The sequence below is a fragment of the Podarcis vaucheri genome, assembly GCF_965113315.1.
Source record: "Podarcis vaucheri genome assembly, chromosome: 2".
NCBI classification, from domain to species: Eukaryota; Metazoa; Chordata; class Lepidosauria; order Squamata; family Lacertidae; genus Podarcis; species Podarcis vaucheri.
Window position 1 is genome coordinate 113,895,767 of NC_138760.1, and position 281,621 is coordinate 114,177,387.

The following is a 281,621-nucleotide window of genomic DNA, read 5'->3' on the forward strand; positions in this document are numbered from 1 at the left end:
TGTTGTTTAGTTGTTTAGTCGTGTCCGACTCTTCGTGACCCCATGGACCAGAGCACACCAGGCACTCCTGTCTTCCACTGCCTCCCGCAGTTTGGTCAAAAAATCTAGCCATAGGTAAAGGTAAAGTGACCCCTGACTGTTAGGTCCAGTCGTGGCTGACTCTGGGGTTGCGGCACTCATCTCGCTTTACTGGCCGAGGGAGCCAGCGTACAGCTTCTGGGTCATGTGGCCAGCATGACTAAGCCGCTTCTGGCGAACCAGAGCAGCACACTGAAACGCCGTTTACCTTCCCGCCAGAGCCGTACCTATTTATCTACTTGCACTTCGCGCTTTCAAATTGCTATGTTGGCAGGAGCTGGGACAGAGCAACAGGAGCTCACCCTGTTGCAAGGATTCGAACTGCCGACCCTCTGATTGGCAAGCCCTAGGCTCTTACCTTTGCCTCCCTGAGAACAGCATTTACAGCCCTCCATTTTCAAACAATGCCCACCTCAGTCTTAGATGGAAGATATAGGACTGTCCCAAGGCATCTAAGATTTTGTATTTGCGGGTCAGGTGAAGTAGAAGATCTCCCCAATTATATACTCCATTGTAGCTCAATCCAAACCCCAGAAAGAGATTTTTGGTACAGCTGCTGGCTCTGCTACAGGGACAGACCCCTGAAGTGAAAATATGCCAGCTCTTATCTGACTGTGATCCGCTTGTCACATATAAAACAGCCTTATTTGCTAAAGCCGCTAAAAGTATTTGTGCTATTTTCATTAAAGACAGTGCTGTAGACTGTGCAGGGATTCATTGATTTGGTTTATTGCAAATACAGTGGTACCTTGGTTTGCAAATAGCCTAGTTTACAACCATTTTGGATTACGACCAAGTCAAACTCAGAAGTGCGCGTCCCGGTTTGTGAACTTTTTTTTTGCATTACAAACAATTTTTTCGGTTTACAAACAATTTTGGGGGGATTATGAACAACTTTTTTTGGAGACCCCATTGGCGAAAACATGCCTTGGGTTACGAACTGTTTTGGTTTACGAATGGACCTCTGGAACGGATTATGGTCATAAACCAAGGTACCACTGTATATACATTCCGGATCTCTTTTAACAGGTTTTATTTTTATTCTATTTGTTGGATCTATAATTGGATTGTGATGGCTTTTAGCTAAATACAATAAAGTGTTGTTGTTCATTTCCAGGCATATGCCTCAAAAATATGGGGGTGAGAAACTTGGGGGGGAGGGGAGACAAGAAATCAAATAACTCACCAAAGTATTGTGAAAAGTGCTACAGTACATCCCATGAATCGAGAACACTGAATATGTAATCTCTGCTCTTTATTTTGTTTCATTTTATAGCTGTTCTTTTCTTCATTTCACATTCATCCATTCTATAATTTATGGCCCCTTTATTTCTCAAGTAGACACTCCTCACACTAACTCACCCCTGTCTCCGTAAGAAGCACACTCATTATGCCTAGGCCAGTTTTGCACACTGGCAAATTATCTCTATTTATTTAAAATGCATATACCCTGCACTGCATTCTGAGATCTCTGGGCAGGGGACAATAAGACATAATCTGTTTGCGATAAATAAAATTAGCATAAGCCATTAATCTCATGGAGTCGTCCATAGGTTGGTCTCTTGGTCTGCTACGAGGGTCTTTGATAGGGAAGCAGGTTCCTCAACCCTGGGCCCCTGAAACTCTTACAGCACTGACTGTGGATGGTGTTCTGTAGACCAGAGATGGGCCAATGTGGCCACGAGGCTGCAGTGAGGAAGACACCCTGAGGAGATATGTGAACCAAGGAAGACAGGAAACTGCCTTATACAAAGTTAGAGCATTAGTCCACCTATCTCAGAACTATGCCGACGGGCAGCAGCTGTCCATGACTGCAGGCATGTTTTTGCCAAGCCCTTTCTGGAGATGGCAGGCAGAGCATGGAAGAGGAGTGGTGCGGGAGTTGAGGGGAGTTGTTCAAAACGCTGGGAAAGGCTGCTTTACACCTTTCTATTCTGTCTGTGCAGAAGGAGCTGAAGCAGGTGGAGGTTGAAAGGGAATAAATGAAAAGTCTTTAAAAAGTGGAAAGAGCATTAACATTTTTGGGTGTCAAGGGGAGGGGGTAAAGGGACAGAACAGGAGACAGGTGGAGGCAGCGGAACACAACGGCATACGTTTGGAATCAGCTACATCATGTTTAATGTAAAGGATGGGGGTGGGAAGGAAAGGATTTCCCCCATCAATGCTTACCTTGGTTTGTTGTTGTTGTTTAGTCGTTTAGTCGTGTCCGACTCTTCGTGACCCCATGGACCAGAGCTCGCCTTGGTTAGTCTGCCTCATTCAGCCTTGACTCTTCTGGCTTAGCATCATCTCTCATAGTATCTGCATACTTCTGGACATATACATGGGCACCCTAGCATGGTTGCTCTAACTTGAAAGGGGCCCGGTGGGGTCAGGGGAACTTATTTTATGATTCCTTCCTGAAGGAGGACGACGAAGCTGCCTCCCCACTTTTCAGCAGCTCTCTGATGGCGTCCCAGAAGGACCAGAGCTCAGACTGAATAATTAGGGGAAAGCTACATCTTACACTGCAGCAATGAGCAAGGAAGCCTCAGAGATCCCTCCTCCGCACAATTTCCTCAGGAGAGGGTGCCTTGCACCAGAGAAGGGATGGGAGGGAAAGGACTACTTCACCCCTTAAGGAAAAGGGAGGAAGAATGTCTCTGCCGTCTTTGAACCAACAAGCAATGTGGACACTTAGAAAGTTGCTTGAAGAAATTTATTTTATTGCTTATTAATATTCAGAGTAGTCCAAATTGCTGTTTGGAAATGTGGAGAGGTGTAGCAGTTAGAGAACAGGATTTGGTCCAAGGGAACATCTGGGTTCATGTCACCACTCAGTCACAAAATTCACTAGGACAAAGGTTTTTGACTTCCCTGCTCCCTTGAGCAACTACTACACCCCTGTGGGGCTCAGCAGCCCAGTTATGTCACCCCTTGCCTGCAGAGCTGGCAGCCTCTCACCCTTTTTCAAACACCCTCCCTTGTGGAGGGCTCCCTCAGCCTCCTCTCCTCTCCCCTCTCTTTGGGAATCCTATGGACAGCCGCTGCTGGCGCCCCAGTTTCTGAGCTGTCCTCCCTCCCCAAAGAGAGGCGCCTCCTAGAGGCATCATTCGCCAGGGTAGCTTGCACCCAGGGCTGCTGCAATAAACAGCTGTGCAAGCCTTTGAGAGGCAGAGACGTGAGAGGGCATCAGAGGAGGGAGTGAAGGAAAGAGAGACAGAGGCCAATGTTGCCCACAGAACCTCTGACCCTCATTCAAGACACCCCAGGGTGTCATGGCACACTGGTTGAAAACCATTGCGCTAGGAGATGATTCACATCAGGGTTCCTTCCCCCTCTTCCATTGCTTCTCTCCTTGCAATGCATAAGGCACAGTTCACTCCCCCCCTTGTGTTGATCCTGCTACTCAGAGCCCTTCCAGTTATTTTCTATTGTTCTTCAACACGTTCCTGACACAATAATTGTGCGTTAGTGTCGGATTTATTCTGCTTTAGTTTGTTCTACGATGCCTCCTTGGTGCTGCCACATTATTAATTCTCATTATAGGCTAATTTGTTGGATTATTGTGTGGGTGATGACAAAAAAAGCAGCTTTGCGTAAGTGATTACTGTCATAGAAGTGATTTTATTGAAGGGTTTTTATTATTATTAAAATATATTGTGGAGCCTCTGAATGAAGTTGGGAGACATTGGGCTTAAGTTCTCTTCGTCAGTCTTCTTAGAGCTTTGTGCACCTCTTTGTTCCTCAGGGTATAAATCAGTGGATTGAGCATAGTGGTGACAAATGTATAGAAAAGGGAGGCCATCTTGGACTGGTCATGGGCACTGTTGGACGGGGGCTGGAGGTAGGTGAAAATAGTTGTCCCAAAAAAGAGGGACACCACAATCAAATGGGAGGCACAGGTGTTTAAAGCCTTTCGCTTGCCCTCAGCTGAGCGGATTGCCAGCGTGGCAACTGCAATGTAGCCGTATGAGACCATAATGAGTCCTAGTGGTACTACAAGGAACACTACGCTGGAAGCAAAGAGCACAGCCTCATTGACTGAGGTGTCAACACAGGCCAACTTGATTAAGGCTGGCACCTCGCAGAAAAAGTGATCCACCCGGTTTTGTCCACACCGCGGGAGGCGAAGAGTCATCACCATCTCCACCAGTGAGGTGGTAAGGCCACTAACCCAGGAGACGGCAGCCATTTTGAAGCATAGGGATTGGCTCATAAGGGCACCATAGCGCAGCGGGTGGCAAATGGCCGCATAGCGGTCGTAGGCCATGACAACCAAAAGAATACATTCTGTGGAGCCCAGAGCAAGGAAGATGTAGAGCTGGGCCACACAGGCACCATAACTGATGGTCTTGCTTTTCCGCCAGAAGTTTAACAGCATCTGAGGGCCCACACTGGTGGTGAAGCAAAGATCAAGGAAGGAGAGGTTGCTGAGGAAGAAATACATGGGGGTGTGGAGGTGGGGGTCCAGCCGCGACACCACAATGATGGTTGTGTTGCCCAGCAAGGCCATCATGTAGCAGGGCAGGACAAGACCAAAGAGCAACATCTCCAAGCGTGGGCGGTCAGCCACTCCCAATAAAATGAATTCTCCTTGGTAACTGTGGTTACCTTCTTCCCATACTGCTTTCCTGTACATTATCTGGAAAAAGGAAAACAAGGAAAACAGTGAAACACAAGTTAAAAATTGAGCTAGTTTAAACAGCTGACAGAAGAATATTAGTGATATCGTTCTAAGCCTATGATCACCCAAGATTCCCATACAGTGGTACCTCAGGTTACATACGCTTCAGGTTACAGACTCCGCTAACCCAGAAATAGTGCTTCAGGTTAAGAACTTTGCTTCAGGATGAGAACAGAAATCGTGCTCCGGTGGCGTGGCAGCAGCGGGAGGCCCCATTAGCTAAAGTGGTGCTTCAGGTTAAGAACAGTTTCAGGTTAAGAACGAACCTCCGGAATGAATTAAATACTTAACCTGAGGTACCACTGTACTTGAAAAGAAAATAGATTTCCACATTCTATTCTAGGGTTGCGTTTTTGGCAATGTTGTTGAGCTTTGTTCGACATTTTTGAGCTATTTTTAAGGGAAATCGGCAAAAACAAAATTGCTGACATGTGTTTCCCAAACATTTTGCCCAGATACTACTTCTGATGGAAGGATTCTGTGTATGTCCGGGAAATTTCAATGTACAGCAACCCTACCATATTCCATGTCCAAGCTCTAGTAAGTGCCACCTCTGTCAAACAACTGCTGAATCTATGAATATGAACCAGAAACCATGTGTACAACAAGAAAACATTCTTATTTCCACATGGCTTAACCGTGGTCCTCTAGATCAGTGTTTCCCAACCTTTTTTGGGCAAAGGCACACTTGTTTCATGAAAAAAATCTCGAGGCACACCACCATGCCAGATGGGGAAAGGTCACTTTTTACTTATGTAAAAAAAAATAAAAAAATAGTAACAGCATAGAAGGTAATGGTTAGGCTAGCATCCCTCTTCCAAATATGCTAGGTTTTTATTTGCAGGGACTGTTCTACATGGGAAGGGGAAAGGAAAGTTAATAGAAGGAAAGGCGGGTGGGAGAGAGAGAAAGAAAGAGGGAAGGAAGGGGGGAAGAGAAGTGGAAAGGAGGGAGACCGAGGCAGGGGAGAAGCGTCTGGAGAGTTGCTCCGAAGTTTGGGGGGCCGCGGGGGTGGGCGCGCGTCCCAGGAGGCGGAGGCCAGCCCGGGCTGGGAGCCGCGCCGCGGCCCAGGGGCAGAAGGCGGACCGCGGCTCCTAGGATGTGGAAAGGGGACGGCGGCGCAGGGGGAGGAGACCCGCACGGCTAGGGCAGCGCGCGGGGGGGAGCGGGCCGGAGGCGGACGAGGGGGGCCGCGATCCCGCGCGCCACAAACATGGCCTCCTTCCCCGCGGGCCCCGCCGAGCCCCCCGGCAGGGGAGGGCGGCGCACCCCCGCCGCCGGAGGAGAGCAGAGGCAGGAGGAGGAGGACGAAGGCGCTGCCGAGGAGGCGCGCCAACTTCTGCCAACTTCGGCGCCCGCCCCGTCGCCGCAGGCTCCTCCCGGCCGAGAGCCAGAGGACGGCGGCGGAGCAGGAGGAGGAGGATCAGGTTTGGCGACGGCTGCTGCGTCCTCTCCAAGCGCGGGGCTGGCCTCCGCCGCGCCCGATCCTCCGCGCTCGCCGCGCTTCTCGGCGGAGCAGATCTCGTGCGTGTGCGAGGCGCTGCTGCAGGCGGGCGACCCCGGCCGGCTGAGCCGCTTCCTGGGCTCGCTGCCACCCGACGCCGAGGCGCCGTGCCTGGAGGCGCAGGCGGGCGAGAGCCTGGCCAAGGCGCGGGCGCTGCTGGCCTTCCAGCGCGGCGACTTCGCTGAGCTCTACCGCCTGGTGCAGAGCCGGCGATGGGATGTGGGAGGGAGCTCGCTCGCCGCCCCGCGTGTGCTTGCCGCCGCCGCCCCGCCTCTCGCCGCCCGACTCGCCCGCCTCCCTCCCACGGAACACAAGGAAACTTTCCACGGCACACTAGTGTGCCGTGGAACACCGGTTGGGAAACACTGCTCTAGATGTTGCCAAGCTACAGCTCCTGTTAGCCCCTGCAAGTATGGCCTATAGTTATGAGTGATGTGAGCTTTAGTTCAGCAACATCTGCAGGGCCAATGATTCCCCTGCTTTAATACATCACACCTTGCTGTAGTAATGTGTGGGGAGAAACCCCACACATGACCCTAAGGTGATTCTTTAGCTCTTCTGACTGGTTTTCCTACCCAGACCATAGCTACCGGATGAACTATATCCTCAAGGGTTACAGAAGTCAAGTCCATGCTATAGTGCATAGGTAGGCAACCTAACGCCCATGGGCCAGATCCGGCCCAATCGCCTTCTAAATCTGGCCAGCGGACGGTCCGAGAATCAGCGTGTTTTTACATGAGTAGAATGTGTCCTTTTATTTAAAATGCATCTCTGGGGCACAGGAATTTGTTCATCCCCCCCCCAAAAAAAATATAGTCCGGCCCCCCACAAGATCTGAGGGACAGTCTCCTACTGAAAAAGTTTGCTGACCCCTGCTATAGTGCATAATACATAGTTGAGGATAGCTATGTTTGTGCATTACTGGGGAGAGGGTGATGCAGAGGTAAGAGTAAGATGAGACCATGGCTGAATCTAGACATATATAAAAAACGCTGCGAAAATGCTCTTTAAAAATAAATAAAAAATAACATATATATTGAATTTCCCATTAGCTCACTATCTAATGTCACATTTGTATAATGCAATTAAAACACATATAAAATGTTATATTTGCAGCTGTGTAGCTGAGTCCCATTTGACCAACTAAACCAGGGTTGGGAAACCTCATGCCCAGCAGTGAAAGGCAGCCTTCCAGGTCTCTTAAGAATTCTCCCCACTGTCTCTGCTTTGCCCCCCAAGTGTTTCTCCCTGGCTGGAATCTGCCCTTGAATTCTGCTACTGTCTCTTGCTTGCTGTCTCTTGCTTGAGGGTAGGGTGTGTAGTGTGTGTGTAGAAACTAGCCTAACATATGAAAAGAAAAGCTTACATTTGCTGTTCCACCCACTTTTGCCCTTGGCCCCTCCCACTGATGAGTGGTCCTCAGAAGGTTGCCAGAAGGAATATGTCTTTGGGTGAAAAGACTTCCCCACCCCAGAACTGAGCAGTCTCAAGGAATGGGGCGAAATTTTCACTTCTCATGGCACTGGATGATATGCTCCCCCCACCTTTTATTGTATTGGTTTCCTTAACATCCAGCCTCATTTAGAGGTCTGATGACCCACGAAGGCAACTCATTTCTTCGTGATCATTAGTTGCCATTTTATTGTTCCCCTGTTTCTTTTAGGCATCGAAGCTCAGCCCCTCTCCTTGTTCTTGCAGGTGCTTCCAGATTGAGGCTTAATATCACAAATGGGTCAAGATATCACAAATTCATTGTTAGAAAGTTACTGGATTTGAAGCTCTTCTAGACCCTGTCTATCTTCTCTTTTGAGATCCTTCCAATTTCTCCCATTGTTTTGGATATATTGTAGTACTCCAATAATTTGACAAGCCACTCTATTTTTGTTGGTATAGTACCACAGAGACAGAGACTGGGAGGTGTTTAAAGGATACTTGCAAAACCATATTGAAAAATCAGAACTCCTATTAGAATAAACAAGTTCCGTCTTAAATACTGAAATACTAAATAAGATGGATAACAATGTGTACTAGAAAAAGAAGCATGAAATTAGGTTAAAGGTGTGTGAAAGAAAGTAATAGAAGTGGAAAGAAATTGCAGTTGAGTAGATTGGAAGTCTAACACAAAGGTGGGGTGAGGGGTGGTGGATGGGATTGAGTGGGATTGAGTGTAGGTATGTTTGAATATTTTTAAAGATTGTATGAAATGTATGTTTGTATGCTTGTATATTCACAATATGTGTGTATTAATGCTGAATTATTTTAACAATAAAACCTTTTTTTTAAAAAGAAGAAGCTCTTCTAGACTAGGAAAATCTAAGAGTTTGGGTTCCTTTTAGTTTACGGGGGGGGGGAGGGACACCTTGAAAGATTATTATTGACCTAACTACACATTAGCTGCAGACTCAAGTAACAGAACCACTAAAGCTGTTTTTAAAAAATGAGGGAGAAAGCTGTAATAAATATATTCAATCTGCTCCCCACCTGCATTTTCAAGCTACCTTCATCTGACACGTTTTTTCTGTTCATTTCCGAGCACATGTCTCAAAAGTGGGACGGTAAGAAACTTCAGGGAGGAAAGCAAAGCACAGCAAAATACACACCAGGATATCGTGAAAAGTGCTACATCCCATGAATGGAAAAATATTTCATCTCTGCTAATCTCTTTAATTCTATCATTCACAGCCCCTTTCTTTCTCAAGACGTTCCTCACACTACCTCACCTCTGTCTCAGTGAGAAGCAGATCCCTTGTGTCCAGCTTAGTTTTGCATGTGGGCTACGGGTATCATTTTAATTCTTTAAAATGTGAGTAGCCTGCACTGCAACGGGGGTGGCGCTGTGGGTAAAACCTCAGTGCCTAGGACTTGCTGATCGTATGTTGGGCGGTTCGAATCCCCGTGGCGGGGTGAGCTCCCGTCGTTCGGTCCCAGCTCCTGCCCACCTAGCAGTTCGAAAGCACTCTTAAGTGCAAGTAGATAAATAGGTACCGCTTTATAGCGGGAAGATAAACGGTGTTTCCGTGTGCTGCACTGGTGCTGGCTCGCCATTGCAGCTTCGTCGTGCTGGTCACGTGACCCGGAAGTGTCTTCGGATGGCGCCGGCTCACGGCCTCTAGAGCGAGATGAGCACGCAACCCTAGAGTCGGACACGACTGGCCCCTATGGGCAGGGGTACCTTTACCTTTACCTTTACCTTTAGCCTGCACTGCATTCTGAGATCTCCGAGATAGTCTGGGTGGGGGACAATTGAAGCATGGAAACCCAAGCCATTTGCAATAAATAAAATTAAGAAGAGCCCTGCCAGGTCAAGCCAATGGCTCATCCAGTCCACACAAGAGAGTGGAGGCAACGCTCTGCTTGTGCGGAGGCACACCTCGCACCCGGCATGCAACAGTGTGCCAAGGAGCCTTGTGCCCACGCCCCTTGAACTCCTGCCCCTTGGCTAGAAGACAAGATTTCCCCCCTGATCTTTTGTCCTTTCATAAGATCTGTTTACTAGACAGAATGCTTGGCTGAAGCATGACAAGGAACACAGACACAATCCACTTTTGCAACATCTGCAGGAAACACCTGCTGACGTGTATTAGCTAATGTTTAAAATGTGCTTAGATGGAATGTGTTAAAAGTTCAGAGTGGTTTCACTACCTCTTTTCCAGCTGTATTTTATCCAATAAAAAGAGGCTCCACGAATTTGCCTTTCAGCTTGCTCCTGCACAGCTCACTTGCATCCAACCTCCTGTCGTCCTAGTTATTCCATGGAGTGGTCCATAGTTTTGTCTCTTGGTCTGCTAGGAGAGCCTTTGTTCAGGGAGCTGGTGGCTCAACCCTGGGCGAATGAAGTTCTCACTGGACTAACTCTGGATAGAACTCTCAGGTCAGCCTGAATAGCTCAGTTGGTTAGAGTGTGGTGCTGATAATACCAAGGTCGCAGGTTTGATCCCTGTATGGAGCAGCTGCATATTCCTGCCTTGCAGGAGATTGGACTACTAGATGATCCTCAGAGTCCCTTCCAGCTCTACAATTCAAAGATTCCATGATTCTGCAGTCCATAGATAGGTCTGTGCAGTCATGAGGCTACAGTGAGGAGGATTCCAGAGGTATCTTAGGTGTGCCTATGGACCAAGAAGATAGAATGCTGCCTTACACCACGTTAGAGCGTTAGGCCATCTATCTCAGTATTGTACCATGTTCTTCCACCTTGCATCCTCAGATGTTGTTGGACCTCAACTCCCATCATCCCCGGCCACCTTAGCTGATGGTGGCGCTTGCAACTCAACAACATCTGGGGACCCAAGCTTGAAGGACATTGGTCTATACTGATGGCAGCAGCTGCCCAAGGTTGCAAGCATGGGTCTCTCCAAGACCTTCCTGGCGATTGCGCCTGTATGCAGAGCAGATGTTCTGCCACTGAGCTACAGCCTTCCCTGTGTGACTAGAAGGAGAGGGGCAGAGAGAAAAGACAAAGACGGTGGGAGACAGCCAAGTGAGGGGGAGCCAAGCAAAGGAGGAGACTGTGTAGACGGATAGAGGCAAAGAGATGGAGAGAGAGAGAGGCAGAGAACTACAGCAGAATGGAACAGTGGGAAAGGGAAGGCTTTGAGGAAGATGTTAGGGAGAGAAATCTGTCAGGCTGATGATGGGGAGAGGAGAGGGAGGGAGGAGTGGACCTAGTTTAGCTTTGCAAAGAAACCCACAGCATTCAACACATAGACTTCCGTCCTCAACCTGGTGCCCTCCAGATATTTCAAGACTACAACTCTTGTGAATAAGCGTAACAATCCCATCCTCCCTGACTATTGGCCATGTCAGCTGGGCTGATGGGAACATCTGGAAGGCCCCCTGCCAGGAAAGGCTGCTTGACACCTCTGTGCTATGTACAGAAAGAGATGAAGCAGCTGAAGAATGGAACTGAATGCAGAGAGTCAAAATGCCATGCATTTCGAGCCAGCTTTGTAAGGATCGATGATAGTGGGGCAGAGGGAGGGAAGGACAGCTCCCTTGCCAGCTCTTACCCTGGTTGGCCTTCCTAATTCAGCCCAACGCCTTGACTCCTCTGGCTCAGCATTGTCTTCAAGAGTACCTACATGTACCTGTGCACCTGCATGGGTGCACTAGCATGATTTCTCTAACTCAAAAGGGACCTGTGGGGTCAGAAGAGATGATTTTATTATGACATCACGGAGAAGGGCAGTAATGTCTCTTCCCACTTTCCAACAGCTCTCCTGTTATGGGGCCCCAGGAAGACCAGAGCTCAGACGGAATCATTAGGGAGAGAAAATATACACATTATAATGAGCAAGGAAGCCCCAAAGACTCCCCTACTCCCCCTCCCTTCCACGGCATCCTCAGGAGGAGTTGACGTGCACCAGAGAAGGGATGGAAGGGAAAGAAGTGCTTAACCCTTTAAGGGCAAAGGGCAGTGGAGGAGTGCCCTTCCAGTATTTAAATCCTTAAGCAATAAGTAAACTTTAAAAGTTGCTAGAAGACATTGGTTTTCCCGAGTACTCCAAATTATTTTTTGGAGGCACCTACATCCACCCCAAAACATTTGTGCTTTAAAAAGTTTCGGGATTGTAGCAGGAAGTTATGGGATCTGTACTGAATGGGGATGAAGCAGTGTGAGTTCTCCCAGGTACAAGCCGTATTGAAAGTGGGTTTGCACCACGGGCATAGACAGGCTTTATAGGTTTTTTGGGGAGAGGGGGGAACTGAGTTATCTGCGACCTGATTGGTCAGTTAGATCAGTATTTTTATTTATTGACGTCATTTCAGGGCACAGCTGTCCCCTGCCCCCCCCCAGCAATGCCCATGGATTGCATATAACACCTGCTCATAACATCCTGAGCAAAAACAGTTATGGATGTGCAATAAAAAGAGGCCTCTGGAAGGGCCCACTGCTCCAACCCATTGTTCCAGGATATATCAGACTTGCTTTATGGCAACTGCATTGGGACATATTCAGAAGACCATTGTATCACGAGTTCTGAAGATTTCCCCCTTGCATGCCTTCAGAAGTGCCCAGGCATAGGCTGGGGCTAGCATTTGCAGCCTTGTAGAGCACTCTAAGAATAAATTGCATTAATTGTTACCTTTAAGAGATACGTTAATCTTTAATAGATAGGTTTTAATTCTATTAATGTTTATTAATGTCTGTCTCCTCTTGCTTTGTTCTTTATTTTCCTCATCCTGTTAATAAAACCCATTAAAGAGCAATTTTGATGGTCTTTGTTGTCCAACTGCAGTCATACTAAAAGAAGAAATAAAGTTTTAGGCAAGTGAAGAGTGCCACAAAAGAGGTCAAAGAGGGTTTTTTATTATTATTATTAAAAGATACTATAAACATGCACAGCCATTGTGTTGAGGCTCTAAATATCAGCTGACAAGATCCAAAAGTGAGGAGTGTGCTTAGGTCTTGCTTCTGGCTAGACATCTCATTGGTCAGTGTGAAAACAGGATGCTAGACTTAGGGTTGCCATATTTCAAGAGGTAAAAATCCTGGCGGAAATGACTGGCAGAATCCGAGACCAGGGAGAAGAGTCGGTGGAAGAAGATTGGAAGAAATTTAAAGACTATTTACAGAAATATTGTAAAATTAATGAATGTTAGAACAATGTTGGATAGAAATTAAGGGGTTTTCAGCTGTAATACTATAAAAGAATATGAAAAATGGATTATTAAATAGGTAAAAATTTAATGTTACAATAGCTTAAGATTAAAGACTAGGATAAATAAAGAGGGTAAGGATTTGCTGAACCAACAAACTGAACTGGAATACAAAAAAGGGAGGCGCGAGGAGGTCCGGGAAATAAGCTAATGAAAAATAAGTAATGGAAAGAATGATTATTTTTAACTATTTTTATTTTGTATTTTCTTACTTTTTTATTTTTATTTTGTAACACTTTGAAAATCTTAATAAACATCTTATATAAAAAAATAATAATCCAGACACAAAAATTTGTTGAGCTTTTTTAGGATCTGATAGTAGGTCCTCTGCTGTCGAGCCGTGGCCACCTATGCCAGAACCCAGGTAGCCAGCGCCAGAGGCTGAGCTTGAACCAGAGTCACCCGTGCACATTTTTTCTCAAAAAAACCCCCAAATCCAGGACATTTGCTTTAAGATATACCACCACCACCCCCGGATGGGCATGTAGGACCCCCAAAAGAGGGCATGTCCCAGAATTCCCAGACATATGACAACGCTAGACTATATAGGATTTTGGCTTGATCCAGCTTGGCTCATCTAAAGCAACCTGTAGTCGACCTTTGGGAATAACCATTATAATACATTCTAATTCATTGGATTATTCTGTGGGAGACGAAAATGAAAGGGGAGCTTAGTACATTTCAACAGTGCCATATAAGTGATCAATGATGACTTTTTATTAAAATATAACCACAGAGCCTCTGAATGAAGCTGGGAGACATTGGACTTAAGTTCTCTTCATCAATCTTCTTAGAGCTTTGTGCACCTCTTTGTTCCTCAGGGTATAAATGAGTGGATTGAGCATAGTGGTAACAAATGTATAGAAAAGGGAGGCCATCTTGGCTTGGTCATGGGCATTGTTGGATGGGGGCTGGAGGTAAGTGAAAAGGGCTGTTCCAAAAAAGAGAGACACGACAGTCAAGTGGGAAGCACAGGTGTTGAAGGCCTTCCGCCTGCCCTCAGCTGAGCGGATCCTTAACACAGCAGCCACAATGAAGCTATAAGAGACGACAATGAGGCCTACGGGTGCTACAAGGAACAGCACACTGGAAGTAAAGAGCACAGCCTCGGTGAGTGAAGTGTCAGCGCAGGCCAGTTTGATTAAGGCTGGCACTTCACAGAAAAAATTGTCTATTCGGTTCTCTCCACACCGTGGGAGCCGAAGAGTCATCACTGTCTCCATCACTGGGTTGCAAAGGCCACTAACCCAGGCAGCGGCAGCCATTTTGTAGCATACAGAGTGGCTCATAATGGTAGTGTAGCGCAGCGGGTGGCAGACGGCAGCATAGCGGTCGTAGGCCATGACAACCAAAAGAACACATTCTGTGGAGCCCAGAGCAAGGAAGATGTAGAGCTGGGCCACACAGGCACCATAACTGATGGTCTTGCTTTTCCTCCAGAAGTTCACCAGCATCTGCGGGCCCACACTGGTGGTGAAGCACAGATCAAGGACAGAGAGATTGGTGAGGAAGAAATACATGGGGGTGTGGAGATGGGGGTCCAGCCGCGACACCACAATGATGGTTGTATTACCCAGCAAGGTAATTGTGTAGCACACCAGGACAAGACCAAAGAGCAACATCTCCAAGCGTGGGCGGTCAGCCACTCCCAGTAAAATGAATTCGCCTTCATAGCTCTGATTACCTTCTTCCCACAATCCTTCCCTGTACAATATGTAGAAAAGGAAGAAACAAAAATAGCAAAACACCTACTCAAAATGGAGTTGGGATAAACAGTTAGCACAATAGCAACAGTGGCATGGTCCAGCACCGAGGACCTTCTGGCAGTTCCCTTGCCGTGAGAAGCCAAATTACAGGGAACCAGGCAGAGGGCCTTCTCGGTAGTGGTGCCCTCCCTGTGGAACGGCCTCCCACCAGATGTCAAAGAGAACAACTACTACCAGACTTTTAGAAGACATCTGAAGGCAGCCCTGTTTAGGGAAGCTTTTAATGTTTGATGTATTACAGTATTTTAATATTATTTTTGGAAGCCGCCCAGAGTGGCTGGGGAAGCCCAACCAGATGGGCGGGGTATAAATAATAAATTATGATTATTATTATTATTGCAAGGCTGTGATCACCCAATGATTTTCATTCTTGGACATGAGACTAGTCCCCGTTCTCCAAATCCAAGCTCCAGTTAAGTGTAATATCTACCCAAACTGCTTCTGAATCTTTACAGTATGAATATGAACCAGGAACCACGTGTACAAGAAAACCTTCTCATGTTTACATGACTTAACATTTAGCCCTCCAGATGTTGCTGAAGCACAATTCTTATCAGCCCCAGCAAGCATGGCCAAATACTGGGATGATGCGAGTTGTAGTTCACCAACATCTGGAGGGCCAAAGGTAATCTACTATTTTTTTAAAACAACAACAACAACAACATTTAAACCAGATGATTGTCAGAAGAATAGGGTGCAGACTTATATGCAGTTTTATACACATTACTTGGCTGGAGAGCTGTGCTGTGTGAATTTCAAAGAATGGCCATGTTTAGGTTAGCATATTTATTTCAGAAGGAGCAAATTACATAATTTCATTTCAAATTACAAGCTCAATCAAATGTCTCCTCCATCCCTGGTCAATACACATTTAATCAACATGAAGACATGGTGTAGCTTTGCTTTCAACAGTATTGGTGCATGCCCCCTGTCGAGAACCTGCTCTACATCCGAAATAATCAGTCTCACACCAAGATGACTTGAAGAAAAAGCTTTGACCGCTGCAGCGCAATGTTTATTGAGAGCAGTAAAAATAATTCATCCTCTCTCCTCCAGCACAGCATTTGTTGTGTCTCGTACTTAACAAAGTAACAATCAAAAGGAATGCAACCTTGCCCCTGCCCACAGACAAAGAGAGTCCTATGCTACGTGAGCCAATCATTTAGTCTAGCATGAGGTGTTCACGTGCTCATCATGCTCTTAGCAATATCTCATGCTGTAAAATCACTCTGCAATAATAAGAACTCTGCTTATGCTCCTATGTACAAGCAATCATTTCCCCACAGCCCCCTGAATATTCAAAGGGTCCCAGATGCTTACCCATGGTTCCGTTTTCTTGGACTGAGGGACAGCGGAGACGGTGGTGTCTTTAAGAGAGATGGTTTCTTTGCACATATATACCACCTGGGCCTATGATGGAGGGGTTGGCAGCATTACACTCCAAGAGGGTCTTCCTTCTCCCATAGCCACAGCCTTGGATTCCAGTAGAAATCAGGTATGACTCTCCCTCTGTCTTTCTAGCCTGTAGCTTTTTCTCCAGCTTCTAGCTCTCCTAACTCAATTCTGCACTCTGGCCTTGGTCTCCCTGGCTAGCAGGTAGTTTAGGGAGGGAGGCTCACCCATTTGCACAGAGCCACTCCCTTTGTTACCTTAAATCCTACGTAGCAGGCCATTACCAGGCTGGTCTAGCTAGTCCAGGGGTCTGCAACCCGCGGCTCCGGAGCCGCATGTGGCTCTTTTACACCTTTGCCACGGCTCCGGGACGGATACTAGCGAGGGGAGGAGGCGCATTGTGCGCCCCGACACTCCCCACTGTGGTGGGTGCTGTACTGGCTGTGACGTCGCATGGGGGCAGTGCGTGCGTTAGTCACGCACTGTCCCGACGTCACCTTCCCACCCGCTGTCAGATCGGAGGGCAGCGGCGTGCATGCTTTAAATGTTGCAATGGTTTTGCGGCTCCCAGGTGTTTTTTTCTTCGGAAACGGGTCCAAGTGGCTCTTTTTGTCTTAAAGGTTGCAGACCCCTGAGCTAGTCCAAGAACTGAATCCATGCTGGATCCAGGAATTAGAAGGGGCCCGGGCATACAGCCTGTTCCCCCCTCAAACTAATAACAGTATTTTCATAGAATCATAGAACTGTAGTGTTGGAAGGGACCCCTGTGGGATGTGAAGGTACAGTAAAGTTCAACATTCTGACAGAGGACTAACGACCTTCATGTTCTAACTGGTTGCTGTGACAATCAGTTTTGCGGTTGGTGCTAGTTTTGAGAGATAACTGCTCAGTTGCATGACTTGATGATTGCTACAGCAAATTAAAGAGACTATGCACTTCTTAGCAAGGAAGTGGACAGCAAGGAACTGGGAGATGTTCAGTACTACCTTGGGATTCAAGCTGAAAGAGAAGAAGACAGCTCGTTTCTTCTCAACCAAAGGCAAAAGATCCATGAACTAATTGAAAGCATGCAGATGCAAGCTGAAAACACAGTTGCTACAGCCATGGCCACTGACTTCTTAAAGAATCACCAGAGTTCAAACCTGTTGCCAGACAACAATATCGGTCAGTGATTGGTAAACCTTTGTATTCAGTTACCACATGTAGACCTGACATAGCCAATACTGTGGGCATACTTAGTAGAAAAGTAAATGCCCCCACTGAATATGATTGGGCAGGAGTTTAAAGGGTGGTGCAGTATCTAAAGCAGTGTTTCCCAACCTTGGGCCTCCAGCTGTTTTTGAACTACAATTCCCATCATCCCTGACCACTGGTCTTGCTAGCTAGGGATGATGGGAGTTGTAGTCCAAAAACAGCTGGAGGCCCAAGGTTGGGAAACACTGATCTAAAGGGTACTATATATTCTAAATGAAGGGTAGCAGCTGTCAGTAATCCTGGTTTGATTGGGTATACTGGGGCAGATTGGGCTGGCGATTATGCTGATTATAAATCCACAAGTGGATATGTGTTTATGTTCAGGGATGGACCTGTTTCATGGGGTAGTTATAAACAGAACTGTGTAGCATTATCTTCCACAGAAGCAGAGTATGTTGCAGCTACAGAAGCATGCAGAGAGTGGCAAGGGAGACAGCTCAAACCAGGAGACAGGGATGTGGAATCTCATATGTTTGGAGACATCTGCATAATGATCAATGCAAAAGGTGGAAGAAAAAGGGAAATGCTCCCCCCCAAAAAAACTCTTACTTGGGTTGGCTTGCCTAATTCAGTCCAGCGCCTGGGCCCTTCTGTCTCAGCACTGTGTCCCATAGTATCTGTTAGTATCTGCACATCTACATGACTGTAGTAGCACGGTCTCTCTCAAAAGGGGCCTTCTGGAGTCAGGAGAAGTGACTTTATGATGTTATCCAGCAGGGAGGTGGTGGAGTGAGCTGCTATCCACCTCCATCTTCAGCAGCTCCCTGAAGAACCATCATGGAGCCGCAGAAGGAACAGAACTCAGACTCAATAATTAGGGGGAAAATTTACGAAGGCTCAAAGGACTCTCCTCCTCGCTTGCATAATGTCCTCTGGAGGCTGTGACTTGCACAAGAGAAAGCATGGAAAGAAAAATACTACTTAACTCCTTAGGGAGCAAAAGTCTTTGAATTAACTAGCTATATGGGAATAGGCAAGGTGCTGGTCAATACTTCCATAGAGTGTATAAGGTCGAAGCCCACCAAAGGGAATCTCATTGCAGACCTTCCTGTAGACCCATTTGACCCCTTGCCTGCCCAAGAAGCGGGATTCTCCAGCAACAGATGGGGCCATAAGATCTTGTCTGTCTCCTCTTCCTTCATTCTTTATTTTCCTCATCCTGTTAATAAAAAACATTAAAGAGCAATTTTGATGGTCTTTGTTGTCCATCTGAATCCTAAAGGTCCACTGTCTTAGGCAGAACACCAACCTTTTTTGAGTTAATGCATCTGACTGGAGCGAGTCAGCAGTAAATCACACTGAGCAAGTTGGAGTTAACTCTTTACTAGCAAAAACAAGATCTGTGGAGGAGTGTCAGGCCTAATGAGCACAGCAACTCATCTCCAGTGGGTCTTGCTCCCATGAAGCAATAGCCAAGTCTCCTCATAGCTGCCTAAGTCCCCTCCTCACCAGGGTTAACCCCCCCCCCAGCAATCTGAGACTGCACCTGGGTGAAGCTAACTTCTCCCTTGTCATACCTCTCATGGTTATGTGAAACCAGCAGGAAGGGGAGCTCATCACAGCAGGTGGGGGAGACACCCATGCCTCTTCACCAGCCAGACTCATCCCTACCTCGTGGTCTCTCTCCTTTCTTGCTTCAGCTCCTGTCTCTGATTCTGGATTTCTCTCTGCTACAGGCTCCTCTGAGTCACTGAGCCCTGCTACCTCTTCAGCTACCAAACCTCCTCCCAGTCTTCTCCCTCTTCTCCCTTTGACCACTCAGCGTTGTCCCACCACCAATCCCCAAGCTCTGAGCTGTGTCCTCCCACCATTCCTCAAATTCAAGCCAGTCTATGACAGCATTTTACTCTGGCTGATCATGTCATGGGAACCAAGAGTGTTGTATTACTGCTGGTGGGAGCAGCTTAAGTACCGCAGAACCAATTTGGCACTGTTCCCCCTCTCCCCACCCTGCATCTTTGACCTTACAGTGGATCTTTGGGAAGGAAGATTGATCCTCCATTCTTATTCCCATCTACCTAATGGTCAAATTAATGACAGTCAAACTGAAAGAAAAAAATAAAGCTTTAGGCAAGTGAAGAGTGCCACAAAAGTGATCAAAGAGGGTTTTTATTATTATTAAAAGATACTATAAACATGCACAGCCATTGTGTTGAGGCTTTAAATATCAGTTGACAAGATCCAAAAGTAAGGAGTGTGCTTAGGTCTTGCTTCTGGCTAGACATCTTATTGGTCATTGTGAAAACAGGATGCTAGATTTAGGGTTGTCATATTTCAAGATGCAAAAATCCGGACACAAAAATTTGTTGAGCTTTTTTTAGGGCAATCGCCCGATAGCACCTCTGCTGCCGCTGAGCCCTAGACACCTATGCCAGAGCCTGAGTCGCCAGCGCCGGAGCCTGAGTTTGAACCAGAGTCACCAGTGCACATTTTTTCTCAACCCCCCCCCCCCAAACCAGGGCATATGCTTTAAGATGTAAAATTTCTCCTGGATGGGCATGTAGGACCCCCAAAAGAGGGCATGTCCGGGAATTCCCAGACTTATGGCAATGCTAGACTAGACAGGATTTTGGCTTGAACCCGTTGGCTCATCTTAAGCAACTTGTAGTTGGCCTTTGGGAATAACCGTTATAATAATTGCTGAAAGAAACCTAATTCATTGGATTAGTCTGTGGGTGACAAAAATGAAAGGGGAGCTTTGAACATTTGAACAGTGCCATATAAGTGACCAATGAGGACTTTTTATTAAAATATAACCACAGAGCCTCTGAATGAAGCTGGGAGACATTGGGCTTAAGTTCTCTTCATCAATCTTCTTAGAGCTTTGTGCACCTCTTTGTTCCTCAGGGTATAAATGAGTGGATTGAGCATAGTGGTAACAAATGTATAGAAAAGGGAGGCCATCTTGGCTTGGTCACGAACATTGTTGGACGGGCGTTGGAGGTAAGTGAAAAGGGCTGTTCCAAAAAAGAGAGACACGACAGTCAAGTGGGAAGCACAGGTGTTGAAGGCCTTCCGCCTGCCCTCAGCTGAGCGGATCCTTAACACAGCAGCCACAATGAAGCTATAAGAGACGACAATGAGGCCTAGAGGTGTTACAAGGAAGAGAACACTGGAAATAAAGAGCACATTTTCAGTGAACGTGGTGTCAATACAGGCCAGTTTAATTAAGGCGGGCACCTCACAGAAAAAATTGTCTATTCGGTTCTCTCCACACCGTGGGAGCCGAAGAGTCATCACTGTTATTATCACTGGGTTGCAAAGGCCACTAACCCAGGCAACAGCAGCCATTTTGTAGCATACAGAGTGGTTCATAATGGTAGTGTAGCGCAGTGGGTGGCAGACAGCAGCATAGCGGTCATAAGCCATGGAAACCAAAATAATACATTCTGTGGAGCCCAAAGCAAGGTAGATGTAGAGCTGGGCTACACAGGCACCGTAACTGATGGTCTTCCTTTCCCGCCAGAAGTTCACCAACATCTGCGGGCCCACACTGGTGGTGAAGCAAAGATCAATGATAGAGAGATTGGTGAGGAAAAAATACATGGGGGTGTGGAGATGGGGGTCCAGCCATGACACCACAATGATGGTTGTATTACCCAGCCAGGTAATCGTGTAGCAGGTCAGGACAAGACCAAAGAGCAACATCTCCAAGCGTGGGCGGTCAGCCACTCCCAGTAAAATGAATTCTCCTTCATAGCTCTGATTACCTTCTTCCCACAATCTTTCCCTGTACATTATCTAGAAAAGGAAGAAACAAAAATAGCAAAATACCTACTCAAAAATGGAGCTGGAATAAACAGTTGGCACAAAAGCAATAGTGGCATGGTTGCAAGACTGTGTGTGATCACCCAGTGATTCTCATTCTTGGACATGAGACTCGTCCCCGTTCTCCAAATCCAAGCTCCACTTAAGTGTACTCTCTACCCAAACTGCTTCTTCAATCTATGCAGTATGAATATGAACCAGGACCATGCGTACAACGAGAAAACCGTCTCATTTTTATATAGCTTAATGTAGGGATGGGGAACATTCAGCCCTTCAGATGTTGCTGAAGTGCAGTTCTTTTCAGCCCCAGCAAGCATGGCCAAATACTGGGATGATGCGAGTTGTAGTTCACCAACATCTGGAGGGGAGAAGGTAATCTACTATTTTTTGAAAAACAACAACACAACAACATTTAAACCAGATGATTGTCAGAAGAATAGGGTGCAGACTTATAGGCGGTTTTATACACATTACTTGACTGGAGAGCTGCGCTGTGTGAATTTCATAGAATGGCCATGTTTAGGTTAGCATATTTATTTCAGAAGGAGCAAATTATGTAACTTCATTTTAAATTAGAACCTCAGTCTAATGTCTCCTCCATCCCCGGTCAATACACATTTAATCAACATGAAGACATGGTGTAGCTTTGCTTTCAACAGTATTGGTGCATGCCCCTTGAATATTCAAAGGGTCCCAGATGCTTACCCAGGGTTCCGTTTCCTTGGACTGAGGGACAGCGGAGACGGTGGTGTCTTTAAGAGAGATGGTTTCTTTGCACATATATACCACCTGGGCCAATGATGTAGGGGTTGGCAGCATTACACTCCAAGAGGGTCTTCCTTCTCCCATAGCCACAGCCTTGGATTCCAGTAGAAATCAGGTATGACTCTCCCTCTGTCTTTCTAGCCTGTAGCTTTTTCTCCAGCTTCTTGCTCTCCTAACTCAATTCTGCACTCTGGCCTTGGTCTCCCTGGCTAGCAGGTAGTTTAGGGAGGGAGGCTCACCCATTTGCACAGAACCACTTCCTTTGTTACCTTAAATCATACTTAGCGGGCCATTATCAGGCTGGTCTAGCTAGTCCAAGAACTGAATCCATGCTGGATCCAGGAATTAGAAGGGGTGGTGCTGTGGGTTAAGCAACAGAGCCTAGGGCTTGCCGATCAGAAGGTCGGCGGTTCGAATCCCCGTGACAGGGTGAGCTGCCATTGCTTGGTCCCTGCTCCTGCCAACCTAGCAGTTCGAAAGCACGAAGTACAAGTAGATAAATAGGTACCACTCCGGCAGGAAGGTAAACGGTGTTTCCATGCACTGCTCTTGTTCGCCAGAAGCGGCTTAGTCATGCTGGCCACATGACCCGGAAGCTGTATGCCGGCTCCCTCGGCCAATAAAGTGAGATGAGCGCCACAACCCCAGAGTCATCCGCGACTGGACCTAATGGTCAGGGGTCCCTTTAACTTTACCTTACCAGGCTGGTCTAGCTAGTCCAAGAACTGAATCCATGCTGGATCCAGGAATTAGAAGGGGCCCAGGCATACAGCCTGTTCCCCCCTCAAACTCATAACAGTATTTTCATAGAACCATAAAACTGTAGTGTTGGAAGGGACCCCGAGGGTCATCTAGTTCAACCTCTGCAATGTAGGAATCTCAACTAAAGCATCTGTTTGGTTTGGTTTGGTTTCTTAAACAAAATCTCTTACAAAAGGCTCTTTCAAAAGCTGAACATTCATGACATAAGTGACTTCTTTGTAAGTGGATTGGAGTCAGAGAGAATAGTGTAGTTTTCTGTTTTGGTATTAGTAGCTGTGAAGTATTCAGAATTGCAAAACTGTAAGCAGAGATCTCCAGAGGGAATCTCTCCAGGCTTCACTGGGGCAAACAGCTCTTCATATCTAGGATGAGTTTGACTAGTGCAGCAGCTGCAGAATACATGCCTACAATATGAGGAGGATATATCCACCCCTTCTTTCCACCTATAGTTATGGGCGATGTGAGCTTTAATTCAGCAACATCTGCAGGGCCAATGATTCCCCTGCTTTAATACATCACACCTTGCTGCAGTAATGTGTGGGGAGAAACCCCACACATGACCCCGAGGTGATTCTTTAGCTCTTCCGACTGGTTTTCCTACCCAGACCATAGCTATGGGATGAACTATATCCTCAAGGGTTACAGAAGTCAAGTCCATGCTATAGTGCATAGGTAGGCAACCTAACGCCCATGGGCCAGATCCGGCCCAATCGCCTTCTAAATCCGGCCAGCGGACGGTCCGAGAATCAGCGTGTTTTTACATGAGTAGAATGTGTCCTTTTATTTAAAATGCCTCTCTGGGTTATTTGAGGGGCATAGGAAATCATTCTTCCCCCCCCCAAAAAATAGCCCGGCCCTCCACAAGGTCCGAGGGACAGTGGACCAGCCCCCTGCTGAAAAAGTTTGCTGGCCCCTGGATTATGCCCAAGCCCTCTCCGCACAGCTCTGAGGTGAGCCAGTGACGTCTGCATTGCCTGCTCAGGTCAGCACCAGCGCCATCCAAACCAGCCAAATACAGGCTCAATCAAACTGGAGGGATGAGAAGCGTGCATGGGTGCCTGTGTGGAAGGAGGTGGCTAAATGGACACGGGAGGGGGGAGTTTAAGTTGCGGGGAGAAGGAAAGGGAGGCAAAAGTTCTCTCTCTGAAAAGCCAGCGGGAGCGCGCGCCTCTCCGTCTGCGTACTCCTCCTCCTCCCGCCTCCCGCCTCAAGCCGGCTCCCTTCTCCTTCTCCTTCTCCTTCTGCCTTTGTTAGGCGCGTGCGTCATTCTCAGGCTGCCTCACAGAGAAGTTGGGCTGCGATGGACAGAAATCAGTCAGGTGATCTACGAGTTGATCGCGGTCGACCTGCTGGGCAGTGCTTACACTGTGAAAGAAAGGCCTAAGGGAGGATGCCAGGGAGATGAAATTATAAGGCTGACTCGGAGAGGGGAGAGCGAGCAGTTCACCTAAGTTTAGATTTGCAAAGAAAATGAATGAATTAAACATTTAGCCTTGACGCCCTCCTTGTCCAAACCCGATGCCCTCCAGATATTTAAGACTAAAACTCCCTTCCCTATTAACTCTTAGTCTTGTCAACTGGCATTGATGGGAGTTGTTGCTGAAAATAATCTGGCAGGCACCACACCAGGGAAGGCTGCTCTGTACAGAAATAGTTGAATCAGATGAAGAATGAAATAAGATTGAATGAAGAGAAAAGGCATTCAGGGGGAGAGTGTCAAGGGAGACAGCTCAAAGCAGGAGACAGGGATGCGGAATCTCATATATTCCTAGCTGTCAACCTTCCCTTTTTTTGTGGGAAATTCCCTTCTTCCAGCGCCATTTCCCGCTGCTTCCCACTGCTACCCTGGATTGTTAGATATCCCGTAGACTGTCCCCGGGACAGGTGAGGCTGCTGATCCCGTATTTTCGAGGCTGCTAATCCCTCATTTTCAAATCTGAAAGTTGACAGCTATGCATATATTTGGAGACATCTGTGTAATGACCAATGGAAAAGGTGGAAGAAAAAGGGAAATGCTTCCCCCAGAAAACTCTTACTTGGGTTGGCTTGCCTAATTCAGTCCAGCGCCTGGGCCCTTCTGTCTCAGCACTGTGTCCCATAGTATCTGTTAGTACCTGCACATCTAAATGACCATAGTAGCACGGTCTCTCTCAAAAGGGGCCTTCTGGAGTCAGGAGAAGTGACTTTATGATGTTATCCAGCAGGGAGGTGGTGGAGTGAGCTGCTACCCACCCCAATCTTCAGCAGCTCCCTGAAGAACCATCATGGAGCCGCAGAAGGAACAGAACTCAAGACTCAATAATTAGGGGGAAATTTTATGCTGCAGCCATGAGCAAAGAAGCCTCAAAGGATTTTCCTCCTCCTTGCTTGCGCAATGCCATTTGGAGTCTGTGACTTGCATGAGGTAAGGCATGGAAAGAAAAATACTACTTAACTCTTTAGGGAGCAAAAGTCTTTGAATCAACTAGCTATATGGAAACTGTTGGTCGGATAAATTTATTTCATTGCATATTGATATTTCTGAGTACTCCAATTTGCTCTTTGGACACTTCGTGTTGGTGTCACATTTAGATAACTAGTTTTAGTCTGGGGGTGGGATCTGGGTTCACATCATCATACAGCCACAAACTTCACTAGGAATTGATCCACATTTGGTTTTTCTCCCCCTTGGCTTTTTGTCTCCTTGCTATGCATACGACACAGTTCACCCCCCCTTGTGGTGATGTACTGCTATTCAAGGCCCTGTCAGTGATATTCTGCAACATGTTTTTTACACCATCATTGTGTATTAGTGGCAGTCCTTTTTCCCTCCTAAAAAACTGTTTAGGGGTACTCTCATTTTCCTACTCATATTGAAATACTCCCCCTCAATGAGGCCAAACTTAGATTCACAAAATGTTTAGGGGTATGCGTAATAATAATAATAATAATAATAATAATAATAATAATAATAATTTATTATTTATACCCCGCCCATCTGGCTGAGTTTCCCCAGCCACTCTGGGCAGCTCCCAATCAAGTGTTAAAAACAGTACAGCGTTACATATTAAAAACTTCCCTGAACAGGGCTGCCTTCAGATGTCTTTTAAAGAGAAGATAGCTGCTTATTTCCTTCACATCTGAAGGGAGGGTGTTCCACAGGGCGGGCGCCATGACCGAGAAGGCCCTCTGTCTGGTTCCCTGTAGCCTCACTTCTTACAATGAGGGAACCACCAGAAGGCCCTCGCCGCTGGACCTCAGTGTCCGGGCTGAACGATGGGGGTGGAGACGCCCCCCACCCCAAAGCACTGGTTAGTTGTAGCATAAAGGATTTGCTTCGGGTTGTTCTGTGATGCTTCCTCATTGTTACCACATAACTGCTGGGGCTATAGCATAACAAATGTGGGAGAAACCCCCTACACCAAACATTTGTGGTATAGAATATTTCAACAGGAAGTTTGCAATGAATGGAAATGCAGCAGTGTGACTGCCCCCCCCCCAAATTCTCCAGGTGCAATCAGCATGGTTTGGGCAACCCAGCCAGATGGGCAGGGTACATATAAAATTGTTGTTGTTGCTGCTGGATTGTATGTGACCACCCCAAAAGCATCCTGAGCGCAAAGAGCTATGAATGTGTGTTAAAAAGGACAGCTGCAGGGGCCCTTAATTTGACTTTGCAATCCAAGATCTTTCGGCTTACCTGTCTGCCAATTCTACACACACACACACACACACACACCCCACACACCAACACACTACTTTTCTGTTTAAAGAATTTTACGGCTGCTGATTGTCATTGTGTCATGTGAACCAGCCATGTGGCATTATTGCTACTTTGGTGGGGGTGACTTCCATCCTGCAGAACCAGTTTGACACTGTCTTTCCCACCTTCCTTCCCCTCCCATCTTTGGCCTTACAGTAGATCTGTAAAGGTAAAGGGATCCCTGACCATTAGGTTCAGTTGTGACCGACTCTGGGGTTGCGGCGCTCACCTCCCTCCCTTGGCCGAGGGAGCCGGCGTACAGCTTCCGGGTCATGTGACCAGCATGACTAACCTGCTTCTGGCGAACCAGAGCAGCGCACGGAAACATTGTTTACCTTCCTGCCGGAGCAGTACCTATTTATCTACTTGCACTTTGATGTGCTTTCGAACTGCTAGGTTGGCAGGAGCAGGGACCGAGCAACGGGAGCTCACCCTGTCGCGGGTATTCGAACTGCTGACCTTCTGATCGGCAAGCCGTAGGCTCTGTGGTTTAACCCACAGCGCCACCCACGTCCCATACAGTAGATGTGTAGGAAGGACATTTTATCTTCCATTTTATTCCCAACAGTCGTATTAATGGCAGGCTTTTTTATCTTTATTTTTTTTTAAAGGATATTAGTTCTCAGTGCACACCTCCAAATGTAACTTCTCAATAAATAATGCTGCTAGGGATGAAGGAGGACTTGGATTTTGTTCCCATGTTAATAAGAAAGTACCTAATAGGCACCAGCAGTTACCATTCAACCTTAAAATGAATGCACCTGGACTCTGAAGGTGAATGTAGACATTACACTGAACATGGCGTTCAGGCTCTAAATATCAGTTGCCAGGAACCGCAACTGGAGAGGGTGGTTGTTGTGCTCTCTTTGAGCTTATCCACTTTGAGCTTTCCTCCACGCTTTCCAGACGTGGCCCATGCTTTAAATCTGCGCCTGAATGACCTTTTGCTTTAAAGAGTGTTTTCTGTGGTGGATGCTCTGGAGCAAAATGGGGGGGGGCACCTTTTAAAACAAGGACATGTGCCTGGAAAGAACGTACCTCAGGATATAAATTAGTGCATTAAGCATGGTGACAACAAATGTATAGAAAAAGGAAACCATCTTGCCTGGTCACAAGAATAGTTGGACCGGGGCTGAAGGTAACTGAAAATGGCTGCCCCATAAAACAGCGACACCACAATCAAGTGGGAGGCACAGGTGTTGAAGGCCTTTTGACTCCCCTCAGCTGAGTAAACCTAACTCAGCATCATAGTGTAGCTATGAAAGTCCATAATGAGGCCTAGGGGTGCTACAAGGAATACCACACTGGAAGCAAAGAGCACCACCACATTCAGTGAGGTGCCAGAACAGGCCTATTTGACTGAGGCTGGCACCCAGGGCCAACCCTATCATGGGGCAAACTAGATAACTGCCTAGGCCACAGACCTCAGAGGGGTGCAGTACAGCTTGCTGTGTCCAGCCTGGTTCATTGGCATATCCGGCAGCCAATTCAAAATTAAAAAGAAGCTCTGGTTAAGACAAAAATTGTCACATAAGTGATCAGTGAGGTTTTATTTATTTTTTATTAAAATATAACCACACAGTCTCTGAACGGAGTTGGGAGACATTGGTCTTAAGTTTTCTGCGTCAGTCTTCTTAGAGCTTTGTGTACCTCTTTGTTCCTCAGGGTATAGATTAAGGGATTGAGCATGGTGACAACAAATGTATAGAAAAGGGAAACCATCTTGCCCTGATCGCGGGAGTAGTTGGATGGGGGCTGGACATAGCTGAAGGTGGCTGTCCCATAAAAGAGCGACACCACAATCAAGTGGGAAGCACAGGTGTTGAAGGCCTTCTGCCTGCTCTCTGCTGAGCGGATCCTCAACACAGCAACCACAATGTAGCAATAAGAGACCATAATGAGGCCTAGGGGTACTATAAGGAAGACGGCACTAGAAGCAACAAGCAAAGCCTCGTTGAAGGAGGTGTCAACACAGGCCAATTCGATTAAGGCTGGCACCTCACAGAAAAAATTGTCTATTCGGTTCTCTCCACACCGTGGGAGCCGAAGAGTCATCACCGACTCCACCACTGAGGTGCTTAGCCCACTAATCCAGGCAAAAGCAGCCATTTTGAAGCATACAGAGTGGCTCATAATGGTAGTGTAACGCAGTGGGTGGCAGACGGCAGCATAGCGGTCGCAGGCCATGACAGCCAAAAGAATACATTCTGTGGAGCCCAGAGCAAGGAAGATGTAGAGCTGGGCCACACAGGCACCATAACTGATGGTCTTGCTTTTCCTCCAGAAGTTCACCAGCATCTGTGGGGCCACACTGGTGGTGAAGCAAAGATCAAGGAAGGAGAGGTTGCTGAGGAAGAAATACATAGGGGTGTGGAGATGGGGGTCCAGCTGCGACACCACCATGATGGTTGTGTTGCCCAGCAAGGTCATCGTGTAGCAGATCAGGACAAGACCAAAGAGAAACATCTCCAAGTGTGGGCGGTCAGCCACTCCCAGTAAGATGAATTCTCCTTCATGGCTCTGATTATCTCCCCACATTGCTTCCCTGTACAACATCTGGAAAAGAAAAAAAGATAAATAGCAAAATACCTACTCAAAATGGAGCTGGAATAAACCGCTGGCACAAAAACAATAGTGGCATCTTGGTATGGCTGAGATCACCCAGGTACCATGTGTACAATGAGAAAACCTTCTAATTTTTACATGGTCTGATGTAGGGATAGGGTACCTGGACGTAAGGGTTGGGATGCTTATTGAAAATGGTAATGTTTTATAGTGATTTAAAGAAGCCAAATTAATGTTGAAAATAATTAGATTGAAATAAAGTACCAGCTATGGGACGCGGGTGGCGCTGCGGGCTAAAGCCTCAGCGCCTAGGGCTTGCCGATCGAAAGGTCGGCGGTTCGAATCCCCGCGGCGGGGTGCGCTCCCGCTGCTCGGTCCCAGCGCCTGCCCACCTAGCAGTTCGAAAGCACCCCCGGGTGCAAGTAGATAAATAGGTACCGCTTACCAGCGGGAAGGTAAACGGCGTTCCGTGTGCGGCTCTGGCTCGCCAGAGCAGCTTTGTCACGCTGGCCACGTGACCCGGAAGTGTCTGCGGACAGCGCTGGCCCCCGGCCAATAGATGTGAGATGGGCGCACAAACCCCAGAGTCTGTCAAGACTGGCCCGTTCGGGCAGGGGTACCTTTACCTTTACCTTAAAGTACCAGCTATCATATGCTCATATGTAAACCAGTGGTCAGCCACACTTTGAATACTGTGTACTATTCTGGTGGTCAAATCTTAGAAAAATGTAGACTTGTGGTTAAAAACATGTAAAGACAAAGAGTATACAATAAAATGATCCAGGGTTGGAGACCTCCCTTATAAGGGAAAATCTGTTTAGAGAAATTTAACAAAGGTTGAAAAACCTAATTGTATCAGCTGCAAATGCAAGTAACAGAAACAGAAAAGCTGCTTTCTTGTTGCTGCTTGTATATAAAAGAAGGATCAACTTAAGGAGGGAGGAAGAATCTGTGATAAAGATGCTTAATCTATCCCCCAACTTCAGTTTATAATATCCATCCCAGGCACTTTTCCCATACAGTGGTACCTCGGGTTACATACTCTTCAGGTTACATATGCTTCAGGTCACAGACTCCGCTAACCCAGAAATAGTACCTCGGGTTAAGAACTTTGCTTCAGGATGAGAACAGAAATTGTGCTCCGGCAGTGTGGCGGAAGTGGGAGGCCCCATTAGCTAAAGTGGTGCTTCAGGTTAAGAACAGTTTCAGGTTAAGAACGGACCTCTGGAACGAATAAAGTACTTTACCTGAGGTACCACTGTATACATTTCCAAGCACATGTCTCAAAACTTTGTGGGAGAAAAACTTTAGGAGGAAAAACAAGACAAGAAAATTGCTCACCAGCATATCATGAAAAGTGCCAAGTCCCATGAACTGAAAAATGATAACAACAACAACCCTACTATCTCACCTCTGTCACAGTGAGAAGTAAATTCATTATGTCTAGGTCAGTTTTACACACTGGATATTCTTTTATTTATTTAATACGTGTATATCCCACACTGCATTCTGAGATCTTTGGCTGGGGAAAATAAAATAAGATTTGCAAAGAAGAATATTAACAACAACAAAAATCTATCCCATGGAGTGGTCCATAGCTTGGCCTCTTGGTCTGCTATGACAGTCTGTATTGAGAGAGCAAGTGGCTCCACCTTGTTGGGGATTGAAGCTTGAAGGACACTAGTCTAGTCTGACAGGCAGCAGCTGTCCAAGATTGCAGACCCGGCTCTCTGCAAGCCCGTTCAAGAGATGTCAAAGTTTGAACCTGGAACCTTCTGCATGCAAAGGAGATGTTCCACCACTGAGCTACGGTCCTTCCTATGTGACATGGGGGGGGGGCAGAAGGGAAGGTGGCGACTGAGGGAGACACCCAGAGAGGATGAGCCAAGCAAAAAGAAGCACACACTGAGCCACACTGATAAGAAATCTTTTTTAAAAAGCAGAGAGTAAGAACATGCCGTATGTGTATGAGTTTGTGAAGGGGAGAGGGCCAAGGGGGAAAAGACAGGAGGAGACTGAAAGAGAAAGAGATGCAGATTCTCTTACATCTGGAGGCATCTCCATAAGGATCAATGTAAATCGTGGAAGCAAAAGAGAAATGCTCTCCGCAACGCTTACCCTGGGTGGCTTGCCTAATTCAGTCCAGCACCTTGCCTCTTCTGCCTCAGCATTGTGTTCCATACTATGTGTTGATACCGGCACATCTACATGACTATAGCAGTCAAGATGTTATCCAGCAGGATGGGAGAGGTGGAGGAAATTGCTCTCTCCCCTTCTTCAGCAGCTCTCTGAGGAACCATCATGAAGCCCCATAAGGGCCAGAACTCAGACTCAATAATTAAGGGGAAACTACATGTTACCCTTCAGTCATGAGCAAAGAAGCCCCAAATGACCTGGCTCCACTTCCCTTGCACAGCGTCCTCTGGAGGCTGTGACTTGCACCAGGGAAGGGATGGAAAAGAGAACACTACTTAACTCCTTAGGGAGCAATAGTCTTTGAATTAACTATCTATGCAGAACTTTTCAAAGTTGTTAGGAGCAATTTATTTCATTGCATATGGATATTTCTGGGTATTCCAATTAGCTGTTAGGAGACCTCATGTGGTGTTATATTTAGAGGACTGAATTTAGTTCGAGGGGAGATCAAACTATGGGCATGGGGCCCATAAGCCGGTGACTACTGTGGGATAAAAACACACTGGTTCTGAAGACAATGTCCCATGACCCTTTAAAATGAATTCTGAACAAAATTGGTGAAGTAGCCAAAAGGGTTATTGAAAGAAAAACATCATTTCAAGATAGGTGACCAAGGCAGGCACACCTTGTTCAGGGAGCCACAAGCATTTTATCCTTTCCCTGAGCGCAAAAATTCCTCCTCTACGCGCCCACCAGGAAGGGGTGTGCAAAGTTTACAGTGTATCGTGTCCGCCTTATTAACATATAACCATCCTACCTCCCCTTGCTAATCATTGCACAGATATGTGTCCCATTAAACTTTAATTAGTTTAATGCTAATCAGATGTCCAGTGCGCTTCCGATGCTACAATGTCCCATTACAGCAGAGCTTTTCACACAGCGGATCAAGAAGGGCTGGAGAGTCAGCATCTTTTCAATAAAGGAATCTTGGAGCAAGCGGTTTGGAACTCAAATAAAAGGTTTATTTACACAAAACAAAAAAACCCTGGTGAAGAATCACACATTTCAGCAAACACGCCCCAAAAGAAAAAGTAAGGGGGAAGGGAGAGGGGCAGGCACACGAGTGAGTTGACTATTTATACAAACTCACATTCCTGGAAGCCTAACGACCTCCAGCTGCTCAGTGATTAGAGCGTCTTGATTAGAGCTTCTTAACCCTTTAATACCAACACCCCCTCTCGCTCGTAACACTGAGCTGTACCAACCTTAATTCAAATTTAAACCTGAACAGAAACATTTATGAGATTGCGGACTCAAAGCTTTTGTAAAACCGTCTGCGAGATTTTCTTGGCTTGGACAATACTTTAGTTCAATTAAACCTTGTTTTACACTTTGGCATACATTTTGATAACGGATATCCAAATGTTTTGTGTGTGCCTTGAATTGACCTGATTTAGCTAGTTTAATACAAGGTTGATTGTCTTCCCACACTCTGATAGGTAGGGAACATTCTCCAAACAATTCTTGTACCAGTTGCTTATAAAATTCCAGTTCTCTACATACATCTGATAATGCATTGAACTCAGATTCAGTTGAACTTAAAGCTATAAGTGATTGTTTTCTTGATCTCCAACCAATTAGTGCATTTCCAAATTTTATCGCCATTCCTGACACTGATTTTCTATCTGGTCCAGCATCTGCCCAACTGCTGTCAGCCCAACATTCAAGTTGTGTGCTGCCCTCTGCTGATAGTTTTAAGCGAAACCTTTTGGTAGTTTGGAGATACCTTAAAACTCTTTTTACTCCTTGCCAAGCATGCATTGATGGTTTTTCAGCTTGTCTACACAGCATGTTGACAGCATATGTTATATCGGGCCGAGTCCACTGTGCAATGTGGAGTAGACTGCCTATCGCTGACTGGTAAACCCCGGGATTACAGAACTCTGCCTGTTGCTCAGTTTGAGCATCCTTTGTGTAACTTAACTCCATTGGGGTTTTAACACCAGCACAGTTGTCCATTTTAAACCTTTCCAGCAACTGCTGGATCTTAGCTTCTTGGCTGAGCCAATAGTTCCCATCTTCATCTTGCTGAATTTTAACTCCTAGATAAACAGATACATTGCCTAGTGATTTTATCTGAAACCTTTCTCCAAGCTTTGTGGCAAATTGTTGTGCAAGTTTATCGTCCTTTCCACTGTATAATAAATCGTCAACAAATATCAAGACTGCTTCTTGTTCACATCCCGAGCCTTTTAGATAAAGACACGCATCTGCTGCGCTCTTTCTGAACCCCATGCTCTCTAGAGCATCGTTTAAGCAGGAATTCCAATTACGGGCGGACTGTTTCAACCCATAAATGGATTTGTGTAGGCGCCAGACCTGTTTTGGCTTGTCTCCTTCAAAACCTGGTGGTGGTGTCATATAGACTTCCTCCTGTAAGTCTGCATTTAAATAAGCCACATTGACATCAAAATGAAACAGCTTATTTCCCTTCTTAGCTGAAGAGGCTAAAAGCATTCTTAATGACTCCGATCTTGAAGTAGGGGCATAAATTTGAGAATAGTGAATTCCTTTGCGCTGCGAAAACCCTTTTGCAACTAGTCGGGCTTTATATTGCAACTCATCAGTAGTTGTGGGCTTTAAACGATATACCCATCGACAACCTACAGCTTGTTGCCCTTTTGGAAGCTCTGTACTTGTAAACACACCGAGAGACTTCATTGAAGCCATCTCTTTTTCCATTGCTTCCTGCCACTTTGCGGCTTCTGAGCTTGGAAGCTGTTGTACCTCTACATAGCTATCTGGCTCACACTGTGCCATATTTACGTATACACTTGTCACCTTAAACCACTCTGGCGGCTTGCCCTTTGTGGCACGTTTTGACCTGCGCAATTGCTCCTCTTGTGCCCCCTCTGACCGTTGGCTGTCAGAATCTGTCTCAGACTTTATGTCTGGACGTGCCTCTAGGGATAAAGACCTCCGTTTAGATACCTCCCTTGGGCTTGGTGTTGCAGGCGACCTGCTTCGCTTTTGCTGTGTGCTAGGCCTAACGACTGGCGATGTTGGAACACTCTTAGATTCTGTCTTTTCTACCTTAGGAGAAGAACCTTGTGCCTGGTCAGAATCTGCATCTGGACCATGTGCACCATCCCCTTCTGGCTCATCACCCTCTGGACTTTCATTCTCAGCATAAATGCCTAAATCATCTCTCAAAATGTCAGGGTTAGCATGTAAGTGAGTCCATCCGGATTGCTCACAAAATTCAGCGCTCCTACTGAGGACCACTCTTGCAGTATCCCCATCTGGGTTCACGAACCTCCAAGATTTGGCATGTGGTTCGTACCCACAAAAGATGAGTTTCCTAGCTCTTGGACTTCCCTTTTTCCTTAACGCTTTTGGGATAAGTACATAGGCTTGAGATCCAAACACCCGAAAGTAATTAACTTTGGGCTTCTTCCCATATAAAGCAAAATATGGCGTAGTATCAATTACCAAATTATATACTCGGTTCAGAACATGAGTAGCCGTCTGCCAGGCTTCCGCCCAGTAACTTTGAGGAAGTTTAGCATCAAATAACATAGAGTTTGCCAACTCTTGAAGAACCCTGTTTTTACGTTCAGCCACGCCTCCTTCTTGGGGGGAATAAGGTGTAGACAGACGATGCTTAATTCCCTTTTTCTTAAAGAAATTCTGCAACACAGACCCGGTAAATTCTGACCCTCTGTCTGTTTGAAAAGCAAGTACTCTAGTACCGAATTCAACTTCTACTGCATGAACCCAATTTTTAACTGTTTCTGCAGTATCTGCTTTTGTTTTGAGAGGAAAAAACCATGTAACCTTTGTTTTGTCATCTGAGAGACACAGTGCATACCTCGAACCTCCCATGCTAGCAACAGGCATTGGGCCACATAGGTCCATATGCACAAGTTGGAATACTTTGTCAGATTTCCTATTTGAACTGGGATAACTGCATCTATGAACCTTCGCCCTTTTGCATGCAGTACAATCCAAATACTTAGTACATTTGTTCAATTTGCACCCTTCTGATAATTCAGGTTGTCTTTTAACATACTGAAAATTAATATGTCCCAAACGGCGATGCCATAAATGAACACAAGAATTATGGGTAGGTGAGTTCACACAACCAGCATGAACCTGTTCAACTTCATCTGGACTTGTCTCAAAATAATATAACCCATTTCTGCATTCCACCTGCAAAAGAGATACGTTATTCTTTGAAATAGTGCAAACCCCATTTTCAAACACAGTTTTAAACCCATTTCTATCAAGTTCTGACACAGACAAAATACACCCCTTCATTCCCTTTAGCACGTAGGCATCAATTTCTGTTTGCAAACACTTCAAAAACACTGTGCCTACAGTCTCTAAGGAACGTTTAGTTGAATCTGCCATTGTCACAACTTTAAGGGTTTGCAAATGTCTGCAATTCTGCAAACGGACACTAGATGGCGCCACCAGGTGGTGAGATGCACCACTGTCGATCAACCAGCGTAGATTGCTGCCTTGGCCACGCCCTTGCATCAACGCCATTGCTGAAGCCATGTGCTGTGTGCTGTGGGAGTAGCCACGACCTCCTCCTCTTCTTCGACGTCCCCTGGAAGTCCTTGTCTGGTAACTGGGGGCAACGGCCTTGGTGCTGTCTTGACCAGGTTCATGTGTACAATTCCTGATTAAATGGGAAGAGGAACCACAGCGAAAACAGTGTCTAGCTGCAAAAGCATTTACTGTGTTCTCAAACTCAGCATCCCCACTCTTAGGCACAGCATAACTCCCCTTTGAAGACAAACCTCTTTCTCTTTGCCTTTTATCCTGTTCATCAGCAAGTCGAGAAGAAATGTATTCAAGGGTTAATTCAGATGAAGGCATAGCTTCCAAAGTTAAAGCTAGAGTCTCATAGCTTTTATCAAGAGAAGACAACAAAATGTATGACTGCTGTTCCATAGAGAAAGGAATGCCCAGCTGTCTTAGTTGATTAAAGGCAGACACCATTTTGGCAATATGTTCTTTCACACATGCTCCCGGTTGGAGATGTAAATCAAACAAACATCTTGTAGCATGGATCTTGGCCCCCGCAGTGTTTCTGGAATTTAACCGCTGCAGAACCGTCCAGACCTCATGCGTGTTCTTTAACTCAGAAACATAAGGCATTTGCTCTGGTCCCACTGCCAAAACTAGTAGACCTTGGGCTTTCCTGTCGCGTTTCTGAGAAGCTGCCGCTGCTGCTTTGTCTTCTGCAGACGCGTCTGCAGCTGCCTGTAAAGGCGGTGCTTCAGTACAACTCCACAACTCTTTTGCTTGCAACCAAACCCTTACTCTAGCCTTCCAATCTTGCCAATTTTTCCCATTGAGTCGCGTAAAGGGGACAGTAATAATAATAATAATAATAATTTATTATTTATACCCCGCCCATCTGGCTGGGCCTCCCCAGCCACTCTGGGCGGCTTCCATAAAAACCAAAAATACAATAAAATATCACACGTTAAAAACTTCCCTGAACAGGGCTGCCTTAAGATGTCTCCTGAATGTCAGGTAGTTGTTTATCGCCTTGACATCTGCTGGAAGGGTGTTCCACAGGGCGGGCGCCACTACCGAGAAGGCCCTCTGCCTGGTTCCCTGTAGCTTTGCTTCTCGCAGTGAGGGAACCGCCAGAAGGCCCTCGGCGCTGGACCTCAGCGTCCGGGCAGACTGATGGGGGTGGAGACGCTCCTTCAGGTATACTGGACCGAGGCCGTTTAGGGCTTTAAAGGTCAGCACCAACACTTTGAATTGTGCTCGGAAACGTACTGGGAGCCAATGCAGGTCTTTCAAGACCGGTGTTATATGGTCTCGGCGGCCGCTCCCAGTCACCAGTCTAGCTGCCGCATTCTGGATTAGTTGTAGTTTCCGAGTCACCTTCAAAGGTAGCCCCACGTAGAGTGCATTGCAGTAGTCCAAGCGGGAGATAACCAGAGCATGCACCACTCTGGCGAGACAGTCCGCAGGCAGATAGGGTCTCAGCCTACGTACCAGATGGAGCTGGTAAACAGCTGCCCTGGACACAGATTTGACCTGTGCCTCCATGGACAGCTGTGAGTCCAAAATGACTCCCAGGCTGCGCACCTGGTCCTTCAGGGGCACAGTTACCCCATTCAGGACCAGGGAATCCTCCACACCTGCCCGCCTCCTGTCCCCCAAAAACAGTACTTCTGTCTTGTCAGGATTCAACCTCAATCTGTTAGCCGCCATCCATCCTCCAACCGCCTCCAGACACTCACACAGGACCTTCACCGCCTTCACTGGTTCTGATTTAAAAGAGAGGTAGAGCTGGGTATCATCCGCATACTGATGAACACCCAGCCCAAACCTCCTGATGATCTCTCCCAGCGGCCGCATGTAGATGTTGAAAAGCATGGGGGAGAGGACAGAACCCTGAGGCACCCCACAAGTGAGAGCCCAGGGGTCTGAACACTCATCCCCCCCCCACCACTTTCTGAACACGGCCCAGGAGGAAGGAGCGAAACCACTGTATAACAGTGCCCCCAGCTCCCAACCCCTCTAGACGGTCCAGAAGGATGCTATGGTCGATGGTATCGAACGCCGCTGAGAGATCCAGCAGAACTAGGAAACAGCTCTCACCTTTGTCCCTAGCCCGCCGGAGATCATCAACCAGTGCGACCAAGGCAGTTTCAGTCCCATGATGAGGCCTGAATCCCGACTGGAAGGGATCCAAATGGTCCGCTTCTTCCAGGCGTGCCTGGAGTTGTTCGGCAACCGCTCGCTCAATCACCTTGCCCAAGAATGGAAGATTTGAGACTGGGCGATAATTGGCCATCGTGGCCGCATCTAAAGATGGTTTTTTAAGAAGCGGTTTAATAACCGCCTCTTTCAGCGGGTCTGGGAAGGCTCCCTCACGGAGGGAAGCATTCACCACCCCACGAAGCCCATCGCCCAGTCCTTCCCGGCTAGCTTTTATAAGCCAGGATGGGCAAGGATCCAGGAGACAGGTGGTTGGTTTCACTCGTCCAAGCAGCCTGTCCACATCCTCGGAGGTAACAGATTGGAATTGATCCCACTCAACTTGACTAGACAGAACTCTTGCACTCTCCCGCCCCGGCCCTGCTCCCACGGTGGAGTCTACTTCTTCCCGAATCTGAGCGATTTTATCTGCAAAGAACTTTGCGAAATCATTGCAGGAGAACATGTGGCCCGTACTGGGCCCCGATGTTGCAGGTGGTTCCGCTAAATTGTGAACCACCTGAAGAAGTCTCCTGCTGCTGTTTTCTGCAGATGCAATAGAGGCGGTGAAGAAATTCTTCTTCGCCGTCGCTATCGCCACTTGGTAGGCTCGACGTTGAGCTCTAACCTGTGTCCGGTCAGATTCGGAATGAGTTATCTGCCACCGGCGCTCTAGCCGTCTCAACGATTGTTTCATTGCCCTCAGATCCGTGGAAAACCACGGGGCTGTCCGGGCTCCATGCAATCGGAGAGGGCGCTTCGGAGCCAAACAGTCAATAGCCCTGGTTAACTCCACATTCCAGCGGGCCACCAGGGAATCAGCTGAAAGGCCATCAACATGGGATAAAGCATCCCCTACCACTCTCTGGAAACCATTTGGATCCATTAAGTGGCGGGGGCGGACCATCCGAATTGGTCCCACCTCCCTGCAGAGGGGATGGGTCGCAGAGAAGTCCAGTTGCACCAGGAAGTGATCTGACCATGGCACTTCTTTCGTTTCGCTTTTACTTAGTGTCAGATCACCAACATCCATAGAGGTAAACACCAGGTCCAAGGCATGTCCACGGCTATGGGTTGGGCCAGACTTATTCAGGGACAGCCCCATGGAGGCCATGCTTTCCACGAAGTCCCGAGCGGCCCCTTGTAAGGTCGTGTCGGCATGGATGTTAAAATCCCCCAGGACGACCAAGCTAGGTGTCTCCAGGAGAACATCCGCCACGACCTGAAGCAGCTCGGGCAGGGAATCCTTGGCGCAGCGGGGAGGTCGGTACACCAAAAGGAATCCTGTACTGCCCCTATTGCCCAACTTCCAGAACATGCACTCAGAAAACTGGGTCTTCCCAATAGGACGCCTGGTGCAAACTAATGACTTCCTAAAAATCACTGCAACCCCCCCTCCCCGCCCACATGACCTGGGTTGCTGTGCGTAAGAGAAACCTGGTGGACAAGCAGCGGCAAGGACAGGCCCATCTGCTTCATCCAGCCAAGTCTCTGTTACACATGCCAGGTCAAATCCTCCATCCATGATCAAGTCATGGATGGCAGTGGTCTTATGAATCATTGACCTGGCATTGCACAGCAGCACCTTCAGGTCATGTGGGTATCCCTTGCTGATTCTAGTATCCATCCGGTCAGGACCAGACCCGGAGGCAGGGATAGTCCTCAGACAACGACTAAACCTGCCTCCTCTGTAATGACATGGTCTGGTCTTAGCGTAACTCCTCCTCCTACCCGTGATCACTGAGATCGGTTGTCCCAGTGCATCCCCCCCTGTGGAACATGCCCCAGCCATTTTGTGGGCTGGGGCCCACTCCCCGGCAGCCCTGACCCCTCCCCCTAAAAACAAAATAACACCTTAAACAAACAAACAAAACCAATAAAACAATACAAACAAAAAATGTAAAAATTACAAAAACATCAAAATAAAAAATAATAATTCCCCAAGCCCAACCAAACATCCATCCCACCCCCACCCCCCACATACAAAAAATCCAAAGAAAATTTTTAAAAACATTTTAAAAACACTCTGTGCCTCTCCGGCAGTAACAACTGTCCTAGTGAGGCCTGTCAGGCCCCGCCCTGGGCCAGGTGGTAAGTGGCAGGGAGGAGCAGGGCCCTCAGGCACTCACTCAGGGGAGTCCTCCTGGGCAGCAGGCTGCAAGCAGCACGCAGTCCTTATGAGGCCCCAGGCCCCGCCCCAGGCCAGATGGTAAGTGGCAAGAGCAGGGCCCTCCAGCACTCACTCAGGGGAGTCCTCCTGGGCAGCAGGCAGCAAGCAGCACACAGTCCTTATGAGGCCCCAGGCCCCGCCCCAGGCCAGATGGTAAGTGGCAAGAGCAGGGCCCTCCAGCACTCACTCAGGGGAGTCCTCCTGGGCAGCAGGCAGCAAGCAGCACGCAGTCCTTATGAGGCCCCAGGCCCCGCCCCAGGCCAGATGGTAAGTGGCAAGAGCAGGGCCCTCCAGCACTCACTCAGGGGAGTCCTCCTGGGCAGCAGGCAGCAAGCAGCACACAGTCCTTATGAGGCCCCAGGCCCCGCCCCAGGCCAGATGGTAAGTGGCAAGAGCAGGGCCCTCCAGCACTCACTCAGGGGAGTCCTCCTGGGCAGCAGGCAGCAAGCAGCACGCAGTCCTTATGAGGCCCCAGGCCCCGCCCCAGGCCAGATGGTAAGTGGCAAGAGCAGGGCCCTCCAGCACTCACTCAGGGGAGTCCTCCTGGGTAAAACTTTCCTGGGACTCTGCCATCCTCCCTGGGGCTTAGGAACGATACTCACAGACCTGTAGACCGTCTCCCAGCTGCTGAGGTGGCCCCTCGAGGAATAAGACGTCTTCCAGCGAGTACAAACTGCACAGTGCCTCTTTAAAACTTTTCCTAGGCACGTTGCAGGACTCAAGCTGCTTTGAAGGCTTTCGTTGTCGGCAACCACTTCTGTCTTCGCTCCAGTCCTTGCATAAATCACTCTTAACTGCACTCCTTATCTCCTTCTTGACGTACAAACACCCATAACCTGTCCCATTAAACTTTAATTAGTTTAATGCTAATCAGATGTCCAGTGCGCTTCCGATGCTACAATGTCCCATTACAGCAGAGCTTTTCGCACAGCGGATCAAGAAGGGCTGGAGAGTCAGCATCTTTTCAATAAAGGAATCTTGGAGCAAGCGGTTTGGAACTCAAATAAAAGGTTTATTTACACAAAACAAAAAAACCCTGGTGAAGAATCACACATTTCAGCAAACACGCCCCAAAAGAAAAAGTAAGGGGGAAGGGAGAGGGGCAGGCACACGAGTGAGTTGACTATTTATACAAACTCACATTCCTGGAAGCCTAACGACCTCCAGCTGCTCAGTGATTAGAGCGTCTTGATTAGAGCTTCTTAACCCTTTAATACCAACAATATGGTCAGAAGCCCCCTTACAAAAATCTATTGACGTGAGCAGTATCTATTTTCTTTCCACAAGCTGTCCTATTTACACGTGTTAACCATTTTATTTGTTCTTAATGCGAGCACAAGCTAGTTTCATATCTGATGAAGTTAAATGGCAAATCACAATTTGCTTACCAAAGGTTCTAGTCCTAGGTGTAAGAGGGTCTTTGCTTCTGGGTCCTAACCACAAGCTACATGACTTTAGGCTGTAAACTTTGCACACCCCTTCCTGGTGGGCGCGTAGAGGAGGAAATTTTGCGCTCGGGGAAAGGATAAAATGCTTGTGGCTCCCTGAACAAGGTGTGCCTGCCTTGGTCACCTATCTTGAAATGATGTTTTTCTTTCAATAATCCTTTTGGCTATGAAATATACTCAGAGTCGCAAAGTGATTTCATGCTCTTTATTCAGCTCATAGTGGTGAGGAGGAATGAATGAAAGTCCCCTCACAGTATCTGCTTTATATACATTATTTACACAATGGGCTGCACATGATTGGCTAATTCCAGAATTCTACTGTAAGCCAATCAGGTTGTGGATTCACTTCTATCTGGAGCAGGATTGGGTGGTTCCTGCCAACCAATCATACTGCTGCATTGTTCTAGGACCAATCAGACTGCTGCATTCTGAATCCTATTGTTCTAGGACTAATCAGACTGCTACATAACACCCCTCCCCTCTAAGTTCCAGTCCTGCCCGGGAGGTCGCATTCATAGTCCTCAAGGTATGCCGGCGGCCTACGTGTGCGTTGCGGCCTGTGGTGTTCCCTGGTCCGGGGTTCAGGTTCTGGCTCGTGTTCCAAGGATGCTGGCTGTGATGGGGCTGTTTGGTCTGGTGCAACCGGCTCGCTCAGTCGTGGTTCTGGTTCCGGTGTCCTTTCGGCCTCACGGGTCCTCTCTGTATTTACTGATTCTGCCTCTCCTGCTGGCCCCTCCTGCTCTATGGGCCTCACTGCCCCGCTGTTCCCTTGGGACTCCTCTGACCTGTCCTCCTCCTGGGTTTCTCCCGGGAATCGTCGCCGTATCTGGTCGCAGTGGCGACGCCAGCATTGCCCCCCATCCGTTAGCACCTCGTATGACACTGGGCCAGTGACCCTGGTGACTGTGGCGGGTACCCATGCTGGGCCTGCCCCAAAATTCTTTGCGTACACTGGGTCCTGGGCCTCGAAGGTCCGGGGGTTCCTGCCTTCCCCCACCACTACCTCATCCTGAGCTCTATCGGGGTGAAGGCGGTCCAATCTGATTGCAAGGCGCCGACCCATTAGTAGTTCAGCGGGGCTCCGGCCAGTCGTTGAGCTGGGGGTGCTGTGCTGTGCTAGAAGGAATGTGGCAAGGCGGTACTCCCAGTCCCCTTGCGTCATGCGGCGGAGGGTGTCCTTGGTGGTCCGCACCATGCGTTCTGCTTGGCCATTGGTGGCAGGGTGGAATGGCGCCGAATGGATGTGGCGAATGGTGTTCTGTGCTGTGAAGGTTTGGAATTCTCCTGACGTAAATGCAGTCCCGTTGTCTGAGATGAGAGTGTCAGGGAGCCCGTGGGTTGCAAACAGCCTGCGTAGTACCCGGATGGCTGCGGACGTGGAAGTGGACGGTACCAGTGCGACTTCCAGCCATTTGGTGTAGGAGTCCACCACTATGAAGAATGTTTTCCCCTGAAAGGGGCCAGCGAAATCCACATGCAGGCGTGACCATGGTGCTCGGGCGGACTCCCAGGACTGGACTGGGGCCCTTGGGGGATCTGGGCGGGATTCTTGGCAGGCCTGGCAGTGTTTGACCCAGGCTTCTATCTCTCCATCGATCCCCGGCCACCACACATAACTCCTGGCAAGGGCCTTCATTCTTACTACCCCTGGATGTGTCTCGTGTAGGGCTGTGAGGACCCTTTTGCGGAGGGGCTGGGGAACAACGACTCTGCTTCCCCATAACAGGCACCCCTTGTGGGCCGACAGTTCATGTTTGTGGGTTGTGTAGCCGGCGAATTCTGGCCCGGGGCTGCTGCTGGGCCATCCCCTCCACACCCAGTCCAGGACCCGGGAGATGACCCTATCTTTCTTGGAATGGTGTGCAACTTCTTGTGCCTGAATGGGGCGGTCGGGAAGCAGCTCCAGGCTCATAACCTCTTGTGCAGGTGCTGGGTCGGGGCCTGTTTCCGGTAGTGGTAGCCTGCTGAGGGCGTCCGCATGGCCCATCGCCTTCCCAGGTCGGTGAATCAGTGCATACTGGTAGCTGGCAAGGAAAATTGACCACCTGAGGACGCGAGGAGACAGCACTTGGGGGGTCTGCTTTTCGGGAGCAAACAAGCCAAGCAACGGCTTGTGGTCAGTCACCACGGTGAAGGGCTGCCCGTACAAGAAATCATGGAATTTTTTTATTCCCTTCACGATTGCCAGACCCTCCTTGTCGATTTGCGAGTAGTTCCGCTCAGTTGCGTTGAGTGTCTGGGAAAAGTACGCCACCGGTACCTCTCTTCCATCCGGGAGTTGGTGCCCCAGGACAGCGCCAATGCCATAGGGTGAGGCGTCGCATGCTAGCACCACCGGCAGCCTCTCGTCGAAGTGTGCCAAGACAGAGTTTGAGACAAGCAAGTCCTTGACTGCCTGGAATGCGGCCTCCTGGCGCTGGCCCCACACCCAAGGGGCCCGCTTGTCCAGGAGTCTGTGTAGGGGCTCCGCTACCGCCGCCTTATGGGGAAGGAAGGAATGGTAAAAGTTCAATAGTCCCAAGAAGGCCTGAAGTTCAGTCTTGCTCTTGGGCGCTGGGGCATCACAAATGGCCCGTACCTTGTCCCCAGTCGGGTGGACCCCTTCTGCGTCCACCATAAATCCCAGAAAGTCCACCTGAGGCACTCCTAGTAGACATTTTCCCCGCTTCACCTTGAGACCCGCCGTCTGGAAACGGTGCAGAACGGTGCGGAGGCGGTCCTCAAACTCCTCTGGTGTGGGCCCGGCAATCAACACATCATCGAAGAAGGGGGTGATGCCAGGAATCCCTTTAAGGAGAGAGTCCATTAGATTCTGGAATATGCCTGGTGCCACGCTGACCCCGAATTGCAGCCGCTTTACCCTGAACGCTCCTCTGTGCGTCACAATCGTCTGTGCCTCTGCTGTGGCCTCATCTACTGGCAGCTGTTGATATGCTTGGGCCAAGTCCAGCTTGCCAAAAATTTTCGACCCAGCCAGGGTGGCAAGGACATGGCTGACCACTGGCACTGGGTATGCATGGGCCATGAGGGCCTTGTTTATGGTACATTTGTAGTCTGCGCAGATACGGACCGAACCATTAGGCTTGACGGGAGTGACGATTGGGGTTTCCCAGGGGGCATTAGGCACCGGCTCCAGCACTCCTTGCTCCACGAGTCGGTCCAATTCCTCGTCTATACGGGGTTTCAAGGCGAACGGGACCCGGCGGGCCTTGAGCCTGAACGGTCGTACTGCGGGGTCAAGCTGTAGCGCAATGGGGGGCCATATACTGTCCCAATTTCCCGTCGAAAACCCCTGGAAATTCCTTGCATATGGCGTCCACGTCCACTTGTAAGCTAGTGTGGTTCACCCTGGTGATGGCTAGCCCCAGTGGTCCAAACCATGCCAATCCCAGTAAGCTAATGTAGGGGCCCTTGACCACAAGCAAGTCCAGTTGCCCCGTCCGCCCTCGGTATTGCACCTTGAAGGTCCCCACCCCCATTGTGGGGACCTTACGTTTCTGGAAGTCCCGGAGGATGAATGGGGCCGGCCTGAGTTTGGGACCCCCAGTAGGACACAGTTTCCTTAAGGTCTTTGCCGAGATTATGGATAGAGTTGAACCTGTGTCAAGCTCCATGCGGCATGGGGCCCCCTCTATCTGTACCTCTACATAAATTTTCTCTACATTGGGGTGGGGCAACTGGTATACCTGGCAGTCTGTGAGCTCCGTCGAGTTGCCTTGGTGCGTTGGGCCCCGGGACCTGGGGCTCTTGGGTTGGTCATCTGATGCCTGGTGTCGGGTGGGCCGAGCCCGACACACCCGGGCGATGTGTCCCGATTTTCTGCACTGCCTGCACTCTGCGTTGCGGAAACGGCAGGTCCTCCTCTCGTGACTCTCCCCGCAGCTTGCGCAGTTTCCTCCTTCTCGTCGAGGCAGCTGTGGTCTGTGCGCTGCTTGAGTGCGCTGCTGTACTCGGTGCACCTCCTCCCTGTCGGATCCTGAGTCGTCGGTGAGGTCTTCGTGGTGGACCCTCGGTTGGGATGGCAGGCTCGGCCGTGCCTCTTGCGTCGACCTCTCGGCAGCTTCCGTAGCCTGGGCCTCAACCAGAGCGACCTGGAACGTTAGGTCCTTCTTAGCGTAGAGGCGTCGTTGCAGCTTCTCATCCTTCAGGCCACTGACGAGGCGGTCACGAAGCATGTTCTCCAGCTCTGAGAAGTTGCAGAACCGGGCGGCTTGGCGGAGAGAGGTCACAAACCCAGTTATGGTTTCCCCAGGGGCTTGTCGCTTTGCGTAGAAGGCATTTCGACGAGCCACCACTGAGGGCTGCGGCGAAAAGTGCCCCTTCAGCTGTTCCATTATTGTTTTGTATGGAACAGTAGCGACGTCTTCAGGCGCAAGGAGAGCCCGGGCGATTTCAAACGTCTCCTCTCCGCAGACGCTGAAGAATATCGCCCTCTTCTTGGCGTCTTCTTCGTCGGTGACCCCTTTGGCTTCTAGGAGGAAGGTGAAACGGGAGGCGTACGCTTCCCAGTCTCCAGATGCTGGGTTGAATGGCGAGAAGCTGCTGTTGGCTGCCATTCTGAGTTCCTTGTGTCCCGGAGCTGAAGCCTGGATACACGGTGCGAGGCAGTGGTGCGGCAGGTGGTGGTGCTGCGGTGCTGTGTGTGGCAGTCAGCTCAGCGGGATCCCACCTTCGTCGCCAGTGAAATATACTCAGAGTCGCAAAGTGATTTCATGTTCTTTATTCAGCTCATAGTGGTGAGGAGGAATGAATGAAAGTCCCCTCACAGTATCTGCTTTATATACATTATTTACACAATGGGCTGCACATGATTGGCTAATTCCAGAATTCTACTGTAAGCCAATCAGGTTGTGGATTCACTTCTATCTGGAGCAGGATTGGGTGGTTCCTGCCAACCAATCATACTGCTGCATTGTTCTAGGACCAATCAGACTGCTGCATTCTGAATCCTATTGTTCTAGGACTAATCAGACTGCTGCAATTTGGATCCTATTGTTCTAGGACCAATCAGACTGCTTCAGTTTGGATCCTATTCAACTCAGTACATAACAGGCTACTTCACCAATTTTGTTCAGAATTCATTTTAAAGGGTCATGGGACATCGTCTTCAGAACCAGTGTGTTTTTATCCCACAGTAGTCACCGGCCTATGAGCCCCATGCCCATAGTTTGATCTCCCCTCGAACTAAATCCAGTCCTCTAAATATAACACCACATGAGGTCTCCTAACAGCTAATTGGAATACCCAGAAATATCCATATGCAATGAAATAAATTTCTCCTAAGAACTTTGAAAGGTTCTGCATAGCTAGTTAATTCAAAGAGTTTTGCCCCCTAAGGAGTTAAGTAGTGTTCTCTTTTCCATCCCTTCCCTGGTGCAAGTCACAGCCTCCAGGGGACGCTGTGCAAGGGAAGAGGAGCCAGGTCATTAGGGGCTTCTTTGCTCATGACTGAAGGGTAACATGTAGTTTCCCCTTAATTATCGAGCCTGAGTTCTGGCCCTTATGGGGCTTCATGATGGTTCCTCACAGAGCTGCTGAAGAAGGGGAGAGAGAGCAATTTTCTCCACTTCTGTCATCCTGCTGGATAAGATCATAAAATCATTTATCCTGACCCCTGAAGGCCCTTTTAGAGATAGAGAGATCAGACTACTATGGTCATGTAGATGTGCCGGTACCAACAGATAGTATGGGACACAATGCTGAGGCAGAAGAGGCAAGGAGCTGGACTGAATTAGGCAAGCCGCTCAGGGTAAGAGTTGCGGAGAGCATTTCTCTTTTCCTACCATCTTTTACATTGATCATTATGGAGATGCCTCCAGTTGTAAGAGAATCTGCATCTCTTTCTCTTTCAGTCTCCTCCTGTCTTTTCCCCCTTGACCCTCTCCCCTTCACAAACTCATACACATACTGGATGTTCTTACTCTCTGCTTTTTAAAAAAGATTTCTTATCAGTGTGGCTCAGTGTGTGCTTCTTTTTGCTTGGTTCATCCTCTTGGGTGTCTCCCCCAGTCACCACCTTCCCTTCTGCATCCCCTCTAGTCACATAGGAAGGGCTCAGTGGTGGAGCATCTACTTTGCATGCAGAAGGTTCCAGGTTCAAAATTTGACATCTCTTGAACGGGCTTGCAGAGAGCCGGGTCTGCAATCTTGGACAGCTGCTGCCTATCAGACTAGACTAGTGTCCTTCAAGCTTCAATCCCCAGAGCTGTTGGACTGCAACTCCCATTGTCTATCACCATTGGCTAAGATGTCTGGGGGGTGATGGGAGTAGTAGTCCAACAAAACCCAGCAACTCAAGTATGGAGAATACTGTGTAATACAGAGATAGCTGGACTAATGCTCTTATTGGCTATAAGGCAATTTCACGACTGCCCCAGGCTACCCCTAGTATTTTCTACACAGTACCCTCTTGATGATCTGGACTACGGAGTTGCATCCAGACTGAGCTCTGTGAGAGTTTCCTTGGCCCAAGGTGGAGCCACTTGCTCTCTCAATACAGACTGTCATAGCAGACCAAGAGGCCAAGCTATGAACCACTCCATGGGATAGATTTTTGTTGTTGTTAATATTCTTCTTTGCAAATCTTATTTTATTTTCCCCAGCCAGAATGCAGTGTGGGCTATACACATATTAAATAAATAAAAGAATATCCAGTGTGTAAAACTGACCTAGCCATAATGAATTTACTTCTCACTGTGACAGAGGTGAGATAGTAGGGTATATTGAATTCTTCAACTTTTAAATTCCAAAAATGTGGGGTACAAAAAAGTTTTAATATGTCTTGGGAATGAAGAGAAGAAAAGAGATAAAATATTGGATATGCATTTTTCAGAATGAATTTACTTCTCACTGATTCAGAGGTGAGCTAAATCCAAAAATAAGGGTGGCTAAAATGTTTTACTATGACTTGGAAATTCAAAAGATATTTTGGTTAAATTAATACAATTTTGTTTTGCTTGGTAAGTAAAATGAGTGTAAGATTGCATAGATATCATTCAAATTGATTGCCAAGTAGTTGCAGTTATATATTTTATCTCATAAAATTATAATTATTTGGTTTTCCAAAAGTAGTTTATGTGCTTCTTCATCAAATGTGAACTTACCAAACTAAACGTTGTTCAGTCACAAAAATAATAGCAGATTTGAATTCCTCACACTCAAAAATACCCCTCACTGAATAAATTGGCAAAAACTAAGTTTCAACCTTAAAATGACACTCCCTAGTGAGGTAGTGTGAGGAGTATCATCTGAGAAAGAAAGGGACAATAAATTATAGGATGGATGGATGTGAAATGAAGAGAATAGAGAGAAAATATTGAATACACCTTTTTCAGTTCATGAGACATGGCACTTTCAACAATATGCTGGTGAGTAATTTTCTTGTCTTGTTCTAAAGTTTCTCTCCCTCACAGCTTTGAGACATGTGCTTGGAAATGTATATGGGGAAAGTGTATGGGAAGGATATTTCAAGCTGAAGTTGGGAAACAGATTAAGCATCTTTATCGCGGATTCCTCCTCCCTTCCTAAGTTGATTCTTCTTTTAAATACGGGGGGGGGGGGCAAAGCAGCTTTTGTGTTTCTGTTTCTTGTATTTGCAGCTGATACAATTAGGTTATTCAACCTTTGTTAAGTTTCTCTAAATAGATTTTCCTTATAAGGGAGGTCTCCAACCCTGGATCATTTTATTGTATACTCTTTGTCTTTACGTATTTCTAACCGCAAGTCTACATTTTCCTGAGATTGGAGCACCAGAATAGTACACAGTATTCAAAGTGTGGCTGACCACTGGTTTACATATGAGCATATGGTAGCTGGTACTTTATTTCAATCTAATTATTTTCAACTCTAATTTGCCTTCTTTGTATCACTACAAAATATTATCGTTTTCAGTAAGCATCTCAATCCTTACATGTCCTGTCCAGAGCCAAACAACATTTTCTCCTTTTAAAACAGGAATAGGCTAACTCCCAGTTTGTGGGTTCCTGTCAGAAGCCACTGTATTTTGTATGAACTAAACTCTTCTGGTATGTTCTAAAGGTAGCACCATCTAGAGCACATTTAAATATTTATTTGAAAATACTGATATCCCACTACAGTGGTACCTTGGGTTAAGAACTTAATTCGTTCTGGAGGTCCGTTCTTAACCTGAAACTGTCCTTAACCTGAGGTACGACTTTAGCTAATGGGGCCTCCCACTGCCGCTGCGCCCCCACCGTACAATTTCTGTTCTCATCCTGAAGCAAAGTTCTTAACCTGAGGTACTATTTCTGGGTTAGCGGAGTCTGTAACTTGAAGCGTCTGTAACCTGAAGCATCTGTAACCTGAGGTACCACTGTACTCATGAAAATACCAGAGTGGTTTCCCACAGCTCTGAATAAAAACCATACAATAAAAAGCGAAGAGCAATCTTAAAATACGAGATCAGCTATGTATTTTCTTCCATTAGCACTTTGCCTCCCATCATTCCCGATCATTTCCCATGCTTTCTGGGAGCTGAAGTCCAGTGTTGGTTTTCCCTGTGCTAGAATAACCTGGAGCAAGAATGCATGCCCATCCACCCTTCTGCTTGTCTTGTGTGTAGAAAGCATGGGTCCAAGTGATTTTCCACTTCTCCCATGCTTTCTAGGCAGAGGTTTTGCCTTTGCCCTGCTACTTGCCCCAGAAAGTCCACACTTTAGTGCTAAATCACAGCACCCTAGTCTTCTGATTGTAACCTGGTTTAACTCCTTTTAATCTTGAATATCAGATTACCCTTGGCCCAGACATAGCTGAACTACAACTCCCAGCATCCCATGCTTTTGGCAATGCTTGCCAGGGCCGAAGACGGTTGTAGTTCTGGAACATCAGGAGGGTTCCCCATCCCTGCATTAAGCCATGTAAAAATTAGAAGGTTTTCTCATTGTACACATGGTACATGGGTGATCTCAGCCATATCAAGATGCCACTATTGTTTTTGTGCCAACTGTTTATTCCAGCTCCATTTTGAGTAGGTATTTTCCTATTTTTGTTTCTTCCTTTTCTAGATAATGTACAGGGAAGCAATGTGGGAAGAAGGCAATAAGAGCTATGAAGGAGAATTTATCTTACTGGGAGTGGCTGACCACCCATGCTTGAAGATGTTGCTCTTTGCAATTCTCCTGCCCTGCTACATGATGACCTTGCTGGGCAACACAACCATCATGGTGGTGTCGCGGCTGGACCCCCATCTCCACACCACCATGTATTTCTTCCTCACTAGTCTCTCCTTCCTTGATCTTTGCTTCACCACCAGTGTGGGTCTGCAGATGTTGGTGAACTTCTGGCAGAAAAGCAAGACCATCAGTTACGGTGCCTGCGTGGCCCAGCTCTACATCTTCCTTGCTCTGGGCTCCACAGAATGTATTCTTTTGGCTGTCATGGCTTGTGACCACTATGCTGCCATCTGCCCCCCGCTGTGCTACACTACCATTATGAACCACTCCCTGTGCTTCAAAATGGCTGCTTTTGCCTGGATTAGTGGGCTGACATTGCCTTGAATGGCAGTACATCACCACAAGTGGGGGTGAACTGCGTCATGTGCATAGCAAGGAGACAAAAAGCCAAGGGGGAGAAAAACCAAATGTGGATCAGCTCCTAGTGAATTTTGTGGCTGTATTATGATGTGAAGGGACGTGGGTGGCTCTGTGGGTTAAACCACAGAGCCTAGGACTTGCCAATCAGAAGGTCGGTGGTTTGAATCCCCACAACAGGGTGAGCTCCCATTGCTCGGTCCCTGCTCCTGCCAACCTAGCAGTTCGAAAGCACATCAAAGTGCAAGTAGATAAATAGGTACCACTCCGGCGTGAAGGTAAAAGGCGTTTCTGTGCGCTGCTCTGGTTCGCCAGAAGCAGCTTAGTCATGCTGGCCACATGACCCAGAAGCTGTATGCTAGCTCCTTGGGCCAGTAAGGTGAGATGAGCGCTGCAACCCCAGGGTCATCTAATGAACCTAATGGTCGGGGTCCCTTTACCTTTATGATGATGTGAACCCAGATCCCCCCTTGGATTAAAACTATTTCTCTAAATGTGACACCACACGAGGTGTCAAAATAGCAAAGTGAAGTATTCAGAAATATCAATATGCCGTGAAATAAATTTATCCGACCAACTTGGAAAGTTCCCATGTAGCTAGTTGATTCAAAGACTTTTGCTCCCTAAGGAGTTAAGTAGTATTTTTCTTTCCACGCCTTCCCTGGTGCAAGTCACAGCCTCCAGAGGACATTGTGCAAGCGAAGAGGAGGAGAGTCCTTTGAGGCTTGTTTGCTCATGGCTGCAGCATAAAAGTTTCTCCTAATTATTGAGTCTGAGTTCTGTTACTTCTGGGCTCCATGATGGTTCTTCAGGGAGCTGCTGAAGATGCAGGTGGATAGCAATTTCCTCCACCACCTCCCTGCTGGATAACATCATAAAATCTGACAGTAATCTGGTTTAAATGTTGCTGGTTTTTTAAAAAAATAGTAGATTACCTTTGACCCTCCAGATGTTGCTGAACTACACCTCCCATCTTCCCAAGGCTTTTGGCCATGCTTGCTGGGGCTGAACAGAATTGTGCTCCAACAACATCCAGAGGGATGAATGTTCCCCATCCCTGCACTAAGCCATGTAAAAATAAGACGGGTTTCTCGTTGCACACATGGTCCTGGTTCATATTCATACTGCATAGATTCAGAAGTAGATTGGGTAGAGAGTACACTTAACTGGAGCTTGGACTTGGAGAATGGGGACGAGTCTTATGTCCAATAATGAGAATCATTGGGTGATCACAGTCTTGCAACCATGCCACTATTGTTTTTGTGCCAACTGTTTATTCCAGGACCATTTGAGTAGGTATTTTGCTATTTTTGTTTCTTCCTTTTCTAGATAATGTACAGGGAAGGATTGTGGGAAGAAGGTAATCAGAGCTATGAAGGAGAATTCATTTTACTGGGAGTTGCTGACCGCCCACGCTTGGAGATGTTCCTCTTTGCCATTATCCTGACCTGCTACATGATGACCCTGTTGGGAAACACAACCATCATTGTGGTGTCACAACTGGACCCCCACCTCCACACCCCCATGTATTTCTTCCTCAGCAACCTCTCCTTCCTTGATCTCTGCTTCACCACCAGCCTCGGACCACAGATGCTGGTGAGCTTCTGGAAGAAGAAGAAGTCTATCTCCTATGGTGGCTGTGTGGCTGAATTGCACATCTCCCTTGCTCTGGGCTCTACAGAATGCGTCCTTTTGGCTGTCATGGCCTATGACCGATATGCTGCAGTCTGCCATCCACTGCGCTACACTACCATTATGAGCCACTCTTTATGTTTCAAGATGGCTGCCATCGCCTGGCTTTTTGGCTTCAGTAATTCACTAGTGCACACAGTGATGACTGTTCAGCTTCCACGGTGTGGAGAGAACCGAATAGACCATTTTTTCTGTGAGGTGCCAGCCTTAATCAAATTGGCCTGTGTTGACACCTCCTTCAACGAGGATTTGCTTGTTGCTTTTAGCGCAGTGTTCCTTATAGTACCACTAGGCCTCATTATGGTCTCTTATAGCTATATTGTGGTTGCTGTGTTGAGGATCCGCTCAGCAGAGAGCAGGCAGAAGGCCTTCAACACCTGTGCTTCCCACTTGATCGTGGTGTCGCTCTTTTATGGGACGGCCATCTTCAGCTATGTCCAGCCCGCATCCAACTACTCCCGCGATCAGGGCAAGATGGTTTCCCTTTTCTATACATTTGTTGTCACTATGCTCAATCCCCTAATCTATACCCTGAGGAACAAAGAGGTGCACAAAGCTCTAAGAAGACTGACAAAGAGAACCTAAGACCATTGTCTCCCAACTCCATGCAGAGGCTCTGTGGTTATATTTTAATAAAAATAAATAAAACATCACTGATCACTTATATGGCAACCAGAGCTTCTTTTTTATGTTGGATTGCCTGCGCTTGATTGTGGTGTCCATCCAGCTACTCCAGCTACTTCCAACAATAAATCTGAAAACCTCAACCACTTGATTTTTTTTTTTTTTTGCATTTTAAAATTTTAATGATTGTCAGTAACGTTGAAGGAAGTCCAAAATGGATAAGAATGTTATGATATGGATAAAAATGTATAACTGGTTGGAAACCACTTGATATCCATATTTAACTTTTTCTGGGCCTTCGCCTCCACTGGTGAAAGCCATCTGGGTGTCTTCCTTTCTAAGAGATCTTTCTATTTTATCCATACGTTGTACAGAGATTTCCTAATTACATGATTTTTGAAAGCATTATGGGCCTTTACTTTATCATACCATAGATATGCATGCCATCCAAGCAAATTATCAAATCCCTCTAAATCTACAGCATCAGTGTCTTCTAGTTGTATCCATTCTTTAATCCAGCAAAAAGCAGCTGCCTCAAAATAGATTTTCAAATCTGGCAGGGAGAATCCCCCTCTTTCTTTAGAATCCCTAGGTAATTTATATTTAATTCTGGGTTTTCTCCCCTGCCAGATAAATCTAGATAAAGCTTTCTACCATTCTTTAAAGCATTTCACATTGTCTATGATTGGGAGGGCTTGAAACAAAAATAACATCTTTGGCAATACATTCATCTTAACCACTGAAATCTGGCCCATTAATGACAGTTTTAAATTTGACCATATCTCTAGGTCTCTCTTAATTTCATTCCATAGTTTCTCATAGTTCTCTTTATATAAGTTCAAGTTTTCCCCAGACAGATTCACACCCAAATACTTGACTTTTTTCACAAAATCTAGGCCCGTCTTTTCTTGTAATAGTTTTCTTTCATCATTATCCAGATTTTTCTATAATACTTTGGTTTTACTCTTATTTAACTTATATCCCGCTACCTGCCCGAATTCCTGTATCAACTCCAGTGCTTTCACTGCACTGGAGTCTGGATCCTGTAATGTCAGTACTAAATTGTCAGCAAAGGCTTTTAATTTATATTGTTTGGATTCTACTTTAATACAGTGGTGCCCCGCAAGACGAATGCCTCACAAGACGAAATACTCGCTAGACGAAAGGTTTTTTTTGTTTTTTGAGCTGCTTCGCAAGATGAATTTCCCTATGGGCTTGCTTCGCAAGACGAAAACGTCTTGCAAGTTTGTTTCCTTTTTCGTCTTCTTGCTGTAAAACCGTTAAAACCCAAGGTGCATTGCTTGAAGAGGTGCAGTTGAAATGCTCTTTACGGTATGTGTGACTTTAAAGAGCACTTAATAAACTCTTGTTGTACCAAATTTGGCTTTGTTTGGACTTTTTTTGACCACAGGAATGCATTAATTGAAGTTCAATGCATTCCTATGGGATTTCGTGCTTCGCAAGACGAAAAATTCGCTAGACGAAAAAACTCGCGGAACGAATTAATTTCGTCTTGCGAGGCACCACTGTACCTTTCATTTGTTCATCGTTTCTAATCATACTTAACAAGACCTCTAGGACCGAAATAAACAGCAAAGGGGGAAGTGGGCACCCTTGCCTGGTTCCCTTCTCAATTCAAATTTCCTCTGGTACCACATTATTTACAATAATTTTAGCTTTTTGTTCATGATAAAAGCACTTATTAGTGGTAGCATAAAAAATTTGCTTCGGGTTGTTCTGTGATGCTTCCTCAGTGTTACCACATAACTGCTGGGGCTATAGCATAACAAATGTGGGAGAAACCCCCTACACCAAACATTTGTGGTATAGAATATTTCAACAGGAAGTTTGAAATGAATGGAAATGCAGCAGTGTGACTGCCCCCCAAATTCTCCAGGTGCAATCAGCATGGTTTGGGCAACCCAGCCAGATGGGCAGGGTACATATAAAATTGTTGTTGTTGTTGTTGGATTGTATGTGACCACCCCAAAAGCATCCTGAGCGCAAAGAGCTATGAATGTGTGTTAAAAAGGACCGCTGCAGGGGCCCTTAATTTGACTTTGCAATCCAAGATATTTCGGTTTAGCTGTCTGCCAGTTCTACACACAAACACACACACACACACCCCACACCAACACACTACTTTTCTGTTTAATGCATTTTACGGCTGCTGATTGTCATTGTGTCATGTGAACCAGCCATGTGGCATTATTGCTACTTTGGTGGGGGTGACTTCCATCCTGCAGAACCAGTTTGACACTGTCTTTCCCGCCTTCCTTCCCCTCCCATCTTTGGCGTTACAGTAGATCTGTAGGAAGGACATTTTATCCTCCATTTTATTCCCATCAACCCAACGGTTGTATTAATGGCAGTCTTTTTATCTTTTTTTAAAAAAGGATATTAGTTCTCAATACACACCTCCAAATGTAACTTTTCAATAAATAATGCTGCTAGGGATGAAGGAGGACTTGGATTTTGTTCCCATGTTAATAAGAAAGTACCTAATAGGCACCAGCAGTTACCATTCAACCTTAAAATGAATGCACCTGGACTCTGAAGGTGAATGTAGACATTACACTGAACATGGCGTTCAGGCTCTAAATATCAGTTGCCAGGAACCGCAACTGGAGAGGGTGGTTGTTGTGCTCTCTTTGAGTTTATCCACTTTTAGCTTTCCTCCACGCTTTCCAGACGTGGCCCATGCTTTAAATCTGCGCCTGAATGACCTTTTGCTTTAAAGAGTGTTTTCTGTGGTGAATGCTCTGAAGCAAAATGGGGGGGGGGCACCTTTTAAAACAAGGACATGTGCCTGGAAAGAACGTACCTCAGGATATAAATTAGTGCATTAAGCGTGGTGACAACAAATGTATAGAAAAAGGAAACTATCTTGCCTGGTCACAAGAATAGTTGGACCGGGGGCTGAAGGTAAATGAAAATGGCCGCCCCATAAAACAGTGACACCACAATCAAGTGGGAGGCACAGGTGTTGAAGGCCTTTTGACTCCCCTCAGCTGAGTAAACCTAACTCAGCATCATAGTGTAGCTATGAAAGTCCATAATGAGGCCTAGGGGTGCTACAAGGAATACCACACTGGAAGCAAAGAGCACCACCACATTCAGTGAGGTGCCAGAACAGGCCTATTTGACTGAGGCTGGCACCCAGGGCCAACCCTATCATGGGGCAAACTAGATAACTGCCTAGGCCACAGACCTCAGAGGGGTGCAGTACAGACTGCAGTGTCCAGCCTGGTTCATTGGCATATCCGGCAGCCAATTCAAAATTAAAAAGAAGCTCTGGTTAAGACAAAAATTGCCACATAAGTGATCAGTGAGGTTTTATTTATTTTTTATTAAAATATAACCACACAGTCTCTGAACGGAGTTGGGAGACATTGGTCTTAAGTTTTCTTCATCAGTCTTCTTAGAGCTTTGTGTACCTCTTTGTTCCTCAGGGTATAGATTAAGGGATTGAGCATGGTGACAACAAATGTATAGAAAAGGGAAACCATCTTGCCCTGATCGCGGGAGTAGTTGGACGGGGGCTGGACATAGCTGAAGGTGGCCGTCCCATAAAAGAGCGACACCACAATCAAGTGGGAAGCACAGGTGTTGAAGGCCTTCTGCCTGCTCTCTGCTGAGCGGATCCTCAACACAGCAACCACAATGTAGCAATAAGAGACCATAATGAGGCCTAGGGGTACTATAAGGAAGACGGCACTAGAAGCAACAAGCAAAGCCTCGTTGAAGGAGGTGTCAGCACAGGCCAATTCGATTAAGGCTGGCACCTCACAGAAAAAATTGTCAATTCGGTTCTCTCCACACCGTGGGAGCCGAAGAGTCATCACCGACTCCACCACTGAGGTGCTTAGCCCACTAATCCAGGCAAAAGCAGCCATTTTGAAGCATACAGAGTGGCTCATAATGGTAGTGTAACGCAGTGGGTGGCAGACGGCAGCATAGCGGTCACAGGCCATGACAGCCAAAAGAATACATTCTGTGGAGCCCAGAGCGAGAGAGATGTAGAGCTGGGCCACGCAGGCACCGTAACTGATGGCCTTGCTTTTCCTCCAAAAGTTCACCAGCATTTGTGGTCCAAGACTGGTAGTGAAGCAAAGATCAAGGAAGGAGAGGTTGCTGAGGAAGAAATACATGGGGGTGTGGAGATGGGGGTCCAGCCGCGACACCACCATGATGGTTGTGTTGCCCAGCAAGGTCATCATGTAGCAGATCAGGACAAGACCAAAGAGAAACATCTCCAAGTGTGGGCGGTCAGCCACTCCCAGTAAGATGAATTCTCCTTCATGGCTCTGATTATCTCCCCACATTGCTTCTCTTTACAGCATCTGGAAAAGAAAAAAAGATATATAGCAAAATACCTACTCAAAATGGAGCTGGAATAAGCCGCTGGCACAAGAGCAATAGTGGCATCTTGGTATGGCTGAGATCACCCATGTACCATGTGTACAATGAGAAAACCTTCTAATTTTTACATGGTCTGATGCAGGGATAGGTTACCTGGACGTAAGGGTTGGGATGCTTGTTGAAAATGGTAATGTTTTGTAGTGATCTAAAGAAGGCAAATTTAAAGTTGAGAATAATAAGATTGAACTAAAGTGCCAGCTACCATATGCTCCAGTGGTCAGCCACACTTGGAATACTGTGTACTATTCTGGTGGTCAAATTTAGTCTTGTGGTTAAAAACATGTAAAGACAAAAAGTATACAATAAAATGATCCAGGGTTGGAGACCGGGAAAATCTGTTTAGAGAAATTTAACAAAGGTTGAAAAACCTAATTGTATCAGCTGCAAATGCAAGTAACAGAAACAGAAAAGCTGCTTTCTTGTTGCTGCTTGTATATAAAAGAAGGATCAACTTAAGGAGGGAGGAAGAATCTGTGATAAAGATGCTTAATCTATCCCCCAACTTCAGTTTATAATATCCATCCCAGGCACTTTCCCCATACAGTGGTTCCTCAGGTTACATACTCTTCAGGTTACATATGCTTCAGGTTACAGACTCTGCTAACCCAGAAATAGTACCTCGGGTTAAGAACTTTGCTTCAGGATGAGAACAGAAATCGTGCTCCAGTGGCGCAGAAGCAGCAGGAGGCCCCATTAGCTAAAGTGGTGCTTCAGGTTAAGAACAGTTTCAGGTTACGAACGGACCTCTGGAATGAATTAAGTACTTAACCTGAGGTACCACTGTATACATTTCCAAGCACATGTCTCAAAACTTTGAGGGAGAAAAACTTTAGGAGGAAAAACAAGACAAGAAAATTGCTCACCAGCATATCATGAAAAGTGCCATGTCCCATGAACTGAAAAATGATAACAACAACAACAACAATAAGTAAACTTTTACTTGTATCCTGTCCTCCACGGCCAAAACTGGGCTCAGGGTGGCTAATATCAAATATATAACATTAGTATAAAATCAAACAATAATTAAATTACCCACTAAAAACAAGTGTATTCAGTATTACATCTCCATTCTTCTCTTCACATCCATCCTATAATTTATGGTCCCTTTCTCAAGATGACACCTCTCACACTACCTCAGAAGGGCGTGTCATTTTATGGGGTGAAACTTAGTTTTTGCAAATTTATTCAGTGAGGGATATTTCTGAGTGTGAGGAATTCAAATCTGCTATTATTTTTTGTGACTGGACAACATTTAGTTTGATGTCAACGTTTGATGAAGAAGCATATAAACTACTTTTGGGAAACCAAATAATATTTAATTTTATCATATATATAACTGCAAGTACTTGGCAATCAATTTTTATAATATGCATGCAATCTTACACCCATTTTACTTACCAAACAAAACAAAATTGTATTAATTTAACCAAAATATCTTTTGAATTTCCAAGTCATAGTAAAACATTTTAGCCACCCTTATTTTTGGATTTAGCTCACCTCTGAATCAGTGAGAAGTAAATTCATTCTGAAAAATGCATATCCAATATTTTATCTCTTTTCTTCTCTTCATTCCCAAGACATATTAAAACTTTTTTGTACCCCACATTTTTGGAATTTAAAAGTTGAAGAATTCAATATACCCTACTATCTCACCTCTGTCACAGTGAGAAGTAAATTCATTATGGCTAGGTCAGTTTTACACACTGGATATTCTTTTATTTATTTAATATGTGTATAGCCCACACTGCATTCTGGCTGGGGAAAATAAAATAAGATTTGCAAAGAAGAATATTAACAACAACAAAAATCTATCCCATGGAGTGGTTCATAGCTTGGCCTCTTGGTCTGCTATGACAGTCTGTATTGAGAGAGCAAGTGGCTCCACCTTGGGCCAAGGAAACTCTCACAGAGCTCAGTCTGGATGCAACTCCGTAGTCCAGATCATCAAGAGGGTACTGTGTAGAAAATACTAGGGGTAGCCTGGGGCAGTCGTGAAATTGCCTTATAGCCAATAAGAGCATTAGTCCAGCTATCTCTGTATTACACAGTATTCTCCATACTTGAGTTGCTGGGTTTTGTTGGACTACTACTCCCATCACCCCCCAGACATCTTAGCCAATGGTGATAGACAATGGGAGTTGCAGTCCAACAGCTCTGGGGATTGAAGCTTGAAGGACACTAGTCTAGTCTGATAGGCAGCAGCTGTCCAAGATTGCAGACCCGGCTCTCTGCAAGCCCGTTCAAGAGATGTCAAATTTTGAACCTGGAACCTTCTGCATGCAAAGTAGATGCTCCACCACTGAGCCCTTCCTATGTGACTAGAGGGGATGCAGAAGGGAAGGTGGCGACTGGGGGAGACACCCAAGAGGATGAACCAAGCAAAAAGAAGCACACACTGAGCCACACTGATAAGAAATCTTTTTTAAAAAGCAGAGAGTAAGAACATCCAGTATGTGTATGAGTTTGTGAAGGGGAGAGGGTCAAGGGGGAAAAGACAGGAGGAGACTGAAAGAGAAAGAGATGCAGATTCTCTTACAACTGGAGGCATCTCCATAATGATCAATGTAAAAGATGGTAGGAAAAGAGAAATGCTCTCCGCAACTCTTACCCTGAGCGGCTTGCCTAATTCAGTCCAGCTCCTTGCCTCTTCTGCCTCAGCATTGTGTCCCATACTATCTGTTGGTACCGGCACATCTACATGACCATAGTAGTCTGATCTCTCTATCTCTAAAAGGGCCTTCAGGGGTCAGGATAAATGATTTTATGATCTTATCCAGCAGGATGACAGAAGTGGAGAAAATTGCTCTCTCTCCCCTTCTTCAGCAGCTCTGTGAGGAACCATCATGAAGCCCCATAAGGGCCAGAACTCAGGCTCGATAATTAAGGGGAAACTACATGTTACCCTTCAGTCATGAGCAAAGAAGCCCCTAATGACCTGGCTCCTCTTCCCTTGCACAGCGTCCCCTGGAGGCTGTGACTTGCACCAGGGAAGGGATGGAAAAGAGAACACTACTTAACTCCTTAGGGGGCAAAACTCTTTGAATTAACTAGCTATGCAGAACCTTTCAAAGTTCTTAGGAGAAATTTATTTCATTGCATATGGATATTTCTGGGTATTCCAATTAGCTGTTAGGAGACCTCATGTGGTGTTATATTTAGAGGACTGGATTTAGTTCGAGGGGAGATCAAACTATGGGCATGGGGCTCATAGGCCGGTGACTACTGTGGGATAAAAACACACTGGTTCTGAAGACGATGTCCCATGACCCTTTAAAATGAATTCTGAACAAAATTGGTGAAGTAGCCTGTTATGTACTGAGTTGAATAGGATCCAAACTGAAGCAGTCTGATTGGTCCTAGAACAATAGGATCCAAATTGCAGCAGTCTGATTAGTCCTAGAACAATAGGATTCAGAATGCAGCAGTCTGATTGGTCCTAGAACAATGCAGCAGTATGATTGGTTGGCAGGAACCACCCAATCCTGCTCCAGATAGAAGTGAATCCACAACCTGATTGGCTTACAGTAGAATTCTGGAATTAGCCAATCATGTGCAGCCCATTGTGTAAATAATGTATATAAAGCAGATACTGTGAGGGGACTTTCATTCATTCCTCCTCACCACTATGAGCTGAATAAAGAACATGAAATCACTTTGCGACTCTGAGTATATTTCACTGGCGACGAAGGTGGGATCCCGCTGAGCTGACTGCCACACACAGCACCGCAGCACCGCCACCTGCCGCACCACTGCCTCGCACCGTGTATCCAGGCTTCAGCTCCGGGACACAAGGAACTCAGAATGGCAGCCAACAGCAGCTTCTCGCCATTCAACCCAGCATCTGGAGACTGGGAAGCGTACGCCTCCCGTTTCACCTTCCTCCTAGAAGCCAAAGGGGTCACCGACGAAGAAGACGCCAAGAAGAGGGCGATATTCTTCAGCGTCTGCGGAGAGGAGACGTTTGAAATCGCCCGGGCTCTCCTTGCGCCTGAAGACGTCGCTACTGTTCCATACAAAACAATAATGGAACAGCTGAAGGGGCACTTTTCGCCGCAGCCCTCAGTGGTGGCTCGTCGAAATGCCTTCTACGCAAAGCGACAAGCCCCTGGGGAAACCATAACTGGGTTTGTGACCTCTCTCCGCCAAGCCGCCCGGTTCTGCAACTTCTCAGAGCTGGAGAACATGCTTCGTGACCGCCTCGTCAGTGGCCTGAAGGATGAGAAGCTGCAACGACGCCTCTACGCTAAGAAGGACCTAACGTTCCAGGTCGCTCTGGTTGAGGCCCAGGCTACGGAAGCTGCCGAGAGGTCGACGCAAGAGGCACGGCCGAGCCTGCCATCCCAACCGAGGGTCCACCACGAAGACCTCACCGACGACTCAGGATCCGACAGGGAGGAGGTGCACCGAGTACAGCAGCGCACTCAAGCAGCGCACAGACCACAGCTGCCTCGACGAGAAGGAGGAAACTGCGCAAGCTGCGGGGAGAGTCACGAGAGGAGGACCTGCCGTTTCCGCAACGCAGAGTGCAGGCAGTGCAGAAAATCGGGACACATCGCCCGGGTGTGTCGGGCTCGGCCCACCCGACACCAGGCATCAGATGACCAACCCAAGAGCCCCAGGTCCCGGGGCCCAACGCACCAAGGCAACTCGACGGAGCTCACAGACTGCCAGGTATACCAGTTGCCCCACCCCAATGTAGAGAAAATTTATGTAGAGGTACAGATAGAGGGGGCCCCATGCCGCATGGAGCTTGACACAGGTTCAACTCTATCCATAATCTCGGCAAAGACCTTAAGGAAACTGTGTCCTACTGGGGGTCCCAAACTCAGGCCGGCCCCATTCATCCTCCGGGACTTCCAGAAACGTAAGGTCCCCACAATGGGGGTGGGGACCTTCAAGGTGCAATACCGAGGGCGGACGGGGCAACTGGACTTGCTTGTGGTCAAGGGCCCCTACATTAGCTTACTGGGATTGGCATGGTTTGGACCACTGGGGCTAGCCATCACCAGGGTGAACCACACTAGCTTACAAGTGGACGTGGACGCCATATGCAAGGAATTTCCAGGGGTTTTCGACGGGAAATTGGGACAGTATATGGCCCCCCATTGCGCTACAGCTTGACCCCGCAGTACGACCGTTCAGGCTCAAGGCCCGCCGGGTCCCGTTCGCCTTGAAACCCCGTATAGACGAGGAATTGGACCGACTCGTGGAGCAAGGAGTGCTGGAGCCGGTGCCTAATGCCCCCTGGGAAACCCCAATCGTCACTCCCGTCAAGCCTAATGGTTCGGTCCGTATCTGCGCAGACTACAAATGTACCATAAACAAGGCCCTCATGGCCCATGCATACCCAGTGCCAGTGGTCAGCCATGTCCTTGCCACCCTGGCTGGGTCGAAAATTTTTGGCAAGCTGGACTTGGCCCAAGCATATCAACAGCTGCCAGTAGATGAGGCCACAGCAGAGGCACAGACGATTGTGACGCACAGAGGAGCGTTCAGGGTAAAGCGGCTGCAATTCGGGGTCAGCGTGGCACCAGGCATATTCCAGAATCTAATGGACTCTCTCCTTAAAGGGATTCCTGGCATCACCCCCTTCTTCGATGATGTGTTGATTGCCGGGCCCACACCAGAGGAGTTTGAGGACCGCCTCCGCACCGTTCTGCACCGTTTCCAGACGGCGGGTCTCAAGGTGAAGCGGGGAAAATGTCTACTAGGAGTGCCTCAGGTGGACTTTCTGGGATTTATGGTGGACGCAGAAGGGGTCCACCCGACTGGGGACAAGGTACGGGCCATTTGTGATGCCCCAGCGCCCAAGAGCAAGACTGAACTTCAGGCCTTCTTGGGACTATTGAACTTTTACCATTCCTTCCTTCCCCATAAGGCGGCGGTAGCGGAGCCCCTACACAGACTCCTGGACAAGCGGGCCCCTTGGGTGTGGGGCCAGCGCCAGGAGGCCGCATTCCAGGCAGTCAAGGACTTGCTTGTCTCAAACTCTGTCTTGGCACACTTCGACGAGAGGCTGCCGGTGGTGCTAGCATGCGACGCCTCACCCTATGGCATTGGCGCTGTCCTGGGGCACCAACTCCCGGATGGAAGAGAGGTACCGGTGGCGTACTTTTCCCAGACACTCAACGCAACTGAGCGGAACTACTCGCAAATCGACAAGGAGGGTCTGGCAATCGTGAAGGGAATAAAAAAATTCCATGATTTCTTGTACGGGCAGCCCTTCACCGTGGTGACTGACCACAAGCCGTTGCTTGGCTTGTTTGCTCCCGAAAAGCAGACCCCCCAAGTGCTGTCTCCTCGCGTCCTCAGGTGGTCAATTTTCCTTGCCAGCTACCAGTATGCACTGATTCACCGACCTGGGAAGGCGATGGGCCATGCGGACGCCCTCAGCAGGCTACCACTACCGGAAACAGGCCCCGACCCAGCACCTGCACAAGAGGTTATGAGCCTGGAGCTGCTTCCCGACCGCCCCATTCAGGCACAAGAAGTTGCACACCATTCCAAGAAAGATAGGGTCATCTCCCGGGTCCTGGACTGGGTGTGGAGGGGATGGCCCAGCAGCAGCCCCGGGCCAGAATTCGCCGGCTACACAACCCACAAACATGAACTGTCGGCCCACAAGGGGTGCCTGTTATGGGGAAGCAGAGTCGTTGTTCCCCAGCCCCTCCGCAAAAGGGTCCTCACAGCCCTACACGAGACACATCCAGGGGTAGTAAGAATGAAGGCCCTTGCCAGGAGTTATGTGTGGTGGCCGGGGATCGATGGAGAGATAGAAGCCTGGGTCAAACACTGCCAGGCCTGCCAAGAATCCCGCCCAGATCCCCCAAGGGCCCCAGTCCAGTCCTGGGAGTCCGCCCGAGCACCATGGTCACGCCTGCATGTGGATTTCGCTGGCCCCTTTCAGGGGAAAACATTCTTCATAGTGGTGGACTCCTACACCAAATGGCTGGAAGTCGCACTGGTACCGTCCACTTCCACGTCCGCAGCCATCCGGGTACTACGCAGGCTGTTTGCAACCCACGGGCTCCCTGACACTCTCATCTCAGACAACGGGACTGCATTTACGTCAGGAGAATTCCAAACCTTCACATCACAGAACACCATTCGCCACATCCATTCGGCGCCATTCCACCCTGCCACCAATGGCCAAGCAGAACGCATGGTGCGGACCACCAAGGACACCCTCCGCCGCATGACGCAAGGGGACTGGGAGTACCGCCTTGCCACATTCCTTCTAGCACAGCACAGCACCCCCAGCTCAACGACTGGCCGGAGCCCCGCTGAACTACTAATGGGTCGGCGCCTTGCAATCAGATTGGACCGCCTTCACCCCGATAGAGCTCAGGATGAGGTAGTGGTGGGGGAAGGCAGGAACCCCCGGACCTTCGAGGCCCAGGACCCAGTGTACGCAAAGAATTTTGGGGCAGGCCCAGCATGGGTACCCGCCACAGTCACCAGGGTCACTGGCCCAGTGTCATACGAGGTGCTAACGGATGGGGGGCAATGCTGGCGTCGCCACTGCGACCAGATACGGCGACGATTCCCGGGAGAAACCCAGGAGGAGGACAGGTCAGAGGAGTCCCAAGGGAACAGCGGGGCAGTGAGGCCCATAGAGCAGGAGGGGCCAGCAGGAGAGGCAGAATCAGTAAATACAGAGAGGACCCGTGAGGCCGAAAGGACACCGGAACCAGAACCACGACTGAGCGAGCCGGTTGCACCAGACCAAACAGCCCCATCACAGCCAGCATCCTTGGAACACGAGCCAGAACCTGAACCCCGGACCAGGGAACACCACAGGCCGCAACGCACACGTAGGCCGCCGGCATACCTTGAGGACTATGAATGCGACCTCCCGGGCAGGACTGGAACTTAGAGGGGAGGGGTGTTATGTAGCAGTCTGATTAGTCCTAGAACAATAGGATTCAGAATGCAGCAGTCTGATTGGTCCTAGAACAATGCAGCAGTATGATTGGTTGGCAGGAACCACCCAATCCTGCTCCAGATAGAAGTGAATCCACAACCTGATTGGCTTACAGTAGAATTCTGGAATTAGCCAATCATGTGCAGCCCATTGTGTAAATAATGTATATAAAGCAGATACTGTGAGGGGACTTTCATTCATTCCTCCTCACCACTATGAGCTGAATAAAGAGCATGAAATCACTTTGCGACTCTGAGTATATTTCATAGCCAAAAGGATTATTGAAAGAAAAACATCATTTCAAGATAGGTGACCAAGGCAGGCACACCTTGTTCAGGGAGCCACAAGCATTTTATCCTTTCCCCGAGCGCAAAATTTCCTCCTCTACGCGCCCACCAGGAAGGGGTGTGCAAAGTTTACAGCCTAAAGTCATGTAGCTTGTGGTTAGGACCCAGAAGCAAAGACCCTCTTACACCTAGGACTAGAACCTTTGGTAAGCAAATTGTGATTTGCCATTTAACTTCATCAGATATGAAACTAGCTTGTGCTCGCATTAAGAACAAATAAAATGGTTAACACGTGTAAATAGGACAGCTTGTGGAAAGAAAATAGATACTGCTCACGTCAATAGATTTTTGTAAGGGGGCTTCTGACCATATTGTTGGTATTAAAGGGTTAAGAAGCTCTAATCAAGACGCTCTAATCACTGAGCAGCTGGAGGTCGTTAGGCTTCCAGGAATGTGAGTTTGTATAAATAGTCAACTCACTCGTGTGCCTGCCCCTCTCCCTTCCCCCTTACTTTTTCTTTGGGGCGTGTTTGCTGAAATGTGTGATTCTTCACCAGGGTTTTTTTGTTTTATGTAAATAAACCTTTTATTTGAGTTCCAAACCGCTTGCTCCAAGATTCCTTTATTGAAAAGATGCTGACTCTCCAGCCCTTCTTGATCCGCTGTGCGAAAAGCTCTGCTGTAATGGGACATTGTAGCATCGGAAGCGCACTGGACATCTGATTAGCATTAAACTAATTAAAGTTTAATGGGACAGGTTATGGGTGTTTGTACGTCAAGAAGGAGATAAGGAGTGCAGTTAAGAGTGATTTATGCAAGGACTGGAGCGAAGACAGAAGTGGTTGCCGACAACGAAAGCCTTCAAAGCAGCTTGAGTCCTGCAACGTGCCTAGGAAAAGTTTTAAAGAGGCACTGTGCAGTTTGTACTCGCTGGAAGACGTCTTATTCCTCGAGGGGCCACCTCAGCAGCTGGGAGACGGTCTACAGGTCTGTGAGTATCGTTCCTAAGCCCCAGGGAGGATGGCAGAGTCCCAGGAAAGTTTTACTGTCCCCTTTACGCGACTCAATGGGAAAAATTGGCAAGATTGGAAGGCTAGAGTAAGGGTTTGGTTGCAAGCAAAAGAGTTGTGGAGTTGTACTGAAGCACCGCCTTTACAGGCAGCTGCAGACGCGTCTGCAGAAGACAAAGCAGCAGCGGCAGCTTCTCAGAAACGCGACAGGAAAGCCCAAGGTCTACTAGTTTTGGCAGTGGGACCAGAGCAAATGCCTTATGTTTCTGAGTTAAAGAACACGCATGAGGTCTGGACGGTTCTGCAGCGGTTAAATTCCAGAAACACTGCGGGGGCCAAGATCCATGCTACAAGATGTTTGTTTGATTTACATCTCCAACCGGGAGCATGTGTGAAAGAACATATTGCCAAAATGGTGTCTGCCTTTAATCAACTAAGACAGCTGGGCATTCCTTTCTCTATGGAACAGCAGTCATACATTTTGTTGTCTTCTCTTGATAAAAGCTATGAGACTCTAGCTTTAACTTTGGAAGCTATGCCTTCATCTGAATTAACCCTTGAATACATTTCTTCTCGACTTGCTGATGAACAGGATAAAAGGCAAAGAGAAAGAGGTTTGTCTTCAAAGGGGAGTTATGCTGTGCCTAAGAGTGGGGATGCTGAGTTTGAGAACACAGTAAATGCTTTTGCAGCTAGACACTGTTTTCGCTGTGGTTCCTCTTCCCATTTAATCAGGAATTGTACACATGAACCTGGTCAAGACAGCACCAAGGCCGTTGCCCCCAGTTACCAGACAAGGACTTCCAGGGGACGTCGAAGAAGAGGAGGAGGTCGTGGCTACTCCCACAGCACACAGCACATGGCTTCAGCAATGGCGTTGATGCAAGGGCGTGGCCAAGGCAGCAATCTACGCTGGTTGATCGACAGTGGTGCATCTCACCACCTGGTGGCGCCATCTAGTGTCCGTTTGCAGAATTGCAGACATTTGCAAACCCTTAAAGTTGTGACAATGGCAGATTCAACTAAACGTTCCTTAGAGACTGTAGGCACAGTGTTTTTGAAGTGTTTGCAAACAGAAATTGATGCCTACGTGCTAAAGGGAATGAAGGGGTGTATTTTGTCTGTGTCAGAACTTGATAGAAATGGGTTTAAAACTGTGTTTGAAAATGGGGTTTGCACTATTTCAAAGAATAACGTATCTCTTTTGCAGGTGGAATGCAGAAATGGGTTATATTATTTTGAGACAAGTCCAGATGAAGTTGAACAGGTTCATGCTGGTTGTGTGAACTCACCTACCCATAATTCTTGTGTTCATTTATGGCATCGCCGTTTGGGACATATTAATTTTCAGTATGTTAAAAGACAACCTGAATTATCAGAAGGGTGCAAATTGAACAAATGTACTAAGTATTTGGATTGTACTGCATGCAAAAGGGCGAAGGTTCATAGATGCAGTTATCCCAGTTCAAATAGGAAATCTGACAAAGTATTCCAACTTGTGCATATGGACCTATGTGGCCCAATGCCTGTTGCTAGCATGGGAGGTTCGAGGTATGCACTGTGTCTCTCAGATGACAAAACAAAGGTTACATGGTTTTTTCCTCTCAAAACAAAAGCAGATACTGCAGAAACAGTTAAAAATTGGGTTCATGCAGTAGAAGTTGAATTCGGTACTAGAGTACTTGCTTTTCAAACAGACAGAGGGTCAGAATTTACCGGGTCTGTGTTGCAGAATTTCTTTAAGAAAAAGGGAATTAAGCATCGTCTGTCTACACCTTATTCCCCCCAAGAAGGAGGCGTGGCTGAACGTAAAAACAGGGTTCTTCAAGAGTTGGCAAACTCTATGTTATTTGATGCTAAACTTCCTCAAAGTTACTGGGCGGAAGCCTGGCAGACGGCTACTCATGTTCTGAACCGAGTATATAATTTGGTAATTGATACTACGCCATATTTTGCTTTATATGGGAAGAAGCCCAAAGTTAATTACTTTCGGGTGTTTGGATCTCAAGCCTATGTACTTATCCCAAAAGCGTTAAGGAAAAAGGGAAGTCCAAGAGCTAGGAAACTCATCTTTTGTGGGTACGAACCACATGCCAAATCTTGGAGGTTCGTGAACCCAGATGGGGATACTGCAAGAGTGGTCCTCAGTAGGAGCGCTGAATTTTGTGAGCAATCCGGATGGACTCACTTACATGCTAACCCTGACATTTTGAGAGATGATTTAGGCATTTATGCTGAGAATGAAAGTCCAGAGGGTGATGAGCCAGAAGGGGATGGTGCACATGGTCCAGATGCAGATTCTGACCAGGCACAAGGTTCTTCTCCTAAGGTAGAAAAGACAGAATCTAAGAGTGTTCCAACATCGCCAGTCGTTAGGCCTAGCACACAGCAAAAGCGAAGCAGGTCGCCTGCAACACCAAGCCCAAGGGAGGTATCTAAACGGAGGTCTTTATCCCTAGAGGCACGTCCAGACATAAAGTCTGAGACAGATTCTGACAGCCAACGGTCAGAGGGGGCACAAGAGGAGCAATTGCGCAGGTCAAAACGTGCCACAAAGGGCAAGCCGCCAGAGTGGTTTAAGGTGACAAGTGTATACGTAAATATGGCACAGTGTGAGCCAGATAGCTATGTAGAGGTACAACAGCTTCCAAGCTCAGAAGCCGCAAAGTGGCAGGAAGCAATGGAAAAAGAGATGGCTTCAATGAAGTCTCTCGGTGTGTTTACAAGTACAGAGCTTCCAAAAGGGCAACAAGCTGTAGGTTGTCGATGGGTATATCGTTTAAAGCCCACAACTACTGATGAGTTGCAATATAAAGCCCGACTAGTTGCAAAAGGGTTTTCGCAGCGCAAAGGAATTCACTATTCTCAAATTTATGCCCCTACTTCAAGATCGGAGTCATTAAGAATGCTTTTAGCCTCTTCAGCTAAGAAGGGAAATAAGCTGTTTCATTTTGATGTCAATGTGGCTTATTTAAATGCAGACTTACAGGAGGAAGTCTATATGACACCACCACCAGGTTTTGAAGGAGACAAGCCAAAACAGGTCTGGCGCCTACACAAATCCATTTATGGGTTGAAACAGTCCGCCCGTAATTGGAATTCCTGCTTAAACGATGCTCTAGAGAGCATGGGGTTCAGAAAGAGCGCAGCAGATGCGTGTCTTTATCTAAAAGGCTCGGGATGTGAACAAGAAGCAGTCTTGATATTTGTTGACGATTTATTATACAGTGGAAAGGACGATAAACTTGCACAACAATTTGCCACAAAGCTTGGAGAAAGGTTTCAGATAAAATCACTAGGCAATGTATCTGTTTATCTAGGAGTTAAAATTCAGCAAGATGAAGATGGGAACTATTGGCTCAGCCAAGAAGCTAAGATCCAGCAGTTGCTGGAAAGGTTTAAAATGGACAACTGTGCTGGTGTTAAAACCCCAATGGAGTTAAGTTACACAAAGGATGCTCAAACTGAGCAACAGGCAGAGTTCTGTAATCCCGGGGTTTACCAGTCAGCGATAGGCAGTCTACTCCACATTGCACAGTGGACTCGGCCCGATATAACATATGCTGTCAACATGCTGTGTAGACAAGCTGAAAAACCATCAATGCATGCTTGGCAAGGAGTAAAAAGAGTTTTAAGGTATCTCCAAACTACCAAAAGGTTTCGCTTAAAACTATCAGCAGAGGGCAGCACACAACTTGAATGTTGGGCTGACAGCAGTTGGGCAGATGCTGGACCAGATAGAAAATCAGTGTCAGGAATGGCGATAAAATTTGGAAATGCACTAATTGGTTGGAGATCAAGAAAACAATCACTTATAGCTTTAAGTTCAACTGAATCTGAGTTCAATGCATTATCAGATGTATGTAGAGAACTGGAATTTTATAAGCAACTGGTACAAGAATTGTTTGGAGAATGTTCCCTACCTATCAGAGTGTGGGAAGACAATCAACCTTGTATTAAACTAGCTAAATCAGGTCAATTCAAGGCACACACAAAACATTTGGATATCCGTTATCAAAATGTATGCCAAAGTGTAAAACAAGGTTTAATTGAACTAAAGTATTGTCCAAGCCAAGAAAATCTCGCAGACGGTTTTACAAAAGCTTTGAGTCCGCAATCTCATAAATGTTTCTGTTCAGGTTTAAATTTGAATTAAGGTTGGTACAGCTCAGTGTTACGAGCGAGAGGGGGTGTTGGTATTAAAGGGTTAAGAAGCTCTAATCAAGACGCTCTAATCACTGAGCAGCTGGAGGTCGTTAGGCTTCCAGGAATGTGAGTTTGTATAAATAGTCAACTCACTCGTGTGCCTGCCCCTCTCCCTTCCCCCTTACTTTTTCTTTTGGGGCGTGTTTGCTGAAATGTGTGATTCTTCACCAGGGTTTTTTTGTTTTGTGTAAATAAACCTTTTATTTGAGTTCCAAACCGCTTGCTCCAAGATTCCTTTATTGAAAAGATGCTGACTCTCCAGCCCTTCTTGATCCGCTGTGTGAAAAGCTCTGCTGTAATGGGACATTGTAGCATCGGAAGCGCACTGGACATCTGATTAGCATTAAACTAATTAAAGTTTAATGGGACACATATCTGTGCAATGATTAGCAAGGGGAGGTAGGATGGTTATATGTTAATAAGGCGGACACGATACACTGTAAACTTTGCACACCCCTTCCTGGTGGGCGCGTAGAGGAGGAATTTTTGCGCTCAGGGAAAGGATAAAATGCTTGTGGCTCCCTGAACAAGGTGTGCCTGCCTTGGTCACCTATCTTGAAATGATGTTTTTCTTTCAATAACCCTTTTGGCTACTTCACCAATTTTGTTCAGAATTCATTTTAAAGGGTCATGGGACATTGTCTTCAGAACCAGTGTGTTTTTATCCCACAGTAGTCACCGGCTTATGGGCCCCATGCCCATAGTTTGATCTCCCCTCGAACTAAATTCAGTCCTCTAAATATAACACCACATGAGGTCTCCTAACAGCTAATTGGAATACCCAGAAATATCCATATGCAATGAAATAAATTGCTCCTAACAACTTTGAAAAGTTCTGCATAGATAGTTAATTCAAAGACTATTGCTCCCTAAGGAGTTAAGTAGTGTTCTCTTTTCCATCCCTTCCCTGGTGCAAGTCACAGCCTCCAGAGGACGCTGTGCAAGGGAAGTGGAGCCAGGTCATTTGGGGCTTCTTTGCTCATGACTGAAGGGTAACATGTAGTTTCCCCTTAATTATTGAGTCTGAGTTCTGGCCCTTATGGGGCTTCATGATGGTTCCTCAGAGAGCTGCTGAAGAAGGGGAGAGAGCAATTTCCTCCACCTCTCCCATCCTGCTGGATAACATCTTGACTGCTATAGTCATGTAGATGTGCCGGTATCAACACATAGTATGGAACACAATGCTGAGGCAGAAGAGGCAAGGTGCTGGACTGAATTAGGCAAGCCACCCAGGGTAAGCGTTGCGGAGAGCATTTCTCTTTTGCTTCCACGATTTACATTGATCCTTATGGAGATGCCTCCAGATGTAAGAGAATCTGCATCTCTTTCTCTTTCAGTCTCCTCCTGTCTTTTCCCCCTTGGCCCTCTCCCCTTCACAAACTCATACACATACGGCATGTTCTTACTCTCTGCTTTTTAAAAAAGATTTCTTATCAGTGTGGCTCAGTGTGTGCTTCTTTTTGCTTGGCTCATCCTCTCTGGGTGTCTCCCTCAGTCGCCACCTTCCCTTCTGCCCCCCCCCCATGTCACATAGGAAGGACCGTAGCTCAGTGGTGGAACATCTCCTTTGCATGCAGAAGGTTCCAGGTTCAAACTTTGACATCTCTTGAACGGGCTTGCAGAGAGCCGGGTCTGCAATCTTGGACAGCTGCTGCCTGTCAGACTAGACTAGTGTCCTTCAAGCTTCAATCCCCAACAAGGTGGAGCCACTTGCTCTCTCAATACAGACTGTCATAGCAGACCAAGAGGCCAAGCTATGGACCACTCCATGGGATAGATTTTTGTTGTTGTTAATATTCTTCTTTGCAAATCTTATTTTATTTTCCCCAGCCAAAGATCTCAGAATGCAGTGTGGGCTATACACGTATTAAATAAATAAAAGAATATCCAGTGTGTAAAACTGACCTAGACATAATGAATTTACTTCTCACTGTGACAGAGGTGAGATAGTAGGGTTGTTGTTGTTATCATTTTTCAGTTCATGGGACTTGGCACTTTTCATGATATGCTGGTGAGCAATTTTCTTGTCTTGTTTTTCCTCCTAAAGTTTTTCTCCCACAAAGTTTTGAGACATGTGCTTGGAAATGTATACAGTGGTACCTCAGGTAAAGTACTTTATTCGTTCCAGAGGTCCGTTCTTAACCTGAAACTGTTCTTAACCTGAAGCACCACTTTAGCTAATGGGGCCTCCCACTTCCGCCACACTGCCGGAGCACAATTTCTGTTCTCATCCTGAAGCAAAGTTCTTAACCCGAGGTACTATTTCTGGGTTAGCGGAGTCTGTGACCTGAAGCATATGTAACCTGAAGAGTATGTAACCCGAGGTACCACTGTATGGGAAAAGTGCCTGGGATGGATATTATAAACTGAAGTTGGGGGATAGATTAAGCATCTTTATCACAGATTCTTCCTCCCTCCTTAAGTTGATCCTTCTTTTATATACAAGCAGCAACAAGAAAGCAGCTTTTCTGTTTCTGTTACTTGCATTTGCAGCTGATACAATTAGGTTTTTCAACCTTTGTTAAATTTCTCTAAACAGATTTTCCCGGTCTCCAACCCTGGATCATTTTATTGTATACTTTTTGTCTTTACATGTTTTTAACCACAAGACTAAATTTGACCACCAGAATAGTACACAGTATTCCAAGTGTGGCTGACCACTGGAGCATATGGTAGCTGGCACTTTAGTTCAATCTTATTATTCTCAACTTTAAATTTGCCTTCTTTAGATCACTACAAAACATTACCATTTTCAACAAGCATCCCAACCCTTACGTCCAGGTAACCTATCCCTGCATCAGACCATGTAAAAATTAGAAGGTTTTCTCATTGTACACATGGTACATGGGTGATCTCAGCCATACCAAGATGCCACTATTGCTCTTGTGCCAGCGGCTTATTCCAGCTCCATTTTGAGTAGGTATTTTGCTATATATCTTTTTTTCTTTTCCAGATGCTGTAAAGAGAAGCAATGTGGGGAGATAATCAGAGCCATGAAGGAGAATTCATCTTACTGGGAGTGGCTGACCGCCCACACTTGGAGATGTTTCTCTTTGGTCTTGTCCTGATCTGCTACATGATGACCTTGCTGGGCAACACAACCATCATGGTGGTGTCGCGGCTGGACCCCCATCTCCACACCCCCATGTATTTCTTCCTCAGCAACCTCTCCTTCCTTGATCTTTGCTTCACTACCAGTCTTGGACCACAAATGCTGGTGAACTTTTGGAGGAAAAGCAAGGCCATCAGTTACGGTGCCTGCGTGGCCCAGCTCTACATCTCTCTCGCTCTGGGCTCCACAGAATGTATTCTTTTGGCTGTCATGGCCTGTGACCGCTATGCTGCCGTCTGCCACCCACTGCGTTACACTACCATTATGAGCCACTCTGTATGCTTCAAAATGGCTGCTTTTGCCTGGATTAGTGGGCTAAGCACCTCAGTGGTGGAGTCGGTGATGACTCTTCGGCTCCCACGGTGTGGAGAGAACCGAATTGACAATTTTTTCTGTGAGGTGCCAGCCTTAATCGAATTGGCCTGTGCTGACACCTCCTTCAACGAGGCTTTGCTTGTTGCTTCTAGTGCCGTCTTCCTTATAGTACCCCTAGGCCTCATTATGGTCTCTTATTGCTACATTGTGGTTGCTGTGTTGAGGATCCGCTCAGCAGAGAGCAGGCAGAAGGCCTTCAACACCTGTGCTTCCCACTTGATTGTGGTGTCGCTCTTTTATGGGACGGCCACCTTCAGCTATGTCCAGCCCCCGTCCAACTACTCCCGCGATCAGGGCAAGATGGTTTCCCTTTTCTATACATTTGTTGTCACCATGCTCAATCCCTTAATCTATACCCTGAGGAACAAAGAGGTACACAAAGCTCTAAGAAGACTGATGAAGAAAACTTAAGACCAATGTCTCCCAACTCCGTTCAGAGACTGTGTGGTTATATTTTAATAAAAAATAAATAAAACCTCACTGATCACTTATGTGGCAATTTTTGTCTTAACCAGAGCTTCTTTTTAATTTTGAATTGGCTGCCGGATATGCCAATGAACCAGGCTGGACACTGCAGTCTGTACTGCACCCCTCTGAGGTCTGTGGCCTAGGCAGTTATCTAGTTTGCCCCATGATAGGGTTGGCCCTGGGTGCCAGCCTCAGTCAAATAGGCCTGTTCTGGCACCTCACTGAATGTGGTGGTGCTCTTTGCTTCCAGTGTGGTATTCCTTGTAGCACCCCTAGGCCTCATTATGGACTTTCATAGCTACACTATGATGCTGAGTTAGGTTTACTCAGCTGAGGGGAGTCAAAAGGCCTTCAACACCTGTGCCTCCCACTTGATTGTGGTGTCACTGTTTTATGGGGCGGCCATTTTCATTTACCTTCAGCCCCCGGTCCAACTATTCTTGTGACCAGGCAAGATAGTTTCCTTTTTCTATACATTTGTTGTCACCACGCTTAATGCACTAATTTATATCCTGAGGTACGTTCTTTCCAGGCACATGTCCTTGTTTTAAAAGGTGCCCCCCCCCCATTTTGCTTCAGAGCATTCACCACAGAAAACACTCTTTAAAGCAAAAGGTCATTCAGGCGCAGATTTAAAGCATGGGCCACGTCTGGAAAGCGTGGAGGAAAGCTAAAAGTGGATAAACTCAAAGAGAGCACAACAACCACCCTCTCCAGTTGCGGTTCCTGGCAACTGATATTTAGAGCCTGAACGCCATGTTCAGTGTAATGTCTACATTCACCTTCAGAGTCCAGGTGCATTCATTTTAAGGTTGAATGGTAACTGCTGGTGCCTATTAGGTACTTTCTTATTAACATGGGAACAAAATCCAAGTCCTCCTTCATCCCTAGCAGCATTATTTATTGAAAAGTTACATTTGGAGGTGTGTATTGAGAACTAATATCCTTTTTTAAAAAAAGATAAAAAGACTGCCATTAATACAACCGTTGGGTTGATGGGAATAAAATGGAGGATAAAATGTCCTTCCTACAGATCTACTGTAACGCCAAAGATGGGAGGGGAAGGAAGGCGGGAAAGACAGTGTCAAACTGGTTCTGCAGGATGGAAGTCACCCCCACCAAAGTAGCAATAATGCCACATGGCTGGTTCACATGACACAATGACAATCAGCAGCCGTAAAATGCATTAAACAGAAAAGTAGTGTGTTGGTGTGGGGTGTGTGTGTGTGTGTTTGTGTGTAGAACTGGCAGACAGCTAAACCGAAATATCTTGGATTGCAAAGTCAAATTAAGGGCCCCTGCAGCGGTCCTTTTTAACACACATTCATAGCTCTTTGCGCTCAGGATGCTTTTGGGGTGGTCACATACAATCCAACAACAACAACAACAATTTTATATGTACCCTGCCCATCTGGCTGGGTTGCCCAAACCATGCTGATTGCACCTGGAGAATTTGGGGGGCAGTCACACTGCTGCATTTCCATTCATTTCAAACTTCCTGTTGAAATATTCTATACCACAAATGTTTGGTGTAGGGGGTTTCTCCCACATTTGTTATGCTATAGCCCCAGCAGTTATGTGGTAACACTGAGGAAGCATCACAGAACAACCCGAAGCAAATTTTTTATGCTACCACTAATAAGTGCTTTTATCATGAACAAAAAGCTAAAATTATTGTAAATAATGTGGTACCAGAGGAAATTTGAATTGAGAAGGGAACCAGGCAAGGGTGCCCACTTCCCCCTTTGCTGTTTATTTCGGTCCTAGAGGTCTTGTTAAGTATGATTAGAAACGATGAACAAATGAAAGGTACAGTGGTGCCTCGCAAGACGAAATTAATTCGTTCCGCGAGTTTTTTCGTCTAGCGAATTTTTCGTCTTGCGAAGCACGAAATCCCATAGGAATGCATTGAACTTCAATTAATGCATTCCTGTGGTCAAAAAAAGTCCAAACAAAGCCAAATTTGGTACAACAAGAGTTTATTAAGTGCTCTTTAAAGTCACACATACCGTAAAGAGCATTTCAACTGCACCTCTTCAAGCAATGCACCTTGGGTTTTAACGGTTTTACAGCAAGAAGACGAAAAAGGAAACAAACTTGCAAGACGTTTTCGTCTTGCGAAGCAAGCCCATAGGGAAATTCATCTTGCGAAGCAGCTCAAAAAACAAAAAAACCTTTCGTCTAGCGAGTATTTCGTCTTGTGAGGCATTCGTCTTGCGGGGCACCACTGTATTAAAGTAGAATCCAAACAATATAAATTAAAAGCCTTTGCTGACAATTTAGTACTGACATTACAGGATCCAGACTCCAGTGCAGTGAAAGCACTGGAGTTGATACAGGAATTCGGGCAGGTAGCGGGATATAAGTTAAATAAGAGTAAAACCAAAGTATTATAGAAAAATCTGGATAATGATGAAAGAAAACTATTACAAGAAAAGACGGGCCTAGATTTTGTGAAAAAAGTCAAGTATTTGGGTGTGAATCTGTCTGGGGAAAACTTGAACTTATATAAAGAGAACTATGAGAAACTATGGAATGAAATTAAGAGAGACCTAGAGATATGGTCAAATTTAAAACTGTCATTAATGGGCCAGATTTCAGTGGTTAAGATGAATGTATTGCCAAAGATGTTATTTTTGTTTCAAGCCCTCCCAATCATAGACAATGTGAAATGCTTTAAAGAATGGTAGAAAGCTTTATCTAGATTTATCTGGCAGGGGAGAAAACCCAGAATTAAATATAAATTACCTAGGGATTCTAAAGAAAGAGGGGGATTCTCCCTGCCAGATTTGAAAATCTATTTTGAGGCAGCTGCTTTTTGCTGGATTAAAGAATGGATACAACTAGAAGACACTGATGCTTTAGATTTAGAGGGATTTGATAATTTGCTTGGATGGCATGCATATCTATGGTATGATAAAGTAAAGGCCCATAATGCTTTCAAAAATCATGTAATTAGGAAATCTCTGTACAACGTATGGATAAAATAGAAAGATCTCTTAGAAAGGAAGACACCCAGATGGCTTTCACCAGTGGAGGCGAAGGCCCAGAAAAAGTTAAATATGGATATCAAGTGGTTTCCAACCAGTTATACATTTTTATCCATATCATAACATTCTTATCCATTTTGGACTTCCTTCAACGTTACTGACAATCATTAAAATTTTAAAATGCAAAAAAAAAAAAAAAAAAAAAATCAAGTGGTTGAGGTTTTCAGATTTATTGTTGGAAGTAGCTGGAGTAGCTGGATGGACACCACAATCAAGCGCAGGCAATCCAACATAAAAAAGAAGCTCTGGTTGCCATATAAGTGATCAGTGATGTTTTATTTATTTTTATTAAAATATAACCACAGAGCCTCTGCATGGAGTTGGGAGACAATGGTCTTAGGTTCTCTTTGTCAGTCTTCTTAGAGCTTTGTGCACCTCTTTGTTCCTCAGGGTATAGATTAGGGGATTGAGCATAGTGACAACAAATGTATAGAAAAGGGAAACCATCTTGCCCTGATCGCGGGAGTAGTTGGATGCGGGCTGGACATAGCTGAAGATGGCCGTCCCATAAAAGAGCGACACCACGATCAAGTGGGAAGCACAGGTGTTGAAGGCCTTCTGCCTGCTCTCTGCTGAGCGGATCCTCAACACAGCAACCACAATATAGCTATAAGAGACCATAATGAGGCCTAGTGGTACTATAAGGAACACTGCGCTAAAAGCAACAAGCAAATCCTCGTTGAAGGAGGTGTCAACACAGGCCAATTTGATTAAGGCTGGCACCTCACAGAAAAAATGGTCTATTCGGTTCTCTCCACACCGTGGAAGCTGAACAGTCATCACTGTGTGCACTAGTGAATTACTGAAGCCAAAAAGCCAGGCGATGGCAGCCATCTTGAAACATAAAGAGTGGCTCATAATGGTAGTGTAGCGCAGTGGATGGCAGACTGCAGCATATCGGTCATAGGCCATGACAGCCAAAAGGACGCATTCTGTAGAGCCCAGAGCAAGGGAGATGTGCAATTCAGCCACACAGCCACCATAGGAGATAGACTTCTTCTTCTTCCAGAAGCTCACCAGCATCTGTGGTCTGAGGCTGGTGGTGAAGCAGAGATCAAGGAAGGAGAGGTTGCTGAGGAAGAAATACATGGGGGTGTGGAGGTGGGGGTCCAGTTGTGACACCACAATGATGGTTGTGTTTCCCAACAGGGTCATCATGTAGCAGGTCAGGATAATGGCAAAGAGGAACATCTCCAAGCGTGGGCGGTCAGCAACTCCCAGTAAAATGAATTCTCCTTCATAGCTCTGATTACCTTCTTCCCACAATCCTTCCCTGTACATTATCTAGAAAAGGAAGAAACAAAAATAGGAAAATACCTACTCAAATGGTCCTGGAATAAACAGTTGGCACAAAAACAATAGTGGCATGGTTGCAAGACTGTGATCACCCAATGATTCTCATTATTGGACATAAGACTCGTCCCCATTCTCCAAGTCCAAGCTCCAGTTAAGTGTACTCTCTACCCAATCTACTTCTGAATCTATGCAGTATGAATATGAACCAGGACCATGTGTGCAACGAGAAACCCGTCTTATTTTTACATGGCTTAGTGCAGGGATGGGGAACATTCATCCCTCTGGATGTTGTTGGAGCACAATTCTGTTCAGCCCCAGCAAGCATGGCCAAAAGCCTTGGGAAGATGGGAGGTGTAGTTCAGCAACATCTGGAGGGTCAAAGGTAATCTACTATTTTTTTAAAAAACCAGCAACATTTAAACCAGATTACTGTCAGATTTTATGATGTTATCCAGCAGGGAGGTGGTGGAGGAAATTGCTATCCACCTGCATCTTCAGCAGCTCCCTGAAGAACCATCATGGAGCCCAGAAGTAACAGAACTCAGACTCAATAATTAGGAGAAACTTTTATGCTGCAGCCATGAGCAAACAAGCCTCAAAGGACTCTCCTCCTCTTCGCTTGCACAATGTCCTCTGGAGGCTGTGACTTGCACCAGGGAAGGCGTGGAAAGAAAAATACTACTTAACTCCTTAGGGAGCAAAAGTCTTTGAATCAACTAGCTACATGGGAACTTTCCAAGTTGGTCGGATAAATTTATTTCACGGCATATTGATATTTCTGAATACTTCACTTTGCTATTTTGACACCTCGTGTGGTGTCACATTTAGAGAAATAGTTTTAATCCAAGGGGGGATCTGGGTTCACATCATCATAAAGGTAAAGGGACCCCGACCATTAGGTTCATTAGATGACCCTGGGGTTGCAGCGCTCATCTCACCTTACTGGCCCAAGGAGCTAGCATACAGCTTCTGGGTCATGTGGCCAGCATGACTAAGCTGCTTCTGGCGAACCAGAGCAGCGCACAGAAACGCCTTTTACCTTCACGCCGGAGTGGTACCTATTTATCTACTTGCACTTTGATGTGCTTTCGAACTGCTAGGTTGGCAGGAGCAGGGACCGAGCAATGGGAGCTCACCCTGTTGTGGGGATTCAAACCACCGACCTTCTGATTGGCAAGTCCTAGGCTCTGTGGTTTAACCCACAGAGCCACCCACGTCCCTTCACATCATAATACAGCCACAAAATTCACTAGGAGCTGATCCACATTTGGTTTTTCTCCCCCTTGGCTTTTTGTCTCCTTGCTATGCACATGACGCAGTTCACCCCCACTTGTGGTGATGTACTGCCATTCAAGGCAATGTCAGCCCACTAATCCAGGCAAAAGCAGCCATTTTGAAGCACAGGGAGTGGTTCATAATGGTAGTGTAGCACAGCGGGGGGCAGATGGCAGCATAGTGGTCACAAGCCATGACAGCCAAAAGAATACATTCTGTGGAGCCCAGAGCAAGGAAGATGTAGAGCTGGGCCACGCAGGCACCGTAACTGATGGTCTTGCTTTTCTGCCAGAAGTTCACCAACATCTGCAGACCCACACTGGTGGTGAAGCAAAGATCAAGGAAGGAGAGACTAGTGAGGAAGAAATACATGGTGGTGTGGAGATGGGGGTCCAGCCGCGACACCACCATGATGGTTGTGTTGCCCAGCAAGGTCATCATGTAGCAGGGCAGGAGAATTGCAAAGAGCAACATCTTCAAGCATGGGTGGTCAGCCACTCCCAGTAAGATAAATTCTCCTTCATAGCTCTTATTGCCTTCTTCCCACATTGCTTCCCTGTACATTATCTAGAAAAGGAAGAAACAAAAATAGGAAAATACCTACTCAAAATGGAGCTGGAATAAACAGTTGGCACAAAAACAATAGTGGCATCTTGATATGGCTGAGATCACCCATGTACCATGTGTACAATGAGAAAACCTTCTAATTTTTACATGGCTTAATGCAGGGATGGGGAACCCTCCTGATGTTCCAGAACTACAACCGTCTTCGGCCCTGGCAAGCATTGCCAAAAGCATGGGATGCTGGGAGTTGTAGTTCAGCTATGTCTGGGCCAAGGGTAATCTGATATTCAAGATTAAAAGGAGTTAAACCAGGTTACAATCAGAAGACTAGGGTGCTGTGATTTAGCACTAAAGTGTGGACTTTCTGGGGCAAGTAGCAGGGCAAAGGCAAAACCTCTGCCTAGAAAGCATGGGAGAAGTGGAAAATCACTTGGACCCATGCTTTCTACACACAAGACAAGCAGAAGGGTGGATGGGCATGCATTCTTGCTCCAGGTTATTCTAGCACAGGGAAAACCAACACTGGACTTCAGCTCCCAGAAAGCATGGGAAATGATCGGGAATGATGGGAGGCAAAGTGCTAATGGAAGAAAATACATAGCTGATCTCGTATTTTAAGATTGCTCTTCGCTTTTTATTGTATGGTTTTTATTCAGAGCTGTGGGAAACCACTCTGGTATTTTCATGAGTACAGTGGTACCTCAGGTTACAGATGCTTCAGGTTACAGACGCTTCAAGTTACAGACTCCGCTAACCCAGAAATAGTACCTCAGGTTAAGAACTTTGCTTCAGGATGAGAACAGAAATTGTACGGTGGGGGCGCAGCGGCAGTGGGAGGCCCCATTAGCTAAAGTCGTACCTCAGGTTAAGGACAGTTTCAGGTTAAGAACGGACCTCCAGAACGAATTAAGTTCTTAACCCGAGGTACCACTGTAGTGGGATATCAGTATTTTCAAATAAATATTTAAATGTGCTCTAGATGGTGCTACCTTTAGAACATACCAGAAGAGTTTAGTTCATACAAAATACAGTGGCTTCTGACAGGAACCCACAAACTGGGAGTTAGCCTATTCCTGTTTTAAAAGGAGAAAATGTTGTTTGGCTCTGGACAGGACATGTAAGGATTGAGATGCTTACTGAAAACGATAATATTTTGTAGTGATACAAAGAAGGCAAATTAGAGTTGAAAATAATTAGATTGAAATAAAGTACCAGCTACCATATGCTCATATGTAAACCAGTGGTCAGCCACACTTTGAATACTGTGTACTATTCTGGTGCTCCAATCTCAGGAAAATGTAGACTTGCGGTTAGAAATACGTAAAGACAAAGAGTATACAATAAAATGATCCAGGGTTGGAGACCTCCCTTATAAGGAAAATCTATTTAGAGAAACTTAACAAAGGTTGAATAACCTAATTGTATCAGCTGCAAATACAAGAAACAGAAACACAAAAGCTGCTTTGCCCCCCCCCCCCCGTATTTAAAAGAAGAATCAACTTAGGAAGGGAGGAGGAATCCGCGATAAAGATGCTTAATCTGTTTCCCAACTTCAGCTTGAAATATCCTTCCCATACACTTTCCCCATATACATTTCCAAGCACATGTCTCAAAGCTGTGAGGGAGAGAAACTTTAGAACAAGACAAGAAAATTACTCACCAGCATATTGTTGAAAGTGCCATGTCTCATGAACTGAAAAAGGTGTATTCAATATTTTCTCTCTATTCTCTTCATTTCACATCCATCCATCCTATAATTTATTGTCCCTTTCTTTCTCAGATGATACTCCTCACACTACCTCACTAGGGAGTGTCATTTTAAGGTTGAAACTTAGTTTTTGCCAATTTATTCAGTGAGGGGTATTTTTGAGTGTGAGGAATTCAAATCTGCTATTATTTTTGTGACTGAACAACGTTTAGTTTGGTAAGTTCACATTTGATGAAGAAGCACATAAACTACTTTTGGAAAACCAAATAATTATAATTTTATGAGATAAAATATATAACTGCAACTACTTGGCAATCAATTTGAATGATATCTATGCAATCTTACACTCATTTTACTTACCAAGCAAAACAAAATTGTATTAATTTAACCAAAATATCTTTTGAATTTCCAAGTCATAGTAAAACATTTTAGCCACCCTTATTTTTGGAATTAGCTCACCTCTGTCTCAGTGAGAAGTAAATTCATTCTGAAAAATGTGTATCCAATATTTTATCTCTTTTCTTCTCTTCATTTCTCTTCCATCCATCCTATAATTTGTGGTCCCTTCCTCAAGATGACACTCCTCACACTACCTCAGAAGGGCGTGTCATTTGAGGGTTGAAACTTAATTATTGCAAGGTATTCTTGAGTGTGAGGAATTCAAATCTGCTATTACTTTTGTGACTGAACAACATTTAGTTTGGTAAGTTGACGTTTGATGAAAAAGCACATAAACTACTTTTGGAAAACCAAAAAAGTTTGATATTATTATATAAAATATATACCGTATTTTTCGCTCTATAACACGCACCAGACCATAACACGCACGTAGTTTTTAGAGGAGGAAAACAAGGAAAAAAATATTCTAAACGAAATAGTGGATATATGATTTTTGTGGTTCATGCTGTGGCCACAGACATGTGATCTGACAGTGAGTTTGGAGTAGCCCAATGCAAAAATCCTGAGGATCCATGTGAATCCATGCTTTGTAACCACGGAGGAGGAAGGGGAACCCTGGATCCTCTGCTCACGGCTGCAGCAGATCCCCCCCGCCGCCGCCACCCGCAGGCATTCGCTCCATAACACGCACAGACATTTCCCCTTATTTTCTAGGAGGAAAAAAGTGAGTGTTATGGTGCAAAAAATATGGTAACTGCAAACATTTGGCAATCAGTTTTACACCCTTTACTTATCAAGCAAACCAAAATTGTATTAATTTAACCAAAATATCTTTTGAATTCCTGTCATGATAGAACTTTTAGCACCCTTCATTTTTGGAATTAGCTCACCCCTGACTCTTGGTCTGCTGTGACGGTCTGTGTTGAAGGAGCAGGTGGCTCCACCTTGGGCCAAGAAAACTCTCACAGAGCTCACTCTGGATACAGCTCTGTAGTCCAGGTCATCAAGAGGGTAGTGTGGAAAATACCAGGGGTAGCCTGGGGCCGTCATGAAATTGCCTTATAGCCAATAAGTGCATTAGTCCAGCTATCTCAGTATTACACAGTATTCTCTGTGCTTGAGTTGCCGGGTTTTGTTGGACTACTACTCCCATCACCCCTCAGACACCTTAGCCAATGGTGATGGACGATGGGAGTTGTAGTCCAACAGGCAGGGGTGGTGTGGTAGGAAAGGGAAGGCTGCTTCAGAATAAACCTCACACACCCCTGACTATTAATCATGTCAATTGATGGCAGTTGTCATTCAAACCACCTGTCAGGCACGACGCCAGAGAAGGTTGCTTTACACCTTCCTGTTCTATAGTTGAAGCAGGTAGAGAATGAAATCAAATAAGAAGAAATCTTTTTGAAAAAGCAGAGAGAAAGAGCAGTGTGTATGTGTATCTGAAGGGAGAGGGTCAAGGGGGAAAGGGCAGGAGGAGACTGAAAGAGAAAGAGATGCAGATTCTCTTACACCTGGAGGCATCTCCCTAAGGATCAGTGTAAATCGTGGAAGCAAAAGAGAAATGCTCTCCGCAACGCTTACCCTGGGTGGCTTGCCTAATTCAGTCCAGCGCCTTGCCTCTTCTGCCTCAGCATTGTGTCCCATACTATGTGTTGATACCGGCACATCTACATGACTATAGCAGTCTGATCTCTCTGTCTCAAAACGGGCCTTCAGGGGTCAGGATAAATAATTTTATGATGTTATCCAGGAGGATGGGAGAGGTGGAGGAAATTGCTCTCTCTCCCCTTTTTCAGCAGCTCTCTGAGGAACCATCATGAAGCCCCATAAGGGCCAGAACTCTGGCTCGATAATTAAGGGGAAACTACATGTTACCCTTCAGTCATGAGCAAAGTCCCAAATGACCTGCCTCCCCTTCCCTTGCACAGCATCCTCTGGAGGCTGTGACTTGCACCAGGGAAGGGATGGAAAAGAGAACACTACTTAACTCCTTAGGGGGCAAAAGTCTTTGAATTAACTAGCTATGCAGAAGTTGTTAGGAGAAATTTATTTCATTGCATATGGATATTTCTGGGTATTCCAATTAGCTGTTAGGAGACCTCATGTGGTGTCACATTTAGAGAACTGGATTTAGTTCGAAGGGAGTTCAAACTATGGGCATGGAGCCCATAGGCCGGTGATTACTCTGCCTATTTGGTAATCTGGCACTGAGATCTCTGCTTTTCAAATGGACCCTTACTTTTTAATTTTTTAATATCTCTATGGCAGCCTTTGTTATGTGAATGGTGCCATGGATCCCCTGGGGTCCAAGGTCCACCAATCAGGAGCACTGATTTACTGCATTTTCACCTCACCTTTCTATGAAAATAATGTCATTATTACATTACAATGTTACAACACTGAAATATTCCAAACACCAATAAAACATCTGTAAAATAATCATTAAAAACAAATGAACAGAAGCAACACTGCAAGTCACCATAGAATGAAGGATAATTCATTATTATTAGAGTTGGCAGCCATTCTGTCCCAAATTTGAATCTTTCATTATTAGGCTGTTGAGTGTTGACCATAGAGATGAATGTGTTGCCAAGAATGTTATTTCTGTTTCAATCGATTCCAATGATTGGCAGGACGGATTGTTTTTGGGCATCACGAAAAGATATTTCTAAACATATTTAGCAAGGGAAAAAACCGAGGATAAAATATAAAAATTAATAGATGCAAAAGAAAGAGGAGGTTTTTCCCTGCTAGATCTGAGATTATATTATGAAGCACCCTGTCTTTGTTGGTTGAAGGAATGGATGATGTTAGAAAATTCACATATTTTAAGACTTAGAAAGTCATGATAATATTTTTGGCTGGCACACTTATTTATGGTACAAAAAGGTGAATGTTCATAAAGGATTTACAAACCATATACAGTGGTGCCTCGCAAGACGAAAAGAATCCGTTCTGTGATTCTCTTCGTCTAGCGGTTTTTTTGTCTTGCGAAGCAAGCCCATTGATGGATTAGCAGATTAGCGCTATTAGCGGCTTTTAGCGGCTTATCTGCTGATCGGATCAGCTGATAAGCGGCTTAGCGGCTTAGAAAAAGGGGGGAAGGGGAAAAAACCCAGCAGGAACTCGCAAGATATTGTTGTCTTGCGAAGCAAGCCCATAGGAAATTTGTTTTGCGAAGCACCTCCAAAATGGAAAACTCTTTCGTCTAGCGAGTTTTCCGTCTTGTGAGGCATTCGTCTTGCGGGGCACCACTGTAATTAGGAAAAAATTGTATACAGTGTGGGATAGTTACAAGAATTTATTAGAAGTAAGAACACCATTATGGCTTTCACTGCTGGAAGCTATAGCAGTAAGGAAAAAGAACATGACAGAAGGGTGGACAACTTATAGAAATTTATAAAAACAAGAGGGAGGAGAGTATAAATTAAAAGAATTTAAGGAATTATCTGGGAAATTAACAACATGGTTACAATATCATCATTTGAATGAAGTGTTTAATAAAGTTTGGATATGAGGCTTTGGGGAACAAATATCACAACTGGCGAGAGACCTGCTGGAATGTAATGTAAAAGTGTTGTCTAAAATGTATAAAATATTATTGGAATGGGAGACAAAGTATGAGCAAATAAAATCTTCAATGATACACTGGGCAATAGATATCAGTCATAATATAGATATGGAAGCATGAGAACGATTGTGGAATTTGAATGTAAAATCTACAGCGTGTTATGGTTTAAGAGAAAATTATATGAAAATGATATATCATTGGTATCTAACACCAAGAAAATTGGCAAAATCTAAATCAAACAAATGTTGGAAACATAAAGACCATATGTGGTAGTCTTGTAGTAAGGTTAAAGCTTACTGGAAAATGATTTATAATAAATTGAAAATAATGTTCAAAATAACATTTATAATTTTTTAAAATAAAAAATTCTTTTGGGAATTATAGGGACACAACTACCAAAATTGTATACAAATTAATTTATGTATGCTACTACAGCAGCAAGAATGTTACTTGCGCCAAAATGGAAAGAAGTAGAAGTCCCAGGAAAGGAAGAATGGACACAAAAACTTATGAAATATGCAGAAATGGCGAAACTTACTGGAAAAATAAGAAATCAAGATAACAAACTCTTTATAAAAGAATGCAAATGGTTTATTGAATAATTACAGACAACTTGTAAACAGATAAAAATATTAGCAGGATTACTGTAATAATCTGCAGTTTTATAAGACTATATATTCACAGTAGATAATTAAATGAGCAAATTAAATGAATTTGGATATGCAGAAATGAAAAAAAATAAGGAACCGCAGAAAGAGGGGGAAGGAAGTCAAATTTTGAAATGTTAAATGGATTCTAAAATTAATCAAATGTATCAATTTAAAAAGTATAAATAAAAAACCTTTTTTTAAAAAGTTGGCAGCCATTCGACTCAAGTTGTTGATTTCCTCATTAGTCTTCCAAGAGCTTTGTGCATCTCTTTGTTCCTCAGAGTGTAGATCAGTGGATTGAGGGTAGTGGTACCAAATGTATAAAAGAGCGACATCATCTTGCCATTCTCCAAGGAGTAGCTGGATGGAGGCTGGACGTAAGTGCAAATGGCTGACCCGTAAAAGAGCGACACCACAATCAAGTGGGAAGCACAGGTGCTGAAGGCCTTCTGCCTGCCTTTGGCTGAGCGGATCCTTAACACAGCAGCTGTTATGTAGCTGTAAGAGGTTATAATGACACTCAGTGGTAACAGAAGATAAACCACACTGGAAGAAAGGAGCTCAGCCTCATTGAACGTGGTGTCAACACAGGCCAATTTGATTAAGGCTGGCACCTCACAGAAAAAAGTGTCTATTTGGTTATATCCACACCGTGGAAGCTGAACAGTCAACACTGTCTGCACTAGTGAATTACTGAAGCCACAAAGCCAGGCAAAGGCAGCCATTTTGAAACATACAGAGCGACTCATAATGGCGGTGTAGCGCAGCGGATGGCAGATGGCAGCATATCGGTCATAGGCCATGACAGGCAAAAGAACACATTCTGTGGAGCCCAGAGCAAGGGAGATGTACAACTCAGCCACACAGCCACCATAGGAGATGGACTTGTTTTTCTTCCAGAAGCTCACCAGCATTCGTGGTCCGAGGCTGGTTGTGTAACACAAGTCAAGGAAGGAGAGGTTGCTGAGGAAGAAATACATGGGGGTGTGGAGATGGGGGTCCAGCCACGACACCACAATGATGGTCGTGTTTCCCAACAGGGTCATCACGTAACAGATCAGGATAATGGCAAAGAGCAGCATCTCCAAGCGTGGGCGGTCAGCCACTCCCAGTAAGATGAATTCTCCTTCATAGGTCTGATTACCTTCTTCCCACAATGATTTCCTGTACATTGCCTATACTGTCAAAGAAGAATGATGAATAGCAGATGGTTAAGAAATGGAAAGGGATGCGGGTGGCGCTGTGGGTTAAACCACAGAGCCCAGGACTTGCCAATCAGAAGGTCGGCAGTTCAAATCCCCATGACGAGGTGAGCTCCTGTTGCTTGGTCCCTGCTCCTGCCAACCTAGCAGTTCGAAAGCACGAAGTGCAAGTAGATAAATAGGTACCGCTCCGGCGGGAAGGTTTCCATGCGCTGCTCTGGTTTACCAGAAACTGCTTAGTCATGAAGGCCTCATGACCCGGAAGCTGTACGCCGGCTCCCTCGGCCAATAAAGCGAGATGAGTGCCACAACCCCAGAGTTGTCCGCAACTGGACCTAACAGTCGGAGGTCCCTTTACCTTTATCTGTACGGAAAGGGTGGTAATTAGCAGCATCCATCCGCTGTCAGAAGGAATTAGTGTAGGCATCCCCAACCTGCAGCCCTCCAGATGTTTTGGGCTACAACTCCCTTGATCCCTAGTTAACAGGACCAGTGATCAGGGATGGTGGGAATTGTAGTCCAAAACATCTGGAGGGCCGAAGGTTGGGGATGCCTGAATTAGTAGGTCAGAGGGCTGGAGGGAGGCCATTTTTGTGATTCTTCCCCAAGTGCCTCCTCTGGAAGGTCCTTCAACCCATCCCTGCTTATGGTCTGAGGACTCATAAGAAAATAAAAAGAGCCTGGTTGGATCAAGACAAAGGTCCATTGTTTTCTTACAGAGCCAACAGGGTGCCAAAGGGAAGCTAGGATGTAGGACCTGAGCACATCAGGTCTCTCCCCTGCTGTGGTTTCTAGCAGTCATGAACTATCCCTCATTCTCCTCGCCTTTCTGAGCATGAAATAATCATTAAAATATGTCATTGAGCTAGGAAAATAAATTAGGGGAGACTTAGCAGTTATAAACACTGACAACTGGGAAACACAGGCCTGCGAGCGCTCCAGTTGGAGAACAGCCTTTACCAAAGGTGTCATGGGCTTTGAAGACATTCGAACTCAGGATGCAAGGGAGAAACATGCTAAGAGGAAGGCACGCTTGGCAAATCCACACCGTGATAAACTCCTGCCCGGAAACCAATGTCCCCACTGTGGAAGGACGTGTGGGTCCAGAATTGGCCTCCACAGTCACTTATGGACTCATTGTTAGAACTGTGTTTATGGAAGACACTCTTACTCGGCTACGAGTGATCGCCAAAGAAGACAGTGGGGTAGATGGGGTTTAAAACGAGCAAAGCTCCCGGTGCCCCCCCCCCGGTTCGAAGCTCCCACAGAATCAATGAAGGAAAGTTACAGGTAGGTAGCCGTGTTGGTCTGCCGTGGTCAAAACAAAATTTAAAAATTCCTTCCCGTAGCACCTTAGAGACCAACTAAGTTAGACCAACTAACCCTATGCCAAAGGATAAATAGACATAAATCTTATATCAGGAATCACAAGACAGAGAAACCAGTAGGAGAACACTTCAATCTCCCAGGACATTCTATACAAGATCTCAAAGTAACTGTCTTATTAGAAAAGAATTTCAGAAATAGGCTGGAAAGAGAAGTTCTTCCATTCTTGAGCAAGGTGATTGAGCGAGTGGTTGCTGAACAACTCCAGGCACGCCTGGAAGAAGCAGACCATTTGGATCTCTTCCAGTCGGGATTCAGGCCTCATCATGGGACTGAAACTGCCTTGGTTGCACTGGTCGATGATCTCCGGCGGGCTAGGGACAAAGGTGAGAGCTGTTTCCTAGTTCTGCTGGATCTCTCAGCGGCTTTTGACACCATCAACCATAACATCCTTCTGGACTGCCTAGAGGGGCTGGGAGCTGGGGGCACTGTTAGGCAATGGTTCCACTCCTTCCTCCTGGGCCGTGTTCAGAAAGTGATTGTGGGGGATGAGTGTTCAGCCCCCTGGGCTCTCACTTGTGGGGTGCCTCAGGGTTCTGTCTTCTCCTCATGCTTTTCAACATCTATATTCTGCCGCTGGGAGAGATCATCAGGGGGTTTGGGCTGGGTGTTCATCAGTATGCGGATGATACCCAGCTCTACCTCTCTTTCAAGTCAGAACCAGTGAAGGCGGTGAAGGTCCTGTGTGAGTGTCTGGAGGCAGTTGGAGGATGGATGGCGGCTAACAGATTGAGGTTGAATCCTGACAAGACAGAAGTACTGTTTTGGGGGGACAGGAGGCGGGCAGGTGTGGGGGACTCCCTGGTCCTGAATGGGGTAACTGTGCCCCTGAAGGACCAGGTGTGCAGCTTGGGAGTCATTCTGGACTCGCAGCTGTCCATGGAGGCACAAGTCAATTCTGTGTCCCGGGCAGCTGTTTATCAGCTCCATCTGGTATGCAGGCTGAGACCCTACCTGCCCGCAGACTGTCTCGCCAGAGTGGGACATGCTCTGGTTATCTCTCGCTTGGACTACTGCAATGCGCTCTATGTGGGGCTACCTTTGAAGGTGACCCGGAAACTACAACTAATCCAAAATGCGGCAACTAGACTGGTGACTGGGAGCGGCCACCAAGACCATATAACACCGGTCTTGAGAGATCTACACTGGCTCCCAGTACGTTTCCGAGCACAATTCAAAGTGTTGGTGCTGACCTTTAAAGCCCTAAATAGCCTCGGTCCAGTATACCTGAAGGTGCGTCTCCACCTCCATCGTTCTGCCCGGACACTGAGGTCAAGCGCCGAGGGACTTCTGGCGGTTCCCTCACTGCGAGAAGCCAAATTACAGGGAACCAGGCAGAGGGCCTTCTCGGTAGTGGCACCCGTCCTCTGGAATGCCCTCCCACCAGATGTCAAAGAGAAAAATAACTACCAAACTTTTAGAAGGCATCTAAAGGCAGCCCTGTTTAGGGAAGCTTTTAATGTTTAATAGATTATTGTATTTTAGTGTTTTGTTGGAAGCCGCCCAGAGTGGCTGGGGAAACCCAGCCAGATGGGCGGGGTATAAATAATAAATTATTATTATTATTATTATTATTATTATTATTATTATTATTATTATTATTTGCTGAATTGCAACTTATTACCAAACTTAAAACCATGGAGAGACCTTGTCTGAATAGAGACATTGGATTCTTATCTCATTATACATGATAAAGCTATTTTTAGCCATCTCACTCCTTGCTTTTTCTTGTAAGATCATTGCAGTCGTTAACAGACGTCAATAGGTTTACCACACCTATCAGCCAATCACTCATTCCCACCCCCACCCTCTCACTATATATAAGGGTCTGGTGACTTCTCTTTCAGTGTATCTGAAGAAGTGTGCATGCACACGAAAGCTCATATCAATAACTAACTTTGTTAGTCTCTAAGGTGCTACTGGATGGCGGACAGCACTCTACTAATGTGAGCCCGTTGATTCTATCTGGAAGGAATTTTTTTTTAATTTTGTTTCAATGAAGGAAAGGTTAATTAAGCCTTGGGAGGAGGGAGGAAGCAACTGCACGCAGCCCTTGTTATACACCCACCGCCTATACGCTCCTCTTTCTTATAGATATAAAGCTTCAGCCACTGTTGCGATACAGCTAGCACAAGGGAAAGGGAAAAGTACCCGTTTTGTCCCACGCGAGAGTAAAGGCTGGGAGCTGGGAGGTAGGGGAGGCAAAAGGTGGCAGACGCCAAAAGGCTCGGTAACCAAACTCCGAACAAAAGTAAAAGCGCTCTATGAGCAAAGCGCTCCATGAGGTAAAGCACCCAGCTCTCGCGCGCCCTTCTCTCAGCAAAGTGGGTTTTTTTTGGGGGGGGGGGATCGGAATTAAGCTACCGTAAGCTGCAAACAACGCGGAAGAGGAGGGAAGGAAACCTCAGGACAAACCGCAGGACAAAAGGCAAAGCGCCCAGAAACCTTTCTCACCTGGGACTCCGTTTTGGCTTGGATAGACTTTGGTCGTCCAGAGGCGAGGGGTGAAGAGCTTTGGCAGAAGAGGCTTCACAGAAGATAGACAGAAAGCCAAGCATGGAGAAGCCGACAGATGTGGAGAGGTAGAAAGAGGCAGGCGAATAGATAGATAAAGATGGATATGGGGTGTTTGGGAAGAAAGGCTGACTAGATAATGCAATGAGAGAGATCCAATGGGCAGGCAATAAGATCAGGAGAAAGGGAGCAGGAGAAAGATGAAGATAGGTCCAGCTACAGCAGTTAGCTTCAAAGTTTAAAGAAAAGGGAGAAGGTGGACATTTCATCTCCTCCCAACTCCTGCCCTGATGAGCTTGCTTATTTCACCCCAGCATCTTTGCTATTCTGGTTCAGCATTGCATCCCAACTACATGTACCAAGAGTCGTCCCACAGCTTAAGCCTACTTCTTAAGAGCGGGGGCTGGGAGAGATACTCTGTTTTATGGGCTTCTTAGTGAAGGAGGAAGGGACACCTCTAGCAGCTAGGGGAAATTGCATGGACATTGCTTCAATGTCACAGAGCCCCAGGGAATCAGAACTCAAGCTGAATAACTAGGGATGAACTACATATTACACAGAAGTAATGAAGCCCTAGAGGCCAATTGTGAGCATCCTCAGGAGAGGTGACTATCACTGGCATTGTTTATTCATTTGCAGAAGCATTCCTAATTATTCTAACTATTATTGTGCCCAATGAGTTTCAAGTTCAGCAGATATGTTTGTTTGTTTGTTTTGGCTCTCTTTATGGACTTGCTCTTGGAGGTTGAGTTTTGTTTGGCAGTTGTGCTTTAATGATGAACATACTGTTAGGAGTTTTGGGGGAAGCATCAGTCTGGATGATAACCTGGGTCCCTTCCAAAACCTTTGATCATGTATCTGTGAGGTACAATGGGTAAGGAGTAACCTGCCAAACCCATTCCTTTGTCAAGGTGATGGCTTTGGCTTGCTAAGTACTATGATTTAGCATATCGAAAGAAGTTGCTCTGTGCCTTAGGAACAAATGGGTTGCCTTCCTGTTGTTACCTCACCTGTGTGGTACATAGAAGAACAATGTCCTGAGTTGTGTAAACTGGAGAGAGAGACATGTTTTGCTCTGTGTGTTGAACTTTGGGGTTCCTCTTGAAACTAAATGGGGAAGCAAGATCTAGTGGGATGTTAGTGCTGTGAGCTCCTCCATCCTGTGCTCAGGTTATATATGTGTGTAAATAAAACCATATATTCTAAAGATACCAGTCTCTGCTGACCTTCAACTGGAGATCTCGGTAAAGGCAGGAACCACTGGAATCTTTCACCGCTCAAAGACTGTGCATAACATTGCATATATAAGGACATAAGAAGAGTTTTCTGGATCATGGCAATGACCAGCACAGCATCCTTCTCTCACAGTGGCCATCCAGACAGGTTATTGTTTATCTTTGTGATCCCACCTTCAATGCTGTTTATACCTGCAAATATTTGGGGTAGACATGCTGTTTTGTTTCTGTGCATGTCATATTTCAGTGCATGCCATGTAGCTTCCTGCTGAAATCTTGTAACTTTTTAGACCGTATACCTTCCAGTTTAATTTCTGTTTTTGTTGTGTGGTGTAGTGGGTAAGAGCAGTGAACTCGTAATCTGGGGAACCGGGTACGCGTCTCCGCTCCTCCACATGCAGCTGCTGGGTGACCTTGGGCCAGTCAAACTTCTCTTTGCCAAGAATGTTATTTTTGTTTCAATCATTGCAAATTTTGGACAAAATGGACTGTTTTAAGAAGTGGCAGAGAGACATTTCTAGATTTGTCTGGCAGGGCAAGAAGCCCAGAATAAAATTTAAAATATTAACTGATGCAAAGGACAGAGGTGGATTTGCCCTGCCAGACCTTAAACTTTACTATGAGTCAGCAGCATTTTGCTGGCTGAAAGAATGGCTGCTTCTTGAGAACACAGACATTTTGGATCTAGAAGGTTTTAACAATGTTTTTTGGTGGCATGCATATTTGTGGTATGACAAGGTTAAAGCACATAAAGCATTTAAAAACCATATTGTCAGAAGAGCATTGTTTAATGTCTGGATAAGATATAAAGACTTACTTGAAAATAAAACCCCAAGGTGGTTATCACCAATGGGGGCGAAGGCTCAGAAAAAACTTAATATGGAGGTCAAATGGCCAAAATATTGGGAAATTTTGGAACAAGAAGAAGAAGAAGAAGAAGAAGAAGAAGAGTTTGGATTTGATATCCCGCCTTTCACTCCCCTTCAGGAGTCTCAAAGCGGCTAACATTCTCCTTTCCCTTCCTCCCCCACAACAAACACTCTGTGAGGTGAGTGGGGCTGAGAGACTTCACAGAAGTGTGACTGGCCCAAGGTCACCCAGCAGCTGCATGCGGAGGAGCGGAGACACGAACCCGGTTTCCCAGATTACGTGACTACTGCTCTTAACCACTACACCACACTGGCTCTCAAGGAGACAAATTGAAATTGCAGAGTTTTGAGAAATTAAAAGATAAAGTGCGAGACTGGCTTCACTACTATCAGATAATGGAGGCATATAACTTGGATAAGAAAATTGGCTTCCAGGTGGAAAAATCAAAATTAGAAACAGAACTGTTAGAACCTAGAACTAAGATTTTGTCAAAGATGTATAACTTGCTATTGAAATGGAATTCTTAGGATGAAACGGTGAAATCTGCTATGATTAAATGGGCACAAGATGTTGGACATAACATTATGTTTGCTGACTGGGAACAGTTGTGGACCACAGGTATGAAATTTACGGCATGTAATGCCCTAAGAGAGAATATTATGAAAATGATATACAGGTGGTACATGACACCAGTCAAGCTTGCAAAAATCTATCATTTGCCCAATAATAAATGTTGGAAATGTAAAGAAACTGAAGGTACATTCTTTCACCTTTGGTGGACGTGCCCAAGGATTAAGGCTTTCTGGGAGATGATTTATAATGAAATGAAAAAGGTATTTAAATATACCTTCCTGAAGAAACCAGAGGCCTTTCTCCTGGGCATGGTCAGCCAATTGGTGCCAAAGAAGGACAGAACTTTCTTTATGTATGCCACAACAGCAGCAAGAATACTTATCGCAAAGTACTGGAAGACACAAGATCTACCCACTCTGGAAGAATGGCAGATGAAGGTGATGGACTATATGGAACTGGCAGAAATGACTGGCAGAATCCGAGACCAGGGAGAAGAGTCGGTGGAAGAAGATTGGAAAAAGTTTAAAGATTATTTACAGAAACACTGTAAAATTAATGAATGTTAGAATGATGTTGGATAGAAACTAAGTGGTCTTTTGCTGTAATGCTTTAAGGGAATATGAGAAAATGGTTATTAACAGGTAAAAAACAACAACTAATGTTATAATATTTAAAAATTGAAGATTAAGATGAATGAAGAGGGGAGGGATTTGCTGAATTAACAATTGGAACTGGAATACAGAAAAGGAAGGCGTGAGGAGGTCTGGGAAACAAGCAAATGAAAAATATGTGATAGAAAGATTGAACCGTTTTTTAACTATTTTTATTTTGTATTTTTCTTTTTTCTTTTTTCTTTTTATTCTGTATTTTTTTTGAAAATCTTAATAAATATCTTATAAAAAACAAACAAACAAACAAACTTCTCTGAAGTCTCTCAGCCCCACTCACCTCACAGAGTGTTTCTTGTGGGGAGGCAAAAGGTGGCGGACACCAAAAGGCTTGGTAACCAAATGCCAAACAAAAGTAAAAATAAAATAAAATAAGGGGGGGGAGTAATGCATAGAAATTTAACTCAGGAAGAAGGAAAATGCAGCGGTAAATGGGGGTGGGGGAGGGGGAGGATCCAGGGAGGGAGGAAAGCAAAGCGCTCTATGAGGTAAAGCACCCAGCTCTCACACGCCCTTCTCTCAGCAAAGTTTAAGGGGGGGGGGATCGGAATTAAGCAAAGTCTGCAGGCACAGCCAATCAGGCTTCTGGAGGAGGTGAATCCGGAACCTGATTGGGCTACAGAAGCAGCCCGGAATTAGCCAATCACGCGGGGCCCATTGTGTAAATAATGTATATATAGAGCTAGACATTTTGGGGAAAGTTTCATTCATTGCTACTATGAGCTAATTAAAGAGCATGAAATTCCCACACGACTCCGAGTATATTTCACACACCATACATTTAAATCACTATAATACCACAGCGGATGGCACTGTGGTCTATACAACAGAGCCTACGGCTTGCAGATCAGAAGGTTGGTGGTTCGAATCCCCACAACAGGGTGAGCTCCCGTTGCTCGGCCCCCTGCTTCTGCCAACCTAGCAGTTCAAAAGCCCGTCAAAGTGCAAGTAGATAAATAGGTACTGCTCCGGCAGGAAGGTGTTTCCGTGCCCTGCTCTGGCTTGCCAGAAGCGGCTTAGTCATGCTGGCCACATGACCTGGAAGCTGTACGCCGACTCCCTTGGCCAATAAAGCCTGATGAGCGTCACAACCCCAGAGTTGTCCGTGACTGGACCTAACAGTCAGGGGTGTCATCTTCGCCTTTGAGCCAGTGCCACCGACTGGGCTCAACCACTTCAGCCCCGACTGGCCCAGGTGAGCTGGGGTAGCACTTCCAGAGACGTTCCTCTGCAGGAACAGGTCCAAGTGCTGTGGACTCACAACTCAGAGCTGTGAGCACCGAACTCACTTCCAGAAAACAGCAGAGTACAGCAGAGCATAAATCACTCGGACGACAGCGCTGAAGAATATCTTCTTTTATTCACTAGCAGCTACTGTACTATACAAACTATATACAAATGGAGACGCTGGACTGCACTGAGTGTTACAGCTGCTTTCTGCAGCGACCTTATCTACACAGAGATAACACTCAGTCTCCCCCTTTGAAGTGAGGCTGGAGCGGAATAAGTACTGGAGCACAATCTACCCCTCCTCTCTCGAAAATCAGCAGATTCTTGCAATGGGAGGGGTGAAATCTCCTCAAGGGGTCCCTTTACCTTTAATGCCACTTTAAACAGCACTGGCTTCCCCAAAGAATGCTGGGCTCGGTAGCTTAAGTAGGGTTGCCATATTTCAACACCGCCCCCTTTTCTTGCCAAATCTTTAAAAAAAACGAAAATTGCCAAAATCTACACTACCAACGTGGGCTGCCGCACATCCGGATTTTCCCAGACATTTCAGCGATTTTCCGCCCAGACGCTGTTTATAAGGGCTGAATACTGACAGTGTCCAGGAAATTTCGGACATATGGCAAACCTAAGTTTATGGTGCTGAAAGTTATTAGAAGACCCCTGTTCTCCTCACAAAGCTACAGTTTCCTACAGAATCAGACAGCATTTTAAAAAATTAGTAATCTACTGTATGCGCCTGCCAACCTAGCAGTTCGAAAGCACCCCCGGGTGCAAGTAGATAAATAGGTACCGCTTACCAGCGGGAAGGTAAACGGCGTTCCGTGTGCTGCGCTGGCTCGCCAGATGCAGCTTTGTCACGCTGGCCATGTGACCCGGAAGTGTCTCCGGACAGCGCTGGCCCCCGGCCTCTTAAGTGAGATGGGCGCACAACCTCAGAGTCTGTCAAGACTGGCCCGTACGGGCAGGGGTACCTTTACCTTTACCTTTTAATCTACTGTATAGACCACAGGAGCAAATCAGATCCACTTTCCCCTTCCCAAAAGCAGCAGCTCAAAGCACCTTATGAACTATGAAAACAAGCATTAAAAATAACAGAAAACATTATGATTATGATTATGATTATGATTATTTCTACCCCGCCCATATGGCTGGATTGCCACCAGTAGTCACCAGTAGTCACCAAACCAAAAACAAACAAGATGAATTTTAACAGGGAGAAATGTAAAGTATTGCACTTGGGCAAAAAAAATGAGAGGCACAAATACAAGATGGGTGACACCTGGCTTGAGAGCAGTACATGTGAAAAGGATCTAGGAGTCTTGGTTGACCACAAACTTGACATGAGCCAACAGTGTGACGTGGCAGCTAAAAAAGCCAATGCAATTCTGGGCTGCATCAATAGGAGTATAGCATCTAGATCAAGGGAAGTAATAGTGCCACTGTATTCTGCTCTGGTCAGACCACACCTGGAGTACTGTGTCCAGTTCTGGGCACCACAATTCAAGAGGGACACTGACAAACTGGAACGTGTCCAGAGGAGGGCAACCAAAATGGTCAAAGGCCTGGAAACGATGCCTTATGAGGAACGGCTAAGGGAGCTGGGCATGTTTAGCCTGGAGAAGAGGAGGTTAAGGGGTGATATGATAGCCATGTTCAAATATATAAAAGGATGTCACATAGAGGAGGGAGAAAGGTTGTTTTCTGCTGCTCCAGAGAAGCGGACACGGAGCAATGGATCCAAACTACAAGAAAGAAGATTCCACCTAAACATTAGGAAGAACTTCCTGACAGTAAGAGCTGTTTGACAGTGGAATTTGCTGCCAAGGAGTGTGGTGGAGTCTCCTACTTTGGAGGTCTTTAAGCAGAGGCTTGACAACCATATGTCAGGAGTGCTCTGATGGTGTTTCCTGCTTGGCAGGGGGTTGGACTCGATGGCCCTTGTGGTCTCTTCCAACTCTATGATTCTATGATTCTATGATCAAGGAAGAAGAACATAAAGGGTCCAAACGAAGAATAAACTAACAGTTACCGTAATAACTTTGCTGAACTTGAAACACAAGTTCCACAACTTGGGCACAATTATAGCAGTTTGAAGTACTTCTGCAAATGACGAAAGAACTCTGACAAAAGTCGCCTTCCCTGAGGATGTCATGCGAGTGGCAGCTGGCCTTTGAGACTGCATGTCTTAATAGGGAGCCTGCTTCTAATTGTTCAGCTTGAAGTTTGATTCCCTGAGGCTCCGTGATGTGCAGGAAACTTCCTTGCATTATAGTTGGGGTGCTGGGGTGAGGTAGACAAGCTGGAGTTGTGGGGAGAGAGAAGATCCAGATCTCCCTTTTATTTAATCTTTGAGGCTCTACAGCTATTTTCCCAACCTTTCTGATAGTCTATATTAGTATCTGTTTCCATTCTCCTGATCTTACTCTCTCCCTTTCCCACCACAAACACACACACAAAGAATGGATGCTTCCTTCCATCTAACTTCTAACTGCATTCAACTCCTTTCTCTCACCTCTTTTTTCTATCACAAGTAAACACATTGACATTTAATTCATTATAGTCTACAATCCTTGGACTCTTTGCTGGGAACATAGCATTAACTTTCTTCACATTCCACATCTATCATCTATCTGTCTGTCTGTCTGTATACCTGCCTGCCTGCCTCTTTGTACCTCTCCACACCTGTCTGCTTCTCTTTGCTTGACTTTCTCCTTCCATGCTGCCAGCCTCTCCCTCAAGCCAACTTCTGCCACAGCCTGTGATCTCTGGTCATAGCTTCCGGACCATAAAAGCCTATCCAGAGTGCATCTGTTGATGGGAGCGAAGCCCCGAGACAAGCTGACAGCTCTGGTTTCCTACAAGTAGCAGGACAAATACGGATTCATCTCTGGAATAGAAGCAAAAGTTGTATCCTTAGTCATCACATGAGAGAAGTGGAAGAAGGGAAGGTGATTGTTACAAAGACAGAAGTGAGGTTAGGAAGGGGCCGACCCAGCAAAAGAACAATAACTTTGAACTAGAGTACCAATATACGTGCGATGAAAAGGAGATCTGAGATTAAGTGGTGTTTAGTTTATGTCTTTCGATCTATGGGAAGCAGCCTTTTCCTTCATGCAGAGGTGAGTACTGTGATTTGCTTTATTTACTCCTGCCTAAAGTTTCTAGTCCTTCTGGTTTTGCAAAATTTTATGCCAACAGGTCTTTGCAGCTGCCTCCCCAGAAACACTCTTCAATGCATATTTGTTCTGATTTGCCCTCATGGTGCTCTCTGAGCGGTCATACCCAACCCCACTTTTAATACAGTTTGTGCCTGCAGAAGCTTTCGAATAGTCATACTATTTCATTTCCAAGCAGTGCACAACCTGAAACATGCTGCTGAAATCCTGTAACTTCTTATACCACAGCTTTTCCAGTTTACTTTTGTCCTGCTGCATGTGGAGAGCAATAACACGCTAGCGTTGGGGAAGCATCGCAGAACTGAGGGCTCGTCAACACTTCCGCTTGTCTGTTGCCTAGAAAGAGCAGTTTTCCCCAGGAGAAAGCAGTGGAGCAAGAGGAAGTGTGGACAAGCCCTAAAGCAGGATAAATCCATTACTAATTCACTGTTGGGGGGACGCGGGTGGCGCTGTGGGTTAAACCACAGAGCCTAGGACTTGTCAATCAGAAGGTTGGCGGTTCGAATCCCCGCGATGGGGTGAGCTCCCATTGCTCGGTCCCTGCTCCTGCCAACCTAGCAGTTTAAAAGCACGTTAAAGTGCAAGCAGATAAATAGGTACCACTCTGGCGGGAAGGTAAACTGTGTTTCTGTGCGCTGCTCTGGTTCGCCCGAAGTGACTTAGTCATGCTGGCAACATGACCTGGAAGATGTATGCCGGATCCCTCGGCCAGTAAAGCGAGATGAGCACCGCAACCCCAGAGTCGGTCACAACTGGACCTTATGTTCAGGGGTCCCTTTAATTCATTGTGTCAATAACACGTTGCAGAAGACACATGCAATAACACACCCATCTAGAAGTGTCCTCTCTTGGTTTTTCTTTCTGAGCTCCCCCACCCCACAACTTCCTTATACATTCATTGTTTGAAGTTGCTCTATCCCTTGACTGTATTGTTTCCATTTGTCTTCTTCTGCACCTCTTTCAGTTCTACAGAACTGTGGAAGAGTCGGAAAACAGAGCAAAACACAGTTTTCAGTATTTATTATTATGGTTGAATTTGTATACTGCCCTTCATCCAAAGATCCCCGGGGCAGTTCACAACATAAGAACGCTTGCTGATCAGAAGGTCAGCGGTACGAATCCCCGCAACGGGGTGAGCTCCTGTTGCTCGGTCCCTGATCCTGCCAACCTAGCAGTTCGAAAGCACGTCAAAGTGCAAGTAGATAAATAGGTACTGCTCCGGCGGGAAGGTTTCCAACATATATAAAAACATAATAAAACATTAAACATTTTAAAAACTTCCCTATATAGGACTGCCTTCAGATGTCTTCTAAAGGTTGACACAATCGCTGCTGTGCACCCTCTCCCACTTTGTGGTTCTCGCTTGGATCCCTAGTTTACTCTAGAGCAGAGTGGTCCAACACGTGGCCCTCAAGGCCTTTTTGGTGGCCCTCAGCACCGTATGCTGCCCACCACCTGCAGCCCTCGCCTTCCCAAAGTTGGATAAGTGAGTTGCTGGGCTTTGCAGAGGAGGAGTGAGGGCTCTGACAGGGTCTTAGGGTCCCCCTGCCTCCTTCCCAGAGCCCAATTAGTGCTTTTCTAGCTTTAGGAAGAAGGTGGGAAGGTTCTAGGATGCCGTCGGAGCATCGTGCCTCCTTCCCAAAGCCCAGCCCTCGCTTCTCTGGCTTTGGGAAAGCAGCAGGAGGGACCCCCTCAAATCTTGGCCTCGCTCCCCTGCCCTGCATGGCAAGGCAGTGTGCAGCTTGTGGGTTCTGTGTCGAAATTCTCTTGCGGCCCACTTGCTATGAAAGGTTGGACTGCCCTGCTCTAGAATCAAGGGTGAGGAAACAAGCTGGGAGATGATTCGAACATGCGTGGAGGAAAACTCTGTTGAATGAAATTGAACACTAGTGAGGGCTCATAGAATCATCGAATTGTAGAGTTGGACCCACAGGACCATCTATTAAAAACCAATAATTTTAAAAGTTGTGTGTCCTTGTTTCTCAATTTCATCCTTTCATAAGGTTTTCTGGTCTTTCATGCATTGTGAGTTGCCATTATTTTTATTGATTATAGTTTAGTAAATCTTTATTATACAGTGGTACCTCGGGTTACAAACACCTTGGGTTACAAACACTTCGGGTTACAGACTCAACTTACCCAGTAGTACCACCTTGGGTTAAGAACTTTACCTCAGGATGAAAACAGAAATCGCGCACAAGCGGCAGGCCCCATTAGCTAAAGTGGTACCTCAGGTTAAGAATGGTTTCAGGTTCAGAACGGACCTCTGGAACAAATTAAGTTTGTAACCAGAGGTACCACTGTAAGTATTAAGTGTAAACTGTTTAATTATTATTTGCTGATATTTAAGTTTGCCGTTTACTTATTGAAGATTGCTTTATTTGATGTAAGTTGTTTATTTTAAAGTTACGTTTTTATTATGGTTTCTTTGCAGTGGATCAGATCATTATTAGGTGTGCAATCTTTGCTGTCTATGTTGTGGTTTCTTCAGCTTGTAAACCGCCTTGTGCATAGCAATATAGAAAGGGGGCATGCAAATTAAAAGTGAAATGGAAATGAAATCAAATCTAATCCAAGCCCCTGCAATGCAGGAATATGCAGCTGTCCCACATGGGGATCAAACCCACAACCTTGGCATGGTCAGCACCACACCCTAACCTTCTTTGGCAATCACTCATAGCCAAGTAAGATTGTCTTCCACAAAAAGAGCCTTAACAGTGAGTCTGCAAGAGACTGTGGAAGCCAATTCCTAGATCCACATGTCCTTCAACAGTGGAGACATAGGTTTCCGGGCGGGAGTTGATCATGGTGAAGGTTTGCCATACATGCCTTCCTCTTAGCCCTGAGTTCATGCTTCTTCAAAGTCCACGGCACTTTTGGTAAGGGCTGTTCTCCAACTGGAGCGCTCGCAGGCCAGTGTTTCCCAGTTGTCAGTGTTTATACTACATTTTTTTAGATTTGCCTTGAGACACTCTTTAAACCTTTTTTGTTTATCACCAGCATTACGCTTTCCATTTTTAAGGTCAGAATAGAGTAGTTGCTTTGGAAGACAATAATCAGGCATCCGTACAACGAAGTTGATGTTGAAGTTGATGTTGATGTTGAAGAATCATTGTTTCAACACTGGTGATCTTTGCTTCATCCAGTACACTGATATTAGTTCGCCTGTCTTCCTAAGTGATGTGTAAGATTTTTCAGAGAATCTTTTGAGAAGTTGGAGATGGCGTTTGTAAGTGGTCCATGTTTCACAAGCATACAGTAAGGTTGGTAGTACAATAGCTTTGTAAACAAACTGAGTCATCAAGCCTACCTAGAGGCACTGAAGGCTGCCTCCATTGCATCCCCATTTGTGATGGCCTGGGATTCCGAGTCTGAGAGTGAACCGGAGGAATCCCAGCCGGCACAGGAGTCCCCGCCTCCAGGGCCAGCTGAACTGGGGCAAGGCCTAGATGCTGAGGAGCCTGCACCTGTGACAGATCCTCAGGGGCAGGCACCAGGTGAGACCATTCTGGCCCCAGAGGTGCTGGAGGCTCAGTGGCTACAGGTGAGCCTCCCCCGGGGCCCAGTAACCCTTCGGCCTCTCCTGAACTGCAGAGGCTTAGGGCAGAGAGGCGAAGGGAACTGGTCTCTCCCAGGAGGAGTGCTCGCCTTAAGGCCAGGAGAGGCGGGGCTCCTGGGGGCCGGGACCGCCCCCGACCTTAGAAGAAGATAAAGGTCAGGCAGCCCGGTCCCAGGTTGCGGGAGCAACGTCGTTGTGGAGTACCTGCTTTACCCAGACCTAGATCTGCACTCCCAGTGTGCCTGTTCCCCGCCTGGCTCCCTGCTTCTGCTCTACCAGTGTTCCTGTTTCCCCTGCCTGGCTCCCTGTTTCGGACCTCGCGTCTCATCCAGTGTTCGTCTACCCTGCTAGTGACTCTAGACTGAACTTCGGCTATGGTATTAGTACCTCCCCCCCCCCGGGGGCCAGCACACCATTGTGCTGTCCAGCACAGCTGTTCCGGGTATGGAGATGACAGCAGCCCACTAACTATAACTTGGACCAAATCTTTAGAGGCCAGAGCTCAAGTGCCAGTCCAAGTATGGAAGTCCTATGAGAGGTGGTGGACCCTCCTTCCTTGGTAGTTCTTAAGCAGAGGTTGGATGGCCATCTGTTGTTGATGCTTTAGTTGAGATTCCTGCACTGCAGGGAGTAGGACTAAATGATCCTCAGGGTCCCATCCAACTCTACAGCTCTCTGATTCTTGGAGAAAGCACAATCTCCCAGCCAAATAACTATTGCTTCCATTTGCTGTGATTCATTAAGGTCTCCTTGATGTTGCAGATGATGTACAGGGAAGCATCACGGGAAGAAGGCAACCAAAGCTACCAAGGAGAATTCATCTTACTGGGAGTGGCTGACCGCCCACGCTTGGAGATGCTGCTCTTTGCCATTATCCTGACCTGCTACGTGATGACCCTGTTGGGAAACACGACCATCATTGTGGTGTCGCGGCTGGACCCCCATCTCCACACCCCTATGTATTTCTTCCTCTGCAACCTCTCCATCCTTGACCTCTGTTACACTACCAGCCTCGGACCCCGGATGCTGGTGAGCTTCTGGAGGAAAAACAAGTCCATCTCCTATGGTGGCTGTGTGGCTGAGTTGTACATCTCCCTTGCTCTGGGCTCCACAGAATGTGTCCTTTTGGCTTTTATGGCCTATGACCGATATGCTGCAGTCTGCCATCCGCTGCGCTACACTACCATTATGAACCATTCTTTATGTTTCACAATGGCTGCCATCTCCTGGGTTAGTGGCTTCAGCAATTCACTAGTGCAGACGGTGTTGACATTTAGGATTCCACGATGCGGAGAGAACCGAATAGACCATTTTTTCTGTGAGGTGCCCGCCTTTATCAAATTGGCCTGTGGGGACACCTCACTCAATGAGGCTGTCCTCTTTTTTGCCAGTGTGGCCATCCTTCTGTTACCAGTGGGCCTGATCACCATCTCTTATGCCTACATTGTGGCAGCTGTGTTAAAGATCCGCTCAGCTGAAGGCAGGCAGAAGGCCTTCAACACCTGTGCTTCCCACTTGATCGTGGTGTCACTCTTTTACGGGTCAGCCATTTTCAGTTACCTCCAGCCCCGATCCGGCTACTCCCGTGACCAGGAAAAGATGGTCTCCCTTTTCTATACATTTGTCACCACCATGCTAAATCCACTAATCTACACCCTGAGGAACAAAGAGGTACACAAAGCTCTTGGAAGGGTATTGAAGAGGAATTAATCCCAATAGCTCCTAACCTTATTCAGCAGTTCAGTCTTATCTTTTAATAATAAAAAAATCTCTCACTAATCATCTGTATGATTCCCCTTCCTGTGGGAATTTGTTGCTTTTCTAGGTCCTATATTAATGAATGTTTATTTTGTGAATGTTTTATTGCTGTTATGATTGCTGCAATCTTATGATACTGTAATATTGTTTTAATGAGATTGTTATAGAAAGGTGGGGTGGAGATGTTGAAAATAAATAAATCTTTCTTTCTTTCTGTTCTGGCCCTTGCTTCTTGACAGAGTACTCCAATTCAGGTTTCTGTTTCTATCAAAATATTTTATTCACAGATTTCTATTATACATAGGCACCACAGCTGACAGGCGATGGTAGTGCTGGCTGGTAGAGATGCCCCTTCCTCTTTCAGTAAGAAGCCCATAAAACCGAGTATCTCTCCCAGCCCCCGCTCTTTAGAAGTAGGCTTAAGCGGTGGGACGTCTCTAGGTACATGTAGTTGGGATGCAATGCTGAAGAAGAATAGCAAAGATGCTGGGGTGAAATAGACAAGCTGATCAGGGCAGGAGTTGGGAGGAGATGAAATGTCCACCTTCTTCCTTTTCTTTAAACTTTGAGGCTAATTGCTATAGCTGGACCTATCTTCATCTTTCTCCTGCTCCCTTTCTCCTGATCTTATTGCCTGCCCACTGGATCTCTCTCATTGCATTATCTAGTCAGCCTTTCTTCCCAAACACCCCATATCTATCTTTATCTATCTATTCGCCTGCCTCTTTCTACCTCTCCGTATCTGTCGGCTTCTCCATGCTTGGCTTTCTGTCTATCTTCTGTGAAGCCTCTTCTGCCAAAGCTCTTCACCCCTCGCCTCTGGACGACCAAAGTCTATCCAAGGCAAAACGGAGTCCCAGGTGAGAGAGGTTTCTGGGCGCTTTGCCTTTTGTCCTGCAGTTTGTCCTCAGGTTAATTAGAAATAAAGATAATAATATTATGGAAATAAATAAACAAATAAGAGAGAAAGAAAAAGATGTATCTGTGAGGTACAATGGGTAAGGAGTAACCTGCCAAACCGGTTCCTTTGTCAAGGTGATGGCTTTGGCTTGCTAAGTACTATGATTTAGAATATCCAAACAAGTTGCTCTGTGCCTTAGGAACAAATGAGTTGCTGAAATATACTTAGAGTCGAGTGTGGATTTCATGCTCTTTATTCAGCTCATAGTAGTTCCCCCAAAATATCTGCTTTATATACATTATTTACACAATGGGCCGCATGTGATTGGCTAATTCTGGGGTTCTCCTGTAGGCCAATCAGGTTGCTGATTCACTTCCACCTGGAGCTGGATTGGGTGGCTCATGCGGACCAATCATACTGCTGCATTGTTCTAGAACCAATCAGACTGCTGCCTTTTGGATCCTATTCAACTCAGTACATAACAGTTGCCTTCCTGTTGCCACCTCACCCGTGTGGTACATAGTAGAACAACATCCTGAGTTGTGTACAGGGCCGTCTTATCTGGCGCCGTGGTGCAAAGATCCCTCCAGTGCCCCCCCCCGCATTTCCCAGAGTTGTAGACCTTTTTAAAGGAAAGGCTGCTCCCGCCCTCGCGCTACTGCCCCGCGCTGCCCATGCGCGACCGGGCATCGGCTCCTGCGGCGGGATCATGGTGCGGGGCTGGGCAGCCCGGCATGATGGGGATGGCATGGGAGGCAGGCGGGGGTCTCGTCCGGGCAGGGACAGGCGAAGCGAGCTGGGCCACCCATGTCGTCACAGCAGAGAAGCACGCTCACTCAGCTGCAGTCGCCCCATCCTTGCTTGGGGAGGAAGGGGGAGAGTGTGACTGGGAGGGGATTAGGCAGGGGAATGAAATGCGGTTCGTGCGAAGGAGTGCAGAGTTGGTGGGGGCAGCGGGAGGAGGCAGGCTCCATGCAAGGCGGTGGAGAAGCAGGGGAAGGAGGGAGGGGCGCTGCGGGCAGCAGTTGCAGCGTGTAACCTCGAGTGCAGGGATCTTTCGAGGTAGAGTGGACAGGGGGAGCGGTGGTAGAGTCACATTTATTATGTACAGAGCTTGGGATGCAAGCACACACCACGCAGCCAAGGAGGTGTTATGTCGTGGAGCTAGCGGAGAGAGCTCCGGACTGTGGGAAATCATCTGGAGCCTTCCTGCCTCTGATGGGTGCTGGAGGCATGCAGACACCGCCTCGCTGACCTCCCCAATCTCCTCTCCCCGGACTCTCCGCCTAGTGCTGTCCACTGCTTAGTGCCCTGGCTCGCTGCGCCACTACACCCAATGGTAAAGACGTCCCTGGTTGTGTAAACTGGGGAGAGAGACATGTTTTGCTCTGTGTGTTGAACTTTGGGGTTCCTCTGGAAACTAAATGAGGAAGCAAGATTTAGTGGTATTAGTGCTGTGAGCTCCTCCATCCTGTGCTCACGTTATAAAGGTAAAGGTACCCCTGCCCGAACGGGCCAGTCTTGACAGACTCTGGGGTTTGTGCGCCCATCTCACATCTATTGGCCGGGGGCCAGCGCTGTCCGAAGACACTTCCGGGTCACGTGGCCAGCGTGACAACGCTGCTCTGGCGAGCCAGAGCCGCACACGGAACGCCGTTTACCTTCCCGCTGGTAAGCGGTACCTATTTATCTACTTGCCCCCGGGGGTGCTTTCGAACTGCTAGGTGGGCAGGCGCTGGGACCGAGCAGCGGGAGCGCACCCCGCCGCGGGGATTCGAACCGCCGACCTTTCGATCGGCAAGCCCTAGGCGCTGAGGCTTTAGCTCACGTTATATATGTGTGTAAATAAAACCTGCTGACCTTCAACTGGAGATCTGGGTAAAGGCAGGAACCACTGGAATCTCTCACCACTCAAAGACTGTGCATGACATTGCATATATAAGAACATAAGAAGAGTTTTCTGGATCATGGCAACAACCAGTCCAGCATCCTTTTCTCACAGTGGCCATCCGGACAGCTAATGTTTATTTTTTTGATCCCACCTTCAATACTGTCTATACCTGCAAATATTTGGGGTAGACATGCTGCTTTGTTTCTGTGCATGTCATATTTCAGTGCATGCCATGTAGTCTCCTGCTGAAATCTTGTAACTTTTTATATCGTAAAGCTTCCAGTTTGATTTCTGTTTTTGTTGTGTTACAGCACACAAGCAGCCCTCTAGATGCCAATACTGCAGTATTATTGGCGAAACATTCCAAGACATCAAATGTGTGCGGATGCCCAGATATAAATCCACCACTAATCTGGAATGTGTAGTAATGTTTAATCATAACAAATAAATTAAAGAAAGAAGTAAACATCTAGCAATTGGGGAAATGTGAAACTTTTTGGATGGCTAGGAATTCAGTAATAAAGATGAACATACACAAATCCTATTTACTGATGTCAAATATACCACTGAAGGCGAGCGAAACTTTACTTCAAAAAATGGGAAGAACTATTCAACTTTTTATGAGCAGCTAAGAAGCCCAGAGTAGCAGCAAAAACACTCGACCAAAAGGGGTTTAGCATTTCCTAATGAAAAATGTTTTTAACCATGCTGCAATCTAAAATATTGGTCTACAAATTCTAGAGTGTCAAAAATGGAAGAAGGTGGCCTTCTTTTCTCTGCAATCAGAGAAAACCCACCCCTTGGTGTACTGTGGGGTGAAAACCTCTTGACAATAAGCAGAAATGCAATCTCTAAAAATATCTATTCAATATAGAGAAAATTTAGGAGCACATCAAGAACATGAGAGCCTACTGGATCAGGCCAGAGGTCCATCTAGTCATCTCACAGATACCTCTGGAAAACTAGCAAGTACAAGAGCACTCTATCCTCCTGCATCTTCTAGAAACTGGTATTGACAGAGGATGTAGAAAATAGTCATTGTGACTAGTAAAAGCCAATGATAGCTTTTAAAAGAGGGTTGGAGAACAGCATGGAAGACAAGGCTTTATAGGTTGGTGGCCATCACTGCCTCCTGTGGGAGCAGGCACCAAAATTTATATATGCGCTTTGAGGAGAAATAATTTCTTTTATCTTTCGACAGTCAGCTTTGTTTGAGGTCCACCAGTTCTGGCGTTATGGGAGAGAGAGAAAAGGGGGCTTGAGCTAGATATCAGATAAATGTCCTGCTGCAGCACTACCATCTCCTGTCAGCTGTGGTGCCTATGTATCATAGTAATCTGTGAATAAAATATTTTGTTAGAAACAGAAACCTGAATTGGAGTACTCTGTCAAGAAGCAAGGGCCAGAACAGAAAGAAAGAAAGATTTATTTATTTTCAACATCTCCACCCCACCTTTCTAAAACAATTTCAATAAAACAATATTTCAGCATCGTAAGATTGCAGTAATCATAACAGCAATAAAACATTCACAAAAGAAACATTCATTAATATAGGTCCTAGAAAAGCGACAGATTCCTACAGGAAGGGGAATCATACAGATGATTAGTGAGAGATTTTATTATTATTAAAAGTTTGGAGCTATTGGGATTCTCTTCATTACCCTTCCAAGAGCTTTGTGTACCTCTTTGTTCCTCAGGGTGTAGATTAGTGGATTTAGCATGGTGGTGACAAATGTATAGAAAAGGGAGGCCATCTTTTCCTGGTCACGGGAGTAGCCGGATCGGGGCTGGAGGTAACTGAAAATGGCTGACCCGTAAAAGAGTGACACCACAATCAAGTGGGAAGCACAGGTATTGAAGGCCTTCTGCCTGCCTTTGGCTGAGCGGATCCGTAACACAGCTGCCACAATGTAGGCATAAGAGATGGTGATCAGGCCCACTGGTAACAGAAGGATGGCCACAGTGCCAAAAAATAGGACAACCTCATTGAGTGAGGTGTCCCCACAGGCCAATTTCATAAAAGCAGGCACCTCACAGAAAAAATGGTCTATTCGGTTCTCTCCACATCGTGGAATCCTAAATGTCATCACGGTCTGCACTAGTGAATTGCTGAAGCCACTAACCCAGGAGATGGCAGCCATTGTGAAACATACAGAATGGTTCATAATGGTGGTGTAGCGCAGCGGATGGCAGACTGCAGCATATCGGTCATATGCCATAAAAGCCAAAAGGACACATTCTGTGGAGCCCAGAGCAAGGAAAATGTAGAGCTGGGCCACACAGGCACCATAACTGATGGTCTTGCTTTTCCTCCAGAAGTTCACCAGCATCAGTGGGGCCGCACTAGTGGTGAAGCAAAGGTCAAGGATGGAGAGGTTGCAGAGGAAGAAATACATGGGGGTGTGGAGATGGGAGTCCAGTCGGGACACCACAATGATGGTCGTGTTTCCCAACAGGGTCATCACGTAGCAGGTCAGGATAATGGCAAAGAGCAGCATCTCCAAGCGTGGGCGGTCAGCCACTCCCAGTAAGATGAATTCTCCTTGGTAGCTTTGGTTGCCTTCTTCCCGTGATGCTTCCCTGTACATCATCTGTAACATCAAGGAGACCTTAATGAATCACAGAAAACCAGCAAATGGAAGCAATAGTTATTTGGCTGGGAGACTGTGCTTTCTCCAAGAATCATAGAACTGTAGAGTTGGATGGGACCCTGGGGATCATTTAGTCCTACTCCCTGCAGTGCAGGAATCTCAACTAAAGCATCCACAACAGATGGCCATCCAACCTCTGCTTAAGAACCACCAAGGAAGGAGGGTCCATCACCTCTCATAGGACTTCCATACTTGGGCTGGCACTTGAGCTCTGGCCTCTAAAGTTTTGGTCCAAGTTATACTTCCGGGTTACCGTCTCCGGCAATGGCAGATTTCCTCTGATCTGGAGGAATCCGCTCCGTGGAAATCAGGGTCTGGACTGCCACGGCGAGGCGGAGACCCACTAAAAACCACAGGCGGGAGAAGTCTGTGGACGTGGGATTCGGCTGGCACCTTTTGCACCTCCCCTACTGGCGGGGAAACCCAGTTTCGGGGATCCGGAGCGACGTGGGGTGAGCGGCGTGGTGCTTCGAATCGACTGCTTCTTTCACGGAGTGAAGCCGCATTGCTGTTGCCGGAGAGCACTGACTTTTTCCTGTGGACAATTGGACTCTAAACAACAACCCGTGAGTAGAACGGAAAATTGGATCTTTAAACTTCTTAATTTGGCATCGAAACGGGAAGGCTTCAAACAGGAAGTCCGCCTTCTTCTTTTGTAAATAAATTGAAAGCAAAGACGTTGCAAGCTAAAGCCTGGAAAGTCTTTTGTAAAGGATTAAATCTCCATCGGTTGAAACTACTAAACCCCCCTTGGAAGCAGGAGAAGAGGGGGGAAATTCTAGATTGTTTAAGCTTGCAGGAGAGAGAATGAAGAAAGATAAATCACCACCTTTTCGAACCTGGGAACGGGCTGCCAGTAAGATTGACGTTTTGAGAAAGTTCATTGACTGTGAATAAAACGTATGTTGACAGATAGTTAAATAAGATAAATATATTGTTTCCATTGTTTCCTTTTGCATTTAAAAAGGAGCAAAAAAAAGTAACTGAAAATCGAAACTAACTCTGTCGCTGGATCTGCGTTTAAAAGGATGGATACAAATAGAAATTGTTTCCCCTAGAGGGAACTTTTGAAACTGTTGCAGGAGTGGAGCTGGGGAATTTTCCAGCTGCAGAGATTAAAGAGCGTGAGAATCAGAGTCTGACCTTGGACAAAAATGTTGACAGAAGAAGCCTTAGTGATTGCATTTTGCAAGACAAGTGCTCTATTGGAACAGCTTCACGAGAAGATGGGTGTGAGGATTATTACAATTGACAATTTGGGACAAAAAATGACTGAGTCGGGACAAAAAGGGAATACCTATACAGAAATACTCAGGAATTGACCCAGGAATCTGTTTTGACATGGCAAGCTGTGGAGAAGACGAAGGAGAATGTTGTTGTTGAACCTCAAGTAATTCAAGTGGAGAGAGCCCTGGCCTCACAGAGGCAATTTGATGAACATAAGCTGTTGCCCTTTATGATCGAATCTAGAGAAAGCCAGACTTGGTGGGATGGAGCTCTGCTTGGATTGGAGAAGGAAAGTTGGATAGATCCTCCTATGCAGGGATGCTCTGGCCTTTGGGAACTGGATTTGGGTCAGGGGGAGAACCGCGCTCTGAAATATCTTTTGGACTTTAGTTCTGACTATGGAGAATGGGCTGACCTGTCGAGAAGGAATAAAGACATTGTTAGGTTGGAGTTTCCCCGAGATCTACTCCTCAGTGCCAAAAGAAGGAAATTAAGAACAAGATCAGCAGAAGATAAAGTAAAGTGCATGTATAAACATGAAGAAGATCTGCAGAAGGGACATGGAAGAGAGTTAAGAGCCTCGGACAGAAGGTCACCAGGTTGATGGACTATATGGTATTGATAGAAAGGACTGACAGAATCCGAGACCAGGGAGAAGAGACGGTGGAGGAAGATTGGGGGGAAAAGGTTTTAAAAAAAATATTTAGAGAAATGTTGCAAAATTAATGAGTGTTAGAAAAATGTTGGAATGAAATTATATGGCTTTAGTAGAAATGTTATAAGGAGCTAAGTATAAATAAGTTTTAGGGTTTTAATGGTAAGATAAGGTTAAAATAAATTAAGATAATTAAATGACAGAAAATAGTGAAAGATGGAAAGAATTTGCTGGAATAATTAATAACTAGAACACAAAAAGGGAGGTGTGAGGAGGTCGATGAAAGAAGTTAATGAAAGATAAAGATATGGAAATATTGGATCTTGTCAGGGAACTGCCATCAGAGACAAGAGGAGAGGTAAGGCTCCCCAATGATGCAGGGGAGGGAACCAGCAAGGAGAGAGAGAGAGCTTCCGCTGGGGAAGGAAATCCAGGGGACACCAGGAAGAAAGGGGAGGCTGAGAGTACTGTGGAGGAGAGGCTCCGAGACTCTTCCAGTGAAATCAACGGAGAGAGCACAGGACCTCCGATTGGGACGCCTATGCTGCGCAGAAAGCTTCCGCGCAGAGAATCTAGGAGGAGACTTGGAGTCAAGGAAATTTTATGTTGGAAGAAGTTTAGGAAACGCCCACTGACGGATTCTGCCAGTAACTGAGGCAGTCGCGTTGTAAGGGCTATCAAAGCAGGGAAAGGTTTAGCTATACAACCAGCGTGGAACAGTTTGCAGTTTACGCACAAGCAACCCCAATTCCCATTATAGATCTGTTTTTAACTGTTTTTGATTTTGATTTTGTTTTGATGTATTGTGTCTTTTGCTTTTTTAATGTATTGTAATGTATTGATTTGTATTGTTTTTTCTCTCTTTTTTATTTTTCTCTTTTATTCTTAAACTTTTAATAAATATTATTTATAAAAAAATTAAGTTTTGGTCCAGGTTATAGTTAGGGGGCTGCTGTCATCTCCATACGTGTTAAAGCTGTGCTGGGGATGCAATGGAGGCAGCATTCAGTGCCTCTAGGTAGGCTTGATGACTCAGTTTGTTTACAAAGCTATTGTACTACCAACCTTACTGTATGCTTGTAAAACATGGACCACTTACAAACGCCATCTCCAACTTCTCAAAAGATTCTCTGAAAAATCTTACACATCACTTAGGAAGACAGGCGAACTAATATCAGTGTACTGGATGAAGCAAAGATCACCAGTGTTGAAGCAATGATTGTCTTCCAAAGCAACTACTCTATTCTGAACTTAAAAATGGAAAGTGTAATGCTGGTGGTCAACAAAAGAGGTTTAAAGAGTGTCTCAAGGCAAATCTAAAAAAATGTAGTATAAACACTGACAACTGGGAAACACTGGCCTGCGAGCGCTCCAGTTGGAGAACAGCCCTTACCAAAAGTGACGTGGACTTTGAAGAAGCATGAACTCAGGGCTAAGAGGAAGGCATGTTTGGCAAACCTTCACCATGATCAACTCCCGCTCGGAAACCTATGTCTCCACTGTTGAAGGACGTGTGGATCTAGGAATTGGCTTCCACAGTCTCTTACAGACTCACTGTTAAGGCTCTTTTTGTGGAAGACAATCTTACTTGGCTATGAGTGATTGCCAAAGAAGGTTAGAGTGTGGTCCTGACCATGCCAAGGTTGTGGGTTTGATCCCCATATGGGACAGCTGCATATGCCTGCATTGCAGGGGCTTGGATTAGATTTCATTTCTATTTCACTTTTAATTTTAATTTGCATGCCACCTTTCTATATTGCTATGCACAAGGCGGTTTACAAGCTGAAGAAACCACCAAATAGACAGCAAATTTCACACCTAATAACGATCTGACCCAATGCAAGGAAGCCATAATAAAAACGTAACTTTAAAATAAACAACTTACATCAAATAAAGCAATATTCAATAAGTAAACGGCAAACTTTACTTATTACTCTGCTTTCCCAAAGCCAGAGAAGTGAGGGCTGGGCTTTGGGAAGGAGGCACGATGCTCCAACGGCATCCTAGAACCTTCCTATATAGGGAAGTTTTTTAAATGTTTAATGTTTTATTATGTTTCTATATATGTTGGGAGTGGCTTGATCAACCCAGTCAGATGAGCAGGATATAAATAGTAAAACTGTTGTTGTTGTTGTTGTTGTTGTTGTTGTTGTTGTTGTTGAATAGGACGCCCCTATTTTCATTGGAGAAATGCTGGAGGGTACATGAAAGGGACCACATGCAGTGATCTTTATGTTGTGATCTTTAATAAATGTACCCACAACCCTGAGATTGCGTCTCATGCTCTACTGAGAGCATTCTCCTCCAACTGCTGCTATCCAACACTTTCCCGTCCTCAAAACTGGATATTGCCTATGCTTTGAAAATCCAAGTACAAGAGCTGCATTGATTTAGGGAAGATAAAGTGTGGGACAGCAACAGTTGGGGAATGATGCATGGAGGTAGGGGAATTGCAGTTCACACAAGCAGTTCACATTCCACATTAAACAAGGTATGGGTGGACCCTTAATTATGTTTCTGCTTGTTGTAACAAATTGTAAAGTGCTGTAGTAGATGCTGTGTGATTTTTAATTGGATTTTCATTGTTTTAATTTCTGGTGTTCTATTTTGTTGTATTACAAATTGCATTCCATAGAATAAAAGTACAATTATTCATATACAATATCTATATGTTTATCAATATACCATATTCATATTCATTTATATCTATGCAATATTCATACTTAATACGAACAACCCCACAGAGCACCTAAATGAAGCTTGCAGATCTCACTGGTGGAGATTCACTGTTCTTATGGATTATGTTACTGGTTAAAAAAACCCAAGAGATCAAGGGGAGACAACTGTCTGTATTGCTATTCCTACTCAAAGTAGACCCACTGATGAATTTCATTGGCTCTACTCTGAGTAGAACTTTGTTGTCTGCAACCCAATTTGACAATTTGTGGGGGCAAGAAAGCTGTGGGGTTTTGCTTTTCCCCTCACATACGTTTAAAGAAGATTGGAAAATGTTTATTGAATATATGGGTGAAAATTGTGTACATTTGAAAATGTTGGCAGTATTAAGATATTAAGTATTAAGGGAAGTCATTGATATTTTAAAGTTGTTTAAATGAATATTCTAAAATATGAAATTGTGTGTGTGTGTCTGTGAGAGAGAGAGAGAGAGAGAGAGAGAGAGAGAGAGAGAGAGAGAGAGACTACTTTTACTTAAATGATTCATAAGCAAGTCAAGGGTGCAACTTGAACTAGTCAGGTTTTCTAATAATGACAGTAAACTATTCATCATAGTCTCAGATTCTGAAGAGCTCCGAAACCAAAGTTATCTAAACAGGCAACAGCAGAGCAAGCGAAATTCAGGCTAAGGCTAAAGTGATGCATACCAGGGCAAAGTGGTCTGAATTTCACAAACCTGCTAACGCTGTCTGAATGGGGCTGTGGGCTCCCAAGGTTTTCCCTATACATCCTGGGGCCATATCAGAAAGCTCACTTATTATTTCAGTGTGCTGTAATGAATAAAAAGAGAGAGACAAAACAATTCAGTGCCAGTAATTATTAGGAAAGGGACTGAAAATAAAGGAGCATGGTGATGGTGACGATTTAATTAGTGAATCACTTCCTATAAAACATCTCAAAGTGATTTAATATGACATGGATTAATATGCCAAGCTTTCAACCCGTGGACTTCCTATGGGCTTATTTGGGTTTTGTTATGGCTTTTTAAATGTGTTTTTTTGTGGGTGTTATTGGTTAGTCTTTGGTTTATTATGTACTGGTATTTTGTATTCTCATTTTGTGTTCTTATGTTGTGAACTGCCCCGGGATCTTTGGGTGAAGGGCAGTATACAAATTCAACGAACAACAATAATAATAAATACTGAAAACTGTGTTTTGCTCTGGTTTCCGACTCTCCCACAGTTCTGTAGAACAGAACGAGGTGCAGAAAAAGACAAATGGAAACAATACAGTCAAGGGATAGAGCAACTTCAAACAAGGAATGTATAAGAAAGTTGTGGGGTGGGGGAGCCCAGAAAGAAAAATCAACAGAGGACACTTCTAGAAGGGTGTGTTATTGCATGTGTCTTCTGCAACGTGTTATTGACACAGTAACAGTGGGGTTGCGGCGCACATCTTGCTTTATTGGCTGAGGGAGCCGGTGTACAGCTTCTGGGTCATGTGGCCAGCATGACTAAGCTGCTTCTGTCGAACCAGAGCAGCACACGGAAATGCCGTTTACCTTCCCGCTGGAGCGGTACCTATTTATCTACTTGCGCTTTGAACTGCTTTCGAACTGCTAGGTTGGCAGGAGCAGGGACCGAGCAACGGGAGCTCACCCTGTCATGGGCATTCAAACCGCCGACCTTCTGATTGGCAAGTCCTGTGGTTTAACCCACAGAGCCACCCGCGTCCCCCCAACAGTGAATTAGTAATGGATTTATCCTGCTTTAGGGCTTCTCCACACTTCCTTTTGCTCCGCTGCTTTCTCCTGGGGAAAACTGCTCTTTCTAGGCAACGGACAAGCGGAAGTGTTGACGAGCCCTCAGTTCTGCGATGCTTCCCCAACGCTAGTGTGTTATTGCTGTCCACATGCAGCAGGACAAAAGTAAACTGGAACAGCTGTGGTATAAGAAGTTACAGGATTTCAGCAGCATGTTTCAGGTTGTGCTCTGCTTGGGACTCATATGACTATCCAAAAGCTTCTGCAGGCACAAACTGTATTAAAAGTGGGGTTGGGTATGACCGCTCAGAGAGCACCATGAGGGCAAATCAGAACAAATATGCATTAAAGAGTTTTTCTGGGGAGGCAAATGTAAAAGCCTATTGGCACAAAATTTTGCAAAACCACAAGGACTAGAAACTTCCGGCAGGAGTAAATAAAGCAAATTTCAGTACTCACTTCTGCATGAAGGAAAAGGCTGCTTCCCATAGATCGAAAGACATAAACTAAACGCCAGTTAATCTCAGCTCTCCTTTTCATCTCATGTATATTGGTACTCTAATACAAAGTTTTTCTTCTTTTGCTGGGTCGGCCCCTTCCTAACCTCACTTCTGTCTTCGTAACAATCGCCTTCCCTTCTTCCACTTCTTTTCTCGTGTGATGACGAAGGATACAACTTTTGCTTCTATTCCAGGGATGAATCCGTATTTGTCCTGCTACTTGTAGGAGACCAGAGCAGTCAGCTTGTCTCGGGGCTTCGCTCCCATCAACAGATGCACTCTGGATAGGCTTTTATGGTCCGGAAGCTATGGCCAGAGATCACATTCTGTGGCAGAAGTTGGCTTGAGGGAGAGGCTGGCAGCATGGAAGGAGAAAGTCAAGCAAAGAGAAGCAGACAGGTGTGGAGACGTACAAAGAGGCAGGCAGGCAGGCAGGCAGATAGAAAGATGGATGATAGATGTGGAATATGAAGAAAGGAAATGCTATGTTCCCAGCAAAGAGTCCAAGGATTATAGACTATAATGAATTAAATGTCAATGTGTTTACTTGTGATAGAAAAAAGAGGTGAGAGAAAGGAGTTGAATGCAGTTAGAAATTAGATGGGAGGAAGTGTCCATTCTTTGTGTGTGTGTTTGTGGTGGGAAAGCGAGAGAGTAAGATCAGGAGAATGGAAACAGATACGAATATAGACTGTCAGAAAGGTTGGAAAGATAGCTGTAGAGCCTCAAAGATTAAATAAAAGGGAGAAGCTGGATCTTCCCTCTCCCCGCAACTTGTCTACTTCACCCCAGCATCGTTGCTATTCTGGCTGAGAATCGCACCCCAACTACATGTACCTAGAGACCTCCCACAGCATAAGCCTACTTCTTGCAGGGCATTGGAGGGGAAGGGAGCTGGCTTTATGGGGATCTTACTGAGGAAGGGGCTGTGGTTGCTGCGTCTCCAGAATCTAATGGACAATGCAAGGCAGTTTCCTGCACATCACGGAGCCTCAGGGATTCAAACTTCAAGCTGAACAATTAGAGGCAGGCTCCCTATTAAGACATGCAGTCCCAAAGGCCAGCTGCCACTCGCATGACATCCTCAGGGAAGGCGACTTTCGTCAGAGTTCTTTCATCATTTGCAAAAGTACTTGAAACTGCTATAATTGTGCCCAAGTTGTGGAAATTGTGTTGCAAGTTCAGCAAAGTTATTAACTGTTGGTTTATTGATTCTTCATTTGGACCCTTTATGTTCTTCTTCCTTGATGCTGCTTTTTGGTTTGGCAACTAATGGTGGCAGTCCAGCCAGATGGGCGGGGTAGAAATAAAATAAATTAATAATAATAATAATAATAATAATAATAATAATAATAATAATGTTTTCTGTTATTTTTAATGCTTGTTTTCATAGTTCATAAGGTGCTTTGAGCTGCTGCTTTTGGGAAGGGGAAAGTGGATCTGATTTGCTGCTGTGGTCTATACAGTAGATTACTAATTTTTAAAAATGCTGTCTGATTCTGTAGGAAACTGTAGCTCTGTGAGGAGAACAGGGGTCTTCTAAAAAGTTTCAGCACCATAAACCTAGGGTTGCCATACGTCCGAAATTTCCTGGACACCGTCAGTATTTAGTACTTGTAAACAGTGCTGGGGCGGGAAATCACTGAAATGTCTGGGAAAATCTGGATGTGCGGCAGCCCATGTTGGTAGTGTAGATTTTGGCAATTTTCATTTTTTTAAAGATTTGGCAAAAAAAGGGCGTGTATTGAAATATGGCAACCCTACTTAAACTACAGCACCCAGCATTCCTTGAGTAAGCCATGGCTGTTTAAAGTGGTATTAAAGGTAAAGGGACTCCTGACTGTTAGGTCCAGTTGCGGACAACTCTGGGGCTGTGACGCTCATCTTGCTATCCCTGAAGCCAGGAGAGCAAGAGGGGTTGGTGCGCACCGACCTGGCTTCACGTTGCTTTCACTGAAGCCATCGAGTCTGCATTTGCTCCATAAGATGCACACACATTTCCCCTTACTTTTTAGAAGGGGAAAAGTGCATCTTATAGAGTGAAAAATACGGTACTAAAGAACAGTTTACATGGACTTGAATTTGGACTTGGGCTTTTAATTTAGAAGTACATCTTGGATTTATATAAAGTTGGACTAACTCTTACTTCCCACCACCTTTGGGAAAAGGAAAGGACAGGACTGAAGAGAAGTATATGCTTTTATATTAATTTTACATGGATTGGGAATGGTCTTGTTTGATTGATCTGATTTGATCTGGAATTGTTTTGCTTTTTCTGTTTTTTAAGGGCCTGGGTGTGAGAACTGTTTTTTGTGTTTTTTTTGTATTTTATAGATTTAGTGTGATATCATAGAATCATAGAATCATAGAATCATAGAGTTGGAAGAGACCACAAGGGCCATCGAGTCCAACCCCCTGCCAAGCAGGAAACACCATCAGAGCACTCCTGACATATGGTTGTCAAGCCTCTGCTTAAAGACCTCCAAAGTAGGAGACTCCACCACACTCCTTGGCAGCAAATTCCACTGTCAAACAGCTCTTACTGTCAGGAAGTTCTTCCTAATGTTTAGGTGGAATCTTCTTTCTTGTAGTTTGGATCCATTGCTCCATGTCCGCTTCTCTGGAGCAGCAGAAAACAACCTTTCTCCCTCCTCTATGTGACATCCTTTTATATATTTGAACATAGCTATCATATCACCCCTTAACCTCCTCTTCTCCAGGCTAAACATGCCCAGCTCCCTTAGCCGTTCCTCATAAGGCATCGTTTCCAGGCCTTTGACCATTTTGGTTGCTCTCCTCTGGACACGTTCCAGTTTGTCAGTGTCCTTCTTGAACTGTGGTGCCCAGAACTGGACACAGTACTCCAGGTGAGGTCTGACCAGAGCAGAATACAGTGACACTATTACTTCCATTGATCTAGATGCTATACTCCTATTGATGCAGCCCAGAATTGCATTGGCTTTTTTAGCTGTCGCGTCACACTGTTGGCTCATGTCAAGTTTGTGGTCAACCAAGACTCCTAGATCCTTTTCACATGTACTGCTCTCAAGTCAGGTGTCACCCATCTTGTATTTGTGCCTCTCGTTTTTTTTGCCCAAGTGCAATACTTTACATTTCTCCCTGTTAAAGTTCATCCTGTTTGTTTTGGCCCAGTTCTCTAATCTGTCAAGGTCATTTTGAAGTGTGATCCTGTCCTCTGGGGTGTTAGCCACCCCTCCCAGTTTGGTGTCATCTGCAAATTTGATCAGGATGCCCTTGAGTCCATCATCCAAGTCGTTGATAAAGATGTTGAATAAGACCGGGCCCAAGACAGAACCCTGTGGCACCCCACTAGTCACTCTTCTCCAGGATGAAGAGGAACCATTGATGAGCACCCTTTGGGTTCGGTCAGTCAGCCAGTTACAAATCCACTGAGTGGATACATAACAGTTGCCTTCCTGTTGCCACCTCACCCATGTGGTACATAGAAGAACAACATCCTGAGTTGTGTACAGGGCTGTCTTAAGCATATCTGGTGCCGTGGTGCAAAGATCCCTCCAGTGGGCCCCCCCCCCATTTCCCAGAGTTGTAGACCTTTTTTAAGGAAAGGCTGCTCCCGCCCTCGCGCTACTGCCCCGCGCTGCCCATGCGCGACCGGGCATCGGCTCCTGCGGCAGGATCATGGTGCGGGGCTGGGCAGCCCGGCATGATGGGGATGGCATGGGAGGCAGGCGGGGGTCTCGTCCGGGCAGGGACAGGCGAAGCGAGCTGGGCCACCCATGTCGTCACAGCAGAGAAGCACGCTCACTCAGCTGCAGTCGCCCCATCCTTGCTTGGGGAGGAAGGGGGGGAGTGTGACTGGGAGGGGATTGGGCAGGGGAAGGAAATGCGGTTCGTGTGAAGGAGTGCAGAGTTGGTGGGGGCAGCGGGAGGAGGCAGGCTCCATGCAAGGCGGTGGAGAAGCAGGGGAAGGAGGGAGGGGCGCTGCGAGCAGTAGTTGCAGCGTGTAACCTCGAGTGCAGGGATCTTTCGAGGTAGAGTGGACAGGGGGAGCGGTGGTAGAGTCACATTTATTATGCCCAGAGCTTGGGATGCAAGCACACACCACGCAGCCGGGGAGGTGGTGTGTCGTGGAGCTAGCGGAGAGAGCTCCGGACTGCGGGAAAACATCTGGAGCCTTCCTGCCTCTGATGGGTGCTGGAGGCATGCAGACACCAAGCCCCCGCTCCGCCTCGCTTACCTCCCCAATCTCCCCTCCCTGGACTCTCCCCGGACTCTCCGCCTAGTGCTGTCCACTGCTTAGTGCCCTGGCTCGCTGCGCCACTACACCCAATGGTAAAGACGTCCCTGGTTGTGTAAACTGGAGAGAGAGACATGTTTTGCTCTGTGTGTTGAACTTTGGGGTTCCTCTGGAAACTAAATGAGGAAGCAAGATTTAGTGGTATTAGTGCTGTGAGCTCCTCCATCCTGTGCTCAGGTTATATATATGTGTAAATAAAACCATATATTCTAAAGATACCAGTCTCTGCTGACCTTCAACTGGAGATCTGGGTAAAGGCAGGAACCACTGGAATCTCTCACTGCTCAAAGACTGTGCATAACATTGCATATATAAGAACATAAGAAGAGTTTTCTGGATCATGGCAATGACCAGCACAGCATCCTTCTCTCACAGTGGCCATCCAGACAGGTTATTGTTTATCTTTGTGATCCCACCTTCAATACTGTCTATACCTGCAAATATTTGGGGTAGACATGCTGCTTTGTTTCTGTGCATGTCATATTTCAGTGCATGCCATGTAGTCTCCTGCTGAAATCTTGTAACTTTTTATATCGTAAAGCTTCCGGTTTGATTTCTGTTTTTGTTGTGTTACAGCACACAAGCAGCCCTCTAGATGCCAATACTGCAGTATTATTGGGGAAACATTCCAAGACATCAAATATGTGCGGATGCCCAGATATAAATCCACCACTAATCTGGAATGTGTAGTAATGTTTAATCATAACAAATAAATTAAAGAAAGAAGTAAACATCTAGCAATTGGGGAAATGTGAAACTTTTTGGATGGCTAGGAATTCAGTAATAAAGATGAACATACACAAATCCTATTTACTGATGTCAAATATACCACTGAAGGTGAGTGAAACTTTACTTCAAAAAATGGGAAGAACTATTCAACTTTTTATGAGCGGGTAAGAAGCCCAGAGTAGCAGCAAAAATACTTAACCAAAAGGGGTTTAGCATTTCCTAATGGAAAATGTTTTTAACCATGCTGCAATCTAAAATATTGGTCTACAAATTCTAGAGTGTCAAAAATGGAAGAAGGTGGCCTGCCCTCTGCAATCAGAGAAAACCCACCCCTTGGTGTACTGTGGGGTGAAAACCTCTTGACAATAAGCAGAAATGCAATCTCTAAAAATATCTATTCAATATAGAGAAATTTTAGGAGCACATCAAGAACATGAGAGCCTACTGGATCAGGCCAGAGGCCCATCTAGTCATCTCACAGATGCCTCTGGAAAACTAGCAAGTACAAGAGCACTCTATCCTCCTGCATCTTCTAGAAACGTATTGACAGAGGATGTAGAAAATAGTCATCGTGACTAGTAGCCAATGATAGCTTTTAAAAGAGTGTTGGAGAAAAGCATGGAAGACAAGGCTTTATAGGTTGGTGGCCATCACTGCCTCCTGTGGGAGCAGGCGCCAAAATTTATATATGCGCTTTGAGGAGAAATAATTTCTTTTATCTTTCGACAGTCAGCTTTGTTTGAGGTCCACCAGTTCTGGCGTTATGGGAGAGAGAGAAAAGGGGGCTTGAGCTAGATATCAGATAAATGTCCTGCTGCAGCACTACCATCTCCTGTCTGCTGTGGTGCCTATGTATCATAGTAATCTGTGAATAAAATATTTTGTTAGAAACAGAAACCTGAATTGGAGTACTCTGTCAAGAAGCAAGGGCCAGAACAGAAAGAAAGAAAGATTTATTTATTTTCAACATCTCCACCCCACCTTTCTGTAAATTTCTGTAAAAATTCTGTAAATTTAAATAAAACAATATTAAAGCATCATTAAGATAGCAGTAATCATAGCAGCAATAAAACATTCACAAAAGAAACATTCATTAATATAGGACCAAGAAAAGCGACAGATTTCCACAGAAAGGGGAATCATACAGATGATTAATGAGAGATTTTTTTATTATTAAAAGATAAGACTGAACTGATGAATAAAGTTAGGAGCTATTGGGAGTCTCTTCATTACCCTTCCAAGAGCTTTGTGTACCTCTTTGTTCCTCAGGGTGTAGATTAGTGGATTTAGCATGGTGGTAACAAATGTATAGAAAAGGGAGACCAACTTGCCCCGGTCGCGGGAGTAGTTGGACGGGGGCTGGAGGTAACTGAAAATGGCCGTCCCATAAAACAGCGACACCACGATCAAGTGGGAAGCACAGGTGTTGAAGGCCTTCTGCCTGCCTTCAGCTGAGCGGATCCTTAACACAGCTGCCACAATGTAGGCATAAGAGACAGTGATCAGGCCCACTGGTAACAGAAGGATGACCACACTGGCAAAAAAGAGGACAGCCTCATTGAGTGAGGTGTCCCCACAGGCCAATTTGATAAAGGCGGGCACCTCACAGAAAAAATGGTCTATTCGGTTCTCTCCGCATCGTGGAATCCTAAATGTCAACACCGTCTGCACTAGTGAATTGCTGAAGCCACTAACCCAGGAGATGGCAGCCATTGTGAAACATAAAGAATGGTTCATAATGGTAGTGTAGCGCAGCGGATGGCAGACTGCAGCATATCGGTCATAGGCCATAAAAGCCAAAAGGACACATTCTGTGGAGCCCAAAGCAAGGGAGATGTACATCTCAGCCACACAGCCGCCATAGGAGATGGACTTGTTTTTCCTCCAGAAGCTCACCAGCATCTGTGGTCCGAGGCTGGTGGTGAAGCAAAGATCAAGGAAGGAGAGGTTGCTGAGGAAGAAATACATGGGGGTGTGGAGATGGGGGTCCAGCCGCGACACCACAATGATGGTCGTGTTTCCCAACAGGGTCATCACGTAGCAGGTGAGGATAATGGCAAAGAGCAGCATCTCCAAGCGTGGGCGGTCAGCCACTCCCAGTAAGATGAATTCTCCTTGGTAGCTTTGGTTGCCTTCTTCCCGTGATGCTCCCCTGTGCATCATCTGTAACATCAAGGAGACCTTAATGAATCACAGACAACCAGCAAATGGAAGCAATGGTTATTTGGCTGGGAGATTGTGCTTTCTCCAAGAATCAGAGAGCTGTAGAGTTGGATGGGACCCTGAGGATCATTTAGTCCTACTCCCTGCAGTGCAGGAATCTCAACTAAAGCATCCACAACAGATGGCCATCCAACCTCTGCTTAAGAACCACCAAGGAAGGAGGGTCCACCACCTCTCATAGGACTTCCATACTTGGACTGGCACTTGAGCTCTGGCCTCTAAAGTTTTGGTCCAAGTTATAGTTAGCGGGCTGCTGTCATCTCCATACCCGGAACAGCTGTGCTGGACAGCACAATGGGGATGCAATGGAGGCAGCCTTCAGTGCCTCTAGGTAGGCTTGATGACTCAGTTTGTTTACAAAGCTATTGTACTACCAACCTTACTGTATGCTTGTGAAACGGACCACTTACAAACGCCATCTCCAACTTCTCAAAAGATTCTCTGAAAAATCTTACACATCACTTAGGAAGACAGGCGAACTAATATCAGTGTACTGGATTCACCAGTGTTGAAGCAATGATTCTTCAACATCAACATCAACTTCGTTGTACGGATGCCTGATTATTGTCTTCCAAAGCAACTACTCTATTCTGAACTTAAAAATGGAAAGCGTAATGCTGGTGGTCAACAAAAGAGGTTTAAAGAGTGTCTCAAGGCAAATCTAAAAAAATGTAGTATAAACACTGACAACTGGGAAACACTGGCCTGCGAGCGCTCCAGTTGGAGAACAGCCCTTACCAAAAGTGACGTGGACTTTGAAGATGCATGAACTCAGGGCTAAGAGGAAGGCATGTATGGCAAACCTTCACCATGATCAACTCCCGCCCGGAAACCTATGTCTCCACTGTTGAAGGACGTGTGGATCTAGGAATTGGCTTCCACAGTCTCTTGCAGACTCACTGTTAAGGCTCTTTTTGTTGGAAGACAATCTTACTTGGCTACGAGTGATTGCCAAAGAAGGTTAGGGTGTGGTGCTGACCATGCCAAGGTTGTGGGTTTGATTCCCATATGGGGCAGCTGCATATTCCTGCATTGCAGGGGCTTGGACTAGATTTCATTTCATTTCCATTTCACTTTTAATTTGCCTGCCACCTTTCTATATTGCTATGCACAAGGCGGTTTACAAGCTGAAGAAACCACAACATAGACAGCAAAGATTGCACACCTAATAACGATCTGATCCAATGCAAAGAAACCATAATAAAAACGTAACTTTAAAATAAACAACTTACATCAAATATAGCAATATTCAATAAGTAAACGGCAAACTTAAATATCAGCAAATAATAATTAAACAGTTTACACGTAATACTTACAGTGGTACCTCTAGTTACAAACTTAATTCGTTACAGAGGTCCGTTCTGAACCTGAAACCATTCTTAACCTGAGGTACCACTTTAGTTAATGGGGCCTCCCGCTTGTGCCGCGCCACCGGTGCGCGATTTCTGTTTTCATCCTGAGGTAAAGTTCTTAACCCAAGGTGGTACTACTGGGTAAGTGGAGTCTGTAACCCGAAGTGTTTGTAACCCAAGGTGTTTGTAACCCGAGGTACCACTGTATAATAAAGATTTACTAAACTATAATCAATAAAAATAATGGCAACTCACAATGCATGAAAGACCAGAAAGCCATATGTAAGGATCAGATTGAGAAACAAGGACACACAACTTTCAAAATTATTGGTTTTTAATAGATGGTCCTGTGGGTCCAACTCTACAATTTGATGATTCTATGAGCCCTCACTAGTGTTCAATTTCATTCAACAGAGTTTTCCACCATGCATGTTCGAATCATCTCCCAGCTTCTTTCCTCACCCTTGATTCTAGAGCAGGGCAGTCCAACCTTTCATACCAAGTGGGCCGCAAGAGAATTTCAACACAGAACCCACAAGCTGCACACTGCCTTGCCATGCTGGGCAGGGGAGCGAGGCCAAGATTTGAGGGGGTCCCTCCTGCTTTCCCAAAGCCAGAGAAACGAGGGCTGGTCTTTGGGAAGGAGGCACGATGCTCCGACAGCATCCTAGAACCTTCCCACTTTCTTCCTAAAGCTGGAAAAGCACTAATTGGGCTCTGGGAAGGAGGCAGGGGGACCCTAAGACCCTGCCAGAGCCCTCACTCCTCCTTTGCAAAGCCCAGCAACTCACTTATCCAACTTTGGGAAGGCAGTGCAAGGGCTGCAGGTGGTGGGCAGCAAACGGTGCTGAGGGCCGCCAAAAAGGCCTTGAGGGCCACGTGTTGGACCACTCTGCTCTAGAGTAAACTAGAGATCCAAGCGAGAACCATAAAGTGGGAGAGGGTGCTCAGCGGCGATTGTGTCAACCTTTAGAAGACATCTGAAGGCAGTCTTATATAGGGAAGTTTTTTAAATGTTTAATGTTTTATTATGTTTTTATATATGTTGGAAGTGGCTTGGTCAACCCAGTCAGATGAGCAGGATATAAATAGTAAAACTGTTGTTGTTGTTGTTGAATACGACTTCCCTATTTTCATTGGAGAAATGCTGAGATTGAGTCTCATGCTCTACTGAGAGCATTCTCTTCCAACTACTGCTATCCAACACTTTCCCGTCCTCAAAACTGGATATTGCCTATGCTTTGAAAATCCAAGTACAAGAGCTGCATTGATTTAGGGAAGATAAAGTGTGGGACAGCAACAGTTGGGGAATAATGCATGGATGTAGGGGAATTGCAGTTCACACAAGCAGTTCACATTCCACATTAAACAAGGTATGGGTGGACCCTTAATTATGTTTCTGCCTGTTGTCATAATTGTAAAGTGCTGTAGTAGATGCTGTGTGATTTTTAATTGGATTTTCATTGTTTTAATTTCTGGCGTTCTATTTTGTTGTGTTACAAATTGCATTCCATAGAATAAAAATACAATTATCCATATACAATATCTATATGTATATCCATATACCATATTCATTTATATCTATGCAATATTCATATTTAATACGAACAACCCCACAGAGCACCTGAATGAAGCTTGTGGAGAGACAACTGTCTGTATTGCTAGTCCTACTCAAAGTAGACCCACTGATGAATTTCAGTGGCTCTACTCTGAGTAGAACTTAGTTGTCTGCAACCCAATTTGACTGTTTATGGGGGCAAGACAGCTGTGGGGTTTTGTTTTCCCCCTCACATACGTTTAAAGAAGATTGGAAAATGTTTATTGAATACCGTATTTTTCGTTCTGTAGGACGGACCAGACCATAGGAGGGGGAGAACAGGAAAAAAAAATTTTTTTCTTGTTCTCCCCCTCTAAAACAAGGTGCGTTCAAGGTGCATTCACGCAAAGCCTCCAGAGCGCAGTGGGAGTTACCGCTGTACTCTGGAGGCTTCAGGCGGCTACCTTGGAAGCCTGCAGAGCGAGAGGGGTCGGTGCACACTGACCCCTCTCGCTCTCCAGGCTTCAGTGAAGGTAACCTGAAGCCTTTGGAGGGTGGCAGGAGTTCCCACTGGGCTCCGGAGGCTTCAGGTTCCTTTCGACCTGCTCTTTGGGGCTGGCGGTGGAGGGTAGCGTTGCTTTCCCCCACCGCCAGCCTTAAAGACCAGTGTGCAGCCTTGCCGCTGCCCCCTGAGCTTGTGGGGCTGGCGGTTGGGGGAATAAAAAGAGAGAGACAAAACAATTCAGTGCCAGTAATTATTGGGAAAAAGACTGAAAATAAAGGAGCATGGTGATGGTGACGATTTAATTAGTGAATCACTTCCTATAAAACATCTCAAAGTGATTTAGTATGACATAGATTAATATGCCAAGTTTTCAACCCATGGACTTCCTAAGGGCTTTTTTGGGTTTTATTATGGCTTTTTTAAATGTGTGTTTTTGTGTGTGGGTGTTTTTGGTTTATTATATATTTTGTATTCTCATTTTGTGTTCTTATGTTGTAAACTGCCCTGGGATCTTTGGATAAAGGGCAGTATACAAATTCAACAATAATAATAAATACTGAAAACTGTGTTTTGCTCTGGTTTCCGACTCTTCCACAGTTCTGTAGAACTGAAAGAGGTGCAGAAAAAGACAAATGGAAACAAGACAGTCAAGGAATAGAGCAACTTCAAACAAGGAATGTATAAGGAAGTTGTGGGGTGGGGGAGCTCAGAAAGAAAAACCAACAGAGGACACTTCTACATGGGTGTGTTATTGCATGTGTCTTCTGCAACGTGTTATTGACACAGTAACAGTGAATTAAAGGGACCCCTGACCATTAGGTCCAGTCGTGACAGACTCTGGGGTTGCCGCGCTCATCTCGCTTTATTGGCCGAGGGAGCCAGTATACAGCTTCCGGGTCATGTGGCCAGCATGACTAAGCCACTTCTGGCGAACCAGAGCAGCGCACGGAAACCTTCCCGCCGGAGCAGTACCTATTTATCTACTTGTACTTTGACGTGCTTTCGAACTGCTAGGTTGGCAGGAGCAGGGACCGAGCAACAGGATCTCACCCCGTTGCGGGGATTCGTACCGCTGACCTTCTGATCAGCAAGTCCTAGGCTCTGTGGTTTAACCCACAGCGCCACCCGTGTCCCCCAACAGTGAATTAGTAATGGATTTATCCTGCTTTGGGGCTTGTCCACTGCTTTCTCCTGGGGAAAACTGCTCTTTCTAGGCAACGGACAAGCGGAAGTGTTGATGAGCCCTCAGTTTTGCGATGCTTCCCCAACGCTAGCATGTTATTGCTCTCCACATGCAGCAGGACAAAAGTAAACTGGAACAGTTGTGGTATAAAAAGTTACAGGGTTTCAGCAGCATGTTACAGGTTGTGCACTGCTTGGAAATGAAATAGTATGACTATCCGAAAGCTTCTGCAGGCGCAAACTGTATTAAAAGTGGGGTTGGGTATGACCGCTCAGAGAGCACCATGAGGGCAAATCAGAACAAATATGCATTGAAGAGTGTTTCTGGGGAGGCAGCTGCAAAGGCCTGTTGGCATAAAATTTTGCAAAACCACAAGGACTGGAAACCTCCGGCAGGAGTAAATAAAGCAAATCACAGTACTCACCTCTGCATGAAGGAAAAGGCTGCTTCCCATAAATCGAAAGACATAAACTAAACGCCACTTAATCCCAGCTCTTTTTTTCATCTCACGTATATCTGTACTCTAGTATATATCTGTTCTTTTGCTGGGTCGGCCCCTTCCTAACCTCACTTCTGCCTTCGTAACAATCGCCTTCCCTTCTTCCAGTTCTTCTCTTGTGTGATGACTAAGGATACAACTTTTGCTTCTAGTCCAGGGATGAATCCGTATTTGTTCTGCTACTTGTAGGAAACCAGAGCAGTCAGCTTGTCTTGGGGCTTCGCTCCCATCAACAGATGCACTCTGGATAGGCTTTTATGGTCCTGAAGCTATGGCCAGAGATCACAGGCTGTGGCAGAAGTTGGCTTGAGGGAGAGGCTGGCAGTATGGAAGGAGAAAGTCAAGCAAAGAGAAGCAGACAGGTGTGGAGAGGTACAAAGAGGCAGGCAGGCAGGTATGCAGACAGACAGAAAGATGGGTGATAGATGTGGAATATGAAGAGAGGAAATGCTATGTTCCCAGCAAAGAGTCCAAGGATTATAGACTATAATGAATTAAATGTCAATGTGTTTACTTGTGATAGAAAAAAGAGGTGAGAGAAAGGAGTTGAATGCAGTTAGAAATTAGATGGGAGGAAGCGTCCATTCTTTGTGTGTGTGTTTGTGGTGGGAAAGGGAGAGAGTTAGATCAGGAGAATGGAAACAGATACGAATATAGACTGTCAGAGAGGTTGGAAAGATAGCTGTAGAGCCTCAAAGATTAAATAAAAGGGAGAAGCTGGATCTTCCCTCTCCCCGCAACTTGTCTACTTCACCCCAGCATCGTTGCTATTCTGGCTGAGAATTGCACCCCAACTACATGTACCTAGAGACCTCCCACAGCATAAGCCTACTTCTTGCAGGGCATTGGAGGGGAAGGGAGCTGGCTTTATGGGGATCTTACTGAAGAAGGGGCTGTTGTTGCTGCGTCTCCAGAATCTAATGGACAATGCAAGGCAGTTTCCTGCACATCACGGAGCCTCAGGGAATCAAACTTCAAGCTGAACAATTAGAGGCAGGCTCCCTATTAAGACATGCAGTCCCAAAGGCCAGCTGCCACTCGCATGACATCCTCAGGGAAGGCGACTTTCGTCAGAGTTCTTTCATCATTTGCAGAAGTACTTCAAACTGCTATAATTGTGCCCAAGTTGTGGAACTTGTGTTGCAAGTTCAGCAAAGTTATTAACTGTTAGTTTATTGATTCTTCATTTGGACCCTTTATGTTCTTCTTCCTTGATGCTGCTTTTTGGTTTGGCAACTACTGGTGGCAATCCAGCCAGATGGGCGGGGTAGAAATAAAATAAAAACAGCTCTTACTGTCAGGAAGTTCTTCCTAATGTTTAGGTGGAATCTTCTTTCTTGTAGTTTGGCTCCATTGCTCCGTGTCCGCTTCTCTGGAGCAGCAGAAAACAACCTTTCTCCCTCCTCTATGTGACATCCTTTTATATATTTGAACATGGCTATCATATCACCCCTTAACCTCCTCTTCCCCAGGCTAAACATGCCCAGCTCCCTTAGCCGTTCCTCATAAGGCATCGTTTCCAGGCCTTTGACCATTTTGGTTGCTCTCCTCTGGACACGTTCCAGTTTGTCAGTGTCCTTCTTGAACTGTGGTGCCCAGAACTGGACACAGTACTCCAGGTGAGGTCTGACTAGAGCAGAATACAGTGGCACTATTACTTCCCTTGATCTAGATGCTTGTGCCTCTCATTTTTTTTGCCCAAGTGCAATACTTTACATTTCTCCCTGTTAAAATTCATCTTGTTTGTTTTGGCCCAGTTCTCTAATCTGTCAAGGTCGTTTTGAAGTGTGATCCTGTCCTCTGGGGTGTTAGCCACCCCTCCCAGTTTGGTGTCATCTGCAAATTTGATCAGGATACCCTTGAGTCCATCATCCAAGTCGTTGATAAAGATGTTGAATAAGACCGGGCCCAAGACAGAACCCTGTGGAACCCCACTAGTCACTCTTCTCCAGGATGAAGAGGAACCATTGATGAGCACCCTTTGGGTTCGGTCAGTCAGCCAGTTACAAATCCACTGAGTGGTAGCATAGTCAAGACCGCATTTTACCAGCTTCTTTACAAGAATATAATGGGGCACCTTGTCAAATGCCTTGCTGAAATCAAGGTAGGCTACATCCACTGCGTTCCCTTCATCCACCAGGCTTGTAATTCTGTCAAAAAAACGAGATCAGGTTAGTCTGACACAACTTATTTTTCAGAAATCCATGTTGACTATTGGTGATCACAGCATTCCTTTCTAGGTGCTCACAGACTGTTTGCTTAATGATCTGCTCCAGAATCTTCCCTGGTATTGATGTCAGACTGACTGGGCGGTAATTATTTGGGTCCTCTCTTTCCCCCTTTTTGAAAATAGGGACAACATTTGTCCTCCTCCAGTCTGCCGGGACTTCGCCTGTTCTCCAGGAATTCTCAAAGATGACTGCCAGTGGTTCTGAGATCACATCTGCCAGTTCTTTTAATACTTTTGGATGCAGTTCATTTGGCCCTGGAGACTTGAATACATCTAAATTATCCAAGTATTCTTGTACTATCTCCTTAGTTATTCTGGGCTGTGCTTCCTTTGCTGAATCATTTGCTCCAATTTCTTCAGGTCGGGCATTGTTTTCTTTATCGGAGAAGACTGAGGCAAAGAAGGCATTGAGGAGTTCAGCCCTTTCTGTGTCCCCTGTTTGCATTTCACCATCTTCTCCTCTGAGTGACCCCAGTGTTTCTTTGTTCTTCCTTTTGCTACGAACATACCCATAAAAGCCTTTTTTGTTGCTTTTAACCTCTCTAGCAAGCCTGAGTTCATTCTGTGCTTTAGCTTTTCTGACTTTGTGCCTACACGTGCTGGCTATTTGTTTGAATTCCTCTTTGGTGTTTCCCCCCCTTTTCCATTTTTTGTACACATCCTTTTTTAATCTTAACTCAGTTAAAAGTTCTTTAGGCACCTTCCATGTTTCCGTCTCATTGGAATTGCCTGATGTTGTGCTTTTACTATCTCCCTCTTAACAAACTCCCAGCCATCATGAACTCCCTTTCCTTTTAGTATTACTGTCCATGGGATCTCACCCAGCACTTCCCTAAGTTTTATGAAGTCGGCTTTCTTAAAGTCAAGAAATTGAGTCCTAGTATGCTTGGCTGCTCCTTTCCGCTGTATAGTAAACTTCAGAAGAGCATGATCACTCGCGCCTAATGATCCTTCCACTTCTACCCCACTAACCAGGTCATCAACATTGGTTAGGACCAGATCTAAAATGGCTGTCCCTCTTGTTGCTTCTCCCACTTTCTGGACAATGAAGTTGTCTGCAAGGCCAGTGAGGAATCTGTTTGACCTTATGCTCTTGGCTGAGTTTGACATCCAACAAATATCCGGGTAATTGAAGTCCCCCATTACTACTATCTCCCTTCTTTTTGCATACTTGGTCATCTGTTCCAGGAAGGCATCATCTATGTCCTCCGTTTGGCTTGGGGATCTATAGTAAACTCCCACAATGAGGTCTCTGTTATTCTTCTCTCCCTTAATTTTGACCCAAATGCTCTCACTTTGGCTTTGAGGTTCTAAATCTTGGATCTCTTCACAGGTATACACATCCCTGACATATAACGCCACTCCTCCTACTTTCTTGTCTGGTCTGTTTCTCTGAAATAGATTGTATCCCCCCATTATTACATTCCAATCGTGGGACTTATCCCACCAGGTTTCAGTGATGCCTATTATGTCATATTTAGTTTGCTGTACCAAGAGCTCAAGCTTATCTTGTTTATTTCCCATGCTTTGCGCATTAGTGTACAGACATTGAAGTCCATTAATCATTCCCCCGTGTCTCTTACTTAAGGATTATTTCCTCTCACCACTAGGTCTGCGTGCTGTTTGCTCCATTTGGTTTATGACATTTGGATGATCATCTTCATCAATTGATAGACTCCTACCTTCAGGAGCACTGTCTCCCTCCCCCACATTAGTCAGTTTAAAGCCCTCCTGATGAGGTTTCTGAGATTTTTGGCAAAAACATTTCTCCCAACCGTTGTGAGGTGCAGCCCATCGCTTGCCAGAAGTCCATCTTCAAGAAACTGCAGTCCGTGATCTAAGAATCCAAACCATTCCTGTTTACACCATTTGCGAAGCCAGCTGTTCACTTCCACTATTTTTCATATATCATTTTTCCACATATCATTTTATGCATTTTCCTTTGTCTGTTTTTGGATTATTTCATGCTTTTCTTTTGTCTGTTTTTGGTTTACTGTCTTGAGGGATTGCTAGTAGACGGAAGGTTGTTTAAAGGGAAATAAAAATGTCATGGTTCAGTCTGGGAGTGGGAAAATATCTACACTTCTGGGCTGAGCCAGGACATGCAGAGTTCAAAACAAGAGTGCCGTATTGTGGGAAAGACTGCTGGCCTAGATATGGTGGGTAAGCGAGATGCAGGAGCGGTTACTAGGAAATCTGCTATGGACAAAAGACGTGCAAGTGTGCAAGAGGAGACATTAGAAAAAGTAGGGAAAGCAGAACATACTGATTTCCTTACACAACAGTTTATGGAATTTAGGAAAGAGATGGTTCAGTCAATGAAAAGTTTTACTCAACAAGTGCATATGGATATGGAGAAATCTAACTAATTGTTGACAGAACAATTTGGAAAATTAGGCAAAAAGGTCAATAATTTAGAAACTAAAAAGTTGACAAACTGGGGGGGGGAAACTACTGAGGAGTTAGGGCACTTGAAGGAGGAACAAAAAGCAGTTATGGGGACGGTGGGAGGACTACAAGAGAAGCAAAATGAGTTGGAAGATCAAATCCTCATTTTATAGTTAAGAGAGAGAGAGACAGGACAGTGAGAATAAGAGGCTTATAGAGCTGTTTTGGACTAAGGACAAGAGAAAGTAGACTGAAAAGGCAGCTTCAAATCAAATGAAGGGTGCAATCCTTCAAAAACGTTTTGAGGACAGTATCGTGGTTGCTGGACAGAAAGTTGACATTTTAGGGAGATTCCATTGAAATCGAGACTTAGGAGGCACAAGTACCGGTTTTTAGCAACAGCATTGAAGAGGGTAGACATCAGGTACAAATGGGAATACCCAGAAGGGATCTCATTTACATTCATGAAAAAGAGATACAGGCTGACAACAGAATACTAAGCCAAATAATTCCTTGAAAAACATAAGAGAGACTTAGACCCTGGACATGACACAAGAACAGACCCAGTAGCAGAACAAAGTGCTGCTCTGGAGCAGCTGTCATTGGAAGGAGCAACAGGTGGAAAAACAGATATTGTAACTGACTATGAAAATGGCCAATCTTAAAATATTGAGTTGGAATGTTAATGGCTTGAACAGCAAAGCCAAATGTAACAGGATTCAACATGTAATTTTAAAACAAAAGTTGGATATTATTTGTCTTCAAGAAACACACACTGCAAAAAAGCATAAAAGAGTTTTAATTAATAAAAAATTAGGTTTGGACTTCATCTTGGCAGATAAAGCAAAAAAGAGAGGAGTAATTTTCTACATTAATCCTGCACTCGAACCCAAATTGATTCAGAAGGATGAGAAAGGTAGAATTTTAATAATATAAATAAAAGTTCAGGGAGAGAAGGTGATTTTGGTAGGAATTTATGCCCCCAATGAGAAAAAAGCAGTGGTTTTTTGTTTTGTTTTTAATGGAAACAGAACTACTTGAATTTGCAGATCAGAAGATGATGTTAATGGGAGATTTAAATGGAGTTTCATCATTAGAAAAAGACAGATCAGCCAAGAAAAAAGAGACGAAAGAAGGCAGATTACCAAAGAATTTTTTTTATTTGGCTCAAACTTTGAACTTGATAGATATATGCAGAACAAGACACTGATTTGACAAAGAGTTCACTTATTATAGCCATGTTCATGATAGCAGTTCAAGAACAGACTCTTTATGGATTTCCAAAGAGTTGGAACCTTGAGTTTAAAAAATTGAAATTAACCCCCCCAGGAATTTTTCAGATCATAATTCCTTGAAAATGGAAATACAAAAAGAAAGTCATATTTCATTTAGATGGAGATTGAATGAAGACTTATTGATGATCAAAATTTTATGGAAAAAGTTAAAAAGGCCTTGAGTGATTAATTTGAAATAAACATTCAAGGACAGACAAAATTGCAGATGGTCTGGGATGCAAGTAAGGTGGTAATGAGGGGATTGTTTATACAACAAAATTCATTTAAAAAGTAACTGAAAGAAAGAAAGGAAAAATAGATTTTAGATGAAATTGCAGATAAGGAGAAACAACTGTCAAAGAAAGCAAATAAAGAGTCAGTGATTAAAGGGGATCAGAATATTACAAACTCACTATTCTATGATAGTTAATGAATAAATTACTTGGAAAATAAAAAGAATGAAACATAAATACTTTGAGCATGCCAACAAATCAAGAAAACTGCTAGCGTGGCAGTTGAAGAAAAGTGAACAAAAAACCTCCATAAACAAAATTAACATAAATCGAAAGATCACAGAGAAGATGAAGGAAATAAGAGCAGCATTTGTAAAATATTTTTCAGAATTGTATAGGGAAGGGAAGGGAAGGGGAAAATTTCCAAAATAGAGGAATATATTAAAAGCAGTAACTTGCCGAAAATAAGAGGAACAAATGGTGATCTTAAACACCCAAATTACAGCTCAAGATGTGTTGGAGGCAATAAAGTGGACAAAAAACGGCAGGTCTCCAAGTCCAGATGGATTAACTGCAAAGTATTGTATTATAAAAAATCATGTGAACAATTGGTAAACCCATTGAAAGATGAATTGAAGAAAATGTTTTAAATGACATTTTTTTAAAAACCAGAAGCATTTTTGTTAGGGATTGTAGGACAAGACCTGCCAACGAAAATAAAGAATTTATCAACAGCGGCAAGAGTCTTGATAGCACAAGGATGGAAGAATGAGGAAACCCCGACAAAGGAACAGTGGCAAAAGAAATTGATGAACTATACAGAATTGGCTAAGTTGACATACAAACTGCGAGATAAGGACAGCTGTGACTTTAAAGATTTATTGATTGATAACATGGTAGATAGATAATATAAGGACTGATATAATTTTATAATATGCAGAGAATAACATGTGTTGAGAAATCAGAGAGAGGCGCTGAGGGAAATATTGGGGGGGACGGAGGATTTGATGGGGAGTGGGGAAAAAAGAGGGAAATAATGAATATGATATATTTTAATCAATTGTTATGTTGAAATTGTTAATATTTTTTTTAAAAAAAGAAATTTAATTTTAAAAACAAAATGTTCAAAAAAAAATGGTCTTATATTGAAGCAATTTCACTCCTTGCCACCAATCCAGTGAGGAGCTTTTACATTCACCTCAATCACTTTTCACACCATCTTTGCAATGGCGGTGAATATGGTAGCTTTTGAAAACTGTATTTTCCTGTTGACTATTAATTCTCAGTATACGTAAAATAAATAGCTAGCTGAGAGTAAGCCAGTCCGCCACTAAAATCTGGGACACGGTCATTGCATATTTCCTTTTCCAACCCCATCCATTTTCTTTCTGTGTCACGTTTTTCAAGACTGAGTTTGCCAGGGACAATCTTGTTTTTTAAATTTTTCTTATCGATCTGACAGGTGCTCTGGGATGCATTTTTGGCGGGTGTGTTGAAAGCTGTGCGAAACAAAGCGACAAAGAAATAAATAAGCGTTTTTATTGTTTTTGTCATGCATATTTGTGTTTTTTTTTATTGTACACCGCCCCCTGATCCTCGGATGAAGGGCGGCATTGTAATCTAATAAACACACAAGCAAACAAATAAACCCCAGTTCGGAAAATCCCATCTAGTCTGATCCTATGTGCATTTACTGGAAACCAAAGTGCGCTTGTCAAAGAGCCTTTAATCCTAATGCGCGCGATTCCAGCTGTGAAATTCGAAGACCTCCGTGGATGGAGGCGCTCTAGCGGTTTCCCCCTGGATCTTTCTTTTTCACCTCTCTAGACGCACGGACGCTCTAGGCTCCCGAGCTTGTCTCTCCAGGAAATGAAGTGAGTGTTCCATGCAAGCACGTGCGGAATCAGCTGCCCGTGGAACCAGCCGCTCCATCAAACCCGGTAAGAGGACGCGGGAGGGAGCCTGGGGAGAATCGGGTTGCCTGGCGTCTGCCTGATTTGATTTGATGAGCTCCGGTTCTGTTCCTGCAGGTCTGCTGCTGTAGCCTCGGCGGCTTTAGCGGGGAGTAAGTTCTGACCCAATTTCTATATATGGTGATATACAAGAAGTCAGAAAGGAAACTGCGCATTTTGGGGGGTTTGAGGACTTTCTCATCTTATTTATTTACTTAACCGCAAGAATACCCGGGATGGGTTTATCCTAGCTGTAACTCCTTATAAGTTTGCTACAATGGCTTCTTGGAGGAATCCGTTTTCAGTTTGCACGATGTACAGTGGTAACTCGGGTTACATACGCTTCAGGTTACAGACTCCGCTAACTCAGAAATAGTGCTTCAGGTTAAGAACTTTGCTTCAGGATGAGAACAGAAATCGTGCTCCAGCAGCGCGGTGGCAGCAGGAGGCCCCATTAGCTAAAGTGGTGCTTCAGGTTAAGAACAGTTTCAGGTTAGAATGGACCTCTGGAACGAATTAAGTATTTAACCCGAGGTACCACTGTATGTGATACAGTGAACGATTGTCCAGATAAAAGGAGGAGTTAATGGGTGAACGGGACTATATTTAGCTGGGCAGTCACGCAAGGGATACGAGGTACCACAAGCAGCTCCCAAAGCCTTCCTTTCCTAAAGCATTGACATGTGTTTTCACTTGGACTAGCTGATGTTTTCATGACCACGTGTGTGTTTTTCTCCCCTCAGAGTTTCCACTTACTTTGGTCATTATGATACAAGGCAGCTCCTGCTTTGAATCAGAACTCGATTTCTGTCCCGAGTGCGGTACTGTCCTGCCTTTGCCGGGGATTCAGGACAAGGTGACATGCCCCTGTTGCTCTTACTCCATTGATGTGCGAGGTAAGGGCTTTGGTCTCTTCCTGACACATTCTGGGGAAGCCCCAGGCAGACACGTTAGAAATTCCTGAAGGCTGGCGTGGTCATTCAAGAGGTGGGCATAAGTATAATTGTGGGCCTCATCTCTACACTCACCCAACTTCAGATGTGGAGCTGCTATGTAAATACTTATAACACTTTTAGGAATCTTGTCATTAAAAGAGGAGTAGCAATTATGCACCCCTCTTGAAAAGTTTTGGGGGAGGGGTCACCAGTTTTTCTTCCACAAAATTTTGAGTATTTTGAGGTGCCTGCAACAGATTTTGGAGCCAAAAAGAATGGGGACGCTTTCTGTGCTCTCAGATTGGTGAAAGTGTAGAATGGCCTTGTAAATAAACCCACAACAGTTGCTGTCCTGCTATTTTAGGGTTGTTCTTTTTACTTCTCTGCTAAGAGGCTGATAGGCTGCATTTCTGTGCTGACTGTGGATGAAGGATTGCCTTCTCCTCTCCACCACTAGCAGTCTAGCATGGAAACCAAGTGAACTGTTGGAAGAGGGGCCAGGTGTGTATGAATTGCTGCACCCCTCCTTCATCAGCCTGTTGTCTTGATGCCAGATATTGAGAAGATGAACCTACTCCTTAAGCAGCCAGCATAAGAATGCAGCAGGCTAACACAGGAGGGATGGAGCCACCTGTCCCTCAGCTTCTACCTTTCTCAGTTGCCTGTATGGAAGTCCCTACACATGCCTGTTTGGATTTCCTTGACACCTGTGGCTGCCAGGTGAGATATTAAATAGAAGGCTGTTGTAAAGAGTATTAGGAGGGACTTTTAAGCTTGCATTTTTGAGTTCTGTTCTCTGTTGTTCCTCATACGTTTGTTCTCTACACAGTTTTTGAGATGCGAATTGTGCATACATCCGTCACGTTCAACAGTGCAGATTCCACCTCTTTGAAGACGGAGGATGAAGGAAGCGCGGTCAAGGGACCATTGGTAAGTGGATGGGGAAATGAAAGTAGGTGTTATACTGGAATGATTCATTTGTCTGTAGCAAAGGCATCCCAAGATCCTTGTTCCTTTAACTCAAATGAGGTAGCTCAGAACTGGTGGGGTGGTATGCAAGTTGTTGTCAGGACAGTGTTGCTGTTCCATGCCTGCAGGTACACTTGTTTACAGTGGGCTATATAAAAGAGTACAGAATTTATAATTTGACCCTGCCAACATTAAACTTTTAGATGCACACTTTTAAAATATGAATTGAGGAGTGTGTGCACAATTTTCTCTTTGAGTTTTGGATTTTCAGTGTGGAACTTAAACAACAGCAACATACTTTGAATCCTACCCATGAAATCTGGCTGACATGGTTCCCACATCAGGAAGAAAATGTTGGGGGCAGAATTGTAATTCCCAGATTCGCAATTTAGGTGCTGAGCATGGAATTTTAGATGTCTTTATATTCTTTTTCTGAAGCGGGTTCTCTGAATGAAATTCCAAATGGGGAAACCCACCTCCCGGTCTGAATCTATCCTATGTTTCTCCTCTCAGATTGACAGGAAGTGTCCCCAGTGCGGGAACGAGGGCATGGCATACCATACGCGGCAGATGAGGTCTGCGGATGAAGGGCAGACGGTCTTCTACACCTGCGTTCGATGCAAGTAAGGATAGGCTACTAACAGCTTGTTCACGCCTCTCTTGGACACCCTGTTCACTTTGTCCATGCTTTGCAAAATATGTTTGTTTGTCCCCTATTGGATTATTAGCACCATGAGCAACCCCATCCACCCCAACTGATTTGCCAAGAAGCATGTGCTACAAACTTTTATTAAGATTGCATCATCCAGCCTGGTTTTGAGACAAAGAACTCGGGTTGCCTTGGTGAATAGTCTCCATTGGGACCTAGATAGATGCATCCCTGTTGGTTCTGCTGGGCTTTGCAGTAGGTTTCAACTCTTCTGAGCTGCCTACAAAGGCGAGGAAGTTGCCTTTTCCTGTGTCAGAACATTGGTTCATTTAGTTCAGTTTTGCCTACACCGGGTGTAAGGAACCTCCCCCCCCCCATCTGTGGCCATTGACCATGCTTGCTAGGGCTGATGGGAGTTGTAGTTCAGCAATGTATGGAGACCAAAGGTTACCCATGCATGGTCTACATTGACTGGTGGCAGCTGTCCAGTGTTTCAGACAGGATATTTGCAGCCCTACCTGGAGAAGTCAGGGATTGAACCTGGACCTTCTTTCTGAGCTATGGCCCTTCTGATTCAGCAGGTATCACTTTCCATTCAGCACCAGCTGGTCTGCAGTGACTGGCATCAGCTCCCCAGAGTCTTTCCCTACCCTACATAGATGTGCAGTGGGTTGAACCTAAGACCTTATGCATGCAGAACGGTCATTCTTATCGCCATGCCACTGTCCTTCCCTAGGATGAATGCTGGAGATACCGCTTTATGATGGTTCTCATGTTTCTAGGAGAGTAGGTCTCATAAGATGGTATTGAGGGAAGATCTGCATACCTCCATGGCTGTTGCCTTTTGAGGGCCTGTGAGAATCCATCTCACCCCTGACTTTCCTCAGTACTGTAGCTACATGGACACTACTGGGAGAGGTTGCTCAAGAGTTTTGGAGTGCAGTGCTACAAAACCCCATTCTCTTTGTCATCCAGTCAGCGTTCTCTGTGAGTTGCTTCCGTTGGCAAGTTCCATTGGGGAATGGCCTTACAAATACATATGTATTTGTTTTTCACTTCCAGGTTCCAGGAAAAGGAAGATTCTTGATCGGCTTTACCCAAATGTGTGGGGGACACTGTGTCTGAGGATCTTCACTTCTGAGGGTCATTTTTGTCTAGTTACTGTGGCTGTGGAGTCCTTTTTGGTTTTCATAGAAGCATTCTGTTGCTTGAGATGGGCGATTTTGTGCATAGTGCCTGTAGCTCGCCTTGTAACTCTACGCAGAATAAAGCACTTTATAGTTTTCTTTGCATATGCACCCTATTGTTGGTTTGGTGGTCAATGAGGGAGAGGGGGCTGGGTCCTCATGTGGATTATTTCCTGCCTTCTGTACTTTAACTACCTTTTCAGATTACAGTGGTACCTCGGGTTAAGTACATAATTCGTTCCGGAGGTCCGTACTTAACCTGAAACTGTTCTTAACCTGAAGCACCACTTTAGCTAATGGGGCCTCCTGCTGCCGCCACGCCGCCAGATCCCGATTTTTGTTCTTATCCTGAAGCAAAGTTCTTAACCTGAAGCACTATTCCTGGGTTAGCGGAGTCTGTAACCTGAAGCGTATGTAACCTGAAGCGCATGTAACCCGAGGTACCACTGGATCTTGATATTTTGTTGGAAACCACCCAGATAGGTGGGGTATAAGAATTATTATTATTATTATTATTATTATTATTATTATTATTATTATTACTCCTCCTCAAAATCAAAGTGGTGAAGAGCGGCTTTCCCTCATTGAAAGTTTTCTTCTTGGTTATCATGATTCGCATCAGCAGATTGTTACTGAAAGTGCAGAAGCAATGGGCTGCATCTATCGTCTTTTCAGCAGATCCCCAGCCTTTGTCACACTTCATTGCGACCGAGGAAACAGAAGTCAAGGCAGGGTTCTGAAGATGGAAGTATAAGGCTACACAGCTAGAGGTGGGCTCTGGTCAAAATGGCTCCCGCTGAGTTTAGTGGGAGAACGTAATTCGGATCTAATTTGATATACTCGGTTAGTCTCAAGTTCTACTAAAAGTAGAGCTATTGAAATTAATGGATCTGGTCTAGCCTTGTTAATCAGTTTCAGTGAGTCATAGAATCAGAGAATCGAAGAGTTGGAAGGGAACCTGAGCGTCGTCTAGTCTAACCCCCTGCGATGCAGGGATCTCAACTAGATCATACATGGCAGATGGCCATCCAACCTTTGCTTTAAAATCTCTCAAGGAAGGAGAGCCCACCAGCTCCCTAGGGAGTCTGTTGCACTGTCAACTGTCCACTGAATCTACTCTGAGTAAAAATTAGTTGAATACTACCTATATATTTAGCCCCATACCAAAAGTGAACACCTTTGTCTTACATGATACAATAGGTTTAATGAACTGAAGGACTTTGTCCTCTTTCTATGCTCTTGCAGGTGGAAACATGCAGATGGGACAGATATACCCCTGCTTTAAGTTGTTTACATACTGTCTTCTCTTGTATATTACTTACTACAAAGCTTGCTATCTAAGCTCTTTAGCCATGAAACATTGGATTACTGGAACGATGTCTGAGCAATGAACCACTGCTCTGTCACAAGTGCACTAATTATTGCTGCGTTTGCAATTGTTCAAGATAAAATCAAATTTGGGAAGAAAAGAAATGAGCACTGAACCACTGACATGTGACCTCTTTACTGTGTTTGCTATTGTTTCAGATAAAACCTATTTGGGAAAGAAACTACTGTTGCCATTTTTATGGACGTTTCATGTTTATTTACAGATAGTTGCCTTGGTGATATGATGGTGTACACACAGGCAGTAGTCCTTGTAATAGTTTGCAGAATATGGCAGTTTGATGTTTTCTACTTTGATAATGACAAGATTCTTTGGCTCTTGTGTGCCTTGGGGAGCAATGGGCGGGGGTTGGCTGAGGCAAGCCACTTAACATCCCTATTGAGAGGTTTATTTGAAATAGCTAAATTGTTGTAGAAATTAAGGTAGGCGTTACTAACAGGAGGGATGAGAGAGGTGGGATATCTATTTGAATTCCAAGTCAGCAATTTGCCCAGAGTTGCTTACTGTCTCACAGCTGTTGTTAAAATGAGAATGATGGTGGCCAGCTTCACTATTGAAAAGTAAATGATACCAGTCTTAAGCCTGAGCCATAAATGTAAGACATATATTATAAACTAATAAATGAGTAAAAAGCACCCGACCTTTCAGGCAAAACTGAAAGCAGTCACCTAAAAAAATTTAAAAATTGTCCAGTAGCACCTTAAAAGGTAAAGGTACCCCATCCCATACGGGCCAATCGTGTCCGACTCTAGGGTTGTGCGCCCATCTCACTGAAAGAGGCCGGGGGCCAGTGCTGTCCGGAGACACTTCCGGGTCACGTGGCCAGCGTGATGAAGCTGCTCTGGCGAGCCAGCACCAGCGCAGCACACGGAAACGCCGTTTACCTTCCCGCTATAAAGCGGTACCTACCGCTATAAAGCGGTACCTACTTGCACTTAGGGGTGCTTTCGAACTGCTAGGTGGGCAGGAGCTGGGACCGAAAGACGGGAGCTCACCCCACCGCGGGGATTCGAACCGCCGACGATGCGATCGGCAAGTCCTAGGCACTGAGGTTTTACCCACAGCGCCACCTGCCTCCCTGAGTAGCATCTTAGAGACCAACTAAGTTTGTTCTGGGTATAAGCTTTCATGTGCATGCACACTTCTTCAAAAGCTTATACCCAGAACAAACTTAGTTGGTCTCTAAGGTGCTACTGGACAATTTTTAAACTTTATTTCGACTGCGTCAGACCAACATGGCTACCTACCTGAATCTAGTCACCTAAATATATATTTGACTGATAATATTCTACACACTTGCAGCTGAGTTGCTGCGATCTAATCTTAAATATATTTTTTAAATGGGCCTTTGTACCTTGCCATGAATCTTCCCACTCACCCTTCAAAACAATCTGAAAATGTCCCTTGTGTTGTTTCAGTACCCTACACAAGTCTGGTAGCTTATATTCCCACTCTGCAATTTTAGGAGACAATTCTGGAAGGAGCTGTGGTTTGCTGGTGTTTTGTGAGCAAAAGGTTCAAAGGTAAATCATCCCCAACATGTCTCATTTAGGCTAAGAAAGACTCCTGCCAGTCATAGACAATACTTAGCTAGACGGGCGAACGGTCTGATTCCAGACAAAGCAGCTTCTTATGTTCCTAATACACAGCTGTAAGTTCCATTGTGCATAATGTGGCTTATTCCCTTAGAAGTGTGCTTAGACTTGCAGCCTTAGACTCCTCTACTCGCTCTCTTTCACAGCCCCTACCTTTCTTTCTTCGCCCCTGGCACTTCCAGATGTTACGAAGTACCCTAACTTCCCAATGCTACATTCCAAATGAAGAAGATAGTTTTTCTAGGCTCCTCTCTACCCCCAAGGCTGAAAATTATTTGCATAACATATTTTTTATTTTAAAAACCCACAATAATTTATTGCAGATTGATTTTCGACAAAAAAAATGTCCTTGAGGCAGCATCTGCAAAGTTTTAAATGCAAGCATTTAAACAAATCCAATTAAAATTCCATAAAACAAAAAATAGTCATATCTACAGGAGCTGTTGACACTATGACCGTTTCAATGCAGAAACAAAGGAGACTTATTGTGGCGTGAGCTTCTATGGTCTAGTAAAGATTTTTGAATCCATGAAGGCTTAAACCACGATAATCTTAGGGCTTGGTCATGTACACAGAATGCAAGATGGCAGGATCCCCAAGGCACCAGGTTTTTGGGAGCCATGGAGGAGCACAACATAGGGTGTGAAGTCAAACCACTGGAGAGTTACAGCGCCTGCTGCGGCTGTAGAGACTGATAAGGGAGAGGCCTGTTTTGTTGAAGCTGGGGCAAATGAAGGCTGCAGACAGATGGACTGTGCACTGCTGCAGATGCATCATGGCATTTCTCCTCTCTGCGCTCCTCCCAGCGGTCATTTCTCCTCAGATCACTGCTATGGGTACACAACCTGCCTGTCTCCAGGTGCTGGGGTCCTTCACAAATGGTTCCCACAGGCCAGAGTTGATGCTGTCAGCCTTCATGCCACAACTGCAGACATATCTGTAGCGCAGAGTTGGTTTGCCGATGGGCCGGGTGCCCAAAGCTAGCTCCTCGTGGAGCACATCCTTAGGGATCGTGCCATCTTCCATTCTGTGGACATGGCCGAGCCAGCACAGACGTTGGTTGCCGAGACAGGAGTGCGATCATACTGGGAGTTTGGGAGAGCACATCTTTGCCAGAGACTATGTGATGCCCAAAATCTTCCTGACGCAGCACATGTGGAAGGCAGCGATCCCTAATGCAGCTATTACAGAGATGTCTCCAAAGCGTGCCTGTAGTAATAATAATAATTTATTTATATCCTGCCCATCTGGCTGGGTTTCCCCAGCCACTCTGAGCGGCTTCCAACAGAATATTAAAATACAATAGTCTATTAAACATTAAAAGCTTCCCTAAACAGGGCTGCCTTCAGATGTCTTCTAAAAGTCAGGTAGTTGTTTATCTCCTTGACATCTGGTGGGAGGGCGTTCCACAGGGCGGATGCCACTACCGAGAAGGCCCTCTGCCTGGTTCCCTGTAATTTAGCTTCTCGCAGCGAGGGAACCGCCAGAAGGCCCTCGGCGCTGGACCTCAGTGTCCGGGCAGAACGATGGGGGTGGAGATGCTCCTTCCGGAATACTGGACCGAGGCCCTTTAGGGCTTTAAAGGTCAGCACCAACAATTTGAATTGTGCTCGGGATAATAATAATATATTTACTTATTTATCCCCCACCCATTTGGCTGGGTTTCCCCAGCCACTCTGGACGGCTCCCAACAAAATATGAAAAATAATGCCTGGCAAAAGCGGAGAGCCAATGCCGAATGACTTCTGCGACCATACAAGCGCAAGCAGACTTTGCTGAGCAAAGGGCAGGCCTCTCTCGAAACAGCGCGAGCCCCGAGCCTTCTTTTACTACGCGCGCGCCGGTGCCTCCTGTTGGTTTTCTTGGTGTGTGTTTTTTGTTCCTCCTCTTCCTCCTGCCGCGTACGGCGGAAATGACTCTGGGGCCCAGCCGGGGGACCGCTTAACGCGACGGATTCCTGAGCGGAAGTAGGAAGTGGCGGGGCCGGAAGTCAGCTGAGGGAGAGGCTGCTGCACCTGCAGGAGGAGGAGGAGGTGGAGGAGGAAGGGAAAGAACGAAAGAGGGAGAGGAGCTGCGGCGCGTCCGGACAGCTGCCGGCAGGTTCCCCCGAGGCTGCGAAAGCTCCGGGCGAGGTTTGGCTTCGGGCCCCTACGAATCCCCGTCCCCCCTGCAACTGGCGCCACGGCGGACAGGGCCACAGGCAACCGCGCCATGGCGGAGTCCACGACCGCCGTGGGAGCCTCTTCGACGGTCACCGAGACGGAGGTGACGGAGCCGGTGAGGACGGGGAGCCGAGGGAGCGGCCGGGGTGAAGGGGGGTGGGGAGCGGGCGGGCCGGGAGGGGGGCTGCGTTCGGCGCCATGGCAACCGCGGTGATGGAGGTGGGGGGGAGGAGGAGGAGGAGCAGCGCCCCCGGTGTCTGGGTCCGGGTCCCCCTCGGTTGCCGTAGCAACCGCCAATGCCTCTGGAAGGAGGGTGAGGCAGATTCACGGAGGGAGTCAGGTGCATCTGTGGGCGTTCGTCATAGCCAGAGGTGGGATGCTCCTTTGAGCGTGCGAGGGTGGGGCATCCAAAGGCTTTGCGCTTTCCTTTCATCGTTTTCTCTTGTGGGAAGCAGGACGCTGGACCTCTGGTCTGACCATGCAACAGGGCTCTTTTATATATATATATAGGGATCCGCACCCTGCGCTTATTTCATCCTGCACCAAGGAGCTCCCTGCACCCATTTTATCCTCACAGCCAGCCCTGTCAAGTCAAGTACGGCTGGGAGGCCCAAGGTCACACCATGAGCTTTGGTCAGAGTGGGGATTTGAGCCCACATGCTCCTAGTTTTAACGCTCGTAAACTACTGCACCATGCCGACTCTCCTGTGCAAAAAGGATGGCTGCCGCTGCTGCAGGTTTGTGTGAGTCAGCCAGCCTGCTTTTTGCAGAAGTGAAGCCTTTGGCAGCTGTCGTGATGGCCGTGTCTTCCACAGTAATGCATTTGAATACCAGTTGCTGGGTGTCAGAGTCAAGGTTTTGTGAGCTGGAGAGAGAGCCTGCACAACTTAACCCAGTATTGCATGGTTGTTTTTTCATGATGGGCCACATAGAAAAGAATAGATTGCTAAACCACTCAGGTCTCCGGGTCCGCCACCATTATCAGTTGTTTTTTCATTCCCATCTGCCTTGCTTGGCCCATCTCCTGTGCATTTGCAATGGCAGCAGTATCCAAATATATTCAGTGCAGTTAATATGCAAAGTGATTTAGGCTGCAAAGGCAACAGCAAATGGATAAGCGGAAGGCGCTTAAGTGGATAAGTGGGGGCAGGCTGTAGCTCAGTGGTAGAGCTTCTGCTTTGCATGCAGAAGGTCGCAGATTCAATCCCTGGCATGTCCAGATAGGACTGGAGTAATAACCCTGTCTGAAGCCCCAGAGAGCTGCTGCCAGTCAGTGCAGGTGGTATTGAGCTGGATGGACCAATGGTCTGACTCGTGATCAGGCAGCTTCCTGTGTTCCAGCTACAGTAAGAAAGAATCAAAAGTGCTTTTATAGCTACTTGGTTGTAATCACTGTGACAGCTTGGTTCAGAGGAAGGCAGCATGGACAGTTAGCAGTACTGAAAGACTGGGAGTTGGGAAAGCATGGTGGTAATAATAATAATAATAATAATAATAATAATAATAATAATAATTTATTTATACCCCGCCCATCTGGCTGAGTTTTCCCAGCCACTCTGGGCGGCTTCCAATCAAGTATTAAAAACAACACAGCATTAAATATTAAAAACTTCCCTAAACAGGGCTGCCTTCAGATGTCTTTTAAAGATAGGATAACTGCTTATTTCCTTCACATCTGAAGGGAGGGTGTTCCACTGGGCGGGGGCCACTACCGAGAAGGCCCTATGTCTGGTTCCCTGTAACCTCACTTCTCGCAATGAGGGAACCACCAGAAGGCCCTCGGTGCTGGATCTCAGTGTCCAGGCTGAATGACGGGGGTGGAGACGCTCCTTCAGGTATACAGGACCGAGGCCGTTTAGGGCTTTAAAGGTCAGCACCAACACTTTGAATTGTGCTCGGAAATGTACTAGGAGCCAATGCAGATCTCTCAGGACTGGTGTTATGTGGTCCTGGCGGCTACTCCCAGTCACCAGTCTAGCTGCCGCGTTCTGGATTAATTGCAGTTTCCGGGTCACCTTCAAAGGTAGCCCCACTCTTCCAAGTACCTGAAGGGCTGTCACACAGAAGATGTCAAAGGCTTGTTCTCTGGTTCCCCAGACGGCAGAGCTAGAGCTAATGGTTTTGTTACAGATTTTGATTAAACGTTAGGAGAAACAATAGGAGAGCAGTTCAGCAATGGAGCCAATTGTCTATGTCGTGATGGGTGCTCTCTATCTCAAAAGCTAAACAGCTCTGTATATTCTGTATTAAGCAAGGGGTTGGGCTGGACTGCCTGCAAGGTTTGTTCCAGCTTTAATTCTATGGAACAGTTTACAAAAGCTAAGTAGGCCGCAATGCAAAGCCCACTGAATCTGCTGGGTATCAGAGTCACTTTTCACAGATTTTGGAAAACAAACCAGCTGTAGAAGGGAAACTGGCAACCTAAGGAGTGGGAATGGAAAGCAAGGAAGGTTCAGAGGGATTAAATAAAACACATTTTAAATTTCAGCACAAAACAAGCAGGTTGATAAACAATTGCATGCCCCACTATGTGTAGATCCTGTGTGGCATTGTGGTCTTCCTTCCCACTGTTTCTAAAATATTCCCAGCTGTTAATGGAATATTTATTGCATGCCCATAATTGCTTAGCTGGTGACCTCCTTCGTCCAGTCTTCTGCCGTCTGCCTAGTTCAAGAAGTAGTAGCGTTCTCTCTCTCTCTCTCTCTCTCTCTCTCTCTCTCTCTCTCCTTCCTGACAAGCTCCATCCACTCTGTACTATGGTGCCATCATGCCCCACAACAATGTGAGTGCAGCCACTACAATGTCTGCTTCAGCCCACTCCAGCTACCTCTATCAGGAAATTTCACAGACTTGTAAAAATGGAACAAAAATGCAGAACCAGTTTATGGGTTTGGTGCAAGTTCTTTTTCCTTCTCACCAGAGCAGAAGTGAGAGCTGTCCATAGGAATCAGTGAAGAAATCCAGGATTTTAGCTTCCCTGTGATGAGACGTTTGTGTGTTTCTTTACTTCTTGCTGCCCCTCCAAAAGATGGCAGCAAAGACACACAGTACAGTGGATTTGCCAATACTGTAAAAGTAATGGATTCATCCTTTAACACTCCTTAATAAAAGCACTGAACTTGATATACGCAGGCGATGCAGCGTGAGACACAAATTAAGATAGGGAGCATTCCTAACATTTTCAGAATTCAGAATCATGGCTGATTTTGAAAGTAGTTGGGGATTAGAAATGGGTTCTGCAGATCTGACTGGCATTTCCTTTACAGCAAAGTGTCAGTGGTTGCCCTTGCCTTTCACTGGTTTCATGGCAAATCTTACTACTGGTCTTCAGTGTACTGCAAGACTATTGCTTTTGCTACAACGGACTGGCATGGCTGTGCTTTTGAAAATGGTTACATATAAATATACTGAAAAGTAATGTGTTGGTTTACAGTACCGTACTGCTGCATGTTAAATTGCTGGCTGGCTGGCGCTTTTTACGGTGGTGCAAAGAAAATGCAAATCTGATCCCTAGAACCTGAGATCATATTACTTATAGCTGCAGTTAAATCTTGGGTTTCTCAATTGATTTCTTTGGGCAGCCTCCCATTTCTGCCCCAGGGGATATTTAAAAATGGCTGGAAGCAGTCTGCACAGGCAGTCAGGCACGCCTCTGCAGGCCTTTTTCTTATTTCTGTGGGAAGGCCTGTGACATGAGGATATTGTCATATTGGCTTGATGAGAGGAGGAGGAGGAGCCGCTAAGACTTCAGAATCCTCTGCAATTGTACATGGATTTACTATTGGCAGAGGCCAAGAGTTCCTAGACAGGCATGCTGATGCGGAAAGTGTTCCTGGAGGACTCAAGTTTTTGACAATCAGGTACTCGTGTATTGAATGGGGGAATCGGCATACCATTTTCTGATACGCATGAGACGATCTTCTCCCTGTTTCTCACCATTACGTTCACAGGAGAATCGCAGCCTCACCATCAAACTGAGGAAACGGAAACCGGCCAAGAAAGTGGAATGGTCAAGTGACACGGTGGACAATGAGCACTTGGGACGCAGATCTTCCAAATGTGAGCCACGCTTCCACCTGTCTCGGCTACTTAGACCGACTCCTCACTATACAGTGGTACCTCAAGTTACAAACGCCTCAGGTTACAAACGCTTCAGGTTACAAACTCCGCTAACCTGGAAGAGTTACCTTGAGTTGAGAACTTTGCCCCAGGATGAGAACAGAAATCGTGGCAGTGGCAGCAAAAGGCCCCATTAGTGAAAGCACACCTCTAGTTAAGAACAGGTTAAGAATGGACCTCCGGAACAAATTAAGTTCATAACTAGAGGTACCACTGTATTCTCATTGTATCCCCAGAGGGCCTCCCCCCCCCATGAACCCATCTCCCTGGTTCTGTGGTGAGATCACGGAGTCTGCTAGCCAAGTTTCTGTCATGCTGTCTTTTGTTCCCGGCATTCACCAGCACTTCTCCCCCAGCTGCCATCGTTTCTTATGTCCTTTGGTGTGCACTGCAGCACAGTGTGGCATGTAAACTTAGTAACCTGGAACAGCTGGGAAGCTGGGTGCCCAATGCTCCCAATCCAATAGGCTCAGCAAGCCAGATGTCGTCTATGGATCACCTGTTGAGGAGTCATAGCTTTAGGGATGTACAGTGGTACCTCGGGTTACATACGCTTCAAGTTATAGACTCTGCTAACCCAAAAATATTACCTCAGGTTAAGAAATTTGCTTCAGGATGAGAACAGAAATCGTGCTCTGGCGGCATGACGGCAGCTGGAGGCCCCATTAGCTAAAGTGGTGCTTCAGGTTAAGAACAGTTTCAGGTTAAGAACACACCTCCGGAACGAATTAAGTACAGTGGTGCCTCGCAAGACGAAATTAATCCGTTCCGCAAGTCTCTTCGTCTTGCGGTTTTTTCGTCTTGCGAAGCACGGCTATTAGCGTCTTAGCGGCTATTAGCGTCTTAGCGGCTATTAACGGCTTAGCGGCTTTAAGAAAAAGGAAACAAACTCGCAAGAACTCGCAAGACATTTCGTCTTGCGAAGCAAGCCCATAGGGAAATTCGTCTTGCGGAATGCCTCAAAAAACGGAAAACTCTTTCGTCTTGTGCGTTTTTCGTCTTGCGAGGCATTCGTCTTGCGAGGTACCACTGTACTTAACCTGAGGTGCCACTGTATTTGGCTAGTTAGCCACCATCTTATGATTGTTGTTCCATTTTTATTCTGTACTTTCCTAAAGCATCTAGGGCAGTGTATATGGTTCCTCTCTTCTCCCCGTTCCTTCTAAAACCTGGCCACACCCATTTAATTCTTTTATCCTTATAAACAACTTTGTGAGGTAGGTTAGTCTGAGAGTCGGTAATTGGCCTGAGACAAAGATTCATGGCCAAGTTCTGATCTGAGCCCAGATTTCCTCGGTCCCAGTCCATCACTCTCAGCTTCGCTATTAGCTCTCAACTTTATAGCAATTGTGGTAGTAGAAATGCTTTTTTTTGGGGGGGGGTTATTTGTCTGCTGATGTTTGGGAGCAGTTTTGCACAGCGATGACCAGCCGGTGGTTCTAGGAAAGATCTGAGGCTGGGGCAACTTTATTTCCTCCCTCACTTTATTCTAGCTCTCTTTCCACCCCATATCCACTGCCAGCTCTCCCTAATTTTAATCAAGGTGTATAAAGGTTTTCCTACTGGAAAAGGGAAGCAAAAGCTTTAAGAAGCAAAATATGCCATATCTCAATGCACTGACATGTATATATGCATAGATGTTTGTATTTGCTGCCAAGTCTGCGAAGCCCTTTCTGCTAGATGCACCAGGTCTACTATAGCACCTGTCTACTCATGAGGGGCTGCTTTTGATTTGCAAGGCACTCTTCTGGCCTGACCCTACTGTCTGGAGGGCTGCATGGACCATGAGAAGACCACAGTTCGTCATCCCTGGTCTAGTGTATGGGAATGGCAGTATCGGTTGTGATTTGTGTGTGAGGACGCCTGTAGACTAGTGCAGATGAGATTTAAAATCCTTGGTATGTTTACTTGCGGGTAAACCCCAGTGTGATTTTGTATCCCGGCCCAGCCACAATAATCTCATCCCACATTAGCCAGCATCCCCTGAAAATGGCTGATTGCCGTCTTCTAATAATATGCTTATTGAATATGAGTCAGCAATAGGCTCGTGGGTGGCCACTTTGAGAACAGGATGCCTGCCGGGCTAGAGGGGCCTTTGTTTCATAGGAGCAGGGCTCCTCTTACCTTCCCATGACAGAGCTTGGATTAGAAGTGATATTCATTGGAGACAAAAGGCTGCTTACGCCGTGCCGGACAGAGATGTTCCTGCTGTGGTTGGCAGCCAGTTGCCAGCAGGAATCCCAGAGGCTCCGTGCTTCTACAGTGGTACCTCTGGTTATGTACTTAATTTGTTCTGGAGGTCCGTTCTTAACCTGAAGCACCACTTGTGCTAATGGGGCCTCCTGCTGCTGCTGCGCCACCGGAGCACGATTTCTATTCTCATCCTGAAGCAAAGTTCTTAACCCGTGGTACTATTTCTGGGTTAGCGGAGTCTGTAACCTGAAGCGTATGTAACCCGAGGTACCACTGTATCTAGATGCTTGAAGGGAGCACGTCAAGTGATAGCTGCAAAGGGATAAGGAGAAGAATTGCTACCTTAGCAGTGCCTGGATTGATTGGAACAGAGCGCGGTGGCAGGAGGAGGCCACGGAGAATAAAACTGCATCACTGTACCTGCGAGATTTTCCAGGGCACAAGCTGTGTGCAGTCATTAGGGGAAAACATTATACACTCAAGAGTGCATGAAACAACAATGTAATGAAGTGTTAGAGGGAAGGAACCAGCATATAGACTGAGAAGTGAGGGGTAATACAGACAGGTGGAGAAAAGGTGTGTTTGTGTGTGTATGGTGCTGGGCATTTGTTCTTGATCTTGCCATTCTTATGCTTGAATGTCAGTTGTGGGCCGAATCCAGTGCTCTCCTTTGCACGGATGTAAAGGATGCGCCACTTTGATCCAGTTTCAGTCAACAGAATGGGGTTGGAGACCATTTTTGCTGGTTCCTCCTCTTTCCTCATCCCCTCTCTAGTGCCCCCCAGAACAGAATCTGCTCCAGATGGTTTGGGGATCCTTCAGCACAGCATGGGAGGTTGCTGAAGGCAGCAGAAGGGGGGGATCACTCACAATGGCCTCCCTTCCCATTCACCTGACGGGAGCCTCCGCTGGGTCAGAGAGTCTTCCGTCACTGCAAGGAATGTTGCTGGACACTGCTTAACAGATTTTATAAGGAAGAGGTGAAGGTGGAGGTAGAAAGCTTTAAGGCTGCTTGACTCAGCTATAGCCTTCCTTCCTGGGGGGATACCTCCGGCTGCAGTAGGCCTTATTCTAGGAGAGAATCCTTCCTTCATTCCTCTGTCTTCACATGCGAGGAGTGGAGAAGCCTGACAGTAGGTTTTCTCATCCTTTTGGCCTCTGCTTCTGTGCCTGTCCACTGGCTCCCTGGCCACACCTGAAGGAGAGAGGGTTGGATTGCTCACTCTGACAATGCAGATTCAACACCTGCAGCCGACATTGCGCAGGAGATAAATCTTCTGAGGCTGTCTGAAAGATGTCCACGTGGGTGAATTACTGGTAGATGAGAGGGTTTGCTCCTTTGCTCCCAAAGGATATTGATCACTGGCAGGCTGTTGTCTGATTCTCTCTCCCTTCTCCCTCTGCCCCTCTTTTCCTTCACTCCTTGTGCCTTTCCCTTTACGCTCTTCTCCCTAATGCTCTGCTACCCTGTAATTGCTGTTTCCTCTCTTCCATCAAGGCTGCTGCATCTATGAGAAGCCGCGGGCGTTTGGCGAGAGCTCCACAGAGAGCGAAGACGAGGACGACGAAGGTTGCGGCAACGCTCACTGCATCCGGGGCCACAAGAAAGGCCAACACGGGAAGGGGCGGGGCAAAGCGGGAGACCCCAGCCCGTCGGAGAGCAGCCCCCAGAAGTCGGAGCCACCTGACCAGAACCACGCTGGGGCGATGCAGCACTGAACCCCTCCCTGCAATGGGGCGGGGTAGGGCAGCCCCAGCTTCCGCCCCAAACAGGGACTGACACTGCCCCAACTCAGGGGCAAGGGGGAGGGAGGGGAGGGCCCGCACAATCAGCTACCCGTCCGTCTTGTGCCGACGCTGGTGCTGCCTCGGTCCCAGGGCGAGGGGAGGGGGAGGGAGGAGAGGGGAGGGCACGTGCATCCAGCTCCCCACCTGCCTTGTGCCAGAGCTGCTACTGTTGTCTATCTGTCCATCCGTGGCTGGTGAGTCCGTCTGGTGACACCCATCCTCACTCCACCCAACGTGGAATGTAGAAAGAGAGAGAGAGCCCGCTGGGTTTCTTGGCTGAATTTCTGTCCCCCGTGCTTCTTCATTAAATATTTGCATCAGTGATAAACAAGGTGGGAAACGGGTGCTGCTTCAGAAAAGGGCGGCGATGGAGCTGCGCCCGAGCTCCTGTCGGACATGCATGCCCTCTCGCTTCCTGTTCCCGTTTTCTGCCTGTACACCTCCTCCCCTTGTCCTTCCCCAGCAATTTCCTTCCCTAATCAGCCCAGTTCTAACCCTCAATGAAGTTCATTCTCTCTCACTCTCACCCTGCCCTCTCTGATCCCTGATTGTCCCACCCCCACTTCTCCTCTCCCCCCCCCCCGTACCCCACTCTTGGCCTCCCCACCGCTGCAGGGCCACTGCTTCTGACACACGGCTGCCTCGAGGGTGCAGCTATGGGGTTTCCCCACCATCCTAAACTTTTCCAGGAGCCCTCGGTTCCTCCTCCGCACTGCTACAACAACTGTGATTGGTTGTCTTCAGTTTTGTCTTTCTAAGAGCGCACCCTTCCCTTCCACGGTTCATTTTTTTTTAAAAAAAACCAAAACAAAACCCAACAATGCTTGTTTTTCATTATGTTATGGAAGGCTGTGATATATTTTATTTTAAGTGGGGCTGGGGAGAAAAGGAAGGAAATCAGGGTGGGTGCACCTAACTCGTGAGGTGGTGGGGTGGGGGTTCAGAAACTGGTGCTGGAGTTGGGGAAGAGGCGTTGTGGATGTGGAAGGCGGCTGAGAATTATGTGCTGTGGTAGACTCTGGCATCTGCCCAGGGTGCAGGGTTGGTCCTCATTTGGAGAAGGTCCACGATCGAATAAAACAGATCCTGATCAGCTTTCACGGTGAAGTGGAACGTCAGCAGAAGGTGGATTTCATGACCTTGCGTGAAGAATACCAGCCTTCTGTTGACTTTCCATCCTTTGGCTGCAGAATCATACTGAACAAGCTCCCCTCTCCCCTCCTGAAATCTCGCAAAGGGATCATGGCATTGCAATGTGGGACAGGGGCACCTTCCCTTGCATGACTCACAGATCACTCAGTCACTCTCCCTGCCCGTGGTTTCAGGAAAAAAGTCCTGGGCTGAATTTTTCAGTTCTCTGTTTTGTACAGCCTCGAACCCTCTCGGCCCCTGTGCACCAATGTCGGCTTGCTTCTAATTACCGTAAACACTGCACTACCCCAGAGAACCACATGGCAAATCGTTTCCCACAAGGTTTCAAGCAAGTTAGGGGACCTCTGCCTGGTTTGGAGAAATCAGCAGCACTTCTCCAGCTTCCGATGGCTGAGGCATAGGCCTGTCTGAATTAAAACAGGCACATGTCGCACTCTGATCTGAAAAGATTCTCTATCAGGGAGTGAACGCAAGTGGTGCACGGTTGCTCTCAAAGCTTACCCCCTCCATTTCTGCATCAGTCACTCTTTTGAGCAAGAACACATTGCAGAGCAGGAGATGGGAGGTGCAATGGGCTGCTGCTGCCGCCACCTCCTCTCTCAGCAAGTGATTTGGGTTCAGGGAAGCCTCTTGAGGAATTTCTTTTGTGCAGCACGCTTTCATTCCCGTGGCACGGTGTTCAGATTGCCTGATGGGTAAAGTGGGCCTAACCATCCTCTTTTGTGATAGCCTTCCATAGCAGGCACAATTTGGCCCAAATCAAGGGAAAGTCGGGGGTGTGGGGCTTGAGGATTTCATCACCTGGGGTCCTACGTTCCTCCAATAAGTTGAACACGGTTTTGGAGCAACTACGCTAGGGTAAGCCACTGATTTCTGTACACAGGCAGGGTGAGGAACTTCATAGGCGAGTCATGACTCTGGTGTTATTATTGGCCTGTCTTGTTTGGATGAAGGAAATGTGACATGTTTAGCTGGTCCATTTTGGGCACTTCCTCTGTTGGCCTTGGAAGTGCCTATTGGCCACAAGACGGGAGGCTGAGCAGGTGGGACCGCTGAGCTTGTAGCCGCACGTAGTTGCTCTACAAATAATAAGCATCCCCATTTACCAAAGAAAGGAAAGAAAAAAGGGGGCCAATGCTCCTTAGTGAAGCTGCTTTCTCTCCTGCTTTGCCCTAGGAGGAAAATTAGATGCAACACCTTAAGAAGGTGCCTCCGGAGTTTAAAATACAAATACATTGGTGCCTCGCAAGGCGAAAATAATCCGTTCCACGAGTCTCTTCGTCTAGCGGTTTTTTCGTCTTGCGAAGCAACCCTATTAGCGGATTAGCGCTATTAGCGGTTTAGCGGCTATTAAAGGCTTAGCGGCTAAAAGGCTATTAGCGGCTTAGAAAAAGGGTGGGGAAGCGAAAAAAATCACAAGACTCGCAAGATGTTTTCGTCTTGCGAAGCAAGCCCATAGGGAAATTCGTCTTGCGAAGCACATCGAAAAACAGAAAACCCTTTTGTCTAGCGGGTTTTTCGTCTTGCGAGGCATTCGTCTTGCGGGGCACCACTGTACCTGCGGGTTTGTACAGAAATCTTTCCTTCCTTGGTCACTCCAGTAGCCCTAAGTCCTGTGCTGCTCAGCCGGCTTATAAGACACGCACCCATCTCAAATGTATTGCAACCCCAAATGCCAAATTTTGTCAAGCTCATTACAAATGGCATACATTACGCAAGTGTTGTGATTATTTGATACACCAATTAAATTCTGGTTCGTTTAAACACAGTTGCTGTTTAGCAGATGCACTGAGGGATGAGTCGAGACCTTGCTGTCTCCAGCATGCTGGGGTGTGTGTTCCTAGCACGGTAACAAGCAATGGGCCGTATGGACAACTTGCATACAGGGTGACGAGAGGAAACTGAATGATATCCTTCAGCCTAGCCATTTGTAATTCCTCTTACCCACCCTCTCCAGCCTCAGCAGACAATGTGTTCACTTTTAAAGCTTATTTCTGCAACACTGAGGACTGGGGACATGCTTCTATTTTATTTTTTTAAATTAAAATAGATCTCACGTATCTGAGAGGTGCCTTTTCATTTTGCAAGCTGCATTATATAAATTCACAGTGAAACAGAGGCAGCCTGAGTTATGGTTTGAAGGCATATGCTGTAACAGTTCTGGTGTTGTTGTTTTCTGCACGGAAAACCAAATTTATTTAATCTGAACCACTTGTATGGTTCACAGTGCTGGGAACAATATGTGTGCTCTCTTGAGTTCCACAGAAGAAATGCGCTTCAGATCACGAATGAGGCAATGCTGTTAAATGAACTGACCACTAGAGGGCAGGTAATGGTGTTTAAAGTACCTGCTTCTGTTTTATTAGGCCATGCTAACCCTTTAGCTTCCTTCAGTGGTAGTTTGTTAAAACAAGAACCTGAGAAGAACCATGCTGGATCAGGCCCAATGGTCCGTCAAGTCCAGCCTCCTTTACCCAAAGTGGCAGGGGAAGCCCACAAGCAAGATCTGAGCAAAAGGGAATTCTGCAGTTTCCAGCTATATGCCTCCAACCATGTCTGGGTAGCAGCCAACTTGTCACAAGGGTCTAAAACACACTTTTCCTAAGGTGATCTATATCTCCTCATGGGATATATATCTGAGACCTTCCTAGTCTTTCTTGCTGCATTTGATTTAGAAGGGACAACAGTGCGCCCACCCACAAACATAAAAGCTGTAGCTCCGTAAAAGAGCTCAGATCTTGCATGAGGAAAGACCTAGGCTTGCGATTAAAAGATCTGAAGGGGCAGGGCTGGTAAAGATGCGATATGGACATGTTCTTGCCCACCATAATAAAGCGGTTTGAGATCTTTACACCAAAGCAATTGCAGAAGGCTTTTGGGGGAAAAGGTCTTGAAGGACATCCTTTTATTCCCTGGTCTGGGAGTGGGTGGTTTATGAATAGATCGGTGCATATCCTGCACTTCGGCTGGAGGACCCTAGAAATTCTACACCAAATGTGGCTGGTTCCCATTTTTTGCATCATTTATTCTGCAGTTACCATTTTGCATAAACACTTGGCTAGTCATATTTCAAACAGCGCCTCTGGTTTCTGATAGGCACACCCAATTCCAAGTATGTCATAAGGGCTAGAAACGTGGTTTAAAATTAGGGTTGTTTCTAAGGAATGCCCTGCTTCCACACCATATATTCCCCAGCAGCTGTACAAACCAGGAAAGGGAAGTTTCATTCAGAAGAAAGTGTGGTTATATCGTGCCTGAAAAGTAGGTTGCTGGTAAAGATAATAGGAGCAAGAACATTAAAAAGTGGGAGAGGCAGTAAAAAGGAGAGAAGCAAGTCCCATCCATTTCTTTTCCTGATAGGCTTGTGTGCTGCAAAAAGCTTGGGTAACAGTATTTCCCCCCTGCCTGTCTGTTTTCCATTCATGCTGTCTGCCACATCTCCCATTGTAGATTAGTTGCATTTTCTCATTCTCTTCCCCTATCCCCAATTTGTTACAGGCCCAATTAACGACACCATGGATAGGCAGAAAGTAGATTGGGATCCATCAGTAATCTGATTTTCTACAGATCTGCAAGAATTTCTAGTTTCCAATTGTTTAGCAACAGTGAGAACAAAACTACTCCCCCCCCCCCAAGCTGAATCGGGCTGCTCAAATGAAGAAAGTCAGCTGGGAGTGGACTTTATGGGGAAAGACTGTGAGCACAGTTCAATTCTGGCGCTGAGAATAAATTCCTAGGCTCAGGATGAGATGCTCACAGGCATCCTCTAATTCTAACAGTATGCTCCTTCCATCTTGACTGCTTTAAATCTTAGGGTCCTGAATTCGGGCTGGACGACATCTGGTTTTCAATACTGTGATATATCACCAGCTAAACATCGTGATACACTGATATATCATGATGTCTGAAATAAGGATGTAACTATGTAAAGGCATTGGGTGGTTTCAGGGATTTTCCTGAAATGGTGATTTTTGCATAGTGTGAGCACACACACACAAGGGCTGGGCAAGATATCAATACATGGTCATAAATACAGTGGTACCTTGGGGGACTCGGGTGGCGCTGTGGGCTAAACCTCAGCGCCTAGGACTTGCCGATCGCATGTGGTCCCAGTGCCTGCCAACCTAGCTGTTCGAAAGCACCCCCGGGTGCAAGTAGATAAATAGGGACCGCTTACAAGCGGGAAGGTAAACGGCGTTTCCGTGTGCGGCTCTGGCTCGCCAGAGTAGCTTCGTCACGCTGGCCACGTGACCCGGAAGTGTCTCCGGACAGCGCTGGCCCCCGGCCTATAGAGTGAGATGAGTGCACAACCCTAGAGTCTGTCAAGACTGGCCCGTACGGGCAGGGGTACCTTTACCTTTACGTCACCTTGGGTTACATACGCTTCAGGTGACAGACGCTTCAGGTTACAGACTCCACTAACCCAGAAATAGTACCTTGGGTTAAGAACTTTGCTTCAGGTTGAGAACAGAAATCGTGCTCTGGCAGCGCAGCAGCAGGAGGCCCCATTAGTTAAAGTGGTGCTTCAGGTTAAGAACAGTTTCAGGTTAAGAACGGACCTCCGGAACGAATTAATTACTTAACCCAAGGTACCACTGTAGGTTTGAAGTCCACATTGTGGTAACAGTTTCATAATATTCAACATGGCTATATATATGTGGAACGCCCTCACTTCAAACGTCAAGGAGTTAAAGAATCACACAACTTTTAGAAGACATCTGAAGGCAGCCCTGTATCAGGAGGTTTTTAATGCTTGATACTTTTATCATGTTTTTAGGCATGAGGAAACGCAGCCAGATGGGTGGGGTATAAATAAAATTATTATTATTATTATTAGAGAATCACAATGTGTGGGGGTGCTATGTAAAAAATGGTGAAGTGGGAAAAACCGTGAAGCCAGTCGTCACTTCTCTCACGATTCCTTCTGCCTCTGCCCTCTATGTAGTTACATCCTTATTGCAGACATTGTGATATATTGGTATATTGTGATATTTAGCTGGTGATATATCACAATGTTGAAAGCCCTAACACACATCATGATTCATAACATATTGCCAGGTCAAACGTTATGAAACCGATACCACAATTTACACTGCAAACCAGTTTTGGATGATATATTGATATATCCCCCAGCCCTAGTCCTGATTTAAAAAACAAAGTAGATTCAACAAGCCTGAAATCGACTCACTCCTGAAGTGTGTGGCCAAAAGGCCGAGGAATCTTTAAACTGCCCTGCTAATGCAGGGTGTGTGTTGCAGTTTTACCTGTCGAAATTATGCCTGCAGTGCCATCGTTAAAAGGCACAGGAAGCTTTGGGGCAGGATGGGGGAGAGGGAACCCTAGTTTTTAGAAATCATTCCTCAACACAGTGGTACCTCGGGTTACATACGCTTCAGGTTACATACGCTTCAGGTTACAGACTCCACTAACCCAGAAATATTACCTTGGGTTAAGAACTTTGCTTCAGGATAAGAACAGAAATCGTGCAGCAGCGGCAGCAGGAGGCCCCATTAGCTAAAGTGGTGCTTCAGGTTAAGAACGGACCTCCGGAACGAATTAAGTACTTAACCCGAGGTACCACTGTATGCACAAATGATTCTTATGCACTCTGCAAACAAACATCTGTTAAAAGATATAACCTTGCTTGGCTCCAAACCTGGCTGTATCCCCAACAACACCTGTAAAGGTGGTTGTTTTTCCTCCCCCTGCTGTGAACATGCCAAGGCAGGAGGCTGCGCTAATGTAGGAAGAATCCAGGTGGGGTTTGTGAACGTGGCCCCCAGCCTCTGGGACAAATTCAAGGCTGGGTTTTCAACAGTTCTGACAAGAGAAGGATGTTTAATTAGCTTGGCAAGAGCTGGCCTGAAGGGGCTTGGAGCGATGCATCATATTTGGACGGGAAATGTATTTTGAGTACGGGAGCTGAGAGATGTCACGTGGTTTCCCACATCCAACAGGGATGAGGAGGGAGGCTCTGCCTTCGCTAATCTCCGGGCAAGTTTATACATTCCACAAAATGCTTAAGCTTTTCCTAGAATGTTACTACTTTAGGATGCAAAGGCAACTGGTTCGTAGAAAAATAAGTGTCTTAGGTTGGTGGGACCTTGTTTTTGACATGTTGCTTGTCTAGCTAGAGAGGTCCCCCTTCTACCAGCAGCTATAATAATAATAATAATAATAATAATAATAATAATAATAATAATAATTTTATTATTCATTCATTCATTCATTCATTTTTTCATTCATTCCCCCACCCTCCCTGGCCAGAGCACAGGGCAGCTAGCAAGTCAAAACATAATGGGGGGGGGGAAACCAATTTAAAATACAGGTTAAAATGCAATTTAAAACGCAGCCTCATTTTAAAAGTAGCCAATAGATCAAGACCATAAGGGGAGGGAAATATAAGGGTCAGGGCCCACAGGGCCCTAGTCTCTTGTGGCAGAGCGTTCCACAAGGTCGGTGCCAGTACTGAAAAGGCCCTGGCCCTAGTTGAGACCAATCTAACCACTTGCGACCTGGGACCTCCAAAATGTTGTCATTTGTGGACCTTAAGGTCCTCTGCGGGGCATACCAGGAGGCATGAAGTGGTCTACTGATCAGGAATGGGAACCAATGGTGCTCGGACTCCAACTCTCATCTGCCCCAGCCAGCGTTGTCAGTGGTCAGGAATGATGGGAGTTGTGGTCCAGCAGGCCCGCAGCATCCTCATCCCTGCTTCAGAAGATGGCCTCTGTTGCCGGTGGAAAGGGATGATGGGAGATATTGGCCACCGGCATTTAGAGGGTATCATTCTTGCTGGGGCTGAAGGGAGTTGTAGTTCAGCAAAATCTGGAGGGCTAAAGGTCTCTCACTCCCACGCCAGAACCGTCCCTTACACTTAGAATCGCAACCCCCTGCAATGCTGGAATCTCGGCTAAAACATCAGTGACAGACACCACCCAAACTCTCCTTAAAAACCTTCAAGGAAGGAGAGTCCACAACTTCCCGAGGGAGACCGTTCCCCTTCTGACTGCCGTGCCACTCTTAAAGACATGGAAATCCTGCTGTAGCACAGCAAATCAAGGCTCTGGGTTTCAAATCTACTAAATTAACCTTGAATTGTGCCGCGTGATCAGTTCTCCACATTACTGGGGGAAAGGATAAGAAATTTGCTTATGCAATGTTATGCTAGGCCTTTGGGGAAATTTCCATTGGCTGTTCACTCAAACCTTCCAAGCCAACTCCACATCAAAGAAAACAATAACAACAACCACAGATTTCCTTTGGGATAATGCCTTTTTTTTTTTAATTACTTGCCCGTGGATTTACAGTTAAAAGTCCATTCCACGGAAGGACTCAAATAACTTGAGACACACAAAAATTAAAATAATTATATATAGTACACGAAACAAGCACAACATTTGTGGTATAATACATTTTCTTCCTTATCAGCAGTACAATATATTGTGGAAAGGGGAGTGGACTTTGGGGAAATATGGTATGTACATTGAACTTCAAATTTCTCCCCTCAGATGGTACCTGGGTCAAGTTTAGAAGCTGGTTAGAATCACTGACAGATATTTTTTTAAGCTAGCCAGAAAGATAAGTGACCACACAACACCACCCACTGGTAATTTATGAAATAATTGCATTAGGAACTTCAGATCACTTTAATGCCTCTCAGTGAATACCAGTTCATGTCAAATAGTTATTCCTTCTGCCATTTAACATGGTGTCAGCAGTGTGTACTAGACCCTGTAAAGAACAGAGAAACTGGGGAGTTTTGCCTAGGAGGCTTACATTTCCCAGACAAGGCAGGCAAGAAATTAGTAGAGGAAGATGGCAGAGATGGATAAACTAAAAGAAAATGAATCATTCTTCTCCAAGATCTCATCTTCTCCCACGTCAAGTGACACTTGGAGGTACCAGAACTTCTGAAGACTTAGTCAAATGTGGAACCAGTCACTCCTCGCAGATTTAGCCTGTTCTGCTCAGTTATGGGGCAGGGATTAATCTGAAACAGGGGATGACGGAAGCCTGAAATCTGATTCCAAACTCTAAACCCTAACAAAGTAAAGGGGGTCCTGCCATGTATGGAGCACATTTCCCGCCCTCCGCCCTCACCAAGCCAATGCATCTTGTAGCTTCTGAGACAGCTTGATATCTCTCTCTAGAAAATAACTTAAGCCCTGCAGCATGAGAGTCTCCCTAACTCTTGCAGGTCCATTCGTAAATCCAGAGCCTCATGCTTGGCTGAAATCTCAGTTTCTCCACCATCAGCAGCCCTCCCCAAATTTAGCTGCCCCCATGCCGTAGCCTGAGCCATTTGGAGATGGCTTGTTTGGCCATCTTGTTGAGGGTCTTCAAATCTTGGGAAGCAGGGATTGCCACTTTGAGGGGCTCCAGGTAGGTTGTTCTGCAGGTTCAGGTGAATATGGGTGTCTGGGGGCATCCAAACCACATTAGCTGTGGAGAGACAAATGAAGATACACAAACAATAAATATCAAGACTAGGATGGAAGGCAGTGCTTGCATTTCAGGGTCCCAGTTGCTCAGTGGAGGAACCTCAAGGGGGTTTCTGTATAGGAGGCGTCAGACAGCTTTTTTTATTATTATTCCATGAAATTTGGAAACCACTTGATTGGAAATAGAATCTCCAAGCAGTTTATAAAAAAGAAAGCAAACATTAAAATTATCGATAAAAAGGAGTTAAAAACAGCAATTTTTTAAAATGCAGAAAATAATTAAAATATAAAATAAGCTAAAAACATATTAAAAATACTTGCTGGCTTCTACATCTGGATAGGCCTGTCTGAACAAAAATTGTTTTTAGCAGGCGCTTCCAGGCACAATTAAGATTGTGATGACATTTAATGCTCCTCAGCAGTTCAGAGCCAATATATTAAAGGACCGTCTACGTCATGGAAGGGGGAAAAAGTGGCATTCCAGTCATTGATGGACTACAACTCCCATGATTCAGTGGGTTTCTCCAGACTGTAATCATGATGAGGGAAGCTACAGTGTATGATTGGTTGAGAGATCAGAGGAGCTGCTTCTGGCAAGCAAAAACACTTTGTCCTTCGAGCCGGAATCGAACCAGCGACCTAAGGATGGCTTGGACGACAATCTACAGTCCTCCGCTCTACCAGCTGAGCTACCGAAGGAACAAACCTGAAGCTTTGCCTTGTTCTTTTCAACTTTGGATGTGGCTTCCTTTTTAAAAATAGATAGCAATTAGCCTACAGGGCATGGAAGTGGAATTTCAATGAAAGCTTCCATATATTCCTTGAGAAATCTTGGCACAAAGTCATGACGCTACTGAGGCAGCAGGGGCAGCTCTGGTACCTGTGTGGACCACAGCATCACCAAAAGATGATGAACTGAGATGTGGGGAATCCCTTGTAGCAGAAATGGGAGTGTTCAGCCCTCCAAATGGTGCTGGGGCTGGTGGGATTTGGAGTTCATGACCCACTGAAAAGCCCCAACCTACCTGGATGCCCCCTCATCCTAAAATTTCCATGGCCTGCAATTCGATACTTAAGCAGCTATCTCCTACAAACATGTTTAGGGCCATCTATAGTTCGCGGGTGGCACTGTGGGTTAAACCACAGAGCCTAGGTTCAGTTTGAAAGCACAAAGTGCAAGTAGATAAAAAGGTACCACTCTGGTGGGAAGGTAAACAGTGTTTCTGTGCGCTGTTCTGGTTTGCCAGAAGTGGCTTAGTCATGCTGGCCACATGACCCAGAAGCTGTACGCCGGCTCCCGCAGCCAATAAAGCGAGATGAGCGCCTCAACCCCAGAGTCATCCGCAACTGGACCTAATGGTCGGGGGTCCCTTTACCTTTACAGTATGTTTGAGCCCGTGTTTGCAGGGCTGGATTTAGGGTTTGATGAGGCCCTAAGCTACTGAAGGTAATGGGGCCCTTTACATGTCCAGCTCTCCTTTGTCAACAACAAATTATTGCTGTTTTTTGTGTTGAATATATGCTATGTGGTAATTTATGGACCTAATGGGTATCTAAAGCCATTTGCACATAACAAAATATGTATTTTACCAAAGTAATTGTTGAACTGAAATACAATTAAGAAGAAGTATACTAATAGTGAAATACAGTTAAGAAGAAGTATACTAATAGTGAAATACAATTAAGAATAAGTATATTAATAGTGATGGGACGCGGGTGGCGCTGTGGGCTAAAGCCTCAACGCCTAGGGCTTGCCGATCGAAAGGTCGGCGGTTCGAATCCCCGCGGCGGGGTGCGCTCCCGCTGTTCGGTCCCAGCGCCTGCCCACCTAGCAGTTCGAAAGCACCCCCGGGTGCAAGTAGATAAATAGGTACCGCTTACCAGCGGGAAGGTAAACGGCGTTCCGTGTGCTGCGCTGGCTCGCCAGAGCAGCGATGTCACGCTGGCCACGTGACCCGGAAGTGTCCCCGGACAGCGCTGGCCCCCGGCCAATAAATGTGAGATGGGCGCACAAACCCCACAGTCTGTCAAGACTGGCCCGTTCGGGCAGGGGTACCTTTACCTTTACCTTTATATTAATAGTGATAGTGATATTTTAGGGAGCAGGCTAGCAGGTGGGACCCATTACTTACATCACAGGAGCCTACACAACACAAAACACTGTTGCTGTATGCAGGTTTTATTTTATTTGTTTTTTTATCTTATATTTTGGAAATGTACATCCAGGTTTTTTCCCTTTAAATTTTTTGGAGGCCCCCAAGAGAGTGGGGCCCTAAGCTATAGCTTGTTTTGCTTATACATAAATCTGGCACTGTGTGTTTGGCTTGCATAAAGCTGCCAGATTCAATGCCTGGCAAGGTTAGTTTTCAAGTATCTGGAAATCGAGAAGGTGCAGTAGACTCACCATCTGCAGACTTCTCTGATGACTTCCTGGAAAAAAAGAGAGAGAAGATGATATTAGATGGATAGGTCAAGGTGGTAATCTTGTCTGTATCGATGGAGCAGGAGCAAACAGAAAATGTGTTGAGTCAGATTCATATTGATTGGCAGTAGGTTCAGCAAAGCCAGAATTTATTCTATATTGTTTATTTATGATGGTGCTTATATACTGCACTCTCATAAAATATCAGGGCAGTGTACAGCAATATACAAACTTTTTTTTTTTAAAAAAAGACCATTAAAAGCCTTACAGATCAATCATGAAAATGACCAGCTACTCAATAAAATTTTAAACAGCTGCATAGGCCCGTCGACATAGAAAACAAAGGAGAATGTTTCTTTGCACAAGCGTAATTTAATTGGAATTCAATGCCAAAAGATATACAGTGGTGCCCCGCAAGACGAATGCCTCGCAAGATGGAAAACTCGCTAGATGAAAGAGTTTTCCGTTTTGGAGGTGCTTCGCAAAACGAATCTCCTATGGGCTGCGAAGCAAGACGAAAATGTCTTGCGAGTTCCTGCGGGTTTTTTCCCCTCCCACCTTTTTCTAAGCCGCTAAGCCGCTTATCAGCTGATCCGATAAGCCGATAAGACGCTAAAAGCCGCTAATAGCGCTAATCCTCTAATCCGTCAATGGGCTTGCTTCGCAAGACAAAAAACCGCTAGACGAAGAGAATCACAGAACGGATTCTTTTCGTCTTGCAAGGCACCACTGTACGGTGATGACCATGGACTTTGATGGCTCGTAAATGGAAGCAGTCACATCCACAGAGGATTATTTATTTCTTTGCAATGTTGATAAGGGCCCTGATAAGGCCAGTGGCTCATCTAGTCGAGCCTCTTTTATCATGGCAGCCAACCAGATGCTTATGGGAAGCCCCCAAGGAGGAGACGAGTGCCTCAAAAATCAATTGCTCCTATCTGCGCATTATGCTTATTTAGTCCACATTATCCCAGTCAAGGCAGAGCTCTTATGAATGCAAACTAGACAATGCAAGTGTCCAAACGAAGGTCGGCAAAGGGCTTGAAGGCAAGCGTCCCCAAGCCCAGATGAAGACATATCTTCCAGCATCTCACAAGTTAAACCAAGCCAGGTCATGCTTGTGTTACCCCAGTTCTTACGCCAAAAATTGCAGTCTGAACGTTGTCCCCTCCCGAACCAGGTACACATTTTGTGCTGTATTTGTCCCTCCTGCCGTAGCCTGCTCTCCAGTCTCCGCAGGCAAGAGGGTATTTGGGTTAAAGGCAAATGAAATTGTCCTGCTGCACTAGGGATGAAGGGAATCTGTGGTTCTTCAGATGTTATTGTGAGCTCCCATGAAGTTCACAAGTTCCTCCCTGCAACTCTGGCCTGATGGTAGGGCAGCTCCTGGTTACTCCTTCAGAATAGTGAAGAAGAAGAAGAAGAAGAAGAAGAAGAAGAAGAAGAAGAAGAGGAGGAGGATGAGGAGGAGTTTGGCTTTGATATCCTGCTTTATCACTACCCGAAGGAGTCTCAAAGTGGCTAACATTCTCCTTTCCCTTTCCCTTCCTCCCCCATAACAAACACTCTGTGAGGTGAGTGGGGCTGAGAGACTTCAGAGAAGTGTGACTGGCCCAAGGACTGGCCACAGCAGCAGCATGTGGAGGAGCGGAGACGCGAACCAGGTTCACCAGATTACGAGTCTTCCACTTTTAGCCACTACACCACACTGGCTCTCTAGTGAAGGGGAGCTAGAAGAGACGGGTGGAGAACTAGCAGAAGGAAAGTAACTTTGGCTCCTCCAAAGGGTTACTGGTCTCTTGCTATTATTATAATTCCAGGCTTTTCAAGGAAATAAACTATGTTGTTGTGTTTGCTATGTCAGGGTAGCTAGCAGGATGTTGCTGGACTCCCATCATCCCCTGCCAGCATGGCCAGTGGTGAGGGATGATGGGCAGCTTGGGGTTCCAACCACATTTGGTGGGTGGAACATTGACTCCTTCCATGTGCTTATTATTTAAAGGGACAGGCCCACTATTTTGGACAAGCAGCCCCAGACCAAGGTACGAAATGAATTGCTAAATTGAAGGGTGCGTGTGCATGTCTGAAAAACAAGGCAATGAGCTGCAAGAGGACAGGGCTCACAATGACACAGTTTCGACTGAATTATGAATTTCGGTAAGTGCAATTTTGTCTGTCCCTATGGGGCAGGCATGTTTGCCTAATTTCCCTCCTCTACACAACTAACACTGGTCCTCCAGTGTTCCTTATGTAGTGACCCTAGTGAAAAATCTGCAATTTGCAGGGAGAATGCTGCTATGGGATTCACTAACCTCCCAAGAACTTGTGCGTTCCTAAAATCTCTCCTTTCCCCAATTACACTTAAATAGGCAACCCCCCCTCCCCACAGAGGATCTGTACCTTTAACAGTTGTACAGTTACCTGAAATTCAACAGATGCAATCATGGTCACCTTTGTGTTGGGAAAAGCTGTGCCTGTTTAATTTCTGCCATGCAGCTGTTAACAATGGTGAGATTGGCTTTGATGGGGAAAGAGTTGGAGCCCCTTCCATGTACACATTTGGACACACATGTATAAACACCAAAAAACTGGGAAACACTGGTCTGTGAATGCTCCAATTGGAGAGCAGCCATTACCAAAGGTGTCATGGGCTTTGAAGACGCTCAAACTCAGGACGCAAGGGAGAAACGTGCCAAGAGGAAGGCACGCTTGGCAAACCCTCACCATGATCAACTCCTGCCCAGAAACCAATGTCCCTGCTGTGAAAGGACGTGTGGATCCAGAACTGGCCTCCACAGTCACTTACAGACTCACTTTTAAAACCGTGTTCATGGAAGAAGAAGAAGACGAAGATTAAGACTCTGTGTGCCACCTGCTCACCTGGGATTCCACGTGCTGTTCATGCCTGATAATCAGGAGTGGTTGGCTACGACCCAGGTTGAGGCATGGAGCAACATAAACACACCATTGTCTTGGGCTGCCTTACCTAATGGTTGGCCTACGAGTGATTGAGTCACGAGGGAGGGTGGTGTCCCTGAAATCCTTCCCATCAGTTACATGCCTTGAGCCTCAGCCGTGCCAATTAAAGTTTTCAACCTTCGCTCTGCTCCGCAGCATGCTCCAGCCACTCGATGCACATGAGGTCACCCACAACCACCTCAGCCTCCAGGAATTTATGAGCTGCCTGTGTCTGGGGCAGAGGTGTCAGGCACGAGTTTTCCTCCAGCACCACGGGCTCATCTGTCCACAAGGATGCCATGATAGTCTCCCGTATCTAAAGCAGCGTATGAAGCTCCCTTATCCAGAGTTGCATCTTGGTCCATCTAGTATTGTCTACATTGACTGTAAGAAGCTCTCCAGCCTTTCAGGGAGGCTTCTCTTCCAGCCCTACCTGCAGAAGCCAGGGATGGAACCTGGGACCTTCTGGACGCAAAGCAAATGATCTACCACTGAGCCAAAATATAGGAACATAGGAAGCTGCCCTCTACTGAGAACCAGACCCTCCAGCTCAGTAAACACCAGGGTTGGTTCTCCAGCTGTTTTTTGGACTACAAATCCCACAATCCCTAGCTAACAGGACCAGTGGAAAGGGATGATGGGTGTTGTAGTCCAAAAACAGCTGGAGGCCCAAGTTTGGGAAACCATGATCTACACTGGATCCTGCAGCAAAACAGGGATCCAGATCAGGATCCTCCCCAGGCTTACTAGATTGAACCTGGAACCTCCTGTATTCAAAGCAGATGCTCTAACCACTGTGATATGGCTGAGACTTGTAGCTCCGCGAGGGGAATAGGGGTCACCTAACAACTCTCAGCACCTTTAACAAGCTGCAGATCCCAGGAGACTTTGGGGGAAGCCATGACTGTTTAAGGCGGTATGATAGTGCTTTAAATGTGTATGGAGCTAGAGTGATTGCAAGAACAGAATACCTTTCGCTTGTACAAGACAAGAGAACTTATCGTGCGCATGCACACACCCCAAATCTGCTCTAGAGGTTCCCCCAACCCTCTGGAGAAGATCTGGGTTGGGAGCAGAAGGAGGGGGAGCTCTGTCTAGTTGGATTCAACCCAAACTGATGGGAGCAGCTCAGTGCCCCAGGTGCCAACATGTCAGGCGCCTCGAGCGAAAGTAGAAACATACGAACCACCAGAAGATGCCACTACAGTGGTACCTCAGGTTACAGACGCTTCAGGTTACAGACTCCGCTAACCCAGAAATAGTACCTCGGCTTAAGAACTTTGCTTCAGGATGAGAACAGAAATCATGCTCCGGCGGTGCTGCAGCAGCAGGAGGCCCCATTAGCTAAAGTGGTGCTTCAGGTTAAGAACAGTTTCAGGTTAAGAATGGACCTCCGGAACGAATTAAGTTCTTAACCCGAGGTACCACTGTATTTAGAAATCTCAACCTGCCCAAGTGATTGTGCGAGAGCAAAACATAGATATGGTGTCAGCAATCTACACTCACCAGTGCACAGCAGGTGTGTCCTTTTGTGGCATGACTACGTATGCCTTATATTTACATAGTTAAATATAATGACTGTTTTCTCACTGTGTGGCCCGGTTCGCCCCTGTTTCCTGCGATGTGCGCTGCTTGACATTATTAGACGGGAGCATCTTTTCCCAAAAGTACTTATTTGACTAGGTACATTCTGCCATGCATTAGTGACTCATCCAGCTTTGCCAGCTTCTAATGAGCAAGTTTATGGATTCCAGGTGCAATGCTGCTGGCAAAAAAGAGATGTCTTGCCTTGGTGCAGCTCGACTTGACTGCTCCTTCGCAGATAGCTATCGGGTTTTGCAGCAGAGCCGCCCACCACAGATTACGGGATCTGCCTTCCAGGTGAAGAGGGAGAAACGGTGGCCTGGAGTTCCTCCATGTCTTCTTCCATTGAGGTTCTGAACTGTTCCCTGCAGCTGTGCCAGATCAGCGTCAATGGGCTGATGTTAACAGCGACTGGGTAGTGGAAGAGCTGTAGCTTAGTGGTAGAACCTCTGCCTTGCAAGCACAAGGTCCCTAGTTCGATCCCTGGCGTCTCCACGTAGGACTGGGATAAAATCTTGGATAGCCATTGAGGACAATGCTGAGCTGGACAGCCCAATGGTCTGAGTCAGCGCTAAGTATCTGCCTCAAGTTTATCACCGCAGAGTAAAATTTTCACCAGCTCGTTTCTAAAGGGCAAGCTGCTTTTAAAGAGCTGACTAGACTAGGTTGTGGGATGCAGGTGGCACTGTAGGTTAAACCACAGAGCCTAGGACTTGCCAATCAGGAGGTCGGCGGTTCGAATCCCTGCGACGGGGTGAGCTCCCGTTGCTCGGTCCCAGCTCCTGCCCACCTAGCAGTTTGAAAGCACCTCAAAGTGCAAGTAGATAAATAGGTACTGCTCTGGCGGGAAGGTAAACGGCATTTCCGTGCACTGCTCTGGTTCGCCAGAAGTGGCTTAGTCATGCTGGCTACATGACCTGGAAGTTGTACGCCGGCTCCCTTGGCCAGTAAAGCGAGATGAGCGCCGCAACCCCAGTTGGCCACGACTGGACCTAATGGTCAGGGGTCCCTTTACCTTTAGACAAGGTTGTGGTTGGCTGGCCACTCTATCTCCTGCCCATGATTTTTATGGTACTGGCTGTCCACCCCACTGTATTGCCTGCTGCATATATGTGGCACACCTGAAGTCCTAATTGCCCCAGCAGGTGGGGTAAGCAAGGGGAATGACAAAGTTGTAGAGGGAGGAATGAGCAGAGAAGCATGGCGGAGCCATGGCTGTTACCTTTCCTCCTCCTGCAGCAAGGGATCGAAAGGGCAACGTCCCGTGTCAGAGGTAAGAGGCAGAAAACCTAAACTCCAGGTGTGCCAAACAGCAGGGAAGCCGGAGCAGGGACTAAGCAACAGGCAAGTGACCTGAGGCTGCTGTGCCATCCATTGCATTAACACATTTAAAAGCACAGGTCTCCAGGTTGCTGCCAGGGTGGTGTAGTGGTTAGAGTGTTGGACTAGGATCCAGGAGACCAGGGTTCAAATCCCCTCTTGGCCATGAATCTCACAAAGGGTGACCTTGGGCCAATCACTGCCTCTCGGCCTAACCTACCTCACAGGTATCTGAAGAAGTGTGCATGCACACGAAAGCTCATACCAAGAACTAACTTAGTTGGTCTTTAAGGTGCTACTGGAAGGAATCTTTTTATTCTACCTCACAGGGTTGTTGCGGAGATTAAAGGAGGAGAACCATGTACACCAGCTTGAGCTCTCTGGAGAAAAAGGCAAGATATACGTGTGGTTTTTGTTGTTTGTTGTTTAGTCGTTTAGTCGTGTCCAACTCTTCGTGACCCCATGGACCAGAGCACGCCAGGCACTCCTGTCTTCCACTGCCTCCCGCAGTTTGGTCAAACTCATGCTGGTAGCTTCGAAAACACTGTCCAACCATCTCGTCCTCTGTCGTCCCCTTCTCCTTGTGCCCTCCATCTTTCCCAACATCAGGGTCTTTTCCAGGGAGTCTTCTCTTCTCATGAGGTGGCCAAACTACTGGAGCCTCAGCTTCAGGATCTGTCCTTCCAGTGAGCACTCAGGGCTGATTTCCTTCAGAATGGAGAGGTTTGATCTTCTTGCAGTCCATGGGACTCTCAAGAGTCTCCTCCAGCACCATAATTCAAAAGCATCAATTCTTCGGCGATCAGCCTTCTTTATGGTCCAGCTCTCACTTCTATACATCACTACTGGGAAAACCATAGATTTAACTATACGGACCTTTGTTGGCAAGGTGATGTCTCTGCTTTTTAAGATGCTGTCTTTAAGATGCTGTTTTTAAGATACGTGTGATAGATAAATAAATAAAAATAAAATGCCAAGCACTGAACCAATGGCCTCTTGAGCCCCACGCTATAATTATCTGTAATTTTCTACAAGCAATAGTTGAGCTTAATTGGTGGATGTCGTCCAGAGTCATCAGCACATGACAGGTGGCGTTCAGGATGCAGACACAAGTGACAATGTCCCTGCCCTGAGAGAATTGGGTTTGTTTGTGAGGTCAGGGCTGAGACGATGCCAACTTTTCTTTCCCCTGGAACTCTCAGGTGGAGTTTCTGATTGCTTCCCAGTGATGTTGCATACAGCCAAGGACAGGAAGCCTCCCTGCCATTTCCTCATGCCTGGAATACTAGAAGTCTCTGACATGGCACACTCATTGCTGTACACATCGTTGCAGCTCTGTGTCCTGGTGCCTGGTCACTGTTCTGCTGAGTCGATTGCATCACTGTGGTGTTGGACTAGGATCTGGGAGACCAGAGTGCAAATGTCCATTCATTCGTGAAGCTCACTGGATGGCTGTAAGCCAGTCACCATTTCTCAGCTTAAAGTACTGTATTTTTCGTTCTATAAGACGCACCAGACCACAAGACGCAACTAGTTTTTGGAGGAGGAAAACAAGGGAAAAAAATATTCTGAATCTCAGAAGCCAGAACAGCAAGAGGGATCGCTGCGCAGTGAAAGCAGCAGTCCCTCTTGCTGTTCTGGCTTCTGTGACAGTTGCACAGTCTGCATTCGCTCCATAAGACGCACACACATTTCCCCTTACTTTTTAGGAGGGAAAAAGTGAGTCTTATAGAGCAAAAAATACGGTACCTCACAGAGTTGTTGGAAGCCGCACAGAGTGGGCTGTGGCAACCCAGTCAGATGGGTGGCATATAAGTCATTTATTATTATTATTATTATTATTATTATTATTATTATTATTATTATTATTATGGAGAGAGCAGAATTTAAAATCTGAACATCCTTTTAACCCTGATGGGTCCTAAGTGAGCATAAGAACACCTCATAGCCTAAGACACTTGTGAATGACACTAATACGGTGTGTCTTGCACTAGAAGCAGGAGTTGCCAATCTATGGGCACATTTGGATTTTTAAGTGAGTGCCATGGGTGCCACACTCTCTGGCCTCTTACAGTAGAAGTAATCAGAGTGTCATAAACTACACAGAGCTAAAGGAAGCAGTGGAAAAGAGGGTCCCTTGTCCAACACCCTCTGTCAGCTCCATGGACTATACAAGGGAGAAAGAGCAAACCGCCCTCATCGCCTCCTAAGTTTTGTGGTGACCAGCAGACAACCTCAAGGGCACCACTGTGCCCATGGGCACTGCATTAGCAACCTCAACTAGAGACAGGAAATATGCTGCTCAGGTGGAAGATGATTGTGCCATCTTTTGATCCTTAAGGTAAAGGTAAAGGGACCCCTGACCATTAGGTCCAGTCGTGACCGACTCTGGGGTTGCGGCGCTCATCTCGCTTTATTGGCCGAGGGAGCCGGCATACAGCTTCCGGGTCATGTGGCCAACATGACTAAGCCGCTTCTGGCAAACCAGAGCAGTGCACAGAAATGCCGTTTACCTTCCCACTGGAGTGATACCTATTTATCTACTTGCACTTTGACGTGCTTTTGAACTGCTAGTTTGGCAGGAGCAGGGACCGAGCAATGGGCGCTCACCCCGTCGCGGGCATTCGAACTGCCGACCTTCTGATCGGCAAGTCCTAGGCTCTGTGGTTTAACCCACAGCACCACCCGCGTCCCATGTTTATACGGAGCTACAGTTCATCTGCCACAGTTTCAGTTAGAGACTTATTTTAGTTTTAGGATCTGGCTGGAAGGTAGCTTTGCATCTGCATGTTTTGATCATCTGTGAACAGGCACAATCCTGAGCAGGCACTTTCCACTGAAAAATTCAAGCAGCCAGTCTTCCTTCCCAGGGATGTGGCCTCTGCTCATCCAAGAGATCGTAGAGGCTGAGATCTGAGGCACCCTGAGTGCTTTTCATGCATTGTGTCCATTGTAAAATGGTTCACCTTCCCACTTCGCCAATGGGCTGATTGCTCAGGTAGAAGTGCCATCTGTTGTCTCGTTCCAAATCCCATGTTGATATGGAACCATTTCCCATCTGCCACAATTTCAGTTACGTTTACTTAAATAAATAAAAAATCTGCTCATATATCTGTGGTGTAGTGGTTAAGTGCGATAGTCTCGTAATCTGTTTAACTGGGTTCGCGTCTCCGCTCCTCCACATGCAGCTGCTGGGTGACCTTGGGCCAGTCACACTTCTCTGAAGTCTCCCTGCCCCACTCACCTCACAGAGTGTTTGTTGTGGGGGAGGAAGGGAAAGGAGAATGTTAGCCGCTTTGAGACTCCTTTGGGTAGTGATAAACAGTGGCGTAGCGTGGGGGGTGCAGGGGGGCCGGCCGCACCGGGCACAACATCTGGGGGTTAGGGTTAGGGGGCGCAAATCCACGGGTTAGGGGGTGCAAATTACTTGCCTTGCCCCGGGTGCTGACAACCCACGCTACGCCACTGGTGATAAAGTGGGATATCAAATCCAAACTCTTCTTCTACTCTTCTTCTTCCTTTGTAATAATCCACAGCCATTCTACCTGTCCTCATATGATGACATCTCTTTCCAAAACCATCCTTTCCCAAGGGCCTGATAATCATTAGGGCTGCGGCATGTTCTCTGGACAGGCTCAACCAGATTGAGAAATTAGCCTTAATCAAAGGGATCCTGATCCCATCAGAATCCTCACCCCTCCTACGGATCTGTCATTTTGCCAGGTGTGTTTCCTGCCTCCTCTCTCCACTTTCTCTCTTTGCTGCTGTGTTTGGTCGCCATTATTAGAATGCTCTTCTGTCCTGCTAGACCCATCATGGCAATGATGAGCCAAATCTCTTGAACAAATGAAGTAGGCTTCTGTTGCCAATGTCAAAGGACACTAGGGAGGGGTCTTGGCTCAGTGCTACAGCATCCCATGGAGACAACCTGGGACTCTCTGCTTGCAGAGCAGGTGCTTTACCATAGAGCTGCTGACAGGTGTGCGTGTTTTAGCAGTGATGATCTTTTCTGGTGTGTGTGTCCAATGAGCAGGCTGGCCCAGAGCTGTTGTCCCAGGAAGTGTCAGTCTTGGTGCTTCGCAGCTGTGTAACTACGGCCAGTTAAGACTCCTAATCCTTCGAAATGGGATGATCATAGGTTGTAAGTTAAGGGATGAGCAAGCGGGAGCAGTCACGTGGACACCCTGCATTTTAGACCTTTTGTGCTTACGCCTACCTCTTGGGTCAATATTCTGGGGTGACAATTAAAACCGTCTAGGCATGTACGCACCAAAGCAAACATCTCTTTGCTTTTATAGATAGCGATATTGCTGCAGTTGTTATAAGGTATGAGCAATACCAATTTAATGCAGATGTATAAAGCCCGGAGTGATTGGGCCCCTAATACAGTGGTACATTGGAACTCAAATGCTTTGGTTCTCAAACTCCGAAAACCTGGAAGTAAGTGTTCCGGTTTTCGAACATTTTTCAGAAGCCGAACATCCAACGCGGCTGTTGGCGCTAGTTTCTGGGGCACCTGCACCAATCAGAAGCTGTGCCTTGGTTTTTGAACATTTCAGAAGTCAAATGGACTTCCAGAACTGATTAAGTCTGGCGCTTTTGTTTTTTCTATTTATTTTGTGTTTTTGTTTTTGAGACTTTTTTGACTGATTTGTTTTTGTGAGTGTGTGGAATCCAGTTCAGCTACTGATTGAGTGATTGATTGCGTGTCTGTGGAAGTGGATAAAAGCCCCTCATCCAAACAATGACTATCATCATTGCAGGTAAGGAAAAAATAATAATTTTAATTTTTATCATCTACAATACTGTCTTATTTATTTTATAGTACAGTACATTGATTGTTGCTTTCATTTTATGGATCCATGGTCTCTTTAGATAGTAAAATTCATGTTAAATTGCTGCTTTAGGGGTTGTTTTTAAAAGTCTGGAACGGATTAATTCGTTTTGCATTACTTTCTATGGGAAAGCGCACCTTGGTTTTGGAAGGCTTTGGTTTTGGAATGGACTTCCAGAATGGATTAAGTTTGAGAACCAAGGTACCGCTGTACCTGAAGGGGCATCTCCACCCTGCTTGGGTGCTGAGATTCAAAAGGTAAGTCTGTGCATGCATGCTATGCCTCTAAAACACATTTCCCCCTTCAAAGAAGGGCAGGTCCCTTCCAACTCTACAGCTCCACAGTCGCAATGAAAATTATTCAACCCCCCCCCCCTTGCACATCAGGTTTATTATCAAAATTCCCAGACTTTCAGCTGTTTGCAATGGGCAAATCAAACAAAAGCAATTGAAATAGCTCAACACAACGGAAGTTTCATAGTTCCCCCAAATTCAGCTGAAATTGCAACTTATACTGGTTTCTCCAGGCTCACTGATGTTCAACCCCCTGAATTGCTCACAACAGCACAAATACAACCGGTGTTTTCCCACGCACACCTGATGTAACTAATAAAGGGCTCCATTAGTTGTACCAAGTGTGCTTGAGCTGGAACACATAGAATACCTGAACTGGCTAGGGGTTTGCTGAATTTGGCTGCATGTTAGAAATATGGCTAAGTCAGGTGACCCGAAAAAGCGGTTTCTTTCGATCTCACATGGTCCTGAAAAATCGCTTTTTTCCATTGTTTACGTATGTAACAACAGCAGCTAGGATTCTTTATGCACAGAAATGGAAAGATGAAGAAATTTCCACCAAAGAAGAATGCATCAGCAAAGTGATGGACTACACTGAATAAACAAAGCTAACAGCTAAAATAAGAGAATGAAAGCCCTTTCTGGACAATTTAATGAAATATGATAAATTTGCAATCAGGATTTGAACTGTGAGCAACAGAAATAATTAGAGATTATCGTATTATGGTTTTGATATTAAAGAGTGAAGAGAGCAATGAGATAGAATTTTAAAAAGAAACTATGGAAAATGGGGTGGGAAGTCGATAAAGCAAAAGAAGAATTTATTATGTATTGGAATTTTATGTGAAATTTGTGGAAATTTAATAAAATATATTATTTTTAAAAGGTGCTTTTTTCAGGGCCAGATCGCGTCGCCAGAGTGCACGAGACAGTGGCACCCAAAATGGCCACCGAGATCTCTTATGTAAATACGAGATGTCCCATTTTTTCCGGGACACTTGGTGGGGATGTTCCTATCCGTGGCTTATTTGAATCCAGGTGTCTTCAGTCCTAGTCAGGCACAGAGGAGCCCACTCCTAGGCCAGCAGATCTCATAAACAAGACAGAGCATTGATCCATGTAGCTCAGCCAGCGTCTTCACTAGGGGTGGGCTGCCTTTTGTCTCCTTTGTTGTTGTTGAACTACAACTCCCATCAGCCCCAGCCAGTGTGGTCAATGGTCAGGGATGATGGGAGCTGGAGTCCAACAATGGCCAAGAGTGAAAACTTTGTGACCTTGCTTTCCCGGAAAGACTTTAAAAAAATATATGCCCTGTTTCAGCAATGGCATCACTCATTGGCATGTGCTTCCATCCTGCCGCCCCACCAGTATTGCTGCGTATCTCGCCTGTCGAGAACAGCAAGGCCACTCTATCTGATCTCCACCTTAGCTATGTAGGAGATGCTGAAGCAACAGAAGGCGAAGGATTTGTGGGATGTGCCCAAGAAATTGTGGCTGGTGCAATCCGGGAAGGCAGAGCAGGCAGGCCCATGAAATTTCCACTGCACGAGGTTCTTCCACTAAATTCCAAATTCCGTCTTATGCTTTGCCCTGTTTCTGTTTTGAGTAGGCATTACGTAAGGAAGGCTGCATCTTATCGGATTATCGTCTTGTTGCAGCAGCAAGAAGGCACAAGTTTTAAGACTTCCAGGAGAACGAAAATTCAGTGTAAAAAAACACAAGAGGGATGTTGTAACTCAAATCTGGGCTTGCGATCAGACTAAATTCATTACCGATGGAAATGGATCGGATTACCCTCAGGATAGTGTATGATAAGAGCAGCAAGCTTTGCATATACACACAAACCGAGAACCTTGCTAGGCTCTCATCTATGCATATTTGCAAGAAGAGAAACCACTATTTTAAAAACACCCGTATGGCTATCATCCTCATTTAATATGTAATTATTACATAATACATAGTTGTCCATTTTTGCGGCTTTTCTTTCCATCTTCTGATTCTCCTCTTTGCTTTTTCCTGTAGTATCAAGTTTCCTCCTCTATCTCCTCCTTCCATGAAGATTCTAGTTGAGGTTGCCAACTTCTTTCCCAGCCCACCCACCTGCGCCTTTCATATAGCAGCTTGCTCTGCAGACCTTAGCAAGTGATTATGCATATTTCCATGTCTTAAGAAAGATTCACTGGCTGATATAGGCAGCTCAAGCTCTAGTTCAGGGGTCTGCAACCTTTAAGACAAAAAGAGCCACTTGGACCCGTTTCCGAAGGGAAAAAAACCTGGGAGCCGCAAAACCATTGCGACATTTAAAACAAATATATCTCCGGAGCCGCGATCTGACAGCGGGCAGGAAGGTGACGTCGGGACGGTGCGTGACTAACGCACGCACCGCCCCCATGCGACGTCACAGCCAGTACAGCGCCCCCCACAGTGGGGAGTCTCGGGGCGCACAATGTGCCTCCTCCCCTTGCTAGTATCCGCCCCGGAGCCGTGGCAAAGGTGTAAAAGAGCCACATGCGGCTCCGGAGCCGCGGGTTGCAGACCCCTGCTCTAGTTGAAAGAGACCATGCCTCTTTCCCAACCACCCCGGGTTAGTTGGCCGCTGTAATTCGAGTCCAATATTTGAATCAAATATCTGAGATCCCTGTTCCATTAAGTGTTCACCCTACTCCTTTCTCTTGCAATGCGTTTGGAAATCCCCCTTCCAGAATGGAGGTCACTAGGTTTGCCAACTTTTTTCCTGCTTCTACGAAAGCTATCCCCTTACTTTTTTGATTTTATTCATTATTTTTCACATTTGTATACCACCCCACCCTCATCAGCCCCAGCCAGAACAGCTAATGGTCAGGGATAATGGGGGTTGTAATCCAGCAAAATCTGCATAGCTTCCAATATGAAAATAGGGGTGTCCTAAGGAAAAGCAGAAGGGATGTGGGTGGCGCTGTGGGTTAAACCACAGAGCCTAGGACTTGCCAATCAGAAGGTCGGCGGTTTGAATCCCCGCGACAGGGTGAGCTCCCATTGCTCAGTCCCTGCTCCTGCCAACCTAGCAGTTTGAAAGCACATCAAAGTGCAAGTAGATAAATAGGTACCGCTCCGGCGGGAAGGTAAACGGCATTTCCGTGCGCTGCTCTGGTTCGCCAGAAGCGGCTTAGTCATGCAGGCCACATGACCCGGAAGCTATACGCTGGCTCCCTCGGCCAATAAAGCGAGATGAGTGCCGCAACCCCTGAGTCAGCCACGACTGGACTTAATGGTTAGGGGTCCCTTTACCTTTAAGGGAAAGCAGGACATTCTGGGATCAAATCAGAAACCGGGACAGCTGCTATCATTCCAGGACTGTCCCTGGAAAATAGGGACAATCGAAGGCTCTGCCTCTGAAGGGCAGATGGTTCCCTGTCCCTCCAGATAATACAAAACGGCTTTGCTCTCCTTCCTCTTTCTATCTGCCGCTCTGAGATCCAGGCTACCTGTAATGCTAATGTCAACGGCATACCAGATAAGCCTGTTTTCCGTTTCGGTTGAGGCATTTTTTGCGTGTGTGTGTGCGCGCGCATGTTATTTTAAATGTGGAAATCCTGGGGACTGGCTGTCTGACGGTGCAATCCTAGACATGTCTGTTCAGTTCCGCTGAGTTCTGCGGGGCTTCTTTCCGTGCAAGTGGATATAAGTTTGGAGCCTCAGGCAAGACAACGAGGAACATTTCACTGTGCAGGTCAAAGGCACGGAGCCTTGCTCGGATTTTGAGGAGGGTGAGGTTTCGGGATCTGCAGAGATCCTTCTCTCCCCCTGCTCCTTCTGTAAAATGCATCTTTCTTAAAGGTGATATACAAATAATAGTTCTTCATGGGTATCATGCCCTGCTTTGTGTTTGTAGAATAACAGAACTGCAGAGCTGGAAGTCCAGCCCCACGCAGTGCAGGAATCACAGCTCAAGAACCCCTGACCATCTACCTCTGCTTAAAAACCTCCAGTGAAGGAGTAGTCCCCAGAGCGTTTCTCCTGGGGAGCCTCCAAACTGACAGGCTATTACAGGGAATACAGGGAATTCCCACTATTACAGGGAAGTAATAGTGCCACTGTATTCTGCTCTGGTCAGACCTCACCTGGAGTACTGTGTCCAGTTCTGGGCACCACAGTTCAAGAAGGACACTGACAAACTGGAACGTGTCCAGAGGAGGGCAACCAAAATGGTCAAAGGCCTGGAAACGATGCCTTATGAGGAACGGCTAAGGGAGCTGGGCATGTTTAGCCTGGAGAAGAGGAGGTTAAGGGGTGATATGATAGCCATGTTCAAATATATAAAAGGATGTCACATAGAGGAGGGAGAAAGGTTGTTTTCTGCTGCTCCAGAGAAGCGGACACGGAGCTATGGATCCAAACTACAAGAAAGAAGATTCCACCTAAACATTAGGAAGAACTTCCTAACAGTAAGAGCTGTTCGACAGTGGAATTTGCTGCCAAGGAGTGTGGTGGAGTCTCCTTTTTTGGAGGTCTTTAAGCAGAGGCTTGACAACCATATGTCAGGAGTGCTCTGATGGTGTTTCCTGCTTGGCAGGGGGTTGGACTCGATGGCCCTTGTTGTCTCTTCCAACTCTATGATTCTATGATTCTATGCCTTCCCATATAACTCGAGTGTTCCTGCTGTCTTGCCATGGCTGCCTAAGTCTGCAGGAGGGATGGGGAAACCTTGGGTCTCCCAGATAACAACAAATTGAACCGTTCACCCATCTAGCCCTGACAGCAGTCGCTCACCAGAGTCTCCAACTCTCAGAGTCCTTCCCAGCCTTCCCTGGAGGTGCTGAGAATTACCTGCGTGCAGAGAGCACGCTCTACCGCTAAGCACCAGCCTCTCCCGTAGCTCGGAGGAGACAAATTTGCTCTGCTTGAGAAAATGTACGAACACAGCTGGAGGGGAATTTCCCTAGGGAAACAGCACATGATGAAAAGGAAAGGGAAAAAAGGCCTGTCGTATCGATCCATGTGGCTCCCTCACCCTGTGGTTGCTATACACCCAGATTGAAAGATTGAAAGAGGTCCAGTGTCAGATCTTCATCTTATCATAGCAACATTTCTCCCATGAAAATAGAAGATCTACTCAGTATCTACTCTGTTTTCTTGGCTTTGTTGCCTTTAATTGCTGGAGTGGCAGTCAGAAATTCAGCAGGAACTGTTCCCTGCATCCCAGTGCTGGGGAAAGCTTCACTGACTGAATTTCTGCCTGCCCTCTTAAAAGCAGAAGTGGACGGCAACTTTCTTTCCACCCTCAGTCTTGTACTGTTCATTGTTTATATTCAGTTAAAGGGAAAGGTTTGAAACGGACCTTATACAGTGGTACCTCAGGTTACATATGCTTCAGGTTACATACGCTTCAGGTTACAGATTCCACTAACCCAGAAATAGTGCTTCAGGTTAAGAACTTTGCTTCAGGATGAGAACAGAAATTGTGCTCTGGCGGTGTGGCAGCAACGGGAGGCCCCATTAGCTAAAGTGGTGCTTCAGGTTAAGAATAGTTTCAGGTTAAGAACGGACCTCCGTAACGAATTAAGTACTTAACCCGAGGTACCACTGTATAGCAATAGATCTTCCTGGTGAAGGAATTTGTTTAAAAATGTGAAAGAAAGAAAAAACACAGGACCCTGGATTCCTGCAAATTTATCTCAGATTCTGCGACAAAAGCCTTTCCATGAAAGGTGGTAGCTTAATTGGAATTCATGCTTTCTTCATGGAAAGCCCTTCTCCCGAGACCTTTAGGGGCTAGTTGCGGTTGTTCCTTGGGGAAGAAGGGCCAGATGCAAATGCAATAATACCAAACAAATCAATTCAGCGATGAGAGGCACTCTGCACATACTCAGAGACCTTCTATCCTCTTTTTTGCAATTTCTAGAACTGAGTCCTGACATTGACCCTTGGGGAGCCCCGGCTCCCCTTACTCTCGTGTCATACCTTTTCCTCCTGGATGCCGGTTGCAGGAATCCATCCCCCACGGCGCCTCCTGGGCTTGGGTGCGAGGGGCACGTGAGCCGTCTTGGCGTTGAGATGCTGGGTGATCTTGACCTCCACCGCCAGCTTGACGTTGGTCCGCAGGTTCTTCCTCTCGAAAACTGCCTTGCACTGGGGGCAAGAGAGTACCCTGGGGCCCTTCCCAGTGGCGGCCGCCTCTTCCCAGTAGCGGGTGATGCAGGCCCGGCAGTAGCTGTGATCGCAGTCCAAGATCACCGGGTCCTTGAAGTGCCCCCTGCAGGCGGGGCAGATAGCTGCCTTCTGCAGCTGAGCCACGAGCCCTTTGCCTTCCATGCTGCGTCTGTGCGTCTCTGTCTGTCTGTGTGTTCTGTGGTTTGATGCTGCCAGCCAAGTGCTTGGCTCTTTATAGAAGGGGGCGGGGCCTCCGGGGAGGTCTGGGGCGGAGCACCCTCCCAGCTCCAGCTGCAGGTAAACAACTCTTGCACAACCAGCCTCTTCGCACTGCGGCGAGCTCAGCTTTCTCTGCCAAGATGTGGCAGGAACTGCCTCTAGGATGGAAGACGAGCTCGTTTTTGGCTCTTGGGGAGATTCGGCCGTCTGATAAGCCGTAGCTGTTAATGCTGGCGGGGGCAAGGGAGGCGGGAGGAGGTGCAGCTGGGGTTTTATCTGCAGTGCTAGGGCTGGGATCCTGATGCCCATCTTTCCTTCAGCTTGGCAGATCTGCCCCAAAGCAGGAATGGATCTCGGGCCAGCCCAAGACATTTTGCTGCCTGAGGCAGAGGACAAGGTGGTGCTCTTCTCCAGTGCATCTGGGGGCAAGGGACAGAGGTCAGCGGTGGGGCATCTTCTTTGAATGCAGAAGGTCCTAGGTTCAACTCTCCATAGCAACTCCAAGTAATAATAATAATAATAATATATAATAATTTATTATTTATACCCCGCCCATCTGGCTGGGTTTCCCCAGCCACTCTGGGCAGCTTCCAACAGAACACTAAAATACAATAACCTATTAAACATTAAATGCTTCCCTAAACAAGGCTGCCTTCAGGTGTCTTCTAAAAGTTTGGTAGTTATTTTTCTCTTTGACATCTGGTGGGAGGGCGTTCCACAGGGAGGGTGCCACTGCCAAGAAGGCCCTCTGCCTGGTTCCCTGTAACTTGGCTTCTCATAGTGAGGGAACCGCCAGAAGTCCCTCGGCGCTGGACCTCAGCATCTGGGCCGCACGATGGGGGTGGAGACGCTCCTTCAAGTATACTGGACTGAGGCTGTTTAGGGCTTTAAAGGTCAGCACCAACACTTTGAATTGTGCTCGGAAACGTACTGGGAGCCAGTGTAGGTCTTTCAAGACCAGTGTTATGTGATCTCGGTGGCCGCCCCCAGTCACCAGTCTAGCTGCCGCATTCTGGATTAATTGCAGTTTCCGGGTCACCTTCAAAGGTAGCCTCACATAGAGTGCATTGCAGTAATCCAAGTGAGAGATAACCAGAGCATGTACCACTCTGTGAAACAGTCTACGGGCAGGTAGGGTCTCAGCCTGCGTACCAGATGGAGCTGGTAAACAGCTGCCCTGGACACAGTTAACCTGCGCCTCCATGGACAGCTGTGAGTCCAAAATGACTTCCAGGCTGCGCACCTGGTCCTTCAGGGGCACAGTTACCCCATTCAGGACCAGGGAGTCCTCCACACCCGCCCGCCTCCTTTCCCCCCAAAACAGTACTTTTGTCTTGTCAGGATTCAACCTCAATCTGTTAGCTGCCATCCATCCTCCAACTGCCTCCAGGCACTCACGCAGGACATTCAGCTCCTTCACTGGTTCTGATCTGAAAGAGAGGTAGAGTGCGCCATCCATACGGACATCAATATGGGCTGCCGCTTGCATGGCGACCATACAGGCCGCCATGTGAGCGGCATCCCCTATAAACTGTGCATATGCGACAGCCCGCATGGACTGCACACGTGTAGCAGCCCGTATGGTTGCTGTGCAAGACGCAGACTGTACGGACGCCCGTATGGATGGCGCGAGAGAGCGGCAGCCCGTACAGATGCCGCGCAAGTGGCGCTCATACTGACTGTGCGCGCCCTTGGCTGCTCAACAGCTGGGAGGAGACTGGGGCCATCTTGTCACACACACACCCAGAGTGGCACCCGGGGCGGACCGCCCCCTCCCCCCCACTTCGTACACCCCTGCTGGTAGTGATGGGGTGAGACCTTCTACCACACAGGCTACATTAAGGAGCGCAGGGCAGGCTGTGGGAAACAGACAGTTCTTCCTTCCAGCTCCTTACCTCCAGTCCTTTGCTGCCAGCATCTGCTGCCTGAGGTGTCCACTTCACTCTGCCGAATGGCAGGGCCGGCTCTGAATGGTTCTAAAGAGCTCTGGTAAATTCATGCGCATGAACACCGAGAATCATGTACACCCTGATATTTCACGTGCTACAGCTGCCCTCATCTGTTTTAATGTTTGATAAACCAGGCAATTTCATATTTTTCTAGTATAACTCTGGGCTTTTTAAGATCTTTGGAACCGGGACAGGACTATTGCAGAGTTAAGTCAATCCAGAATCATAGAAATGTAGAGTTGGAAGGGACAACGAGAAGCCAGCAAAGAGGCTTTCACGATGTACCATTTTGGCTCAAATATAAGCCGCACCCGCAAATAAGCCTCACGTTTAAAATTCAAGGGGGTGGGGGAGGAGGAAAAAAGACAACACCCAAATATAAGCCGCTTCCTTAAAATTCCACAGGCTCTCACACCCGTAAATGGCAAATGTAGAAGAAAATCCTACAGCGATATCGTAAAAGCCAAATTTTGTAAGGCCGCGAATATAAGCTGCACGGTCGGAATTTGAAAAAAAAAAAAGAGTGTGGCTTATATTCGGGCCAATACGGTATTAATATATCGGAAAAATTAACAATCCACACAATATGTCAGCATGCCATGGGGCCAACAGCAGCGGGGCAGGCTGACATCATGAAAGCAACCTGCAGGATGTGCTTGCATAGCATGCTGACATTGTGTGGCCCTGGGGCCCCTCAATCGTGGGGGCGAGGTGGCCCACTGAGGGATCCTTGGTTTGCAAGAATAAGGGCGTAAGTACCTATTTTCGTTTGTGAAATGCTGGAGGTTGTGGCATGGAGAACATGGGTGGTGTTCGGCAGTTATGGTTAGGGAATCCAGAGTACAAGGTGTGTTGACCCCGATAAAGATGTTTCCGTCATGGGCAGGAAAAAAGAAATGTACCTGATTTGTCCAGAAAGGAAAGCAGCTGTGACCGAGGCCTACTGTGCCACCTGAAACCAAACACCACTTTAGAAATATTTGACAGCAACAGCAGGCAAACAAACCCCACCCAAGGCTGGGTCTCTTCTCTTGTCAAATTCTCGTGTTTCCTCTCGGCTATTTTGGCAGTGGTGTGTGCTGTTTGTTCTGCCAATAGTATGTTTTGAATGCAACAGAATGGATTTTTCTGTTGGGAAGGGGAATAGTTGGACGCTCTCCAGAGCTGCGCTCCACCCTTTCTGAAGTTCACGTCGCCCTTCTCTTTCCCAGGAGCCAAAAAAATGCAAAGCAGCCCAAGCTCTTGAGAGCCTGGGAAACGATCGCAGGGCTGTGAGTGGGAACAGATATCATTCTGATTTGTTTATGGTACAGGTATTGGCTGGCACCCGCCTGTCTCAGGAGACAATGGAAAAGTCAAACGATTGGAGAATTATAGTGCCTGCTGTAGCTGCTGAGACTGATACAGGAGAGACATGTTTTGTTGCATCTGGGGCAAATGAAGGCGTCCGGTTGCGCTGCTGCAGATGGACCATGGTTCATCTTCTCTTTGCGCTCCTCCTCCTCCTCCTGGCGGTCATTCCTCCTCTGATCACTGCTGACTGTCTCCAATCAGATAAACCATCCGGCCCAATGGTTGAGTTGGTCAAGCTGAGAGAGGCGGAGAAGTTAAGGACATAATGCAAGCCCCTGCAGGATCAGGCCAGTTGCCGATCTGGAAGAGCATCTTGTTCTCACAGTGGCCGGCCATGAGAGCGACAGCACTCTGCCCACTTGTAATTGCCAGTCACTGGCATTCAGAGGCCTACTGCCTCTCTGACAGTGGAGAAGAAGAAGAAGAGTTTGGATTTGATATCCTGCTTTATCACTACCTGAAGGAGTCTCAAAGCAGCTAACATTCTCCTTTCCCTTCCTCCCCCACCACAAACACTCTGTGAGGTGAGTGGGGCTGAGAGACTTCAGAGAAGTGTGACTGGCCCAAGGTCACCCAGCAGCTGCATGTGGAGGAGCGGAGACGCGAACCCAGTTCACCAGATTACGAGACTACCGCTCTTAACCACTACGCCACACTGGCTCTCAGAACATACTGGAGGCAGAACATAGCAGCTGGTTGGTAGCCACTGTTAGCCATGCTCACCAGCTTCAACAGATGTTCACAAGTTTGGCGGACAAAGTCTTTTAGGGATGTTACAGCTGTGTCCCGCTCCCAGGATGATAGCCATCCTGCTGCCTTGGAGAAGAAGGAGGGTCTCAGAGAAGGAGAGTGTCCTTCTGAGGACGAGGGACACAATCCATTAGACGGGACCCATTCCTTGGGGGATAAGCAACTATTCTGTTTTGCTGAGGACATTTCTCTGGCCTGGCATCCTGGTAGCGGGCGATCTGATCCATCAGGAACATAGCTGTGTGTGAGAGATGGGTGAGACACAAATATTCATGAACCTTAAGGGTTTTGAGCAGACAGGGAATAAACCTTGCCATCAGTCAGGAAATACATTTTCTACACCTTAGATCCAACCTAAACATTGTGTGTGTGTGTGTGTGTGTGTGTGTGTGTGTGTGTGTGTGTGTGTGTGTATTCTGACAGTAAGGGCTGTTTGACAGTGGAACAGTCTGCTTCCGGAGGTTGTGGACTCTCCTTCCTCGGAGGTTTTTAAGCAGAGGTTGGATGGCCGTCTGTCATGGATGCTTTAGCTGTGATTCCTTCATTGCAGGGGTTCTACTAGATGATCCTTGGCTCCTTCCAATTCTATGATTCTGTTTGGGGGACTGTTGTTTTCCTTGTTTTCCCCCTTTCTCGCTCTCAGTGTTTTCTTGATAGGTTTTGTTTATTGTGATGGTGGTTTAAATGTATGGCACCACAAACTTTTTGCCCAAGGAGCTTAAGGCGGTGTACACAATTTCATCCTCCCTTTGTTCGCCTCACAACAATCCTGTGAGGTGGGTTAGGCTGAGAGACGGTGACTGGCCCAGGGCCACCCACTGAGCTTCATGGCCAAGTAAGGATTCATAGAATCATAGAATCATAGAGTTGGAAGAGACCACAAGGGCCATCGAGTCCAACCCCCTGCCAAGCAGGAAACACCATCAGAGCACTCCTGACATATGGTTGTCAAGCCTCTGCTTAAAGACCTCCAAAGTAGGAGACTCCACCACACTCCTTGGCAGCAAATTCCACTGTCCAACAGCTCTTACTGTCAGGAAGTTCTTCCTAATGTTTAGGTGGAATCTTCTTTCTTGTAGTTTGGATCCATTGCTCCGTGTCCGCTTCTCTGGAGCAGCAGAAAACAACCTTTCTCCCTCCTCTATGTGACATCCTTTTATATATTTGAACATGGCTATCATATCACCCCTTAACCTCCTCTTCTCCAGGCTAAACATGCCCAGCTCCCTTAGCTGTTTCTCATAAGGCACTGTTTCCAGGCCTTTGACCATTTTGGTTGCCCTCCTCTGGACACGTTCCAGTTTGTCAGTGTCCTTCTTGAACTGTGGTGCCCAGAACTGGACACAGTACTCCAGGTGAGGTCTGACCAGAGCAGAATACAGTGACACTATTACTTCCCTTGATCTAGATCTTATACCGGTCTCCTAGGCCCCAGTCTGACTCTCTAACCACTATGCTGCACTGCCTCAATTAATGAGGCATCATTGATTGCTCCGCACAGCTCGCCCTATCCCCAAAGCCACTGCTTGTTTCAGTAGCGCTTGCTGAGCCTTGTTAAGTGTTATTCACACACACACACACACAAGCTGGATGAACTGCCTGTTCCAACGAAACAACTCAAGTGGAGTTCAATGAGATCACTTTGGGTCAGGATTTCACCCACTGGGAGCTAGAACTTCAGCAATTCATGGAACAGCCCTATATGGTTATATAGTGGCTGAAGAAAGGATTTGCATGGGAGCTGAGCCAGGCTCTGAAAGCCTGGGAGCAGGCAGTGGCTCAGGAATCTTGGAAGATTCCTGCCTGCTGAGTATTCTCAGATTATGCTCTTGTAATGTGAGTGAGCTGGCATTTCTCTCCCTTGAATGACGCAGACATCCAGAGGCATGTCCATCCTTCTTTCAGCAGGGGAGCGGTGCTCACACTTTGACTTCCTCCAGCTAGACGTGTTTTGAAAATTCGGGGCCGGCTCTGCAATTAGGTAGAGGGAGGCAGCTGCCTCAGGCGGCAGGTCCCAGGGGGCAGGGAGAGGCAATGAGGTGTTGGAGGACAGAGCCACGTGTGTTTGCCGCATGGCCTGCCCTGTGGCCCTTAAACTAGCCTCCTTCCCTCTGGTACAATGGAGGATGCTGCCCCAGCTACAGTGCTGAATTAAGCGGCACTGTATATTTAAAGCATGTTGCTACCCCTAAAGAATCTTGGGGACTGCAGTTTGTGATGAGCACTGGGGAATTTTAGGTCCAGCAGTTCTCAGGGTTCTTTGGGGGAAGATGGTGATAGCAGTCACAAAATTAAAAGGCCCCTGCTTCTTGGGAGAAAAGCATTTTAAAAAGCAGAGAAATCACCTTGCCAACAAAGGCCCGTATAGTTAAAGCTATGATTTTCCCAGTAGTGATGTATGGAAGTGAGAGCTGGACCATAAAGAAGGCTGATCGCCAAAGAATTGATGCTTTTGAATTATGGCGCTGGAGGAGACTCTTGAGAGTCCCATGGACTGCAAGAAGATCAAACCTCTCCATTCTTACGGAAATCAGCCCTGAGTGCTCACTGGAAGGACAGATCCTGAAGCTGAGGCTCCAATACTTTGGCCAGCTCATGAGAAGAGAAGACTCCCTGGAAAAGACTCTGATGTTGGGAAAGATGGAGGGCACAAGGAGAAGGGGACGACAGAGGACGAGATGGTTGGACAATGTTCTCAAAGCTACCAGCATGAGTTTGACCAAACTGCGGGGGGCAGTGGAAGACAGGAGTGCCTGGCGTGCTCTGGTCCATGGGTCACGAAGAGTCAAACACGACTAAACGACTAAACAACAACAAGCCTAAGATTCAGTTGCCAATAGGGTGAGTTTCTGTATTGGAATTGGGGGAGTTAGGGAAACCCTATACTGCTTTCTGCCTCAGGCAGCAAAAGGCCTGGGAGGGCTGTAGGGAGAAAATGCATTTGATATTCTGGCTCATGTTACTGAAAAGGACGTCTGATGCCAATGAATTGCAAGGGGACTGTTGTCCCCACCCCTTGCTTTGCATTGCATCTACCAGCAGATGTCAACACAGTGATGGAACATTGACCCATACCCTGTAGGGTTTGGAGATGGGCTCAGTGGTAGAGCATCTTCTTGAGTCCCAGGTTCAATCCCCAGCATCTCCAGGTAGGACTGGAAGAAACCCCCACCGGAAAGCAATATGGAGCTAGATGGACCAATGATCTTGCTCAGATGCTTACAATGCAAAGTGTCCTCCTACCTTGGCACTCCACACCTGAATTACCGTATTTTTCGCTCTATAACACGCACCAGACCATAACACGCACGTAGTTTTTAGAGGAGGAAAACAAGGAAAAAAATATTCTAAACAAAATAGTGGATATATGATTTTTGTGGTTCATGCTGTGGCCACAGACATGTGATCTGACAGTGAGTTTGGAGTAGCCCAATGCAAAAATCCTGAGGATCCATGTGGATCCATGCTTTGTAACCACGGAGGAGGAAGGGGAACCATGGATCCTCTGCTCACAACTGCAGCAGATCCCCCCCGCCACCCGCAGGCATTCGCTCCATAACATGCACAGACATTTCCCCTTATTTTCTAGGAGGAAAAAAGTGAGTGTTATGGTGCAAAAAATACGGTAGTTATTAGAAGGAATAGGTTGTATCGAGTGCTAGTCCTGCTCAGACGAGACGCACATGACCAGTGCTATTTTTCTAGAAAAAGAGGTTCTGGAACTCACCATGAATGCCTCCCTTGTTCTCTTATCATGGCAATGGCACCCACCTGGCAGGTGCCACAACTCAGTTCCTGTGATTTCTGGCTGAAGAAAAGCCCTGGGCATGACTAATTTAGCTTCACTGGACCGGATTCAACATCACTTGGGAGGATGGGCGAACTAATACCAGTGTGCTAGAAGAAGCAAAGATCACCAGTGTCAAAGCAATGATTCTTCAACATCAACTTCGCTTGACTGGTCATGTTGTGCGGATGCCTGATGATCGACTTCCAAAGCAACTACTCTATTCCGAACTTAAGAATGGAAAGCGTAATGCTGGTGGTCAACAAAAGAAGTTGAAAGACTCAAGGCAAATCTAAAAGAAAAAATAGCATAAACACCGACAACTGGGAAACACTGGCCTGAGAGTGCTCCAGTTGGAGAACAGCCTTTACCCAAGGTGTTGTGGTCTCTTGGGGGGCCAAAAGAAAAATTAAAGGGGAAAAACCTAGATGTACATTTCCAAAATACTTTGATAAAACACATGTTTTGTTATGTGCAAATGGCTTTAGATACCTATTAGGTCCACAAATTACTATATAGCATACATTCAACACAAAAAACAGCGACAATTTGTTGTTGACAAAGAACAGCTGGACATATAAAGGGCCCCATTACCTTCTGTAGCTTAGGGCCTCATCAAACCCTAAACCCAGCCCTGATTCCACCCACTCCTTTTAATGGGTTTACTCTGAGTAGAGCTCCTTTGGCAACAGCCCAGGGATGCTAAGGTTCAAAAGCTTCCTTATTTGGCCAAAGAATTAATACAATCACCCAACGGAGGAAAGTGCCGTTGGTTCCCTACTTACAGAGTTTCCTAATTACGTGTGCTGTTGTGCTCATTATGGGAAGCAAAAGGTTGTCTCAGCCCAAATATGTGTAATCCTAGAAAATTGCCCTTTCCAGCAGATTAGCAGAAGGTGCAGGCTGGGAGTAATTAAGCGCTTTGCTGGGAGGTAAGCAAATTGCAACCATTAATTACTGTGCGCAGCCCACCTTTTCCCCCAAGGCATCACTTGTCCTGATCTTTCTCACAGCTCTTAATTTTTTTAACAAATACATTTTTTATAGATTTTCCAGTATCGTTCCAATAACAGCCTCATTATAGCAATGCCCACCTTAATTTGCTGGTGCGGAAAGATAGGTGCTTGATGCTGGGAGCTTAACACCGTTTTCCAGGTCAAAAGTTGGTCGCGATTTTGTAGAGCTTAATTATGGCCAAGGCCAGTCCAACCATGAGGCAAGGTGAGGCGACTGCTTCAGGTGGCAGGATCCACATGGGCAACAGATCCAGCCTCCAAGGAGCACATCGCCCCCTGGTGGCAGCAACAGCTGCGGTGCACTCCTCGGAGACCAGATCTGCCCCCTCCCCAATGCCACCTCTACAGTGGTTTCTTGGCCAATAGGAGGCACTGTTGGTCTCCTCCCATCCTTGTTCCTGGTGTAGATCTTCACTCACCCCTTCATCTCCTCAAGGTGAGAGCCAGTGTGGTGTAGTGGTTAAGAGAGGTAGTCTTGTAATCTGGTGAACCGGGTTCGCGTCTCCGCTCCTCCACATGCAGCTGCTGGGTGACCTTGGGCCAGTCACACTTCTCTGAAGTCCCTCAGCCCCACTCACCTCACAGAGTGTTTGTTGTGGGGGAGGAAGGGAAAGGAGAATGTTAGCCACTTTGAGACTCATTCGGGTAGTAATAAAGCAGGATATCAAATCCAAACTCTTCTTCTTCATCTAGTCCAACCCCCTGCAATGAGAAATCTCAGCTAGAGCATCTATAACTGCAACACTTTAGGGCTCTGGAACCCTCTGACCTCGGTTCAGAGAAAGTGATGAATCTTTTTTCCTCGGAAGCGGTTCAGTTCCTTGGAACTCACCTCTGCACCTGATGTGGTAATTTCTTGTTCTACAGCCCCTGGAGGAGACTCTGAATGTATTGCATCAGAAACAGCAGTGTGGCTATTGCAGATCCATGAGAAGCAACGCAGAATCGGCCCGGCAGTCCACTGTCTTGGGCTTGTCCCAGCAGCCCTGTGTAATCAAGACCTGGAGGGCTGACCTTCATCCTGTAACATGATAATATAATCAAAGAGCAACGTGGGCTGGAGGAGGACGTGCAGTTCAAGACATCTGCATTTTTATCAGGAGGAGGACCTGCATAGATCTTCACATTGGCCAACCCCAAGTTGCCACAGACTAGAAGAGGGAATGAACCAGAGGACAAGGCTAGCCACAGAGACGAAAGAGAGGTTGGATGTGCCATCTGCCAGGGGTTCTTCACCTGTGATTCCTGCATAGCAAGGGGTTGGACCCTTGAGGTCCCTTTCCAGCTGTGCAAGTCTATGATTCTATGTCCAGCAGGAACAGGATGGGTTTTGCAGGATGGTCTGGGCCAGCAGGGGGGATTGTCCAGCAGAATCCGGAACTGGATCAGCAAAGCCAAGCAAGGAGCTTCCTCCCAGAGTTGTTGCACCAGCGCTAGTCCTGCACTTTGGAAGTTACAGTTGGCCAACGGCAGGGGCCACGGAGGACCTTGATGGTGGACCCTGCAGTTCTGCAGCAAGAAGTCCAAGTCTTCATTTGTCTGGTGAATTGCTGGCCTTAATGTCTTATCACTATTTGAAAAGGCGTCTTATCGAAGACAACCCCCTGGTAATCTGTATGTGGACATACAGACTGCATATGCAGACCTACATGTGCAAAGATGCTTGAGGATAACTTTGGATTCAGAGACCATGAACCTTATTTGAGATGACACAGTTTTGGATCCCCTTCCTTTCTCCATTCCTTTTTTGGATGAAGGTATGCTTTTATTACTATATAAATTAATAATAATAATAATAATAATAATAATAATAATAATAATGCAGTAATGTTAATAAGTATAATACTGAGGAGTTTCATAGTGGGATTAACTGCCCCACCACATTAGGGGACAAAGGAGGGGTGCCAGTCTGAAGGCTAATAATAATAATAATAATTTATTTATCTGGTTCCCAACAAAATATTAAAATCACTATAAAACATCAAACATTTAAAATTTCCCTAAACAGGGCTGCCCTGTCAGATAGCTGCTTATTTCCTTGATGTCTGATGGGAGGGCGTTCCACAGAGTGGGCGCTACTACCAAGAAGGCCCTCTGCCTAGTTCCCTGTAACTTGGCTTCTGGCAGTGAGGGAACCGCCAGAAGGCCCTCGGCGCTGGACCTCAGCGTCTGGGCAGAACGATGGGGGTGGAGACGCTCCTTGAGGTATACTGGGCTGAGGCCGTTTAGGGATTTAAAGGTCAGCACCAACACTTTGAATTGTGCTAGGAAACATACTGGGAGCCACTGACCTTTCCCCAATTGCCCACTGGTCACTGACCCGATTTTCTGTTGGGGGGGGGGAGTTGCCAGTGGAAAAACAAACAATAATGCAGAGTCAAGTGGAGACAGCACACTTTTCATTCCCATTGTGGTGCTGAGCTGAGCAGAGACGGTTAAACCTCATTTCCCCAGCCCATCACTATGACAGTGATGGGGGGGGGGAATCACATCTCTCCACTCACCATAGGGATAGTCTGAAGAACTGGGGGCCTCTACTCTTCTTCCTCAGCTGATGAGGTGAGGAAGGGGGCTGTGTTTGCATTTGTGTGTGTGTACATGCCTGGGATCATGTGTGTGACCTGTTATTAGCATGGCCAGAAACAAAACCTAGCACACAAGACAACAGCGAAACCTTAGGGCAATTCCTTTTTTTTTTTTTCGTAATGGAAGCTGTTGATTAACATGGAATTCTAAAGGAAATGAGTCAAGGCCAGATTATTAAACTGAAGAGCTACATGTGCTGTAAGTGTTAGGCAAACCACAAACTGGAAGGGAAAAGGAATGACTCAGAGAGTGTTTCCATCACCCCTTCGATAGCTCAGCTGGTAGAGCGGAGGACTGTAGAGTACTACTGTAGTCATCCTTAGGTCGCTGGTTCGATTCCGGCTCGAAGGAGGAATTATTTTCCTTCTTCTTGGGACAAAGGCTGAGGATGCCTTTGAGGGGGCGGTGAAGCAAAACTGCAGCATGATATTGCAGAGGCAAAATCTGTTGAACATGCCGTGTGTCATTTAATTATATTTGTAAGGTGAGTTGGGCATTCGCAGTTTTTACCATCCAAAACAGAGGGTGTAAACTGCAAGGTGCATATTCTGCTAGGCTTGGAAATGTGTTGTGTGGTAGCCGGACCAGAATTTGACATCCTGGAAATTTTTCAGGGACAATAAAACAACCACCACCTTTATAAGTACCAATCACACTTTATTGCTGTGGCATGTGAGCTTTCGGATGACACAGAACTCTTCCTCGTTCTTTTTTAAAGGCAGAAAAATATGTTTACGATAGAGAACATGGTATGTAGCCAGGGAACAGAAATCTGTATTTGAGATGCAGGACAATTACTAAATTAATAAGCTGCAGTTTGCTTCAGTCTTAAGAGGAGAATGGAGGAAGCTCATTGCAGATGAATTAAGGCAATTTCTCCTGATTTCTTGGCACAAAATGTGTGCAGATGTTATACGGTGATTATCATCATGATGATTATCTCCAGTGGGCGTGCAGTGAATTTTTTTGTAGGGGAACAGTTGGGGCTAGAGGTGTTTTTACATGAGTAGAATGTAAAAGATTGAGGTTGAATCCTGACAAGACAGAAGTACTGTTTTGGGGGACAAGGGGCGGGTGGGTGTGGGGGACTCCCTGGTTCTGAATGGGTAATGAAGGTGTGATTTATTGCATGATTTATTATGAGAAGTTGGTAAAAATAAGATTTAAGTCTTAAATTTTAAGGTTTTTTATAAGATAAGATGAAAATAGAGTAAGGTAACGTAATGACAGAATATTATGAATTATGGAAAGGATTTGCTGTGATAATTATTAATTAAGATACAAGAGGTGGGGGGAGGAGGAGGTCATGGAAAGAAGGTAATGAAAGTGAAGAATTTGAAAATGATGGTTTTATATTTTATTTTTCCTTTTCTGTTTTTGTCATTTTTCTTTGTAATTTAAAAAAAATTCTTTTTTCAATAAATATTATTATATTTTTTTAAAAAGTACTGTTTTGGGGGACAAGGGGCGGGTGGGTGTGGGGGACTCCCTGGTTCTGAATGGGTAATGAAGGTGTGATTTATTGCATGAAGGACATCTCCCAGCATCTACATGAATGGATGAGATCTGCACAAAAAATGATGACAGTCTGGAAGGAATCTAAGACAGGGCTTAGGATAGGGGTAGCCAATGCAGTGGTGTCCAGATGTTGTTGGACTCCAACTCCCATAAACCCCAGCCAGCAGAGATGATAGGGATTTGAGTCCAGCAGTCATCTTCTATATGAACCTTTAATTTAAAAAAGCATTGTTGTTGTTGTTGTTTAGTCGTGTCCAACTCTTCGTGACCCCATGGACCAGAGCACGCCAGACACTCCTGTCTTCCACTGCCTCCCGCAGTTTGGTCATACTCATGCTGGTAGCTTTGAGAACACTGTCCAACCATCTCATCCTCTATCGTCCCCTTCTCCTTGTGCCCTCAATCTTTCCCAACATCAGAGTCTTTTCCAGGGAGTCTTCTCTTCTCATGAGGTGGCCAAAGTATTGGAGCCTCAGCTTCAGGATCTGTCCTTCCAGTGAGCACTCAGGGCTGATTTCCTTCAGAATTGATAGGTTTGATCTTCTTGCAGTCCATACATTTGATTAAAGCTTTTTTATGATACAAGAAGATATTACCCAGAGATCTCTCCATCTCTCCTATGATCCCCCGCTTCAAACTGGCTTCACTGGCTTCATTAGAATTCTTGTTCCTTATTGTTTATGTACGGAGCTCTCACAAAGGCGAGGTACATTTCATCAAACAAAAATAGCTCATGGGCCCTGCCCTCAGGCTTGCAACCTGAAGGGCTAAACCAGGTGTGCCACACGAGATCCATGAATAGAATGTTCCCCTTTTAAAATAGCATCAATAGCTGCTGATGCTGTTAAATGGTGGTATATAAACACAGGGAAAGAAATAATTCAAAGCAGAGAAGAGAGTTTGGAGAGAAGAAACAGGAAGTGCAGAGAAAGGAGTGCTGCAATGTCAGAGGCTATTATTATTTTTATTGTTATTACAAGTTATTACCCTGCCCTCGGTCTCAGGGTGGGTTATAACACAACATGAACATTAAAACACAATGATACACAATATTAAAAACACTGTTTAAAACAACTTAACATTACAAAAACAAGGTGGAATCTAAGATATATGAAATATAATGAAAGGAGATGGCAAATTCTCTCTTCTTCATAAGAGAGAGAAGGGTGATTTTTTATAATAATAAAAAAACTTATTTGATTTCACTTCCAATAAAATATCTCAAAGAGATTTCCCCGCAGAAACACCAACAATAAAAAAATTGAAAACAATCCCATAAATGCACAAACAATTCCACCTTTTAAAGCAATCCCATATAAAAGATTAATTCAATGTGTATAAATGATTTAAACCATTCCATCTATGCAGTATAAACAAGTAAAAACCACTCTATCTATGCAAACCATTAAAAACAATGTCATATGTCAGAACAGTTTCAAACCCAGTACAGACAATACACAGTGAAAGGGACAAGATTCAGCAATCGAAGCTATTTCTATGAAAGGGAAAGGAAGAATAAATGATAATACAAGTATTATAAAAAGGTAAAGGGACCCCTGATCATTAGGTCCAGTTACGGACGACTCTGGGGTTATGGCGCTCATCTTGCTTTATTGGCCAAGGGAGCAGGCGTACAGCTTCCAGGTCATGTGGCCAGAATGACTAAGCCGCTTCTGGCGAACCAGAGCAGGGCACGGAAACGCTGTTTACCTTCCCGCTGGAGCAGTACCTATTTATCTACTTACACTTTGACGTGCTTTCGAACTGCTAGGTTGACAGGAGCAGGGACTGAAACAATGGGAGCTCACCCCATTGTAGGGATTCAAACCGCCGACCTTCTGATTGGCAAGCCCTAGGTTTAACTGACAGTGCCACCTGCGTCCTTACAAGTATTATATCCCACCTCAAATTTGTCCATTAAGTCATCGGCTAGTCATCACCCACAACTGAAACTAGACCTAAGTGCATTAAGTGCACATTGTACCCATATATCTTTTTTAAATCTTTGCCTCACCCCACCATCCCACCCTATTGGTGATATATAAATTGTATTGTCCTTGGGACAGAGACCTGCCTTTCCCCATCTGCAATTCAGTAACATGACTACTACCACGTATTATAATTACTTGAGTCTTAATATCGCTCTTTGAGTTCTGCAGACTGCAATTTGGGATTCACATGCTCCATCTGGGTAGATTATGTTGCTCTTAAGCTCAGAGTTCAAGAGCCACATTGAGCAAAAGATCCCTGCATGTCAGGGGGTTGGACTAGATGACCCTCAGGGTCCCAGCAGGGCTCTTCAGATGTGCAATATCCAAAGGGGTTGTGTTTGTCTGGGTGCAGATCCCTGGAATGCCCTGGCTTTCACTAAGCTTCACAACCATCAATAATAAGCGTAAGAATGTTGTGATTTCTATGTCTCTGACGATGCACCTTGCATGGTTCATTGTTTTCAAAGGAACCCGATTTGCAGCTTTCGAACTTCCTCTTCAGTTGTTTAGTTCCTTCCAGGACGGAAATGCTTCCCTCGTGTATCACGTCTGTGGAATGCCACGAAAGGGATCGGTACCATTGCCATCCCTTGAGCTCACTTCAGAGGCAGCAACCATAATAATAACAACTCACAGCTATTTCTGTCTCCGTCCATCTGCACATCAGCTAATTAACTTTCCTGGCACACTCGGGCGATAGTTTTATTGCCCATTTTATAGGCGGAGACACTGAGGCTCTGAAATGACCAGCCCAGAATTTTAATTGTTGACAACTTTATTGAAAGATTGGGGTGGGGGGGAGGAAATGGAAACCCTAATTTACAGAGGAGGATGTATTGTAACGCAAATAGTGCTTGGAAGACTGGAGATTCTGAAGGAGACAGCGCAACACTGCAGTATCTTTAAAATAGCAACGCAAAATAAATTGGATGGGGTAAGAACTAAGACTAAGTGGGAAATGTTGTTGTTGTTGCTATATGCAGCAACCCAATTCTATGAAGGCATGCTTTACTCAGAAGTAAATCTCACTGCATCCAACAGAACAGGGAAGGGTTATAATAATAATAATATAATAATAATAATTTATTATTTATACCCTGCCCATCTGGCTGGGTTTCCCCAGCCACTCTGGGCGGCTTCCAACACAATATTAAAATACAGTAACGCCTCAAACATGAAAAGCTTCCCTAAACAGGGCTGCCTTCAGATGTCGTCTAAAAGTCAGGTTGTTGTTGTTCTCTTTGACATCTGATGGGAGGGCGTTCCACAGGGCGGGTGCCACTACCGAGAAGGCCCTCTGCCTGGTTCCCTGTAACTTGGCTTCTCGCAGCGAGGGAACCGCCAGAAGGCCCTCGGCGCTGGACCTCAGTGTCCGGGCTGGATGATGGGGGTAGAGACGCTCCTTCAGGTATACTGGACCGAGGCCGTTTAAGGCTTTAAAGGTCAGCACCATCTCCTAACGCTCGAACTCACGCGCAACCCATGAAGCTGAATGTTAGAAGTACATTGCTGCACAGTTAAACTATGGAACTCACTTCCACAGGAGGCAGTGAAGCCACCAACCAAGATGGCTTTCTAAAAACTAAGGCAAATTCATGGATGAGGGGGTTATCAATGGCTACTGCCCATTATGGCTATGCTCTGCCTCCAAAGCTAAAGACAGTAATATAATAATAATAATAATAATAATAATAATAATAATAATAATAATAATAATAATAATAAATTATTATTATTATTATTATTATTATTATTATTATTATTATTATTATTATTATTATTTATTACTTATACCCCACCCATCTGGCCGGGCTTCCCCAGCCACTCTGGGCAGCTTCCAACAGGATATTAAAAACACAATAAAAGATCAAACATAAAAATACATCCCTAAATGTAATGTTTCTGATTCCAATTGCTGAAAACCACAGGAGGGGAAAATGCTTTTGTGCTCGGATCCTGACAAAGGTGCCAGAGACCTTTTTTTGCTGTGACCTGCTCCCTGCTTTTGTGGCCTGGGACTGGGAGGGTGTGGCCTTGACTGACTCCTCCTACAAATATTGCTACCATTCAGGTAGCCCCATCGTGGGGTTATTTACTTTAGGGGCTTTTTCCTGGGATCAATACTAAGTTTTAGGGATGCATTTTTTACTTTACTGTATTTATTTTTTTGCTGCTCTCTCGATTATGTATTTTTATCATTAGGCTTTCCAGCAGATGATTGGTGGACTGCCCGATTTTAGTGAATATTTATTAATACGAGAGGTTTCCACTAGCCTGTTGTTTACGGCTGTTTCCCTTTTCGACTCGTCTTGTTGTCACTGTTGCTGTTGTGATTAAATTCTTACACGCCCTTTGCCCTAAGGTCCCAGGGCATGCGGCGACAATTTAGAGGACAACATGTAAATTGGTTTCAACAAATTGCAGCCACAAGTATAGGGTGGCTCCTAAAAGATGTACATTTCAAGTGTCAGAGGGCAGGGTAAAGAGGGGCTAGTGAATCACCATATTTTTCGCTCCATAAGGCACACCGGACCATAAGGTGCACCTAGTTTTTAGAGGGGGAGATCAAGAAGAAGAAATGCCCCCCCCCAGCACCAAAGAGCAAAGAAGCCAAGACAGCGAGCGGGATCCATCCCACTCACTGTCTTGGCTTCTTTAGCTGTCAATGGCAGAAGCCAAGACAGCCGGCGGGATGAATCCCGCTCGCTGTCTTGGCTTCTTTAGCCGCGCGCAGCCTCTCCCGGCTGGAGAGGTTGCACGCGGCTATGGCAATTCCCCCACCTCCCGCAAAAGCCCACAGGAGCCACGCACCCTTTAAGGAGCGCGCGGCTCCTGCGGGCTTTTCTACGAGGAGGAAGAAGGGACTGACTGGCCGCGTCAGTCCCTTCTCCCTCCTGGGGAAAAGCCCACAGGAGCCACGCGGAGCTTGTGTGTGGCTCTTGGGGGCTTTTCCTGCCTGCCTCCCCCCTGCATCCGCTCCATAAGACGCACATGCATTTCCCCTTACTTTTTAGGAGGGAAAAAGTGTGTCTTATGGAGTGAAAAATACGGTAGGTACAGTTTGTAGTGCTGGGAGCCGCCTTGAGATTGGTTTCCAATGGAAAGGCAACATACAAATAACTGAGGATGACGACTGCAGCTTGCAGCCTCTTCCTGGGCAGTTCTGGCTGCCCACTGGGTCCACCAATAAATAATAATAATAATAATTTTTATTTGTATTCCGCCCTCCCCAGCCGAGGCTGGGCTCAGAGCGGCTAACGTCATAAAAACAACACGATATGCATAAAAACAGACATCAATTAATTAAAAAACATCTTAAAATTAATTCAGACAAGTTAAAATCTGGGCAGGTGGCAGACACCCAGACAGGAAGAACTTTATGAGCAATGGCGCATGTTTCGTTTTTATTATCTAGCTTTGCCACCCCCAATGCTGTCCCCTTGGTTCCTGGCTCCCCTTTCTGTCAGCTGCCCTGACTCACTTTCCTCTCAACATTGGTCTTTTGTGAAACAGGTGACGCACTCTCACAGGCCCTTATGTAAGGCCCGGTGTTTCAGCTGTGACATTCCGGTAAGACCAGAAATGTCAAGCTTTCTGGAACGTCCCCGTTGCATAATCACAACACAACCAGAGATGCAAGAATTCTCCCTCCCATGATCACAGCTTACCTGTGCCTCTTTGATTTCAGATAAGATGAGGTAAGTGGGCCAGTGCCTTGGGAAAAAGGGCACCTGCATTGTGGGGGAGCAATTAGCAAGATAATTGATGATGTTAATTCCCCCCAGCGACTGGCAACTGTGCCTCCTGATCTCCCAGAGGTTTGCTAAAGCTTGTTAAAAGTCAGTGGAGGTTTGCGACTCAGAGCCTTGTGAGAGGTGCAATCAGCTAGACGGTGGCTCATTTTATGAAAATCTTCCTATCGAATGAGTCCTCTGAGGTTGTGTGGTGTTTTTGAATATCCTCAGGTGTTTTTCAATATCCAGCAGGATTCCTGGGTTCTTAGCTCCTGGTGTGACACCAATAGCCATCTGGCATCTTTTCCCTATCGCTGCATGTCAGGTGGCTGTTGCGGTTGCTCGAGAGTAACCAGGCAGGACTCCAACCTGTTTTTTTACAGGCTTTCTTTTGGTGCAAACTATTTACAGTGAAGAGCCCCAAAGCTCATGTCTGGCTCAATCGCTAGCAGAATCCGGGAGTGGTCTTTCTTTGGACGTCCCCCAACAAATGAGTTTTGTTACCCCCAACCTTCTCCTCCCCTCTTTGTGCCTCAGGCTACTGCGCAGGATGGGCAAGGGCGTTTTTCCCTCCTGTCCGGCTTGCCCAGGAGCTGTGTTAAGGCCCCCACCAGCATCCTCTGGTCCTTGCACCTCTTCCCCACTGGAGGTGGGGCTTTCCTCCTCCCCGGAAGAGGAACTGCTTCGCAAGATTTTTGGAGGCTCCCTGTAACACAACTGCCCTTCTGCTTCTCACCTCTGAGCCGATGGCAGTTCCCTGACACTGCATCTCCATGCAAGGAAGCGTTCGTCTTTCAGGGAAGCCCTTCCAGGAGCTGGTTTTCATATGTACAATTGCTCTGCAATCCATATAAATCAGGGATGGGGAATAACCCATAACTATTCAGATATTATAACAGAGCAATCTGAATTGCAGGACATATGCCATACTCTTTGTTATGTGCTGAGCAAATGGAATCCCCTCGCCACCCCTCCCCCCAGAACCTCAGGTTTATATACATTATTTACACAATGGGTCCTGTGTGATTGGCTGCTTCCCTCCTGGAGCCTGATTGGACTGTTGTTGCATTCTAGGATCCTCCCGACCCAATAGGCTGATTAACTTCCTCCTGGGGCCTGATTGGCCTGCTCCTGCAGGCCAATCTGGTTGTTGCATTCTAGGATTCTACCTGCCTATTGTTCTTGGATCCTAGCGCAGTACATAACACCCTTCAACATTTCTCCGATGAAAATAGGGATGTCCTAAGGAAAAGTGGGTGGCACTGCGGATTAAACCACAGAGCCTAGGACTTGCCAATCAGAAGAACGGCAATTCAAATCCCCGCGACAGGGTGAGCTCCCGTTGCTCAGTCCTTGCTCCTGCCAACCTAGCAGTTTGAAAGCACGTCAAAGTGCAAGTAGATAAATAGGTACTGCTCCAGTTGTGCGCTACTCTGGTTTGCCAGAAGCGGCTTAGTCATGCTGGCCACATGACCTGGAAGCTGTACGCCGGCTCCCTCAGCCAATAAAACGAGATGAGCGCCGCAACCCCAGAGTCGGCCACGACTGGACCTAATGGTCAGGGGTCCCTTTACCTTTAAGGAAAAGTGGGACATTCTGGGATCAAATCAGAAACTGGGACGGCTTCTGTAAATTTGGGACTGTCCCTGGGAAATAAGGATACTTGGAAGGTCTGCTATGCTGGTGTAAGTCCATCACCCCGGCTCAGCATTTTGCCAGAAAATCTTAAATCAGCATGATTTACACCAGCATAAATCCCCCAAAAGAAGCATTTCGGGGGTGGGACGGGACAAGGAGAGACTGAGTCATGTGGCCCAGGGCCCAGCTCGGTCCATGCTCACCAGCTGTCTCAGCTGGCAGTAGGAGTCTCTGAACCAAGTTTGGAATAGGGGCAACTTACGATGCTGGAGGAGTCCCATGGACTGCAAGAAGATCAAACCTCTCCATTCTGAAGGAAATCAGCCCTGAGTGCTCACTGGAAGGACAGATCCTGAAGCTGAGGCTCCAATACTTTGGCCACCTCATGAAAAGAAAAGACTCCCTGGAAAACACCCTGATGCTGGGAAAGATGGCGGGCACAAGGAGAAGGGGACGACAGAGGACGAGATGGTTGGACCGTGTTATCGAAGCTACCAACATGAGTTTGACCAAACTGCAGGAGGCAGTGGAAGACAGGAGTGCCTGGCGTGCTCTGGTCCATGGGGTCACGAAGAGTCGGACATGACTAAACGACTAAACAACAACAACAACGATGACCTTACTTATGCCACCTTCCTATAGTTAGGATTGTAACTCATCGTTACAAGCACAACTCCCAAATCCCCATTACTTACTGCGAATCTAAGTACCTGTAACGAGAGACTTCCACGGTCTACACAAGGCCTCCAGCACACATTGCTTCTGCTCCACTGTTGTTTTCCCTGTGTTGGATTTTAGATTGTAAGCTCACTGGGGGCAGGGACTGTCCTGTTATGCTTTCAAGCGATATGCACATTGATGGTGTAATAAAGCAACAATAAACATGAATGCCTTTTCAAAATGTGCTCTATTTATCTGTAAGGTCATACCTATCCCACTAGCAGCAATGCACAGATGGTCCTCAGTCTTTTATCAGTTTCACTTCCCTGTTTTTATATAGCATCGCTGCAATGGAATAAGCCTTCCTTGATGGCTGAGTAGGGAAGGAGGCAGAGCCTCACTGTTATTCACTGAGGCAAGGCATTCCCTGCTTCCAGCTGAAATATGAGCTATGGAGACCATATGAAAAGACTCCTAAGTTTGGTGGGGAAAGCAGTCGGGTGAGCTTTGCAAGATTGTGTGAACAGCAGCTTGCTGTTATTGTTATTGTTGTTTTTGGTGGTGTTTAGTCGTGTCCGACTCTTCGTGACCCCATGGACCAGAGCACGCCAGGCACTCCTGTCTTCCACTGCCTCCCGCAGTTTGGTCAAACTCATGCTGGTAGCTTCAAGAACACTCTCCCACCATCTTGCCCTCTGTCGTCCCCTTTTCCTTGTGCCCTCCATCTTTCCCAACACCAGGGTCTTTTCCAGGGAGTCTTCTCTTCTCATGAGGTGGCCAAAGTATTGGAGCCTCAGCTTCAAAATATGTCCTTCCAGTGAGCACTCAGGGCTGATTTCCTTGAGAATGGAGAGGTTTGATCTTCTTGCAGTCCATGGGACTCTCAAGAGTCTCCTCCAGCACTATAATTCAAAAGCACCAATTCTTCAGCGATCAGCCTTCTTTATGGTCCAGCTCTCACTTCCATACATCACTTTTGGGAAAACCATGGCTTTAACTATACGGACCTTTGTTGGCAAGGTGATGTCTCTGTTTTTTAAGAACAGCAGCACAGAGCGGCACAAAACCTTGGAGTTCACCCCTTCCCACTGCCCCAAACAGTTCACCCCTTTTGCACTTGTTTCCTGAGCTTCCTCTGCCAAGATGCAACCCAAACATTTTCAAGTTTTCCCTGACAATGCTTTGTTATTTTTAAAGAAATCTAAATGACGAAAGAAGATTGTCAAGATGCCAGACAACATACTTGCATACTGGGAAACCACAAATGGAACGAAACTATGCAGAGCCTAGTTTATCATGTGATATAGCATCATGGATCATGGCCTTTTCTCACCACCCCAGACGGAAGGTGATAAGGCAATCACAGGTTATTGAGTAATCTAGGGAATCTCCTTTTGTGTTTCCAAGGAAAACTTGGGCAAATAATGCACTGAGCATAACACAGCAATGAGCAGAAGGCAGCACACCAATAAACCATGCTCTGATTTCCAGTGGACCGCCTTGTGGAGCATAGGCAGCTGTTTGACTTTGGGTCCCTTTAAATCCATATTGTCTACACTGACTGGCAGGGCTCACCAGGATTTTGGACGGGGGGGGGGTGGCATTCCCAGCGCAACCTGGACATGCCAGTGGCAATTGTACCTAGTGCCATCTGCATGCATATCCACTGAGTTGAAGTCCATTCCCAGCTTGCTGTTGTGGGGATTATTATTACTATTTTTGCAAAGGTTGGCTTATATAGAGCTTGGTCCGAGACATGTAATTATGGCAGAGTGCATACACAGGATCAACTTGTTCCAGATCAGTTAAGCCTTAACTGCTGAGAGACTCTGAGCATGCTCTTGAGTTTTGTAAACTTAAAATAATTAAAGGAGCACACAGGGATTCTGAAGTATACTCAGAGTCGAGTGTGGATTTCAAGCTCTTTATTCAGCTCATAGTAGTGAGGAATCGAAATTCCCGCAAAATGTCTGCTTTATATACATTATTTACACAATGGGCCCCACGTGATTGGTCAGTTCCAGGATTCTCCTGTAGGCCAATCAGGCTGCGGATTCACTTCCACCTGGAGTTGGATTGGGTGGCTCCAGCGTGTTGGCTATTTGCAGTATTGTAGCGCTGCAGAGAGCTTGCTGGGGAGACCATGCATTAAAAAGGGACTCAAAAATAACTTAAAGAAGGTTTTAATAAGAAAAACAAAAACTCCATTTACACTAAATACATCAACAACCATGACCCAACCACCAACCCATCCCCGAAGGGGTAATGGGAGAGCTAGGTGCTGCTCCTTATATACTACACCCAATTGCTGACACAGTTTAATCAGTACAACTCAGCAGCACCTGCTATGTTTCACAGCTGTAAAGCTGGGTCTCCTTATTTTGCTCTGGCCCTTGCTCTGGCCCCTTAAAGACATACACATCAGGTGGAACAATGATGAACCTTTACATTTAAAGTAACCATTCAACACAGCGGACCAATCAGACTGCTGCATTCTGGATCCTATTGTTCTAGGACCAATCAGACTGCTGCAATTTGGATCCTATTCAATTCAGTACATAACAGATTCCCAAATAAAACAAACTGATCCACATTTCTTCAAAACCTTCACAAGAAGTTGACTGTTTTCTATAATAGGTTAACTTTTTAAACATTCCACAAGAGGAGGTGCCTGCAGGTTCCTTTAAAAAAAAGAAAGCTTTGTGAGTTTGATTTTTCTCTCTCTACATTTTTCATTTCAGCTTTAAAGTGAATCTTAAGAGAGCTTCAGCATCATGCACAATAAGAGAATGTGTCGGTATTCCAGAGTTCTTCATTTTATCTGTAAAACGTGACTTTGACAGGACGGCGGGCCCTTATCTGAGAGTTGATGTTTGCAGATGACGCAGCGTTGACAGTGCCAAGACTCATGGACCGTTTCGCCCAAGCCCGCAGGGAGTTTGGCCTCACCATCAGCCTGACGAAGACCAACAACATCCTGGGACATCTGAAGTGGTAGGTGGTTATGTCTACCTGGCTTCCACCATAACCAGCAACCTTTCTGTCATAGAATCATAGAGTTGGAAGAGACCATGAGGGCCATCGAGTCCAACCCCCTGCCAAGCAGGAAACACCATCAGAGCACTCCTGACATATGGTTGTCAAGCCTCTGCTTAAAGACCTCCAAAGAAGGAGACTCCACCACACTCCTTGGCAGCAAATTCCACTGTCGAACAGCTCTGCCAATGCTGAGCTGGACAATGTCACCCAGTAAATCGGCATGACGAAACACACCCCATGGTGCAATAAATGTTGTGGTGTGCCAATGCCATTTGTAGAGCAAACAGATGCCCAGGGCCCAAGGGTGTTGTTTAGGCATGTGGATGGATAATTTTTGACAGCTTACATGGACGAGAGTTTAAAGCTACACCTACCATAAATTAGTCCAAGTATTAAAGGTACAGGAGACCTGCTCTTCCCTGCTCTGGTTGCTTGCTGGGGGCTGGGGAGGGCTGTTTTATAGGATCTGGTGCTGCGGGTTTCATGACTGGTTATCAATAAATGGGAGCGATATCGCCTGCTTTTCTTAGGCATGGCCCCAGTGCCCTCATGTTGCAACAGCCACATCTGAATTAGAAGAAGAAGAGTTTGGATTTGATATCCCGCTTTATCACTACCCGAAGGAGTCTCAAAGCGGCTAACGTTCTCCTTTCCCTTCCTCCCCCACAACAAACACTCTGTGAGGTGAGTGAGGCTGAGAGACTTCAGAGAAGTGTGACCAGCCCAAGGTCACCCAGCAGCTGCATGTGGAGGAGAGGGGAAGCGAACCCGGTTCACCAGATTACAAATCCACCTCTCTTAATCACTACACCACACTGGCTCTCTCTCTCTCACTGAATTATCTCTGGCAAAGATTGGCAGAAATTGAAGGTAGGAAGTCAACAGCAGAGAAATATGCAAGCCCCAAAGTGCTCGTTTTCGTGTGATCTGATGCATAACAGCAGTGACCAGAGGAGGAAGGACTGCTGGGAGGACTGCAGAAAGAAGATGTGCCATGAAGCACCTGCCGCAGCACAACCAGACACCGTCATCTGCCCTAGCTGCAACAAAACATGTCTCTCCCGTATTAGCCTCTACAGCCACAGTAGTGGCTTGATAATCTTTCAGAGAGAGAGTTTTCTTATGCCTTCTCCACCCTGGATTGGCCACATGGGTCTATAGAGTAGTCAATCAGGGTCAAAGTAAAAACAGGATGTCATCACTTAGCAAGTACAAATTAGGTATCTGATGACATTGCTGCGATCAAGTGAGGCAAGCAAGAATGAGGGTGATGCTTCCTAGATGAGTCACATGGGTGATCCCAACCAATTGGTGAGCATGACACCTCTGTTGTGTTACGTAGCCAAACACATCTGATTATGTGAACGTGATAATATTACTAAGGGCAGCGGGGGTCAATTTGGAGGGTTGCAAAGCCACATCTGGAAGATCCCCACCTGACTGACAACAACTGAAGATGTGGACTCAGAGGTAGAGGCGTATTCAAAAGACCCAAGTGGGGGCAGCTTAAAAGAGCAGGCGAACAGTTTCACAAGGGCTTACAGAATAATATTCCATGTGTTTTCAAACACTGACGAAAACGATTCGGATGAGTCACCTTTATTTACTCACTGCTCCTGAATTTTTAAAGGCGGCATAGCCTTACAACGGATCAAGGAGGTTTACAAACCTCCGAGCCACCTCCTTGATCATCAAAAATGCCTGTCTGGTGACCACAGCCCTGTGCCCCTGCGTGCTGGTGGACATCCCTGGCTGCCCTCAGAGCTGATTTCATCGCCGTGTCAATCCAACCATGTGGCAAAGCCGTGTGCTCTCCGGCAAAATAGACCCTCCCCTCCTTCCGGGTGAGGGCCTCCGCGTGTTCGCTCAGCTGGTAAGGCCTGAAGAGGGTGAAGGCCCCCATGGCATGGGGGTCCAGGTTCCATTTTTTGACCACCCACTGGCTACAAAGACGCCTCAGTTCTTCCAGGGGGCGCTGGTGGATAGTGGACAAGTCCCTCAGAATCACCTCGACAGCCTGTTGGGCGCTGAGGGGGGCGAAAAACTCCGAGTCGTCCCCGTAAGTCTGGGAGCCCAGGATGACCCCCAGGCCGCTGGAGAAGTTGCGGTTGGGGTAAGTGGTGATCCTGGAGGGCAGGTCACTGATGGAGGTTCCACCGTAGATCTCTTCTCCTTCTTCCTCCCAGAACTTCTTAGCACAGGCCAAGGCCACTTTGGTGGCTCCTGTGGAGCGCAGAGAACGGAGCGCCTGGGTCTTGGCAGGCGAGAGGGAAGGGTGGAAGCGGATGAGGCGTGTGGCCTCTGCCGTGGACGTGATGATGACGTAGTCAGCCAGGATGGTGCCTGACGAGGCCAGGGAGCTGGAAGGATGGTAGAGCACCAAAACTGTGTCCCCTTCTCTGAGAATTTCTGTCACGGTACTGTTGAACATCACGGTGCCAGCTGGGAGCGACTGGTGAATAGCCCTGGGCAGCATATCGAACCCGCCAGCAATCTCATCGTACCTGGAGGTCAAGAAAAGGCTGGAGAAGTCATTTCTGCTAGACATGCTCATTCAACTACCAGGTGTGTGTGTGTATTTATTTCTTTATTGAATTTATATACAGTGGTGCCCCGCAAGACAAATGCCTCGCAAGACGGAAAACTCGCTAGACGAAAGAGTTTTCCGTTTTGGAGGTGCTTCGCAAAACGAATCTCCTATGGGCTTGCTTCGCAAGACGACAATGTCTTGCGAGTTCCTGCTGGTTTTTTCCCCTTCCCCCCTTTTTCTAAGCCGCTAAGCCGCTTATCAGCTGATCCGATAAGCCGATAAGCCGCTAAAAGCTGCTAATAGCGCTAATCCACTAATCCATCAATGGGCTTGCTTCGCAAGACAAAAAAACCGCTAGATGAAGAGAATCACAGAACGGATTCTTTTTGTCTTGCGAGGCACCACTGTACAGTGGAATCTTGGTTCTCGAACTTAATTCGTTCCGGAGGTCCGTTCGACTCTTGAAACGTCCCAGACATGTGGGTAGGGGAGTGGGATTCCTCATACAGGCCCTCCACACTCCCACCCCTTCTGATCCCTCCACCCGTTCCCACGTGTTTAGCAGAATAAAAAGGTAAAGGGACCCCTGACCATTAGGTCCAGTTGCAGAAGACTCTGGGGTTGCAGCGCTCATCTCGCTTTATTGGCCGAGGGAGCCGGTGTACAGTCATGTGGCCGGCATGACTAAGCTGCTTCTGGCGAACTAGAGCAGCACACGGAAACACTGTTTACCTTCCCGCCGGGGTGGTACCTATTCAACTACTTGCAATTTGACGTGCTTTCGAACTGCTAGGTTGGCAGGAGCAGGGACCGAGCAATGGGAGCTCACCCCATCGCGGGGATTCAAACCGCCGACCTTCTGATTGGCAAGTCCTAGGCTCTGTGGTTTAACCCACAGCACCATCCATGTCCCAATGTTTAGCAGAATACTGAAAAGTAAATTCCCCTTCATGGGGAATTTCCCCCAGGGAGGCAGCACCTATGCAACCGGCTTTTATTACCTCTTTTCACGGGTAAACAGGAAAACTTCTCGGAGGAATTCAATGAAACTGCGGGAAAACTCCGCGCTCAGGTTCATCAGGTCTCCAATCATTCGGATGGCTGCGTAGCTTAGATTTCCCTTTTCGATCAGATAGGCCTGTGAAGGTGGGAGAGTGTATGAGGAATAATATGGCTGCGCTCAAGTGGAAATATTGATAGAACTTAAACACATCTTTGCCTAAAATTCAAAGGCTGTCGTATACCCTAAATTTAAAATAACTAAACTAACAAGTTTTGAAAACCGTGTTCCAAATTTCAACATACACGTTTCAATGTCAAAACTCAAAGGATGAGTTTTCCTTGTGAAAGCTTAACAATTTTCCATCCCACTTCTCAAAGCATGAGTTGTATTCCAAAATCCAAATTTCAGGTGTTGACTTTTAAAAAAATGTACTCTAGACTTCGAAACTGAATGTTTCAAAACAATCGAATTCAATTAAACAAACATATATTTTTTTTTTGCAGTCATTATACACATGGTAGCACTCTGCTGCCCCCTGGTGGCAGAAATGCAAGGTTTTGCAAACCTACATGAACTTGGGCCAACGCTTGTAGTTTAGTTTGGCCAGAACAGACTCATATGAATTATGAATGAATGAATGGAGAGGTCTGCACTTAACAGTGCCAAACCAGACATGGAACTGCCACTGCTCTCTGTCCCTTTGCTATTTCCAAGAGCCAGGAAAGTGAGATGGGGCTGGAGAGATGCAAATCACAGCATTGCACAAGCAAGAGCATTTCCATGTCTTGTGTATCATCAAATGGGGCTCTCAATTCCGCAAAGTGATGTAATATATATAAAAAGAGGGAGAAGCAGATCCGTGCCACAAACAGCAAATATCACCCACGTATATCAATAAAACTGAGCACCTTAAGAGAATAGGCATCGTATTTTTCAAGCACATGGCTGCAGTTTGATCTCACCAAGTCCTCTTCTATCTGAAAGGCACAAACGAAGACGAATTGTTGTAGGACTATCCTTGAATGGCAAAGTGTGTCCTCCTTTTCTCCCCATCAACCTCAGGTTTAGAGAAACAGAAGGTTAAATTATGATGATGATGATGATGTTAGACTTATATACCACTCTTCAGCCAAATATCACATAGTTTAAAACATAAAATAAAAACAAAAATAAATAAAAACTGCTTCACCCTTGTATACCTGGAGGAGCATCTCCACTCGCACTGAGATCCAGCACCGAGGGCCTTCTGGTGGTTCCTCATTGCAAGAGATGAGGCTACAGGGAACCAGGCAGAGGGCCTTCTCGGTAGTGGCACCCGCCTTGTGGAATGCCCTCTCATCAAATGTCAAGCAGATAAACAGCTATGTGATTTTAAAAGACATCTGAAGGCAGCCCTGTTTAGAGAAGTTTTTAGTGTTTGATGTTGCATTGTGTTTTTGCTATTTTTTTTGTTGGGAGCCACACATATGTTCTAGGTCTAACTGAATTATCACTGTCGAGACTTCTTACATTTCACTTCCCTCTGGCACCACTGTGTACAACTATGCCCCTTTGCAGACGTGTGTGGTCTTCCAAAGCAACTACTCTATTCTGAACTTAAAAATGGAAAGCATAATGCTGGTGGTCAACAAAAGAGGTTTAAATACTGTCTCAAGGCAAATCTAAAAAAAATGTAGTATAAACACTGACAACTGGGAAACACTGGCCTGCGAGTGCTCCAGTTGGAGAAGAGCCTTTACCAAAGGTGTCATGGGCTTTGAAGACACTCGAACTCAGGACACAAGGTAGAAACGTGCTTAGAGGAAGGCACGATTGACAAACCCACACCGAGATCAACTCCTGCCTGGAAACCAATGTCCCCACTGTGGAAGAACGTGTGGATCCAGAACTGGCCTCCACAGTCATGGATTCACTGTTAAAAATGTGTTTATGGAAGACAATCTTACTCGGCTATGAGTGAACGCCAAAGAAGATGAAGAAGATATATAGTGTGTGTGTGTGTCAACGCCACACTAAAAAGTGTTAGTCTTTAAGATACCACAGGTCTCCTGGCAGTTTTTGCTGCAGCAGAGTAACACAGATACCCCTCAGGCAGGCTGGTATGGCTCCCTGCTAACCTGTTGGCAACTGTGTTCACAAACACACGCATGCACACTCTCTCTCTCATTTATTTCATAAAATTTATACACTATTTGATGGTGTTTTTTTTTAAAAAAACAACTCCTCAAAGCAGTTTACAAAAAGAAACTCACAGGTTTCAATGCTTCATAATACAGCTCCACAGCAGACTTCCCACGTTCGGAGGGATCTACAGGGTATCCCAGAATGTCTGGATTCTTCTCCACCTCTTTGACTCTGGCTCGGATATTGTTCACCAGGTACCAGGCGTTGCCATTGCCGTCTGAATAATGGTTTAATTTCAGGCCATATTTTGCAACATATTCCCGGACAATTCTGCATGGAGGTAGAGAGAGCCAATGGGCGGATCAGAGGGGAAGAGTAGGAGGAAAGATGGTAACAGAGTGGAAGAATGGGTATTAAACATAAAGGGGTGTGTTTATTATGCCATTAGTCTTTGATTTCCCGTGTTTAGTTTTTCTGCATAGTTTGTTCCCTTATTGTGCCTCCTGTTCTATTGCCATGGTCTACCAGGGTCTGACCCATGTCCCATCAGAGACTTTACTGTATAGGGTGGAGAACTTTGACGAGGAAAGGGTTCAGGAAACCTCCTCAAAGAACCACCAGCATCTCATTCACAGGTTGGTCCTCATCCATGACAGGGCCTTTTCAGTGGTGGTCCCCAGGTTGTGGAATGTGCTACACAGTGAGGTGTTCCTGTCTCCATCAAGGAGGGATTTGAAAAGGTTCCTGCTTACACAGGAATTTGGTGTCTGAAGAATACTGTTCCTGGCAATCTCGCGATGGATGTGTGTTTTTCACTGAAGTTGCTTTTAGGTTTGATCTAAAAAAGCAACACCTTTTAGACGTTTTTAATTATTTTTTAGAATGGTTTGATCTAAAAATAAAAAAAGAATGTTTTGATCTGTTTTATAACATTTCTCTTTGTTCCTGTTTTTAAATTGTATACATGTTTGCCACCCTGGACTCCTTAGAAGAAGGGCAGCATATAAATTCAATAAATAGTCAGGCAAAACACAAACAAACCCAAACACACTATAGGCCTTCTGGCAACACAGGCCTGCCACCATTCTTTGCAGTACAGTGGTGTCTCGCAAGACGAAAATAATCCGTTCCGCGAGTCTCTTCGTCTAGCGGTTCTTTCGTCTTGCGAAGCAACCCTATTAGCAGCTTAGCGGATTAGCGCTATTAGCGGTTTAGCGGATTAGCGGCTATTAAAGGCTTAGCGGCTTAGCAGCTTAGTGGCTAAAAGGCTATTAGCGGCTTAGCGGCATTGAAAAAGGGGGGGGGGAAGCAGGGGAAAATCGGAACACTTCCAAGACGTTTTCATCTTGCGAAGCAAGCCCATAGGGAAATCCGTCTTGCGAAGCAGCTCAAAAACGGAAAACCCTTTCGTCTAGCGCGTTTTTCGTCTTGCGAGGCATTCGTCTTGCGGGGCACCACTGTATCTCTGTCTTTCCAACCTCCCAGAAGCAGGGTTCCCTGCAATACTTCTGTCGTCCCAACTTCACAGAAGCCAAAGACTTTAAAATAAGCTGAGGACCCTCCCTTTAACTACCCAGCCAGCATCTCTAGACTGGCAGAGCCTACCAGATTTGATCAGCCTACATAAGACTTCCCTTGGTACTAGCTCTCTGCACAGACAACATTTCAGGGAGCCTCTTGCCTTAGCATGACTCATTGCCGCTGTCCAAGGTGCTGAAAGCTTATCACTTGCCCTGGGAGCTTCCCACTCCCACAGAACTGGACAGTCGCTGGTTAGGTTGCAACCTGGAGAGTTGCCTTTAAATTCTGCTGCTGGAACAGGAGATGAAAGGGATGTGGCTTCTCCCCCCCCCCCCACTCATCCTCCCACCCCCTCGTCCCACACCTGCTGTAACAAGCTGGATCCCAGCAGGTGGGAAAGGGTGTGGACTAGAGGAAAACAAAACTGGGGGAAGCCCCAACTGTCTTTTCTGAATCAGGAGCAGAAACAAAGTTAAAAGGGGAATATCTCTAGCCTGCAACTTGGCAATCATATGGCCTGTTGCTGGAGCAATCTCTTTCTTTCTTTCTTTCTTTCTTTCTTTCTTTCTTTCTTTCTTTCTTTCTTTCTTTCTTTCTTTCTTTCTTTCTTTCTCTCTTTCTTTCTTTTCTTTCTTTCTTCTTTCTTTCCTTCCTTCCTTCCTTCCTTCCTTCCTTCCTTCCTTCCTTCCTTCCTTCCTTCCTTTCTTTCTTCCCTTCCTTCCTTCCTTCATTCCTTCCTTCCTTCCTTTTCCCCAAAAGCTGGTTCCAAATATTCTGTCACACTCTAGCATGACCAAGAAGCACAGCCCCAGAAACAGAAAGCCTGAATTCATAATGGCTGGGATCAGCATGAGATTAAGGAACAGGTTCAACTCTTACCCAGTTGTGTCAGTGTACCTTTGCATCCTGACATATGGGGGAATGGCTGTCATCCATTCCTTTGAGGCAAAGGTAAGGTGCTACATTTGGGGACATGATGAGACGGAGGGCAGCACATGCCCTCTCCCTCTGAAACTGGACACTCCACTTCTGCTGACTTTGATCATGCAGGGGAAGTTGTAGTGCGGAGGAGCCAGCGTGGTGTAATGGTTAGAGTGTCGGGCTAGGACCTGGGAGACCAGGGTTCAAATCCCCACTCAGCCACAAAGTTCACTGGGTGATCTTGAGCCACTCACTGCCTCTCAGCCTAAGCTACCTCACAGTGTTGCTGTGGGGATTAAATGGGGAAGGGGAGAACCATGGAGGCCCCTTTGAGCTCTTGGGGGGAAAGGTGGCGACAATACAAATGCAAATAAATGAATGGATGAAGTATGCAATGACCAAACATTCAAAAAAAAACTTTCTGACAGCAAGAGCAGTTCAGCAGTGGAACAGACTCCAATGAGAGGTGGTGGACTCTCCTTCCTTGGAGGTTTTTAAAACAGAGGTTTGGATGGCTATCTGTCATGGCTGCTTGAGCTGAGATTCCTGCATTGCAGGGGGCTGGACTAGATGACCCTTGGGATTCCTTCCAACTCTAAGATTTAGTGACCACAGGGATCCACTGCACACCACAGGGTCCCCTAAAATTGCAACGCCTCCCATCTCTGCACATGCTGCATGACATGATGACGGGCATTTTACCATCAGACTCACTTCAGTTTTGTTCTTGATTTTGTTCTCATTGAGTCACAGAATTGCAGAGTTGGAAGGGACACCCCAAAGGTCATCTAGACCAACCCTCTGCAACGCAGGAATCTCTGCTAAAGAATCCCTGACAGATGTCCGCTGAACCTCTGCTTAAAAACCTGCAACGAACGAGAGTCCACCGCCTTCTAAGTCTGTTTTACTGTCAAACAGATCTTACCATCAGAAAGCTCTTCCTAATATTTAGTCGGAATGTCCTTTCTTGCCATTTTGAATCCATTGGTTCAGGCCATTCGGAGCAGCAGGAAACAAGCTCCTTTCACCTCCTATGTGACAGCCCTCCCTCTATTTGAAGAAGAGAAGAAGAGTTTGGATTTAATATTCCACTTTATCACTACCCGACAGAGTCTCCAAGCGGCTAACATTCTCCTTTCCCTTCCTCCCCCACAACAAACACTCTGTGAGGTGAGTGGGGCTGAGAGACTTCAGAGAAGTGTGACTGGCCCAAGGTCACCCAGCAGCTGCATGTGGAGGAGAGGGGAAGCGAACCCGGTTCACCAGATTACGACACTACCGCTCTTAACCACTACACCACACTGGCTCTCATTTGAAGGTGGCTGTCATTCCAACTCTCTTTTCTCCTGTCAAATGTTATCGGCTGCACACCACCATGGGAATATCACTGCCCCTTCTTACCTGTGGCTGAAAGGCAGGCGCCTCGGCCCCAAATCCACATACCAGCCCCCCTCGGGATCACGGTAAGTCTCCATCCTGCCTCCCACACAGCTGCTGGCTTCTAGAATTGTCACCTGGGGGGTGGGCAAAAGAGGATCTATAATTGCAGTGGTTGCAAAACGGCCTCCACCGAACAATGTTGAAGAAGGTGCCAATGGGAAAGGGCCAAAGTGTTTGTTTTGTGAGAATACCCAGTCCAATATTTATAGTCCTGATTATAGCAGCTTTCCTCAACCTCCAGATGTTGGACTGCAACTCCCATCAGCCCCAGACAGCATGGCAAGTGGTCAGGGATGATGGGAGCTGTAGTCCCTGGGGGGCTGAAAGCTGAACAATCTGTCACTGGCACCTTATTCTAGGCAGGTTAAGCAAATTATATCATTCAGGTGTCAGAGATGTCTGGTGACTCATACTGATTTCATTCATTCATCTCCGGTGAGTTTGTAATTAAGACTTACAAGCCTTGAATATTGGCTGTTACCTTTCAGAAGTTGCTGCCACATTGGATCTGCTGGTGTTATTCTTATTCAAGGGCAATTATCAACTTGCTGTCAGATTACTTAGCCTGAATGTTGAGCCTGCTAAGTTTGCCTGGAAGTTACACTGTTGAGGAATGCTTGATGCCAGTACTGGGGACTGGCAAAATAGACAAGATCAGGGGTAAAGTCTGCTCTCAGAATGGACTTAGGCTGGTGGCACTGAGGGCAGCAGAAATGGACCCTGTTGATACCTTATTGAAACACAAACTGCAAGAAGCATCTTTCTGTAGAAGATGCTACTGGAGAGTGGGGACTGTGCAGATTCAAAATGGCCAAGTTTGCAGGAACATCAGCTTTGAGTTCATTGAGTTGGAAGGACTGGGCAGCGTGCTTCGGGCATGCAAGCGCTGACTTGCATTCAGCTGCTGCTGAAGTTTGGGTTGTATTGTGTAGGCTAGGGGTCAGCAAACTTTTTCAGCAGGGGGCCGGGCCACTGTCCCTCAGACCTTGTGGGGGGCCGGACTATATTTTTTTGGGGGAAATGAACGAATTCCTATGCCCCACAAATAACCTATAGATGTGTTTTAAATAAAAGCACACATTCTCCTCATGTAAAAACACCAGGCAGGCCCCACAAATAACCCAGAGATGCATTTTAAATAAAAGGACACATTCTATTCATGTAAAAACACGCTGATTCCCGAACCATCTGTGGGCCGGATTAAGAAGGTGATTGGGCCGGATCCGGCCCCTGGGCCTTAGTTTGCCTACCCATGGTGTAGGCTCTTCTTCGGTGGTTGGGGCAGACTCCCCTTGGGAGGCACAGAACAGCTGGAAGGGTGCAGATGCCAGCAGTGTTGGCTCTGGATTCTGGAGGGCTGGTGGGCAAGACTCCTTTCCCTCCAAGAGTCTAGCTCCTCTCGACTTTCACAGGCAGCTGATTCTCCTCATCACCACTGCTGCCATTGGCTTGCTTGCCAGGGAGAGAGCCAATCAGCAGGCAGTGGCAACTGCTGCTCCGCCTCCCAGCCACCACTTTTCCCTAAGGTGGGTGCCTATATGCAGCTGTGTGCAAGTCGAATGGGGAGCCGCCTGTAATTGCTGCTTTGTTTCAGTGGGGTTTCCCTGTACAACAGCAAGGTCAAGCTTCTTCACTTTATCTGGAGGTGGGGCATGGCTCAGTGGCAGTGCATCTCCCTTGAATGCAGAAGATCCCAGGTTCAGTCCCTGACATCTCCGGGTACGGTTGAGAAAGACCCTCTGTCTGAAATATTGGAAAGCTGCTCAGTAAACAATCCTTAAGCTAGGAGGACCATGGGTCTGTGTTATGTACTGAGTTGAATAGGATCCAAAATGCAGCAGTCTGATTGGTCCTAGAACAATAGGATCCAAAATGCAGAAGTCTGATTGGTCCTAGAACAACAATACATCAGTGTGATTGGTCTGCAGGAGCCACCCAATCCAGCTCCAGATGGAAGTGAATCCACAACCTGATTGGCCTACAGGAGAATCCCGGAATTAGCCAATCACGTGCAGCCCATTGTGTAAATAATGTATATAAAGCAGATACTTTGGGGGAACTTTCATTCCTCCTCACCACTATGAGCTGAATAAAGAACATGAAATCCACTCTCGACTCCGAGTATATTTCAGTCTGGTTCAGCAAAGGAGAGTTTCCTACGCTCCTATGTCTGCAACTTCAGAGATCTCTCTTCCTTTGCTCACCTTTCTAAGGTCAGTGCTGGATAAGGGCCCTGATCTACAGATCTTTTGCACACACCAGGATGCCCACAGACACCAGTGCGCAAGGATCTTTGCATGCTCTGCTGCGTTACAGATGTCTGGTCCTGGGACAGGAGGGCAGACAGCAGAATAAATTTTGGTGGGGGGGTCGGAGCTAGCTCCAAAACAAAATTGAGAAAAACAGGGCACGAGACAGGTAGGTGAATTATGGTGCTTTCAGTCAGCTAACATCTTGAAAACGTCACATTCTGGAGGAACTGTTTGTCAGGGATTACCCAAGGTCCCTGAGGGAAAGGTCTGTTTTTCTGGTTATGATTACAGCTCTGCTTCAGAACAGATGCACCTGTATAAATAAAGCCACAAGATCTGACTCATTGGCAACGGCTCTGTTGGGAAACCAGACTGCTGTGCCTTGGTTAGCTCCTTGGCAAAGCGTCAACCGATTTGGGGTCAAAAATACATGGGTGATCCTGACATATTCTGGATCTCCATTCCCATGCATGGCATAGGAAGCTGCCTTTATACTGAACCAGATGCAATCAAGCCAAGCAAAACCACTTGTGCAATGAAGGGATGTAAAGGTAAAGGGACCCTTGACCATTAGGTCCAGTCATGGCCGATTCTGGGGTTGCAGTGCTCATCTCGCTTTACTGGCCGAGGGAGCCGGCATACAGCTTCCGGGTCATGTGGCCAGCATGACTAAGCTGCTTCTGGCAAAGCAGGGCAGCGCATGGAAACGCCGTTTACCTTCCCGCCGGAGCGGTACCTATTTATCTACTTGCACTTTGATGTGCTTTTGAACTGCTAGGTTGGCAGGAGCAGGGACCGAGCAACGGGAGCTCACCCCGTCGTGGGGATTCGAACCGCTGACCTTCTGATCAGCAAGTCCTAGGCTCTGTGGTTTAACCCACAGCACCACCCGCGTCCCTAATGCAGGGATGTAGCCGGGGAGAATTTTGAAGGCAAGATGTAGAAGCCCAGAGGGCCAAATTCCACACCCTGGCTATCTACCTTCCCCATTCTCTTGAATATGTCTTGTACATTGTGGCACGGCAGGTCACCAATAAAACAGAGGCTTGCAAGATTTGCAAAAACAACAAAAGAAGTGATCATGCCTGCCATCTACATATTTAATTGCCTGGCGGTTTGTGCAACTGCACACTCCGTGGCCCACCCAGTTTTTTCATTTGTTTTTCATAAGCTTGCCCTGCAGCAGAAAATAGTAATTAAGTCCTGCCAGTTGGCCCTGTTGATGGGGGGAAAGTATATAGCAAACGTGCTGATCCGGGTTATTGGACTGGAATGAGCCTGCTCTGCAGAAGCAGAGGGTGGGGGGTGGGGGGGCAGGCAGATGGGGAATCTAGGCTGAGTGAAGCTTTTGTTTTTCTACTCGCACCTGGGTCTCAAGTGGAGCCAGCATCCCCTAGAGGAGTAAGGCTGCTATTGGAGCCACTCAGCCCTTGAACCTGCCAAACTATGCTGAAGAAAGCGACGGTGTAAGACAAGGGTCGCCAACGTGACATCCTCCGGATTTTGGGGAATACAACTCCCATCAGCTCCCAGCCAGAGTGGGATGATGGGAGCTGTAGTCCAGAACATCTCGAGAGTACAACGTTGACAGGTGCCACCATGATGAAAGCTGTATATGCCGTAGAGGCCATATCGTTATGCCTAGGACCCTCCTACCTACGGGACCGCCTCTCCCGGTATGCACCTTAACGTCCATAAGTAGTAACACCCTAGAGGTCCCGGGCCCTAAGGAAGTTAAATTAGCCTCAACCAGAGCCAGGGCCTTTTCAACACTGGCTCCGGCCTGGTGGAACGTTTTTTCTCATGAGACCAGGGCCCCGTGGGATCTGATTTCTTTCCACAGGGCCTGTAAGACAGAGTTGTTCTGCCTGGCCTTTGGCTTGGAGTCAATTTGATTCCCTCCCCCTCTTCCTTTTTTCCCTTTTCCTCCTGTGATGAGGCTGCATTTTAATGTTTTAATGTTGTATTTTAATCTTGTTTTTAAGTTGTACAGTGGTGCCCCGCAAGACGAATGCCTCGCAAGACGGAAAACTCGCTAGACGAAAGAGTTTTCCGTTTTGGAGGTGCTTCGCAAAACGAATCTCCTATGGGCTTGCTTCGCAAGACGAAAATGTCTTGCGAGTTCCTGCGGGGTTTTTTTCCTCCCCCCCTTTTTCTAAGCCGCTAAGCCGCTTATCAGCTGATCCTATAAGCCGATAAGCCGCTAAAAGCCGCTAATAGCGCTAATCCTCTAATCCGTCAATGGGCTTGCTTCGCAAGACGAAAAAACCGCTAGACGAAGAGAATCACAGAACGGATTATTTTCGTCTTGCGAGGCACCACTGTATTGATTCAACTCGTTTCTATTAACCCTAAGTCCGGCCTTGGCTGGGGAGGGCGGGGTATAAATTCTTCTTCTTCTTCTTCTTCTTCTTCTTCTCCTCCTCCTCCTCCTCCTCTCCTCCTCCTCTCCTTCTCCTTCTCCTCCTCCTCTTCTTTTTCTTCTTCAGAAAGGCTATCCTCTGTTTATTATTGGTTGTCAGCTGCCCTGAGCCCGGCCTTGGCTGGGGAGGGCGGGGTATAAATACATTTGTTATTATTATGATTATGATTATTAAGAAAGGCTATCCTCTTTATTCTCAGGCACCAGAAAGGGGGACACCTTTTAATTTCCCACAATACCGTGGAGGGATGCTGTGTCAGGAGCACTGTGGGAAATTAAAACATCAGCTCCCAAGCGCAGTCATCTGGAGCAAATGTTTGTCTAAATGGGAGCCCAGGGCAAGGATCAATTATAGTCCCTTCCAGAGTGCTGTGTCCCCAGCATGTGCCTGAAAATGCCAGGCTTGGTACTTTGATATGTAAACTTGGCTCCATAAAGACCAGGGCTTGAAAACTGGAAGACAGTCTCAGGAATGCACATACCATCCTCCTCCTATTCCCTCAATCCCTTTTGAGGACAAATTCTCCCTTGTTGGCTTTAACCAGTGCTTTTTTTCTTAAAAAAAAAATGTTCAGGGGTACTCTCATTTTCCTACTCATATTGAAATACTGCCCTTCAATGAGGCCAAACGTAGATTCACAAAATGTGTAGGGGCGTGCGTACCCCTGCGTACCCCCAGAAAAAAGCACTGGCTTTAACCATGGTTTAGCATTACATATACGCTGAGGTTAGCTATGGTTCCTATTCAGGTGCATTCCCAGTGCTAGCTTTAAGCGTGGTTTGCAAGAAATCAGGATTACATCTGCACCAGGTCACACTGGAAGCAACCCCTTGGTTTCCCCCAGAAGATGCACGGGATGGCTAAACAACAATCTATATTTCATACACGTCCATTGTTTTCTTTTCCCGGCTTGCAAACCCGTGTGCAGAAACCATTGTCCCAATTTTTTAATCATTTGGTAGGGCCACTCTGGGGTTGCTTCAGAGACTGGATCAGCCTGAAACACTGCCTTGTGTCTTTAAATCCAAACATCCTGAGCGAGATAAGAGTTTGGGCAAGGTTGGCTGAAGATTGTGAATCAAGGGGGCGGGATTTGGGCTTGACTTACAGGAAAGTGGGCAACCAGGGAGAGGGCCTTCTCGGTAGTGGCACCCATCCTGTGGAACACCCTCCCATCAGATAAGCTTTGTAATGTGTAATGCTTCATTATGTTTTTATATGCTGTATGTTGGAAGCCGCCCAGAGTGGCTGAGGCAACCCAGTCAGACAGGCAGAGTACAAATACAAAATTGCTGTTATTATGCAACCCCTGCCTCACCTGCCCTTGCTTCTCACCCTGCCAATACCTCCCCATCTCCTTGGCCCCATCACCTTGTGTCCAGCGTCCAGCAGCACTTTCCCAGCTGTAAGTCCAGCAACTCCGGCACCCACAATCGCAATCCGTCTCGGTTCTTTAGTTTTGCCCAGCCCATCCTTAGCAATATCCAGCAGCCCCTCATATTCTGGATCCTCAAAACATCTCTCTAAGGGGCTGGGCATGCTCTTCCGCAGCAGGAGCAGAGCGGCAAGGCCCAGAAGCACTAAGAAGACACACAAACATCAACAGCCTAAGAACATAAGAAGAGTCTTGCTGGATCTATTTTAATGGCTTGATTCTTCAACATCAACTTCGTTGGACTGGTCATGTTGTGCGGATGCCTGATTATCGTCTTCCAAAGCAACTACAATGGTACCTCGGGTTACAGATGCTTCAGGTTACAGACTCCGATAACCCAGAAATAGTACCTCGGGTTAAGAACTTTGCTTCAGGATGAGGACAGAAATTGTGCAGTGATGCCGTAGTGTAGGCGGGAGACCCCATTAGCTAAAGTGGTACCTCAGGTTAAGAACAGTTTCAGGTTAAGAACAGACCTCCAGAATGAATTAAGTTCTTAACCGAGGTACCACTGTACTCTACAGTGGTACCTCGGGTTACATACGCTTCAGGTTACAGACTCTGCTAACCCAGAAATAGTGCTTCAGGTTAAGAACTTTGCTTCAGGATGAGAACAGAAATTGTGCTCCGGCGGCAGCAGGCGGCCCCATTAGCTAAAGTGGTGCTTCAGGTTAAGTACATTTTCAGGTTAAGAATGGACCTCCATAGCGAATTAAGTACTTAACCCGAGGTACCACTGTATTCTGAACTTAAAAATGGAAAGTGCAATGCTGGTGGTTAACGAGGTTTAAAGACTCTCTCAAAGGCAAATCTAAAGAAATGTAGTATAAACACCGACAACTGGGAAACACTGGCCTAAGAGAGCTCCAGTTGGAGAACAGCCTTTACCAAAGGTGTCATGGGCTTTGAAGGCACTCAAACTCAGGACACAAGGTAGAAACGTGCTAAGAGGAAGGCATGTTTGGCAAACCCTCACTATGATCAACTCCCACCAGGAAACCAATGTCCCCACTGTGGAAGGACATGTGGATCCAGAATTGGCCTCCAGAGTCACTTACGGACTCACAGTTAAGAAGGTGTTTATGGAAGACAGTCTTACTCGGCTACGAGTGAACACCGAAGAAGAAGAAGAGTGGCTTGTTCTAACAGTGGCCAACGAGGTGCCCATGGGAAACATACAAGCAAAGATGTGAGGCTACTTTCCTCTCTCTTCTGATATCTTGGCAACCACATGAATGCCCACAGAAGATAGTTAGCTCTTCATTGTCAAAGCTGACACTTACAGTAGTTTCCTCAGCTCCGAATACCTGCACACACCAGCCTTGCATCTAGGCAGCTATTCTATGCTCTTGCTGCAGCAACAGGGGGCCATGCCCCCTTCACCAGCTTATGCACCTCCCCACAACAGGCTGCACACATGCAGCCAGAGACTATGCCTTTGTGGAAACTGCCTCTGCTCTTCCCACTTCTGTTCGCTCCTGGTTCTGGGAGACAGTGGTGCAGGAGAGGGTCAGGAAGCATCCGGCCCTTCACTTGCCTGACCTGCTTCTTCCTCCAGCTCTGAAGCTTCCCCTGCCTCTGATTCTCGCCTCCTGGCTGGTACAGGTCCCCACAAATCCATGCTCCCCTCTCCCGAGTCAGACTCCAGTAGTCCTGGTTTCCCCAGGCACCAGCTGTGCAATACATGTGTAGCTGCTGCTTGTTTGTTCTGCGGGGTCTTGGTTTCTCCCCTCCAAGAAGCTTCTCTACTTTGAAGATTTGCTTTTGCAATGTACTGCAGTGGCAATATCTTGCTACTGAGGGAATGGGGTTCCTCACGACAACAACCACCACCAGCAGCACTTCTCAAGGGCCACAGCACTTGAAGGTTTGATCAGTTGCACAAGCGTTTTATTGAACAGTGTCTACCACTTTGCCAATGAACACAGCACTCCTTTCATTTCGTGCTGCAAGGCTCAGTAGCTAGTCCACAAACCAGAAACTGAAACAGGAGCTGAAACTCGCTTGTCTCAAGGCCAGGTGCAGAAAACTATATTCTAGTATTTTCAAACTACGAGATCTTATTTTGGCTTAGAGGCTTCGGTATGACTCAGAGGGTTTCTCCAGACTGTTTGTAGTCATGACGAGGGAAGCCACAGTGTATGATTGGTTAGGAGATCAGGAGCTACTTCTGGCAAGCAAAAACACGTTGTCCTTCGAGCCGGAATCGAACCAGCGACCTAAGGATGGCTTGGATGACAATCTACAGTCCTCCGCTCTACCAGCTGAGCTATCGAAGGAACAAGCCCAAAGCTCTGCCTTCTTCTTTTTAACTTGGGATGCGGCTTCCTTAAAAAAAAAAAAAAGGCAGCGATTGGCCTACAGGGCATGGAACTGGAATTTCAATGAAAGCTTCCCTATATTCCTTGAGAAATCTTGGCACAAAGTCATGACACTGCAGAGGCAAGGGCAGCGGCTGTTGATGATGGATGACAACATCATCATAAGATGCACACTGACTGCAAGTCAATGAACTGAGATGAGGGGGACCCCTTATAACAGAGATGGGGAACCTGTATGCCCATCCAGAAGTTGTGGGAAGCACAGCACCTAAGAGCCCCAATGGGCAGGGATGATGTTTAGTCCATAAACATCTAGTAGAGGTGTGATGAACCTTTGGTCCTTCCAAATGCTGCTGAACTACAACTCCCATCATCCTTGGCCATTGGCCATGCTTGCTTACGCTGATGGGAGTTGTAGTTTAGTTCATTCATTCATTCATTTTATTTTTATGCTACTTTTACACACACAGACACACACACACACACACACACACACACCATCCTCAAAGCAGCTTACAACAAGGGACACATTACAGCAAGGGATATATTTCAAACAAACACTACAAAAACAATTCTCCCCTACCTGTTCTAAAGAAGAGATGTGGCCTTCTCAGGCCCAAAAAGAAGGGATGGAGCTTTACCTTGGTCTTTTATTTCGAAAGCTTTTCATGTTTCAACACAACAGCCTGCTAACCAGCCTGCCAATGAAGCAACTTAGTTTAAATCCAGCCCAGGATTTTTAAAGGTTATGCTTGTGGGTTTTCTTACTATCTTTATATATACATATCTATATATATAAAAAGGGAATGAACAAATTCCTATGCCCCTGGGTTATTCCTATAACCCAGAGATGCATTTTAAATAAAAGCACACATTCTACTCATGTAAAATCACCAGGCAGGCCCCACAAATAACCCAGAGATGCATTACAAATAAAAGGACACATTCTACTCATGTAAAAACACACTGATTCCTGGAGCATCTGTGGACCAGATTTGGAAGGCGATTGGACTGGATCCCCCGGGCCTTAGTTTGCCTACCCATGCTTTAGATCTTAGGCTTGCTGGCGGAGAGGCAGGAAATCTGGGGAAGGCATTCAAAGGGAATATCTCCCATTGAAATTCCAGTTCCACGCCCAACCACACCCACAGTTAAAAGGTGAGGCACAGCAGCCTAGGCTTGTCCCTTCGATAGCTCAGCTGGTAGAGCGGAGGACTGTAGACTGCTGCCAAAGTCATCCTTAGGTCGCTGGTTCGACTCCGGCTCGAAGGACAGATTTTTTTTTTCTTGTTCTTGCCAGATGCATCAGCAAATCAAGCAGTAAGACAGTATTTGCATGCAGCGCTGAAATTAGTAGTTTGTGCTTTATATTGGTCCGTAATGTGAAAATTCGAGCCTGTATTGGCTAGCATCTCTGCTTTCAGCGTTATGCCGCCAAAGAACAGCATTCAGAAACGGTGCCAAGTGGGTTTTTCCATCTCATGTGTGAAAAATATATTGGACATACACCAACTTCTTGTTACTTAAGGTTAATGCATCCAACCCTGTTTCATCTTTTGGCAGTCGTATCAACCCTGGACTGAACGCTTTCTTGAGGGCCATTTAAAACATCACACACATACACACAGAGGGATAGCTCAACTGGTAGAGCATTGGACTCTTAAACTTAGGGTGGTGGGTTTGAGCCCCACGTTGCACACAAAAATTCTTGCATTGCTGGGGATTGGGGTAAATGATCCACAGGGTTCTTTCCAACTCTACGATTCCATGACAATCGCGCCTGAATTTGTCATTAAACAAATGTATGCTCAGTAGTGGTGACTTGACTGAAAACAACTGTTTCCCTCCCCCCCCCCTTACATTTTGTTGCCACAGCAATAGCCAAAGAGGCAAGCTGCTTTTTAAACCAAGAAAGTGGCTTGCATCTTTGGCAACAGGATATGCTGTAGCAAAAATACTTCAAAGCCAGCTAGAAGTGCTTGCACAAATCTTGCTTGCATGTGCCTGTAATCTCTTCATGTCACATACACCGAAATCAGAAAATACATTCCACATTTTTTTCTGGACCCCAATATTCCCTTCCAAAACCTGCCAGGAGGAAAAAAGATATAGATATTTTAAAAACTATTATTATTGATATGGTGCCCTAAGACATATATTTAAAAAATTAGGCTTCTTTGTAGAGAACCCTGGTCTTACTGTAAATCTGCATGCAAATCTGTGTGGAGATTCCTTAAGCTGAATTGAGTTCGTATTTTTTCATATGCCATCTGAAAATTTCAGGGCTATTTAGCATCTTTGGCTGAGTACACACCAGACATTAAAGTGCACATCTCCTGGAAAAATACTGGGAACTGTAGTTCACCACTCACAGAACTACAGCTCCCAATACCCTGAGACCAGAGAGACATCGCTATGCCTGACAACAAATCCCTAACTATTGGATTATTTTACCCCATCTTTTTGTGCCTGCCAAACAGACGTGTTATGCTTATGATAATCTTTTATTCTCTCGTTAATTATGCTGTTTTAAATGTGCATTTTATATTTGACTTCACTTAGCAATTTTGGGGGGGAAATGTTTAAGGTTTTTTGTTTGTTTGTTAACTTTGCGTTAAATATGTATTCCGTAGTTGACCTCCTTTGTAATGTTTTGAAATCTTTCAGATAAAATTTTAGTTTTCTGTTAATTATGTTGTTTGTTTTTGTTTTAATTTATTAAAGCTTTATTGCAAAATAACTTACACGCCACATAAAAAACAACACAAACAGACCAATACCATACCCTCATAACAACTAAACACTAACAATATATCATTTGATATCACACACACTTTTGACTTCCGATTCACCTCATTGTACTTTTTACACATGATTGGTCTATACACGCTTCCTTATTTGTGAACTGTTACATATCAATGGTGATTCTTGCTTCTATAATTTCGTTATTATTCAAGATTCAATCTAGACCTGTCAGGAGATTTGCATTATCACAATACATACTTTTTTAGATATTCTTTAAATATTGTCAAACCTTTACTCATTCTCTGGTTTGAGTTTCCTCTTAATCTCCCAGTCATTTTTGCAAGTTCTAAAAATTCTATCATCTTTGCCTGCCAGTCAATTTTTGTGTGTACAGTGGTACCTCAGGTTAAGTACTTAATTCGTTCCGGAGGTCTGTTCTTAACCTGAAACTGTTCTTAACCTGAAGCACCACTTTAGCTAATGGGGCCTCCCGCTGCCGCTGCGCCGCCAGAGCACAATTTCTGTTCTCATCCTGAAGCAAAGTTCTTAACCCGAGGTACTATTTCTGGGTTAGCGGAGTCTGTAACCTGAAGCGTCTGCAACCCGAGGTACCACTGTATATGCGTTATTGGAGATAGATGTCCTCAGAGAGTGAGCACTAGCCAGGTGAGGGAGATCTTCACCCTGCATGAAAGTCCAGAAACTATTGGAAAGATGCTGTGATCTTGGGTTAATTAATAAATAGCTGGAGGCAAATGGGGCCTCCTGCTGCCACCACGTCGCTGCTGCGTGATTTCTGTTCTCATCCTGAAGCAAAGTTCTTAACCTGAGGTAATATTTCTGGGTTAGCAGAGTCTGTAACCTGAAGCGTCTGTAACCTGAAACATATGTAACCTGAGGTACCACTGTATTTGACTTTCTTCAGATTGTTTATTGACGTTTTAATATTCTGTAAACTGCTTTGAGATTTTTCTTAAAAATATAAAGCAGTATAGAAATGAATAGTAATAGTAATAAACTACAGTTCCCAGAATTCTTTTTCTGGGGTGGGGGAGGGGACAATCTTTAAGCGCATGGTGCATACAGAACTTCCCTTCACTCTAATGCCCAGTTCCACAACTAGAGGTTTCAGTACTTTCTGTTTTCCTTCCCTTCCCTTTTGGCTCAGCAACAAGAACTTCCTGACAGTAAGAGCTGTTTGACAGTGGAATTTGCTGCCAAGGAGTGTGGTGGAGTCTCCTTCTTTGGAGGTCTTTAAGCAGAGGCTTGACAACCATATGTCAGGAGTGCTCTGATGGTGTTTCCTGCTTGGCAGGGTGTTGGACTCGATGGCCCTTGTGGTCTCTTCCAACTCTATGATTCTAGGAGAAAGGGTTTGCCCACGTATCACCTTAGTGACCTCACATGCTTACCCAACCTGCCCATGGTCCTTGGGCTGGATCCCCAAAAGCTACGGCTGGTGCAGAGAAGAACCAGGGCTGTCTCACTTTCATTCATGGATACTGACAGGTTCTCTTCAGCCTTGTCTGCTGCTGCCTTTCAGCCACAGCAAAGCACCATGAGGCCTTGAGCATCTGGACTCTGGGAGACAAACAAAAACCCCATGATCAACAAGGGGGTGGGGATAGTGGGGATGTAGCAGAAGATCAACACAGCACTGGGCAGAGCAAAGGCAGAGCAAAGGTGACAGAGAGCTTCAGTAGAGGTCAGAGTGGCTACTGTGGATTAGATAGCCAGGGTGTGGAATGTGGCCCTCTGAGCTTCTACATCTGGCCCTGAAAATTCTCCCCGGCTACATCCCTGCATTAGGGACGCAGGTGGCACTGTGGGTTAAACCACAGAGCCTAGGACTTGCTGATCAGAAGGTCAGCGGTTCAAATCCCTGCGACGGGGTGAGCTCCCGTTGCTCGGTCCCTGCTCCTGCCAACCTAGCAGTTCGAAAGCACATCAAAGTCCAAGTAGATAAATAGGTACCTCCCCGGCAGGAAGGTAAATGGCGTTTCCATGTGCTGCTCTGGTTCTCCAGAAGCGGCTTAGTCATGCTGGCCACATGACCCAGAAGCTGTACACCAGCTCCCTCGGCCAATAAAGCGAGATGAGCGCCACAACCCAGAGTCGTCCACAACTGGACCTAACAGTCAGGGGTCCCTTTACCTTTTCCCACACTGGAGGGGAAAGCAGCTGCCATGCAAGACCATGGTTGCGGACTTTCCGGAGGACGAAACAGGCTGCTGGTCATTTGGTCTAGCAGTAGGAGCATGGTTGTCTTTGGCCGCAGAGGTTCGACTCCTTACTCCTTTGTTGTTGTTGTGTCCAGCTCTTTGTGACCCCATGGACCAGAGCACGCCAGGAACTCTTCCACTGCCTCCCGCAGTTTGGTCAGACTCATGTTTGTAGCTTCAAGAACACTGTCCAACCATCTCGTCCTCTGTCGTCCCCTTCTCCTTGAGCCCTCCATCTTTCCCAACATCAGGGTCTTTTCCAGGGAGTCTTCTCTTCTCATGAGGTGGCCAAAGTATTGGAGCCCCAGCTTCAGGATCTGTCCTTCCAGGGAGCACTCAGAGCTGATTTCCTTCAGAATGGATAGGTTTGATCTTCTTGCAGTCCATGGGACTCTCAAGAGTCTCCTCCAGCACCATAATTCAAAAGCATCAATTCTTCGGCAATCTTTATGGTCCAGCTCTCACTTCTATACATCACTACTGGGGAAGCCAGCTTTAACTATACGGACCTTTGTCAGCAAGGTGATATCTCTGCTTTTTAAGATGCTGTCTATCCTTACTCCTTACACTTCCTCTATGGGGAAATGATATATAATGAATTGAAAAGGATGTTTAAAATGATGCTTGTAACCCCCCCCCCAAAAAAAAACACCCCAGAAGCTTTTCTTTTGGGAATTATAGGGACAGAACTACCTAAACTGTATAAAAACTCATTCATGTATGCTACTACAGTGGCAAGAATGTTACTTGCCCCAAAATGGAAAGAAGCAGAAGTCCTAGCAATGGAAGAATGCTTATAAAAGCTTATGGAATATGCAGAAATGGTTAAACTTACTGGAAGAATGAGAAATCAAGATAATAAACTTTTTATAAAAGAAATGCTTTATTGAATATTTATAGATAAATTGTAAACAGATAAGAACATTGGCAGGATTCTTGTAATAGCCTGCAGTTTTATAAGAGTATATATTTAAAGGAGATGAATAAATGAATAAAATTATGTTAATTTGGATATGCAGAAGATATTAAAGATAAATTTAAGGAACCACAGAAAGAGGGGGAAGGATGTCAAGTTTTGAAATGTTAAAATGATTATAAAATTAGTGAAATGTATAAATCTGAAAACATTATGTATTTTTTTAAAAAATACTCTATGGCAGGCATAGGCAAACTCGGCCCTCCAAATGTTTTGGGACTACAACTCCCATCATCCCTGACCATCCTGTTAGCTAGGGATGATGGGAGTTGTAGTCCCAAAACATCTGGAGGGCTGAGTTTGTCTATCCCTACTCTATTAAAGTAGAATTGGGGAAAATATGGCAATATGGAAAGCTGGATGATAAAAAGTGTAGAGGAGGAAGACTAATTTTATATGTATGATGCTCTAAGAAAAAAATACCATCTGTCAGAGGTGGCACAATGGCAATACTTGAAGCAGCAACATCTTTTAAGCAACTTGTTTTGGTTCGGCGGCCTTCACAGCCTTTGAGACACCCAAAATTTGGGAGCAATCGGATAATTCATTGGACACTAAAAGGCCAGTGATGACTTTTTATAGATATTTATTATCAACAAATAAGTTTGATGTGCAAAGTTTAAAAAACAATTGGGATAAATAATGGGAATGTTCACTGCTACCTAGGAAAATGTTTTGGTATCAGGCGTATCAATGGATCTTAAATTAAGACGTTTACGACTCCTTATTGTTTTGGGAATTGAGTTCCAGATGGGTCCTTATATCAGTCAGCCTCTCTTGCAGAGACTCCATTGCACAGGGAAAATCCTGTTGCTAGAGCATCAGAGTCTTCATCTCAGGGTTGTGGGTTTAAGCTCCATGTTGGTCAAGATTCCTGCACTGTAGGGGGTTGGACTATTTTCTTTCTTTCTTTCTTTCTTTCTTTCTTTCTTTCTTTCTTTCTACCCCACCCATCTGGCTGGGTTTCCCCAGCCACTCTGGGCGGCTTCCGGCAAAGTATTAAAATACAATAATTCATCAAATATTAAAAGCTTCCCTTCAGATGTCTTCTAAAAGTCAGATAGTTGTTTATTTCCTTGACATCTGATGGGAGGGTGTTCCACAGGGCAGGCGCCACTACCGAGAAGGCCCTCTGCCTGGTTCCCTGTAACTTCGCTTCTTGCAGTGAGGGAACCGCCAGAAGGCTCTCGGAGCTGGGGTCCTTTCCAACTCTATGATTCTGTGTCTGGTGTGACCCACAGGCTGCCTGCCTATTCAATGCCAAATTGATACAATGGTGGTCGCACTTGTGGTCAGGATCACCATCCTTTTTTGTGGAGTGGGTAGTCAGAAGACAGTTTGCTGTTAGTAATAGACTGGCAAGGAGAAATGGTTTTTAAAGAGCCTAGGTCTCTTGATGCGGGTGGTGCTGTGGGTAAAACGTCAGCGCCTAGGACTTGCCGATCGCATGGTTGGCGGTTCGAATCCCCGCAGCGGGGTGAGCTCCCGTTGTTCGGTCCCAGCTCCTGCCCATCTAGCAGTTCGGAAGCACCCTTAAGTGCAAGTAGATAAATAGGTACTGCTTTCTAGCGGGAAGGTAAATGGTGTTTCCGTGTGCTGCTCTGGTGCCGGTTCGCCAGAGCAACTTCGTCACACTGGCCACGTGACCCGGAAGTGTCTGCGGACAGCGCTGGCCCCCAGCCTCTAGAGTGAGATGAGCGCACAACCCTAGAGTCTGTCAAGACTGGCCCGTACAGGCAGGGGTACCTTTACCTTTAGGTCTCTTGAAACTGATCAAAATCAAACTCCTAAACTACCTAAACTTGTCTGTATTCCTGCGAAGAGAGAAAAAGGTGGCCGTTGCTGGAGCCAAAGGGGTGCTATGCTTTGCCTTGGCCTCTGGCATTGACTCACAAATATTCAACTGTAAGGTTGAAGAGTACCGAAAATATGGAACGGGAACACACATAGAATCTTGTACATCTCGTTTCCGAGGGTGGTACTCAACTAAGCATTATGCTGCACAAATCTATTGAAAGCAATGGACCTAACTTAGTTCCGTTCATTAATTTCAATAGGTCTACTCTGAGTACCACCCCCAGTCTTAGGAATGATTAGCCAGCCACTTCACCCACCGCCTACAGATTGTGCTTTTGCAAAGGCCTGTCCCCTGCCAGTGTGGGATGGTTATTTTACCCCTCGACTGAAGATCTAGACTGAGAGAGAAGCGATTGATTCCAAGATGGTTGGGGCTCTGCTCTTTGCCGTTTGTTCGCTTGCTCTGCTTGAATCCGGGGGTAAGTCATAATAATAATAATAATTTTATTTATACCCCGCCCATCTGGCTGGGCCTCCCCAGCCACTCTGGGCGGCTTCCAAAAAAATATTAAAATACTGTAATACATCAAACATTAAAAGCTTCCCTAAACAGGGCTGCCTTCAGATGTCTTCTAAAAGTCAGACAGTTGTTTTTTTCCTTTGACATCTGGTGGGAGGGCATTCCACAGGGCGGGCACCACTACCGAGAAGCCTGGTTCACTGTAATTTCACTTCTCGCAATGAGGGAACCACCAGAAGGCCCTTGGCACTGGACCTCAGTGTCTGGGTAGAACAATGGGGGTGGAGACGCTCCTTCAGATATACTGGATCAAGGCCGTTTAGGGCTTTAAAGGTCAACACCAACACTTTGAATTGTGCTCGGAAACGTACTGGGAGCCAGTGTAGGTCTTTCAAGACTGGTGTTATGTGGTCTCGGTGGCCACTCCCAGTCACCAGTCTAGCTGCCGCGTTCTGGATTAGTTGTAGTTTCCGGGTCACCTTCAAAGGTAGCCCCACGTAGAGCACATTGCAGTAGTCCAACTGTGTGTTACGCAAGGCAGCAGACCTTACAGCAAAAGCGAGGAGGCCTCACTCTGCTTTCTTCCCCAGAGAGTATCAAATGCAACACTTGTCTCATGAAGAGTCCTGATGCCGAGTGCATGACTGGGGTCGAAGGTTGCATGTCTCAGGGAGAAAAATGCATGACCATCCGCATCAGCCAAGGTAAGGTACCCTGGTCTGGTTGCCGCATCATTCAGAACCAGCTGAATTGAGCAGGGAGGACCTGCAGCCCTCCAGGTGCTGCTAGACTACAACTCCCACCATCCCTGACCATTGGCTGGGGCTGATGGGAGTTGGAGTCCAACAACATCAGGAAGACCGCAGATTCCCTGCCCCAGGTCCAGAGTCTCAAACTGTGATCTATGTATGGCCCACTCAGGACCTGCAAACTCCTTTTAGGGATACCTTTGACTCGTGGAACAGTCAGGAATATCTCTGCTGCCAGACGATGGAAATTGTGGCCATATGAACCAGGGCAGCACTTATTGAGCAGGTTGACTAATATTTTTTCTGTTTTCTGTACGTCACTGGCGCAATCTACCAATTCCCCATAAGACCTTTTCTAGTCCTTCTCAGCAGCCTGGCCCAGGGCACTTGATTTTCATAATATGGAACTGGTTTTAGCAGTGATGCTGATGCTTTGTGTGTGTGTAGTCTCTTAAGTCGCCCACGCACACAAAAAGAGACAGAGGCTGTGTCCACACTCCCATCTACTGCCATTCCAAAGCAGTTGTCTTTTTAAATGTGTTCACATGTCACAATCCAATATGCATAGGTATCCTGTGCTTTGCTGTAAAAGATACTGCTGTCTGCCACACTGTTTCTTAAACCAGCCTCAAACTGATTGGAATTCTTACGGCGCTCCTAATTCCTCTCCAGACCCGGTGCAAACACCTTTTGCATAAGGTAAAGGCATCCCTGCCTGTCGAAACCCCCTGGTACATAGAAATCAGAAGAATTTTTCATTAAGTTAGCCCAATGTGGTCTGCTCTGCATCCAGCATCCCACTGCTGCTGGCTTAGAAAGTGATGAACACAAAGCCACAAACCACATTTCTTTGATCTATCCTGCTGTTTTTTAGGAAACAGCTTCGATCTGAATGAAGACAACAAAGGAGCATAAAAAGTACACCCTAGCTGCATTTTAAGCCTGCAATGTATACACAACATAGCACAGTGGTTAGAGCATCGGATTATCTCCACAGAGCATAGGAGCCAACTTCTAGGAGCCAAGGTCCCTTCCCCCCAAAAATATTTTTTTTGGGGGGCTGGGCCCACCAGAGTTGATGGGCATTGCCATTCAAATCGTGTACGTGCAGCGTGTCATGCGATCGATTATGTGGGACAGGGCTTACCTGCCCCCCCTGTTGGATTTATGTATAAGCTAAACAAGCTATAGCTTAGGACCCCCACTCTCTTGGGGGCCACCACAAAAAATTAAAGGAAAAAAACACCTGGATGTACTTTTCCAAAATATAAGATAAAAAACAAATAAAATAAAACCTTACATACAGCAAAAGTGGCAAATGGCTTTAGATACCTATTAGGTCCATAAATTACCATATAGCATATATTCAACACAAAAAAACACCAACAATTTGTTGTTGCCAAGGAGTGTGGTGGAGTCTCCTACTTTGGAGGTCTTTAAGCAGAGGCTTGACAACCATATGTCAGGAGTGATCTGATGGTGTTTCCTGCTTGGCAGGGGGTTGGACTCGATGGCCCTTGTGGTCTCTTCCAACTCTATGATTCTATGACAGCTGGACATATAAAGGGCCCCATAACCTTAGCTTAGCTTAGGGCCTTAGTAGCTTAGGGCCTCATCATACCTAAATCCGGCACTGCCCCCCCCCCCAATATTTTATTCGAGTTGGCATTACTGCCACTGCTTCTCAGCCTAGCCTGCCTCAGAGGTTCAAGAGTCAGGTAGGTAGCCATGTTGGTCAGACGCAGTCTAAATATATAAAAAAATAAAAAAATAAAAAATTGTCCAGTAGCACCTTAGAGACCAACTAAGTTTGTTCTTGGTATAAGGTTTCATGTGCATAGGTATCTGAAGAAATGTGCATGCACACAAAAGCTTATACAGTGGTACCTCGGGTTAAGTACTTAATTTGTTCCAGAGGTCTGTACTTAACCTGAAACTGTTCTTAACCTGAAGCACCACTTTAGCTAATGGGGACCTCCGGCTGCCACCAGAACACAATTTCTGTTCTCATCCTGAAGCAAAGTTCTTAACCTGAAGCACTATTTCTGGGTTAGCGGAGTCTGTAACCTGAAGCGTATGTAACCCGAGGTACCACTGTACCAAGAACGAACTTGGTTGGTTTCTAAGGTGCTACTGGACATTTTGTATTTTTATTTTATCTATTCCTACCCCACAGGGTTGTTGTAAGGATCAGAGGAGGAGGAGAGGAGGAACTATGTGTGCAGCCTTGAGCTCCCTGCAGGAAAGCTGGGACAGAAATGAGAGAAATTGAATGAATAAACGTATGTCTATGCAAGCATGGGATAGCAGAGGGATGGGAGCACCTTAAGAGGCTGGGGTGAGTCAGGAGGAAGTTTACAAGCCCAGAGCTGGTTCTGGCTGCTGCAGTGAGAGGCTGGAGGTGCCGCGGGTGCCAAACTTTCCCTACTTTCCCTTTCCTATCTTCTTCCGCCCCACCCACAGACGGAAAGGAGAAATTCAGGATTCTGGGCTGCACCAGACAGAAGAAAAAAGGCTGCGGCGTAGACAAGGAGTCGCACGGCCACCAGGTCAGTATCCGATGCTGCTCTTCGGACTACTGCAACGTCTAGCAAGGAGCTGGGAATCCAGCCCCGTCTCCATAATTCTGCCTTCTCTCCCCTCCTCGGGAGCCCAAGCCAAGATGTGAGAAAAGAGCGGGGGATGGAAACTTACAGATCTTTGCAAAACTCCCCTGGCTTCTCTGAGATTTCCCTCATATTCCGGAAGAAGAATGGCTTCTCTTCCTCATCTCCACCCACAACCCACGTTTGCTTGCCTTGCCCCCCCCTCTCCTCTCTGGGGGGCGTTCCTCACCCCTCTTGTCTTCCAGAATATTTCTGGGGTTGAGCAACAGATTATATTGAGGAAACGTAAATGACAGAAATAAACGATGGGTGTCTGCAAGCAGCAAGAGTTGGGGCTTCCAACCCCTCCCCCCCCTTTTGCATAATTTCAAATGCACGTGGTTGAAAAATTATGTGATTTGTGTGATTTTTCAAATGATATTTCACTGGAATGGCTCAGTGAGGAAATAAAAGTGAAAGAAGAGAGACCAAAGATATTTGAAAATGTGATGCAATGCGAAATATGAGTACTGTATGTAATTTAATTACTCTAACAAATAAAGAATTATTAGCAAGCTGTTATGATTTTTATAAATGAGTTCCAAATATCCTTGTATTTACAATCTGTGTCTAAAAGCAATCCATTCATATGTTGCAAGAGTTGTCCTACCCATTGATTAAAGGGGGGGGTCATAGTATTATCTCTCCAATGAATCAGTAGCAGTCTTTCGGCAGAAGTTAGGGCACGAAGAGCCCATCTACGTTGACCTGCTGTCAAACCTCATATTGTTTGTGTATGGTTCAAAATAATATTATCTGCCAGCCAAGTTAATGGTCATTGCTAAATCTAGTGACAGCAATTTTGAGAAATTAGAGGACGTTGTGGTTATTATTTCACTTCTTGTGAAGCATCTCAAAACAAATTCACAACACAATAAATAATAATAATTCCATACAGTTGCAACCAACATGTAGGTAGGGTTCAGCATTAATCTGTTAACAAGCCTGACACAAGAATGTAGAGTTGCTAGGAAACTCATTTTCCCTGCCCTCCCCTAACCTAGTTTCCCAGAGTGGTTTAACATACAAATCCCACTTCACAGGGAACTCTGGGAACTGTAGTTCTGTAAAAGCTTCCTAACAGCTCTCAGCATCCTTAATGAACTACAGCTCCCATAATTCTTTAGGAAAAGCCAGGAATGTTTTTAAGGTAGTACGATATTGCTTCAAGTATATGGTGTGTTCTTGACTCTGTCATGTAAACACAAATCAAACTCTCTGTGGACGCTGCTCATTTCGAGGCCGGGCTAGTTTCCCCTTTGCCGTAATAAACTTTTGGGAGGCAGAGGTTGTAGCGTGTGTGCGCGTTATGCATTTTTATATATATATATACTTTAAACTGACCTGTTATTATTTCAGATGTAGGGCCGTATATAAAATTAATAATTATTTTATTATTAACCAAATAGCAGTTGCAAGGAAGCCTGATCAGCTTCCTTTTTTGCTTTCTGACAGTAGGCAGGAAGCAAGTTCTTTACAGTAACTTCTTTTGGGGCTTAGGGCTGGGGCTGGGTTGGTCTCCCACCTACACTTGCCAGCTTGCTCTTCCTGGGAGCAGGGCCGGATTTAGGTTTGATGAGGCCCTAAGCTACTAAAAGTAATGGGGCCCTTTAAATGTCCAGCTGTCCTTTTTCAAGAACAAATTGTCACTGTTTTTTGTGTTGAATATATGCTATATGGTAATTTATGGGCCTAATAGGTATCTAAAGCCATCTGCCCATGTTGCCATGCAACCAGTCCGTGCAGAATGAAGGCATCCTATATATAGAAATGAGCAAACCAGTGATATTTTAGGGAGCAGGCTAGCAGGCGGGGCCCAATTACTTACATCATAGGAGCCTACACAACACAAAACACTGTGGCTGTATGTAAGTTGTTTTTTTTTATCTTGTATTTTGGAAATGTACATCTTTTTTTTCCTTTAAATTTTTTTGGGGCCCCTAAGAGAGTGGGGCCCTAATCTATAGCTTAGCTTATACAGTGGTGCCTTGCAAGACGAAATTAATTCGTTCCGTGAGTTTTTTCGTATAGCGAATTTTTCGTCTTGCGAAGCACGGTGTCGGAAAAGTTTTGGAAAAGCTTCAAAAATCACCAAAAACCTCAAAAAAAGCTACCGCACCACGTTCTATGAGTTGCTCCTCAAAGTCAAGTTGCAACTGTATTAACGGTGTTAAGAAAAAGGAAACAAACTTGCAAGACGTTTTCGTCTTGTGAAACAAGCCCATAGGGAAATTCGTCTTGCGAAGCAGCTCAAAAATCGCAAAACCCTTTCGTCTAGCGAGTTTTTCGTCTTGCGGGTCACCACTGTACATAAATCCAGCACAACCTTGGCATTCGATAATATGGCAAGAGAGTATTAATGTAGGTACAGAGAGGGAGGGAGAGAGAGGGGGTCTGGCCAGCATAGCAGGGCTTCCACCAAATCCTGCAGCCGGCAGGATTGTGCCCATAGCTGTAATTCTTTGCTAACTCACAAGACAGCGACTCTTGAACTCCTCTCCCTGCTCAGCAGGGGAAGGGTGGGAGAAGTTTCTGATCCGCGAGGTCCACAAATGACAACACTTTGGAGGTCCCAAGCCGCAAGGTGGTTAGATTGGTCTCAACTAGGACCAGGGCCTTTTCAGTACTGGCCCCGACTTGGTGGAACACTCTGTCACAAGAGACTAGGGCGCTGTGGGACTTGACATCTTTCTGCAGGGCCTGCAAGACAGAGCTGTTCCGCCTGGCCTTTGGTTTGGACTCAGTCTGACCCTTATGTTTCCCTCCCCTTATGGTTTTGATCTGTGGGCTACTATTAAAATGAGGCTGCATTTTAAATTGTATTTTAATAAACTGGGGGGTGTTTGGCCTCCCCCCCCCTTATGTTTTATTGTAATTTTATTGGTGTTAGCCACCCTGAGCCCAGCTCTGGCCGGGGAGGGCAGGGTATAAATAAATTATTATTATTATTATTATTATTATTATTATTATTATTATTATTATTATTCACATCCAGGACTAAAGGGCTTCTGCTCTGGAGGCCAGGACTTGAATCAATGGATCCAAGTTACAATAAGGGAGATTCCAAACTAAACACCAGGAAGAGCTTTCTAACAGTGAGAGCTGTTAGATGGACTCCCTTGAAAAGTGATATAGACTCTCCTTTCCTTGGAGGTTTTTAAGCGGAGGTTGGATGGCCACCTGTTTATGTCCCCCAACCCCAACATTGCCCCATCTTCCCACAGCTAACCACATTTTCTGGAGCAACAATTCCCGGGCAATCTGCTTTCCTCCAGGACGTCTTTCACGAAAAGGTCTACAAGGCCAAGACAACGGGAGTAGTTGTCCCCAAGTCTGCTGTGTCCTTTAATGTCCATGATCTACTAATGCTGGGCATGACCCTAGCTGTTCCTAACAAGAACTTGCCTCCTACCTACCAGTGTTCGTAATAAACGCGCAGAATGTCACGGGGCCCTGCATCAATGCAACACTACGGCACCAGGGCTGGGGGTGACGCCATTTGTGCCACGCTAACCACTGTTGGACTCCCATTTCCCATCATCCAACCCACAGTGGGGACAGTGCTGGGTATCCAGAAGGACAAAGGTGTCCTCCACAGTCCTACTCACCAACACCCAAGCGGAAGGGGCAGGGGCACATTTCTACAGTCGAAGGAAAACCCCAGCAGATGAATTGTTGCAGAAAGGAGACAAAATCAGAGGAACGTGTTTTTTCCCCCCAGCAAAAAAGATTTGCTGGACCAAATTTGCCCCCCACACAAAACAAAAAGAACAAAAAATTTATTTAATAAACCAGTAAACAGAACACAGAAGAACAAGACGCATAAGGCGCAGCACTTGAACTTTCTGGGTTGGGGGAAAAGATTGTCACACATGATTCTAATCATTAAAAACCTTTACATACTTGGCAGTAGGACGGATGCATGAATAAAATTTTAAATCTGTGATTAAGGCATAGTTGTTCACCTAGGAAAAAAAGAAATGCCCTGCCCGCCCTGAAATCATATCCCGGACCAAAGATTTTGATTGTTTTATACATCACTAGTGAATAATCATTCATTGCCAGCTATGTGATTGACAGGAACTGCAGAGAACATTGGAATAATGGGATCTTGAGGGTGGTGCATATTTGAAACCGCAGCAGCGAGATGCCTTATAGTCAGTCCTTTTGACTCCCCAGCAGCGCCACAAAGGTACCTCCTGCGCTGGCTGCTCCAACCTGTCACTCAACCGAGCCTTCCTTTGAAAAGCCTGGCCCACCATGCCGACCAGGTAGGCTTCACCTGATACTGAACTTCCCCGTCTTCTCTGTACACGTTGATATCGCTCTGCCCCTCACCGGAGATGAAGGTCAGATTTACTCCTCCACACGTCACCATCAGTTTGGCATCGTCCTGCAGCACCACTGGCTCACGTGGAAATTCTCGCAAGGTCTTGTCGAGGCAGCTATGCAGCTCCTTCAAATCTCCCTGAGTCTCGGAGATGTTGGATGGCAGGTCTTGGAGGACACCACTGATTCTGGCAAGACTGAGTGGCAACGGGTGGCGCCCAAGCCTTGCCACATGGACTTCTGGGCTGGACTCATCGAGGATGTACGACGCCGTGCCGTTGATCCAGACCACTTCGATGTGGATTTCCCCTTTTCCGGAAACGAACTCCTGCTTTGTTCCGTTACACTGAAGGATCATTCTGGAGTTCTTCCGCACCATGGCTGGTTCCTCAGAAAACTTGTGAACAGCTTCCTCCAAGCACTTACGCATGGCTCCCTGTTGCGGCTCCTGCATCTCGGCTTCCAGTAGAGCCGCAAGACTGAGGTTTTTCTGCCCAACCAAGATGGCCGCTGTTGCGTTCTCGCCAGCTTTTGCCTTGTTGGCTTCAACGGGAGACTGCGGTCTCCACGGGGCCCAGAACAGAGCCCCGATAAAAGCCAGGGTGAGGAGGGTGAGAAAGGCAAGGAGAACCAGAACCAAAGTCCAGGTTTTTCGTTTGCCGAGAGGCCTGGTCGTCTGAGTCATCGTGGACTTGTCAGAGAAACTGGGCACGCCACATTCTATGCCATAGAGCCACGATGGCGCAGAGCTTCGGGGCAGGATTCCCCAGAGTTTCTCTCTGTACGAGAATCTCTGCACAGGTATGAGCTTGCTGTCGTCCCCATCGTCCAGAAGCGGCTCAAACAGGTTGCTGTCATCCCTCATGCTGGCGGAATCTGGCAATGAAAAACAGCTTAAAAATGAGTGACTTCTGGACATGTACACCTGAATGCAACCCTTCTGCTCCATGTTAGCAGTTCTTCAAGCAGTGTGAAATTGAACAACTTTTTCTGGTTTTAAATGTTCAGGTTTGTCAGCGGTATTCTACCCTGAGGCCTTTATATTTTGCATAGAACGGCTAACATTAGCCAATAATCAATTATTATAATAAATTTATAGTTTTCGTTGCTACCCCACTCTTTCCTCCATACTTTGGTTCTCTCCTCTGTCTTCATTGTCATCCTCACAGCAATGCCCACGAGGCAATTAGGCAGGGAGTCATGTGACCAAGGTCACCCAATGGGCTTCATGGTCTCCCAGGTCCTAGTCTGACATTCTAACCACTACACCACACTGGGTCCCTGAAGGTAAAGAGTGGAACACAAATGTAATACATCATTAAAAATGGTATGAGGGAAAAAAATCTGTTTCAACCTCCCTTTGGCTTCATTGATCATTGGTACATCCTATGGGATGTCAAGGGATGCGGGTGGCGCTGTAGGTTAAACCACAGAGCCTAGGACTTGCTGATCAGAAGGTCGGCGGTTTGAATCCCCGCGACGGGGTGAGCTCCCGTCGCTCGGTCCCTGCTCCTGCCAACCAAGCAGTTCGAAAGCAAGTCAAAGTGCAAGTAGATAAATAGGTACCGCTCTGGTGGGAAGGTAAACGGCATTTCCGTGTGCTGCTCTAGTTTGCCAGAAGTGGCTTAGTCATGCTGGCCACATGACCTGGAAGCTGTACGCCGGCTCCCTCGGCCAACAACGCGAGATGAGCGCTGCAACCCCAGAGTTGGCCACGACTGGACCGAATGGTCAGGGGTCCCTTTACCTTTACCTATGGGATGTCGTAGAGTGCTTGGACATACCCCATTCCTGCCATCTAATCTGCACAAGTTATCTGTCTGTTCCCAGGCCCAATTTAAGTTGTGAATTCATGCCTTTAAGGTCCAAAACCCATCCGGTTATCTGAAGGACAGTGTTCCTCTGCCTGTGCCTTCCCAAGTGAGAGAGTTTGGATTTGATATCCCGCCTTTCACTCCCTTTAAGGAGTCTCAAAGCGGCTAACATTCTCCTTTCCCTTCCTCCCCCACAACAAACACTCAGTCCAAATTGGGGCTCTGCTCCGGATTCCTTCATCAGCTGAAGGGTGGTGATAATAATAATAATAATTTATTTCTTATACCCCACTCACCCAATTGGGTTGCCCCAGCTACTCTGGGCAGCTTCCAGCAAAATTACAAAGTGAATCAGCAGGGTCTTTTCTGTTGTGGGGCCAATCCTACAGAAGGCCCACCTTGGGAGATCTGCCTGGACCTAACGCTGGGCATTTTTAGCGTGGACAGAGGGTGGTTTAGTTTCATTTTCTATTATGTCTTACATGTGGGTTTGGGTTCTGAGGAGACTGTTGTTTGGGGCTGTTGGTCACCTCCACACCATACATTTAAAACTTAATTACGTCACCTTAAAACACACAGCTTCTCCCGATGAATCTTGGGAACTGTAGTATTTAGGCGTGCCGAGTTGTGAGGAGACCCTTAACAAACTACATTCCCCATGATTCTTTGTGAAAGGGGGAGTGGCAAAGTAAGACTGTTTTAAACATATGGATGTGACTGTTTTCTGGATTTTCTGTTGTTCTCCTTACCGGCGACAGTAGAGGAACGGAAGACCCGACCAGAAGCAGGGACTCAAGCCACATAGATGGGGTGCACAGTGGAAATGAAAGGGATACAGCTCACAACCAGAGCAGCATCAGCTGTTGCTGGGGCAACAAAGGGTTGGGACTAGCTAGGAAGCAAAGGAAAATGGAGGGCTGGCATGGCGCTGTTGCCATGGTGATGGAAACGCATCTCCCTGATGTACAACACCTGGAAGACTTCCTGCTGGTCCTTCTAGAACATGGGTAGGCAAATTAAAGCCAGGCTCGAATTTTCACATTACGGACCAATATAAAGCACAGACTACTAATTTCAGCGCTGCATGCAAATACTGTCTTACTGCGTGATTTGCTGATGCATCTGGCAAAAACAAGAAGAAAAAAAATCTGTCCTTCGAGCCGGAGTCGAACCAGCGACCTAAGGATGACTTTGGCAGCAGTCTACAGTCCTCCGCTCTACCAGCTGAGCTATCGAAGGGACAAGCCTAGGCTGCTGTGCCTCACCTTTTAACTGTGGGTGTGGTTGGGCGTGGAACTGGAATTTCAATGGGAGATATTCCCTTTGAATGCCTTCCCCAGGTTTCCTGCCTCTCCGCCAGCAAGCCTAAGATCTAAAGCATGGGTAGGCAAACTAAGGCCCCGGGGGCCGGATCCAGCCCAATCGCCTTCCAAATCCGGTCCACAGACGCTCCATGAATCAGCATGTTTTTACATGAGTAGAGTGTGTCCTTTTATTTAAAATGCATCTCTGGATTATTTGTGGGGCATAGGAATTCGTTCTCCCCCGCCCCCCCAAAAAAACCCCCAAGTCCGGCCCCACACAAGGTCTGAGGGACAGTGGACCGGCCCCCTGCTGAAAAAGTTTGCTGACCCCTGGTCTAGAAGGCATGAAAGGCTGGACAAGTCTGGGAGTGTCTGGCAGCAGCAGCAACAGGAAGAGGAGGGTGTTGTAAACCTCCCATCCAGGGCTGAGGGCCTCGAGTCAGCAGTAGGCCCAGGATGTGCCTGGCGGGGTAGAGCAAGCGGTCTGCACTGCACCCCCTAAGCTAACCTTCTTCCCTCACCCCCTATCCTAAGTGTTGAAGTCAGTTTCACATGCCAGTCTAGTTGGCTTCAGTGGGGCAGCCTCCCTTAACTGAAAAAGTCTACTTCCTTGGGTGACCTCCCTGGGGCGCAAGCCTGGGCGGTGTGTATGGAAGTCCTGGCCTGCCCAGATGACAAGAGCACCCACCCCCTCAGCCCTGCTGATGTGGTCCAAAGGACAGCAGAGCAATACATTTAGCACCAGCTTGGCTGCAGGAGTTGCCGAAAGGAGGCATACAAGGCCTTGCCTTAGGGACTACTCTCTGGATTTGTGTGTAGGGTTTACTCCTAAGCCTTCTCTTCTCCCGAATATATCCCGCAAGGCAGCGGAGGTTTAGGGTCAGAGTTTCCCTTCTCTTAGAATGGACTGCCTTCCCAGGTTGATGAGCCCCATCTGCCCCAGGATATTGGGGTCAGCAAACTTATTCAGCAGGGGGCCAGTCCACTGCCTCTCAGACCTTGTTGGGGGCCGGACTATATTTTGAAGGAAAAAAATTATGACCAAATTCCTGTGCCCCACAAATGACCCAGAGATGCATTTTAAATAAAAGCACACATTCTACTCATGTAAAAACATGTTGATTCCCGGACCGTCCGTGGGCCGGACTGAGAAGGCAATTTGTCTGGATCCGGCCCCCAGGCCTTAGTTTGCCTACCCATGGGCTACAGGGATAAAAATTGAGAAAAAGGCTAAAGGCAAGCCAGAGCTCCCCCCCACCCCCACCCATTGTGCTACTGTTATCAACAGTTTAAACAATTACCGTAGCTATAAAGGAGATAAGGTGTAAATCATTAGCCTCAGGAGAAGACCTCTCCCTCTCTGAACTGCATCTAAGTCAAGGAACTGATGTTCCTTGGATGGCAACTACAATCTGCATTGTGGAAAGGCAGCATGGAAATAAATTTACTAAGCCAAGCAATCAGTGTGTGAACTTGCCAATCTGGACACTATGTGGTACCCTATTGTTCACCCATAAACACACACAAATGCACCCCACTCCTAGACTGGATTAACTAGGAGATGGGGAGACTAGAGGTTGAACACCAGAGAATAGCTACCATAACCACTGGCACTAAAATATGTATTTTTAACAAGGCATCCACAGAAAGGCAAAAAAATAGGGCAATAGTGATTCACAAAGGGCAGGGATGTGAAAATAGGGGGCTGTCCCTGATAGGGGGCAGGATCAACTGGAGCATACTAATACATTGCAAGAGGAAAACTTTATTTTCTACCTACTAAGCAACTGTGTGTGGGTTAAGCCACAGAGCCTAGGACTTGCTGATCAGAAGGTTGGTGGTTCGAATCCCCATGACAGGGTGAGCTCCCGTCGCTTGGTCCCTGCTCCTGCCAACCTAGCAGTTCAAAAGCACGTCAAAGTGCAAGTAGATAAATAGGTACCGCTTGGGCGGGAAGGTAAACGGTGTTTCCATGCACTGCTCTGGTTCGTCAGAAGCGGCTTAGTCATGCTGGCCACATGACCTGGAAGCTGTATGCCGGCTCCCTCAGCCAATGAAGCGAGAGGAGGGCCGCAACCCCAGAGTCGGTCACGACTGGACCTAATGGTCAGGGGTCCCTTTACCTTTAAGCAACTGTAGGTAAAGCCCTGCCTGAAGCAAGGTGGCAACCCTGCTGACACTGGATCTAGGCTATTTGCAAGATTATCTAGGTTTGCAGGATTATCCCTCTCCCTTTTCACAAGGGTCAACTGCAGACTCTGTATTTTGCAGGAGGGATTCAATCGCATACTGGAAAATCAGGTTTGTGCATAGGCGCTGACTCCATGGGGCCTGAGGGGGCCCGAGCCCCCTCAAAAATTCGTTTGGGGGGGCTCCGCCCCCCCAATAATCTCGGGCACCCCTCCAGCAGAGCGCCATCGCCGCCCCTCCCCCAGCCCAAAATGCACAGGGTCGGGCTGCATGCCTCCTGCCCTCCCTCCCGAGCAAAAGCTCCACCCAATTTCCTTCGGAGCTGATTAATAGGCGCAGCACGCTCTCCCCTATTCGCTCACGAGGAGGCGGCGCCACTTTATTTGCATATTCATGAGCTTATTTATTATTCATGAGCTTTCATTTATTATTCATTATTTGTTATTCATGGGCTCCCCCAATATTTTTTATAAGTCGGCGCCCCTGGGTTTGTGCAATCATTAAAGCAGAACGAAGTGCTCTTGTTGTGCAACAATCCGTGTTGCTGTTTTTCAAAACAGACTTTCTGGGGTCGGCAAAGTAACAGGGAAATGCACTAAAGTGCAGGATAATGCAACATGGAATTAACGCTCAATAAAGAGCGGGTACAGTATAGCCTTTGTACCGGTAAATCAACATCAATGCTCAGTAATAGGAGCAGGCGTTGTCTAGCCATCCAATCAGGATGGCTATTTAACGCGCAGGTTGCCTGAAGGAGCCCTGGGAGAAACTCTTTCTTGCAAATTAGAAGCGTTATAACTTCAACAGGATTTCCGCCCTGGAAATTGCTCTTACTATCAGCCCCACCCACCCCAAACGGCAAGCTCCACTTCCAAGATATTTGCAGACTGGAATCAGAGCGGCTGCAGCCGGGATCCAACCCGCCCCGCCCCCTTTCCGACCTGCTGAAACGGTTTGCAGCAACTGCTCCACAGCCGCCTCCGTTGCGCGCAAAAAGCAACCGAAGGGCGCGCACAGATCCCAAATACCGGGGCTGCAAAGGAGGGAAAATGGGGAAAGTGTCGTGGAACTGAGATCTAGAACGCAATTGTTATCATCAGAAAAGCAGCGCAGTTGGAGGGGGAGGAGAAAAAAAACAGGAGGCGCGCAGGACTGCACCCTAAACACGCAAAAGACACGCACCCCAGAAATATGCTATTTACCTCTGCACCACCACTACGGGAGTCGACTGCGCTGCGTAAACCCCTTGTTCTCGCGCTGCGTCCCTTCACCGCCGGAATCTCGATCCGCCCAGCTGATCCAGCCGCTTTACAGCCGCAGGCGATCACTCCTCGCTCGCTCCAGCCAATGGGAGGCGGTCCCAGAATTGCATCGTTAATCCGGTCTTAAAGGAAAACAAAATTAAAAAATTCCATCCGGTAGCACCTTAGAGACCAACTAAGTTTGTTATCAGCATGCGCTTTCGTGTGCATGCGCAAGGGTGGAGGAAAGAAGTTCACTGCGCAGGGGGGGGCGGGGACGTCAGGGGGGGGGTCCAGTGGTCCGGGATCTAAGCTTGCTCTCTAACTGTGTCGAGCGTAGACATTTAAAGTCGCTGATGGGGGAAATCGATTTTACGAGGCAAGACCCTTAGCAAAAGGTTGCTGTGCCGAGCGCGCTCGTAGAATCCTACAGTTGGAAAGGACCATCCTTATTTAGGCATATTCCAAGGCACTCAACTCACTCCCATTTGCCTGTATCTTGGCTTGTGGAGGAGAGCAAAGTTGCTCATGTGCCCCACAGGGGACGCGGGTGGCGCTGTGGGTTAAATCACAGAGCCTAGGACTTGCCGATCAGAAGGTCGGCGGTTTGAATCTCCGCGACAGGGTGAGCTCCCGTTGCTTGGTCCCTGCTCCTGCTAACCTAGCAGTTTGAAAGCACGTCAAAGTGCAAGTAGATAAATAGGTACCGCTCTGGCGGGAAGGTAAACGGCATTTCCGTGCACTGCTCTGGTTTGCCACAAGCGGCTTAGTCATGCTGGCCACATGATCCGGAAGCTGTACACCGGCTCCCTTGGTCAATAAAGCGAGAAGAGCGCCGCAACCCCAGAGTCGGTCACGACTGGACCTAGTGGTCAGGGGTCCCTTTACCTTTACCTGGCTTGTGGAAGAGAGCAAAGTTGCCCAGGTGCCCCACAGGCTGTGGGAGGTTAACCTGCAGCCCTCCAAACAGTGCAGAACCACAGCTCCCATCATCCCTCAACATTGGCCGCATGGGCTGATGGAAGCTGAGGTCCAAAATTTCTGGAGGACACTGGATTGGAGGTGGTTGGTAAGTTATAAGAAAAACTGCTCCTTTTTCCTTTTGGGGGATCCAAGAGCCCGTAAAGAGTGGGTTCCCTACCGGTAGCAATAGAGGCCAACCAGAGTATGGTGTGTTGTTGTTTAGTCGTTTAGTTGTTTCCGACTCTTCGTGACCCCATGGACCAGAGCACACCAGGCACTTCTGTCTTCCACTGCCTCCCGCAGTTTAGTCAAGAGAGTATGGTATATTGAGAATCCCCTTCATGGATCACTGCCTTGCAGGGACGCGGACTTATAAAAAATATTGGGGGGGCCCGGGAAAGCTCGTGAAATGTAAATAAGCTCATGAATATGCAAATAAGCTCATGAATATGCAAATAAAGTGGCGCCGCCCCCTCGTGAGCGAATAGGGGAGAGCGTGCTGCTGCCTATTAATCAGCTCCGGAACAGCTGATATGCGGGAAACCTGGGGCTAGAGGCAGAAGCCCCCGCCCCCGGGGATTCCCCTGTTCTCGCGGGGGACGGCCGGGGCTCTCCAGCTAGGGCGCGCGGCTGGCTGGCTGGCTGGGGAGGGAGCAGGTGGGGAGGAGGCGGGGGACGGCGGCAAGGGCGCCCGAGATTATTGGGGGGGCTGAGCCCCCCCAAAATTTTTTTTGAGGGGGCTCAAGCCCCCTCAAGCCCCATGGAGTCGGCGCCTATGCTGCCTTGCCATGGCAAAGGGGCTTGAATAACTCAGAGAAGCTATGAACTATGGACACATGGTCTATATACTTATGTATGTGTTTGCCTTGTACATTTATGAACATTTAATTTATATTTGAGACCTTAGAATTCTTGTAACAGGTAGGGGTTACGAGTCTCTCTTGGCGTGAGGGCTGCATTTATGCACATTCTCTCATGCAGATATCAGGATGCGTCAAGATAATACTTTGGGAGTTCCAGCCACCCTAGCCCAGGGACAGAACTCTGCCAAAGTTTCTAGTCTACTTCTTCCACCCACACAGGAGAAAGCAGCAAGTGAGCGAGTTATAGTCTGTGGTGGGGGAAGGTGTCATAGGAATTGGCAGGCACATTGCAGCTTAGCCTCACACGCTAGCAGGCTACTTTTAAAGTTTTACTTATTACATCCAAAGGTCTGGTTCATGCATTGTTCCATGCAACAGCAAAGAGAACGCAGGTAGATTGCTCTTGCGTGCAAAATACACAATGCAGTTTCGAACATGCAGTCTGAAATTGGATCAAGGGCAGACATGTCCGTCCTGGTCGGTTACATGGCTGAAAGAGATGAAGAGAAACAACTCACCTCCTCCTAAACGAGAGGTGGGGTTGACCTAGCTAAGTCTAGGAACAGAACTCGGTGGTCTTAACCCTTCATGCACTAACTAGCACATATGCATAGCTATGTTTGAATGCAATTTCGCATGGAGTAAAGCTGCTGCTGGCGAGTGGAATGCAGACTACTGGGAAAGGGCATGGGCTGGGACGTTAGACAGGAGCACCCCACACAGCAAATTTTTGTTGTAGGTCTCACTCATCGCTGCTTGCAGTGTGGGATGCTCCTACACAAGCCCATGCCCTACAAAGACCAAAGCAGACATTTTGTATGCAAGAAAGTTTTATTTGTTTGACATATGCACAAAAGGTATACAAGTACCAACCATCACCACAGAAGAAGAGGAAGAGCTGGATGGGGCTTGAGAGCAAATAAATACATTCAAAATCAGTATAGACAAATCTGTTGATCCTTTTCCACACAGGTGGGTGCTCCCAAAATATTCAGGCTGGCATAGGGGAGGGAGGGCTTGGCTATAGTACCAATCACACACTATGAAGTTTAGCTATGCTTAATAAACCCCAAGGAACAATGACAACAAATAGTTCCTCTGCAAGATCAACTGAAGCTAATTTGATTAGTGCAAGGAGAGATCTGTAATCAGCCTCCCATTCATTCCAGGAGGGGACAGGCAAGAAAGACCTAGGGAGGAGCACCCCCTCTTTCTTGCAAGCCAAATTTACTTTTCTTATTTGTGGCCCAGCTTAACAGCACTATTTAGGCCACTCAAAGAACCATACCCAACATGAAGCTTTCTAAACAACCGTTTGTCCAACCGGCACTTGCAGTGTAAATGACCGGGGATACGGCCACTATTATCAGCAGGCTGGCATCGGACACAGTGAGAGGTCTCTGTATTGCATTGATTATTCCAAAGCACTCGAACAATAGTTTTAGTAAAATGGAGGGGGGAAATCGCTCCTTGCATGAGAGCACATTTGCTATCTCATACTGTAAGCTTACGGAAAGTGCAACAGTGCTACCCCAAAATCTGTGAGCTAACCATCGGGAGTATTGTGAATTAAAAACCCACTCAGATTATTATGACATTAAAACCCACTAGTGGGATTTGATGCACACAAGAGTTCAATGCGCTGCGATGCTCAAGATCATGTCCTTGCCTTTATCTATCATGGTTGAAGTGGAAACCAAGCTGAGAATAGAAGAAGCTAATAGCTACAAATCTCACATTTGGCTCTCATTTCTTACTTGACCCTTGAGTTTTGAAGGTGAGCACACCCTCACTAAGAGGTTTTCCATGCGGCATTTAGGATGAAGATGGGCAAAAACAGAGAAGCAGGCACCCCTAGAAAAGGAAGCTGTTTACATTTCTATTTCTGGTGGAAGGCTTGAGTTTTATCAGCTGGGCACATTCCAGGCTTGATGACTCGGCATCAAGAGGCTTCTTCAGAGAACTATGAGGCTCTTTGATCAAACAGGGGTTTTTAATAAGGCTAGATTGAGCTAGATCATGTTTTAAGATAAATCACATCTTCATCCTAGGGAAGAGAGATACACACAAGCCAGACTGAAATCGTTTCTAACTGCAGCAGTGTTGTTGTTGTTGTTTGTCTGATCAGATCTTGAGTACTGAGAATCTTTTGCTTTTGTATCGTACAACAAATTCTCTCTGTAGGTGCTGGAAGAATTGTGGTAGAGCTGAAACTTCAAAATAGGAGAGTCAGGTGCAAGTCAGGTGCTTTGGATGGCAACCAGGTTAGTCACTGGGCTACTTGGATGAGACCGTTCAGGTCCAGTTCGCTTCATTCCCCACTTGGTTGAGTTCTTGGGTGAACTGAGAAATGATGCTCATCTCTTGCTCAATGGCTTGGAGCCTCTCTTCTACAGTGGACAAGGTCTTCTGGAGCCTGTCCATAAGATTTCTCAGTGCATCCTGGTTCATCAAGACCTTGCAGAGAGCTTCTTGGTTCTTCAGGATGGCATCTGTGCAGAAGAAACAACTTGTTTATATGCCACCATTCCTCCAAAGCTGCCTTGAGCACTGGAATGATTCTCCACCCAACCCCATTTTATCCTACCCTATTAGGTTGAATGGGACACGGGTGGCGCTGTGGGTTAAACCACAAAGCCTAGGACTTGCCAATCAGAAGGTCGGGGGTTCAAATCCCTGCGACGGGGTGAGCTCCCGTTGCTCGGTCCTGCTCCTGCCCACCTAGCAGCTCGAAAGCACATCAAAGTGCAAGTAGATAAATAGGTACCGCTCCGGCGGGAAGGTAAACGGCATTTCTGTGCGCTGCTCTGGTTTGCCAGTAGCGGCTTAGTCATGCTGGCCACATGACCCGGAAGCCGGGCGCCGGCTCCCTCGGCCAATAAAGCGAGATGAGCACCGCAACCCCAGAGTCGGCCACGACTGGACCTAATGGACAGGGGTCCCTTTACCTTTATTAGGTTGAATGGGGATATGAATCTGGACCTCCTTGGTGCTCCTAGTCCAGGGGTCAGCAACCTTTTTCGGCCGTGGGCCAGTCCATCATCCCTCAGACCATGTTGTGGGCCAAACTATTTTTTTTTGCGGGGGTGAACGAATTCCTATGCCCCACAAACAACCCAGAGATGCATTTTAAATAAAAGCACACATTCTACTTATGTAAAACACACTGATTCCCGGACCGTTCATGGGCTGGATTTAGAAGGCAATTGGGCCAAATCCAGCCCATGGATCTTAGGTTGCCTACCCCTGACCTAATCCAACTACTGCAGACCTGGGCTCTGAAACATAGCTTAAAGCAGCGTCTCCCACCCAGGTGCCCTTCAGGAATTGGTGGGCTGCAACTTCCACCATCCCTGGGCCACTGGACATGCAGACTGGGCTCAATCAGAGTTGTACAAAACTTCTGGAGGGCACTGGATTGGGGAAGGATAAATTAATACTGGGGTTGCTAATCACCCAAATTGCATGCTTATAAGCAAGCATAGGCAAACTCGGCCCTCCAGATGTTTTGGGACTACAATTTCCACCATCCCTGACCACTGGTCCTGTTAGCTAGTGATGATGGGAGTTGTAGTTCCCAAACATCTGGAGGGCCGAGTTTGCCTGTGCCTGCTTATAAGTATAAACGTGGCCATCTAAAGGCAGGCAGAGGGAGAGGACATTAATTTTACTTAGGTTGCATACACATCACACATTTAAACAACCTAAGGCTACTGGGAGGGACGCGGGTGGCGCTGTGGGTTAAACCACAGAGCCTAGGACTTGCCGATCAGAAGGTCAGCGGTTTGAATCCCCGTGACGGGGTGAGCTCCTGTTGCTCGGTCCCAGCTCCTGCCAACCTAGCAGTTCGAAAGCATGTCAAAGTGCAAGTAGATAAATAGGTACCACTCCAGCGGGAAGGTAAACGGCGTTTCCGTGCGCTGCTCTGGTTTGCCAGAAGCAGTTTAGTCATGCTGGCCACATGACCCTGAAGCTGCTCCCTCGGCCAATAAAGCGAGATGAGCGCCGCAACCCCAGAGTCGGTCACGACTGGACCTAATGGTCAGGGGTCCCTTTACCTTTACCTAAGGCTACTGGGAGCTGTCATTTGTTAAGGGTGCTGGGAACTGTTGCCCTGTGAGGGGTAACAGTATATCCCAGGATTCTTGGGCTGGTGGGCAGGATGTGCTTTAGATCTGTAGCGTGTCTGCACCCTTAGCTACACCACTGGAGAAAAGCACAGAATCCGTCGAGCCATTTGGCTTCTAGGTCAGCCAAATCCACATTCACCAGCAGAGAATTCTTACCGAGCTCCCTGCCGCTGCCCAGATACATCCCAGAGGCTGCCTTTGAAGGAGAAGCTGCCTGCAGTGGCTGCTGTGGTGACAGCGGTGACAGCGGCGGTGGCAGCGGTGAAATTGACGGTGACAGTGGTGACAGCACTGGTTGTAGCTGACTTTGCTGTACTCCTTCATCAGGGACCTCTTGAGAGCTGTCTTGATGTTCTTGGTACGCAAACACATGCCCTATTTTGGGGAGAGAGAGAACCAATCATGGCATGCGTGGGCCCAGCCCAATACTTTATGTGTCCCCAACAGATGATTCTCATTTCAACATTAGTGTTTGGACAGCACCTTTCAGGCTGGCCTTGGGGCATATTAATACACACCTTTTGTCCTCCTGGCAGATGAGAATGACTGGGGGAGCTCAGGAGCAACAGCTGGAGAGATTACCATTACCAGCACCACCTCTGTCGTTACTGCCCCCCTTTGCCTAATAGTAGGCAAATCTAAATCCACGGCGTTTCCGTACACTGCTCTGGTTCACCAGAAGTGGCTTAGTCATGCTGGCCACATGACCCGGAAGCTGTACTCCCTCGGCCAGTAAAGCGAGATGAGCGCTGCAACCCCAGAGTCGGTCATGACTGGACCTAATGGTCAGGGGTCCCTTTACCTAGGGTGGACCATGGCTACTACACATTTGATTTGGGTCTTATCCCTACTGTCGTTTAATGTGGAGAGTAAGTTTTCCAAACCACTGTTAATTCTCTCTTGTCCACGTGACGTTCTCCTCCGCCTTTCCATATTTTCCGTCACTGATTTGAAGGGTTCCTCTTGTGAGATTTTGCTCCTCAAAGTTCGGAGTCCAAGAGTGGCTCCCTCTCACATATCAGCATATAACAATTCACCACAGTTAAGTTCTCCTGCCCAAGGCCTACCAAAATCCAAGCTGTGTAAACAGCAGTACTTTTGACCGCTTCCTATTCATGACAAAGGAGCTTGTGGAGGAAAACATCCTAGTGCCATGGTTTTCAACCAGTGCGTGGTGGCACCCTGCGGTGCTGTGAATGATAGGGATGCCACAGGCAACACTGGCCCCTGTCCCTCTTTCCTCCCCTCCCCCCATGCCTTCTTACATCTCTGCCTCCCAAAGGCTTGCACAGCTGCTTGGTGCAGTAGCTACAAGCTCCCCAGGTGAATGGTGCCTCTGGGGCTGGCTAGAGGGTCTTCCCAGGCTCCTGTGGGGCAGTGTGAGGAGGCACCTTTCTTTGGGGCAGGGGGGCAGCTCAGAGACCAGGGGTGACAGTTGTGGCTGCCAAGAAGGCTGCCAAGAAGTCTACCAAGGAAAGAGGAGGCTGGGGGAACCTGTGGGGCAGTGTGAGGAGGCACCTTTCTTTGGGGCAGGGGGGCAGCTCAGAGACCAGGGGTGACAGTTGTGGCTGCCAAGAAGACTACCAAGGAAAGAGGAGGCTGGGGGAACCCTCCACAAAGGTGTGTGTTTGAAAAATGGTGAGAGGCTGCCAGCTCTGCAGGAAAGGGGTGACATAACTGGACTTCTGAGCCCCACAGGGGTGTCACAAAAAGAATGTACAGTGGTATACCTCAAGTCGCAGACGCTTCAGGTTACAGACTCCGCTATCCCAGAAATAGTACCTTGGGTTAAGAACTTTGCTTCAGGATGAGAACAGAAATCGCGTGATGGCAGCAGGAGGCCCCATTAGCTAAAGTGGTGCTTCAGGTTAAGAACAGTTTCATGTTAAGAACGGACCTCCAGAACAAATTAAGTTCTTAACCCGAGGTACCACTGTAGTTGGTCAAGAGAGCCATGGACTCAACAAGGTTGAAAACCTAGTGGATTTCAGCCCAATGGCTCACACCTGTCCCAGTTCCAGCTTTGCTGACCTTAAAGGCATTGGTCTACTCAAGGTAACAGTCTCCTCTTAGCAAGCTTTCTTTCTTTTTATTAAATGGGCCTTTTCCCACTTCCTCCCTTAACTGGAAATCCTGATGGGTAAGTCAGAGAATAGGAAATGTAAGGCAACTGGCCTTTCCTGAGTGAGTTTGAAGAACTGGGGCTTCCACTGGGCCTATCCTTCTGGGATAGGAAGAGCATCTATCAAGGTGAGCTCCAAGTGCTTAGCAGACTGGACACACCCCAATGAAAAGTTGGAGACAGCTGCTCTGCTGGTTTTCTCTTTTTGGTGGCGAGATTTAAAAGGAGGATTTCAGAGCTCGAGAACAAATGTTCAGAACCAAACAGACTAACAAAAACAACATACCCACGCACCAAACTCTCATAATCTTTAAGATCCCATCAATTTAACAGCAGGAACCATAGCCAAGATATGCCCCCCTCCTACCCTGCCCTTTCGCTCCCGAGGTTTTTTTGGGAACGGTAAGTGTTTAGCGTTGCATTTCAAATAGTTTTTAATGACAACTGCAACAGTAAAAATGTAGGTACATAGCCAAAAAGGGGCTCAGCCCCGACCCCGTTTTCATTTAATCATAATGTCCAACAGCTCATCTGCCCATGTGCAGAGTGCATTTGCCTCACTAGCCAACTATGCCTTTACATATCTGGGATTGAGGCACAGTTAACTGAAGAGAAAACGGATCTCCTAACTCCGATAGAGGAAGGTGAAGCAATCCACCTCCTTTTAATATATATATTAATTAAAGTCGAGCCTGAAACCCCCTCACTAGAGCAATGCCGCTGTGGAAAGGGATTAAAAAGTTCTTCCCAGTAACTGAGCCCTGGAGAATCAGGCGCTGCTGCTCACCCAGTTCGGCTTTCAAGTCTTCTTTCAGGGCGACGGCGCTTTCCACCAGGGCCAAGATCCTCGCCCCCATCTCCTCCAGCCTCCCCACTCGCCTTGCCATGCCGGCAACCTCGCTTCACGCCCCAGCTGACCGCCCCACCCCCCCTCACTCAATGATTATATAGGTGCAGAGTTGCAGACGGACAGCTTCCCGGCTTTCCCCCTGCGGTTTCCCTTCAGGTCCGCCTCGAGACGAGGCCAATCAGGCTCCCGCATTATTTCCTCCGGCTTCGTTCAACTGCCGGGGGGGGGAATAAAAGCGGGGAAATGGCGTGGGCGGGGGCCGTTTTTGCTCTCTTTTCATCCCGTTCTTCGTCTAAACGCTTTCTTCCTCGTTTTCAGTCGGGTTCTTAAGCTATCCTTTAGTTGCTGCCGCCGCCGCTATTGTGCTTTTTAGAACAGAGTGGTTCTCAAACTTTTTTTTCTCTGCGCTGCGCCGATATTTTTTTTTTAATAGAAATTCATTGGGGGGGGGGAGAGAGAGACATCGTTTGTGATTTGTAAGAGTATCGCTTGATGCTCTTGCTCTCGTTTTGACAAGGGTATCCATCCATATTCTGCAAATAAATTATTCTGATACCACGCAACACTAAAATGTTTAAATGTCTCTTTGTCCTTGAATCTTTCTGCCACACCCTTTGAGAACCGCTGTTGTAGAGAATTTCTCTATCCTATTTACACAGGCCAAGTTATCTGTAGGAAATGACCCCGCTCCCGGGCATTTAGGCTTTCTTACTTGTTTCTTATTTCCGTTTTGTCGACTGTTTTACTATCCAAAAGTTCTCAAAGCAATTTATATGCGCGCGCTCTCTATTACATTTTATATCCCGTCTTTCTTCCAGAACCTATTCCAGCACTCTAACCACTGCGCCACACTGTAAGTACAATAAACCCGTATCAAATGATTCTCGTAACAAAATACATGGGGGGGGGGAAGGAAACCCCACACCCATAGCCATAACATAAATAAATTCAGAGAACACAAATACTAGGTGGTAGAATTCAAAATTTCAATCAACACAGCATACATGCAATTTTGTCATCTGTTTCACACAACCACTAGAAACACCCACTGCCTCAAGCATTATATTTGTCAGCAACTCGTACATAAACCACTCACACTCTGCAATATTACAACCCAAGTACACGGGGTCACTGCCAAGCTTAAAGCAATAAGATACAGTTTTAATACCTGAAGAACTAACGGTGTCATGTCCCTCTTCCATTGAACCACCTCAGATTCTCTCACCTGAGAGAGGCATAGGATTACACATGCATAGTGGGGTGGCCCTGTTAATTTATTTTAAAAGCAGTGGCAGGGGTGGATCAGGACCACTGGGCGGGGGAACTCCCTTTCACAATGTTTTCCATTCTAGATCTCTCGCGCCCCCAACTATAGGCACTCCTCCCCTCACAAAGGAACACATCTGATCGAAAACCAGGCTATTTTGTCATCTGGGAGGTCTCTGTGCCTTTAAGAGTTAACCAACAGAAGTTCAACAGGGGAAGTTTCCCCTGGTATGGGGAAGCAGTGGCAGAGAAACATTCCATCTCCCTTATTTCCACCTGTTAGCAAGCTGTTAGAAGCCTGGCCAAACAAAACCAAACAAAAGCAGGAGGGTTTTCACAGTTTCAAGGATGTTTTCTTCCTTTATTGAGGTTCACCTATATATCATAATAGAATAATTATAATTATAATTATAATAATAATAGCATATAGTTTAATAATTGTAATAGTGATTTAAAAAAAAACTTCTGTAGTGCTGAATTCCAAATAAAGCGAGTTCCTTTCAGACAACTGTTGCATTGCGATTTCCCCACAATAACTTAAAAATAGAAAATAAGAAGAAGCAAGGGTGGTACCGAGCAAAGGAAGCACAACTGAGAAAGCAAAAGATCTGGTCTGAATGTTGGGGGTTTCATTACCCCCTCCACCAACCCAAAAAACAACAACTGTTGCCATAAGATTTCTTTGCTGACATCATTGAGGCATAGTAGGTCTTAGCAGCATCTGCTTAGCAGCAAATGCTAGAGTGATTGCTCTAGCATCATTTCCTAAATTGGACAGAAGAGGGAAAACTGGAAGAAGTGGATGAAAGGCAGAGAGGATAGTCCTGCCCAGGAAATTTCTTCTTCTTGAGGTAAGTTGCCCTGATTTCCATTTTACAGATGGGGAACTGAGTCTAAAAGATTGTAACTGGCCCAAGGCTATCCAGTGAGTCTGTAACTGAGATTTAAGCCTAAACCTCTTGGGTCCTGGGTTATTTACCTCCAAAGAGATTCTAGTGCCTGTGGTGCTTAAGTACTCTAAAGCTGCCCTTCCCCATCCCTACGGCCTCTGGTTGATCATAGAATTGTAGAGTTGGAAGGCGCCCTGAGGATCATGTCACCCAACTCCTTGCAATGCAATTGCAATCCAATTCATGGCTCTGAGCATCTCTTTATTTAGCTATCAGCAGTTCGAATCCCCATTACAGGGTGAGCTCCCATGGCTTGGTCCCAGCTCCTGCCAACCTAGCAATTCGAAAGCACGCCAGTGCAAGTAGATAAATAGGTACCGCTGCGGCGGGAAGGTAAATTACATTTCTGTGCACTCTGGCTTGTCATGGTGTCCCGTTGTGCCAGAAGCGGTTTACTCCTGCTGGCCACATGACCCAGAAAGCTGTCTGTGGACAAACGCCGGCTCCCTAAGCCTGAAAGCGAGATGAGCACCACAACCCCATAGTCGCCTTTCACTGGACTTAACCGTTCAGGGGCGCTTTACCTTTTTTATTTAGCCCTATTAAAAAGTCCAGGTGTCATGTGGACAATGAGCAGTGGCTGCTCAGCACAAAGGACATGGTTTTTTGCACACGGTCAGGGCCTGCCATTATCACAATCACATGTTTCAGGCCTGTCTCTTACCCTATAGAGCAGGCATCCCCAACCTCCGGCCCTCCAGGTGTTTTGGACTACAATTCCCATCATTCCCTGACCACTGGCCCTGTTAGCTAGGGATCATGGGAGTTGTAGGCCAAAACATCTGGAGGGACACAGGTTGGGGGTGCCTTCTATAGAGGACTCCATCTTTCCAAACAAACTCTATAGCTACCCCTTTAAGCAGCAGACCGATGTCTGGTGTTTATGGCCACACTGAAAATTTGCAGCACCTGCCAATTCCTTCCTCTCAGGCTGTTATTAAAGGCACAGGAGCTGGCTAGCCTTTTGCAGGTCAGTGGCAATCCTGTGATTAGCTAGGATTTAATGAAGTGCCCAAGGTGGAAGAATATACACTTTTCAGAATGAGGGGAGGGAGAGAGGAAATGGGCTTATTCCCTAAGAGACTAGACTCTTTTAAGCATTTGCTCAAACCCCATCCTTTGAATGCTGGGCCAAGAAAAGACCTGATTTGTGGAATGAACTGGTTATGCAGAAAGACACTCCTCTAGGATATATATTCTATATTATATATTTGCTATGAGCTGGACTTCTCAGCTGGGTCCTGGGAGGCTTTATTGTTAGGAACTGATGGCAAGGGGAGGTTTAGATCAATCAAGGGACATCAACGGACAAGGTTGGTTTCCCACTAAGGCAGCCCCAATGCTGATTACAGTGGTACCTCGGGTTAAGAACTTAATTCGTTCCAGAGGTCCGTTCTTAACCTGAAACTGTTCTTAACCTGAAGAACACTTTAGCTAATGGGGCGCGATTTCTGTTCTCATCCTGAAGCAAAGTTCTTAACCCGAGGTACTATTTCTGGGTTAGCGAAGTCTGTAACCTGAAGCGTCTGTAACCCGAAGTACCACTGTATATAGAATCATGGAATTGTAGAGTTGGAAGGGGCCAGCTCCCTGCAATGTGGGGATCTTTCACCCAATGTAGAGCTCAAACCTATGACCCTGGGATCAAGAGCCTCACAGTGGGGATCTGGCGATTCAGGGTCATGCATGGATGTGGGAATTTTGGATTCAAGGTCAACTCTGTCGTGGACCCCTTCCCCTTGCGGCGTTTGGAAAGGTAATGCTCTCTCATCTCTTCCATAGCCTCCAACATGCTACAGAGGGACATCAAGATATAGATCTTTTCGGGCTGCATGCTCACGTGAAAGGTGACTTGCCCCAGAGAACCACTGCCATCGCTGGGCCCCATTTCTAGACTTAATCCCATGCTTCTTTCTTACTCTCAAGCAGCACCCCTTGCTTCCGCAGAACTTGGTCAGACTGGCCCATCACCCAGTACTTCCCCTAGATACCATACAATGCACCTTGCACCTCCTTTGCATCAGCAGAAGTATAGTGTCCAGCGTAATAGCACCACTCTATTCTGCCTTGATCAGACTACACATGGAATACTGGGTCCAGTTCTGGGCACCACAAATTAAGAAGGATGTTAACAAGCTGGAACGTGTCCAGAGGAGGGCAACCAAGATGATCAAGGGTCTGGAAGCTAAGCGCTTGAAGGAGCTTCTCGGGTATGTTTAGTCAGGAAAAGAGGAGAATGAGAGTAGATATGATAAAAGTAAAGGTAAAGGGACCCCTGGCCATTAGGTCCAGTCGTGGCCAACTCTGGGGTTGTGGCGCTCATCTCGCTTTATTGGCCGAGGGAGCCGGCGTACAGGTTCCGGGTCATGTGGCCAGCATGACTAAGCCGCTTCTGGCGAACCAGAGCAGCACACGGAAACGCTGTTTACCTTCCCGCCGGAAGGTACTTGCACTTTGACGTGCTTTTGAACTGCTAGGGTGGCAGGAGCAGGGACCGAGCAATGGGAGCTCACCCCTTCATGGGGATTCAAACCGCCAACCTTCTGATTGGCAAGTCCTAGACTCTGTGGTTTAACCCACAGCGCCACCTGTGTCTATAATATCTGAAGGGCTGTCACATGGAGCAAGCTTGCTTTCTCCTGCTCTGGAGGGTAGGACTCGAACCAATGGCTTCAAGTTACAAGAAAGGAGACTCGGATTAAACATCAGGAAGACCTTTCTGACGGTAAGCACGGTTCAACAGTAGAACAGACTCCCACGAGAGGTAGCGGACTCTCCTTCCTTGGAGATTTTCAAGCAGAGATTGGATGGGCATCTGTCATGGTTGCTTTAGTTGAGATTCCTGCATCGCAGGCGGTTGGACTAGATGATCTGGCGGGTCCCTTCCAACTATACAATTCTATGATTCTATGTACAGTGGTGCCCCGCAAGACGAATGCCTCGCAAGACGGAAAACTCGCTAGACGAAAGAGTTTTCCGTTTTGGAGGTGCTTCGCAAAACAAATTTCCTATGGGCTTGCTTCGCAAGACGACAATGTCTTGCGAGTTCCTGCTGGTTTTTTTCCCTTTCCTCCCCTTTTTCTAAGCTGCTAAGCCGCTTATCAGCTGATCCGATCAGCAGATAAGCCACTAAAAGCCGCTAATAGCGCTAATCCGCTAATCCGTCAATGGGCTTGCTTCGCAAGACGAAAAAACCGCTAGACGAAGAGAATCACAGAACGGATTCTTTTCGTCTTGCGAGGCACCACTGTACCTCCAATAAAGTACATAAAACACCATCTCTGTGATGCCTGCAAGAACAGAGGTATGCCTGGATGGGAATATGCATTCCTCCTCTGCTCTGTTCATTGCAAACCTCTAGGCCCGTTCCCAACAACTGGCTTTGTGAGCCAGTTCAGCCGCTCAGGGGGAAAAAAGGCCATGGTATACAGTCCACCTGGGATTGTATCGCCTCATTATGGAGAGATGCAGGTCCTACCGTTGGGCAAAGTGTAAGGAGGTAGATGCTGAAAGTGGGTGGGGAGGCAGGCAGCAGCCCCACTGCTGTTTCTTCCAAGTTCCCTAGCTGTGTAACTAACTGCTGGGGGAAGAGCTGTGTGCATCATGTGGCCTGCCCTGCACCCCTGCTGCTCTCAAGTGACGCTCAGCTCCCGGTTGAGATGGCGCCATCCTCTTCTCCTCTGCCTCGGGCAGCAAAATGTCTTGGTCCAGCTCTGGACACAGGATTTGCCACACCTTCCATCGAAGAAACTGTGTGGCACTCAGCGTCGTGCTGTCACAATCGTGTTTCTGCTTGCCAGGTGGAACCAATTCCTCTTTCCTTCCCCCCCTCCCCAGCTGTGTGCTGTTCTGGGGGCTCTCCTGACACCCCCAACCCACCCGCCAGCTGCTTTGGGGAGTTGTGTGGGGACAAAGCCCCGGTTGCCCTAGCTGGATTAATTCATCTGGTTGGCCACTGTGAGATCTAGGGGGCTCTGTGTTCTGATTGTGCTGGCTTCCACTAGCACAACCGAGTGGTCGAATCCAGCCCTCTCAGAACATGGAAACCCCATAAGAAGAGGCCTGTATGGGAGGCCCACAAGCAGGTTCCCCAGAGCTTCCCCCTTGCGATTCCTCCTCCTCTTCCAAAACGCTAGCTGTCTACATGCAGGAGTTTTGTTTTCTTCTTTAATGTGAAGAAGTGCTCCAGTCGTCTTTCCTCCACGCCCACAAACACCCCTTCTGAAATGCTACCGTCCCAGCAGAGCTGTTACCTTGTTCTTTTGCAGCATCAGCTGAGGGGCAGTGGTGGAGGAAAGATGAATACTTCCTCTCCCGCCTCACCCCGCAAGCAAAAACAGATCTGGAAGCTGAGGTCCATCGCCCAGTTAGGAGGTGGGGGGAAGTTGCGGCCAACCATCTTGGGCAAGGGTGGATGCCCAGCCCGAGCTACTTTCCCCCAGTCTCCATGTATCTGGGGGCAAGAACCCCTTCACGCCCCAGCCCTGCAGACCCCCAGGATGGACGGCATTAGGGACGGGGCTCTGGAAGGGAGTTGGGACCTCGGGCCACGTGGGGGCTGCTGGCGGGTTGCTGTTCCTGTCTCCCTCGCCCCACCAGGGCGGCATGATAGAGAGAGCGGGCTCAGGAACACTCGGAGCCGGCTCCTTGTAGCGCTTAGAGCCCCCTTTCCCACCCTCGGCCCCTCCCCGCGCCCCTCCCTTGGGGGGCCGGTTGGCTGTGTGCGTGCGCTGGTGGCGGTTGCGGTGGGAGCTGCGGCTGAAGCATTTCCCACACACGGGGCACTGGTACGGCTTCTCCCCTGTGTGGACCCTCCGGTGCCTCTCTAGGTGGGAGACGAAGCCGAAGCTCTTGCCGCAGGTGGTGCACTCGTAGGGCTTCTCGCCCCGGTGGGTCCGCTGGTGGGTCAGCAGCTGGGCGCCGGCCACAAAGCGCTTCCCGCACTCCTTGCACTTGTGGGGCTTCCCGCTCGAGTGGGTCCTCTGGTGCTGCAGGAGGGTGGAGCTGACGCTGAAGCTCTTCCCGCACTCGTTGCAGCAGTAGGGCTTCTCCCCCGTGTGGATCCTCCGGTGCCGGTCCAGGTGGGAGCTGACGCTGAAGCTCTTCCCGCAATCCCCGCAGGCGTAAGGCTTCTCCCCCGTGTGGATCCTCCGGTGCCTCTCCAAGTGCGAGCTCCAGCTGAAGCTCTTCCCGCAGTCGGCGCACCCATAACGCTTGCTCTTGGCCGCGTGGGATTTCTGGTGCTTGACCAGAGACACCAGCTCCCCGTAGGTCTTCCCGCACTCGCCGCACTTGTGGGGCCTGTCGGGCGAGTGCACGCGCTGGTGCCTCTCCAGGTGCGAGCTGACGCTGAAAGCCTTCCCACACTCTTCGCACCGGTACGGCTTCTCGCCCGTGTGGATCCTCTTGTGCTTGATGAGGGCCGAGCACCAGCTGAACTTTTTCCCGCACTCCGGGCACTGGTAAGGCCTCTCTCCCGTGTGGATCCTCTGGTGCTTCACCAGCGACGAACTCTGGCCAAAGCCTTTCCCGCAGTCTGCGCACTTGTGAGGCTTCTCGCTGCAAACCGGCGGCGAGACAGGCGGTGGTGGTGGGGAGGGCGGGTTGGGGGCGGCCCGTTTGCGGCTGCAGTCGGAGCATTTGGTGGGATCCCGGCCCCCTGCTGGGGACGTCCCGAGGTGATGGAGGGCGGCCGCGCTGAGGTAGAAGCTCTTGCCGCAGTCGGCGCACTGCCGTGGCTTCTCGCCCGTGTGGATCCGCTGGTGCCGGTAGAGGTGGGAGCTGCGGCTGAAGCTCTTCCCACAGTCGGTGCACTGATAGGGCCTCTCCCCCGTGTGAATCCTCTGGTGCCTCTCAAGGTGGGACGTGAAGCTGAAGCTCTTCCCGCAGTCAGGGCACTCGTACGGCTTCTGGCCCAGGTGCTTCCTCTGGTGAGCGGCCAGGTTGGCGCTGAGGTTGAAGCCCTTCCCGCAATCCCCACACTGGTAGGGCTTGTCGTTCGCGTGGGTCCTCTGGTGTTGCGCCAGGGTGGAGCTGACGGTGAAGCTCTTCCCGCAGTCTTTGCACTGGTACGGCTTCTCGCCGGTGTGGATCCGCCGGTGCCGCTCCAGGTGCGACCCGACGCTGAAGGCCTTCCCGCACTCCTTGCAGGCGTAGGGCTTCTCCCCGGTGTGGACCCTCCGGTGCCGCTCCAGGTGAGAGGTCCAGCTGAAGCTCTTCCCGCAGTCCTCGCACTTGTACGGCTTGTCGCCCGCGTGGCACTTCCGGTGCTTGGCCAGGGCCTCGGCCTCGGAGAAGCTCTTCTCACACCCGTCGCACTTGTGGGGCCTTTCGTCCAAGTGAAGCCTCTGGTGTCTGAGGAGGTTGGACTTTTGGCTGAAGCTTTTGCCGCACTCAGGGCAGTGGTGGCCCCTCTTGGTCCCTTGTGGCTTCCCAGAGGGCAGCAGGAGTTTAGAAGCGCTCACCGCCTGCTTTTCCTTCTCTGCCTTTCCTTCTGCTGCTTCCGTGCGCCTCGGTCTCCCTTCTGGCTGGCTCTCTGCCTCTACTGGACTTCCGTCCAAGGTGTTCTCTGTCTGCAGGTCTGTCTTGCTCAAAGCCTCTTGCTGATGGGTATCCTCATTCTTCCTGCTCAGCTCGTCACCTAAGACAAATGAAGCAAATGTGAGCTGCCTTCTGTGGTACACCTTTCACCACAACTTAACTGTCGCTGTTTTTTTGACAATAATTTTTATTAATTTTCAATTACAATAATTCATGGTAGTCTCACTATAACAATGCCAAATTACAATACAACTACTAATCCCAGTCATTCAAATGCCAAATTATATAATTTAGGTGGCCTCCCACGTGCTAGAATTGATAATTTACTTCGTTTCTGCGTTCCAAGATCTTATTCCTCTCAATTACATTCCATTCAAAATAACCACCCCTTATTTAACAACTGTGGGTGGTGCTGTGGTATAAATCACTGAGCCTAGGGCTTGGCAGTCGGAAGGTTGGCGGTTCGAATCCCCATAACGGGGTGAGCTCCCGTTGTTCGGTCCCAGCTCCCGCCAACCTAGCAGTTCGAAAGCACGCCAGTGCAAGTAGATAAATAGGTACCACTCTGGCAGGAAGGTAAATGGCATTTCCGTGTGCTGCTCTGGTTTCACCAGAAGCGGCTTAGTCATGCTGGCCAAATAACCCAGAAATATTGTCTGCAGACAAACGTCGGCTCCCTTGGCCAATAAAGCGAGATGAGCGCCGCAACCCCAGAGTTGTTTGTGATTGGACTTAACTGTCAGGGGTCCTTTACCTTTACCTTTTATTTAACAACTGCAGTATTAACGACATCCATTCATCTTGACATATTTAATGATTTATAAACTTATAGGTGAAGCTGTATCTTTATTCCTCCTGTGTGTGACAATTATTCCATCCGTGGTATTCCTTCCTGTCCTTGTAAAGTGTTATGTCTATCTTTTCCCAGCCAATGCTTTCATCATGCCTTGGGCAGAGCTAATATCCCATCGTTATTTCAAAAGTTCTCCACTGCGCCATCGAGTGGTTCATTGTTTTACAACTTTTACCAAAAAGCTCCCAAAGATCTATGCTCACATCGTTTTGCAACTTCAACAGCAGCTCCCGACAAGTTAATAACTTAGCCCTGAATGACTGGCATCTCCAGAATGGGAAGAGTTGTGGGGGGGATGGGGATCTCTCTGTCTGGTATTTGATCTGCAATGGCTCATTCACACATGCAAGTCACCACTTGATAACCAACAGAGTAATTGAGTGTTGAACATGTAGATGAGAATCAGTCCTGGATACGCTATAAGTGCCTGAAAGGGACACAACTTATCGCACCACGTCGTTCAGGTTGGACCTAGCTGGAATAGCTCAGTCGGTAGAGCATGAGACTCTTAATCTCAGGGTTGTGGGCAGTGGCGTAGCGTGGGTTGTCAGCACCCGGGGCAAGGCAAGTAATTTGCGCCCCCTAACCCGTGGATTTGCGCCCCCTAACCCGTGGATTTGCGCCCCCTAACCCTAACCCCCAGATGTTGCGCCCGGTGCGGCCGGCCCCCCCCTGCACCCCCCCACGCTACGCCACTGGTTGTGGGTTCAAGCCCCACATTGGGTAAAAGGATTCCTGCATTGCAAAAGGTTGGATGACCCTCGTGGTCCCTTCCAACTCTACAATTCTATGATTCCCAGACAGGATAGACCACTAGTCTGGTTGAGGACGGCTACCTTTGAGTTCTGAAGTTCAATTCCATTTTTAAAAAATGCTGGTTCCTCACCTGGGCTAGTCTCACTTGGCATCTCCCTTCCCTCCGGCTCCTGAAAATCTGGAACCCATGGGTCTTCCCCTCGGTCCATCCAGGAGAGCAGGTCAGGTTTGGAAAGTGGAAATCCAGCTGATGAGAAAACGAAGGGGCACTTCAGTAAAGGTAAAAAGGTAGTGGTTAAGAGTGGTAGACTCGTAATCTGGTGAACTGGGCTCGCATCTCTGCTCCTCCACATGCAGCTGCTGGGTGACCTTGGGCCAGTCACACTTCTCTGACGTCTCTCAGCCCTACTCACCTCACAGAGTGTTTGTTGTAGGGGAGGAAGGGAAAGGAGAATGTTAGCCACTTTGAGACTCCTTAAAAGGTAAAGGTACCCCTGGATGGATTAAGTCCAGTCAAGGGTGACTATGAAGTTGTGGCGCTCATCTCACTTTCAGACCGAGGGAGCTGGTGTTTGTCCACAGACAGCTTTCCGGGTCACGTGGCCAGCAGGACTAAACCACTTCTGACGCAACGGGACACTGTGACGGAAGCCAGAGCACCCGGAAATGCTGTTTACCTTCCCGCCACCATGGTATCTATTTCAGTGTCTCCCAACCTTTTTTGGGCAAAGGCACACTTGTTTCATGAAAAAAATCTCGAGGCACACCACCATTAGAAAATGTTTAAAAAATTAACTCTGCGCCTATATTGACTATATATAAAGTAATTCTCTTTAATAGGAATCAAATAAACACAAAGAAAGTAAACCCTATGAGAAAATCCTATGAGAGAAGAGAGCAAATGTTATTAGAAGCTGGGGAAATATCCATGTAAACGTAACGGATTCAAATACTTAAAAGGAGGTGCTGAGCCCTTGACATATGCCTGTAAAAAGGTTGTTGTTGGCGTTGTTAATTGAATTAGTATTCTGCCTTTCAACCCAAACATCTCCAGGGCAGTAATGTAGCTGGCATGAGTCTGATTTAAATTGTGCTTATACTGTGAATCTAAATTCAATTTCATTTATAATGAATTGATTTATTATTTATTAAAGTATTTAGGCTGCCTTTCGGGATAAAGAAATCCCCACAGAGTGGTTTGCAATGCAATGCATTGCAATAAATAAAATAAAATAAAATAAAATTTATTTAAAGCTCCACAAAGGTTATGTGGGACACTGTTCAAACTCTTTGTGATTAGGATTTCAATAATTTCCTGATAGTCCAGTTCTCTGTATTTCCCAGGTGATCCTTATTTCACCTGGCCTTGGCTTTCCTTGTGCTGACTATCCATTTTCTTTCATAGTATGGGAAGAGACTGTCTGCCCAAACAAGCCCAACTGCTGCCTGCTTTACAGAACCTCCTGGATGACTACGGATTTATGTCACTGCCCATTTCCATGAAAGATTTATTCATGCATTTTGCACAATGCCACAATCCCACATGCAACTTTTAAAAAGGATAATAAAGGATGATTTCATTTATAATGAATTGATTTATTATTTATTAAAGTATTTAGGCTGCCTTTCGGGATAAAGAAATCCCCACAGAGTGGTTTGCAATGCAATGCATTGCAATAAATAAAATAAAATAAAATCTATTTAAAGCTCCACAAAGGTTATGTGGGACACTGTTCAAACTCTTTGTGATTAGGATTTCAATAATTTCCTGATAGTCCAGTTCTCTGTATTTCCCAGGTGATCCTTATTTCACCTGGCCTTGGCTTTCCTTGTGCTGACTATCCATTTTCTTTCATAGTATGGGAAGAGACTGTCCGCCCAAACAAGCCCAACTGCTGCCTGCTTTACAGAACCTCCTGGATGACTACGGATTTGTGTCACTGCCCGTTTCCATGAAAGATTTATTCATGCATTTTGCACAATGCCACAATCCCACATGCAACTTTTAAAAAGGATAATAAAGGATGATCTGCATGACTGCCTTGGCAAGCGCAATACCTGCCAGGCTCAACGGCCGGTCTCGCGCTGCCGCTTCCCGCGCTCTCAAGGCCCCGGGAGGAGGAAGGCGTGAAGGGAATCCCGAAGGCGCGAAAACCTCGCGCATGCGCAGGCCTTCCGCCTGCGACAGCCCAGTAGGCCGGCCGAAGCGAGCGGCGATGGGATGTGGAAGGGAGCTCGCTCGCCGCCCCGCGTGTGCCTATGTGGGGCACGTTACACTGACATAACTTAATCAAATTATGAGTCCTGTGAAGGAGATGATTCTCTCTATACATTCTTTTCTTCTTTATTAAGTAGTCTTATATGCTATTCATATCTTCTTCTTCTAAAGCTGCATTATTGTTGTGTATAACTTCCTACACCTTTTCCAGTTCTCTTTAACAGCCTTCTCATTAAATTTGCCTCTCCCTCCCCCCCCCCGCGCCGTGTGCACACTGAGACTGCGCCCACATCACGCACTTAAAACACATTTTAAGCACTTTCCCCCCTCCCAAGAATCTTGGGAGTTGATGTTGGTTAAGAGCGCCGGGAACTGTAGCATTAAATGTGCTTTAATGGTGTGCATTCAGCTTTGATGTAAATGCTTTCATTGAGCGAGCAACCATGACCGCAAGATCTTTCCTTGGAAAATCACTGCCAGTTCAGGACCTGCCACTGCATATGTGAAGGCTTTCCAGAACGCATCGCTTTATGCTTACATTGAACCTCATCTGCTGCCCATTCTCAGCTTAGAGAGCTGCTTTGGCATTTCTTCACTGGTTGCTTGGGTTCCCCACCCCACCCCCATACATATATATATTGGGGTTTTATATTTCAGCACGCGTTTTGCAACCCTGGAGAAATCAACGTACTAAAAAGAACGCAGGGAAACGCCCAGCTTCAAACAGCAGCACGTGGAGGGCAAGAGGCGTGACGACGGGGGGCGGGGCTTAGGGGCTCACCCCCGCAGTCTCCTCCCACTGGTTTAGTTAACTCGTTTACAGAGCGCTCGAAAAGGGCTTAAGATTCACTAGGAATAGTGCGCTTGACGGTACACGTGAAACTCTGGATTTAGTGGTTTTCCACGCCGGCTTTAGACGGTCGTGTGCATTACAGTACTGGACTTCCTTCGAAATGTGGTGATTCTGGCTGGCTGTACCCCAGGGCCCCCCTGCTCACTGGACTTCTGCCCCAGAGCCCTACACAGAGGAAGAGAAACGGGTCTCTTTGCATCTCGTCTGGGGAAAATAATAGCCGAGAGGAAGCAGGCTGCGGACTGATAGGGAAGCTCGAGAGAGGGACTCGTTTCTGCAAATGTGAGGCATGGGATCCGCGACACTTCCGCCTACGATCTCCCCTTCACTTAAAAACAAACAAACAAACCCTTCCCTCCAGCCCCACGGAAGCCGGAAGCCGTGTAGTGAAAGGGGCAGTGGAGGGCTGTCTGAGCCCCGCAGCTTGTTGTCGCTTTTGCAGTGCGTGGGGGAATCTGCTCCTTGGGCAATGGTGCTTCCCGGCACTTGAGAGCAACTAGGCAGGCGGAGGGAACGGGACGCTAATTACCTTTGTCACCATCTCCTTTTCTACCCTAAAGTGAGCAGGAAGCATATAATCTGCCCTGTCAGAGAGGAGGCTGAGCAGGGTGAAAGCCCCGCCCCCACCCTCCTGCAGCCCCACATGCCTCGAGTCGCAGGGCTGTCATGTTACAGCCCCGTGACGTCAGCGCCACGCAGGCAGCCAGACGGAGAGAGCCCTGCGCTGGGCGGCCTCTCCTCACCGCCGCCGCCCCGCCTCTCGCCGCCCGACTCGCCCGCCTCCCTCCCACGGCACACCAGGCAACATCTCGCGGCACACTAGTGTGCCGCGGAACACCGGTTGGGAAACACTGATCTATTTATCTACTTGCACTGGCATGCTTTCGAACTGCTAGGTTGGCAGGAGCTGGGACCAAGCAATGGGAGCTTACCATTGTTGCGGGGATTTGAACCACCGGCCTTCTGATCGGCAAGCCCAAGACCACAGCGCCACCCGCATCCCTACCTGGCACTTCAGTACCCTGAACAGGGCGCCATCTCTCTTTCTTGCTTGGTTACCTTCCTTTGCATGTTTGCTCAAGTGACACTTGCAGTGCAATCATATGCAGGTCTTCTCAGAAGCTCACAGCCAGACTATGCTGTTATGAGAGCCACCAACTTATGGGGCAACCCTAACTGTATCTACTCAGAAGTCAATCCAACCGAATTCGCTGGGGCTTACCCCAAGGTCAGAACGTAAGAGGAGTCCTGCTGGATCAGGCCAATGGCCCGACTAGTCCAGCATCCGGTTCCCACAGCGGCCCACCAGATGCTTATGAGAAGCCCACCAGCAGGATCTGATCGCATGAGCCCTCTCCCTTCCTGGGGTTTCCAGCATCTGGTGTTCAGAAGCATCACTGCCCCTGATTCAGTCGGCAGAATTTTTTTCTGAGTGCAGAATGTGGGTTGATACAGCAAATAATTTCCATTGTTGTTGTTGTTTTTTCTCATAGAGCACAATGTTTACTGCATGGGACTCACCTGACGCCAGTCCTCTGCGATGCGAGTCGGCCAGCGCAGTGATCCGGGGAAGGCTGATGGCCATCTCTTCTGCTAACAAGAAGATGAGAGGATGCCGTCAGAACACAAGGCAGGCTGGCCGGGTCGTTGGGCTTTGAGCATTGAGATGCCGCTGGCTAACTTTCCCCACGCTAAAGCGTTCTCCCAGTGCAAACCCTCTTCACTGCAGCAACACTCTCCTCCCTACCTTCTGTAGTGGCTGGGTTACGCTAATCCAGAATGTGGTAGCTAGACTGGGGGTAGCCGCCAAGACCACATAACACAGGTCTTGAAAGAGATACATTGGCTCCCAGTACATTTCCGAGCACAATTCAAAGTGTTGGTGTTGAGCTTTAAAGCCCTAAATGGCCTCGGCCCGGTATACCTGAAGGAGCGTCTCCACCCCCATCGTTCAGCCCAGACATTGAGGTCCAGCTCAGAGGGCCTTCTGGCGGTTCCCTCACTGCGAAAAGCAAAGCTACAGGGAACCAGGCAGAGGGTCTTCTTGGTAGTGGCGCCTACCCTGTGGAACGCTCTCCCATCAGATGTCAAGGAAATAAAGAACTACCTGATGTTTAGAAGACATTTGAAGATAGCCATTTTGATGTATTTTTAATCTTTGTTGGAAGCCACCCAGAGTGGCTGGGGAAACCCAGTCAGATGGGTGGGGTGCAAATAAATTATTATTATTATTATTATTATTATTATTATTATAAATGCGTCAGGGAATATATTTTCTAAGTGCAGAAGCCACCAGAACATTCTGGTACATTCTGCTTTCAAAGGTTCTCAAGTGTTCTGGAGGGCACAGAGAGGGCACAGCTGATGGTTTTTCTACTGCACTATCTCCAAACTTCAAGCATGTTTGCCCCAGAGACAGTCTACATCAACTGCCTGCTGGGGAGCTCACATACTCTTCATTCTTGTACCATCATGTTCTTACTTTCATTTTGTCATTTATATTCAGCCGGTGTGATTTTTTTTTTTGACTGCTGAAACTGGATTTGCTCTAAAGGAGCTCAGTTTTGCCTTGCTAGGGAGCTAGCAACAAACGGTAAGATGGATGCCTTAGTAAATCTCTACTCAATACATTTTCTGCCATCTGTGTCTTTACGGAATCTACTTATCCGCCAAAAGTTCTGCTATTCCGCTAACCAAATGACAATTTAAGACCCTGGAGAGCCCTGCCAATCAGTGTAGGCAATACAGTGGTACCTCAGGTTAAGTACTTAATTCGTTCTGGAGGTACGTTCTTAACCGGAAACTGTTCTTAACCTGAAGCATCACTTTAGCTAATGGGGCCTCCTGCTGCTGCCGTGCCGCTGGAGCACAATTTCTGTTCTCATCCTGAAGCAAAGTTCTTAACCCGAGGTACTATTTCTGGATTAGCAGAGTCTGTAACCTGAAGCATACGTAACCCGAGGTACCACTGTACTGAACTAGATGGGTCAATAGCTTGACTTGAGATAAAGGCCGCTTCCTATTCACCCTTGCCCACGGAGTTCTTTGGGGCGTAGTAGAGACCGATAGGCTTTCACTGCCAGTCCCTTATATTACAGTAATATATTACAGCAATAATCATAAAAATAAAAACAGGCTGTCTCGCAGGCTGTTTCTTTTAAAAATCCAAGTGTGGCTACTTTTTTTTATTTATTTACCTTTTCTCTCTGACATGACAGGAATGTAGAAGGAGTTGTAAAGAATGGAATGGCGGTGACAGAATAAGGAAAATGTCAATTGTGGAAGGTAATGCACGTGGTTGTCTAAAGGGAGAAGGTCCTCGTGTTCCAGGGTCCAGAATTGCCTCACTGGCACCGCTGGAATCCTTACCCAGAGAGATTAGCGTCTCATAATTCTCCTGCATGATATTCCAACAGAGGGCTCAGGTGGCGAGGCCCTGCTCTCCTGCGAAGCGCACCTTTGGTCTCGGAGGCCTCTCGCATCTGTAAGGAGAAGTTTGCCCATCCATCAAGCTAGCCCTGGAGGAAAACCTGCCTGCTCAATTTGAAATGCACATTTCTGCCCAGGTGTGAATGACGTTGACTTTGAGAGCCAGTGTGGTGTAGTGGTTAAGAGCGGTTGACTCGTAATCTGGTGAACCGGGTTCGCGTCTCCGCTCCTCCACATGCAGCTGCTGGGTGACCTTGGGCCAGTCACACTTCTCTGAAGTCTCTCAGCCCCACTCACCTCACAGAGTGTTTGTTGTGGGGGAGGAAGGGAAAGGAGAATGTTAGCCGTTTTGAGACTCCTTCGGGTAGTGATAAAGCGGGATATCAAATCCAAACTCTTCTGCAGGGGAAAAACAACCCTAAGATAAGACCTGCTCATTGTGGCAAACATTTGAATGCATGCTCTTAATGTTTTCTTCCACATGGCAGGTTCGGGGGACCATTTTCAACCTGAGGGCCATATTTCCCTCTGGGCAGCTCTCCAAGGGCCACATGCCAGAGGTGGGCTGGGCCAGAGGCCAAAGTGGGCGGAGCAACACATTTAAATGTTACCTTTGTACCATAGACTAGTTTTTACGCACATCCACACACCTTCCAGAAAAGCAATAGGCATTTTCAGAGTTCAAGTGACTCATTCCTGCCAGGATAAACTTGGGGTGCATTTAGCGCATTGAAGACATTTCACTGCAGGGTTTCCCAAACTTGGGTCTCTGGTTGTTTTCGGACTACAGTTCCCACCATCCCTGACCACTGGTCTTCCTAGCTGGGGATGATGGGATTTGTAGTTCAAAAACAGCTGGCGACCCAAGTCTCTGTGTAACCTGGGTTTTGGTTATGTCTGCCTGAACTATAAACCAGGACTGCACACCTACCTGAGTATCAGGGATTGGCTCTTTGTGGTGCCTAGTGAAAAATCAGAAAGAAAGGAAGGTTAGTATGCAACAGACTGGGTATAAATAAAGGGACATTTTCCCTCTTACACTTATATCCTAGGTTTCTTCCATCACGGGACCCAAATCACACTACATGTGGTACCCAGGTGTTCTCCTTTCCAGCCACGGACCAGACCCAGGCCTGCTTAGCCTCAGCAAGGTGGTGGTGCCCCTTGGACCACACCCTGGGACTACAACTCCCATAATTCCTGTGTGGGCTGGGGCTGCTGGGAGCTGGAGTCCAGCAATATCCAGAAGGCCACAAGCTTTTAGTCTCTCTGGCCCCACCATCACAGAATGGCAACACCACACAAATACTGATGAACTCCCTTCCTGGGAGGGCAACCTTGTTCCACCCACCTTGGCCTTTAGATGCCTGGTGACGGGGGTTCTTTTCTTGATAGCTTGTAGGTATTTGACAGTTTCCAGAGGGGTGACCACATTTGAATGCTTCCAGACAGGGGCTTATTAACTCAGATGGGTCCCTCAGATATCACAAATGGCTCAGGGTATATTTTCTTTTTAACTTATTGGCAGTGGTGTTTGGTCCATGAGGGTGACCCACCAACCTAAGTCTATCGTCTGCCAGCGTTCTTCCTTCTAACCGTTCAAAGGAAGAAGTCAGCATCTTCTTCCTCTCCATCGAGCTCAAGAGTTGCTCTTCAGTAGGGAAGAGGATGGAGAGCCAGTGTGGTGTAGTGGTTAAGAGCGGTAGACTCGTCATCTGGGGAACCGGGTTCGATTCCCCGCTCCTCCACATGCAGCTGCTGGGTGACCTTGGGCCAGTCACACTTCTTGGAACTCTCTCAGCCCCACTCACCTCACAGAGTGTTTGTTGTGGGGGAGGAAGGGAAAGGAGAATGTTAGCCGCTTTGAGACTCCTTAGGATAGTGATAAAGCGGGATACCAAATCCAAACTCTTCTTCTTCTACTACTTGGCTGCCTGCTGTTGACTCTGTCTCCCCCTAGTGTTGGGCTCCCTGCCTTCCACCCCGTCAGTTCCAACGAGAACCAGCCACCGTGGCTTACCGGATCTTTCTGCAGGAATCAAAATTAAATCAGCGACACACGCTGGCATATCGATGCTGCCAAGGTCACACAGATGCCGTGAAACACTTGCATGCCTGGGCAGCACCCATCCTGCAATAAGCACCTGTCTGGCAGCCCCTTTAGTCTGTTGTAGAAAATGAACGCGAAAATCTTGTGGCACCTTGAAAGCCGGTGGAGTAAGTTAAGGTGCACCAGATCCAAACCCTGTTTGGCAGCAGGGCTTCTGTTGCTGCTCTGCGTAAGAGGAAACAAGCCTTTAAAATAGTATTCTGTGCTGGGTGGTCAGGCCACCTGATTAAGCGGAAAAATCTTAGGATGCAGCCTGGGTCCTCTGTCTCTCGCCCTGTTCCATCCATAAAGCACCCATTTTGGGGGACTTGGTGAGCTGAGCAAATTACACTGAGTTGGTGTTGGAGACTTAACTCTGGTTGAGCCAGAGATCTGCTGCATCCTTGGCAATAATAATAATAATAATCTATTATTTATAACCTGACCATCTGGCTGGATTTCCCCAGCTACTCTGGGTGGCTCCCAACAGAATCAAAAGCACAATAAAACACCAGACATTAACAACTTCTCTGAACAGGGCTGCCTTCAGAGGTCTTCTGAAAGTCAGATAGTTTATTTCCTTCACATCTGAAGGGAGGGTGTTCCACAGGGTGGGTGCCACTACTGAGAAGGCCCTCTGTCTGGTTCCTTGTAACTTGGCTTCTCGCAGCGGGGGAACCATCAGAAGGCCCTTGGAGCTGGACCTCAGTGTCTGGGGCTGAAGGATGGGGTGGAGACGGTCCTTTAGGTATACTAGGCCGAGGTCATTCAGGGCTTTAAAGGTCAGCACCAACACTTTGAATTGTGAGCTTTGAATAGCTGCTCATCCTGGCTGATCTTGACATAGGATTGCCCTCTTAAACAAATGGCATAAGCAAATTATGACATAAGCTTCTGTGCATTGCATACAGTCCACTTTCTCAGATACATGAAGTGTTAACCAGAGTAGGGCGGATGGCCACTTTTCATAATGCAAATACCACTGTCTATATACTGTCCTCCGTTTATAACCTACACAAATATGTAGGATTACTCTTCATGCAACTGAGAACCTGAAATACAGCCCATGAAAGTTTATGCCATAATAATTTATTCAGCATTCATCCCAAAGTTTACGTGGTGACTGGTCTGCACTGAGCTCCACATGCAGCTGCTGGGTGACCTTGGGCCAGTCACACTTCTCTGAAGTCTCTCAGCCCCACTCACCTCACAGAGTGTTTGTTGTGGGGGAGGAAGGGAAAGGAGAATGTTAGCCGCTTTGAGACTCCTTCGGGTAGTGATAAAGCAGGATATAAAATCCAAACTCTTCTAAAGATTAGTTGTGCAGAGGCAGTGTAGGCAGCCTTTGGCCTGCCTGCCAGCTGTTGCTGAACTACAACTCCCATCATCATTGGCCATGCTTGCTGCGGGGGATGGGAGTTGTAGTCCAGCAAAACATGCAACAGGCCAAAGGTTTCCCACGCCAGAGCTTGAATCCGCTTTAATTGCGCAAACCCAAATTCCCTGGCAAAATAATGACAGTGGAAGTGCCCTTAGTCTTTGTTTATTCTAGAACATAATGTATTTGTGGTTTTAGATTGTGATTTTATGTTGTGAACTGCCCTGAGACCTGCGGACATAGGGTGGTATACAAAGTTAATTTAATAATAATAATGCATTCATGGCGCTTTGCAATGCAAATGATTAACAAGGCAATAGGTCAACTAAAGACACATACAATACAAAAAAGTACTACAAACTCTTTTTATGCAAGAAAATTGGCAGGGGCGCCGACTTATAAAAAATATTGGGGGGGCCCATACCGGGGTCCTGCCGCTGGTTCGCTCGGGTAGCCGGGAGAACGCAGTTCGAGGTGGCGGTGTTGGGGATAGACCCTCGCTCAGGGCGCCACTAGACTTGGCGGCCGGCGGCCTATCTGGGGGGTTTTGGAGCGTATTTCGGCAGAGCGATTGGGGAGGAGGGGGCTTGTTGCCGTATTCTTCAGCTGAGCCGGAGATCCGCTGCTGGGGGTCCCTGGGCCGAGTTGTGAGCATGGCCTGCTGAAGGGAGATCCAGCTGATTGCGCGACGGGGACAGCCGGGGCTCTCTGGCTAGGGCGCGCGGCTGGCTGGCTGGAGAGGGAGCAGGTGGGGAGGAGGCGGGGGTCCTCACTCTCTTAGGAAACGCACCCGCGCGCCCGATTGCCACGAAGTCCGAAGGGTGCGTGTGTGGAATTAAAAAGCAAAAACGAGATACGGGCAGGGCAGGCAAAGAGTTTTCTGCAAGAGGATGGAGGGCAGGTTGAAGAGAAAATCACTCAGGATGAGACAGTCAAATCAGCCATGATAAAATGGGCTCAGGATATTGGGTATAACATCATGTTTGAGGACTGGGAAAGGTTATGGACCACCGGAATGAAATTCACGGCATGTAATGCCTTGAAGGAAAATATTATGAAAATGATTTATAGGTGGTACATGACCCCAGTCAAGCTTGCAAAAATATATCACCAGTCTGATAATAAATGTTGGAAATGTAAGGAGGCTGAAGGGACATTCTTTCACCTCTGGTGGACTTTTCCAAAAGTGAAGGCCTTCTGGGAAATGATCTATAATGAGTTAAAAAAGGTATTTAAGTATACCTTTCCCAAGAAACCAGAGGCCTTCCTCTTGGGCATTGTTGGCCAGAAAGTGTTAAAGAAGGATAGAACTTTCTTTATGTATGCAACTACAGCAGCAAGAATACTTATCGCAAAATATTGGAAGACACAAGATTTGCCCACACTGGAAGAGTGGCAGACGCAATTGATGGACTACATGGAACTGGCTTGTCGAGAACCAGCTCGACATCAGTAAGAAAATCAGTCTCACACCAAGATGACTTGAAGAAAAAGCTTTGGCTTTAGCCATGCAATGTTTATTGTGCGCAGTGAAAATAAGATCATCCTCTCTCCTCCAGCACTGCACTTGCTCTGCCTGGTACTCAAAAGTAACAATCAAAGGAATGCAACCTTGCCCTTGCCCACACAGACAAAGAGAGTGTTATGCTACGTGAGCCAATCATTAGTCTAGCATGAGGTGTTCACGCGCTCATCATGCTCTTAACAATATCTCGTGCTGTAAAATCACTCTGCAATAATAAGAACTCTGCTCATGCTCTTATGTACAAGCAATCATTTTCCCACATGCCCTCTTTTCTTGTTTATAAGAGGGACCCTTAATCAAAATCGCATTCCCATTACCTAAGCGTTTATATTTTGCAACATAAATTCCCCTTGTAAATAAAACCAACAATACATGCAATTACAATCAATAATATTTTTCTTAACCATACTCCATTAGGTAACCAAGAAAATAACCAGTCCCATGGATCAAAACCTTCAGGTGGATTCAAAGGATTATGGGTTATCATTTGTTCCATATAATCAATAATAGCAGAAATATTGGTTGATTGATCAGTTATATACATACAACAATGAAAATGAATTAAGACATAAATTCCACCTTTAGAGGCAAAGATTACATTTAAAGCATAAAAAATTTATAAAGCAACTTCTCTCATTTCTGACTTTTTTTTTTGTTTTTTTGTTAATTATTTTTAAAACAAAGATGATAGAATTAAAAACAAAGCTTCGGTCCAATTTGCCACAGAATAACCCTAAATCAGATTGAAGCAAATATGCAGATTTACTGCTCTTTCTCATCCAGTCCAACCAAGCATAAAAATCTCTACACGCAGCCTGTTGTTCATAAGTCATGTAGGTTGTGACATTATTAACTGAGACTTTTGGCCTATCACTCATAGTTGTAACATTAAGAAAACAAGAAGATTCATTAACATACTCATAGGTCCAATTACAATATGGATAATGACCTAATTTTTTTTTGCTATTATGATTAAAACGAAAACAATAAGACACTATTTCTGCAAGCAACAAAACACAGGTGATAAACTTATACGATTGTCCTTCATATTATTGCTAATCTTAAATGAAGCATTTACTGGAATGCTAGAATACCACCACCAAAAAAAAAAAAGGTTAAAAGCTTTGAGAAGCTTTTTAAAATCATTTTTCTCAGCAGCTATAAGGCACTAGCCAAGCACATTCCGCTTGCTGTAACTAAAAAGATTGCAACAAGGTCGAGAACAGAGCCCATTGTCTTCGTAGGCCTTGCTAAAGAACCATATTGCAACTTGCTTTCTGTCCAGGAACCATGCCAAAGCACAAAAATGAAACAACTGAAACACACTAAAGTCCCCTCACCCCTCCCTTGCCAAGAGTCCACAATAGTTCGAAGACAACCCTCTGTACATGCTCAGGGGACCACATCATAAGGCAGGACTCCTGAGGGAGGAGGAGAAAAAAATCTGGGGGGTAAAATCCAAGTGATGCCAATAAGGATGAGAATGGTAAATTAGTCCAAAGGCCACTTCCGAGCAACCTGTGTGATATTTCATGGCTCGATTATTGGCATGTAAAAACC

At 46.6% G+C, this 281,621-nt stretch overlaps 21 protein-coding genes and 1 long non-coding RNA gene across 33 annotated transcripts in view; 8 read left to right on the forward strand and 14 right to left on the reverse strand.

The window, feature by feature from the left end:
* Nucleotides 1-3,732: 3,732 nt before the first annotated feature.
* On the reverse strand, nt 3,733-11,319 carry LOC309525133 (olfactory receptor 2G3-like). The gene is made up of 2 exons (XM_082210552.1): nt 11,258-11,319; nt 3,733-4,702 (listed from the first exon to the last, which is right to left on the reverse strand). Exon 2 carries the CDS (start codon nt 4,697-4,699, stop codon nt 3,755-3,757), a length of 945 nt encoding a protein of 314 aa, XP_082066678.1. The 5' UTR covers nt 4,700-4,702; nt 11,258-11,319; the 3' UTR covers nt 3,733-3,754.
* A 2,243-nt stretch (nt 11,320-13,562) lies between these two features.
* LOC309526993 (olfactory receptor 2G3-like) lies at nt 13,563-16,740 on the reverse strand. The gene is made up of 3 exons (XM_082213411.1): nt 16,716-16,740; nt 15,995-16,376; nt 13,563-14,623 (listed from the first exon to the last, which is right to left on the reverse strand). The coding sequence occupies exons 2-3, from the start codon at nt 16,067-16,069 to the stop codon at nt 13,676-13,678; spliced, it is 1,023 nt and encodes a 340-aa protein (XP_082069537.1). The 5' UTR covers nt 16,070-16,376; nt 16,716-16,740; the 3' UTR covers nt 13,563-13,675.
* A 3,301-nt stretch (nt 16,741-20,041) lies between these two features.
* On the reverse strand, nt 20,042-22,441 carry LOC309522090 (olfactory receptor 2G3-like). Its single transcript, XM_082205307.1, has 2 exons — nt 21,794-22,441; nt 20,042-21,061 (listed from the first exon to the last, which is right to left on the reverse strand). The coding sequence occupies exons 1-2, from the start codon at nt 21,935-21,937 to the stop codon at nt 20,114-20,116; spliced, it is 1,092 nt and encodes a 363-aa protein (XP_082061433.1). The 5' UTR covers nt 21,938-22,441; the 3' UTR covers nt 20,042-20,113.
* A 5,497-nt stretch (nt 22,442-27,938) lies between these two features.
* On the reverse strand, nt 27,939-81,322 carry LOC309525132 (olfactory receptor 2G3-like). 2 transcript variants are annotated; one of them, XM_082210551.1, is made up of 2 exons: nt 81,305-81,322; nt 27,939-28,913 (listed from the first exon to the last, which is right to left on the reverse strand). In XM_082210551.1, exon 2 carries the CDS (start codon nt 28,911-28,913, stop codon nt 27,969-27,971), a length of 945 nt encoding a protein of 314 aa, XP_082066677.1. In that variant the 5' UTR covers nt 81,305-81,322; the 3' UTR covers nt 27,939-27,968. The 2 variants fall into 2 exon arrangements, with proteins under 2 accessions (XP_082066677.1, XP_082066676.1); XM_082210550.1 differs by lacking the exon at nt 81,305-81,322 and adding an exon at nt 28,951-29,179.
* LOC309525115 (olfactory receptor 2G3-like) lies at nt 48,557-53,259 on the forward strand. The gene is made up of 2 exons (XM_082210520.1): nt 48,557-48,778; nt 52,289-53,259. The coding sequence occupies exons 1-2, from the start codon at nt 48,749-48,751 to the stop codon at nt 53,234-53,236; spliced, it is 978 nt and encodes a 325-aa protein (XP_082066646.1). The 5' UTR covers nt 48,557-48,748; the 3' UTR covers nt 53,237-53,259.
* On the forward strand, nt 50,438-50,926 carry LOC309527508 (olfactory receptor 2C1-like; the record flags this gene model as incomplete). Its single annotated transcript, XM_082214334.1, has 1 exon — nt 50,438-50,926. The coding sequence occupies one exon, from the start codon at nt 50,438-50,440 to the stop codon at nt 50,924-50,926; it is 489 nt and encodes a 162-aa protein (XP_082070460.1).
* On the reverse strand, nt 56,598-57,849 carry LOC309525137 (olfactory receptor 2C1-like). Its single transcript, XM_082210556.1, has one exon. It carries the CDS (start codon nt 57,598-57,600, stop codon nt 56,674-56,676), a length of 927 nt encoding a protein of 308 aa, XP_082066682.1. The 5' UTR covers nt 57,601-57,849; the 3' UTR covers nt 56,598-56,673.
* On the forward strand, nt 73,793-75,098 carry LOC309525139 (olfactory receptor 2C1-like). The gene has a single exon (XM_082210584.1). The coding sequence runs from the start codon at nt 74,096-74,098 to the stop codon at nt 75,020-75,022; it is 927 nt and encodes a 308-aa protein (XP_082066710.1). The 5' UTR covers nt 73,793-74,095; the 3' UTR covers nt 75,023-75,098.
* Nucleotides 78,443-84,782, reverse strand: LOC309525114 (olfactory receptor 2G3-like). 2 transcript variants are annotated; one of them, XM_082210519.1, is made up of 2 exons: nt 84,262-84,782; nt 78,443-79,413 (listed from the first exon to the last, which is right to left on the reverse strand). In XM_082210519.1, exon 2 carries the CDS (start codon nt 79,408-79,410, stop codon nt 78,466-78,468), a length of 945 nt encoding a protein of 314 aa, XP_082066645.1. In that variant the 5' UTR covers nt 79,411-79,413; nt 84,262-84,782; the 3' UTR covers nt 78,443-78,465. The 2 variants fall into 2 exon arrangements, with proteins under 2 accessions (XP_082066645.1, XP_082066644.1); XM_082210518.1 differs by lacking the exon at nt 84,262-84,782 and adding an exon at nt 82,925-83,146.
* Nucleotides 84,783-87,816: 3,034 nt separating this feature from the next.
* LOC309527509 (olfactory receptor 2G6-like) lies at nt 87,817-88,767 on the reverse strand (the record flags this gene model as incomplete). Its single annotated transcript, XM_082214335.1, has 1 exon — nt 87,817-88,767. The coding sequence occupies one exon, from the start codon at nt 88,765-88,767 to the stop codon at nt 87,817-87,819; it is 951 nt and encodes a 316-aa protein (XP_082070461.1).
* An 11,540-nt stretch (nt 88,768-100,307) lies between these two features.
* Nucleotides 100,308-105,828, forward strand: LOC309526994 (putative olfactory receptor 2B8). The gene is made up of 2 exons (XM_082213412.1): nt 100,308-100,392; nt 104,771-105,828. The coding sequence occupies exons 1-2, from the start codon at nt 100,312-100,314 to the stop codon at nt 105,716-105,718; spliced, it is 1,029 nt and encodes a 342-aa protein (XP_082069538.1). The 5' UTR covers nt 100,308-100,311; the 3' UTR covers nt 105,719-105,828.
* Nucleotides 105,829-110,183: 4,355 nt separating this feature from the next.
* On the reverse strand, nt 110,184-111,146 carry LOC309527510 (olfactory receptor 2G3-like; the record flags this gene model as incomplete). The annotated part of the gene is made up of 1 exon (XM_082214336.1): nt 110,184-111,146. The coding sequence occupies one exon, from the start codon at nt 111,144-111,146 to the stop codon at nt 110,184-110,186; it is 963 nt and encodes a 320-aa protein (XP_082070462.1).
* A 13,064-nt stretch (nt 111,147-124,210) lies between these two features.
* Nucleotides 124,211-125,200, reverse strand: LOC309527511 (putative olfactory receptor 2B8; the record flags this gene model as incomplete). The annotated part of the gene is made up of 1 exon (XM_082214337.1): nt 124,211-125,200. The coding sequence occupies one exon, from the start codon at nt 125,198-125,200 to the stop codon at nt 124,211-124,213; it is 990 nt and encodes a 329-aa protein (XP_082070463.1).
* Nucleotides 125,201-138,305: 13,105 nt separating this feature from the next.
* POLR1H (RNA polymerase I subunit H) lies at nt 138,306-142,258 on the forward strand. Of its 3 annotated transcripts, none has more exons than XM_082210853.1 (5): nt 138,306-138,401; nt 139,157-139,309; nt 140,178-140,278; nt 140,831-140,940; nt 142,029-142,258. In XM_082210853.1, the coding sequence occupies exons 1-5, from the start codon at nt 138,347-138,349 to the stop codon at nt 142,051-142,053; spliced, it is 444 nt and encodes a 147-aa protein (XP_082066979.1). In that variant the 5' UTR covers nt 138,306-138,346; the 3' UTR covers nt 142,054-142,258. The 3 variants fall into 3 exon arrangements, with proteins under 3 accessions (XP_082066979.1, XP_082066981.1, XP_082066980.1); XM_082210855.1 differs by having other exon boundaries at nt 138,354-138,487; XM_082210854.1 differs by having other exon boundaries at nt 138,387-138,526.
* Nucleotides 142,259-147,154: 4,896 nt separating this feature from the next.
* PPP1R11 (protein phosphatase 1 regulatory inhibitor subunit 11) lies at nt 147,155-156,234 on the forward strand. The gene is made up of 3 exons (XM_082210864.1): nt 147,155-147,412; nt 151,248-151,356; nt 155,108-156,234. Exons 1-3 carry the CDS (start codon nt 147,347-147,349, stop codon nt 155,326-155,328), a joined length of 396 nt encoding a protein of 131 aa, XP_082066990.1. The 5' UTR covers nt 147,155-147,346; the 3' UTR covers nt 155,329-156,234.
* Nucleotides 156,235-163,805: 7,571 nt separating this feature from the next.
* Nucleotides 163,806-187,648, reverse strand: RNF39 (ring finger protein 39). Its single transcript, XM_082210649.1, has 4 exons — nt 187,605-187,648; nt 184,346-185,172; nt 167,398-167,423; nt 163,806-164,994 (listed from the first exon to the last, which is right to left on the reverse strand). Exons 2-4 carry the CDS (start codon nt 185,123-185,125, stop codon nt 164,991-164,993), a joined length of 810 nt encoding a protein of 269 aa, XP_082066775.1. The 5' UTR covers nt 185,126-185,172; nt 187,605-187,648; the 3' UTR covers nt 163,806-164,990.
* Nucleotides 187,649-194,097: 6,449 nt separating this feature from the next.
* LOC309525445 lies at nt 194,098-208,770 on the forward strand. Its single transcript, XR_014216290.1, has 3 exons — nt 194,098-195,365; nt 203,217-203,401; nt 208,477-208,770. It is a non-coding gene; the product is annotated as an uncharacterized lncRNA (long non-coding RNA).
* A 1,587-nt stretch (nt 208,771-210,357) lies between these two features.
* LOC309524853 (L-amino-acid oxidase-like) lies at nt 210,358-238,887 on the reverse strand. 5 transcript variants are annotated; one of them, XM_082209981.1, is made up of 9 exons: nt 238,448-238,887; nt 237,923-238,000; nt 230,902-231,070; nt 224,360-224,568; nt 218,275-218,387; nt 214,560-214,761; nt 213,216-213,284; nt 212,306-212,442; nt 210,358-211,296 (listed from the first exon to the last, which is right to left on the reverse strand). In XM_082209981.1, the coding sequence occupies exons 3-9, from the start codon at nt 230,984-230,986 to the stop codon at nt 210,426-210,428; spliced, it is 1,686 nt and encodes a 561-aa protein (XP_082066107.1). In that variant the 5' UTR covers nt 230,987-231,070; nt 237,923-238,000; nt 238,448-238,887; the 3' UTR covers nt 210,358-210,425. The 5 variants fall into 5 exon arrangements, with proteins under 5 accessions (XP_082066107.1, XP_082066110.1, XP_082066106.1 ...); XM_082209984.1 differs by lacking the exon at nt 237,923-238,000 and having other exon boundaries at nt 210,358-211,278; XM_082209980.1 differs by lacking the exon at nt 237,923-238,000.
* LOC309525335 (lymphocyte antigen 6 complex locus protein G5b-like) lies at nt 234,827-238,395 on the forward strand. The gene is made up of 3 exons (XM_082210906.1): nt 234,827-234,963; nt 235,595-235,708; nt 238,217-238,395. Exons 1-3 carry the CDS (start codon nt 234,909-234,911, stop codon nt 238,342-238,344), a joined length of 297 nt encoding a protein of 98 aa, XP_082067032.1. The 5' UTR covers nt 234,827-234,908; the 3' UTR covers nt 238,345-238,395.
* Nucleotides 238,888-242,162: 3,275 nt separating the features above from the next.
* Nucleotides 242,163-249,493, reverse strand: LOC309525118 (uncharacterized protein). 2 transcript variants are annotated; one of them, XM_082210524.1, is made up of 2 exons: nt 249,238-249,493; nt 242,163-243,603 (listed from the first exon to the last, which is right to left on the reverse strand). In XM_082210524.1, exon 2 carries the CDS (start codon nt 243,590-243,592, stop codon nt 242,624-242,626), a length of 969 nt encoding a protein of 322 aa, XP_082066650.1. In that variant the 5' UTR covers nt 243,593-243,603; nt 249,238-249,493; the 3' UTR covers nt 242,163-242,623. The 2 variants fall into 2 exon arrangements, with proteins under 2 accessions (XP_082066650.1, XP_082066651.1); XM_082210525.1 differs by lacking the exon at nt 249,238-249,493 and adding an exon at nt 245,291-245,454.
* A 3,267-nt stretch (nt 249,494-252,760) lies between these two features.
* On the reverse strand, nt 252,761-258,282 carry LOC309527644 (uncharacterized protein). Its single transcript, XM_082214462.1, has 3 exons — nt 258,142-258,282; nt 255,389-255,607; nt 252,761-253,594 (listed from the first exon to the last, which is right to left on the reverse strand). Exons 1-3 carry the CDS (start codon nt 258,239-258,241, stop codon nt 253,398-253,400), a joined length of 516 nt encoding a protein of 171 aa, XP_082070588.1. The 5' UTR covers nt 258,242-258,282; the 3' UTR covers nt 252,761-253,397.
* Nucleotides 258,283-264,573: 6,291 nt separating this feature from the next.
* Nucleotides 264,574-281,621, reverse strand: part of LOC309524661 (uncharacterized protein) — a 21,468-nt gene continuing 4,420 nt past the window's right edge. The window contains exons 2-6 of one of the 3 annotated variants that reach the window (XM_082209509.1): nt 276,001-276,031; nt 275,010-275,122; nt 273,162-273,230; nt 268,700-268,816; nt 264,574-267,060 (exon numbers count right to left, since the gene is read on the reverse strand). In XM_082209509.1, coding sequence (XP_082065635.1) covers nt 264,788-267,060; nt 268,700-268,816; nt 273,162-273,230; nt 275,010-275,043 — 2,493 coding nt within the window. In that variant the 5' untranslated portion in view covers nt 275,044-275,122; nt 276,001-276,031 and the 3' untranslated portion in view covers nt 264,574-264,787. Of the gene's footprint in view, nt 267,061-268,699; nt 268,817-273,161; nt 273,234-274,837; nt 274,967-275,009; nt 275,123-276,000; nt 276,032-281,621 lie in introns of those variants that run through there. The other 2 variants (XM_082209508.1, XM_082209510.1) reach the window with 2 other exon arrangements.

Coding starts and splice junctions, on each gene's coding strand:
- LOC309525133 (XM_082210552.1), bottom strand. CDS start 4,699: ATGTACAGGAAAGCAGTATGGGAAGAAGGTAACCACAGTTACCAAGGA.
- LOC309526993 (XM_082213411.1), bottom strand. CDS start 16,069: ATGTGCAAAGAAACCATCTCTCTTAAAGACACCACCGTCTCCGCTGTC. Junction 14,624..15,994: donor CCAAGAAAACGGAACCATGG/GTAAGCATCTGG, acceptor TTCCTTTTCTAC/ATATTGTACAGGGAAGGATT.
- LOC309522090 (XM_082205307.1), bottom strand. CDS start 21,937: ATGGGAGAAGGAAGACCCTCTTGGAGTGTAATGCTGCCAACCCCTACA. Junction 21,062..21,793: donor CCAAGGAAACGGAACCCTGG/GTAAGCATCTGG, acceptor TTCCTTTTCTAG/ATAATGTACAGGGAAAGATT.
- LOC309525132 (XM_082210551.1), bottom strand. CDS start 28,913: ATGTTGTACAGGGAAGCAATGTGGGGAGATAATCAGAGCCATGAAGGA.
- LOC309525115 (XM_082210520.1), top strand. CDS start 48,749: ATGAGACATGGCACTTTCAACAATATGCTG. Junction 48,779..52,288: donor GCACTTTCAACAATATGCTG/GTGAGTAATTTT, acceptor TTCCTTTTCTAG/ATAATGTACAGGGAAGGATT.
- LOC309525137 (XM_082210556.1), bottom strand. CDS start 57,600: ATGTGGGGAGATAATCAGAGCCATGAAGGAGAATTCATCTTACTGGGA.
- LOC309525139 (XM_082210584.1), top strand. CDS start 74,096: ATGTGGGGAGATAATCAGAGCCATGAAGGAGAATTCATCTTACTGGGA.
- LOC309525114 (XM_082210518.1), bottom strand. CDS start 82,954: ATGAGACATGGCACTTTCAACAATATGCTG. Junction 79,414..82,924: donor GCACTTTCAACAATATGCTG/GTGAGTAATTTT, acceptor TTCCTTTTCTAG/ATAATGTACAGGGAAGGATT.
- LOC309526994 (XM_082213412.1), top strand. CDS start 100,312: ATGAAAAGGAGATCTGAGATTAAGTGGTGTTTAGTTTATGTCTTTCGA. Junction 100,393..104,770: donor GCCTTTTCCTTCATGCAGAG/GTGAGTACTGTG, acceptor TTGATGTTGCAG/ATGATGTACAGGGAAGCATC.
- POLR1H (XM_082210853.1), top strand. CDS start 138,347: ATGCAAGCACGTGCGGAATCAGCTGCCCGTGGAACCAGCCGCTCCATC. Junction 138,402..139,156: donor CAGCCGCTCCATCAAACCCG/GTAAGAGGACGC, acceptor TTCTCCCCTCAG/AGTTTCCACTTACTTTGGTC. Junction 140,941..142,028: donor TACACCTGCGTTCGATGCAA/GTAAGGATAGGC, acceptor TTTCACTTCCAG/GTTCCAGGAAAAGGAAGATT.
- PPP1R11 (XM_082210864.1), top strand. CDS start 147,347: ATGGCGGAGTCCACGACCGCCGTGGGAGCCTCTTCGACGGTCACCGAG. Junction 147,413..151,247: donor AGACGGAGGTGACGGAGCCG/GTGAGGACGGGG, acceptor TTACGTTCACAG/GAGAATCGCAGCCTCACCAT. Junction 151,357..155,107: donor GGGACGCAGATCTTCCAAAT/GTGAGCCACGCT, acceptor TCTTCCATCAAG/GCTGCTGCATCTATGAGAAG.
- RNF39 (XM_082210649.1), bottom strand. CDS start 185,125: ATGTCTTGGGCTGGCCCGAGATCCATTCCTGCTTTGGGGCAGATCTGC. Junction 167,424..184,345: donor CCGGCATCCAGGAGGAAAAG/GTATGACACGAG, acceptor CTTTTTTTCCAG/GAAGTCATCAGAGAAGTCTG.
- LOC309524853 (XM_082209980.1), bottom strand. CDS start 230,986: ATGAATGAAAGTGAGACAGCCCTGGTTCTTCTCTGCACCAGCCGTAGC. Junction 214,762..218,274: donor CGCCTGCCTTTCAGCCACAG/GTAAGAAGGGGC, acceptor ACCTCCATGCAG/AATTGTCCGGGAATATGTTG. Junction 211,297..212,305: donor CTGTTTACCCGTGAAAAGAG/GTAATAAAAGCC, acceptor TGACTTCTCCAG/CCTTTTCTTGACCTCCAGGT.
- LOC309525335 (XM_082210906.1), top strand. CDS start 234,909: ATGGTTGGGGCTCTGCTCTTTGCCGTTTGTTCGCTTGCTCTGCTTGAA. Junction 234,964..235,594: donor TGCTCTGCTTGAATCCGGGG/GTAAGTCATAAT, acceptor TTTCTTCCCCAG/AGAGTATCAAATGCAACACT. Junction 235,709..238,216: donor GACCATCCGCATCAGCCAAG/GTAAGGTACCCT, acceptor CCCCACCCACAG/ACGGAAAGGAGAAATTCAGG.
- LOC309525118 (XM_082210524.1), bottom strand. CDS start 243,592: ATGAGGGATGACAGCAACCTGTTTGAGCCGCTTCTGGACGATGGGGAC.
- LOC309527644 (XM_082214462.1), bottom strand. CDS start 258,241: ATGGCAAGGCGAGTGGGGAGGCTGGAGGAGATGGGGGCGAGGATCTTG. Junction 255,608..258,141: donor AGACTTGAAAGCCGAACTGG/GTGAGCAGCAGC, acceptor TCCCCAAAATAG/GGCATGTGTTTGCGTACCAA. Junction 253,595..255,388: donor GGGCAGCGGCAGGGAGCTCG/GTAAGAATTCTC, acceptor TCTTCTGCACAG/ATGCCATCCTGAAGAACCAA.